General features: G+C 51.2%; 5 protein-coding genes across 5 annotated transcripts in view; 3 read left to right on the top strand and 2 right to left on the bottom strand.

Annotated features, from left to right (window-relative positions):
• Nucleotides 1-83334: 83334 nt before the first annotated feature.
• On the top strand, nt 83335-191042 carry SAMD11 (sterile alpha motif domain containing 11). The gene is made up of 14 exons (XM_050322220.1): nt 83335-84173; nt 85657-85748; nt 115845-116023; nt 125261-125311; nt 142584-142708; nt 156203-156295; nt 162784-162948; nt 167568-167721; nt 176157-176272; nt 176634-176712; nt 177460-178175; nt 184801-184925; nt 187908-188018; nt 190063-191042. Exons 1-14 carry the CDS (start codon nt 83378-83380, stop codon nt 190312-190314), a joined length of 3054 nt encoding a protein of 1017 aa, XP_050178177.1. The 5' UTR covers nt 83335-83377; the 3' UTR covers nt 190315-191042.
• Nucleotides 191043-191203: 161 nt separating this feature from the next.
• NOC2L (NOC2 like nucleolar associated transcriptional repressor) lies at nt 191204-228920 on the bottom strand. The gene is given in 19 exon segments (XM_050322221.1): nt 191204-192802; nt 192804-192819; nt 194684-194827; nt 198478-198613; nt 201519-201632; nt 206407-206550; nt 211244-211345; nt 211472-211585; nt 216372-216483; nt 219864-220003; nt 221721-221909; nt 222567-222680; nt 223694-223804; nt 225396-225474; nt 225750-225840; nt 226271-226388; nt 227002-227118; nt 227576-227744; nt 228870-228920. Coding segments are annotated over 19 exon segments (2154 nt in total). The 5' UTR covers nt 228887-228920; the 3' UTR covers nt 191204-192675.
• A 1962-nt stretch (nt 228921-230882) lies between these two features.
• Nucleotides 230883-249648, top strand: KLHL17 (kelch like family member 17). Its single transcript, XM_050322224.1, has 12 exons — nt 230883-238181; nt 239159-239413; nt 239814-239935; nt 240381-240602; nt 241568-241684; nt 242053-242266; nt 242350-242494; nt 242933-243100; nt 243411-243499; nt 244395-244468; nt 245252-245433; nt 245979-249648. The coding sequence occupies exons 1-12, from the start codon at nt 238148-238150 to the stop codon at nt 246205-246207; spliced, it is 1851 nt and encodes a 616-aa protein (XP_050178181.1). The 5' UTR covers nt 230883-238147; the 3' UTR covers nt 246208-249648.
• Nucleotides 249649-252072: 2424 nt separating this feature from the next.
• On the top strand, nt 252073-273776 carry PLEKHN1 (pleckstrin homology domain containing N1). The gene is made up of 16 exons (XM_050322725.1): nt 252073-252078; nt 252839-252972; nt 254643-254742; nt 258260-258406; nt 258770-258850; nt 260154-260244; nt 262468-262592; nt 263216-263365; nt 263962-264042; nt 267923-267992; nt 268240-268394; nt 268950-269144; nt 269430-269684; nt 271146-271361; nt 271595-271643; nt 272029-273776. Exons 1-16 carry the CDS (start codon nt 252073-252075, stop codon nt 272220-272222), a joined length of 2049 nt encoding a protein of 682 aa, XP_050178682.1. The 3' UTR covers nt 272223-273776.
• Nucleotides 273777-279225: 5449 nt separating this feature from the next.
• PERM1 (PPARGC1 and ESRR induced regulator, muscle 1) overlaps nt 279226-280790 on the bottom strand; it is a 5428-nt gene continuing 3863 nt past the window's right edge. The window contains exon 5 of the mRNA XM_050322724.1: nt 279226-279305. Within this exon, the coding sequence (XP_050178681.1) occupies nt 279226-279305 (80 nt within the window). The remainder of the gene's footprint in view (nt 279306-280790) is intronic.

The raw sequence follows: 280790 nt of genomic DNA, 5'->3' as shown, positions 1-280790 counted from the left end.
ATGAGTAATGGGAAAGATTGGAGGAAAAGACACCACAAAAAATAGCATTTAGTGAGAGGAGGACACTCAGTGGGGTAAGAGTCACATCCAGGACAGGGTTTGATGGTTGTTTTACACACCACTCAGGTTTTGAAAGTCAGAGTATGTAAATTTTAGGGGCATTAAATCAAGCCCAGCTTCAGTGTAAGCACAAATAACTATCACTGATATTAATGGAGCAGTGTGCTTTCCCCTGCCCCAAAGCACACAGGTAACTCAGCACAGTTGTCCAAGACATGGAAGAGGTCGAAGTGATTGGCTTTGTTGCCCGTTCTGTTCCTCTGGATGACTTTGTTGTGTCTTTCCCGTTCCTGGGTCCTGTTGCAATCCCCGTTTCATTACTCCTCAGCTCTTTAAATATTTATCCAGTGTCCTTACCTGTGGCAATGTCACCAGAAGGAGGAATTCTCTGTGCGGGTGTTGCTCGTGAACACTCCTGTCTCCTGCTATTGCTGCAAGGCTGAGTTTCCTGCACCAGGGAACGTGTGTATGGGAGAGAAATTACGGAATAAATTGATGGACTGGCCTTGGAAATAGCTGTGTGTGCTGCCAGTGGAGCTGTGTTTGGCTTTGCCTGGGGTCTTGCTTTTGCTGGAGCAGACGATTAGTCAAACCTGTGAGGTGGAAACGTCTCTGGCGTTGTTGGAATGAACCCTCGTTACAAAGCCTGGGCAGTTACAGGGATCTTATTCTCGCCCTGGCTGGATTTGTGCTCTCTAAACACCCACCCACAGCTTCGTGGGGGGAGTTTCCTCCCTCAAAGATGAGTTGTTTTAGTGTCACCCAACTGTCCCTTCCATCCTTCCCTCCAGTCCATTCCTTCACAGCTTAATGCTCTTTATAGAGCAAATAAAAACAGGCATCAGCAGCAGTGTTTTAGGAAGTACAGGAGGGCACTCAGCAGCAAGGGAGGACAGGAACACTCCACCCAGCGTCCCTGAGGAGCTGCACTGAGGGTGACACTGAGGGGCTTGTCACAGAGGGAGTGGCTGAGACAACTACTGGAAGTAGGGGTTTGAGGATTAATGTATTTAATGAACACTGCAAAAGGACTCTGCTTCTGGTGGAACTGTTGTATAACTTGTATTCGTTGTTAGGAATAATTTGATGTTAATTCTTGAGAAAAAAAGGCGTTTGTGTATTCATTGTTAAGAAGAAAATTATTGACCCAGCACTCTGAAAACTGCTGTAATAACTTACACAGTAAAATTTCTTGGTTGAGAGAGAATTTAACAGTCAAAATGTCCATTTTGAAATGCATGAGCCCTGTGGGTTTTCCTGTTTTGTTTTGTTTGGTTGGGTTTTTTTCTGTGCAAGGGTTCACTGGGCCCTAAATCTTCCAGCAGACAAACTCCCCTGATACTCAGTGTGTCTTCTTACACTGGTGGTGCCACCGTGTCCCTGGAGACAAAGCCAGGGGCAGCCCTGATTTTGCAGAGCGAGCAGATGCCTGTTTGCAAAGAGTGTGCAAAGGGCCTTGTGATGCAGAACTTGAAATGCTGTGGTGGGCGTGGGGCCACCCTGAAGTGTCTCGCTGCTTGTCATGAGCCAGCACTTAATTAAACATCAGGATGTGCAGGGTCCGTGCTGCGGGTGAGGGCAGCTGGGAAGTGGCTCCACAGCTGCCTCAGCACACGGGGAAGCTTTGTCTGGGTCTGTGGAGGTTGTAACTTAGATCTGAGCTGACCTTCGACTTGGAAGCTGAGCAGAGGCTTCAGTCCCTCGGGTGGCACTGAGTACCAATTAATTCATGTGACAGTGCTTAAACAAACCCCTGACTGTGTCCTGCCTCAGGACCCGTGGCACGTCTTTTCTTCACTTGGCACACAAAGCCGGGAATTTTGTACTGGAAAAACGGGGTTTCCAGACAAGCTCTCTGCAGTTTCTCCCCTTTGTGGTGTCTCAGCTGTCTCTCTCACCTGTTGATTTGCTTGGTGCAGGCTGTGTGATTCTGTTCCACAGCATTCCAGGACTGTGGAAATATTTCCTCCCTTCTCCTTCCCACGTTATTTAAAGCAAAGCTCCTTGGCTTCACTGATTCCTGCTGCAGACAGTACCCGGGGCCAGCAACTGTTGGGAGGTGCCGCGACAGCAATGCCTTCATCTAAATGTAAATGTTGCTGCCCTGCCTCGAGCTGCTTTTAAGAGACTTTTTTTTCCTTTTTTTGTTTTTCTTTTTTTTTCTGTGAGGAGCAGCCGCAAAGTAATGGTCCCAATCAATTTATTCATGTCTATAAAAGGTCTTTTATATGCTTATTTGAAATGTATTGTTCTGGGGCGATAGGACCGCTATTGTTTTTTAAGCAGGTGTGTCAGAGGGAATGAGGAACAGGGAGGATAAAGGAGAAGGAAAGGGAGTTGTGTAAGGCTGAGGGAGGGAGTTGAAACTCCCCTATCCCACCCCCTCCTGTCTGGTTTGAAGGGAAAGCAGGTAAAGATGGGCCACTCCAGAGCAGAGAACGTTTGTTGTTTGGGTGTTTTTTTGCATGTTTCGTATTCCACATCAAAGTGTGAATTCTCCGTGTGTGTCTCCTGCCAGCACCACCCCCGAGTGGTGCCTGGTACTTCATTTTCGTTTGACTCGTGCCTGTTTGAGGTAACCTCGCTGCGTGTTCTGACGGCCAGGGGTTAATGGGCACAGGCAGGTGTTGATGGCAATTTAAGGTGCTCTGCCGATGCATCTCAGTTGTGTAATCCTCCCTGCAACTCCCGGCTTTTATTTCCCTCAAACAGCATTTTGGCATTCGTGACAAATTACTTAATGGCCCATTGAAAGACAAATCTGTCCCACGGGGCTGCTGAGGGTGGTTTTGCCAACCTGTGCGGGCGCAGTTTTGGTTCTGCCTCCAATCCCGGTGCTGGTGTTGCTGTGCCTTGGCTGCCCTGTGTGAAAAAAACAGGGGTAAACATTCTTACCTGCTCTAAATTACAGTTTTGTGCTTTCAGAAGAGCTTTGAAACGATGGATTTCCACCATTTGTGCTGGTGAGACACAAATGGAAGAGAACTTAGTAATGGGTTTTGAGAGCCTCGAATCCTAATGGCTACAGAATTGATAACTGCGGGCACGTAATTTCAGGCGTGATTTAAACCTCGGCCTCTGGGGTTGCCGACACCTCCTGCTCTAATGAGGTCCTCTGGTTCCATGCTGTGGGTCTGCCCCTAATGCTCTGCAGCTGAGCAGGCAGTGGGATAATGGTTCAGTCCCCAGTGCTCTTCCCTGCTCCTGACCTGTTCAGCCTCTGCTCTGAGGGTGATCCATCACCAGCAGGGGAAAGGCTGCTGAGTTCAGCTGCATTTATCTGCAGTAATGGAGAGCATTTCGCCCGACTGTGTGATCCCTGTGAGACACAGAGCTTGTTGGCACAGGGTGTGCCCTGCTGCACAGCCCGGTGTTTGCTCTGGGATGCCTCAGGAGGCGAGCTGAGCCTTCGCTGGGACATTTGGGAGTGCGAAGATCTGGGTTCCTAATTCTTATTTACTTGTTAGGTGCGAGCCTTTGCAGTGGATAAAATCTCTCTCTTAATAAGTTGCCTGGGTTTTGCCGGCTGGGGAATGCTGGCAGGCGTCTCAGCTCTGTCCCCACAGCTCTTGGGGATGTGGCTGCCCCTTTTTTAAAAACAGTTTAATGTGCTGTCCCTGCAAGCTGCCCTGCCCTGTGTATTTTCGCCCGTGCCAGACGGATCTGAGTCGTGTGGAACAGACACTGCGGGCCGTGGGGACCGGGGCTGTCTCTGGCTGGGCCCCCGGGGCTCTTGTCTTGACTGATTTTTATTTACAAGCCTTGCAAATAAGCAAACACGAGCAGTTGGCTGATGGCCCTGGCAGCGCGTTCCCGTGCCCAGCTGGACGGCAGGGACTTGGCAAAGCCGCCTTCCCTGCTGGAATGCTGGCCCTGGGGCGGGGAACTCCCTCTGCCTCCCGACGGGATGGGAAGGACAGTGCCATGAGGGGAGACACCATCCCAAGGAGGACCAAGGGATGCCAGGCGAGTTGGAGCTAAACAATTGTCCCGACTGAGCGTGATTTGAGCGCTTCCTCACCCAGGTCTTTCCCTGTCCAGCTCCTCCCTCTTTTCCGGAATCTCCATGGGCTGGACACAGGCTGTGGACACTGAGGGGGCTCCCCGAGCTCCAGGTTGTCCCCTGTGTGTGCCCTGGTACCCAGGGATGCTCCTGATGCCATTGCAGCGTTTGCCACGGGATGGCAGCAGATGCTTGGGGAAAACAGGGAATCCAAACCCTCGCCCTCCAGCGTCTGTTTCCTGGAAAACTTGGGGAACTCCGAAAAAGCAAGACTTCCACACGTAGGGCTCCTATGTAGCAGGGGAGAAAGAGGCCTGTGAGACCTGCGAGTCTGGGGCTTTCCTTGGGTTTCTTTCGTTCTGCAAAAATAAGTTTCTGTGACAAAACTTTCCAGCTGCTTCCTCCTCTTCCCCCCTTCCTGGCTGGGCAGCACCTTTTGGCGCTGCAGAGCGGTCGCAATTCTATTTTAATTTGCTCGTTGCACATTAGGGGCTGGGAGACACGGACCTTTTCAGTGAGCTGCTCACTGCGTGTGTGCACATTGATATCCCCGGGGAATGCAGTCTGGGAATCCTTGTCTGGGCTCCTGTGTGAGCTGCACTGCCTCCTGCTGCCTTGCTTTCCCTCCCTCCAAGGAGGGCTTTTGATGCCCTTGTATGGACACAGGGATATAAACTCCAGGCAGCTGCACTGGGAATATTTGTTTCTTTTAGATGGGCTCCCCCTGAACTTGAAAAATAAACAAGCCACGCAATAATATTTAACATAACCACCCCAGCCATCAACAGCTGTTCTTCCACACCATCCAGCAGCTGGGTGATGGCACAAGGGGTTCCTTCTATTTTTTGTTTGTTTGTTTTGGGGTTTGTTTGTTTGTTTGTTTTTTCATTCTCGTTTTTGGCTGTGCCAGCCCCTCGGGAGGGAGGTGCCTGTAGGTGATGTCACTTGTCAAGGAGATGTGCTGTGGTTGATCAAAAGGAAACGACAGCCCTTCCACCCAGGAAAGAAAGCCCTGACCCTCCATCCCTCATGTGCAGTGGGTGGGCCACTCTTGGCACTCCATGGACAGAAAGAGCTTTCTCTTGTGGCACCTTTTGTCTGGGAGGAATCCTGATCCGTACTGAATTTTGGGAAGCCGCCTGCCAAATGTAGCCCAGGGTACTGGGGTAGCAAAGTCTGTGTTGCATTGGCAGCACAGAGATTTAATAGAATCAAACCCTTCAGAGACAGGAGTGCAGCCTTTCTGCCTCTCTTTCTGCCTCTATCACGACCCTTTCTGCCCCAAGCGTGTCATGGTCAAGAATACTCAGGGCTGTGACTTGACCACCAACACCATGGAACTCCACGCCAAGATCTTTCATCCCAAATCCCAAACGGGGTCACAGCAGTTAAGGGCAGGTTTGGGTGACAGCTCAGCCAGTAGGAGCCAAATTTCCTGGCTGTGGATGATACCCGTGTGTCTGTACCTGAAATATGGATAATACCACGTGTAACTCTTTTTTTTTGTTTTGTTTTATGTAAAGAGAATTGTGGTGAGCTGAAAGTATTTGTGGATTATTTAAAGTAAGTTAATTAAGGTAGTTATTTGTGATGTTAGTGTGTGTGTGTATATATATGCTGAATTTCTGTGGGGGTGTATATATATATATATATGATTTTTTCTGTGGAAGTGCCTCATGGCCTCTGCCCATCCATCTATTCTTCTGGGGAGCTGCAGGGTAGGAGAGGACTCAGCTGCAGCCACGTGCTCTCCCAAGTGCTGTTTGCTGGTGACAGGCCCTGTGAAGGCTGAGGAAAGCTCTGGCTTTAGTTTTTCATTACGTTCCTTGCTGGAGCTCCCATGGGATGAAGGGCGTGGGGAAATCACGTCACAAACTTGGCTTTTAAAGGAAGAAACAGGCTGTGTTTCTGCCTGGGTGAAGTACCCACCGGCACCCCTGAAAGGCAGGGAAAAAACACGTCCCAAGTTCAAGGACAAGGCTGAATGTTGTGCAGGGGCACTGCAGTCAAAGGAGTTGAGCCCAGTGGAGCCTCCAGGCTTGTTTGGAATGCTGCATTCCTGATTCATGGCTGCAAAGGCCAATTTTACAACCTGATCAGCAGTTAATATGTGCTCCTGCGTAGTGCATGGGTGTCGGGGAGCGAGCCTGGGTGTCGTGGATGCTCACAGATGGAAAGCAATCTGGCCACCAAGTGCCAGGAGCGCCTCTTCAGTCCTAGATGCTCAGTCAGGAGTGTTCAGCCTTGTGCTTTTCCACGAGCTTTTGTTTCCCAGCCAGCAGTGAGGAGTGTGCCTTGTCACTCCTGAGAGAGCAGACAGGGACAGATGACCCAGGGACAGGAGCCTGCAGCAGGACCCAGGATCAGTCAGCAGCTCTGGCTGCTTCTGCATTGCTTTGATTCAGAATCAAGGAGGTGGTCTCTCTGCCCCGTTTTTGAGTCTGCTTATGGTAAAAACTGCCCCTCTGGATGACGCTGAGACATTTTGGAAAGGGTGGAAGTCTGTACCTCTTCTATTTGAGGCCAGAAATTACCAACAGCCCTGCAGGTGCCTCTGGCAGTATTCACCAACCAGGGGGAGGGAGAGGAAAAATGGGTCTGGAGAAGATGAGATGATGTCCCTCATATCCTTTCTTTGTGCCACTGGCCCAGACAATTCCACACATGCAGGTGCTTTGCACCTGCCCTTTTTTCTAGACTGCTAAAACCTGAGCCCTGTTGTGACCTGAATTGCCTGAGCACAGAACAACAGTAGTGGGTGTGAAGAAGATGTGTGTGCTGGGGCATGGGAAGAAAAACAGCGTGCCTGCTTTCCAGACCTTCAGCTGGAGCAGGGCAGAGCCATCCACGTGCCAGGTATTTCTCCAAAGATACCCTCAGACCTGGGGCGAGCAGCAGCAAGTCCAGAGGAGCCAAAACCAAACCACCTGATTCCTCCACAGATGGATTTGGAATGAGCCAGTATGTTTGCCAAGAGGGCCTTTTTTGGTTGTCACATTGTCCCCACAGCCAGGTGTGAACCCTGCCAGGAACGTGGGGCAGTTGCAGCGATGCCCTTTGATATTTAACATCTCCTGTGCAAGAGGCCTGTGTGTGTAAGGTGAGAAAGAGCAAGACCCTGGGCCTTCTGCCCAGCATGTGTGTGGCACCCAGCTCTTATTTCTGAACCAGTCTTTGGGGAGGAGATAAAGGACAGGCCCCTGTTCTGCCGTGCACAGCTCCCTCACCCCCTGTGGAAATGCTGGAACTTGGAGATTCCTTCCCTGAATCTGCTCTGACTCTCTTGGCAGAAGGTGGTTTGGCTGCAGCTGCAGTCACAGGTCACTCATTTGTTGCCTCCTGTGAAGAAGTGCTGCTTTGGGCAGCTCCTCAGTTGCTACCAGCTCCTGTGTGCAGCTTCTGCTGCTTGCATTTTAATTATTGCCCTGGAAATGAGCCCACTTGAATGACTTCCTCATGTATCCATATATAAAAACACTTATAGATTGGCCCCCTTTGAGTTGCCTTTGTCTGTATTGACACATAGGGCTGGCCAAGCTATTCTTATCTTTTTTAATGGATGAGAAATGGCTGCTGTTAATCCTGTGTAATGACTGAACTCACTGGGTCAAGTACAGCTCTCTGTTCGCTTGTGTGAGATCCGCTGTACTGTAAATACCTTTTCCAGCATGAAAGTCCCTTTTTTTTTTTGCCATTTCTGATGCCCCTGGTCCAACAGCAATATTGATTTCTTATATGCAGCGAACAAGATTTACTGCTTATTTTCTGGAGACGCTTCCTTGGGCTGCAGTACCATCCCCTTACCTTCCAGAAATGCCTTTTCATTTGGCTTTTCCTTCAAGGCCCTCATCCACTATCCAGCTCCTGGCAAGTCCCCCTTCCCCTTCACCATTCTACATTCATGGCTTCACCTCATCTCTACTTTTGTCCCAAAGTTGCAAAAAAATAAAAAAAAGGGCCCCAACCATGGATTCACCTTGAAAAGGACATCCAAAGTCTGCTTTTTCTGCTGGGTAAAAACTTCTTGACAGTTCTAAAGGCAGAGTAGATGACTGTGAGATCAACAAGGTTCAACCTTGAAGGAGTAATCAGTGTTTTGAAAGGGACCAGAGAGAGGGGAAGAGAAATAGTTCCCCTTAGGTGTCTTCCTTTGTATTGCTTTTTCCAAGCCAGTGTGTACAGGCTTGGCCAATCTGTTGTTCTCTTCTGCTTTCACTGAAATGCAATATTAATTCTTCTTGCTGATACCTGGACTTGTGGGTAAAATACATCTATTCAAGTGCTGTGGTCTTTGGACCATCTGTATGGACACACTGAACCCTCCCTGGGAATTGCAGTGCTCTGGCTGGGTCTGTGTGCACACCAGCCCTGGGGAGACACCCGCTCTAATTAGCAGTGATTGGGGAAGCAGCTCACTCGTTAGGATGAGGGTGCAATAAATAAAATATCAGCAAGGGAAGGCGGGTGAGCCAGGAGATATAAACAGGGCTGTGCAAAAAAGGTGGTTTTTTTTTTTAAAAAGGAACGCTGTGGGGAGCCCACAGTAAAGGAAAGACTGTCAAAAACGCAGGCAATATTCCTTTTGCTGCCTGCCCCTGTGGAATGCCTGGCATTATGCAGTCTGGGACTTCTGGGAAATCAATCCCATGCACATGACTGTGCTTCTCTTTTCCCAATAGCAAGGAAGGATTTCAGCACATGCCAGGGAGAAGACGTGAGAGGCTTCTCTAACTGGCTTGTGTTTCAGCATTTGTTCCATTCATTAAATTAGCCCTTTAAAGACACTGGTGGAGGTGGTTGATGGTTCAGTGCACAGCATGTTTTTATGAAAAGGTTTGTCTGCCATTGCTGCCTCGGCCTTTCTCAGTGCTTCAGCTTCCTCTCTGTAGACTCAGGAGTGGTGTGAAGTTTGCTTTAAGGATTATTAAATGCTCTGGGACCTTCAGTGAGAAAGATCCCGAAGGGGCTCAACATAAAGTCGAGGAAACCACGTTGGAAAAGTTTGTCCATGTGCCCTAAATGAAAAATACGTTGGATTTTGGTCTGGTTTAGCAGCTTGGGCAAAAGACTGCATCAGTGTTGAGAGTGGTCAGATATTTTATATAAAAAAAAAGTGGTCAGACATTTATATAAAAGGAGAGAAAGGGAGAAGAAAACTGGAGACATCGAGGTGTCCCATAATCACAGACATTTGGATCTCAGCACGGGCTGGTTCCATGGGAGAACCCCAGGAGGAGAACCTCGAGTGGGGCAGAACAAGGTCGAGCAAGTCCTTCCAGGGCAAAAGAGCCACTAAAAAATCATTTTGGTGCTTAACAGGAAGGCAGTGAAGCGACTAAAAAGCGGGTGTGATATGCTGAGATAATCTAATATAAGAAAGTACCCTGGAGGCAGAAGAAGCCGTGTTTAAACCCATCAGCAGCCACTGGAAAGCCTTATCAGGAGCAGCAGGAAGTTGGAATAATCAATCCTAGAAGGAACATGGTTCTTTGCTGCAGCAGGTAGAGCTGTGACATATTTCACATCTGGGTAACGTGACTTGGATTATCCTGAGTCCAGCAGCTGGATAAAGCTTAAAAAAAAAAAAAAAAGCCAACCAAAAATAAAAAACAAAACTCAAACCAAAACAAATGAAACCAAAAACCAAACCAAAACACAAAAAAGCAAACTCAAAAAAACAACAAACAAACAAACAACACCAAAACAAGCAAAAAAAAAAAGAAATTTTGACTCTCTGCTGTCCCTAAAGGATCATGTGCCACTTGTCACAAGAGGTCTCTGAATTCAAAGGCTGGGAAGTATAAAAATGCATCCTGCCAAAGAGCTCTGCTTGTCAACTGAACAGCTTTCATGTATCCTGCTAAACTGGCACACAGAGTCGAGGTGCTCTGTTAAAAACTGCTGTACTTGCTGTTGTAGCTGTGAAATGATCCCTGTCCCGTAGGACGCTTCGAGATGTGTGAGGAGAGACCCTTTTCAGCTGGGGTGTTCAGGCTCGTGACACAACTTCAGGAAGGTTTCCCAGCCCCCTGTCCATTGGCAGAGTCTGGTCAGGGGCTGCTGCAAAGGAGGAGCAGCTCATTCCTCTGCTTCTGTCCTTCCTGTTCACCTCCAGGACGGAAATGATGGAAAAACAGGCCGTGGTACTGTGTGAAATCCAACAACTGCCTGGAACCCAAAGCTAGAGCAGATCAAAACAGGCTTGTGTGATCTGCAACCAGAACGTACTCAGGACTCCTGGAGATTAGAGCTGCAAAGTGAAGGTTTGGATGAACCTTGCCTGCCTTCCAGCACGGGTTTGGTGCAAGGATTCCTCTCTGGGTGCTGAGGGTGCCTGGGCTGGTTAGTAAGACAGACAGACAGACAGGCTGGTGCTCTGTGTTGCACTGGAATTGTTTTCACCAAGTGCCTTCCTCAGGCAGGTGAGCACAACCCTTGTTATGTGTGTAAATGTAAATATGTACGTAGGCACAGACAAACAGCTGAATATTTGCGTGTGTCTGTGCTCACAAATACAAACACGTAGAAGAGAGGACAAAAAAAACCCTCCTGAGTGAAAGAGGAGGAGACAGACAAGGCCAGGAGGATCTGGGTGTGTAGTGCAGAGTTGAGAGAAGCTTTTCCAGGCCTGCCAGAGGAAACAGGTAAGACAAACCATCACCTTCAGGGCATGGAGCGCTGGCACATGGGAGCTGCCAGCCAGGGCTCTGATCCTGGCATGATGGAAATGGGACAGAAGTTCAGTATTACCACTGGCTGAGCCCAGGATAATGAGGGCACAGACAGCCACGGCCGGGCTCATTAGCCATTCTGCTGCCCAATTAGGCTAGGAGCTAATTGCTCATTAATGAGACCGTACCTGCTGAGGCAGCCTGGGCTTCCCTGGAACTCGCGGCTGGAGCCGCCGCAGCCGCTGGGGAGAACAGAGGCAAGATCTGAAACCAAGGAAATGGAAAAACTCGTCTGCCGCTGAGGAAGGGTTTTGCTGCCTCTGCCGCCACTCCCTGGGGACAGCAGTTTGATTCCTGGCACCGCTGCTGCCTGAAAGGCACCTCAATTAGCCCCGAGCTGCCACTGGAGGCTTCCTGTTCCTGGCATCCCACGGCCCTGGCACTAATGACGTGGAAAAGGAGTGGCTGGGGCGAGGATGCTCGGGAGCTTTAAGGTGGAGGGTTATCGTGACCTGTATTTCCCTCCTGAGCATCCTCTGGAGAGCAGCCAAGGCCCTGGCTAAGGAGAGGAAGTGAGGTGGTTTGAAACACAGCGATCACAGACAGTGATCAGCAATAGGATGCTGGAAAAAGCAAATTGCAGTGCTCCAGTCGAGCCCATCTCTGCAGGACGTGGGCCCCATCAGCAGCCCTGGGAACATCTCCTGGAACATGAAAGCTGGAAGCAGTGATGTGCTTAACACCACACCTCAGCTGTCTTTTGACACAGGCTTAAACTTATTTAGCAGTGAAAGCTCAGGGACTACATCGAGATTCAACTTCTATGTCCAAAGGTTATCTACACCCCTGAGCTGTCAGGGCGGAACGTGGTGTTCCCCACTTGCCCCAAGTTATACGTGGGAGGGGGGTGGGGATGGAGGCCTCCCCAGAGCAGCAATGGGAGTAATGCACAAAGAAAAAATTCCTGTTTTAGTTCGGAGACTCCCTGTCTCAAAAGGAAGCAGAGAACCACTGGCTCGGGCTTCACACTCCTGTGTCTTTTGGAACAGGCCCACACGGTTTTTCTGTGCAGAGGTGGCTGCAGGAGGAGGGAATGAGGAGGGAAGGAATGCATTTCTCATTATGTGCTGCAGCCTCTCTGCTCTGGCAGCCTGAGAAGAGAAATTCTCTCTCCCTCCCCAGGCCCTCTACCCCCTGCAGCTTGCTGATTATTTTTGGCTGAGGTGGAAAGCACAACCCTAGCATTTTTCCCAACAGGGAGTGACCCAAGCAGGAGGGGAGGGAAGCCTGGGGCTGTTCCCTTTGTGCTCTTTCAATCAATAGCCACACTTTTGCATGTCCAGAGCCCCTTTCCTCTGAGCACACCAAAGAGCTTTTAAGAGCTCTTCCATCTCTCCAGGTCACCCTCAGCTCTGTTTAGCAGAGGGGTGACACTGAGGCACAGTTACCCTCAGTCACACAGGCAGGCTGTGACTTCCCATCTATTTTGTGTGGGCTTTTTTTCCTCATCTCACGCTGTTGAGGGCCCTTGTTCCCCGCTCCGACTCTGCTGTGGTTCCCTCCTGGCTGCATCATGGCTGTTGGTAGAGTTTCTGAATGGGAAGGTTCCTCTGGGTTGTGCCTTCAGTGGTCTCTTAAAATACATCCTTGAAAAGCTGGCTCCCCCAGGCACAGGGGCTTGGCTTTTGAGGAACAGCGCCGTGTGTGTGGGAGTCGACTACAGAAACTGCTTTGGGAAAGCTGAGTGGAGAAGAAAATTGTGGGGGTCAGTGGCACCCCAACGAGCCTGTGAGTGGTGTGTCCTCCCACTCCCAGGCACCAGCACGGTGTGTGCAGGGTTAGGGCACGGTTGGGTTTCCTGGGTTCCCTCTCCCCTCTGCACTCCCCCAGTGCCACAAGGCAAACTCGGCAGCAGCCTGCCTTGTTTCCTCAGCTAATACAAAGCACATGAGGAGCACAGTCAGGCACGGGGACAGCTGTTGGGAATGATTCATCTGGGACACAAACAGGAATCCAGTGCTGGCTGATCCCTGGGCAGGGCCTGTCCACTGCTTCCAGGCCTTTCCAGGGGGTGACTAAAACTCCGGAGTCCCCCTCCAGCCCCAGCAGTGACTCACTTCCTCCAGCCTTGGCAGCAGGGCTGTGCAGGAGGGCCAACTTCGATGTTCTAGGGCATTAAACCTCCCAGACCTCTTCTTCCCCCTCCCCTGCCCCTTCTGAATCCGCCTTGTTCTGCTCTGAGGGCAGAGTCCGCCCGTGTTTGATCTGGGGGACAGGAGGGGAAGCTGCACAAAGGTCTTGGGGTCTCCAGCCAGAAATGAATAGTGTGTTTTAACACATTCAAGCCAGCAACAATGCTTTGGAAAAAGCAGAATATATGTACTGGCTGGGAAGTCACTGAGTGTGTGCAGCTAAAGGGTGGGGGAGATGGCTGCTCCTAGTTTTTGGGGGGTTTTTACTGTTTGTTCACATCTCTTGCTGGCCCCTGTTGATTTCCTGTAGCCTTCCAGGATGAATACAGAGTCTATGGATGATAAAGGCTGTCTGTGACGGCCTGGATTGGATTTTACTTTTTCCTTCTGCTTGTCTAACAGATTTAGTGCGTGTTCCAAAGTCTGATGTGCTTTGAGGCAGCAAAGCCTAGAATGGCAAGGCTGGAGCATCCCGGGGTGTTTGGAGTCCTGGCTTTGCACCAAGGGCAACCTGATTTTTCCTGACCATGGCACACCAGATCCCAAACTCCCAGGATTTGGCTGGCATTTGGTGCAGGCTGCCTGTACCCCGGGCTTGCTGGTCTGTGACCCAGCCGTCCGTCTGCTGCTCCTGCCGCTCTCCCCGTCTGTGTGCCAGCAGGCTGGGGGTTACTGGAGCAGAAGAGACAGGCTGAGGGTGCCACAGCTCTGCCAACAGCAGGCAGAGCAAGTGAGAGAGGAGCTGAGGAGCGAGGGAGCGTGTTCCTCCTTGACCTTTCCGAAGGCTTGGTAACAACACCTATTTGGAAAGACCCCCCTGGATCCAGGCACTCTCTAAAGCAGGAGGGCTCTGTTTTAGGAACGCTGGCTGCGTACGTGGGAGGCTGAGGCAGGGTGGGGAAGGATGGTGACACCTGCTCCCCTTTTGGGCTGCTCCTGTCCCCCATGGCCGCGCTCCAGAGCCATGTGTCACCCGGAGGAATCCCAACTGTGGGACGGGAAGCCTGGACGGCGCCGCTGCGGCCCCAGTGTGGGGACAAGCTCTGAAATTGGACCCTCTGCCCCTCTGCTCCAGCAGACTGTCCTGGCTGCCTGAGCAGCCAGAGCTGGCTGTGTCCCGGGGGGAATTGCAGGGCTGGTCACTGAGGTCTGTTCCCCACACAGCACCCCATTGTATCTGCCATCCATCCTCCTCCCCTCCTTCCCTCGCCCTTTGGCACCGGCGCTGCCCCTGGAGCCGGGCCGGGCAGGTGGGCTGTTGTCACCGGGGCTGGCGCAATATGGCACGGCTGGAAAGCACCCGCGTCTTCCCTCCTTCCCCAAACCCCTCGCATTCCTGCCGTGGCCCCCGGGGCTGCCTGGATACCGCCCTCAGCTGTCACGGGATAATAGCGAGGAGCCCTAATTACAAACCTCCCAGGCTCGGCCAGAGGGGGCCGGGCGGCTCCATCTGGATCGTCTCTCTGGGACAGCAGTGGGATCGACTGGGAGGGGAGGGAGGGCAGCAGAAACGCTGCGCAAATGTCGGGGTACTCGGAAGCATCCAGAGACAGGAATAATCAGCCAGCTCCAGGGGGCACAGGGCTGGAGGGAGGTTTATGGAGTGGGGGGGGGGGGGCTCTGCAGAGGGATGTAATGAGATGTGCACGGCTCAGCCAGCCTGGCACAGGGGAGGGCAGATGGACCTGATCCCAGAGCATCTCCAGGGGTCTATCCATCAATCCCTCTTGAGCTCCCACTGGACTTCCTGCAGCGAGGGGTGAAGCTAAAGAGGGGTTTTTTAGCTGTAGCATCTCCAGTGGAGCCTTTTGCAAGACCTGCAGCATCTCCATGACAAAGCACCGAGTGTGCACAAGGCACCTGCAGGGAGGCATCCCCTGCTGCCTCTCTCCAGCCAGCTGCCTCCTCAGGGAATGGGCACCTCCCTCCCAGTGCTGGTGCTCTCTGCTTTCCCTGGTGGCTGGAGTTGTCTGCACTGTAGTGGTGCTGCCTTACTCTTAAATGATGAGGCTCATTTTAGAATTCTCTGACAGAAAAGGCCTCTTGTCCTGGAGGATTTTGAAATGAGAAAGGATCAGACCTCCCAGTATTTCACCCAGATCAGGAGATAAGTGTGGACAGGGGATAAAAGGCAGCTGAGAGCAGAGAGGGCAGAGATATCCCGAGGGCTGGGAATTGTTGAGCAAGAGGCAAAGAGAAGAAGTGCAGTTTTTTTGTGCTAGTCCATGCTGTGTGGGTGCAGTGGACCTTTACATCTCACAAGCTCGTATTTAATTGCTCTGTAAGCCAAGGACAGCAGTGGGACAGGTCCTTCAGCACTTCTCCAGGTGATGCCATTTTCCTGAGCTGAGAGACCCGGTTCATTTAAAATCTGTGCAGGAACAACACGGGCGACTCTCACGAGGCATCAAAGGGTCTGGAGTGCGTGGCACAGGCTGATCAGTCCTCTCGGGGCTAATGCAGAGTGGCAGCTCTCCTGCTTGGCTTCCCGCTTGTGCACAGCCCCCTTCTCCCCCCAACCTCCCCTCTCCCTGGCTCCCCGCAGGGCTCTTCTTCCCGGGAGTTATCCCAGGGCAGCAATGTGGCACCGACCGCCGCTCCCGCTCCTCTTCCCGCCGGGTTTAACCCAAGGTCAGGCAGCATCGTGGCATTTTGCAGCCTCGTGAGTTCTTGGGAGATTTAATTTTCAAAGCGTTCTTTCCCGACAGTCCCCCGGACGGGCCTTGGCCGGGGTCCAAGGGCCCTGCGACTGCCAAAAGGAACCGCACCGGGGGCCAGGCCGAGCAATAACAGCTCTGTTCCAGAGAAGAAAGGAAAGCAGAGCAGTGGGGAGGGAAAGGGAGGGCACCCACGGCCCTTTTGGCCCTAAGCAGGCTCAGCGATGCCTTCAGCAAAGCACAACCCACAGCTGACACGGGAACGAAGCACACGGGGATGGGGTGCGGGTGCACAGCCCTGTTCCCTCAAAACAGCTGCTGAGGAGCTGCTGCCCAGCACAGAGGGGGGTGTTCGTGGTTACAGGAGGAAAGAGAGATTTTTTTTTTCTCTTGGAAAACAGAGGCAGGGCTGCTCCTGGGGCTTAAGGAAGCACTGGGCTCACCAGCGTGGCCATGGCCGGATAGCACATGGAGAAACGCTGGATAAACTTCTGTCCCCACTCAGCCAGTGGGCTTTGCCAGAGACCTTAGTCCTGACCTGTAACATCATCTGCTGCTCCAGCCCCAGGCTCTGCCAAACATGAAGTTCTTCCAACCTGATTTGCTACCCTGGCTCTCTGAGTCCAGAGAGACAGCCCAGCCCTGATCCGTGCTGCCTGCTGTTCCCACGCTGGATTGCTCCCTTCTGTCCTGACAGACCCCCTGTTTTCATCACTGGGAATCCACTTTCAGTTTGTTTCATGGCTGGGAATCCCCTCTGGTTCCTGTGACTCCAACCTCCTCCCCTTCACCCCAGTTCCTGCAGTTTCTCTTTTCCTGGGGCTCTCAGTTTAGCACAGCAGTTCAAACAACAGCTCCAGGGGTGTCTTTGCAACAGCCCTGCCCTGCTTTGGGCCCTCAGAGAGGTGGTAACAGGCTGATGGAAGGGACCAGTAAGTACCAAAAACGGGTGTGTTTGATGGTGAGGGGAGGCCTGCCAGGGGATTATAGAGTGCTCCAGGATGCGGGATGTTGGATGTGGTTTTTGGAATTGTGGGGTTAGTAAGGAGGCCATACAAGGTGAGAGTGATCATGATCCTTTCTAGAACCAACCCCCACTCCAAAATCTGCTGGTGTTTACATTGTGATCCAGGTACTGTTATTCACTGCCTGACCACTTCCCTTCTGGGCACACTTTGGAGTGCAGTTTTGTGTTCTCTGGCTGTTGTCTCACCTGAGCATTCACTCCCTGTTGCCCAGGCTGGGTGAATTTGCCTTTCCCAGTGCCATCTCCTTTGGCTGGACTGTGCCAGGCCAGTCAGGGTCTGCACCCAGGGCTGCACTGAGGATGGCTTTTGTCCCTCTGTTTGTACTTTGTTCTATTTACAGTCGCAGCAGCAAGGCAGGAATTAGGGAAGGAGAAGTTGGTTATTTTAGATGTTGCTGGTCACAAGCCAGCAAGCTGGGAAGGCAGGGGGTGTGGTGGGGGGGAGGGTGAGGCAGGGGTTTACTAAGTCCAAAATCCTCTCGTGTTTCTGTAGGCACGAATGCAAAACCCAAACCAGAGGTGGTTTTGACCTTGTAAAATGAAAACACGACGACTGAGCTGCTGCCAAACCCAGTCCCAGCTGCCTGTGCTCCAGTCTAGCTCTGGTCCATAGTGCTGCCATCCCTCCTGGCTATCCTGGCAGGCAGAGGCAGCAGGAAGCAGGAGGCCTTTTCTTCCCAGATGGGCTTTAACACTTGCCTGCAGCAGCCAGGGGGTGGGGTGGGGGGAACTGTCTCAGATGCTCCCAAACCTCCACTCTGTAATCACAGCTTCCTCTGGAACTTTATTGTGCAAACCTACCCTGGAACAGGCTCTGGAACCACGTTTTGGGCTCTCCAGCGGAGTTAAAAGCAGGAGCAGGGAGTAGAGCTGCTGGATTTGTTGGAAGGCAGAGAGGCCAGATGGTGACAAGGAAGGGGAGGGGAGGAGAAGGGGAGTTTGGGAGGGAGCAGCTCCATATTCCAGTTTCCATTTGAGGCTCTGCTGCCATGAGAGTGCCCTGACAGAGGCTGTCTGTGGCAGGATGCAAGGGGGTAGGGATGGGGGAGATGAGGGGAGGCAGATGGCCATGGCCATGGCAGCTTTGCAGGAGAGGGGTGTCTTTGAAGCTGTTTGGGTCTTTTTGACAAGCACCAACCATAACACCTCTGTCCCCCTACAAAAATGGCACTACAGGAACTGAAGAAATGTTATTTGTCCCAGTGTTCCAGGGAGGATGTGTGGATTTGAGGAGATGCTGTTGGGTGGAAACATCAGAATTTGAGGCATGAATTTGACTGCTCCCATATCTTAGGTCTTGTGGCAAGACTTTTGCCAGAATTGGCACAAACTGAGGCTTTATCAGCAGGACAATTGTAAAATGTTTACTGGCTTTGCATCCACCCATCCTTAAAGCAAGTTCAGGGAGCAAATTCTAATGGAGGGGAGACGTGAATGTGACCCAATGCCTACTCCAGAAATGTATTTTGGTATATTTTCCTCAAGCAGTCGGTCTGTGCATGGGGTGTGTGAGATCAGGACCTGTTTTTGTCCAGCTCTGGCTTCAGCCCTTGGTGTTTGTCTTCGAGGAGGATGGAATTTCCTACTGAGCACGTAAACAGCACATTTGAGCAAGTCAGGCCCTGCATGTGATGCTGGAAGTTAATCCGTTTGGGATTTTTGTTGTCTACATATAATGCCCCTTTTTTTAAAAAAAAAAAAAAAAAAAGGGTTGCAAGTCTGGGGAGGTCTTAGCTCTGAATGGTAGGGAAGATCAGCTATAAATAAATTTATGACACAGCTACTGTATATATCCAGAATGGCTCTAATTTTCCTGAAGACTGCAGCAAGTGGTAGTTTAAATAAAAAAAAAAAAATCAGGGGAAAGGGGAATAGTCTTCCAAAATATGGAACACCTCATAAAGCTGGGGAGGTAGGAAACAAGTTGAGCAGCCCCAGCCATGGTTCAAACTCTGGGGAGGCAATACTGTGCAGTACATAAAGCCCAGGGAGTCAGCTCAGGATGCCAACTAATGAGCTTTTTAATTAGCTGCAATCGCAGGCGAGGTTTAAAGCCCAAATAAGTGAGTAAATTAAAGATTTAAAAGGCTGAACAGAATCAATGAGGGGTCGGCCCTTAAAATATTAAAATGGCAGAGCAGTTCCCTGTACAGTGAGGCTGCAGCAAAGCTGTCCCTTTAAGGGAGCAGAAGGCTCCGGGTTTTCTGGTCCTGTGGCTGGAACATGCCATGTGCAGAGATCCATAAATCATCCTGCCCTGGGAGCCCAGCAGGGTGTCCGTGTGTCCTGGGACCTGCAGGGCGCTGCTGCGGGCGGGGGGCCCCAGCCAGGCGCTCCTTTGGGCAGAGCTCTGGGTGTTTCCCTCTCCAGCTGCATCCCGTGGGGACCACGGTCAGGAACCCTGCAGGCAGCTTGGAAACCTTCCCTCCTCTGCTCCACAGCAAAGGGTGGGATTGCAGATTGCACCAGCACGCCCTGGCTCTGAACCCTCAGCAAAGCCCACTCACGCTGTGGGGAGTGGTGGCAGCGGGGGGATTGTCCCCACCTCCCAAGCTGTGGTGCCTCTCAGGACCCTTCCAGCCGAGTCCCTGGCTCCTTCCAGGGTTGTCTTTCTCTGTTTTACTGTGGGGTGCTCTGTGACCATTACCCTGTTGTCCTGACCCTTAATCTGTGCCTACCCATTGCTGTTCAGGGGCCCTGAAGATCAGATTGCCACCTCCATCCTTCCCACCTGCAAATGCAGGAGGGAAGCGACTGTGGGGACAGTCTGATCCCAAATCATCAGAATGAGTCCCTTTTCCCTAATTATACCCAGGGACCAAGACAGGGCCCTTGAGGTGTTCAAGATCTCTTTACCTACAATATCAAGAGCTGTGGTCCTGTTCACAGGTAGCTCCTCGGGGATGAGTGCACTTGTACTCCTGTGCTGGACACACAGAGGAGAAAATGAGGAATTCTATAGGGAGGGATTAAGTTTGGGGACAAGCCTAGGTCATCCCCCTGTCAAATCTCAGCCTGGCAGCTTTCTCTTGGAGAACCACCGTGTATCCAAGGTGTCAGTTTAAATCTGCAGTGACTGCACGAAGGCCAGAAGTACTGCAGTGGATTTGTGTGGGTGCAAAAGAATGAGAATGTGTCCCCCATCATTGGAGATCATTGAGAAATTAAAGGGCATGGCTCCTGTGTGGCATTAGGGTTATGCACTAGTTTTTGCAGCTGTTCAGACTTGCAGGACATCCTGTTTTCTCCTATCTTTTGTGGCTCATGGTTTGGAGGGGAGCAAAATTCATTTAAGAGTTAAAAAAAAAGAGTCACTGAGGAAATTAAAATTTTAGGTCCATTTTATTTGAAACTACTGACCTTTTGGGATGCTGGAGCAGCCTGGGCTGTGCTACACAGTGTGCCTTGGTGTTCAGGTGTCTGTCACCAGAGCTCTTGTTGTGGTGGCTGTGCAGTGACACAGGCACCCATCTGCTCTGACACTGGTGGACTGTTGGGTGTTCAGGGGAAATGGGGCATTGCTGGCAACAAACTGCCACCTTTTCCACTCCCCATGTAGAACACACATGTCAGAAGCGATTCAAAATCACCAGGATGTCCCCTTGTGCCTCTGCAGGCAGGCAGAGCGAAAGTAGAGGCTGCTCTTCATTATGCTGATGCTCCTGGCTGCCCTCAGGGAGGGAGAATGCTAAACAACCTCAGTGCCCCAAGCACGAGGTGCTCTGGAGAGCCAGGTAAGCCAGGATCTCTCTTTTAGTGCCACTGTCACATAGGCAATGAACCCCTCACAGTGTTTGGGGTAGAGGGAAATGATGCTTGGTTAAGGTCTTCTGTCTGAAGATCTCAAACAGCTTTGTATCAGTTGATAAAGCCTTACTTTGCACTTCCAGGAAGATAAATCTTACTGTCCTAGGGGGAGCCTGAGGCAGAAAGAGGTCAGAGGGAGGCAGTGACAGAGTCCAGAAGTTCTGGCACCCTCTGCCCGGTGTCCAGCTCTGGCAGCTGGTGGAGCACTCCTGCCTCTCCCCGAGTCTGATATTTAGCTGTCTGAATTTGGAAATGCCACGGGGGCCAAATGGGTTTGTTCAAAGGAAGATTTTCTAAGACTTGTGTAAAAGAGGGGAGGAGAGGAACCAGAGAGGTGGGAGGCACAGAAGAATCCAGCCCCCAGTGGCCTTGAAAGCAATCTGCAAGTGAGTGCTGTCTCCATGCTGATGGATTTGCTGTCACCTCTCCCTGGCATGAGGTGACAGATTTCTCTGTGGGATGAAGCCAGAACCAATAGCCATCCATCACTGGGAGGACAGGCAGGAGCAGCAGGGAGGCAGGGGGGAAGAAAACAAGCCCTGGCAAAATGTTGCTCTGCCCTCCTTCCTTGTCAGTTCTGGGTCGTGGGGAAGTGGGTCTTCTAGAGGATGGAATACTGATGTCCACTGCTGGAAGGATGGAGGGATTTGAGCCTGGGGACAGCACATGCACTTGGAGGGAAAGCTGCTGCCAGAAGGGAGAGTGCTCTGCTTGGGAGACTCCTCTTGGGAATGTCATGACCACATTATATCATGTTGCATTATGCTACCCAGACATGGGGGGAAGGCTCCTGGAATGGAGATGGTATTTTTGGCCTGGCTGTTGGAATTCCCAGCAGATGGGAGGGCTGGGAAGGGCACTGCTCTGTCTCAGCTGGGTCAGGGCTCTCCGAGAGGCTCTGCCAAGGTTCTGCCAGCTCTGCCTCCTCCTGTGCACGAGCTGAGGGGCTCTCCTGAACTCCCCACGTGGCCAGGAGACTTCTCTGTACAGCTGAGGTTAAACTCCAGCAAAGGTGGCACAGACTGGAGGGCAACATTTTAGCTGGAATTCAGGAGATGCTTCTCTGCTTTTGGGCAACAGAGTTCTAGAGGGACCTCCAAGTGATGGTGCAGTGCAAGGTTAGTTTTAAGATGAGTCTTGGTCAATTGGAGACAGGGATACAGCATCTATCTGTGATGGGAGGCTGCAGGGACAAACACTGGAGGGCTTCTTCTGCCCTTTATAAATATTCTCCTTGATGAAACAACCACAGCTTCCAGGTTTTGATAGTCCTGTCCTTGTTTTTACCACTCCTTTGTCATGTGTAAGTAAACACCAAGGAAGTTTGGAGCATGGATTTTGCATTTGGAGAAAATCCAGATACTTCTCTATATAGTAGATAAATAAGAGAATAGGCCAGATATGTGAAAATATTTCTATATGCCTGACCATCCCATAAAGCCAAAAGGATAAAGCCACTTCATCCATTTGGATGTTCTAAAATCCTGCTAAGCGTGTTTCTCAGCCCTTTATAATCTAAATAACTTGGTAAACCTGACCCTCTCCCCAAAAAATCTCTATATAGAGTATTTATTTCTAAACTACTCTTACAAGGAGTTAAAAAGGGGAAAAAAACACCCAGCTTTTTGCTGAAAAGCAAAGAGCACAGGAGTGTCCCTTTAAACTGAATTAGCATGCACAGACCCTGGGCTGCTGTTGAAGCTTTGCTGCTCCCAGGCCTCAGACTTTGCATCTGGTTTTTCATTTCCAATAGGCTAATGTGCTTTGACACTGCACCCCTCTGGGAAGTTGCTGACAGGCAGTGTCAATATTTCCTTCAGAAAAAAAAAAAATAACAACCCACAACCCAAACCAAAACACAGCCCTCTGTAGTGTTGCTTTTCAGAATCAAATTATGGAGTGTCCAGGCTGGAAATCTCCACCTGGAGGGAAGGTTCCCAATGCATTTCCTGCATCCCTGGAGTAGATTTGTTGTTGTTGTCTTTTCCTTCTCCTCTTCAGAAAAGAAAGGGAATGGGAATATTCACTGTCATTTTTGGCAGCTGCCGGACTAGGTTGTACTGTCTATGCCAGGCTGTTGTGCTGTCAGCTGGAAGTGCTCCAATATGCAGGAGTCAGGCACCCAAAACCTGGAGGTTGGCATGAAAAGTCAGGAAAATTAAAGGCAGACATTTGGAGGACTGCTTCTTCTGACTTTGCTTGTTGTTGTTTTACTTCTTCCCTTTGACGTTCTAACAGCTGTGCCTTCAGATTTTTCTATAAACTCCAAGGCTGGGAATTCTCCTGGAGAGTGAGGAAGATACAGGTCTCAGACATAAGCACTTGGCTCCAGGAGGGAAGGCTTTGTGAAAACCACTAAATATCCAAAGACTTTGGTGATAAAGCACAAGTGTTGACAGCAGCTGAGCTGTATTTTCCCTGGGGCTCTGGGGGTGCTGTTGGGGGGAAGGAGAAATTCTCACCATCCTTTTCCTTTCCATCTGGACAACCCACAGCCCTGCCCATTGAAAGAGAAGGGAGACAAAGGACACATCCTGACTCCCACCTGGGACACACTGCTGGCATCACTGGTGGGATTGCTCAGGATCCAATACCTGTCTCATTTCTTGGTAGTCCTTTTCCCTGAGTTCCCATAACCCTCATGCAGGTGAGCCAGACAAAAAGGCAGCTCTCAGTAGCCTCACTTTTATTTGGGTTATCGGTGCAACAGTGAATCCCCTGCTTTGAAAAGGGCCAAGGTGAATTTCTTGAGCTTATATGGTTTATGTAGAATTTTAAATAGCCCCTTGTTTGGCAGGGAGCTGTTTACCTTAGAGCTGAATTAGCAGCACTGGATTAGCCAGCTATGGTGCTGTTTTGCCCTTAAGCAGACTCGGAGTAAGCTGCCCAAAGTCAGCCTTATGAGGCTTTAATGGCTGGTGTTTGGGGACCGTGGGGGGGATTGTAAAGCCCAGCACCACCTCCCTGCCTTTATTCCCCTCAGCAGCAGCTCCTGTGGGGCTGTGTTGGCTGGTCCCACAGTGGGGACTGTAATCCCTGCTGAACTTGCAGCTGAATCACCATCTGGTCCTGGTGATTTACCGTCTCTGAGTTCCTCTGCTCGCTTCATAACTTCCTCCTTGGAGAGCTGGGTGTCTGCTAAGGCCACGTTCTGATTCCCCGTGCAAAGGGCTTCCAGAATAGAAATCTCTCCATTGTCCTCCAAGGAAGAGACAAGATACACAATTAACTTTCCTGCTACTTCCTTTCAAAGGGGCTGAGGGTTTATAACCATGCACACATCCTTCTTGCTGCTTATTTATGTGTCCTTCTGGCTTCAGAGAGCCTTTATTGCTAAATGTATTTCTTCTCGTGTTTTCTTATTAGCTACTCTAATTTCCTCTTTGAAACTCTAATGACATGGGTTATATTCTAAATGGCCACATATTAAGGGGACAATTGTCTTTCTCAAGGATGCTGAGAAAATTCTACCTCCCCTTAATCCCATACACAGAATTGTTGCAGTGTCCAAAGTGGCTCAACAATTAACAGGATGGTTTGAATTCCACCACAGACCCCCTTTCTTCATTCTCTTTTCTCCTAGATCCTTATGACTAAGGATCTAAAAGAACTTAAAGGAAAAAAAAAAAAAGCAATCCTGTGGTTACTGCAACCACATTATGTTGTTCCATTTGAAACAATTCTGCAACACAACACCTACAATTTTTATTTCTGTTCCCTAAGTGAACACCCAGTGCCTGCACCCAAACATAATAACAACAAGGAACAAAAAAAAAAACCCAGAGATTTCTCTTTGTGAAGAGCAACCAGGCCCATTCCTGGTCCTCAGCACTCCCACGCCAACTCCAGCAGGAATATCTGGTGTGGATGCACCCTGGAATGGGTCTGGGTATGTCCATGCTGGGCATTGCCCAGCAAAAATCTCCTCCCTATCCCTGAATGAGCTAATCCTGACCTGGAAAAGAGAGAGTGCCTGTCAGATATTCTACCCTAGGTAATTACCTAATTACCTGAGACAGGCATTAATTACCCTGGGTGGATGGTCACACAGGACCGTGCTGGTTCTGGGCTCTTTGGGATGGACAAGCTCCCGTGGGGCTGGCTGTGATATTTCTATTCAGATGTGCTCTGCGATCCCCTTAATGTATCAGGACCTCATGAATGCGGAATTAATTAACTTTCACTGTGATTTCACGGCTATTTAATGATCTCTTTGTTATGGGTGGAGAACTGAGGCACGGAGCAATTAGGGATTGTCTCAAGGTCACCCAGAAATTCTCTGGGAGAGCTGGAGGTTGAAGCCTATCAGTGATTTCTCCTTTGAGCCCTTGTGGGCAGGTGCATCAGCTTGGAAGGTGCATCCCAAGGATCACTTCCTGCATTGTGGTTTTTGGGGGGTGTGTGGGATGATCAGCTCTCAGGAACTGTGGGTTCAGTCAGAGGCTTTTTGGATAAGCCCTGGCTTTGGCACTGCAGCTCTGTTCAAGTGCAGGAATGAGATTAAAGGTGAAGTTTCAGCCCGGAGCTCAACCCCAGGCAGGACAGAAAATAGAACCAAGTGAGGTCTCAGGGTTTTTCCCCAGCCTGGAGATGCTCTGTTGGCCAGAATGTCACTTCTGATTTTATTTGTGCTGTTCTGTCGTCCTTTCTCATTAACCCCTTCTCCCGTGTGACTCCTCAGCCTGCACAGAGCTGTGCCCTGCAGCCCACGTGGCTGCTGGGGGAATCATTCTGCCTCTCTGAACAGGAATCCCCAATATGTGGAGTTGCTGCTCTTCTCTCAGGGCTCTCCTCTAGTCTTCCCTGCTCCTCCTTGTTTACATTTTAACTATTTTGTGGCTCTCCTTTCTCACAAGACCACAGTCTATGCCACCTCTCCCCTTCCTAACGTCAAATATTCCTCCTTCCTACTCCACCTCCTTGCCACCCTGCCTTGAGGATGATGGTGGGGCTGGAGCCAGGGGTGGCAGACCTGTGTGCTGGGCCAGTAACAGAACTTGCTGTGTGTTTGGACAAGCTGAGTTTTCTCTTCCTCCCTGCCTGGTGCAAAGTGTGCCAAGGGGGAAACTTTGGAAGTCGCTTATTGAGGCTTCGAGATTCGGTGCCTCCCCACTGCCCCTCAGCTCTTCCTTCCCAAGGCAGTGGCTGCTGCTGTGCTGGGTGGGCTTGTCAGAGTTTTGGTAGTGCCTTTCAGGTAGGTTCTGGGTGCGTCTTCCACTCCATCTTCAAAGCACCTTGCAGATGTGACAACACTCTTCCTGGGAAGATTTGGGTTAACCATTTCCCCCACTTCTGGTATGAAGCAGGTACTGTGGAAAAAGGCCACTGTGCCCTGTGTAACTGGGACCTGGATGGGAAAGAGCTGGAATTTGCTGCTGCCCATAGAGGAATCCCTAGGTTCAGGCTTAATGTAAATTATTAGTGAATAAGCCCTGGAACACTCCCAAGTAACAGTGTAGGCCGGTCTCACGCTCACTGAAGCTGAAGGAATTGCATCACCTGGGAAGAGGGAGAACCTGCTGATCCCGCTGTTTGGTTTAACTGTGAAGGGAGGGAGGTTCTTCTCCACCAAATGGCTCTTGCAGGCGTTGCTGGTGGTGAGAGGAGCAGCGTTTAGAAGGCGTTCCCAGCACACCGAGTGGCCCGGGGTGCTCGTGTGACTCTCCCTTCCCGAGGTGTCCATAAGGGGCACTGCAGGGTAAGGAATGGGGACACCACACTGGCCCCAGAGCGAGGGTTTGGCATCAGAGGATTCCCCCCTGGGTACAAATAACCCAAATAACCATGAAGGGCTGTCTGCACTTAGGGTTTCCACGGTGTGGTAGGAGCAGGGGTGGAACTCGCCTGGCTGTGAATGAATTAGGTAATAAATGTCTGTCGTGTGCCTTGTCACTTGTCCCCTGCTGTTCTTGTCTCTCCTAACAGAACTTTGAGAGTCAAGTGACTGTAGGGCAAGAATGTACCAATAATTCTGTGATGTGAAAGCTGAGAAGCACAAATGAAAGGATGTGGATGGATGAGGTGGTGTGTTTGTGTATGGTACCTGTGTGTCTGTGTTACTTCACCTCTGTTTCTGGCACAATCTGATATGAGCACAGGCACTCAGTCCTACAGGTATGGATGGGTGCTCGAGTACCCAGGAGAGAGCCTGTGAGGGTGTTTAAGGACCTGTATTTGTGTGCTGAAGTCTCTGTAACCTTCAAAATGTGGGGCAGAATGACAACTTCCTTAGGGAGCCGTGGCTGAAAGGCACAGTGCAAGGCATGTCTAAAGGAATTTTAAAAGCAGAAATGCACTGAGTGCATCGTTATCAGCGTTTTCATTCCAGAATTCCCAGGGTTTGCTGCAGATGCAGTGTTTTGGTGGACACAGAGGAGTTTTCAGTGGAAGGCTGATCCCATGTCATTACAGTCTCAGCTTCCTTTTTCCCTGTTTCAGTCAGATTGGTGCACACACACACACACTGGAAAAGTTCTGTTTCTCTTGCAAGATTGGCCTCCAAAGAGTTAATCCATGCAAAAGAGGGGAGAGGAAGGGGCTGCTCTGAATTTCTGTTCCCTGGATTCCAGCCATTCCGCTTGGGCTTTGGCTCAGCAAGTCTTCCAATCCTCCCTCCTTGCCCTTTCCTCCTTTCAGGCCTTTCATGACAGTGGAAATCTCCGTTCCTTGGCTCTTCCCAGTGGAAGCTCCACTTTGGAGCAGCAGTAAATCTCTTAGTGCAGCCTGGCCAGCTCCGCTCTCTCAGGAGGAGGGAGTCAAGCCTGGGTTATCACCTGCTTGTGGTCTCATCTATCACCTTGAATTGCGTTGCAGGATGAAATTACTCATCCAAAGCTAATGTTAAATTTAATCAAGTCTGGAGCAGGGAGGATTAATGGGCTGTGCACGCTCAGGCTCACGTCTGGCAAAGGGGCTGCGACCCAGGCCAAGTTTGAAAAGCTTGCTGGAAATTGGGAAGCCAATCCCAGTTGGTAGGGTAGGGAAGGCTGCAGGAATCCTGCATCCCTCTGCAGGAAAAACTTGGCTTGTGGGACCAGCTTCCTCCTGGTGGAAGCGGAGATGACTCCTCATGGAATCACTCTGGAGTTTATCCAAAGGGGAGCAGTGTCTCTCCTGTGCTCCTTGTGTAGATGGAGCAAACCAGGGGAGAGGAAGGCTTTTAGTAAATGACTGTACAGGCCATAAATACATTTGGTGAGGACCAACAGCATCTGTGTTGTGCCTGGAGAAACAGTCTCTGTGTAAGAGCAGAGCCTTGGGGGATGAAGTGCGTGGGATGTGTAGCAGTTGCAGAAGTCAGATGTCAAAACCCAGGACAAAGAAGCTCTTGGAGCTCCTCTGAGCACCTGCTGGGGGATGCAGAACACTTGGCAGGACTGACCTGGGGCTGGGAGCTGGAAGTGTGGGTTCTCTTCCCTGCTGTGCTCACTGCAGTGGTCTGGGACGGGCTCTGGGAGCTCAGTGGGGCTTCATCTCTCGTGCTAAGCTGGACTGGGAAAGTGGGATGTCACAGGATGCCCTTCAGCCTGAAAATCCATGAGCATTCCTGGCCTGCAGCAGTGAGGAGCTGGAGCCTCTGACTGCTCTGTGCCTGTGGAGTAATCCAGGGGTGTGAGCACTACAGATATTTAGCATCCCTGGAGGGCTTTGTGTAGGAAGCACTTGACAGAAGCCAGGCCCTCACCAGTGCCCTGGTGACAGGCCTGAATGAGTCCTGTTGCTGTGATGGGGACACTGGGGTACAGAGTGGCTGTGGGTGCCAGGTGCTCTGGTTGTGCCCTCGCTCCCACCCCAACCCTTGGCTCACACTGCCTTATCACCTGACAGTGTTTTTCAAAATCAACAGCCTCATAAAGCTTTTCATCATCTGCTGCAGATGCCATGAGGAGCCCATTTATTACCTTCACGGGAGGGGAAAAAACCAAAAAAAACAAATGAAAACCCAACCTTCCCCTAACCCGCCACAGAAACCCTCTCTAATAAGTAAAGTAAATGTGTTTGAGGGGGTGGGTAGTTCACCCCCAAAGCAAACAGGGTATTTCTCTCCCTCTCTCTCTCTCTCTCGGGTTTGGCTAAAAAAAGCAAATAAACCACAGAGGAAGCACGTCATGGTGCAAACCATAACCAGATGGTGTGGGTGAGAGCGTGGGAGGGGAGAGGGGGTTTCTCCGAACAGAATATGCATGTGAAAGAGGAGAGCTACAGAGAAAGGCACTCACCAGAGAGACCTCTTGTTTGTGTGAGGGTTTGGGTTGCCCCCAGCCTGGCTGAGAGTCCTCCCTGGGGGAGTACTGGGGGAAAGTCTGTGACTGAAACTGAGATTTCCGGGGGCTGAGAGTGGAAAATAAAATAGGGCAGGACTCCCCGGAACCAGCAGCAGCCTGAAAAACACCTCACTGAGCTCCTTTCTTCTTCTGTCTCATTGCCCCATGCTGTCAGGTGCCTCTCTCGCTTGCCACCCCTCTTCTGAGGTTCCCAGAATTCCATTTCTGTCCCTTCTCTCCCTGCACCTTCCCCTCACCTCTCCTTTGCGTCGGGCGAGGTGGAGAAGGAATGCTTTTCCCCCCATGGTGGTGGTTGTGTCAGGTGGTTTGTGGCAGTGGAACAAGCAGGGCATTCATGCTGGACACTGCTCTTGCTCCTTTTATAATGCAAATCCACTCTTGCAAGGCAGCCAGAGCTGCTGTTGGACCCTCCTGCCTTCAGTGCTGGAAGGAAGGGGGAAGTTCCACCATGCAGGGCCATGAACCAGCCCAGCTGTGGTGGAGCCTGCAGGCTCACTGGGTGAAAGGTCCCCTCCTCCTGCCCCTTCGGTCTGGCTCAGTCTTGTCAGCGTGTTGCAGGTCATTTTTTTGGCACGGGGGATCAGGCAAAAACATGAGCGTGAAACAATTAGAGACCTGGCTCAGCTCGGATGTTTTGTGCATCCATGTGCTCACATCCTCAGAAATGTCAGCAAACAGCCTGCAAGTCAAGAGTGCATCCCTGTACATGTTATTTGAAGCATCATCAGGATGTGGACAAGCTAAGCAGCAAGGGAACAGGCCTTAGGACTGCTTGAGAATGTTCAGCTTCCACGTCGGCCACAGTTTCCCCAAAAGGCATCAGGGACAGAAATAATAATAATATTTTGAGAACTGTCCTCGAGTACTCCTCAAATATTAACCCTTGTTCTGCCTTAGGCAGGAGGGATGAGCGTGGCCACTGCAGGTGAGGAAACAAAACGAGAGGCACAAAGAAGTGAATTGCCCAACTGTTCATATCACCAGGGTCAGGAACAGACAGCTGGGCAATATATGTGAGGAGCTGAATGGGTCTGTGTGAGGTACATGCACGGGAAGGTGAGGGAAAAATAAGGAAAAATGTGTGAGAGAATGATCAGGACAACTGAGTGAGCATCAGCAGGAGGGCCTGTGAATAAGACACGGCTGAGAGGAGCCTGAAGAGGAACGTGGTGTGACGGGAAAGCACCCTGGGACAGTGGATAAAAGGGTGTAGAGAGGAGGTTTATGGATGCAGGATGTGGGAATACAAGAGGCAGCGGTGGTGAGGCTGCAGAGTGGGGTCTGCCAGGAGCAAGAAGAGTGAATGGGGCTGGCTTTGGACAGAAGCAGAGATGCAGACTTGAGGATGAAGATGGGGATGAAGGTGGAGTGAGCATGTGCAGGTTTAACAGAGGGAAGAGAGGGGTTGTGCAGGGTTTGGGAGGGTTTGGCTCGTGCAGTGCATTCCCAGGGAGAGCCCCGAGTGCCGTCCTGTCGGTGTGAGTGATGTGGCTCCAGACTGGGAGTGGGGGGGTTTGCCCCGTGGGTACAGCAGAGTTATGCATTTTCCACCCACAGGAAAGAGCTGCTGCAGCTCTGCTGGCAAGAGGGAGGTTTGGGCAGATCAGCTTCGCCAACCAGAATGACAAGGGAAGGGGAGAGGAGAAAAAAACCCCAACACACACAAAAACCCGCCTGTTTGTTCCCCCAAAGCAGAGAGGTGGGTGTTCAGCAGCCCCACACACACGCAGACAGTGACTCCCAGATCATTACCATGTCTGCAGAGCAGAGCTGCAGGCTTTAGGCATGCCAGGGATATTTTTTTCAACAAAATAAAATGCAGATTTATTTTTTTTTTCCCCCCAGTAAGCACCCGTGTTAGCTTCTGCTTCCCTCCCCAGTTCCCACCCTGGCAGCACACAGGCAGCTCCCATCCCCTGAGTGCTCAATTACTGCTGCTGCACACTAGTTATGCACCGTGGAGTAGCTTGAGGGGATGGCAGGAGCTCTGGAGAGAGTGGGACACGGGAGGAAATAAACACCAGCAGCACTGCCAGGATCTAAAAACAGTGCTACTGGAGCAGAGAGAGGGAGTTCTCTCCCTGCTTTCATCCTCTTCCCCCTCCACTGGTAGCGCTGGGGAGGTGTTTACAGCTGTGTTTCCCTCCACCATCCCCCGAGGGGTGATGTGACTCTCCCATCGAGGTGGGTCCCCAGACTTCTCGGGGTGGGATGTGGCTCTGCAGCAGGGAGTGGGGCTGAGCTTGTGTTCTGGCTCTGAGTGAGGGTGTGGGCTGTGTCTCAAGGGATGAAGGATTTCAGGAGCCCCTCTTTGGAAGGAGAGCAGGAGTATGGCTTGTCTTTGCCAGCTGAGAATGGGTAGGTGCATGGCATGTCAGGTTTGTTCTTTGGGGTCTAAGGGTCTTAGGGTCACAGTGCAACACTTCATGCAGTTGGTTCCTGGTCTCTGCAGATTTGCTCTTAGACAGAAACCTGCCCCTCTCAGTACCAACTGCTATGGAATTAACACCATATCTTTAGGACCTTGGACCCCATTTCTGTTCCAAACTTCTCCTGCTTCTCTTGACTGTGCATGTGTTACTTAATCCCTGCACTGGGGCCAATCCCCAGGAGCTACTTGTGGAGCTGACACTGAGGCAGAATGTGGCTCCTAGCCTGTAATCCCTCAGAAATACATATCCTTAGGGGGAATTCTCCTCCAAATCCAGACTGTATGGCTTAGGCTAATTGCTGGCCAATATCAGCAAAAAGCATTGACATGACGTGGTGTTCACTACAAGCCGTTCCACAGTCATCACCTCAAGTGAACTCTCATTTATTTAATGGCTAAGTTGGATTTTCCTTCATTTGAGTGTTTGGTGCTGTTAGGAAGAACTTTTTGGTTCTTTCTGGTTCAGTATTCCTCATGCCAACTTTCCCCACCTTTACACTGTCCCTGAAAGGTGTGAGGGGGGGTGGCTGCCGAATCCAGCCCTGTGTCCTGGTCCATGGGAAGGGTGTTCATGTCCCAGAGGACATCACACCAGCCCTCCCCCCACTCCCTCTTGGCAAGGGGTGGGGCAGGAGAGAGGACAGGAATTGTAGAAGGCAGTTCTGATGAAATCCATCTCCCTTTGCTGGCCCTCCTCGTGGAAGCAATCCCATCAAAACAGAGATGCAGATGGTCTCACCCCTGGAGCCAGTGCCTATGTCAAGAGCCTTAGAAATGTGAGACCATACCACCAGTGAAGTTCAAACAGCCCTGAATATCTGCTGTCAACACTGAGGAGATTCCCCCACCCTCCTCTCCCTTTTTTTTTTTTTGTAGTTCTGATGCCTTTCTTGTTTTGTTTCTTTTTACTTTGGTTCTGTATGTTTTGTTTTCTGTCTTTAGGCTTTCTTAGGGGCCTAGAGAAAGACTGATGAAAAAACAATCAGTCCTACTTGGATGGCCTTGATAAAGGATAGAGATCCTGTTTGGAGATCACATCTGGAGGGGGGTTTTCTAGGGATATCTCTGTATCTCTCTACCCTTCCCTCCCATGTTCTTGGCAGTCTTGGATGGGCAGTGAACACAGACAGCTGAGTAACCCTCTCACTCTTCTTAGCTTTTTCTTTCTGGTTTCTGAAGTAATAAATGGCAGGGATCAAAATAAATCAGTGTACGTAGGGAAGAATCCAGAGCATTTGGACATGCAACAATTCAGTGAATATTCGCAGAAAGAAAGATAGAGAATTAATCAGATCAGCAAGCAACTATGAATCTAAAGGAAATATAATAACCATGATAAAATTCCTGATGCTGGAGCAGCGTGGAGTTTAATCACTGGAGATTTTGAAAAGCTTGTGTATGTTTTGAGACATTTTTATTCTTTCAGTCATGTCTTTTGAGATAAAAAGTAATAAGCTAATTAAAATGTACCCAAGCGTGGCTGTGAGTAATAAGATGAGAGTATGGACATTAAAAAATCCAAACAAACATACATTAAATCCTTTCATCCAGTTCTGGGTGTACAGTCATGCTCCAAACTTTCTGAACGGTGGTGATGTCAGCGGGAACACAGGATTCGTTAAATGCTTGAAGGTTCCATCCATTCGTGGGTCAGACGGGATTCAGTCACTCTGGAAGGGCCTGTTTTGCACTCGTGGTGGTCAAATCTTGTGTGGCACAAGATGAGACTCAGTAATCGATGAGGAAACTGAGCCTTAATAGAGTCTGGCCAGAGCTGCAGAGTCCATGGATCAGGGACAGGTTCAGAGACAAGAGGCAAGAGCAGCAGAGCCATGTCAGCGAGCAGGAATCGTAACTCTTCACCTCTTTGCAGGAAGGGGCTGCACCAGGAGCTCCATCACTCTCACTCAGAGCGTTGTTTCCATTTCCTGCCACAGAGGTGAGAAAAAGCCTTCACACTGCTGCCTCCTCCTCCTCCCTTGGCCTTTCAAACGCCCTCTCCCCACCCCAGGCTGCTTTTTGACACAGGATGTGCCCCCCGAGGAGGATCTGAAAGACCAATTGTGATGAAGGGGTGCCCCCCTTCCCACACACACACTGGTGATCTCCTGCCTGCTCTTGGAAAGAAATGCCTGGTGGTTACAGTGGTTCCAGTAAATACCCAGTGAGTAGGTAGGTAATTTCCATACTACAGACAAGCCTCAAGAAGAGGCATCCCCAGGGCTTGGTCTGCAGCAGAGAAATCACCTCTCGCTGTCACGGGCTGTGCTCAGTCCTGGGTCAGCTTTGCTCAGTGTAGTTTTGACCCTTGCCTGCTGTAAGGCTGCTGAACCTGCTTTAAACCACAGATGTCTGAACTCACAGTGAACCTGTTGGGAAAAAGGTGTTTTTCCAGTGTGGAATGGGGATGGGGACAAGTGGACATGCAGAGAGCTGATGTCATCCTCGTGCTCTTCAGTGAAGGAACTGCACCCTACCACTGCTGGTAATTTCTGTCCCTTGGAAAACTCTGCTCCAGCTCAACATCTGGTTTTCCAAATGTCTCTGCAAGGCTAGGGGATTTTTCCAAGTGCTTTTCCAGCTCAGTTGGCTGACTTGCTCCTGGAGGTCAAGTGACTTGCCCCCATAGGTCATGCAGCAAGCAAGCACTTTGATCCTTGTCCCAGCAGATGAGATCAGCTTGAGGCTCTTCTGCTGCCAGTGGTGAGATCTGAACTTCAGGCTTTGGAGTCAGGGCGTTTCCAGGATCCCAGATCTCCGTGTGCCAGACACTGGAAGGACTGTGGGGAAAGGCTCAGCTATTTGCTTCAAATCTGACCTGATCTCAGGTCCGAAAGGAGAAAGGCTTATTCTGTAAATGTATTGAAGGTGTGATCTGCCGCCTGTTCTATCCATCACTCCATTCTTTTCCCGCAAAGTTTAGACTCTGCCTCGCTCCAGCACTGCCTTTCAGCTGCAAGGGGTTTGGTTCTATGGCCATGTGCCCTGATGGGCCTTCTGGAGCTGCTGAACATTTGGCTCCTCCTGGAATTCACAACCCTTACTAATAAATGTGCTTCAGCTCCAGCAGCATTTTGAGCAGAAGGGCAGGTCAGTCCTTCTCAACAGCAAGGACTAGTTCAGCCAGCTGGTTTCTCCTGCAGGATACCCACAACAACATGCAGGCTCACGGGGCTGAGTGGGTATTTCTGTGCTGGGAGTGGGTTGGAAGGGTTGGCTGTCTGCACTGAAACTCGTGCCCTGCAGCTGTGGAGGCCACTGTTGTCCCCTCAGAGCCAGGCAGTGCAGGTGTCCTCTGTACCCTCCTTTCCCATCCTCCTTGGAAACCTTGACACCATGAGGAAGGCTGAGTGAAAATTAAAAAGCGCCGCCTGGCCACCTGCCAGGAACATCTTAATGCATAAAACCTCCTTCTGCAGGCAGGCAGGCTTGGATGAAGCCTAAGGTATTCCAGCTATTGCTGTTCTTCCTCTTGCAGCCCTTTCCAGCATCCAGCAAGGGGAGCTGAGAACCTGCTGCCTTCCCTTTCCCCGTCACAACTGCATCAGGCTGTCCCCAAGTAAAGAGGCAGCATCTCTGAGCAGTTCACAGCTTGCAAGGGGGCTGACTCCATCCTGCTGCATTTGCTGGACCGGGAATCTGATTGGGAGAGCTCTTGGATGGGAGCCTGCACACCGAGGGGCCTAATGTGCTGAACAGCTGGGGCAGGGCCATATTTCACATCCACACTCCACTCCCAGGCCACTTGCCCTGTCCCCTGTGTCTCAGGAAGGCCACACTTCCCCCTTAGTGCTTCCCACTTCTTCCAGCATGGGAGCATTCCCTTTCAGGAGGTCTTTCCCCCCCCCAGCCCAGTTTTCAAAACTCTTATAATTCCTTCCTTTTTTAATCCCCTTGGGGGGTTCCTATGGAACTATGGGGGGTTCAAGGTCTCTTGTTCAACACTAGGTTGCCTTTGGGCAAGTTCTGCTATCGGTTTCAATAGGTTTTTGGTTCCTGTGAGTTTGGGAGCCTGAGGAGGGTTCTGGGGAGAGAATTCTCCTCCAAGCTGTGTTTTTCCATCCTTGTTCTAGGCTCAAGTCTTGTGCTCCTCCCTCAAGGTTTGTATCAAGGACGGGATCTCTGTCAGGGAAGGGAAGTGGTGGCACACGGTGTTTCTGGCCCTCTGCAAGGTCTCAAAGCCATCTCAGTTGCCTCTGCGGTGCCAAGAAGGGAGGCAGATGCTGATAAATTCCTATCTGAAAGTTTTATTTGTAGTGGCTTCTCTGGAGAAATACAGTTTTGTCCTTTTCTGCTTCCTCAGCTACTGTCAGGGAAAGGAGAGAGATGCTGTAGGTGTGAGATCTGCAGAGCAGGTGATTCCCAAATTAAGGGCTGTCCCAAGCACATGAGTAGTAAAATAACTTCTGTTATTTTATGTTAGAAAACAACACAGAAGATTGAAGCTGGAAAGAAAACCCTCATGAGCAGCACCACAGCTTCCATCTCCCCTTTGGACTGGGACGTTAAAGCAGCACTTTTAAAGTTCCTGTGTTTAGTGCTCCTGGCACTCAGCTTGGCAAGGCTGTTTGCCTCTGGCCTTGGCTTTTACATCAATTTTAGTAACTTCCCATTCTGATTATCCTTTGACACCGATACATGCATGCACATGAGAACTCACATCACCCTTCCACACAGGCAACGAGGCCCATCTTTGAGATGTCTCCAGAAATTAGACTTTAAATTACCTGAACTCCTGTCACACACGTTGGGTCCTTCCTGGCAGCGTGAGGATGGCAGATTCCCCTGTCTCCTTCGGTAGCTGAAGAGCCATCAGGAGACTGAGGAGAAGTGAAATGGCTCGAGGTTCACCCAAAAATCCAGTGACAGCTGGAGGACAACCCTCAGGATGCCCAGCTGCCCAGGGCCAGGCATGTCTCCCCGGCACGTGGGAGATGTCAGGAAGGAGCCCTGATTTCCCTGGGGCCCCGTGGCAGGCGGGTGGGGGATGCTGCCCATCATTTTCCTGCAGCACAGCCACGTTTCCACCACACACATGGAGCTCCAGGGCAGCTTGCAAAGAATGCCATTCATTCATGCAATCCCCCCCTCACCCCCATCGAGGGCAATGCCCCCAAACTGGGGATTAAAAACAAAAAACACAACAACAACTACTGGGGGGTTTGCCCATTTTTTTGCTCCTCCCTTTCCTTTCCCTACCTTCATGCTTTGATTTAAATTTTTTTTAAAAAAAAGGCTTTTCTGCCTTCCAAAATGCAGCGGCACAGTGTAGGTTGGCCTCTCTGAGCCTTTGCTGGCCAAATTATGTGGCAGTGGTGCTGGGAGAAGTGGGTAGAGAGGGGACAGAGCTGCTGCCATAAGGCTTTTTTTTTCACACTTCTTGCCAACATAATCAAAATAACTCACTTACACCTAATAAAATAAAATGCAGAATCCAAAAGCCTTCCTTCCCTCCAGCGGTTTGTCTGGATCCCATTCCTTGAAGCTGAGCTGAGAATGCAAGAGGAGAGGGGGTTATTTTGGTTTTGTTGTTAATTTTTTCTGGAATGAAAAATACCAACAGCAGGGCAGAAGGTGCAGCTGATTTCTGACACGGACAGAAGTTGAGTGTTCCTAAAGCTGCTGCTTGATGGGGACCAAAGTTAATCTTTGGGGTTTTCCTTTTCTTTCTTTCTTCCTTTCTCTCACCCCTTTTCTTTCCTTTCAGTTTAGTCTTTGCTTACCACAGACAGGTGGGGTTTATCCCCCTCCTTCTCTGCTCTAAATATATGTGTGTGTGTGCGGTTTTCCAGTCAGTCCTGATATGCCCTTCCCTTTGCTCTGTTCCCATTTTTCCAGCTGTAAATCTCCAAAGTGCTGGACAGGGAATGTGGGAAGCATCAGCACTCCTTTAAAGTGTGCCAGGAATGACCAGAGATGATGGATCCAAAGGTGCTAAAAAAATAAAAGAAAGCATGAAGGCAAAAAACTCCCCATGATGCAGTGGCAACCCTCTGTGCTCATGAACTCCTTTGCATCCCCTGCACATGTAAATTTTAACAGTGAAAGGGTCAATTAAAATGCAAAATTCTCCTTTGAGCGGGATGTGTCACAGTGAATCAGGGTGTGGGGAGTGTGAGCACAGCTGTGACCACACCAGGAGCCCCCCTGCCCACCTTTGCAGGTGACACTTGTACCCCTGCAGATTGACTCCAGGGGTAGGGTGGGATGTGAGGGAAGAGCTGCCATGGGGAGGCACGTGTGGTCCTGCAAATCACCCCACTAACCTGTCCCAGAGCTCCCCAGGGCCCATTTGGGATGAAGGACGGGTTGAAGCTCCTTCCAACTCTTCCAGTAAATCTTCACTGTCGTTCCCACAAAAGGAGAAAGTGAGAGGCAGGAATATTAATGTGACTCAGCAAGTCACTGATAGAGTCAGTGATGGAGCCTGTGGACACTGGTCTTGGTATTTTTGTTTCTTTAGCAGCAGAATTATCTACTACATGATTTATATTCATGTTTAATGTGGGGTTTTTTACTGTCATGCATATTTAACAGGCATCTAACAAATGACTAAATCCCATAGCCTGTGCCACTGCAGCTATGAAAATATGCAATAACCCAATGCCTCTCCTCTTTGTTTCAGATTTTGGCTAATGACAGAGAGAGAAGAATCCTACCCTTCAAACACAGGTAAATGCCTGAAATCTTTGGGGTCTGTGCATATGCTCTTTAAGGCACAGGTTGTCCACCTTTATTACTGGCTAAATTATGTCTTAGAAACTGTTATTTCCAGTCCCATCAGATTTTAAAAATGCATATATTTAAAAAACCCCACTAAAATTGATAGACAAAGGTGACATATAAAAGACAAAGCTGCTGTATGAATGAAGGTAAAGGAATAAGCTCCATATGCCTACCTTGCAACCCCCAATTATTTAAAGAGGCAGGTGCAAAGTAAGTGGGAAAATTGAGAGGGCTGATGAAAACCCAGGTCTCTTTAGATCATTACAGTATGGAACATCCTTGAGTGGACCAGAGTTCTCACCCAAACCTGTAATTTTCAAGTAATCTCTGAGGTTTGAGTGTTGTCATGTTACTACCAGCAGTAGCCAGCACGTGGGAAGGAGGCAGCAGAGGGGTTCTATTAACAAAATATTTTCATCAATGGCATGTTTAAAAGCTGAAGCTTCAGTCATCCCTCATGAATCCCTGTGTGTGTCAGTGGCAGGAGAGTGAACAGGTAGCAGAGGAGGGAAAAAGTCTGATCACAAACAATTAGAGACACCGGGCGAGGAATTTGCAGGTTGGGGTGGAAAAACATCAATGCTCAATTCTGTGTATTGAGCTATTACATGTAAGTTATTATTAACAATATAATTACTCAGCTCAGGTGCTGGTGGCAACAGATTTCATGTGACAAATATGCCTCCAGCATAACTCAATTCTCTCCACTGGTGTTTGACCAAGGACAAATTAACTTGTTTATGTCTGGGAAAGATTTTGGTAAAGGCCTATATATACACCAAAGCCTATATATACCAAAGGGCCTGGAATGCTGAAAAGGGAGGGCAAGATGAACATAATTGTTTTACAGAATATTCCTGACCCCTCACAGTGAACCTTTTGGCACAGGATTCAAATATGCCACAGTCAGATACACAGGTAGTAGCACTGATTCTCTTTGCATTCACCATCTCCACGTAACACTGAACTACCAGCTCAATTTTCAGTATTGAAAATACAGATTAATTGTTGCTTTTAACCTGTTGCAGCAAATCCATTGAGATGCACAGTTCTTCAACCATTACCAACACAGTCCAAACTCTGTCCTCTTCCTCACTATTGCAAAGCTAGATTGTTAAACAATTTTGGAGAAATAACAACAATAGGAAGATAGCAACAAATCAGTTTTATCTCCTTAAATATCAGGGAGGAATGAATTTCCTTAATGCCTTCCACAACAGGCTGTTACCGTGAAGGAGGGACGATGCTGGCTTGCTAAAAAAAAAAAAAAAAAAGGGAGGGAAGGGGATGCAGCCACTGGGGAAGCTCTCGCTCCCTAAATCTATTTCCCATCGACTTCTTCGCAGTCTCCATCAGCCCAGGTGCCCTTTGGAGAAGTTTTGCTCCGGATACATCAGAGCTTTGCTGCTGTTACTAAGGGGAACCAGACTGGGCTGGGCTGGGCTGGGCAGGCAGAGCAGTGCCGGGGGCTCCCTCCCTCCCCAAATCGCAGAATCATTCGGGTTGGAAGGGACCCCTGGAGCTCATCCAAGGCAGAGTCACCTGAAAACAGGTGGGTTTGGAACGTGTCCAAAGAGGGAAACTCCACGCCCTCCCCGGGCTGTCCCAGGGCTCTGCCACCCCCTGTCCCAGTGCCACCCCCTGTCCCAGTGCCACCCTCCCTCGGCGTGCAGAACTTCTCCCCACGTGTTGGGGCGAAACTTCTGTTTTAGAACCCAGTTGGAAGGGACCCCCTCAGGGCAATGAACTAATCGGCGTCAGTTTACGGCCATCCCTCCTCGTCCCGCCGCTGGGACAGCAGTGGAAAGGCTCTGGCACCGTCCTCCCTCCGCCGCCCCCTCGCCCCCGCCGCTTCCAGGAATCCTCTCCCTCCCCCGCCGCGCCGTCTGGGGCCGGGGAGCGGCTCTGGCACCGCTGCCCGGGAGATGCTCCTGCCCGGGGGAGAGCCGGGATGCCGTCCCGGGATAAACAACCCCCGGGGATGGGCGTGCAGGGGAAAGAGGGAAGGGAAAGGCTCGTTCTGCAGCGTTGCTGTGATGTAATTACGAGAGGTTTAAATGAGTGTTTTCCTGCTGGAAAACAGCCGCTGTTGTTACACTCCCTCCCTCCCCCGAGCTCCGCTGTTCTGGATCACCCGATCTATAGGTTTGAAATGTCGAGCCCAGTGTAGGCGCAAAGATTCCAAGAATCTAATTTTCAGTCTAAAAGAAAATGCTTTTAGAGAAGGAGAGAGAGAGAGAGAGAGTGGCTGGCTGGGTTTCTGCTGTGCTGAGAACCCACAGTTCCCATGTGAAAATCAGCTCATCCTTTCTCTCTCCCTTTATAGGACCTGTCCTGTTCTTGCCTGGATTCATCCCTAACTCAGTCCCAGTCCACAGCAAAGTTGGGACCGTGTCTCCCCAGCAGCCATCCAAAAGTGTCAGGGCTGATATCCCCACTTCAGAGAAGGGGAACTGAAACATGCCCGAGGTCACCCCAGGAAATCTCCACCAGACTGGCACCTGAATCATTCCTTCTGGACACAGAAATACTAATTTCATCAGCCAGCATCTGAGCAGAGCCTTGAGTGGTCTGGCTGTATGGAAGATGTGGGTATTCCTGGTGTTGGTCCTGCTCCTTTTTAAGCTCAGTGGTGAATTTCATTGGCAGTGGAATGAGATCTAGCCAAGTATTTTCTTTGGGTTTGGTTCTCTCTTCATTTATGTTGTTTTATGTAAAACTGATGTAAGCAAGGAAAGAATGAGGCTTTTTATTTAATTAATTATTTTATGAAATAGTTTTTGAATTACTATGGAATTATGCAGCAAACATGCTGTTTCTCGTAATAGGCTGGGATATCTCAAATGAATGTCTTACCCTTTTTTTTTTTTAATGCAATCTTTTATTTCTGCATTCTTTACAGCAGGAGCAGGAGATAATGGGGCTGGAATGCCCTTCTTGATTGTTCATGTTAGTTCTCCGTGTCAAGCAGGATAAAACTCCAACTAATCCTGCCATAAATTTAGATATTCCTAATCCTTCAGTATTCCCACTTTTCTTCAGGCATTAGGCGTGTAATCAGCCCTGTGCCAAAAAAAGAAAATTGAAGAAGGAGTTGGGACTGTAAGCAGCTATTTAAAAAATGAAAAAATAAGTACAGGCTGCCCAGTATTGCTCAAGTTCAGATGGTTTTAATAGCTCTGCCCCCAACCTGGCTCTGCAGCCCCTCTGCACAGGGAAATGTGTGTTTGGGAGTGCAGGGATCTCTCCTGGGGCTGTTTGAGTACTCAGTGCTCTCAGTACAGTGATGCTCTGCCCCCTCCCACTGCAGTGCCCATTAAAGGTTGATATCTGCTCTTTGCAGGGTGGAACTGGACAAACTCCCCCACTAATGCACTGGGAGCTGAGTGGCACTGGGAGTGTGGCTGAGCACAGGAGAAACCCAAGAGTGGTTTCAGGCAGGAGGGGACCTGTTGGGAGCTGCTGCCTCACCAGCAGGGGCCCAGTTTTCTGGGCTGCACCTTGTACAGGGGGTTATCCCCCTGCTATCCCTTCCTCCCCGTGGAGCTGAGCTGGGGACTCTGTCCTGGAGGCCTCCAGCAGAGCTGCCGTTGTCCCAGGGCTTGGAATGGGAGCTGTGAAGGAGGTTCCAGGCAGGGAGGTGCAGCCACAGTTCCCAGGTATGGGCTGGAATGATGGTCAGTGCCTCTCACTGCAATTCCTGCACCATCAGGGCTGCCTGGCTGAGCACGTGTGGGCTCTTCCAGCACAGCCATCCCTGTTTTTACCTACTTAGGGAACCACCTCTGTGCACCACAGGCACAAAGACACTGGCCTGGCCTTACCATCAAAGGGTGTTTTCTCCCACTGGGAATGCTCTCTGAACCATATATCTGACATGTCCTTCTGGCTTTACAAGCAGCCAGCTGGTTTGAGTGGAACACAGCCACACAGCTCCCATCTTTGGGTTTATAAACACCAAAACAGACAATGGAGACCAAAAAAAAAAAAAAAAAAGAAATAAACAAACCGGCTGCTTTTGATTAGGAGCAGTCCTTCAGTCTGCACCAAAGCACTCATGTTTGCTTAATGGTACAAATAATTAATCATGTGAAAGTGGATTCCTGGACTGGGATAAGATGGCTGGACCTTTTTACTTGTTCCCACAGGTCCATTTCTGGTGGGTTCCACCGACATCTTGCTGGTGTTCTGTGGGGGGCAGAAATGTGCAGGGATGAGTGAAATGGTTCCTTTGTCATCAGGCAGACCTGGATCAGGCCCCTGTGTTCTCCAGTCAGTGGGAGGTTGCTCCCTTTCGTGCCTGGGTGCTGCTAAAATAAGATTTTGGGATAATCAGAATGCCTTGGAGGAATGAATGGTGTGATGTGTGATTGAGAAGCGTCTGTGCTGTGGGTGCTCAGGTGAGGGGTGTAGCTGTGGACAGTTCTCACTGCCCTCAGACTCTGCCAGAAGGGAGCGACAGTACAAATGCAAAGTGTTCAAGTTGTTTCTCTTTTCCTTTCCCCTGCAGAGAACCTGGCCCTGGTGCTGCTGCCATTGGGACTGTGGAAGAGCAATCCCACTGGTGTCAGAGGATTTCCACTGACATAAATCTACTGCAAGCAGGAGGACCATGGGGCTCCACACTGGACATTTTACAGGGTGAACATGTGGACTTCTCTCAAGCAGAGGCTGCTTCTTTGTCCTTGCTCTTAATTTTTTCTTTAATTTGCCCATTATCCAACTGTAAAAGTCAGAATTCTATTCCATAATGTCTTCCATAAATGCAAATGGAGGTGGGCATTAAAATAAGCCATAGTTAAGCGTTTTAGAGAGACTTTTCCACTTGCCACTGATAATCCCTTCCAAATTGGCAATCATATTTGGATTTTGCTCTCCATAGGCAGGCAGCTTTGCTGGAATCTATCGTGATTGATAATGATAATTTTATTAATTACTTTCACAGCATTTTGAAGTGTTGCTGACTTCATGCAGAACAAGTGAGCTCTTACCCAGAGGAACTTTGCAGCAGAGGTATGTCTGATGAAGAATATTGAATTAGGCTGAGATGTGAGTCCATAAGCTCAAGCTTCCTGTTCTGCTTTCATACAACTTCAGAAACTCCCACAATAACCAATAATAATGATTACCTAATTAACTGCAAGGCACAGTTGCAATTTCCATCCAAGATCATAAAAACCCTTTGGGAGGTGGATTTTGCAGATGTCGACCTGCAGCACGGGGGCTGAGCAGCTTGATTCCTGTCAGACAACCTGGAAACTGCAAAGGGAATCACAGGGCAGTGTGGGGTAAACAGGGACTGAATTCATGCTGTTTGCAGCACCATCCAGGGCCTCATTTTGGTGGGTGGCTGTGCCACACAGTTCACCCACTGGCCAGACATCCTTCCCACACTGTGCCTTTTGTCTGTCTTGCTCTTTTCTCTGTGACCCAGAGCCCTGGGTCGTGTCTTTCAGGCATATCTTTGAGACAGGTACTGCCAGAAACTTAGATCTGGCTGCAGGGCTTTTTTTTTTCCTTTTTTTTTGTTTTTTTTCCTGCTGAGCAAGAGGGTTGTGCTCTCAGCAGCCTCACAGGATAACCTTACACCTGAAAATCTGCAAGAGCAGAAAGGTTCTGAGCCTGATGAGCAGTGATGGCAAATGCACAGCTCACACACAGTCAAGCGTAGAGTATCTCAAAACATTTATTTAGAAGGAAGCATTTACTGCTGGTCCCCTTCTAGACCATTCTGTTTGTTGGTTTTTTTTTTTTTTAAAAAAAGACATGGAAGGAGCTTGTCTAATACAAATGTATTTACTGTAGGTTTTCCCCTCATTGTTTCTGGCAGAAGGGCTGGAGAGCTGCGGTCGGTGGCACCGCTGAAGGACGTGTGGGCAAACACACAGTAAGTTTGCTACAGCAAATATTGCAGGATTTCCACCAGAGGCAAAGCAAAATTTGTCAGAGGTGCTGCAGGTCAAGCACAGAGTTCTGCCAGGCTCCCCATCTGAGCAGGAACAGAGATCCAGGCAGCAAAGGGATGCAGAAAAGGGGACTGACTGACTGACTGGCTTAGCTGCCTGCCCAGTTGAATTTAGTTACCTACTTATATCTGTTTTTCTGTACTTCCTGGGTTGCCTCTGCATTCAGGTCTATCAGGTTGGCTCTTTCCCAAATGCATTTACATTCACATAAAAAAATAAAAGCCTTTTGCAGGGCTAGAGCTGCTCCTTCCCTGGAAAGTCCTAGAAGTTCATGAGTAAAAGCCAGAGACTCTCCAAGAGATGTGAGGAAAGCCATTTGTCTCCAAAATAATCTGGGGCAAGAAAGCAGTAAATATAATCAGACTCATCTACAAGAGCAAGAGTTTGAGAATACTCTGGGGAAATAAGAGAGGTTGGGGCTCTGCTCAGTGAGACATCTGTGACCAACTAAAAACATCCTGTAAATGTGTGTGTCTGGCAACAACAGGGTAAGAAAAAGGCAAATATTTCTAGACTGGCTTTATCAGGTAGAATTCCTTGGGTCATCCACGGAGCAGAGGGGAAAGAGCTGTAGAATTAAAGAATAAAGAACGTCCATGGAACCCAGCACTGCATCTTGCAAGGAAGCAGCCCCTTCTAGAGGGGCTGTGCAAATGCTTCCAGTTTCCTGGAGAGCCTTAATGGGAGAGCTTTCTTAGGCTGTGTTTGTAGCACCTGTTGGAGCCTTTATGTGTGAGATGTAAAAAGTTTTTAATGTGCAGCAAACCCAGAAATGCTCCGAGATACTGTGATTAAAAATGCTCCCACAGAGAGAAAAATAAAAACAACAGCCCAGGAACTCCCTGATGAAAGATATTTATGTCCTAAGTTGTAAAACTAGCCAAGCTCTCCAAAGAAACAGCAGTAACAGAATTTAGCTGCTGGAACCCAAAGATGCATTGTTCTGATTTAATAATTAATGTGGAGTTAATTGAGGCTTTTACTGCAGTGAAACAGGATAAAAGAACCCTGGCAGTGTGGACACCAGGATTCTCTGACAGCAAGTTCATTCTGCTCCCCTGTGACCCCTCCTCACTCCCACTGCCCCCCTCCCTTCTCCTTCCCCCAAAAATGGGTGTGGGGTGTGATGTTTCTGCTGTTCCTTTCCCAAAACAAGGGGGCTGGGAAGACAGTCCTGGAACCATCTGGGGATGGAGGATAGGGCAGCCAGGAGACAACCAGGTCTGCTGAGTGGAGCTTTCCTCCTTCCCTCTTCTGGGCTATTATTTTCCATATATGCTCTGAGTTGGGAATAACTGAGCCGTGCAGCACAGAATGCCTTCAAAAGGCAGCAAAGCAGAGGGAGGCACGGGGAGAAGCTGGCTCTGTGTTATCTTCAAGAAAGTAAATAATGACATGGGTTTATGGCTTACAATTTAGTGCTTTAGAAATTGAGTCACACAGAACGTACCCAGAACAAAATGGCTTTTTAACCCCTTGGAGTACATGCAATGTGAATAAACACTACCCAGGTTTGTTGGGGGAAAACGGCCGAGTTTTGGTGTCAGGGCTGTTGGTTACCAGAGAATGGACTGGTCAGAGAACCCTTCAGATTAGGGTGTGGCTGCTGGTTTTAGATCCTCTGGAAGAAAGGCTGGTGTGCCCTTCATCAATCCCTTTTTTGATTAAATACTAGTTTTGGTGAGGAGAGGGCAGGTCAAGCAGGGGCACTGAACTGGAGTTTTGGCCAATAAACCTTCATGCACACACAGAATCAAATTTATACACAAACACTGAAGGAGTTTTACTTCCTTCCTCGTCCCCAGCCTTGTTATTCAAGTGGTTTATTAGGGAGGTCCCACAGTGGTGGCCAAAATTACTCCAGCAATGCTGACCCAGAGTTCAGTTCTCCCTCACTTCCCATTTTCAGTTGCCACTTTCTGTTTCCCAACTGGAGTCTCTGTGATTTGCATCCCTTGGCACTTCCAGTAACCATCACCCTCTCCTCCATCATTCTGCAAAGAAAGGAGGGAGTGCCTTATCCATGCCATGACATTCCAGCTGGGGCCTTGTAGCTGGAAGTGGGATTATACTGGAAACGTGGGAGAACCTTTGCCCATTTTCCCATTCAGCACCTGCCTCTGAGGTGGAACTTTTTATTTAGGTTTTCCCTTTATTATTTTAGGTTCACTGAACACAGGGAGTGAAAACTCCTGCTTGGAGCAACAAGGGAACAAAGCAAAGCTCCTCTGCACTGCTGATGTTCGATGGGATCACAGCAGGAGTGAGGTAAGCAGCACTCCTTTCTCACTTGGGAAGCTTTGAAAATGGAATGCTGGAACGCCGGGTCCTTTCCTCTCCAAATGAGTGGGGTGACATGAAAGATTGCTAAGCTTGCAGAAAGTGCTTTTTCACCACCTCTAAGCCCTGAAAACCACCCAGGACGTCATCTCCAGTGTCTGTGCTGCCCTTGGAACACCTGTGTCCAGACCTCCCTTGAGTTTCCATGCTGGAACCTTGACAAACTCACCCCTTTTCTGAATATATAGTTTAGAAAATGAAGTGTGTCACACATCTACTCCAAAGCAAGCACATCCAGGAATCTACTGCACTCCCACCTTCTGCTCCACATGGATTGGGAGGAGTTAGGGGGTGCTGCCAGGGATGGAGTTTGCACAGGGAAGCAAGGTGGTAAACTGCTCCTGCTCTCACTGTGGATGCTGGTTTGGGATCTGGCAGGATCCAGGGCACACACATTCTGATTATGGAACGGGGACTCTGGATAAAGCCACACAGCCAGTTAATGTACCATCTAAAAACTACTTCTGTACCCTGAAGAGATTAGTGTCTGTCATTTGGGCTTTTACTTTAGAGCCTAATAGCTGGAGATTTAATCCCTTATTCAGAGAAGTAATTATTGCTCATATAAATAGGTCTGTTGGAGTCAGTGAGCTGAGCTCCCCGAGGGGAGGGATAGTCACTTTTACCAATCCAAGTCTCCACAGTGTTGTGCAGGGAGTGCAGTGCTTAGTGCACCTAGGAATGGTGGAGTGGCTCACACTTTCTCAGTGGAAATGTGTGGAATCACTCAGCTTTGGGTGCTGACTGGGGACAGGGCACTTCTGGGGCTCCAGCTTCACGGGGTAAATCCATCTGCATCAGCCCCTTGCCAGGGATGGCTGGATGGCAGGACATGGTTCTTCCTGAAATGGTTCTTCCTGCACTGTGAGCCTGCTTTGGAGCTGGGATCTGAGTCTCCAAATCCCCCAGGGAGTTGCCACAGGAGCCCCTGGCGGGGTTCTGATGAAGGAATCTGGAGCTGTAGCTTTGCCCACTGAATAGAAACATGCAATAACATAACTTTTAACTGCTAAAATAAATACATTAGATGCGACTTCTGGGGTCTGAAACAAGGAAGGTTTGCAGGAACTCCTAATGTGTTGTTTCTTCCCTGCCTGTACCAGCTGGAGCTGGGTCTGAGGGGGCTCCTGCAGCACTCACACCCTTGTCTCAAAGAGAATTCCTGGCAGTGGTGCTGGGGGTGTCATGCCAGGCCAGGAACGAGCCATGTGCAGCAACAGAGCTGTGATTTCTTCCTTCCTCCCACCTCCACGTGGGGGGACTCCATCAGCCATCAAGTGAAAACACTGGAGCAAACAGCACATCTCTGAGGGTGGGAAAGGGGATGCTGGGCACTTGGGGAGAGAGGAAGGACCACGAAGAACAAAATCTGAACATATAATCATACACTTCTTGAGGCTCCCACGAACCTATTTATGTGCCTGCTGCAAGGGAGCACTGGAGGTACATTCCTGTTTATTAAAAAAGGGATACTTGTTTTCATCTGGGTGCACGGTGCAGGTGGGGTTCAAACAAAAGGAAGGTGTGTGGCATGAGGATCTTGTTTTGTGGTCACTGTTTCCAAAGAAGCCAATTGTAAGAAAAAAAATCCCCAAACAACATGCACCTGTGGGATATTATTTATTTGCATCCCATCGTAGCCAGAAGCCCTGTCACAGATTAGAACCACAGTGCAACACACACTGAGCTCTTGCTCCTCCACAACCTGTAAATCCTTGTGATTGTCTTTTCATTTCTGGTTTTAATTTTGGTGTTTGTGGTTTGGTGGGTTTTTTTGATGCTGCTTTGATTTTTTTTTAAAAAACATTGTCACTCCCTCTGGAGTTTTGCTGATTCTGCGTTTGGGTGAGATTTTGAACTGCAGTTGGTGGTGCTTCAGCTTTGTTACCATTTAAGATAATAGCTGGTCTAGTTCTGACTTCTGTAGGAATGGAGTTAAACCAATCTTGGTAGGTTTGGAAAAACCATTTGGAAGCGTGTGCCAAACCCCTGGAGGGTTTGCCTTTTAGAAACACAGAAATGAGGAGAAAAGATTTGGTCCAGTGATGCAGTCCCGAAACTGTCCGTTGTGTGACCCAAGGCAACTCATTTCATTTCTCTGTGCCACAGTTTATCCATCAAAGAAAACAGGGATAAGCTACAGAATACCTATTTATCTCTTGCAATAGGTTGGCAAATCTAGTAAATGTTGGTAATAAGCTTTTGGGCCTGTAAAAGTAAACAAAACACAGGATTATTTACTCCATTCACATTTCCTCTTTCACATCATTGACACCCTTATGGTGCTATTTGGAATTACTGAGACAGAGTTCAACAGAGCCTTGATTCTGGCAGGGGAGAGGTTCTAATGTGACTCAGATTTGGAGCTTCTCTTTTATTTGCTTAGGCAGTGGAATGAAGTCTCGTTGGGCATGAACCCCAGGCAGGTCACACTGACCTGTTCTCCTCTTCTCAATCCCATCCTCACACCAGTAGATGTGACCTCTGTGTGCTCACTGCATCTGAACCTGTGTGTGTTTTAGGGAGGTGGAACTCTAAAGGTCATGGAGTAACCATATAAAGCTCTAGGGAAGAAATGAACAAAAAGGACAAGGAAAGTGTTTCCTTATCACAATGAGAAAGTGAAAACAAATCTAAAAAAAAAAAAAAAGAAGGGAATTAAACCCACACACACACACATTCTAGGAGCTGGACTGGAGGCACACACAGGGACACCTCTGGCTCCCAAGATTTTATCAGGGCTGTGGTTCTGTTCCCCTCGAACCTCAGACTGGATGAGGAGAGCAAAAAAACCCTTTTCCTGCGTTGCAGGAGAGAGGAGACTGGGAACTGAACAGAGTGTGGGATGTAAGAGCAAACTGTAACCCAGTGAATTAGTCTTAACTATAGCGAAAACAGCACTTGTGTAAATGAGGCCCCCGAGGGCCGATAACCGAGCAGTAAAATGTTACAGGAGGGAAGTAAGTCAGGGCTATAAACCCGGGAATCAGGAGCAGGGAGCCGGGAGCTGAAGCATAAAAGAGGGGAGATTAAAGGATGACAGATGAGGGCTGAGAAGGAGGCATGAATCCTTCCCAGCCTGAGGATTCAGATCCCTGGGGCCTGAGGATGGGGCTGCTCCTCTGAGGGCAGCCAAAAAATGACTGAGACACCCACCCAGGACCTGTGAGCAGAGGAGAGGAGTGAGGGATGGATGATAAATAAAATAAGGAAATATAATCAAATCAACATTGAGTGTATTTGATTTAGGAGGACACCAATGAATAGAGAACGGGAGGAAAGCAGCAGGGTGAGAGTTGCTGTAGGATAGGACTGTGGCTTGAGTGAGATATAGTGCAGGCCCTAAATTATCATCATCATTATTTTTTGGCTGGGCTGTGCTGTGACATCAATACCAATTTACACTCTGGGTGAGTAGCACTTACTACCTTCTTGTCTTCATAAATTGTGCATTGTCCTTATTTATTTGCTTCCCTGTCCCCCTTCCTCTCTTCCTGCCTTGCCTCTCTCCTCCTTTATAAGCGTGATGGGGATGGTGCACCCTTGCTATGCCCTTGATGATTTTGACATTTAACCCCAGTTATGGATCCCCAGCTCCACTCCCTTTTGAGGCAGGTATTGGAATGCTTCCTTTCCTGTGCTACAAAAGGTTGGCATTGCTCTTGATGGGTTTGGTTTCATCATGCAGCTGGTATTTCCATGATAATTCATGCTCCTCACGTCCAGCCAGGAGCTGGCACGTTGGCTATTCTGAGTCAAAGCCTCCTTCTTGATATCACACAGAATTTGTGTAAAGATCACAGTTTTTATACTCCCTGTCTCTCCAAATTTAGGAAAGCCACCCCATATTGTGAAGTCCCATGAAAGCACTGCTGTGGCATCACAAGGTGTCTTCAAAATACCTTCATTGCCAGGGAAGGGGGGAAACTTATTCTCTGTCTTACAGACTGTCAGATGGGCTTTTTAGGTTCTCCTGATCTTTGGTACAAAGGAGGGGAGGACAGCAACAAGGGAACAGAGGATGCACTGGTTTAAATGATGGTTAATGCTAAACCACTGGATTTTACACAAAGAGCTGAGTTCTGCGTGTTCTACTGCTCTGGCTTTGTGACTGGGTCAGTAATTAAATGAATTAGACAAAGTCCATTTGGAAGTGAATGGGTGCCAACTTCCTTTCCCAGTTTCATTTGAAAGCCTGACAGAAATTAAACTGGAAGGAGTCTGGTTCGAAATACAAATTCTTTTTCAGCTGCTTAAAATCACACCTTGAACTGCTCTGATATCCCTCAGCATATGGGACAGCCCTGAATCTCCCCATGAACTGAAGTCTGGCTGTCAGAGGGGCAGATGGTAAAGCTGAAAGTAGGAGTTCTGAGAGTCACCTGTCTGTGGTGTGGTGGGGGACAGCTCTTGGCTCAGCATGGGGCAGGGGGGCAGAGCTTGTACTGAGTGGTTTCTTTTCTTTCACATTCACCCACCCAGAGCTGTTCTCCTACAGCAAAACCCAGGGAAGGGGGTGAGAATATCCATCAGGGAGCAATCCCATTTTGCTGGGAGGGGATCTCTGTCCGTGTAGGCACCACTGGTGCATGTGAGGGTGCAGAAAATGCAAAACTAACAGTGGGAAACTCAAGAGACAGAGTGAATTTGGGCGTGCCTTGGTCAGTGTGTGGTACTTTGTGTGACACACAGGCAGTGTCACTGTCAGGGAAAGGACAGAGACTTCTCCTGTGCTAAAGGATTACAGATTTAATCTAACAAAACCTGCTCCCCTTTGCAGGAGTAACTCCAATTCCCAATTCTGCACCCAGCTGAGTGGCTGTTACTAAATACTACAAATAGAATGTTTCTTCCTGATTCCTCTGTGATCAGTTCATGCTCTGATGCTCACAGCCATCAGAACACAAAGTTGGGAATTTGCTTTCCTTTGAGAATCTCCTTTGCTGAAAAGAAAACAGAGAATGTATAAAGAACCTTGGTGCTGGTGCCTGCCTAGAGGAAACAGGCAACAGAGGGATACACTGGGAAAAGAAAAAAGCCAGTGACCTTATTTAGGGGTAGTAGATTTAATAATCTCTAATGGAATTACTGGTGAGGAATCTACATGCTCATCTCTTTCCTGTAAAAGGTTTTTTGCTTGGGTTTGTTTTTGTTTTTTTTTCTTTCCTTGTCTCTAGCCTGCCTTGTCCTGCAGGGAATCAGCCTGCAAGCCATTCTCCCAGGAAGGCAGCTGCATGGTGGTACCCCAGCTGTAAGGTCATGCCCCAGCATAATCCATTACGAGACAGTGAGCTGGAATATGCTTAACCCTGTACAGGTGCACAGGGAGGGAGAAAAGATGGATGCAAGGAACTTTTTTTTTTTTTTTTTTAACCTGTGCAGGGGCAGGGAGGAGGCTCCAGCTCTGAAACTCCTTCCACACGCTGTGTGGTGCTGTGGGAATCTGTTCCAGGCTAGAACAGAGTCTTGCCCCAGGCACTGAGCCTTGGGGAGCAGCTGCCAGTGCTGGGTCCTCCTTCAGCTCCCCAACCCGCCCCACATGAGCAGAGATTTGCAACTGCAGCTTTTCCTGCGGTTGTAATAATGCAAATTAATTGCCAGGACGCAGCAGAGAAAGCTGAATCACCTGCCCAAGCAATGGAGCAGCTCCTTCATTTCCATCTTCTGCCTGCAGAAAGGTGGAGTAGGAATTAAAATCCTGGGGGCTGCAGCTGAGCCATGGGAATATTTGGAACTTCGCTGTTGCTCTGTGGTTTGGTTGATTTGGGGCAAGCAGGAGATGTGGACCTCCCTGGTGCCCCATGCAGAGTGGCATGCCTTTCTTAAACCCTGCAAATATCCTGGGTAAAGACTGGGTGAAAAGTCTGCCATGGGAGATTTTCCTGCAGGGAATTTTCCGGGACTTGTTTGGTGGCAAGGGAATCTCCCTACAGACAATGACGTGAGGGCAGGGTCATTTCAGTTCTTATTGATGGTGTGATCTTGGACAAATATGAAAGGATAACTTGGCCAGAAGTGGTAGCTTGGTGGGCAGTAGACACCCCACCCCAAAAGACATAAACCCAGCAGTGTTCACTTTCAAGCTTGGATTTTCCAAGGATGAATGTTGAGAAGATGAGATGTGTGATTAGTTTCACTACGTTAAGGGACTGCAACCCTTTTCCTGATGCAGACAAGCACCAAATGAACTTATTTAAAATTCATTGTTTAGTTTGAATCTGTACTGAAGAAAAACGACTTTCCCCTATTTCGTTTCTAAATCTCAGTCCACCTAAAACCTCTGTACAGTGGCCCCATTGTGTTCACTGCCACCAGCAGTGAGCAGTTCTTAGCTGGATTAGTTCCTTAGGCCCTGATCCAGTGCTGGGAAACTTTTCTCAGGCATTAGCTGAACCAAGATCTGGACTCATCTGGGTGGAGTTGTTTGTAAACAGCACGTGTGGCCACTGGTTGTGGCTCCTGTGGTGCCACCAGCCTGGACCAGGGCAGAGGCAGATTTTTTGTGCCCACAGCTGGCTCACCCCAAGCTTCTCACGCTCCAGAGGCGCAGTGACCTCCACACCCCCTTCCTGGGCTTGCTGGCCGGGGTGGCAGGACTGTCCCTGGGGCCGTGGGGATGGCTCCTGCTGTGGACACAACACCTCTCTGCTCTGGAGGCCCTGAAACATCCTGCTAATCCCAGGTCTCACAGCCCAGCTTCTCCCTCCTGCCCTCCCCGTGACCCCAGCGTGGTCTGGGGGAGCCACTGCTCCCAAAGGTCACACATAATTCATGTGGTGTCGTGCTGTGTCATTCACCACGAGCCACTGCACTGAGATGATGAATGGGGAAGGGTCAGTTGGAGCTCTCACCCCAGGAACAAATTTGTGGGGCCACCACTGTCATTTTTGCAGGGTCTGTGCAGAGCCCTCTGGGCTTTCTGCCTCAAGAATGAACAGCTCATCCCTGAAAGGAACTTAGCTCTTTCCTCAGGGTTCCCCCCCCCCCCAACTCCAAGAGAAGGGATGAGAAGCATTTGCAATTCTGTAAAAATTATGAGCACAAAGGGTAATCCATCTAATTGAGAAGTAGCCTCCAATATCGTTTTGCAAGGGTTTATAATGTGGCACTGAAATTGCTGAAACTTGGCATTCAAAACTCATCTAGGGAGGAACTCTCTTCTTTCCATCTCTCTTTTTAAAAAGATTATTTTCTCCCATCATCTTGGACCTCTTCTGCTCCACACTATTCCTCCCCCCCTCTCCCCTCCACCCCTAAAGTTATAATTCCTGGTGGAGTTTCTCAGGGAACAATTACTCCTGAGAGCTCTGAGCTCTGCCATTTTTTTCTCCCAGTGGGAGATGCATCCCAGCATTTTTCTGGAACTGAAAAAAAAAAAAAAAAAGGATACTTTCTCAGGATTTTCTTGCCTGAAACAAATGCACAAATGGTGCAAGGGATTGATTTCTGCAGTGCTGTGTTCTTTTGTACCCATGACCTACATGTTAGTTAAATCACGTCTGATGAGAGCCCACAAAAATGCCTTTAAGACAATTAATTTCCATTTTAGATCAGAAAATAACCCTGTTTACTTAAGGGCTCTACTCCCTGGCTATAGCAGTGTAATTGAGGCCATATAACTGCACTAAGCTGTGCTAGAATAAAACCTGTGCCATGATGGTAGAGCTGCATCCTTTTAAGGGCTGTACAGATAGAACTGAGTTCTTCTCTCCTCTCCCTCCCAAATATGATATTTGGTACACCAAAAAACCTTTGGAGGGCCATGCCTGTGAGATAAGGGATTGATCTGGCTGCCACCTCCTGGTTTTCAGTGTTTCTCAGCTGGCACAGCAGGAGCTGGAAAGGCATGAGGGTTGGGATCCCAGGGCCAGTGTGCAGGGAGTGCACTTGTCACTCATCAGAGGCTCGAGTTTTGGGGAATCCTCCCTTCCCTGCTGTGTCAGGGGAACCTCTGGGTGAGTTGTGGGGTGGGCTGAGTGGGTGACTCTCACTATGTGTGTGAAGTCCCTATGAGGTGTGAAGTCTGCCACCCCTTCTTAGGCAAAGTCCTCGGTGAAGTCAATGAGAGCTTTGCCAGGGTGAGATCTGCCACGACCCTTTGCTCCCTCCTGGTTTCTGTGCCTAAAATTCCCCACACTTTACCTCGCTGTCGTTTTTTTATTCACCTCTTTTGGCACCCTGTCCCTGGCCAACAGGTTCTTGCACTGGGATGTGCTCAGGTGAAATTACCTCAGACTCTACTGGAAAGTTTGCCTGCCTTGGGTCTGCACAATCAACACAAAGCCCCTTTCTCATGTTTCTATAATGCCAAACCAGCTTAGATTTTAATAATAAAATACTGCAGGTATTCACTCCACAATATGGATTAGGCCCCGCTCAGCTGCTTAGGAGAAGCAAACATAATTTAAATGGCAGATAGTTTTGTCATTTGAAAATTAGCTACTCTGTATCTGAAATAACCCTCTTTTTTTTGTGGGTGTTGGCATGGAAACAAGTACAGCCTGCAAGTCCTTCTCCAGACACCTCTGTAACTCCAGTAGAAGTCAATGGGAACATGTGGAAAGGCTCTGCTGTTCTGAAAATCAGATGTCAAATAGCTCACTTTTATCCTCAAAAAGTACCTGATTTTGAAAATTAGCTTCATTCTGAAGAGAGTCTTTCTTGAAGTAGTGACTTGGAACAGTTTGAAGTCAGGATGTGTATTTAGAGGTTGAACATTTCAGGCATCACAGCTCCTTCCATCCCGGGTAATTCCTATGTATGCCATTTACAATGAGATCCAACATGTCCTGCGTCCAAGTGGACACAATTCCATGTCATTAGGGGTCATTTATCTTTATGCTGGAGCTGAACATTCCATTGTGCTTCTTTTCTCAATCCCTGTAACACCGAGTAGAAGGGGACTTGGATAACCTTGGGAAGTTTTGTCCCATTTTTGGATCAGTGTTGAGTCCAGTCAGATATTTTGTAGATTGCTCCTATGCTTAATTTTTTAATGCAATGCAAATTGAAGAGGTGGAAAAAGTCTTCTCAGTGTATGACTTGATGATATGGGGCACAAAACACCATCATTTTGTGATGAGAAGTGATGGCACTGAACTGAAATGTCATGGCTTGAGATACAATCTGTCTTTCCCTTCCCAAAATGATTTCCAGGAAGGCAAAAGTGAAAGTTAGGACCATGATGATAAATGAGTGAGATTTTTAACTGTCTTGTTGAAATACAGAAAGCCTTTCCTCTTACATAGGAAATATTTTTAACTGTTTGAAAATGAAGCCAGAAGGAGGGAAACCTGTCAGGTCAGACAAGGTGGTGATTAAAACACACTCCTAGTCCTAATGGAGTTTTTAACTAGCTGGCTTTTGTGGGATTGCATCAGATCTGCTGATCAAGGGAAGTGCTGACAGAGGGGAAAAAGGAACCTGCACAGGGGAAACAACTTCCATCATCTTCCTTGCTTTCCCAGGAAACAACTGATGTCTGTGTGAGGGAATAGGAGGATAAAATGCTTTCCCCAGTTCCACCTCCTCCACAGTGGGGGCCCATTTCCCCTAAGGATGGTCCATCGTGCTGAAAGGGGAGGGATGAGCAGAGGACACCAGGGGTTTGAGGGATAAATGGGGAAAATTGAACCATGAAAATACCTGCTTGGTGCCAAAGCCTGTCTCCTGGGAAAGGTCTTGCCAGATGTGGAGAATCATCTGGCAGATGTGGCTTGAAGGCTCTGATAGTGACTTCATCCATTTCCCACACCACCAGTGCCTGGAGAAATCTTTGCTGCTCAAAGGGAGCAAAGATTCTCCAAGGACGTGGCACTTGATGATTTAGCAGACTTTTTCCTACCATCTGTACCTGTGTGTCCAGGGGTCAAAACAGGAACGTAAAAACCTCAGGATGGAAGCCTTTCGTGGCTAAAATATCCTGAAAATCACCAATAGTGATGTGCAGATCGCCAGGAACGGGGCACTTGCCCCGTGCTGGCACCCTTTGAGTGGCAGCAACACATCTGGCGGCCCACGGGTGCCCTGTGTGACACCGCCCCGCTGTCCTGAGAACCACCGTGGGTACAGGACGGCCGAAGCCCAGCGCTGCGAGCTCTGCGCGGCCAACTCCGTGTTTTGATTCTGGCTCCTTTGCGAGGCGCCCCAGGGGTGCTGTGCAGCCCACCCGTGCCGGGCACACTCACTCCCGTGTGCCCGGCTCTCCTCCTGGCTCCTGCCGCGCTCCTCCAGCCTGGAATGCTGCGGGTGGTTTTCCCAGCGAACCCACCCGTCCGTCCGCATCCCAGCGGGGCGGGAAGCCGATTTGTTTTGGGGTCTTTTTTTTTCAGCAGGGTCGTGCTTTTCCAGGCTATCGCTCTTTTAATCCTCCCCCTCCCTCCCTCCAGCCGAGCTCCGGCCGCCCGGGGAGCGGCGTGGGCGGCGGGCGGGACGCGCCCGCAGCGCCCCGGGGGCGGCAGCGGCGGGGCCGCCGCGCTAATTGGAACGTGTCGGCGGCTCTGCCGCGTCTCGGCTCCGCCGCCGGGGCCGCTCCGACCGCGGCGGCGACGGCACAGCATCCCCCGGGGGAGGCGGAGGGGGGGCCGAGCGGCGCCAGCCCGGGCACAGCCCGCGGGGGCTCCATCCCTCCCGATTCCCCCCGCCCGCATCCCGCCGGGATGGCTCCGGGATGCTGCCCAGAGTGCATCCCCCCCGCCGCGGTTGTGGTGATGATGCAGGAGAGCAGGAAAACCCTCCCCTAATTCCCAGCCCCATTGTTGGGTAGTTCTCGCGCCGTGGAGCCGTTCCCAGAGATGGCGCTGGGATTAGGGGAAAACCTCTCTCCCGCGCTGTTTTGATTTCATGGGGGAGATAATCGGATTACTCACCCAGTCGCTCTGATGTAGGGCCGTACGCGGGCAGGACAATACGGTATTGTTTTGTCTCCCCGTGGATTCACACACCGTAGCCAGCATACACCTGGAAACGTTATGGATCTAGAGCATGTATTTTTTTGTTAATTTTTTTTCCTTAAAAAATGATCTCTAGTCCCCACAGAGATTAAAAGAGAGCCCTTGCCGGGGGGGGTTACAGGTCTGCAGGAAGGGCACGCATGAAATTATTGGGTTGGAAGGTTTAGTTTTCATGCTTTATGGACCTTTTGTGAGGTCAATTAAAAACTGAGCTGTGTAAATTTTTTTATATATGTGGGCAGTAATCCACAGTCCAAGAATGTGTATTATTCTTCCTGGTTGTATTGCTGAGAATGTGCACTGTGGGCCCCATGGAGAAAAATTAAAGCAGCTGTTTCCTACTGTGGTGAAAAGTTTAGGGAAGGTGGGTCAGTGCATGGCTTGGTGTCAGAAACTCTTATCTATGGCTCTCCTTTAATTATCTAGGCATAAATGTGACGGTTTTGTTGCCAGTAGAGTGTGGCTTCCAGAGGAACTGGGAGTATCGGTTATACTGGGTTTGAAGATAAAGCTTGCATCAGGTTTGGCTGTTAAAGTAAGGGGGAGATGCAGATTTGGGATGAATGAAATATTAGGGAGGAGATTCAGAAGGACTATTATTATTATTATTACTCTTTTTTTCACAAGAGCTGTGGGTGCTTATCCTCTCAGTAAATAAGGTTGTGGCAGGTGCCTAAATGGAAGCACCCAAGTTTGAAATTTGCCACCTTCCTGGCTCGTTGTCAAGGTCACAACAGCTCGTGACAGACCTGGAAGCAGAAGCCAGGAGTTCCAACCCCTGAGTCCTTTTTCCTCAGGCAGGAGGGAAGGGAACCATGGAGCCCTAACTCCAGGAAGAAGTACCACAATGAAGATCGTGCAGGAGCCAACTTAGATGCCTGGAAGGGAGAGGCACAGAGCTAGAACTGCAAAGATGAAGGACCTCATTGAACCTGAAGTGCCTCATTAGGTGCAGCACAGCTTGTGCTTGCACAGTGGTGGCTTTTTCAGGAGATACGTGCGAAGCTCAGACTGGGAAGAGTGGGAGAAATTACAGAAAACAGTCCCCCTCCCAGAGATACTGAAGTCAAGCATCACATATGAGGAAGAGAATTGAATTTAATTATTTTATGCTTAGTAGTAACATGCGTGGTCCACTTTGGAGCAGTCTGGTCATGTGTAAAGAAACGGAGTTGTTTGTTTTCTCTTCCTGCCTCTTGATCCCAAAATGCCAAATGCTCGCTCCGTGCCTTTGTTTTTCCATAGGCAAGTTGAGGGTAATAAGTTGATTTCTCTGAGTCTTTGTGCACAGAATTATAAGGCAGCAAATATCCATCGGGTTGAACGCTGGGAAGTAAAAACAAAGGCGGAATAGATAGAAGACATTGATTTGGAAATTCAGCCATGTATTGAAATATTCAAGAATATTGAGTAGCAAAATGTTTTGATGAGGTTCTTGGTATTTTGAGGGCACTGCTCCTAAGGAATGTTTTGCTGGTTTGTTTTTTTTTTTATATTACTGCCATGCAGATCAGAAATCACACCAATATTTGCCTGTGCTTGGGTTGCTTCCCTGGCTCCCCCCAGTACTCTCAGGAAGCTGAGACAGGACCGTTTGCCAGGTGTTTCCTGAGCTTTGGGTGATGGTTGGTATCGCTGTGCAGAGGAGCACCAAGCATTAAATCCATGGCATGCTGTATACAGGGGAGGAAAAGGAGAGAAAGGGATCTGGAGAAGGACATCTGCTGGGTGTGCTGACCTCTTAGGAAGAGACTGACTGAGGGACTCGTGCCAGAGTCGCTGCTCCAGAGCGGAGATTTCAAGATGTGCAAATAGGAAGTGCAGTGTTCCTTTTAAAGGGTCTCAGCCACGCGTGCTGCTTAATTTATCTTCCTGACTGCTGCTGCCCCGATAGCATTTGGCCTTGCAGGGCCATTTCTCTGTTATTATTCAGATTAAGCTGGCAAGGTTTGAGCACCGGATTTCCAGGGGCTCGTTTGAGAGTGGTTTGCAACCAGAATAGGAGGAAGAGCTGTCAGCCTGCTTTTAACCTTTAACTGGACGCTGAAATCCAGGTCTGTGTTGGCCGTCAAGTCATTTCTTGAGGTGTCTGCCGCTCTTAAATCCATGGAAACTCCCATACGAGTCCCTGCCCTCAGCATCTTGTCATTGCTTCGCCAGGAACTTGAAACACTTCTGCAGTTTGGCTTTATCTTGTGTGTAAGCGCTGGTTTTCAGCCAGGTGTCCCCGTGAGGGATGGGATGAAGGAGTTGGGGAGGGCGTGGAAATGTCACCAGGTTGGTGGGGGGGGATCATCCAAGAGGCAACGCGGAGACAGCGTTTGACAAATCCCGCCCAGGGCACGTTGCCAGCTTATTTTACAGGAAGCACGGCCTTGGCAGGTGTTGATGGCAGCAAAACAAATTTGCAATAGGTTGTGATAAAGGGAGTTCTCTTGGGAAGTGGAGAAGGGAAGCGATAAATACCTCAGAACTGCTGGATCAGAGGAAGAGCGAAGAGGGGCTCGTTGGAGCGCTCGGGCACCGTCCTCCAATGCACCCAGCGCTGTGAGGCACTGGGGGCCTGGCCAAAGCCTAAGATTTCAGTTAAGGGTTTGGGTTTTTTTCCAGTATTTTTCTCTCCAAGGGTAGAAATTCCTGACAGGAATTAGCCCAGTCAGATAGAGCCCTGGTGATGCTCCTTCAGCAGATCATGAGAGTTCAGGATGGACGTTTGGAACATGACATGAGCCATGGATGCTCTGGCTGGTCCCCTGTAGACATGAGCACCCTTTTGAAATGATCAGTGAGTCACCAGTGCAGTGTGACCAGCAGAGACAGGCCCAGCTCTGAGCCATCAGTCACTCTGGAGCTGACAACACACCCTCAGCGTGTGCTGTGCCAGTCCAGGATCCCTGGTTATAAATCCTCTGGGAATGGAGGAGCACGTGTTCCTTGGACCAACAGGGGTGCCCTGGGCATGTCACATCCTTCTGCTTCAGGAATCTGGGAGGGAGAGCAGTGGGCTTTGGGCTTTGTGACCAGAGGAGCGATGGGAGTTGCCAGTGGAGCGTGTAAGGAGAGAGCAAGGTGAGGTGGATCCAAGGCTGCTGTGAATGGGTGCTGCACAGAGAAGCTCTCCCAGCTGGTGGGTGCTTCTCTTTCAGTGGAGAGAAGGCAAAGCTACTCCTGCACCTCCTGCCTCACTTCTCTGCAGAAGCTCATGGTTTGCACAGCCCTTGGCAAGTGCATTTGCAGCTGCCAGATGTGCTCTGTCGCCCCAATCTGTCAGTGCTGCTTCTGAAATTTAGCAGATGTTGGTGCAAATGTTCCTGGGACACAACTGGAAGAGCCATCCTGAATGGAGAAGACCATGAGGCTGACATATGGAAAGGCCCAAGAGTTTGGGTGTGGTTTTATATGCACACTGCTGCATTTAACAAGACAATTAGCATCATTAAAGAGCATTTCAGTGCTGTGTGTCAGAGAAACAAGGAGGGTGTTTTGATGGCATTTAAATGAGTTTTAATTCTTAGTGTATTTCCCTCACTGAACTTCAAGTCATTTGGAAATGTGAAAGAAGCATCCATTTTACAGATGAGCATCGAGGCATTCTTATAATTCACCTGCTTAAAGCTCCAGGAAGAGCAAGGCCAGGCACTTCCTCAGCCCCAGCCAAGACTCAAACTTCTTAATCTTCAGCTGGAGGCACAACCATCTTGTGTACGACCCAGATCTGTGCCAGGACTTCCCTCCTCTCCTTTCAAGGATGTTACGAATCCCAGTCTCCTTTTATCCTCACGCTGAGATCCACACACGCAGTTTGCTTCCAAACAGATCTGTGACAGGAGCTGGCAGGATGGTGGAAGCCTGTCATTTCCCTGCTCTGGGTGTCGTCAAAGAACAGTGTTTTGCACTAGAAACGTCGCTGGCAAGTGGCCTGTCACCAGCAGTGGCTGCATGCAGCCACAGCACAGGGCACACCTCCCCCTGCTCCGGTGGGCAGGAGGCCTGGGAGAGAGAGGCAGTGCAGGAAGGAGCTGGTGTAATTAAAGATGGAATAGCCATCTTTGCTGCCTTCCTCGTGCAGCATAAAATAAGGCTGAGACTGAGGGGCTGGCTCCTGGCGATCTCGCTGTGGCAGCATGAAAAATGAGGAGGAGTGCGATAAGAAACTAATAATTTATGTTCCAAGCACAGACTCACACCAGTGTGGAGGGAAATTCATGCCAATAACTCCTACTAACTCAGAAAGGCACGCAATCTTTTATTGCACAAATTATTAACGACCAGAAAATAAATGACTCTGTAATCAGATTGGTGCTGCCGGCGCTTTTTCGTTTCTTCTTTTATTTGTATAAATTCTGAAGCCAGTCCACCCCTGAAGCTGAGGCAATGGGAACTTGTACTGGCCCAGTGCCCTGCCTGACAACAAGAACAGATTAAACAAGGATGAAACAGGAACGTCCTGGTATCTCGTTGCCTATCAGAGATGGGTTTGCTCAACAAACATTTTCTGGCCCCTTCAGCAGTAACGGCTCTGTAGGCACACAGGGCTCTCTGATTTTGGGACTCCACTGCATAATGATTGGAATAGTCCAACAGCAGCATCAGTGACAGCTCCCCAATACCTCCTCTGTCCCTTTTCAGGGCTCCTTTCTCCACGTCCTTCCTTTGTCCTTGGGCTGTTGCTGTTACATTCCATGTGCTCCTGCTCCGGGTTTTCAGCCTTTGTGCTTAACGTTCAGAAGTGCTGAGCACCTTCAGCAGTGACTGAAGTACTCAGAGACTGGGGGGTCTCAGACCCTCTTAAGTCAGGCCAGGGTGAATTTGGCCCTTGTACTTGCATGGGGAAAGGAGCACGAGGAGTTGCTTTGCTTAGGCAGAGTCCATATGGAAACAAAGCATGGAACATTTTCCCTACCACCAAATGGTCGCATCCTGTGGTCTCTCTTGAATTAACATTTTTATTGTGATGATGAAGAGTGAAACATCTTAAAGGGGAAAGATGATGACTTCTGGGTTTGCTGCAGGTCCCCTTCTGGTTATATAGTGCTCTGATGGGTGACAGTGTTCCTGTACTAGGTGGGAGCAGTCAGGAGTTTGGGTGTGACACCAGAGCAAAGTGAGGAGTTTGATTGATTGTGGGTTAGAACTACATGATCTTTAAGGTCTCTTCCCACACAAACCATTCTGTGATTCTTTGATTTGGGCTTGAACTAGCAGCTATTTGCAGGGACACACAGGGTGAACTAGAACAGTCAAAGCAAAACAACTTTGAGCCCACAGGTAACTTTGGACCAAGATCTGAGCATCGCTTGAAAGTTACCCTGATAACATACTGAACCTAAATCTTGGTCTGGCTTCCAGCCTGGGAGATACTTGAATTTGAACCTGAAGTTTGCAGGACTTGCTGCATCCAGCCTGGGGGCCAGCCCAACCCTGTTTTGAAGCCCAAGTCTGTGAGTAGCGAGGCTGTTTGGCCCTGGGTCCAAAGGCCCACATCTACAATTTCTGCAGGTTTGCTCTGACTCAGGTGACCTCCACAAACCAGTGTGACCTGGCTTAAGCTCATTTAAGCCCCGTGTTTAAGGTTTGTAGGGTGATGTTTCTTCAATAAACAGGAACTTGAAGGCCAGGGAGTTTCTCTGTGTGTGATCAGGAGCTGCTGGTCTGCATTTAGTCCACGCATTTTTCAGTTGGTGGGGGAGACCCATATGTGAGGCCAGGCTTTTCTTCTCGCCTCCCATTCACCCCCCCTCCCTGTTTTGATTATGTGAACCATATGATAAGGGAGAAAAGTGTTTCTATTGTTAATTCAAGCCCATTCGTTATCAGTGGCACCATCTCCCTGATGGCTTCATCTGAATAGGGAGGAGGGGGGGAATTGCTTTCCCTCTCTCTCTCTCTGTTTTTATGGTGAGGGGGTGTTGGTGAAGGCGACCACAGCCGGGCTGCAATAATGAATAATGTGCAGATTGTTCCCGGGGACTGCAAGTGTTTTATTAACACAGGTTTTCTTAGACTGAATGCCCAATCACCACAGAACCATGAAACTCAAATTGCCTTACAGCTCTCTCATGAACATACTTTTAATCTCATTGACCTGTCGTTATACTACAACACATAAATCCAGATTTGGTGATCTTATGTCCAATCATAAATTGGGCTGGCAGACTTCCGATCAACAGAATAAAACTGTCTCCTCTGAGGTGGGTTTTTTATTCGTCAGTGCTGCTCCAGCAGACGGGGTTGGAGGTACAGTCAGCTTTTCTTAATGAACTATTCTTTTAAAAAAATGGAGGGAAATAAGAAACCCACCGTGAAATTCACAGGAGAGAGAAGGGGGGGGAAAGCAAGGTGGCGTTTAAATAACATTAACTTTAGATATAAACTTAGAATGTGGAAACCCGTGAATAAAGGGGTGTTGGCTTCTGCTAACATGGAGAAATGATAGGAAAACAGCAGAGTTTGTGCAGTGCCATCTCTGTTGGATGCAGAGATGTCCACCCTCTCCTCAGTGTGGCTTCACCCAGGGGCACATTATTGCTGCTGAAAGAAACCCCTGCCTGGAGGCAAAGAACAGCTCAAGTTCTGCATTCCTCAAAACGTGGAGACCTTTCCCCAATGTTTCTAGAAGGGTCTGTGGTGGAAGTGGCTCATTTAAAGAGTATTTCAGTGTCTGTGGGGTGTCAGGAGGCGAGAGCAGCACGAGAACCTGAAGAGTTATTGCGTTAATACACATCAGGCAGCTGTACCAACCTTGACCTGCACACTGGGCAGGCATGGAGTGCCCTCTGCTTAGCCCCTGGGCTGCTCCTCTTGCTCTCAGAGAGGCAAAGCAGGACAGCAAGCCCTGGTTTTGGATAAAGGTGCAACTTCTGGCAACTGCTTTCCTTCAGGTGCAGCCCCTGGCCCTGGCTCGGTTCCACTCAGCACTCCGGCCTCGTACCTGTAACAATTTAGCCACAGTCATTTGAGGAAATAAAGCACTTTTGGACTCCTTCCCCCAGGGTTTCCTGTCCCTACAGTAATTTTTTGAAGGCCTCCGTTTTCACAGCGCTGGGATAGATGGACCCCTAAAATGTATAGCCAATTACACAGTAGAATTTATTAGACTTTATCCTCCGGGGTGGGGGTGGGGGAGAAGGAAGCGAACTCTGGAAGGAAACCCATGGCAACTGGAAATGTGAGTGTGAGGATTAGAAGTCCCCATAAATATACCTGACTTTGCCATCTCTTTTAATTAAATGCAAGTCATGAAACACGGGCAAGGGAGTGCGTTGGTGACAGGGAGCAGCAGAGCTCAGAGACAGGGAGGAAGAGTAAGGGGGGAACTGGCCTGGGGCTGAGAGAGAGCAGAGCCAGGGGGGTTAAAGCTACAGGGGTGATTTAGAGCAAGCCCTTCACAGCAAGGCAAAGGGAAGTCTACTTTCACTCAGTTATTAATGTTTCCTGTTTTATCTCCCCATCTTCACGGGTTTAATTGTAAATAATCCAGCGTGCCGCACTTCTCCGCTGTGTTTTCCTCTCCCAGCCTGGAGAGGTGGTAAAAGAGAAGATGCTGATGCTAACAAGGAAAGAAGGGGCAGGGGAAAGGTCTGCCCCCTCTAAGCTTTGCCTCAGGGCTGTGCAGCTATGAATTGTGACGCTCTCTGGGCCTTTTGCTGTGATTCACTCAGCTTCTGAGGCCTCCCTCCCTCAAAATGATGTGCCAGGATTCGGCTTCTACGAGCAGCGGTGCTCGGTTTCTCTCCAGATATGTGTGGCCCAGAGGGCCCATGTGTGAGAGAGACCAGGATGAGGTACTGTGTTAATTCAGTCCTCCTGTAAACAGCTTCCTCATTTTCTCCCTTCCATTTTTCCAAGGTATTTTTCCTTCCCCAGCTCTGTTTGCCATCGGTGATCTCCCCCCGGCACGTACTCCATCAGCGCTCCTGAGGGGCTTCTGTGGGGAGGAAATAAAGCCCCTAGTTCAGCACTATCCATCTAATATCTTCTGACTGCCTTTAATCATAGCGTTTTCCATTTAATTGGGAAGGCAGGCCACACTTTGCATATTAATACAGCTCCTCCTAAGCATTAAAATCGTGGCTGGCTGGGATGTGTTACACTGGGGCTGTGAACCTGCTGGGTGTCCTTTAGCAGCTAATGTTTGAATATTTTCATCATCCAGAATAATTCAAATCTAGAGCCCTGCCATCTTTGGGAATAGCTGTCCCTGGCTTTGAGTTACAGTGTCACCTGCATGTGAGGGACTTGCTCATGCCTGGCATTAGCAAATTCAGGGGAAAACCGGCCAACAGCTCCCCTCTTTGGGATGTTTCTGCTCCAGGAGCCACATCCAGCCTGGAGCCTGGATTCCCCGTTTCATTGATCTTGCTGATGGAACTGTGAGCTGTCCTTTAACAGAAACAAGAGCACTTCATCATTCCCAGTGCTTGGTTATCCCTGGGCTGGCTGGCAGTGCTGGCTCTGGATCACTGTGCCCCAGTTGTAACACTTGCCCAGGTGCTTGTTAAGATCACCCCATCGGTTTGCAAGGATTGTTTTCCTGTTTTGAGATTGCTCCCGGGATTTCCAGCCAGGATTTTGGAAGGGGGACAGCGAGTGGTGTTCTAGTTATAAAAGTCAGTTGGATTTTTTTCCCATGGCTCTGAAAAAATGACAAAATAGAGCCAGATCTGGCATTGCTGCAAGTTATTTTCCTTACTGATCTGTCACTGTTCCTGCAGCATGTCAGGAGCCCTCGTCGTTCCTGTTTTTCTGGTCTAGCAAGAGCTATGTCATTGTGCCTCTGTCTTGACCTACAGTTCCCTGCAGACTTCATAATTATGGCCTTCTTCAAAACAGACATCGCTTACCGTGCCAGCAGTTGTCACAGTGTGGAGAAGTAGATCAAAATCCATTAGGGAACAAGAGGTGGCTGGATTAATTTCCACCTGAAATTTCAATTAAGCTTTTTCGGTGCGGAATTAGCCTGTAAGCCAAGCCTAGACATGATGACTCTGGGGTTTGAGTCTTAGATTTTCAGTCTGGTAGGAAGAAATGAAGTTTTCTTGGGTTCCAAAGCCTGTGGCACTGCTGCAGATGGCTGAGCGGGGCTGTGGACGGCCGTAAATATTTCAGATGTTGAAAGCCACAAATATGTAGAGGTTCTCCTGATGTTAATGTGTCTGATGTGCTTAAAAGCTGGAGATCCCACTGGAAACAAGTCAAAACAAATCTGGCAGGACGTCCCCAACTTCTGGCACCTGCAGTGCACATCTTGAAATGTGCCCTTCCACACTGTCAGCGTGTGTGTAAAATTAGATCCATCTGCACTAAGTGTGCATACAGATCCATACAAACTGTGTGTGTGTGTGCATCCACATGAGCACAAACCCACTCAGCTCCTGAGGAGCCTTGGGAGTCCCCAGAGAACCCACTTGTTTTGTGTCACCCTTATTTCTAACCTCACACACACACCTCTCACCGCTTCCCTTCAGCTCAGGATCTATTTTCTTTTATTATCCTGGCAGGAGACGAGCTTCATTAGGGGAGTGGAGTCTCTAACAAGGATGGGGAATGGCAACAACAAAAGGATGCAGCAATACAAAGTTATGTCAAAAAAACCTTTACAAGAAAAACGGCTGACATTAGAAACGGGGGGCATTAAAAATTCAACACGGCTTGGGGCGGGGGCAGGACTGTGGAGAGAGAAACAAATAAATACCCAGGCTTTAAACTAATAAATCCTTTTATTTGGGAGATGCATCAAACCCTGCATGCTATTAGAACTGGTTTTATTTCTATTACTGTTAATAACAATGATAAATACATTTTTTGCTTGGATCTCAGTGTGGGCTATCAGCATTTTAAATACACATTTAACTGGTGAAGCAATCTTTCCCTTGTGCTGTTTCTGCTGCTGATATTCATTGACTGGGAAGTCTCTTTCTTTGTACCCAAAATGGAACTGGCTGACTCAGCCAGCAAATAATTTAGGGTGGATCTTGCTCAGTAGCCCCAGTTTAGTCAGCTCTGTACAGTTATTCCTTTGGCTCATCAGATACACCAGCAAATCTAGTTATCCCTGGGATTTTCCAGTCAGGCTCTCTGGGAGAATCAGTTGACCCAAACACACAAAACCCACCCAAAATGTGGACTAATCTGCTGGTTACAGATGGATCAATTTGTGCAAGGAGTTGAGCAATCCAAGTCTACCCATCAGGACTTGGAAAGGCCGTTGGATTGCTGTGCTGTCCAAGCACTGGGAATCGACTTCTTAGTCTGCCCTGAGCATCTGGCCCTGAAGACCTCAAGCACATATTTATTTCCCTCCTTCCCTGCAAATTGGCAAACACATCTGTATAGAGTGAAATTGGAGCACTAATCCTGGTCTGCAATTAGCCAGAATTGGAAATTAGAACTTCCACTTCTGTCTCCTGCCTCATTAGAGAGGTGCAAATGTCCCTGTTCTCATCCCCCAAACGCAGGACAGTGGTGGGGGTAATTCTGAGAGTTCAGCAGAGGCCCAGAGATCAACAGTCTGACCAGTCTTGTCCTTCTGACCTACACTAAATCCACGTTAAAATTGTGATTACTCTCACCCCGTGCAGATAAACAGGCAGGGGGGATTTTCCAGGTGAAGAACCTCTCGTGTTGCTGGTTTTATCTGCTTCCCAGGCAGTGTTAGCAGATGCCTCTGGGTTGCAGCACTGGGTTTGGATTTTCTGTAGTGGGGGCTCTGGCTTCCCAGCTTCTCCTCTGTGTCAGGTTTCTCCCAGTTTTTACAGGGCTCATTCATACTGTTGCAATTATAGAATTTTACAGACTTCCACCAGACCAGTTCTACCCACCTTTGGTTTTAAGTGCAGTTAAAAAAAAAAAAAAAAAAAGACACAGTGATGCACAGAGGTTACAGATGGTTCTGGGGGAATGCCAGAGGTCTGGCAGGGTGTGGGGACAATGGGATTCCCCTGGGTTGAGGGCAGTTTTCCTCTATTACTTTTGTGCAGCCAGCATGAAAAAAATGGGGAGAAAAAAAACCCTCCCAAATTCGTGAGTCACGTGGTAGAACCAGCAGCATAACCTCTCCTAAATTCAGCTTCAGGTTAAAAAGGTCCCACAAAACAAAGGAGATAAAACCAGGAACCTCCTTTCTCTGACACTTGCAGCTTTATTGCTGTAGAAGCAGAAGCAGCAGAGCCATGCTTAATAAATCCTGGGATTTGGGAAGTATATCAAACTCTGCCTGGTATTAAAACAAGTTAGAATGCCTGGTGCTACTGTCTGCTGTTCTTGTGACTTTCTGAATAGCTCCAACAATCTGCCTGGTGCTTTGCACAGGCCAGGAAAGGAGGCTCCTACCTGCATCTTTCCTCAGCAGCACGAGATTGGGTATTTAGAGCTGTGCAGGTGGCAGATTTTTGATCTCCCTTTATTAAAACTGAAGAGAAAGGGTGAAGTTACAGGAAATCTGCAGTTTCTTGTGGCCTTCACCACACCTTCCTTAAGCAGCCAGGCAGCCCTCCAGCAGGTGAGGATCTCTGTGGTGGTGGTGTGGAGTGCAGACAGAGTTATCCTGCTTTTTTTGGAAGCTCCAGGAAAGGGAAGGGGACACTTGTGTGTTGGTGTAATTCCTTGATTTGTTCAGGTGACGTAATTGCACCCAGAGCAGAGGGGGGAAGCTTTGGGTACAGCCAAGAATGGGAGATGATGGGGGGGAGGGCTTTAAACTCCCACTGCAATGTCATTTTGTGACCCTCTGAGCAGAAAATACCTGCACATGTTCATTCACTGGCCCTCCATGTGCAGCAGGGCAGGGAGTGTAGGGAAAAGAGGTGGTGCAGGGAGGCTGGGATCAATGTGTTGACAGTAACAACCACCTTTTCTATCTGTATTTGCACAGCTGTGTGTGGATGTGTGTGCAGGCTCTCACACGCCGTTCTCCTCTTAATATTATTCATCCTTATTACGTATCATTATTCTTTATTATGATTTATATGCCGTGCCAGGGCTTTATGATGATTTATACCCCTGTCCCCAAAAGAGCTTACGGAAGGCATCACACAGCAAAAAGACAGCATCCCTGGGCAGGGGAAGAAACATGGCTTTCTCCCTCAGCAGCAGCTCTCATTTGTCTTCTCAGCTATAAAGAACCTCATTCCTGGGTTTCCATAAAAGGATTTGGGGGTTTTTTTTGGGGGGTACCAAGTCTCCAAGTCAAGCTTTTATCCAAAGTCATGGTCCCCAATTCCTTTGCTGCTGAGTGTGAATAATGGCCAGTAGTGTCTGTAGCAGTTCCTTGTTGTTGTCCCTCCCTTCTCCTGCTTATTCTTCTAGATCTTGATTTTCTCCTTGCCTATTAAAAGAGCTTCATTTAATGATTGCCCTTGAAGCAGGCTGATCTTTGTTCTGTTTGGGGAGGAACCTCCTGGGCTGCTTTACAACAACAGCTTCACTCAGTGCCGCTCTTTAAAATCAGTCACAAATGAGGGGCATCTCCACAGCTCCAAACATCCCAAGAGGCAGCATTAAATTTGGGTACGTATATGTAGCTAACAATGATCAAGTGCACAAAGCTTTCTAAGTTGCCAGTAATGTTTCAGTGTTTACCTGAAGGAACCTTAGCCTATAAGGGACTAGGTTTTGAGCAGAAAGATGCTTGTTTTGTTGGTTGTGTTACTTTGTTGAAAGACCTAAAGAAGTGTCCATGTCTCCAGAACCCTGGAAATTTTCTCCTCTCTCTGGTAAGAGGGTAACTCAGCTCCCCAAAAGGCAGAAAACTGGAAGAAGGAACCTGCTCTGCAAGCTAAGTTTAGAATCTTCAAAGAAATGTAAAGGAGACTGGAGCTGTCTCAGGACTGAGTATCTGGGGAGCCACAGCAGGTGGCAGAGAGAATAGAGGGGACATGCATGACCATAGGAATAAGAATCCTGTGGTCTTTCCTTAAGAAAACGTTGCTTTTTCCTTTGAGGTGACTGAGGTGATGATAACAAGGACTGTGATTGTCCTTGTTATGCCCCTTGTTGGCTTCCTCTGTTGATTCCTGTCCATTCTGGGATCTCGTGTGGAGGTTCAGCCCCTCAAAAATCCCATCCCCACCACCTCCTACTCTCTTGCCCCTCTCTCCTTACTGTGCTTCTAGGATTTTTCCCTGAAGGCACATGGGAGGTGGCAAAGCTCTCAGCAAACAGGGATTTCCCGGAGCTGATGTTAAGGAGGGTCAGATTTGGTGTGTTACGGGAAACCCATGACAACCCTAAGCACAACAATGCCCCACCCTCCCACTCCCTTACTGGTTTAGATGATGGTGATGGAGACAGCCAGGGACGATCTCTGTTGGGGAAACGGGTCAGGAAAAACTTGTGGGCCATTCTGGGGTTGGGAGCACAGCAGTGAGCGGTGGGAAGTGTGGGTTGATGGCATAAATCATCTCTGCTGGGTGTTCAGCTCTGAGTGCAGCATGGTGTGGCTTGTGGAGCCCCTGAGATGGAAGAGTGCCAGTGAGGAGCAAAGTTAACCAAAACCTTCAAATACATCCACCTCCCCTGTGGCAGAGCAAAGGAAACAAACTCTGGGCTTAGGTTTCTGCACGGAGCTTGGGTTTTTTGATCTGGCATCCAGCTTGGATGCCAGAAGTTTCTAAAGCTGGCCTGGAGTAACTCTGATCCTATTTGAAACATTGGCAAAGCTCACGTGGAATTCAGTAATGCAAAAAAAAGAGCAGAGTCTTGGAGTGCATCAGCAGCTGTTTGGGACAGGGACTGTCTCTTGTCCTTCGTGCAGTGCCTCGTACAATCTGGTCCTGGGTCTGGGGTGGAACAGCAGTGAAAATGATTAATAATGTTCTGTGAGTTGATCTGGGCTTAGGCAAGCACACACGTGTGCCCTAAGTCTGTGTGCACGAGTATGTGTCACAATCAGGGAGCAGCAAGTATTTAATCACAATAAACAGACACATTGTCTTCCCTTTTCCCGAGGAGCTGGTCAAGCATCCAGCTACTTTATTTATTTATTAAATATCACGGGAGATAGTTGAGCAGCAGGGGAGCGCTGCTCTGTCTCCCGAATGGTGATTGCCATCAGGCTGCAGAAATCAGTCATTTCTGGCAAGAAAAAAAAAAAACAAACCTGTTTGGTGGGTTAATGATGCAGGGTAAATACTGACAGTGGCCAGTGGTCTGAGCACACGAGACATGACCTGAGGGAATCATAGATTCTGGGGGGGCTGTTGCTGCTGCTCCTCTGTAATGTGATTGCTGCTTTGTAATGGCTTCAACTTCTTCTCCTTTCCCCCCTTTATCATTATTGACCAAGGAGCACCAGTAAGGCTAGAGAATAAATAGTTCCCTGATGGTTAACAACAGGCTCTCCACCAATTGGAATTCAAGCTGTGCTCCCTGTTATATTCTTTATAATCACACTTTATTGCATAGAGCGGAAAATAAAGCATCTATCTCTCCATTTCCCCCCCCTCTCCAAACCTCCCCTCCCCACTTTTCCTCCTCGCTACCCCTGGGAAATTGGGTGCTGCCTTCTCCCGGAGCAGGTGAGAGGAGGTTGAATATGCTCCAGCGGGACGGGGTGTCCCTGCAGACGGGGAGCTCACCGGGAAACTCATTCCCAAGAGTGCAGGAACAAACACCCCCTGTGTCGATGTGCGGGACGGGTCCCGCTCGCACCGCGGCCTCGGGGTGGGGGCAGCGACATCTCCCCCATCCCGGGATAGAAGCAGAGACATCCCCCCCCATCCCGGGATAGAAGCAGAGACATCTCCCCCCATCCCGGGATAGAAGCAGAGACATCCCCCCCTCCATCCCTCAGCTGGAGCCGCCGCAGCCCGGCCGGGGAGGCGACTCGGGATGCTCAGCGTTGTGTGTGCGGTGCCGGGGGCCGCCGGGCTCCCCTCGCCCTGCCCCGCCCTGCCCTCCATCCCCTCCGCCAGCCCCGCCCGGCCCCGGGGCCGCCCCCGCTGCCGCCACCACCCCCGGCGGCGCGGCTGGGATGGGATGGGACGGGACGGGACGGGACGGGCGGCGGGGCCCGCCTGGCTCCTGCCGCCCCCCGCCTGGGGCCGGCCCGGGGCTGGCTCCAAGGCTCCCGGGGGCGGGAGGTGATGATTTTCCAGTGGGTATTTGTCTCAGGTCAGAGTCTGCGCCGCCCGCCGGGCTCCGCGCCGCGCTCCCCGGGTTATTTATTACCTCTCCATCCCCGGCGGCAGCGCTGCGGCTCCGGGGCTGCTGCCAGCAACCCGCGGCGGCGGCGGCGGAGGGGGACCCGACCGGGGGGGTTCCCGAGCAGCGACGGGCCCGGCCGGCAGCGCTGCTCCTCGCCGGGATGTGCCTCATCCCTGTGCCTTGTCCCCGCTCAGCACCGGCTCCGCTGTCCTCCCGCTGCCCGGCTCCGGGAGCACTCGCTGCTTGGTGAGGGACAGGCTTTTGGAAAGGCTTCTCTGAAGGGTGGAAGAAGGGTGATGTTAAAAACCGCTCTGGATCTGAGTGAGAGGAAAGGGAACCTGATGTGTTTCTAGTCGTGATTTGGGTTGGTGGAGCTGGAAGGCACCGGTAGGACAGAGCATCCCAAACTGTGTGCACCACTTAGCTGAAACTCCTGGTACCCCTAAACATGCTCGTCCCTTCCTTACTGATGAGCTCAAGAGTCAAGCAGGGGGGGAAATTCGGCCTTGCAGGCTTCCCATGCCTTCCCAGGGCTGGCAGAGCCTGCACTCCAGGAGCACTGTGGCCTCTCGGGTTCTGTAGCTCGGCAGAGCTGCTGTGGAAGGTGGATTGCAAGAGGATGGGGCTGTAGCTCCCCTCAGCTCTAGGTTACACCTGCAGTGTATGACAGGAGTGGGACAGTTGGCCTGGGACAATCTTTGGAGAGCTCTGGTGGGTGTCTGTTTGCCTGCATGAGCTTGAGCAGGGCTCTGACCCCCTCCCATCCTACCAACCACGCTGCCTCTGATGCAGGATTACTCAAAATCCACAGGCCAACGCTGCTACAAGATTTACATTTATTATATTTTTTGTTGAGTCACTGTATGCAAAGTTGGATATTTAAGATAAAACTGAGTGCATTCCCTGGGCTGACCTTATCTGCTGTTACCGGCTGGGTTGTGTTCCTAGGATACCTTTAATCTGAGGATTTCCCAGTGCTTTCCAGACCTTCATTAACATTTCGCCCTTATTTCAGCCCATTTGTTTCCTTGCATGCAGATTTCTTGTGAGCCCAATCAGTTTGTTTCCTTTGGCACTAGCCAGTGTGACCAGGGTCCCTCCGTGGATTTTGACGCTGTGACTGCTCTGCATGTTGGGACAGGAACACCACACAGCAATCAGGGAAAGGCCTGATTAGCTGGTTGACTTTGTCAGAAGGAAGCACCCTGATCTGTGGGGAATTGCTGTGGCATGTGGGGAGGATGGCCTTGCTCCTGTTTGTGATGGGGATTCCAGGCCCAGCTTTCCCTTCTCCACCTTTTGGGCTGGTCTGTCCCTTGGGATGGGAAGAACAGATGCTCAAACCCAATGCCCTGATGCAACTCCAGGGTCCCCACAAGTGACAGGCAGGCAACCCACACTTCTTCTGCGAGGGCAAACAACTCATAATTCAGTCTTGCTCCTGACAGATTGTTAAGGTGCCTTTCAGACTTACAACTTCTGTGCTGCTGGCAGGGTGCATTAGTCAGGTCAAAAAAAGGTGGGAACTAACAAGCAGAAGTTCTTCTCTCAGTGAATTGCACCTCTCTCATCCTGGTCAGAACTCCTTGGGCACAGGGAAAAAAACAGAAGCAAAGTAAATATTAGTTCTTATTTAGTTCTTATTTCTCTCTTATTGTCCCCCTGCTTGTCTGCATGTCTGGGATCCCTAGAGCTCCTGAACTCTTTTTTTTTTCCCTCCCCCTCATCCCCACTCCCAACCAGTCCTGAAAGGCTAAAGGACCACTAAAATCTAGGATGTGACAGGGTCTCCTGGTACAGGCAGTGATGAGAGACACACATGGAGGGGAACTCAGTGCTCTGGAGGCAGAGGGGACTCCCCACATGCAGGAGGGGAGCCAGGGAAAATGCTAACGAGGGAGAGGTGCTCGGGAGCTGCTAATTATCCCACGCTCCAGCTTGTTCTCATGAGAGCTGGGAAACTCTCTCTTTGATCCTCCTGCATTTCATCTTATAATTGGATGGGGGTTCCAGATGTTGCTGCTGAGCATTTCAGGGAGCTGATGGAACGATGTGTCTTGAATCGAGGGCCTTGGACAATCCCACTCACCTTCCTCTCCCTGCTTATTGCCAAGATTTATTTGTCTTGTCTCCTGGATGGCCTGTTCTTTGCCATAGACATCCTTAAGGTCTCCTCTCTTTACTCAAGTTTTGTGGAGATCAGAGCTGAATGTTTTATTTCCTCCTGCTCTGAAGAGGTTTGAATTGGATTATGTTTGTGTCTCATCGCTGCAGTTCTGTATGACTGTTCCAATAAACAGATTTACTGATTTTGGTAGCATTTAGTGGTAGCTGCTGCAGCAGCAGGTCTGAAGCTCCAAGAACATCGATGCAAAGGGAACTTTGAATTTTTCATTGCAAACATACATGTTGAAAGCCTGATTCTGGCATGTGAATCTTTTCATGAACAGTACCTCCAACCTAAGCAAAACAACTTGGGATGTAAAGATGTTATTTTGGCCAAAAGTTGCTTATTAACAGGCCACAGATCAAGGTATGAGCAGAAATCAGCTGGGGAGGAGTTTTCCTGCATCTTCCATGAGGAAACAAGGCAAATCCTTAAACACCTGGTCTTGCAGAAGCTCTGGTTACAAACTCTGACTGCACTGCAGGGTTTCTTGGGATTTCCAGAAGAATTTCTCCAACAGTACCAGCAGAATGGAGAATGACAGGGACTGAGAAAGGTCTGTTTGCTTGGAAAAAGTTACCAAATTGTCAGTGTAGTTACAGTACTGCAGGCGCATTGCTGTGCTAATCCCCATAACCAAGGACAGATTCTCTGTTGCTTTTGGAGCTGAAATTTGGGGCTGGTTTTATGTTTTTGTGTTGGTTTTTTGTTTGTTTGTTTTTTGGGGTTTTTGTTTGTTTGTTTGCTTGGTTTTTGTTTGTTTGGTTTGGGTTTTTTTGTGTGTGTGTTTTTGGTTGGTTTTTTTTTTTTTTTGGAGGAAGGGAGGAGAAACAATGGGAGGCTCAGCCCAGAATAATATGGATACAACATCCCTAAACAAGTCCATTTTCCTGGGTTTGCACTGCTTCTCAAAGTTGACACTAGAAGGGCCACATTAGTTTTATAAAGAGAAAAATAAATGGCTTAATTTGCATTATTGTATTTCAAGAAGGAGAGCAGAAATCTGATTAAAATTAGATCTAGGATTGCATAGGTGTATACAGCCAATGTGTGCACGTGTGCTTCTGTGCACAATCCCACAGATCACTCCTAACAAACACAACATGTTCCTGGTGGTTAATCCAGATTGGGACTTGTTTTCCATATTCACTCTGCAAGAACTGATACAATCTTTGGAGTTATAACAAAAATACTGAATGCACTGGAACAATGAGCATCATTCTTGCAGTCAAATACAGCAAATTCCCTGGTGAGTTATGCTGGGTCTGCTGTCTTGGGTATCAGTAGGAGAGAGGGGGAGAATCTTGTACTCAGTAATTCATGGATCCACAGAGGTTTTTTTTTTAAGCAAGCAATAATTCTTTGGAAATTAAGGCTAATTAAAAGCAATACCATCCTTATAAATGCATTCAGTTACTTTGTTAGGACAATTTGGTATTTGTTTCCTATGCTGTTCCCATGAGCATCCTAATCAGTGTTTTGCTGTAATTGTGATTAGAGACCATACCACAGAGACAGACTCCTTAAAAACTGGGTTGTGTTAGACTTGAGGGTCTTCTGGATATTTACAATGGATTAGGCTTTTTCATTTTAGGGTCAGTGGAGTACAGAGTAGTTTCAGGTTAATGCCAGCACTGCTGGGTGCAAAGCACTGGGGAGAAACGCCTGCATGCTTGATGTACTTAAAAGGGAAGACAGGAACCTGAAAAAACCTCTCTCCCCCCACTCCTCATCCTCAGTAATCAGCCCCAACTTCCTCCCAAGTCTTTCCTGATTAGTGGGTGTGCTGGAACCCAGGTTTTTTGCCCCCTTCAGCTACTGGCACATCTCTTGGTCCGCTGGGGCTGAGCTGGGAGTTCCAAGTGGCTGCAACGTTAAGAGGCTGAATCTGCTCCCCCAGAGCCCAAACACTCCAGCAGCGTCTCTCTTACCCACTGATAGGCACAGAACCTCAGATGGATATTTTGGTTCTTCCTGTCTTTCTCGGGGGCACAAACCAGAGGAAAAAATAGCTCTGTTGTTTACCCGGGTTCTGTTTTCTGAGGGCATATCTCTGTGTGTGACAGTGGATGACCCTCAGTGCCAGGCTGTCACCACTGCTGTGTCACTTGCTGCAGGGCTGGAGCCTTTCCCATCCTTTCATCCCCAGCTATGGATGGCTCTGGCTACACACAACACATGAAAGGAGCAGTACAACGTTCAAAATGCCTTTTTTGTCCTTTCCTCTTGCTGCAAAACTTTAAAACTTTGTGACAGTGGAGTTTTCCAAGTGTGTGCTGGCAACTCATCCAAGTGTGCCTTTGAGTGTGAACAGGGAGTGAAAACAGCTTGTGCCATGTCTGGATGCAGAGCAGTTTTGGCAAGGAAGATGTGTAACAAACAAAACCCTTCTCTCCTGCTGTGAACAAAATAGCTATTTGTAAGTATTTGTCAAAGAGTTTAGATGAACAATTTTAGGGCATCAGGCATTAAAATTACTCGTAAACTGCTTGCTCTGACATTTCTGCCTTTGCCACTTGTGGTGTGTTATGGCTCACAATTACCTGGTTTTGCTCAGTGATTGAACTTACTGAACTTGAGAAGAGCAGAGCTCTGGAAATCTACAGGATGAGATGGAATGACTGAGGAGCAGAAGGAGCAGAAAAGTTGCTCTTCTCCAAGAAACTCAAACCATCCTAAGATTCAAACGTGTAAATGACTTATTTACACTTTTTGTTTTTGAAATTCCCTTTGTTTTGTTGTCCCTTTTTTACATCTTATCTAAGTTTCTGTTTGATTAAAGGCCTCTGTTGCAGTGTAGTCATGGCAACAAGTTTACACGAGGGAGTCTGTTTTTATAGGAATGCAGGATTTAGAAGAAAACTAAACCAAACCCAAACAAGACAAGACTTCATATGGTCCTGACCCAGCAGTTACTCAGAGTGATGGAGGCATAAGTGAGGAGTGCAGAGTTGTCCACGTGCATTCTGGAATTTATACAAAAAACTTCTCATTGCTGTAACAATAATTGTTCAGAAAGAATTCCTGGAGGAATTTGCACAGCTTCCTAGTGGGGTGCAGTTATGCCAGTGGAGAGGAGTTGTATGCTAATCCCATCATTACCAGGGCACTGACTACTCTGGACCAGTTTCTAGAAAACAGGAGAATTACAACAATACAAAACCTCTCTGCAGAGATACCCAGTGCTTTAAAGACTTTAGAATATGCTGGCTCTAATTAAGGTGCTTGGAAGCTGCAAGTGTGCACTTCAGCACCTCCTAAATTGGTCAAGGCAGGTCCTACCTAGTCTTTAATTTGACCTTCCTAGCACACATTAAAAGCAGTCACACCTTGACTGCACCAGGCTCTTGTGACACATCACTCCCAGAGGATTAGTTAGCAAGGTTCCTCTGTCTCACCTAAAAAAGGGGCTCTGTGCACAACGTGTTTGTGTGAACCTGTGAATTAAGGGATTAATTTTTTTCCTGGCAGTGTTTGATGTGAGGAGGGCACACCTGATGTCACCTGCCTTTCAGTGGTCACTCATTTTCTGTTGTTGTAACCCAGCAATAGATTCCAGCCATGCACACATGTATTCTTGGATATAGTCAGTTTTTTGGTGTTTCTTTTTGTTCCTGTGATGGTAGGAGGAAAGGCAGGCAGGAAGTTGGGGAAGTGGAGTAGGAAGGAGTGTTGGGGCACAGCCAAGCTTTAGATGAATACAATCTGACCATCATTTCAGCATCTTTTGACACAGGGGAGTTTTTCTTAGCAGTGGAGCAGAGCAGCACAAGGGCTTTAGGAAAAAGTAGAGTCTGGTGGGTGATTTCTTCTGCATCACAACTCTGAGTATTTCACAACAGTTACGAATCAGCAATAAATAACCTCTGAGGAGGGAGGAAAAGGGGAGAAAGATGCATTTTTAATTGTAGTATGCACAAACAAGTGTAGTTCATGCAGAGAGAAGGACATGGGAGCTGCTCAACAACTGGAGATGCAAAGAAGGCAGCTCTTGCCTTAGCAGTGAAGGGTCAGAGAACAGTTCCTGTAACAGCAGCTTTGATACTTAAGGCTTGTTCCATTGGTGATTTCTGTAAATGATTTCTTTTACATCATGGAGGCATCACTTGAGTGTAACCAAACCTGCTTTCCAAAACCTTTGCAGAGAAGGGCAATCCTCGTGCTGAGTTACAGGGGCCTGGACACTGAGGAGTGAAAAAACTGCCATTGGTTTTACTGGAAATAGGTTTGTGCCCTTTTAATTTAAACTTCTTCTTGTGGAGTGTGTGTGTGCAGCAGCATGCAGAGGTCTCTGAGCCACAAACCAGGTGATTGTTTGACAGCACAGCATAACCCCTGCACCAGCTGGGAGAGAGAACAGTGTGTTCCCTGCATGGCAAGTTATTCATTATTTAGGAGAACGGAGCAGCTGGTTTAGAATTGGAGTCCTTGCCTCCAAAATAAAACTTTCTCCCCGACAGACATTGAATTCCTCTATTTCTCTGAGTTCTGGTCTACTTAGACTGGTCACAAAGCTGGACAGGGCACTGGTAAGGGAGGTGATTTGGAAGAGGCATTTTGTGAATGTAGTTTGATAAGAAGAGAGTTTCTTAAGCCACCACTGCCTGTCCCAGGCCATCCTCCTGGAAGCAGACAGAACACCTGCATCAGGTAGAGATGCATGCAGTTCACAGCTCTGGTTTGTGTGCAAGCCCATACTACCATGACACTGCTTTCTAGAAAAGCTGAAAAAACCTCAGTTCCATGGGGCTCCTTTTCCACTCTGATAAAAGGCAGAATCAGTGGCATTAACCAGGGTACAGCCCAGCAGTTCCTGAGAAAGCGTTTTTTTTGGTTTTTTTTCAGAGGCAAAGCCCTTTCCAGTGTCCTCCTTCCCAACCCTCCTCCCCTGAACACCCACCTGTGCCCTCCCTGCTGTTGCTCTTGCTGCTGGGCTGTCAAAATCTCTCTCCTAATGAAGCAGTCTGGCCTGAGGCTGCTATTACCTCCAATCCCAGTCCTGCTGAGCGTGGCTCCGGCAGCAGGGTTGGTGTTCCCAGGCAGAGAGCACAGAGCTGGGCTGCACCTGGCAAGGAATAAAAGGCAGAAAGCAGAGAATCCTGGCTGTTAGACAGTCCTCTGATGGCCTCTGAGACTGTGGAAGAGGCATGAGTGTGGTGGCTCTGTGGTCTCCTCCCCTGGGTTTTGGTAGGTGCAGCAACTTGGTAAGGATTGTTGCTTTTCCTCACTGGTGTGATAAATGTCAGGGAATTCTGTGGAAAGAGAGGGAAGTGTGGGGGGAAGCTGCTAACCGGAAGTCCCTAAAGTCTAAACACCCCAACTTCTTTGGGGGGAACAACATGATTCACTGGATACTGGATTCACTGGATGCTACACCAGTTGTTGAAAGACCTGGTTTATTTTCTGAACTGTTTCAGTGTGCAGGACAGAACTTTGCTGGCATAGCTGGTTGTGGACTGTAAGAAAGTCATGCTACAGACCTGCTATGACAAGATCAGCAAGGCCAGTGCTGTAGGTGCAGCTGTGCTGGCAGAATTTTGGATCTTCCTTTAGCTTCCTCAAGTGGTGCCAGAGATGGCACGTGTGGCATCTGTGCTGGGTTCCTGCAAAGACAGAAGCCCTGGATCAGTTTCTGGACTCAGGCTGCTCATTTCCCAGGGTGTCTCTCTCCTCCCAGCCTCAACCTGTCTTTCCTGTAAAGGGGCAGGGCCTGCATCTGCAATGAGTTTTTAAAACACAGCTCGAAGAACCTTTGATCTCAGTCAGAAACTCAGAGGTTTACTGAAACACGTGTAAATACCAAGTCACACTTAGGAAGTTTTCCCTTCTTTTCTGGGTTGAATAGTGAAGGAGTATCTAGGGTAGAGTAATTTGTCCATGAAACTGGTGATAGAATATAGAGGAAAATCTTTCTTCCTTAAGTGTAAAAGACCTGTGCTTGAAGCATTATCTCTACTTGGAAAGCACTTTACAGCACAGGTAACTCTTTGCAGTTGTTGACACATTTGACCTGAGACACACAGGCTTTGCTTCAGTCCAACACGATGTATTCTCCAGAGGTGGAGGACTAAACGTTGGGAAATGATCACTATTTACTGTGTTTACTGTGGTAGTGCCTCTGTCAGCAAACTGAGATTCATGCTCTCACTTTGCTGGGTGCTGTGGAGACACACAACAAAAAGACAGAGGTGATTCGTGCCCCCAGACTCGAGAACCTGTTCCAGTCCCTCAGTGTGGAATTCGCAAAGCGTTCCTGGTTCTCTCTCCAACCACGTGTGCCTGGATTTGCTCAGTGCTCTCTGATCTGCTCTCCAGTGGTGAATCTGTTTACACTAATCCCGAAAGCTCTGCTATTAAGAGAGTGGAGCTGAACAACTTCAGACTTCTGCTGGTCTCAGCTCAGACATCCAGACACAGCTCTTGCTCTTTATTACAGCGAGGGCTCGTTAATAATTTTAGTGCTGATGGGATCAGTCTGAATCTTTTGCCTCTTGAACACTCCCAAACTTCACAGAGTTCTGCCAGAACCACCTGTATGTGAGAAAGGTGTTCCTAGAGGATGGAGGCCAGCCTTGTCCTGCTCTCCTGGAGGAATCATGGAGACTTGCCTTTGGAGAAGGCCATGGCCAAGCTCTTCCTATGCTTGGAGGTGAAGAACAGTAGCCCTTGTGGCTGTAAAAAACAAGGAAGGCTTTGAGAAAAAATACCCACTCCCTTGTAACAAGTGAAAAGAAATCAGGCCCGTGAAGCCAAGTTATAAAGGGGATGGAGTCAAGGGAAGTCTGAAGTAGATCTCAGGGCTCTGCAGAGCCCAGTGCAGTTCTGGTGTGCCAGGCATGAAAGTTTCTGGGTGTGTAATAGTGAGCAGTTCTCACTCGACCTCCCTCCAGAATCCTCTCACTTCCACAGAGAATATCTGTGTCTCCCAGAGCCTCTTCCAAGCATTTTCCTTGGTTCATTAGGTGATAATAGAAAGTGATTTTCCCCCTATAATCTTGAGCAATCAGAAGCATTAAGAATAAAAGCCTAAGCCTGAAAGCCTAAATGAGAGGGTTTGATGGCTATGTGAATCTGCCTCCTTCACTGCAGCAAGAAGCAAGGATGGATCCCAGAGTTTGTTTCTTGAGAATAAATAGGCAAGAATCAAGGATCAAGTGAACAAGTGTCAAGAGAAAATTGAGGGTTGGGGCTTAGATTCCATTCCCAGATCTGCTGAACCCCAGAGAGGCAGTTTCTCTGCCTTCACTGGTAGGAAAGCAGTAACTTTGTCCCAAAAGTGGTCCATTAGTAGACTTTTTGTACAAAGAGAGGGTTACCTGTCAGCTGAGAGCTGGAGGGCACAGAAAATAACTCAGGTGGTGGTCTTTCTCCTGGTCTGTGAGTGCTTGGAGATGATCTGGGAGATGGTGCTGAAGTGGCAGGGGCAGTTACTGCTCAGAAATGACCCTGCCAGCTTTGCCAGCAAATCCATTTCTCACTGTCTGGAAGGCAAGTTCAACTTGCCACCACCTCCCCCTGTAAGCAGGCAACTCAGGAGAGACAGCCTGGGACAAAGCTGAGAACTTTTTTGTCCTGGGAACTCTGAGACAGAGCCCACACAGAACTCATGTTTTGCCACCTGCTAAGACTTGTGGGCCATATTTTTTGCCCTGTGTTTAACGGGATAATTTATTTTTATTTCCCTTCTAGGTAAGATTCTTCCTGCCCAGTCGATTCCTACTCAGCATCCAAAAGGTGGGGAACCCCACCTTGGTGATGAGACAAATCTCCGTAACAACCACACAACTTAATTTTGGGCCGCGTCGTCCTCTCGGGGGGGGGCAGCTTCGCACGGACCTCCTGCCGCGGCTTGCGCTGGAAAACAAATTTACACCGCGTCTCCCAAGTCTTGCCCCATCCCTAGGTGGGAACGCGAGGGATGCAGCCTCTGCCTTCCCGAGGTACAGCACAACGGGAGGCTGCCCGGGGAGAGCGAGCAGCATGCATGGGGAGGGCACCCGGGGATGCAGAGGGATGGGCAGCATCCGGAGGGGTGTCCGTGTCCCCTGCGGGGCCGGGGGAGCCCCGGGTCCCCCGGGCTGGCGGCAGCCGGCGCTGGCCCCGCCGTCCGTCGCTCACCCCCCTCGCTGCCGCCGGCGCGGCGCTTCCAAAGCGCCTCTGCTGTTTAAATGGGCCAAGTTAGAGAAGCGGCGGCGGCGGCGGCGGAGGGAAATCTTGTTTGGTCAGAGTCTCCGAACTGTGCGGTGACTTCTGAGCACAGATCAATACGTGTCTGTCCCGGCTCGGGGAGGCGGTGGGGGGTGCCCGCCCGGCACAGCGCCGGCTTTTGGGGCTGGGGGGCAGCGTTGTGGGGAGCGCAGAGCCGGCGGGGATGTCACCGTAGATGTCTCTGTGTGTGTGTGTGCGCGCGTAGAGCTCGATCTGTCTATATGTGTATGTATATACAGAGAGATACGGAGCGTGACACCACGTTTCTTAAAAAATTTCGCGCAGGAGTGGAAAATTAAATAACCAACTCGCGGGGTGTGTGTGTGGGGTGTATCATAAAAGGCTTCGGTGGGAGCGGGGCGAGTCCGCACGGCGCAGGTGAAGGTGGGCGGCCCCGGGGAAAGTTCGCCGCCGCCGCCCGGGTGTCTGGAGCCCCGCGGGCAGAGCCGGCACCGGCCGGGGCTCCGTCCTCCCGGCGGGCGCCGGCGGGGCGGGGAGGGGTCGCGGGGCGGCGGCGGGGGCGCAGCGTTTAATTTTAATTCTTGCATATAAATAAATAAACCAGGTGTCAGTTTAAAGGAAGCGGCGGGGAGGGAGGGTTGAAAGGGGGCTGGGTGGGCGGCGGGGAACCCTCCAGCCTGGTGAGGAAGGTGGGTCGATCTAGGGGAATCAATAAGCTTTTTTTTTTTTTTTTTTTTTTTAAACCAAAATAATGTCTACGGCAGCAGAGACCTCTCCGAGATGTCAGGTATTAGTCCGGAGGGGCAGATCTGCGAGCCACACAGCAGCTCCTGGGTCTACGGTACATTAGCCTCTCCGTGGGAGAGGGATCCCAGACAGCTCTGCTGGGGAGCCAGCCCAGGAGATTTGTTAGCGGGCTGCTCCGGGGGATACCAGCCACCTCCGGCACCCGAGCGCCAAAGGTGCTTGTGCTGCTGCTGCTGCTGCTGCTGGCGCATTTCATCCAAACTCCAGCCAGAGCGGGGGCAAGTTGAACCGGAGACATTAGAGCCACTGTGCTTTGGAGAGACGAGGGCGCGCGGGGAGCGCGGCAGCACCATGCCTGCTATCAAGAAGGAGCGACTTGACAGGGAAGAGATGGCCCTGGCAGCTTTTAACCAGCCCATGGAAACCTTACCTGACTATCTCGCCCCTCTGGCCGCCGCTGCCATTCCGGTGGTCACCCCGCACCCGCCGGCTTACGACCAGATCTTTGCCCACCGCGCGTACCTGGGCTTCCACGAGACCCACCACCCCCACCCGCACCACCCGCACCACCCCCACCACCTCCCCGAGGACCTGATGCTGGAGAGGTTTTCCTCCATCCCGGATTTCCAGCCCTTCTTTGACAACGGAGAGCCTTGCATCGAGGTGGAGTGCGGGGAGAACAAGGCGCTGCTCTACATCAATAAGTTGTGCCAGGGGAGCAAAGGACCCTCTATCCGGTACCGGGGAGAGTGGCTCACCCCCAACGAGTTCCAGTTTGTCAGCGGCAGGGAGACGGCCAAGGACTGGAAGCGCAGCATCAGGCACAAAGGTAAAGGCACCGCTCGGCGTGTGCCGGGGTCCGCTCTTCCTCAGCATCCTCCCTCTCGCCCCCGTGCTCGGGGAGCGGGATCCGAGGGGGAGCTTACGGTCTATTAGCGCCCGCACGGGGAGAGCTGAGCCCTGATCCCCTGCGGCCGTGCCCCTCTCCCCCGCGCACCCCCGGCCCCTCTCCGCCGGATCCCCGCGCCTCGGTACCGGCCAAGTTTTCCGGGCGATTTGGGAATAGTTGTCCTTTTTTTTTTTTTTTTTTTTTTTCTTTGGCTGTGGCGGGGAGGTGTTGGGTGAGGAAGGTTGAGCGTTGATTTTTTGGGGGTTGGTGGGGGAAGCTCCTCTCTTGCTGGAGAGAAGTTTCATTCCGGAGGTTTGAACAGCGGGCGGACCGCGGGGTCGGGGGCTCTCAGGGGTTCGGCGCCCCGCGGCGTGGTCGCCCGCCCTGCGAGCCCCCGGCGGTGGCGGCGGTGTCGGGCAGAGCCGGCGCCGCGGGGAGCGGCAGCGCAGCCCCGGCCAGGCACCGGCGGGGCGGCGGGCGGGGCGGAGGGGGTGTTCCCCTCGCAGCTGGGTGGTGCGGGACCTCCGCGGCGCCGGCGGCTGCTGACGGGCGCCTGCCCTGCCTCCCTCCCTCCCTCCCTCCTCCCTCCGCGCCCGCCCGAGCCGGCGCCGCAGTCCCGGCACCGCGGCGGAGCTGCTGGTGCGGGCGGCAGGTGGAGAGCGGGGCCCCGGCGGAGGAGCGGGGGGCTCCGCGGGGCAGCAGCGGGGGCGGGCGAGGAGAGAGCGGAGCCCATGCGGCACGTAATGAGCTCTGAGAGCTGGATGTGCCAGCCCTTGGGGGGGCCGAGGAGCGATTAGGAGGTGACTGACACCTCGCCTGGGTTTATTGATCGCCAGAGCGCCGGGGCATCGCTTCGGGCCGCCGCGCTAATTGCCGGTGCTCCCGTGCGCATCGCTCCCGTTTCTTTTATTACTGGGGCTCCTGCTGCCTTCGGGAAAAGCTCAATTCCTCTGGGGTGAGTCAGGAGGACTGAGGCGCAGTGGACGGAGGAGCAGCGGGGAGGCGCCGCGTGGGCTGCCCCGCTCGCCCGGCCGTGCCCCGGGTGCGTGGGCAGCGCGCAGCCTGCGGGGGCTCGGCCGGGCTGCGGGAGCTCCTCCTGCCGCGGCTCTGCCCTGGGTGTGCGGGAGCTCCTCCTGCCGCGGCTCTGCCGGGCTGCGGGAGCGCTGGCACCAAGGACAGGCAGCGGCTGCCGAGGGCTGCGCCGCTGCTTCCTTCCCTCCGCGGGTACCTGCGGGGGAGAAAGTTGGATGAAGCGGCAGGCGAGGGTGGGTGCTGGTAGGCAGGCAAGGGGAGGGGTGTGTACAGGGAAGCAGACGCATGCACCCCCCTCCCCATTCCCCCCCCTTTCCCTAAATACTTTCCTTTTATAAACGTGCTGATCCTTTTTCTTTTCCTTCTGCTTTTTCTTCTCTTCTGCATATAGGGAAAAGTTTGAAGACTCTTATGTCCAAAGGAATCTTACAGGTACATCCTCCAATCTGTGATTGCCCTGGGTGTCGAATTTCGTCTCCAGTGGTAAGATTATTGTTAAACTATGTGCTTTAGCTAAGACATCTTCCCTCTCCTCTGCCTCCTTCCCTTAAAAGAAAAAAAAAAAAAAAAATCCCTTTGCTTCTGTGATCATGAAACCGTGATCTCTGAGGGTCGTCGAGTCTGCCAGAGCCCTGCTTGCACTGTGAGGGTTCCTGCAGTCTAGGGAGAGGCGAGCAGGAGAGGAGTTTGGAAGCAGAGCAGATGGGAAGAGCAGTGTTTGACCTGAAGGAAGCAGCAACACAGCGTGATTTTTTGGTTTTCAGGGGGAGCTGTCTGTGTGCAAAGGCAAATCGTTCAGGAGCCTCTTCCTTATTCCCACCCCTTCATCTTTGTGTATTGTGCAGAGGTGTGAAAATGGCTAAATAAAGAGAAAGGGAATTGTAATTGCACCCATGTGTTAGAGCCAGAACAGCCACAGTTTACAAACCATCAGTGAATTTGGTTAGATGAACTTCATGAGGAACGAGCTCATCTTAAATGCTTACAATTTTAACAACATTCATGTCACAGATCACAGTTATGGGTTTTAGAGATCTTTCCTTCCCAACTTTGGAGTTCCTTGTGTATTCCGCTGTCCTACCTTTATCCTGAGACTTTCAAAATCTCTCATCAGCATCTTCATGGAAAAGATGTTGATGCTATAAATAAAAAGCTGCAGAAATCATAGTAAAGTAAGGCTTTTAAACAGTTCATCATGTATAAAAATAACCATAAAGTACAATAACATCTAACCAGGAGGACAAAGCTGTTGGTTTGGTGAACTAAAGCAGGTCTTGGTTTGAAAGAACAACCATGACTTAAAACACTGCCAGTAGTAGCACTGTGGAAACAGATACAGCTGAAACCAATCCTTTTAAAAAAATTTTTTAATTGCTTCTTTGGGGTCAAGTGGACAACCTCTATCCACACGCAGTGTCTTTATGGTTTGGCACGACAGATGGAATTGTGAGTTTGTATCGTTCCTGGGTAGTATCTCTGTGCTTGCGTGGTTACATCCACATTCCCACGGGAAGGGGCTCAGAACAATAATCAGAGTCCCATGAATTAAGTGTGAAGGTGTCTTGCCTGTGGGCTGTGCAGCAGCAGTCCGTGCCACTGGTTCTGTTGCAGCATCGCCGCGGTGGGTTAAACGGGGTGGACTGAAACCTGGCTGTTCCTCTGAGTTGATGGGGCAGGGTGTGCTGTGGTGTGATCAGCTTCCTCCAGCTTGGAGTTTGGCGTGTGCTTTGGTTACCAGTCGTGCGGATCAGAGCCAACAACCTGCAGACCAAAGGGATGTGCCACGGTTGTGGTGGGGTTGAGAAGTGTCTGGCCAGGTGACACCGTCTGCTGGTCACTCTTTTGAGTACCCAGTTGCAGTAGTTGGTAGCCCAAAGGCCATACTGTGCTTTCCTAGCAGCAGCATTTTTAACAGTTGTGCAGGGATCTGTGCATTTCCAGGTGGGAAGGCAGCTCTGCGTGGAACAAGTGTCGGGTAGACTTTTTAGAACTGAATTTGAGAAGTTCGGATAGAGGGAAAAATGAGGTTTGGTGTAGTTTTGGGAAAGGAGAAGTAAATCGTTCCGGACTTGCCTCCCACTGCTTCCCCAGCTGGAAGGGGGTTTTGATGTCAGAATTTGCACAGCAAGGCCAAACCCCAGTGAGGACTTTCATCAGAACTCTGTTGTCAGTGCTCGCTGCCTTTCTGTGCTGTAATTCGAACACGTATCTGACCAAAGGACAATTCCACACATTGGACCTGAAATCTTTTGCTAGTGCCTTGTCAGCTACGTGCACTACACATTCCAAACTCAAGCACTGCCTTTGGAAGAGGGGCAAGCCCAGCTGCTTGTAGGCGTCTGCCTCTCTCCCCATCTGCTCACCGCAGGCAGCAAAGGGAGCGCTCCAAGGGCTCCAAGCCCGGCTCTTCCTTTGGGGAGAGGTGACATCCAGTGTATCCCCCCCAGCCAGGCGGGAATAGCTTGGGCTTTAATCACCGCATCGATGGCTCAGCAGAGGCCCTGCCTGGCTCTCCTCCTAGCGCTGCGCGGAGACACGAGCGGTCTGCCCATAAAGGAAACCGCGCCGTGCCCCCAACCCCGCGCTGGCAGGAGCCAGAGCCGAGCCGGGCACAGCCCCCTCCCTTCCTCCCCGAGGGCTCTGAGCTCCTCACCCGCTGTGCGGGGTCCCCGCAGGGCAGCCGAGCGCGGGGCCCCCCCCGGGGCTGGCGCCGCGTCCCCCCCCGGCCGTGCCCGCGCCCCGGCCGCGGTGCCGGCGGTGCCGGGGGAGCGGCGCCCGCCCCCCGCCGCCCCGTCGCAGCTCGTTTGCTGCCGCAGCTGCAGACAGGGGCCGGCGCCGGGCCCCGCTCCGCCACCGACCGCCGGTTTCCTGCGAGGCTCAGGGGAGAAAGGAGGGGGGGGGAGCGGCCGCGTCGCGCCGGCCGCCCTGGCGCCTCCTCCCCCCGGGCCGCGGCCGCCCCCGCGCCGGCATCCATCAATCAGCGGGGGGAAGGCGGAGGGAGGGAGGGGGATGCAGGAGGGCCCCGCGGGGTCGCGGCGAGCTCGTGGGGGATGATGCGGAGAGAGCACCCGCGGGAGGATGGGGAGCGTGTCCCCTGCGCGCTGCGAGGATGGAGGGGCAGAGCCGTCCTTGCGGTCACGCAGCGGTGGGGGAAGCGGTGGCTGCCCCCGTGCTTTGTGTCCCCGGCCCCCTGCACAGAGGCTTTTCAGGTCAGAAAGGGAAGAATGGCGCAGGTCTGGGTCTCTTCAGTTTTACGGAGGCACAGGATGCTAAGCATTCTCGAAGTTAGGTTGTCAGATGTGAACTAGGGGTCTTCCCCCCAAATTTGTGCTTGTCAGTTCTGGGCAGACACAGTTCGTCTTGTTTGGAGCCCTGCATCGATTCCAGTCTATTCTGGTGAAGCCCATTCCCCACAGGGTTCACTCTGACCCATCAAACCTCCCTCTGTGCTCCGAATACCACTCATGCATTTTCTCCATCTCTGCTTTCAACCCAAAGCCAGGGCAGGTCTTGAAAGTGGCAGTGGGCTTTTATAGACAGAGGGAGGGGGAAACAGCTCTAAAATCTTTATTGCTAAATGAAAATAACTTCGATTTGCAAAGTCCAGCATTGCATATCCAGGATAGCAGCAGAAAGGCATTCCTTAAGATAAATTTGATTGTTTGCCCTATCAGACCGTGTGTGACCCTTACTGTGTTTCCATTCTAGTAGTGCTGCCTTTAAAAGTGAGTTAGGACTGACTGGACATTGTCTGCTCCTCATCCTCTTTTCCCATCTGTTCTTGGACAGGGTGTCAGTTTGAAAGGTGGCCCATGTTGAAGTTCAAGGTTCAGGTCACAGGTGAATGAGGGAAGGCCGGGTTCCCCGAAGCTATTGTGACCCGGCCCTATTCAAACAAAACAAAAACTACCATAGAACGATGTTTGCTTTTTGTCCCCTCTCCTTCATCGCATGCTGAGACACATGGTGGTTGTGCATAACTTGGTCACTGACAATGGTAATTCATTTGCTTGCTGGGGCTGTGTTTTGCTCTTGGTTTGATTTATACGTGATTCTTTTTATTTGCTGCTTTTTTTGCTCTTCGTCATCGTCGTTGTTTTCATTTGATGCCCCGAGGTTAAGGCGTTAGTCCAAGACTTTGTCAGGGATGGAAAAAGTAACTGTCTGCTTACTTCTAAAACTGAATGCCAGTAAACAGCAAAGCCTCTTGTTGTTTAGCCCCAAGGTTTCTGAGCGTTCTCCTGTTCCCTGTTTTGGGGTGCAGGGGTGGAAGGCAGCTCTGTGTCACCCCCAGTGAGTGGCTTTGGGTCACTCGTGGTGTTTGGCTCTGGCTGGAGCTCCACTCACTGCCCTTCCCCACTGATGCCCTCCTGGCTGCTCCACAGGTTTCCTGGAGTGCCAGGAACTGCACAGGGGCAGAGAAGGGAGAGATCCAAATTTAGAGACTGGCCCAAAAGAGCAATCTCTCTCACTGGACATGAGTCTTTCATGAGAACTTTCCTATGAGAAGAGGACTTTGCCTGCTGGAGAATTGAGTTGGCTGCCTGTAGAGGCAGGATTAATTCTGAAATTTCACTGTTAATGGAACAGATTAGAATTAGGTTCGTTTTTGAGCTGCTGTTGGCTTAAGGATTGGAGCTGGAGAACGTTGGGGTTTATGTGAAGGGGACTGTTTTCATAACTTTGCCTTTGTGTCCCGGGGGGCTGCCTTATGAATGTGGAAAAAGCCCCTCTGTAAAGCAGACTTATAAACCTCTTTATCCCCCCAAGGTCTTTGGCACAGTCTGTTGATTTTTATTTGTGGTTTCATGCTGATTTGGCTTGTTGCTTTTAATCCAGTACATTTTAGTTTGGGTTAGTGTTTGCTGGAGGTTTTTGAGTTGGTTGGGCTTTTTTTTTTTTTTTTTTTTTTTTTTTTTTTTTTTTTCTTCTGTTTTGTTTTTTAAAGGACTTGGCTCAGGTGATTTTTAGCATGTGTGTGCTGCACTGCAGACTTGTGAATTCAACTTGAATTCTTAACAAAAGTTTCTTCAAAATCTGTCAGATTTCACCTTTAGGGAGGAACTGGAGATAAGATATGTCATGGTCTTAAATGGGGTGAGAGACTCACACATCCCATCCAGGGATGGGAAGAGGCGTTGAGTCTGAGTTCACAACCTCAGCTTGCAGGGCTCTGTGATCCGAGGGCAGTGGGAAAACTTTTGTGTCAGCCTTTTCCTTTCACAGGAGAGTCCTTAAAATCAACTGGGTTTGGGTCACAGAGCGCTTCACCCAAAGGGGATTTCCAGGGGAAAACTGGCAGCTTGAAAGGGGAATCAGTGTGGCAGTGAGAGGTGCTCCTAAATGTGTTGTGCTTTGGAAATTATTCCTCATGGTCCTCAAACGCTGCTCCTGACCGGGGCACTCAGCAGTTGCGGGGTGCCCGCTGTCAGAGGGTTTGGAGGGCGGGTGTTGCACCAATAAAAGGGCTGGTTATTGTTTCCCACAGAGGCAAAACAAACCCAGATCAATGGCACCAAGAGTGCCAGCACAATACCGAAGGATTTAATTTTGTGGATTATTAAATACCCTCTGGAAAGGAAAATATTAATTGGATTGCAGCCTTGTGAGTGAGCAGCAGAGACGTATGAGCAGCTGTGGCTTAGGAAAATAATTTTATCTTACAATGGGCTTTAAGGAGTTCCAAGTGGGGGAGGTTTGCCCTCGTGCAAGAGCTGTGGTGAAGATTTCTGCTGTTGCAGAGAGCAGTGATGAGGCACTGGAGGCAAAAGGGATGTGTGATGGGAAGGGCAGAGGAGGATCCATGTGTGAGTTTGGTGTTTGGGAATAACAGCCCCGAGCTCTGAAAGAATATTCGTGCTGAGGTTGGTGTGTGTGAGGGATCCTGCTTGGAGTGAGCAGATTTCCTCCTGGGATTCCATAAAGGCTGCAGAGGGGGTTTCCTCACCCCACAGACATTTGCATGGTGTTGGTTCCCTGCAAGGGTCATTTCTGGCACTGAGGAATCCTGTTCTCTGGTGGGCTCTGCTGTAGGAAGAGGGAGTTTGCGAGCCCTCAGCCCCTCTGGGATTAAGTTTGACCCACAAAATCAGCAGCTGCAGCCAGAACTCCTTGCCTGGTGATTGGTGCTGTGCTGCATCAGGTCTAGAAAATCTCCTGCTCTGAGAAAAAGAAAGTGAAGCATTGGAAGAAAGATGGACAAATAAATATATAGGAGCAGGGAAAGCAACATCATCTTATTAGCACTGTGTCAAGGGCAGTGTAAAGGTGACATAGGATAAGTAATTTTGCTGTCAAAATTATTTAGAGATGTCATTAAACTGCTTAGGGCTGTCTCTGCTGCTTCAGGGCACAGACACCTGGTTTTAATTTGCAGTGGTCTGTGTCCAAACTTGCTGGCCTTATTCAAAGGGAGCAGTGCTAATTTGGAGCCTGGTGGCAAATGCCTTTGGTGAGCACGGGATCTGAATGGCCAGGGTGAGTAAAGATCAGAATTAACTCCCTCATAAACTTTGTGCATTTAAAGCTATCAACTAGTTGGAGTCTGCAGGGATGATGAACTTTTCAGATGGCTTGTTCTGGTTCAGTTATGGGACAGAGAGAAGAGAGAAGCAGTTTCCCATTGGAAACCTGTTGGAGGTGTCCAAGGCCAGGTTGGACAGGGCTTGGAGCAACCTGGTCTAGTGGAAGGTGTCCCTGCCCATGACAGGGGGTGAAATGAGATATGCTTTAAGGTCCCCTTCCATCCCAAACCATTCTGTAATTCTGTGATTGACCCTAGATTTTGGAAAAGAGACCCACTCTGTTTTTATTTAAGTATTGCTTGGCCAAAATATTGTGCTTGCAAAATCACATTGTTTTGGACTATATTTTTCTTTTTCTATCAATCATGTTTGTTTGGTTTTTTGTGGGTTTTGTTTGTTTTTCTTTCTCACCCCCCCCCAACTTCTGCATTGTCTTACCCTGTTTCTCTTATGCCCAGTCGATTTCCATTATCTGGAAAACATCTTGCTACGCAGCAGATTCTTGTTTGGCATCTTTGCCCTGTTCCCTCCCCTTCTTCCTTCTGTGTTTTGAAACATTGAAATGCATCTTCTTCACTTCTCCAGCTGAAGAATCACCATTCTCACCATTTCAGGGCAGTTTTTTTCTGTTAGGACAAGCTCACCTTGCTCACCTTCCTGACTCCTGGCAGATGGCACTGAAGAACTCATTATTGTAGGGCCCTCTGTCCCAAACTCAGTTTTCCAGCTGAGGACAAGGAAGGACTCTCCTCAAGAGTCAGTTAATGTAGCAGGAATCACGTACAGTTTTGTAAATAAGCAGTTTTTGTAAATAAGAATGTCTTTAGCACCTCTGCTTTACTCTCACACTGCTCTAGAGTGAAGGTAAATCTTCTGTGCACACCACCTGCACTGCTGGAGCAATGCATTTCCTTCTTGTTATTTTTGGCTCTGTTATTTTAGCCAGACCGGGGAGAACAGAGAGGAAATTACACATTCCCCTGGGTCATAAATATAATCTGATAAGGGCTTTTCTTGTAACAGTGTCTGAGGATGAGGAAGGATGGATGGAGGGAATTCCCAGGCACTGAAAGGTTCTTGCTCATTTATTTTGCCTCCAGTCCACGTGGAAATTGTAGCTTTGACTTTATTTTGCACGTGTATAACAGAAGCCCCAGAATGGGGGAAACACCATCAAGCCCAAATTTGCCCCGTTCTTTGATTACCCATACAAAAATATTCCTGCACATCAAATCCCTCGTTTTAAGATGTCAAGATAGCTTCAATCACTGTGGAAAGCAGGCTCTTTAATCTTTTATATCTTCAGCTAGAAAGATACTTGCAGCAGCATTGCCAACCAGCTGGGTCACTGGAGGCAGAGTCACCTTGGTGCAGCATTTACAGACATCAGCCAAGGCTCTTGGCCCCATGAGAACTCCAGAGAACTGGGAAGCAGGAAAACTTGAGAGATTTTGGTGGTAGAAGAGACATTGGAGACAGCCATTTGGTCTAGAAAACACAGAATCTGAACTATTTCTACTGATGACACTGGAAAAACGTTGTGTGTTTGCCTGCAGCTGGTTCCCAGTTCAGTGCTGGGAGCGCTTCAGGTAATTCAAAAAGCAGCTCTGGGATGCTGAATGGCTTCAGTTACCTCGGGCCTGTTAATCACCACAGCTTCTTAGTATCAAACTTCTTCTTTTGAAGGCAGGCAGAGTGCTCTGCCAGTGGAGTTCTGGGAGTGTCTTACCCCAGGAGCTTGCATTTATCCCCGAGCCTCTGGGGCAGCAGCGAGGAGCACATTCCACCCCAGTGGTGGCTGCTGCTCTGCCTATCTCTGCCCATCAAATTGCAGAAACTCCCTTGTAACCCCGTCCTTCCTTTTTATCCCGAGATGGATGTGATAGGTGGTACTTGGGCTCTGTGGAAACTGCTTTTGCTGTGTTGCCAGGGCAACCAGAGATGGCCCCTGAAGACAGGAAAGGGCAAGCATTCCTTTCTGCTACAGTCTGGAGCATCAGTGATTGAATGAGATTAGATAGAATTAGATAATCCTGAAATTCACAGTGATTTGACGCCAGACCTTTATTTTATAAGTAAAAGTACCAGCCCTTATGGTAAAAATGAATTCTTTTAGATCAATAACTTTTCCCGCCGTTCGCCACAGCTGCGATCCTTGAGATCTCTGTTTCTGTGACAGGGGGGAACCACACAGACCTGCCTTTTTATATTTATTTTTATTTATTTATTTCTTTATTTTCCCCAGGGAGGACTATGATATCAATTCCTCTTTTATTTCCCCCTTGTGATTCGCCCACTTAACCCCAAAGTAAACTTCCAGAGGAAGGCACTGCAAGGTTCTTCAGTTATGGTTCAATGCACTTGAGTTTACAATAGCAGGGTTACTTAAACACTGTACACCATTAGTCTGGAGTATTTTACAGTGTTTTTTAAAGCCAGTTAAAGAATGAAAATGAGTTGTATGTTGTCAGTGGCCAGGTAGCTTTTTGTTCCTTGGGTATTTCATTGCCTAAAAGTGTCGGGACCTCATCCATGCCCCTGGCATTTACCTGCAGTGGAATTGATAACATCACCTTCAGACCTAAAGTAAATGTGGGTTAAAATAGGTGAATGCAGGATGGACTTTGATCACAATCAGGCAAGATTTACATCCCTTTAACTTTGTGGACTTGTTTTTCATCTTTAGACTGGCATAGCTTGTGTCAAAACCTAGAGGACACCCAGCAGAGCATGGAAAACGTGGGGTGTTCTGTTCCTCAAGCAGTTTTGTTTCTTACATTGTTGGTTTTTTACATTTGTTTGTAGATTGACTCTTTCAGGGGGCTGGTTTATATACATATATATATATATATATTTTTTTTCTTTGTGGTTGTGGTGCTGTCCCAAACACCACTGCTGAGGGTTTTGCAGGCACAGTGTGATCTCAAAGCAGACAAGGAGCAGCCCATCCAGACTGAGAAGGCTACTCTTTATAAGGATGCTTTTAATTCAGAATTAAAACATAAATACGTTTGGGTTGTTAAGCCTCAAATTACCAATGGGATGCCTCGAAACATTTTTTTGGCTTGAAATTTATGAGGTGGTCACCCACAGGTCTGTGGATCTGGGCTTGTTTGTATCAGCAGTGTGGATCTGGTTTTTTTGAAGTCTCACCTTGCTGTGATGGATCTCTCAGAAGTAAGTTCAGTAAGAGTAAATTCTGTGAGGCTGGTAAATATTTCTGTCCCCTGGTGTGTGCAGAGGGCAAAAATCATCCTTGCTTTGGGAGGATTTAGTTCCCCCTTTGATGTCTCTGCTGTTGTCTTTAAATCACCATAGAATCTGAAAAAAAAAAAATCATGTGTAAAGGATATCTGAAATCATGTGCTCTCTAAGTTGCTGTGCTTTGCCTTTAGCAGCGTGATGCTGAAAAACCTGCATCTTGAGAGTTGTTTTTTGTTGTGGTGGGACTCCCCTAACCTTCTGGACTGCTTTTCATACCAAACTCTGGAAACAAGAGCGAAAACTAAATTTTTTTCCCCCATATCACAAGGAAATAACTTCCATGCAAGAAAGGGCAGAGGAGGCTGAGAAAGGTTTGTGTGAGAGTCCTGTGGCTTAAAACCAAACTCTGAATCGATCTGTCCCGTGTCTGATTCCACCCTCACAAGCAGGACAACGGGACATGGTGGTGGTGGAGTGTTTTTAGAATCACAGAATCACGGAATGGTTTGGGTGGGAAGGGACCTTAAAACTCATCTCATTCCAACCCCCTGCCACTAGCCCAGGTGTCTTGGTACATGAGGATACAGGAGGTCTGAATTCTCACTTGTAGTGCTTTTATTTCCCACTCAAAAAGTTGTGTGGTGTAAGATCAAACACCTTGCAGAAATCCTAGCACATTAACCTGGTGCTGTTGTCTCAGCAAAAAAGATATATTAGTTTAACATCTTTCCTATTAACAAGCTTTAATTTGCATAAATTATATCACCCTCCCTTAATTTATTAGGACTTGTCCAGTTCCTCTATTTCATTATTTCTCCTGGGGGTTATAAAATTACTTGGATAATTCTGCTTATGCTTTTTTAAAATACAGTCACAGTTACTGTGTTTTTCTATTTACTTTGTATTTCCTCATTGTTCTGAGGCTCATTAAAAATCTGAGTGAAGACTCTGGAGAACTTCCCGGGATAACTATTCCAAGAGTCTTTGAGAGCGAGTTATCTAAATCTGCTGACTTGAATCTATTACCACTTTAGAAGATTCTGTTTGGGAACCTCCTAATTCACTGCTGGGTTGAAGAGTATTTCATATCCATACCGTACCAGAGCTGGCTCTTTCTCCCGGCACAGAAAGAAAAATATTTATTGAATATTCTTTTTTTTTTTCAGCATTTCTGGTGGTTCTACCGTTCCCACCTAACAATGGGCCTAAACCATCATTACCTTCTGCCAGTTTACAAACCAGCTTGGAGTGCTCCAATGAATGAAAGCATTATTAAAATTACATGTGCAATTATTGAAGGTTAAAATCTCCATAGTGGGTGGGGAAGGACGGGCCTTCCCCACTACAAAGGCCCTTCACTGCACGTTGTGCTGATGGAATATCCAACTGTCCTAAAGTCTGTTACTCCTTAGGATTTGCTTCATGTCTCCAGTGGGATTTCTGCCTTTTTACCTCCTGTTCAGTGCTGGTTTGAGCAGAACCCCGGGGTGTGGAGCAGCTGGAGGTGCACTGAGCCTCTCTGGAGGGGCTGGGAGGGGCTGGTGCTTCCTCTCCGTCCTCTCCACGTGGTGTTTGCTCCTTGCCAGCCCGAGCTTGTGGGTTTGGGTAATGAATAGATGTGTTGGGCTGCAAACAAATGACCTCTGTGGCTTTCTCGTGAGGGCCAAGCCTTCCCCCCACCCCCATGCTGTTCCAGTTTTACTCTCTTGTCTGCCTGCTTTGGTTTTCTCCTGATCCTTCAGCCGAGCCTTCCAGTCTGCTGGCAGATTACGAAGCGAGGTGGAATCTGAGTTGCCAGGGGATGTGCTCACGTGTGTTCTGTCAGGGCTGCAGCTCCTTAAGCGGCCACATCCACCTTCCCTGGGCGTGTGCCCTGAATCCTCTTGGGAAGGTGTCAGCACAGGGTTGTAGGTGCAGGAGAAGAGGTGGGCATGGAACCCTCACCTTCACTGCTTGCCAGAAGGACTGTTATAGGAAATGCCCTCTTGTCCACCTCCCTCTTCACTCTTGCCTTCATCTGTAGACAGAGCCCTCCCCAGCTCTGGCTGGCACTGAGATGCTGTGCTGTTAGCCCTGCCTGGCATGAAACATCTTGATATCCTACGAGCTGTGAAACTTGACATATGCTGAGGCAGTCACAGGAAGAGAATCTTCCCTCAAAGCTTCCCTGGAATGTTCTGACAGTATTTAATCTATCGGGGTCTGCTGTGTCATTCAGGCTGATCCCAGTAGGCCAACGGGTTAGAATCAATAATATCCTTGATCAGCAAATAATTCTGCCTTGATCAGACAATCCTGGTAATTAGAGCTGAAAAAGATGCGTGGCATCACCCAGGCTGCTCCACAGAGCCCTGGGAAACGTGCTGGCATTTCAGTGTGTGTTTCTTGGGGCTTTTTTTTTGGCTGCTCTTGCAGTGCAGTGTTAGGTGGGCTGGGCTTTTGAAGGAGGGCTGTGTTGTTAATCCCAGAGAGGGACCAATTTTGGGTGCTGCGTTCTTTTTCCTTATACTATGAAACCCATGAAAGGGATTTTCAGTCTCCAGGGATCACTCAACCTTCTCCTTTCAGCAAAGGCTGACCAAAAACAGAAGCTCTGCAGTGGCATCACACTTTGGTGTGATTACTTGGGCTGGCCAGAGGGACCTGAATCAGGATGAACCCACCCCGACAGCTCTTTGGGAGGGAGAAGGTGGACAAGGAAAATACTTCCTTTTATACAGCTCTTCAGTGGCGGCTGAGAGCATTTTTAGCATTTTTTGGTTTTGTTCTGTGGCATAAATTAGAGCATCTCAGGGCTGGCTGAAATGGTTTTGCAAGTGAATGTGTGGGGAACGGTGGCAGGTGTGGGGAGAAGGACCTGAGCTGTCATATTGCAGAGAGCTCATTAGATCTTTGAAACCGAGGAAATAAAGCTGGGTTTTGAGGTTTTTTGTGCCTGTGTGAACCCATCAAACACGATGGTGGCTGCTTGCCTACAAACAGATTAGGTTTTTATTGCTTTTGCCACCTCTGTGATGCTATATATAAGGCCCAGCTGTACTGTATATATAGCCTCATAAATCTGCTTTATGTCAGTGTGAACTTTGATACATTTTTATTAATATCACACTCGTGATTTGGGTATTTAAATATGCATGGCACATACAAAACTATTATTTAGCTTATGCTTATTGTATTTAATTGTTTTAGATTTATAGGACACCTGTCATTGGCTTGTAAGTGCCATGCAATTAATTAAAAATACAGTCAGAAACTCGAAACTGCCCTTCTGGCCCATCTCAGTTATCCCTCTCTTTTCAACTCATGGCTTATCCACCACGTGTGTGAGTTGTTCCAGACAGAAAATTGGGTGAGGGGGGAAAAAAACCCCTCAGGATCCTCAGCTGAAGAACCTTAAAGTGAATCCTTCCTGGGTTAACAGTGCAGAGAATTGTACCCAAAGTTTAGCTGGGAAGAAGAAGGAGGGGAAAAGGGAAAAGGAAGATCAGGGGTTGGAGGGTCAGCAGCTCACATGGCCCCAAACCTTTGCTCACTGAGTTCTCCCTCTTTGTGAGCTGCTGTGCTGGCCCTTCCTGCAGGGAGCCCTGGAGAGACCTTTCCTCCTTCTCCCCGAGTACCAAAAGCCCTGAAACAAAGGGTGTGGGAGTTAATGCTGTGTTAATCCCAGTGGGATACCCACGAGGTTTGGAAGGGAATGTGCATTAGCAATGTCTCAGCTCTCCCTGCCAGCAAAGAACTATCAGGAAACACTCCCAAGGAGCTGCTGGGGACTTGCAGAGCAGGCATAGCTCCATGCAGAGTGTGTGCTGGCTCCTGCTTCCTCCTGCCCTCTCTCCCCTGGCCATGGTTATCAGTAGAATCACAGACACAACATTATATTGGTTATTATTTTTTTTGGCACATCTGACCCACATACCCCATAGGACTTTGCAGCCCCTTTGCATGTACAGCAACTTTAAAGTTCTTTACCAGAAGGCCCAGTGAGAGCATTTCCCCAGCTTGGATGAAGCACTCCTGTCCAAAGCAGCCTTGAAATGTATTTGAAATAATTCTCTTTCCCTGTTACTGCTGAATTAGCCCTTAATAGGCTGCAGAGAGCTGCTGCAGAGTGCAGGGTGAGCTCCCTTCCTGTTGCCTAAAGGTCAAGTGTAGCCCCTTTCTGCTGTGTGAGATGAGGGTGTTATGAGTAATTAATTTTTAAAAAGTATGTACTTCTCTGAGGCACCAGAAATGCTGACTGAAACCCAGAAGGAAATAACAAGAGCAGTTGCAAACATGGCTCAGAAGAAGCTGTTTCACTGTGTGAAATACCCACTGCTGCACTTGCAATAAAATTAGCAAGAGGGGAAACAGGAGGTAGAGAGGAGCTGTCAGATATTTTTACAAGTGTCTTTATTGAAGAGGTCTTGGGGCCAGGTTTTGTTCCTTGTTTATACAGCACCCAGCACCTGGGGACTCCCAAGCTGGTGGTGGAGCCAAGGAACACAGAGTCAGGATCCAGACAGGAGCTCTCTCCTGCCTCCTTTGCTGTGTTTCCCTGTCACCTGCCCCCTGTTCTCCCTGCACATGGAAGGACAGCAGCACAGGACAGAGCAGTCACCAAACTTTTGGGTCTTGCTGTGCTTCATTTCCTCGCAGAGAGGACAATATATAACTTTATTGCCAAGAAAAAGCGAGCTGTGCTGCAGCTGCAGGTTGACAGCTGAGGGAAAGACAGGAATAAAAACTCTGAGGAGGAGATAACAGGTGAGAGGCAGCAGCTCAGGAGCTCCTGCTGCATGTCCTTGATTTAAAAAGCAGATTCACTGCTTGCCTCGTGCAGCAGTGGTGCCAGTGCAACAGATCTGCCTGAAAAATAAGGTGCTCTTGTGTGGTATCCCTCCTCCAGGGGAGGTGGAGCTCTCCTAATCTTCCCCTTATCCCTCTTCCTGGGCTCTGTAAATAACATCTCAGGGAGCCAAAGGGATCAGTGGCTTCCCAAGGAGGCCAGAATTTCTTTCCACCTAAATTCCACCTTGGCAGCCTTTGTGAAAGAACCTGCAGTTATTACTCATTTAACTCCCATTTTTAAATACTCTTCCTTGCCTTTCATTTACCTTTCCAACTTTAAATGTGATTTCAGAGGGGATTGAAAAATAGAGTTCCAGCTGGCACCCAGTGTCCAAACAAACCCAGACCTCTGCCTGTTGGAGGGCCTGGCATTGCTTTCCTCTTGCTCTGTTTGGGAATGACTCACCTGCCTGAGCACAGTGCAGAGGAAGAGCCAGCTGAAATGTCTGGGGGGATTTGTCCATCTGATCCCTATTTATTTAAATAGGGCATTGAGTTCTTAGGAGCTGCCTCTCGGACCTGATCTTGTGTCTCCAGAACCAATGGGTGTAAGATTTTAACCCTGATTTGATTAACTCTTTATTTTGGCTGTTTCTCCATGTATCCATCAGAATTTGGGGTTGTGCTGTGGGGTTTGGTTTGGTTTGGTTTTGCCAGTGCAGAGACCACACCGTGGAGTTCAGGCGATGTTGTGCCCTGCTTTGACATTTGGATTTTGCTTTTGTTTTGAGCTGGAGCGAGGGAAATCCAGACAAGTGGTTCAGATCCATCTGGAAGAGACTGAATTCCCCTCCTTGTGCAGGGAATTCCTGGCAAGACAGTTGCTGAGCTGCGTTTGCATTAGGGATCCCCCTACCAGTACCATCCCAGTACAGCAGATAAACTGCAACTGGGCTGGAATCCCTGCTCGTTTTCTGTCCCCTTCATCCCTGTGGCCCTTGTTTGTCCCCCTGCCCCGGGTGAGAGTTGCTGTTTGCTCTCCCTGTGGGGTGGGGTGAGGTTGAAAAGGGCTGTGTGGCAATGCCCGCAGGGAGCCCCAACCCTTCCACCCCCACACCCTGCCCTGGGAGGGACCCAGACGGGCTGGGTGACTCATCTGGGGCCGGCTGGATCCTGGGGCTGCTTTTGGGGAAATGAAAGGCCCCCGGGCAGGGCAGGCAGCTGGGGGTGGTGGCTGTGCTGCTTGGCCTCTCCTTCACTGAGCTGTGAAAGCACAGGGACCTCGTAGGGTGAAGGGGTTTGGTTTTTGGTTGGGTTTAGGAGTTGATGGGAGAGGGGCACTGAGGGAAAAGTGGAAGGAGCAGGGAGGAAGGCTTGGCACACCTCTGCCTTCTGCATAAGTGCAGCAGGGCCAGCTGATGCCGTTCTGGGACATCTTCAGTGCCACTGCAAATGTCCTACAGAGCTGGCATGTAATGACATCCAAGTCCCTGACCTTGCTGTGTCCCCTCCGAGCTGTGAAGCTGGTGAGAACACCAGCAGAGGTGTGTTCCAGGTCTGGAGGGAGCCACTGACCCAGCTGTTGCTCAGCTCTTTCTTCTGAGCTCAGCTTCCAAGAGTCACTGTCACAGCCCAGACCACTTGGTGTCCATCCTTTGCTCTGTTGGTCATAGCTGGTGCAGGGACTCAGGAATCTCTGGGGAGTGATCAGGGAAAGCAAGCCTGTCATCAGGAGATTTTAAGTTCAGTCTGCAAGTGTCCAGTAAATCAGGAACATTTGAAAATCTGTGACTAAACTTTCTGGGTGTTTCGTGTTACCTGAGCTGCTCTCTGGGACAAGGTCCTTGCAGGAAGAAGAGCTGGAGTGAGTTGTGGTCTGGAATCTTTGTCTTGCTGTCCAAACTAGAATGGAATCGACCCTTTCTGTCTCTGGAGAGCAAAAGTCAGCTCTGCTGTTCAGGGTTTCAGTGGCTCTAAACGTGGGTGGGGATAAGACAGGGAGAAGAGAATCCCCTCACTTCTCTACCTGCTCCCTGGGAAATGCAGGGAAGGTGCTGGATTTTACCTGCCCCCTTCCCGTGCCTCCTGGACACGCTGAACACAGGTGTGCCTGTAGGAATGTGTGAGGACATGGGTGTGCTGATGGCACCTAAATTTAGCAGCTCCTGCTAACCTGTCAGGTGCCTACTCACTCTCCCTGTGTCAAATCATGGATGTTACTCACTTCCATGACTAATTCCCTATGGAAGGCCCTGAAAGAGGGTTAGAAAGCAAGTCCTCTGTCGCTCCAGGGCACAAAACATTATGTCTTTTCTTATTTTTTTATCCAAATTTGGCTAATGAGAGGAGAAACTCCTGTGGATGGAACTTACCCTGAACTGGAGACAGGGATTCCTGGGCAGGAATAGGGCAGGATCATGGACAGGATTGGAACCGGTGGTTTCTGCAGGAGGAAGATGGGATGGAAACGTGCCCAGGGTGGGATTTCACTTTCACTTTTAGGGACTTCTCCAGTGCAGCTGCTCCCTGGTAAAACAGAGCTGCTTAGCAGTGCACAAGAGGATCATGTGGCTTCTGAGGAGTCTGTGTCTCGTGGAGCTGCAGGGGGATAATTGGGATTGGCACAGAGTGTAATTGGTAAAGCTTGTGCTTGGCTGGGGTTTTTATTTTAACAGGCCCCGAAAATCGCCAAGTAAATAACAACTCAGGGCCTTAAATTTGCTCTGCAGCACCTCTGAGGACCCAAACACATCAATTCAAGAAGGAAGAGTGCCACCTATTGAGCCCCATGTTCCCCCTCCTCCAGGAGGCCTGGGACAGGTACAGCAGTACCTGTGCTCATCCAGGGAAAGTACCATCCAGGTACTTTCCAGGCACAGCTGATGGGAAAGGAGCCCCAGGCTGGGGTGTTTCACTCATTTTAGTGTACACCCTAAAAAACGCTGTGTTTTTTAGTTTGATTTTTACAGATGTGCAGCGTTTTAGTGTCAGCTGCAAAAGCTGCCATCAGCAAACACCCGAATACAAATAACTTGCTCCTTTTCTGGAGGGAGTTCTTGTTTTTTTTTAAAAAAAAAAAAACCTGAAGGAAACCTACAAGACTTACAAATAGTCACAGGCAGGTTGTGTCCATGCAGCTTTGTGTACAATAGATGGATGATTTGTTGGCATTGGATGAAAGAAACCACTAGACTTGCTTCAGAACAAGTGCTGGTGTGTGAGCAGGTTTGTTTTGTTGTGTGACTGGCTGGAAGTCTCTGTCCATGGTTTCAGTGTTGCTGGAAGCCATGTAAGACCACAGTGTCAGCAACTTGGCAGCCCTTTCCCACCTTCAGTGCCTAAGAGGGGAGATACCATTCCCAGATAAAACGTTTCACCTTTAAAAACTTCCTCCCACCCCATTGTTGTCCAATTAATTTTGGCTCTGGTTTTCACTCCTGTGAGAGGTCAATTTTTTTTTCAACCTTCCCTTTGGGATTTCTTTTATTTATTTTTTTTTTCCTTTCAGCTTCTTGTTTCTCATTCTTTTGATGAATTATTTACCTCTCTTGTATTTTTTTTTTATATTCTCTTTGTGTTTACCTTCAAAACATAACAACTCCCAACACTCCCTGCTTCATTCAGCGCTCACTGGGAAGCCACTGTATTTGTTGGTTATTTATTTCCTGGTGTTATTTTTATATACAAATGTATTGTAAATCGTGTGGTATCACCTTGTGTTGCTCCCAGTGTGCTGAGCCAGCTGGTTGCATACTTTTGTGAGGAGTTGTGGCTTATCCTTTGGTGTTGTGGCTTATGTTGGCACACAGGGTTTAAGGGAATCCCTGGTTGTGGGTGCTGCCCGGCCGTGGTGGACGATGGGCACCATCCCAGGGTGTGCAGGACACACCTGTGAGCGAGCAGGGATTGCTGGGGTCAGGACAAGAGATGCAAACACCAGTGTCAGATCTCCCTTCAGTTCCTCACAGATCTCAGCTTGGTTTCTTTTCCAGGGGTGCGCTGGTTACTGAGTGGTGGGAGCCCCAAATTTCGAGTTGGGACCGTGCTGTTCCACTCTTGGATCCCTGATCATTTTAGCACGTGATGGTGAGCAGGTTGTCCCACCATACTTGCCCGTGTCCAGATGATGATTCAGAGGTAGAATCATAGCCTGTGCCCCTTTGTGGAAGAGCTGCAGGCCTTGGAGTGAGAGGTTATGGACAACTGCAAAGTGCTGTTACTGATACCCCAGAGCTGGACTTTAATGTTTGCTCCTCGTGTCAGCTGAGTGAGGAGAATGGGTTTCACAGTGTGATTTCAGGGACTGCACCCTGTGAAGCTGATAATCAACCCCGTTTTATTGTCCTTATCAGAGGTGTTGTGATGCCCACAGCAGGTCATCTGTCTGACACCCCATCTCTTCATACAAAGCACTCGGAATTTCGGTGTCCCCTCTCAGCATTGGGTTCCCTCTCTCCTGGCCCAACCAGCACATGTCATCTGGCTTCTGAGTAGGAGTGGGGTGTGAGAGCAACTTGATCTCCTAGCACTGATTTTCCTGTCGAGGTGGACTTTGTGTTCTGGTGGGGCTGTGCAGCAGTTAAACCTTGGAGCCCAAGGAAGCATAGCACAGAGTGAAACCTCTGCACACTAAACTGACAGGCTGTGGGAGATGCACCCTTGCCTGGAGTGGCTTCTGATGGAGGATGAGTGTCCCCTCAGTCATGACATAGCTCTCTGTGGGGCTCTCAGCTGTGCAGCATCTCGATGGACCGAGGGCATGTCAGTCCTTAGCAATGCCAAGAAGAAGAGAGGGATCCCCCCACCCCCCTTCCGAGTCAGAGAAGCTGATCAGGAATTTGGCAAAGCCTTCAGCCTCATGCCTGATACTCTCAACCTCTCTTTCTGTTCATTAATTCCACTCTGTGCTGCAGCTGAAGAGCACGTCTTAAAACTCCAAGGAGGCATGTCTAGTAGTTGTTCAAAATCAGTTAATTTTTTATTGGATTTGAAGTCAGACTTCATGGGCCAAACCCGCCCCTGAGGACTGGGGATGGGGAATTGCAGGCAGCCGAGACTTATTCCACATAATTGACTTTCCCTTCTCTGTCCACCCTCACTCAGATTCACCTCAGAAACCTCCCTGTCTCTGCCTTTCCTCAGTGCCAAGGCTGAGGCCTCTCTGTCCCTCGCAGCCTCAGCCATCAAGAAGTATTAAATTAAACATACACATCACAGCCCTCGGGCTATTAACCCCCCCCCCACACACAAATAAGCCTTTGTGGCCTAAGTTAGGCTTGGACCCTGGTCTGGCCCAATTCATTTCCACACCTGCGGGGAGTGACCTTCAAAACTTGCTCCAGGCTCTGTCTCAAAAGTCGTTTTCTCATTAGTGGAAGTGAAATGTATTGTGGAGCTGTTGCTGTGGCTCTGCACCCTTGGGGAGGTGAGGGCAGAACAACACTGCACTCCCTGCCCACGAATCACAGCAGGCCCCCTCGCTCCCAGCTGGTTTTCTAGAAACCCTTCTACCCTGATTCCCCCTCCCCTTTCCTCCTCAGTAACATAATTAAGATTAAGGAAAGGCCTTGCAGAGTGTCCCCAAAAAAACTGTGATGAGCAGAGGATGCTATTTCAAATGCTTTGGGCATCTGGGCATGCTGGTGGCTCACAGACTTTTGCCATCCCTGTCCAGGACCAGCTCAGTCCTCTGTCCCCCCTGATTCCTTCATCACTTGGCCTTGGGGCTGATCCCAGGACTGAGTATCTTTTAAGCCAGTACAATTTATTCCCATAGCAAACAGGCTGTAGAATTCCTTGGTTTAGTACCAGTGTTTACTTCCAGCTGCCATCTCTCTCTGTAGTAAGGGGAGAATAAAAAAAAAAAACCACCCCAGACCCTCCTGTTGTGCTTCGAGTCCTTGCCATCCATCACCCAGGGGTCACAGTAACTGCAGCTCGTACGCTCAGGTCTCGAAACCTGGAGGAAATCAGTCTTTGTTACACGTGAAATAAAGCAGTCTATGGGGAAAATAACCATAAATGTTCATTATTTGTACAGGAAAATCAATTTGTAGGCCAATTGACCAAATAAAGTAATACAATTTGCTGGGAAATCCCCCAGGTGTGGCAGGCAAATCACGGAGCGGGGATGGAAGCGGCGGTTTGCATAGGTAATGTGTGGTGGTTTGGGGCCGGGAGGGACGTGGGAAGGGAGACAAGGCTTGAGGAGAGGGATAAAACTACAGGAAAGGGGACCTTGAGCTGTGCAGCCTGTAACACGAGGAAGGTGCTGCTGTGAGGTGACAGACACGACCGCTGCTCGTTCTCATCTTGTCGTTCCCTGGCAAATCTTGTGCGAGTCATTTCCACTGCGCAGGCTGTGTGTGGAGTGGAGTCAGGTAATCGCCCCAAAATGACTTTAAGGAGGAGCTGTGAGTCCCTTGTCAGGGGTAAGTGCCACGTGCAGGGCTGGCTGGTGCCGAACAAAGGCACCCCCAGCCCCTTGACGGGCACTCTGTGCCTGCACAGCTCTTTGTCACCGGTGCACGGTGACACCGCTCGGGTTGGGGAAGCGAAGGATCAATTTGTCAGCCGGTCTCTCCCAATTATCTGAGCCACATCCTTTGTATTTCCTTTGTGGAGGCTCTGTGTGTGTGTGTGTGTGTGTGTGTGTATGTGCAATGTGAAGGCAGTGGGATTGGGAGGGAGAGAAGAGGGGCAGCAGCTTCAGCTGGTTTTCACTTGAAAGGATGAGTTTATGGCCACAGCACCTGAGGGCACTGCTCAGGTATTGCAGCCCAGTTCCTGGGATTGTTGAAAGGGGGGCACAGAGCTGTTTTTCCATGCTGGATGTGAATATATTTTCCCTTTGGCTTTGGAAGTGCAACAGGCAGCTCCTGGCTCTGCGGTGGCCTCTCTGTGTGACTTAATTCATCATCTTACTTATCTTCACCATGCTGTGAAATGGACCTGCTGCTCCTCACCAGCCTTCCAGATGTGTTAAATCCTTTAAATAACAGGAGTTTATAAACACACCATGCTTTCCAAACAGAAAGTGTTGTGTAATGGCAGCGTAGCAGATGACAGCTGGCTCAGACTCCACTGGTTTTTGGCTCTCTGTGATAGGGAAGGGGCTCCAGGGAGGCCTTGGCTTCACTCCTGTGCATGCAGCAGGTGTCAGAGGGTTTGGTTTGTAAGAAGGGTCCTTCCAAACCTGGATGTCACCTTGAACACATTCTGTTCAGCCAAACTCTGCCCCTCGTGCCACATCTGTGAGTGAACTGCACCTTTCTCTGTTTTGCTTTGGTGTCGACAGTTTATGATGGCTCCTTAAACACCAGGCATTTTTTTTTTCTTTTTTGCAGAGTCTGAATTAATATTGGTGGTTTTCTTGTTTGCTTTGGATTTTCAAGGTTTGCCTGGGCTGAGTCATCCACGGGGAAGCTTTGTGGGCAGACCTGGCTGTTGCTCACCCGTGAAGTGGCAGCTCCCTCCTCAGATATTTCTGATCTGCTCTTCGGTGCTGGGATCAGGCTTTGGAACACCACAGGATGGGGATGTTTTTATATCTTTATCAGCCCAACTGGTCTCTGTGCAGGTGTTAAATGAAGGCCTGAGCTCAAGGCTCTTGAAGAGGGGTGTCTGCCATGCAGGGAGGATGTGCTGGGTGGTCCTGTCACGGAGGCAGATGTGGCTGGTTTTTGGCACCAGCTTCCCTGGGGAACACTGGGATGTAACTCTAAGCTCTGGTTACTCCTCTCCGCTGTGTGGAGCAGCTGCTGTTTCTCTGCTCTTGTCAGTTTGGTTGCTTCAGTTTTGAGGGAAACTGAGGGGAAATAAATTCTTTTAAAGCTGAGAAACGTTGCCCTCTGGTTAGTTGCCATCCCCTTCTGCCTGTGACGAGAGTGGTCCAGCTGTGGGGATGGACAGGAGGTGATTCTGGGGTCACTGCAACACCAGGATGCTCGAGGTGAGCATGGCTGGGTTGGGGACTGACAGTCTGCAAGCTGAACCATGAGCTTATGGGGTCAAAGTCACCAGTGGTCAGTATTTTGATTCACTTCAGTATTTTGGAAGCCCAGCTTTTAAGGATGATGTTGGACCTGGTGTTTCCAATAGAACCAGCTGTGGCTTTCAATAACTGCAGCAGCAGCAAAATCTTCTTTCATATGGACAAGAAAGAAAAGAAAAGGAGGGACTGAGGCAACAAATCCAGGTCTGTCTGTGCCATTAGGTGAAGATAATAGAGAATTTTCTTTGTAAAACACTCTCAGCTGTTCAGATAAAACCTGGTTTGGTTTCTGTTACAGCAGCAACACACATTTGGGGAGAAACTTAACTTTTTTGTTTGATCCTGTGAAAGTTGCTCTTTAAGACAGTGAAGGCTTGTCAAAAAAATGAAAACAGAACTCAAGACAGAAGTTGGAGCCTGCCCAGTGAGGAGTTGCAGTGGCTGGTCCTCATTCTTGTAGGGCTTGAACACAGCCTGTGTCCATCTCCTTTTGGCTGAGCAGGCTCTGAGCCACACCTGGAAATCCAAAGGATCCCAGGTGCTTTAAGTGTCTCCAGAGCAGAGTAAGAGTATAAAGCCCAGTCAGATTCCTCTTGATGAAGTATTTCAGACTTGCTGTGTTCTCCTGGACCTGATGGAATGAAACTTTGGAGTGGAACATTTGCACCTGGGGGAACGATGGACCATTATTTTGTTCTCTTGTTTTTCTGCCACTCAGAAGGTACAGCAGTGAAGTGAAGGAAGAGAAGGGGAAATGTCTGAAAGCATCCGTGCCCTTTCTCTTCTTGTCTTTTCACCAAACAGGAGGTGCAGGAAAGAAAAAAAAAAAAAAGAAAAATATGTAAGTTTTGCCTTTGTTTAGGAGGTAGCAACAGTGTTCCACATCCTCAGCTGGTGTAAGTTGACTTTTGCTCCATTAATACTGACTTACATTGCCTGAGGACCTGGCTTCACATCTCTGCTTCCTCCTTTGCAACCTCACACTGAAAGGGACAAGTCATTTGATGTGGAAACAGACACAGAAAACAAAGACTAGGCCACTTTTCAGCCTTCATCCAAAGAGTTTTTGAAAATGGGTAGCTCCAAAGGCCTGATAGATTTTCTCTCTTAGACTTATCTCCCTTCAAAGACTGGAAATTCCAGTTGGCTCTTCCAGAAGCGCACGGCTCTCTCTCTATTAACAAATTATCCTTTAGGCTTTATAATTCACTGAGAGATAATAAATGGGAAATGTTCCCTTCTGTTCACAGATCTTGTTCATCTGTTTCTTTAGGGCTTCAGAAAATAATGCTGTTAATATTGATGGGAAGAGCTGCAGCTTCGCTTCTGGAGAACTTTTCTTTTGGTTCAAAACGTTCGTATTTTCCCCCATTTCAGCAGCACCTGCAGCCCCGGTTCCCTGCACAGCCTCAGGCTCCACACGTCATTCTCTGCCCCAAAGAGCTTCCAGTATAAACAGGATAACCCATATAAACAGGATGGAGAAATAGGTACAAGGGAGGGAATGTGTTGGTGATGGCTTTTTATAGCGGGAGACTGAGCGCGACGAGGTCAAGTGAGTTGCTTGGGATCGCACAGGGAAATTGTGGTTAAGGGTAATTTTCTTCTCTGGTGAACTTCACTTTCTCTCAGAAGATAAAATACCCTAAAAACGAGCCTGGGCTCTTTGTGCTGGAGTTGAGAGCTTCTCTATAAACCAGTGGATGACAACTTTAAAACCATTGATGAGGAATTGTCACGTGGAGCCCTTGAGAGCCTGCTGGGGGACAGGTATCCCCAAAATCTGCTGTCCCCTGGTGACAGCTCTTACACCTGTGTGGTTATGCTCAGCTGCCTCCTCTAGAACTTGGCAAACCACTTCCACCAGACTGTGATGAAGAGTGTGACCCAGTCCCCAAAACCTGCAAGAGTCTCCGTGCTCTGTATCACCTTCATTTTTTTCTGTCCCTTCCTTCCTGCTCCCTCTGTACTTTGGGCCATCCCTCCTGCTCTGGAACAACTTCAGTGTAACCCTGGTGTCCCTGGAAGGAGATGATGAGCAATAAACCTGTCAGTGGCCAGGTGAAAGGGCTGGACTGGGGCTGGCAGGGAGGCAGGAAAACACCGCGGAGAAGCTGCCGGCTGTTGTTTTATTCATCTGTTCATTACTGAACACCAGAGCAGGAGGTGGGATGAGAGCCTGGGCACCTTCCTCTGTCTGTGACCTCTGTTTTGATGGAGATGCTGGTAAGCTCAGGGCAGCAGAGCTGTGCCTGGGCCGGATTTGCTACCGAAACAGTCCTGGTAGCAACGTTGGGCTAGAACAGCTAATGAAGGCCCAGGGGAGAGGGGAGGATTATCTTGGAAGGCAACTTGACCCTTTCTTAGGTGTTTACACTAATCACAGCTGAAGGTAAATGCAAACTCTGTCAGTTATTCTACAGGGGGATGTGTGGTCTCCCTTGCTGCGTAATTTCCCTAATTAAAGCCATTTGAGTGGGTTTATTATTTGGAAAAGTAAAAGAAAAATATTCCGGGCTCTCAGAACCTCCCCCTTTCCTTTTCCCTATCTTTATTATCAATAAAAAGAGGGAGAAAATGCTGTCTGGACTCGAGGATTTCCTTCACATATGGAAAAGATTTAGAATCCTCCAGCTCCCAGCATTGGCAGAGCACAAACCCTCCCCTCTTACCTCCCCCCAGCATTCCCAGTCTGCTCCCTGTATTTCCCAGCTTTACGTATGCAGAAGGAATGCATGTGCTGGTTTTTTGTTTTTCCTACAGTTGTTTTTTTTTCCTTTTTTATCCAATAGTAATTATTTTAGAGAGTTGAATCACAGGCACGTGAATCATCTTGCAAACAGCTTTGATATTTGTGTGTGTGTGTAAATTCTTTGTGCATTTGCATTTCTGTGCCTTTTTTATTATTATTTTATTTTTTTAATGGTACTGACTTGGATTCCGGAGAAGTGGTGACTGCAGGGACTGCACCTGCTCATGTGCTTGGGTCAATTCCCAACGGGATCAGATGTCCAGAGTTTGGCTGGCAGTTAATGTGGACCGGCAAAAGCTTTGCTTTCACGTACATTATATTTTTGTTTCTGCCTCGCAGCTCTCGGAGCAGAGGCCTTGCCATTGCTGGGATCAATTAAACGCTCACCAGGGACTCTCTCTCGGCAAGGAATCTTCCCTTCTCTGGCTGACTTTGAATGTCACACCAGGGCGTTCAGCTGTTCTGACCTTGTTGCAGTAGCTCCCAGGGCAGGAAACCTTTCCTAACCCTCCCTTCCTGTCTCTCTCCCCCAAGTTGGTCCCATGCTCTCTCCGCCCGTCGTTCCATCTGCCAGCTCTCCCAGGGCTCTTACGCAACCAGTTTGGATTTTGGTGTTCTTGGCTGGGGAGGGCAGGGCTCCTGGGGAGAGTTCGATGGGTGGGTGGGGGGAAAGAGAGGTTTTATTTTGTGACTCTGCTGACCTCGTTTAGCCACGTGGAGAGGGATTTTCCCCCGGCTCTCTGGAAGGGAAGAAACATCCCCACTGTTTCCTTTTCCATCTTTCCGATGGTCCTTGCCTTCCAGGGCAGAATGATGGGGCTCCCAGGCTTCTCCCCTCGGGTAACCTGCTGCTGTCCTCAGGTTGTTGGGTGGTTTTTTTTTTTATTTTAATTGCAGTTGAATCTCTGGGATAATGGGTGACTTGAAATAGCGTGCTGGTACCCATCTGATTTTTTTTTTTCCCCGGGGAAAGGAAATATGCCTGTCTGTGATTTTTTTAAAAACAAAGCAACCCCCCACCCAGACAATACTTTGAGAGGCAATGAAAGCAATTAATGGTGTCAAAAGACCCTGGGAGGGTGAAGTGGTGAGTGAGGGAGGGCTGGGCTGACGCAGGAGCGGCCGGGAGGGAGCTCGATTGTCTGGGGGGACGGAGGGTTTATTGACTCAAACTCCAGCTGTGCTTCGTTAGCTGGAATCATAGCCCACAAAATTAATCTTTAACAGTGTATGAAGGGGAAGGGAGTCCTGATGCACGAGGCAGTTCTGCAGTGCCCTCAACGCTCACCCTCTCAAAGGGCTTTGGGGAACTGCAGGAACGTTTTACTTTCTAATTCCATTGATTAAAGAGCGGGTGAGGGATGTTGTGTTCCCCACCCCTCTATCCACAGGGTAGGGGGAAATCCTCTTGCTGTGAAAGGAGGGTGCAAGCCTGGAGAGGTTTCCCCTGAGCTGAAGGGAAACACTTTGGTTGGGCTTCTCTCAGGCCCTGAAGGGGTTTGTTGGTTTGCTGCAGGTTTGTTATTACCTGTGCCATTTGACTGTTCCACCCACAAACAGGTCCTCAGTGGGGGGGGTCCCAGGCTCCCCTTGCTCTTAGGGACATACTCTGTTTCTTACCACTGTCTGTCTGTCCTCCTGGACTGGGCAGCTGGCAGGCTGGCTGTGCTGGATGAGCCCTGAGCTGTATTTACTGCTGTGTGTACTTCATCTTTTTGCAGGGGGTTCTCCCCCTGCTGGGACAGCTGCTGGCTCTGCAGCCCCAGAAAATGCTCCTTTCTGACTCACTGGCCAAAACAGTCCCACTGGTTTAAAGAGGCCAGGTGGCAGAGCACACCTTCCTCCCCACTCTTCAGGTGTGTAAAAATGGGGTTATTTAATGGGGAAGGTCGTGTCCCAGGTGCCTGGCTCTCACAGTGTGTGACTGTTGGGTTTGGGTTGTTTTCCCAAGCATAGAATCATAGAATCATGGAATGGTTTGGGTTGGAAGGAGTCTTAAAGATCATCCAGTTCCACCTCCTGCCCTGGGCAAGGACATCTTCCACTGCCACCCACATACGAGCTTTTCAAAGGCGAGATTATGAGGTTTCCATCAAAAACCTGTAAACCCTAATGTACCTCCCCATATCTGGGGCTGCCAGTGCAGTGTCTGGGTGTGTTCTTGGACATAACCCTGTAAGTGCAGACTTTACTGCCTGCTGCCACTTGCCACTGGTAGTTGGTAACCCTGAACTGGAGTAACTGTGGGTATCTGAACACCCTGCTCACCTCTGCAGGTGCATTCCTGTTCTATAATCTGTGTACAGCTGAAAAAGGACTTCAGCAAAAGCCAGGAAAGATTCCTGTGTGTTTTTTGGAATGGTTTTTTGTTGTTATTTGCAGCTTGGACCAGCGCCCTTTCAAGTCAATGGAAAGGCAATTGATTGTAGCAGGTTCTGGGCCAGGCTTCTGGCTACCTTTGTGCTTAATTTAAAAGTAATGTGTAGCTACTGGTGAATGCCTCTAAACAGATTAAGGAAGTGCAATTGATTCAAAACTGACTATAGATGAATATAAAAGGCAAAATTGATTGGCTCAGTCTATTTTAATTTTCTGCGAACCTGAGAAACGCAGCAAATAAATAAATAAAGCACCCCAAACCTGATGGCAAAAATGCAAAGTACAGAGTAAACAGAACTTTAAAAAGATGCATTGCTGGGGCTGGAATGCTGGGTTTTACAGGGACACTGGAGCCGCTGTGGTTTTGGTTCCAGTGCCATCCTACAAAAGCAGGGCAGGTCAGCTGTGAGCAGAGGTCGCTGCAGATGCAAATTCTCTTCCTCCATTCGTGCTCATTTATTTGTCTTTTAAGGGAAGATGTGTTAGGTGTTACCTACATAGGTACATCTGCAGTGTTTGTATATCAAATACATAATGTGTGTGCATGTGCAGCAGCTTTAGGTGTAAGGATACAAGTCACAGAAAGGCAAAGAAAAAGCACCCTGAGGAGCAGGGGAAAGGGGGGACCCGTGCTGTGGCCTGTGGGTGCTGTTTCTGTGCCTCCCTTTTTTGCTGCACTCTCACTCTGCTCAGGGTTGACGAGTCCCTGGGCAGTCACTGAGACCTGCTAACTGCTCCAAGGTGCCATAATGGCCATGAAATGATTTTTAGTGTCTGATCTGTGCCGTTCTCTTTAGCCTGTGAAGTCACAGCAGAGAGTGAATTGCGATAATTCTGGAGCGGAAATGCCCCCTCCCTCCCCGTCCCCTTTAATTGCCACTCCTGAAAAATACAGAAAGCTTTGGATGAGGAAGCTCATGCTGGTAAATGACAGAAGTCTGGTGCAAATACTGCCCCTCCTTGCTTTTCCTTTCCATCCCCTCGCTTTTCCCTTTCTCCCTTCACCTCCCTGCTGTCCTTCTGGCCCTGAGTGAGCTCGTGTTGCTGAGATGATTTTGGGCAGGGGATGAACTTGGTGCACATTCTCTGTTTGCAGTGGAGCAGGAGAGGGGCAGGGGTGGAAATGCAGCTCCTGCACGAGGGTTGGGGACACACACAATGTGTAAAGTGCGTGTCTTTCTCCTTGTGGATGTGTTTTCCCCTTTTTTATGCCAGCTTGGCCCACTGCTCTGCTCTCCCTTGGGTGTCTGCTGTTCACAGACAGCTGCATTCGTGGCTTGGACCTGCATCAGAGTGGGAAAGCTCTAATGTGGCTCCTTGGGGTGATGCCTTCCAGATGGATTTAGCTAATTATCACAGCGATTAGGGCTCCCCTTAATGAGCACAACTGGAATTTATTGACAGAGGTAAACAAGTTTTTTGTTTTGTATTTGTGGAAGGTTCTTAATTTATTTAATTAAAAGAGCACGGGCTGTTCCATCACTCAGCATTCCTGGTTCTCCCCTGCAGAGACTTTCTGGCTTTCCCAGGACCTTTGTGTTTTGCCAGGTTTACTTGGGAAGTTGGAATGGATGTTTCAGGGAAACTGTTGCTTAGTTCAGTGTTACTCTGCAGTTACTCGACCTGTTCCATGCACCTTTCTTCCTGTACAAAGCACGTGCACAGAACTTCACTTCCCCTCGCTTGTGGTTCCCATCCCACAGCCTCCCCGGGTTTCCAGTGCTCATCTTCCACTGGAAGTGCTCTTGTCTTGCTCAGTCACAGATGGAGCCAAACACCCCAATCCTAAAAACCTGTTCTGTCCCAGTGGGAGGTAAAGCCCAGTCTGGCTTAGGCTGCACTAGGCTTGTGTCTTCTCGTGGATCAGGCACAGAGGCTGCAGGGACAGTGATCTGTGATACATCTCACTGCTTGAGGAGGAGAGGAGGTTGGGACCGGGGTCATGTTGTGCCAGGCTCTGTAAACGTGAGGAAAAAAGGCTCTTGGGAGTTCTCTTCCTGTGTGGTTGTGCCATGTCAGCAGTGAGTTGGTGAGGGAGCAGCACTGAGGGACATCTCTGCAAGGCTCCATCCATCTCAGCATGCAGATGAGCAGGTGGGAAGTAGCCTCAGTAGTTCAGGTTGAAATTGCTGTGGACTGTTGAGTGGTGTGAGAGGAACCTGCTGCTGGCTGGCACGGGCAGTTTTCCCTTTAGAGTCAGAAGTGCTCTGGATTATCTGGATCATGGCTTCCCTGGGCTACTGGCAAAGGTGTAATTGAACTCACTCCACTGTGTTAATGTGCGGCGTTTGGTAGGAAATATTCTGGAGAGGGAGCCCCTGGTGGTCTAGGGGGTAAAGGCGCCGCGCTATCACCGCGGAGACCCGGGTTCGATTCCCGGTCAGGGCCACTCCCGGGCAGGTGGGGCTCGTTAGCCCTTAAAGGCAACCCACCTACGTCCTAAGGACCTCACTGCCACTGTCCAAGCTCGCTTGGCCCCGGCAGATGAACCTTAGGATTAAAGGGTGGGCTCAGTTCCGCGCACACTGTGTCTCACCTAAAAAATCCAATGCGCAGGCTGGAAGGTGGAAAGACCTTCCCCGGATCTTCGCTCGCGAAGACCGGCCATTATTATATTTATATTATTATTCTGGAGAGAGAGACTGGTGCCTTATTCTACTGCCATCTCCCTTTCCTATCGATGTGGATCAGACACAAGCTAGGAATTAAGAGATGGGAGAGGCTGGAAGGGCATGACTTAAAGAATTAGATACAGATGTGCCTTTGCTGCAAAGCCTTTTGCAAAGTGAGCAGGGTCTTTGCCCATCCACCCAAACAGTGGGAACACTGTCAGGGTCTGAAAGTGCTGCCTTCTCAGGGCAGCTCTTTGAGAGCAGCTCCTTGGGTTTGAGTTTCCTAACCAAATTCTTGTTTTCTTCTCTCCTCCTGTTGCCCTTTCCCATTCCAACCATTTCCAGAACCGGGGCCGCCTGGCAGAGAAGAGAACCATCCCTTTACCTCCCACCAGGATCCCGAAGAAAGAGCTCACCTCCATTTTCTCGCATAGCGACGACAGCGAAGAGAGCGACAAGAGCAATGGTCAGCACCCCGAAGTAAAGCAGGAGGAGGATCTCCACATCAGTATCATGAAAAGAAGGTACTTTCCTGCCAGGGAGTGCTGAAGTGCAGGAGCAAAGGCACAGAGAACTGGGCAGCAGGTGACCAGCCTTTGTGAGCCAAGGCTCAGAAAGAGTAGTTGGGTCTTCTTTTTCTCTTTACTCGCCCCTTTTTGGGGCAAGGAGGGACTCTGTGTGGCCTTGTGTTTGCCCTCTAGGCATCTGGATTTGCAGACTGTAGATTGTGCTCCACTCTCTGTCCAGTGTCCTGTGTCTCTGTGGCCAAAGAACTGCATGACCCAAAAAGTCATCTGTGGTCTCAAAGTACCCAGCGGTGCATGGGTCCAAAATCCTGCTTTCTGCTTTCACTTGTCCCTAAATTCAGATGTAACATAAACTGGATAATTTAATGTTGGGGAGCAAAGTTTGGGAAGGAATTTGCAGCAATGTGTGGTGTTTTGTGTCCTGAAAGTACAAGTGCCAAAGAGCATCCTGAGAACCTCTCTAGTAGTGGTGGAGTTGCAGTAGGAAAGAGTAACTCAGGTGAGGGCTTACCTCAGTGCTTACATACTTTGATCCTGTTTTTCCCACTACCACTCACATTTCTCCTGGAATTCTCCTGGAATTTCTCCTCTAATTGTGAAATGAAAGGAAGAGGAGAAGTCAGTTTGTTTTAAGTTATATTATGGTTACTGTCATTTGGGCTCTCATGTGTGGTCCACGAGTACTCCACAATATTCAGCTGCAAAATTCTGGGTTCTCCCATCCCTCTGAAAAAAATAGGAAGTTTAGAAAAGCTGTAACTACAGGAAAATAGATACCTAAAGGCACTGTGCCTCAGCCTCCCATGCATATCATTGCCACTCATCTTGATTGTCATCTCCCTCTGATGCATAAAATCACTCAGATTCTAAGACAAGCCCTATAAAAACAGAGGAGTGGGAACTGAAGGCATGTAATTGCTTTTCTTATGTTTTATGTGTTTCTTGCCTCTGAGAAGATAAGCTATTTCCCCCTTACCTTCCAACAGATGCTGGTACATTCAGCAACCAAGAGCTTGGGAGTAGGGAGAAAACAGCAGAAAAACAACAAAACAGCAACCAGCTCTTCCCATAAAACCCTCCTGTAATTAAAGCCTGGGTTTATCATTGCAGCTGTCCAACAGCCATGTTCCAGGGTTATCTCTTGGAAATGGAAGGGTGTTTGGGGAATGCATCTGTGCTCTGTGTGTGCACAGGAGCCACTGAGGAGAGGAAACCCTCCTAATCAGTTTTGGTAAACTGCCCTTCTTCTCCTGCCCCCTTTAATTATGCTTTTAATGCTGCAAAATTATAGTGCTAGATTGTCTCATTAGGAGGGAGAACAACATGATAACTGTATAATTGATATGCTGGGCCCCCCAAATATAAAGTGCTCTTATCTTAAATCTTTAATTACTGTAATTGCTTTGCCTTGTTTATTAGGAAATGAAGGAAAAATACTTAGTGGTTATTAGGCAGTGGTCCTCCAGCTTGGCATTGCCGTGCTCTCCAGTAGCTCTCAATCAGTGTGTCTGAAGGTCTCTTGTTTAAGCTTTGTCTTGTTTCCTTAGAGGAGGACAGGATTCTTAGCAGGTAGATTAGGCTCTAATTGCTTTGGTACAGTTGCTCTCCTTTTTGTTTTCCCGGGAGCTCTGATGCAGAGTGTGTGTGTGTGTGTGAGGGGAAAGCTGGAATAGCTGGAGCAAACAGGGCAGGCAGCATTCCTGATGAGTGCAGAAAGACGGGAAGCAAAGAAATTCAGTGCTTGGTGCCCAGGCAGGGAACACCCACTGCTCCAATCCTCCAGCACTTCCAAGCATTTGGCCCCTTGGGAATGGGTCCCCCATCCCTCCTGTCCCAAAGAGGGGGAGGACTGGCCGTTTCCAGCTGTTCCAGAGCCATGAACAGGGAGTTTGGCCCCTCTCCTGCTCAGCCCTGCTGGAAGGAGCAGGCTCTGGCTGTGATCCCAGTGTCATTAGCAGGCAGGGAGCGGGGTGGAAGGTGGGATGGGGCTGGCTCTGGAGACAGCCCAGCATAAAGGCGAGACAGCTCAGACACGACAGCTGGGGCCCGGCAGAGACAGTGCCCCATCTGCTTTCTGCTTTAATTCACCTGTTGTGGCCTCCCTGATGGGCATGGATTGGGCTGAGGGTTTATTGTCCCCCACTGAGAGGAAGAAATAGGTTAAACTGTGGTAGGAAAACAAGGTCAGGGCCTGAGCAAACCTGTGCTTCCCTCTTTTGCACCCCTGGCTGCCCCCCCTGCGTCCTGTGTGCACGTCCCATCACAAACACCCACGTAAACGTTACTGCTTTGAACACTGGTGCCTTTTCTGCCTTCTCCTATTCCCAATTTCATTTGTGTTGACTGTTTTTCCTTCCACTGCTGGCACAAGGGAATCCTTTCTGTTACTCTGAAGTCTGGGGATCAGAGGAGTTGCAGGCTTGGTTTCTTGGCCGGTCCCTCACCTTCGCCTTTGACACCGATTTCCTCTGTGATCTTGCCCGTGGTGGTGGCCTTCAGAGGAGATCTGAGGCTGAGGAAACCCACCTTGGCAGGTTCTTGCAGTCCTAGAAAGGAGCAGAGACCTGTGGCTCCTGCTGAAGTCAGTGCATTCGGTGGATGCCAAATGATTTCACAACCACGTCCTTCCAAAACTGTGTCACTGTGCTGACACAGACTCCAGGCACTCAGCTCCAAGGGTTATTGGGACAATGTTGCAGAGGAAAAAAAACCCCTTTTTTTTCTTTCTTTCTTCCTTTCTATCAGATTTCAGCTTCCTGAAAATCTTGCTCTCTTACAACACTTGCCTACATGCAGCAGTTGCATTGTCTGAACTGCCATGGTTAAGCTGTCCTGACTCCTGGTGAGGATGTTTGTCTGGCTGTGAACATCATTCTTCCTATGGGGAAAAAGAATGTTAACAGTATTGGGCATTTCTTGTCACCTGTACAGTTATTTTAGTCAAAACAATACTGGCATAGCAGCACTGCTGCAAGGACTATGTAGGGCAGAATTCAGATAGAAATTTGGTCTTCATTAAGCCTTTCTCCTTTCTCACTAAGCTGAACTAAAAGTTAAGCCAGTCTTCTCTTTTGTTACCCATCTCTGGGTTACCCTAGACACCAAATAAGACATGCAGGGAAGTGGTAGGGCCACCATCCCTGAGAGTGTTCAGAAAATGTGTGGATGTGGCACTTGGGGACACAGATTAGTGGTGAACACAGTGCTGGGCGAAAGGTTGGGCTTGGTGATCACAGAGGGCTTTTCCAACCTTAATGACTCCCTGATTCTTGAGTTGGAGACTACAGATTCCACTGCTCTGCAATAGTTTGGAGAGCATTAAGTGCCTTAACACTCACAGGGAGATTCCAACCAGCACTGATAAATGCATTACCTCAGCTCGGGAGCTTTTCCACCCTGAGGTGAAAACTGCCTTCAAGGATATTATGTTATCCCAAGAAACACCAAGGAGATGAAAGCCAGTGCAGCCAGAGAATAAGGTTCAGCTTTAACAGTAAGATCCTCACATGCTGTTGGATTTAAGCCCAGTATTGTCTTGTGGGTGCATGAATTTCATTTCTATTTTAGAGACTGGCCTCTTTCATTAGTATGGGAGGGGAGGGAAAGAGGAGAGGAGAAATGCAGTCAGAGCATCTGAGATTTTAACAGGGTGGGTTAGGAACAGCTTTAAATCCCCAGCAAAATGCGGTGGTGTGGCTCAGAATAAGAGGCAGTAATGCTTAAACACCTGTTAAAATGGTGAAAGTTTTTGACCTGACCTGTCTCTGAAGGAGCTCTGTGGGATATCAGTGAACACTTACACTGAGCTGAGGAATGGGCAGGAGAGGTGCAAATGGATAGGTATGGCAAAAATGCCTTTGAAATTCTTTTATTAAAAAAAAACAAAACAAATCCAAAAAAAAAGATGATTGGGAGCAAAAGTAGTGGCAGATTGTACAATGAGAGCACACACAACGGGCTGGGTTCCTTGCCAGATAATGATCTGAGATAAAAGCCATTTTGAGGAGAAATAACAAAAGCTGTCCTGTAACAGAGTGCCTGTGAAACGAGAAGCAGATTTCTGAAGAACCTCATCCTGCCCTTAAGTCCTTTGTCCTGTTTTTAGGTCACTTCCCCCCCCACTTCTCTGGCTGTGTCAGCAGTATGACCCCAGTGTCTAACACCTGGCATGGGATTAGGGTTATTTCAAACCAGGGAAGAGCATTTGGAGGGAAGGTGCTTACTCAAGGAATGGTGGGACACTGTCTCCTTGCCCCTGTCCACACAGGAACGTGGATGGAGCCCAGACAGGACAATTTGCCCTCCCCTCACCTCTCTGAACAGCTTTCCAGCCTTCCCCTCGCTCAGCACCCATTTTCTAATAGGGAAATTACTGACCTCCAGGAAGCCTTAATGACTGGCACTGTCAGCCTTCCCTCTGCCTGCCTCCCTAAGTGGAAAGCTATTTCCCACCTCCCATAAGGCTGCTGCTCTTTGACTCCCTAATTGATTGAAGATCAGACCCCGAGCACCCCCCATTATGTTTGTCACATGCACCTGCTTGTGATTCAGAGCCACGAGGTCCCAGTGCCTTCCCAGCTGATGTGCACAGAGCTGCCCTCGCCTTCCTTCTCTCTCTTGGCCTCTTCCCAGAATGCTGGGATGAGAGCTGGGTGACATCCCTGCTCCCTTTGGAGCTCAGTTTTGTGGCAGGGTGTTCCACACCACACTGCTCTTCGCCTGGGCTGAGCTGACAGGGCTCTGCCAGGCACTGCACGAGTGGAGACAGACGTGACAGGGCAGGGCTCTGGGCTCCAGAGGGACTCAGGCTCTCAGATTAGACTCGACAGCCCTTCTCCTAATTGCCAGGACTCGAGGAGAGGGAGGCAGGGCCCCTCTTGTGGCTGGAGACACATTTTGCTGCTTTGTGACACTTCTCCTTCACAGCTCTCTCTGGTTATTTTCTATCAGTCCCTCCTTCCTCCCTCTGCAGCTCTTTATTTTCTCTTCTCCTTTCTCTTTCCTCCCTCCTTCCCCCTTTCCCTCTGAACCGTGCACCACTTAACAACAGTCACTGTATTCAATAAATATATTAAAGATCCCTCTGGGAAGCAAAGGCTGGACTTGGTCCAGAGTGCCAGGAAGGCTGTCCCTGACCTAATGAGGACATAGATTTGAGGGAGAAGAGAGAGAGAAAATGGCTACTCACTTCTCAGGGATGCTGCAGGATAAAATATAATAAACAGCAAGAACTCCCCTTCTTGTCCAGGAGGGAGATAAAAGACCTGCAAGAAAGGTGAAGTGTAAGAATGAAGGGAAATGAAACCTTGACACACAAGTGCTCTTGGCTGCTCTCCATGTCTCCTTGTATCTGATATCAGTCCCATGGTGGAGAATAACCCAGATGCCCCAAGTCCAGGCTTTCAGTCTTGCTCTAATAGGGCCATTCTTCCAGCCATCCTGGATGAGGTTTCTTGAACCCTGCTCATTGCCTGCACGAGCTTCTTAACATCTGAAAATAGCCTGACATGGATATAGGGAGACTCTGGAAGCTGAGACAGTGAAATTGTGAAGAGCAAGGAGGAGAGAGGAGCCAGCTCTGTCCATCTGACCCAGCATCCAGCAGAATGGCTCCTGCAGGTCCATCTTCCCAAACTGCTCCCCTGCAGCACTGTGAATTCCATGTTTCCATGCACGATGGTGGTACCCAGGGCATGTTGAATTCCCAGTGATCCCGGTGGGGTTGGGCTGTGCCCATTGCACAGAAATTCCTTAATTCTCCCTTTTACCAGCACTGTCCCTTCAGGGCAGACTCCTAAACCAGAGGATGTGGGAAAACCTTGTCAATATTTTTCTCTTCTCTGTGGCCTAGAAAATTGAGAGGTTTGGACAAACTCCATCCAAAGGAAGTGTTGGCCTTATAATTAAGGGGGAGTAGGAAGGGACAGTTGTGGGCAAGAGCTGGTGCTGTAATGGGTTTTTCTGGCAGTAATGACCTGTTCCTGTTGCTGGGTGCTGCCCAGTGTTCCTCACACTCCATAGGATGTGTCTGGGTCCCTGGATTCCTGCAGTGTGTCCCTGGGACAGCACAGGGAGCAGGTTGGCCATAGTGCAGGAGCTCAGCTGGGAATGAGGGTGACAGGATGTTAGGGAGACACCTGACTCACTGCTGGCCCCTTCCACAGGGCCACTCTGGTGCTGAAATCTTGCAGGGACCGCTGGAGTAAAAGAGAAATGTCAGGGAAGGAAACAACTTAAAAATTTTAAAACCTATCCCAGCTGCTCTCCAATAGTTTTCCACCTCTGCCACTTGCTTTTCTGGGCTGGATTCTCATTCCAGTCCAGGCTCCAGAGATGCCTTGAACAGCCTCAAGACCTTCCCGTTAGTATTTTTTGGCTTCACGTACATATATAAGCAGTTTAATTCTTTGCACAAGCCAAACCCTGACATTCCAGCCCCTCCTGATGCAGCAGGTACTGAATTCCCCCTCGGACCCCCTCCCTGCTGACCAGGCTCTGCAGGGAGCTGTTCCTGTGGGACTCATTTGGTCATTTTTATGGAACACTTAACTGACCACACCACATCCAGGCCCTCAAGGTGGGTGAGGAGGTGGGAGAGAAGCAGCAGCTGCAGCACCTTCCCTTCCCTTGCCCGACCGTGGTTTTTATTTCCCCGCCCCTGCTTTTCTGTTATTAATTTGTAAGGGACTGGCTCCTGCTCACCACTCTTCATACAACCCAAGGACAGGCTTGTGTAGGCGATGCTTTGCAAATTATTAGTAATTTGATTTCAATGGGATGAATAACCTGTTAAAACAAGATGTACATTAGGCTCAGAAATCTTAATTGGTGATAACGGCCCAGTGCAGTGGAATGAGTGTCGGTTCTGCTCCCTGTCCCTCCCTCCTTCCCACCCCCCCAAAAAAAAGAAAAGATAATGAGAATTTAATTTCATTCTCACCTATTCATTTGTCTAAATATGAGTGTTTAATTATCCATCTCGGCAGATGGATGTTTCAGCCTCGGTGTGGATCCGAGCCGGTCCTTTGGGATGAGCTTTTCCCTCTCCCCCCCCTGCTTATCCCTCTCTCACAAAGTGCTCTTAGGCTTTGAAGTTGAGCTGAACTGAGTCCCACCACGAGACAGGGCCTTCACCTGACCCTTGGGATCGCTGCAGGAGCTGCACAGGCCACGGGAAGGTACATTTTTATGGAAGGCTGAGATCATTTCACCCTCCAGCCTTGTGCCCCCTTCAGCAGTGCCACGGCTGGGAGGTCCCAGGATGTGGTCAGGGAGCTGGGAGTGGTGACATTTCCCAGTGTGGATGGCAGCTTTTGGATGAGGTGTATTAGCTGGTATAGTATGGTTGTATTTCATATATATATATATAAAACTTTTAGGTGTGTGTATATATATATATATGTTAGGTGTGTGTATGTATATATATATATATATTAGGTATATATATACTTTTTATATATATCCGTTTATATATATAAATAAAAATAAAAAAATAGGTATAGGTACATTAGGTATATATAATATAATGTACTATATTGTAGTATAATACATTATTGTATAAGTCAAAGAAATGTTGCAACCCTGCTTTGAGGATCCTTCCTGCTTGAGGATCCTCCCAGGATGAAAACCACCTTTGCCCTGCCAGGTAGTGCTGTAACAGATGGATGTGTGCTAACACTGTGAGCTCCAGAGAGTCCAAATATGTGCCAGACTTTGACCAGACTTCAGCTCATGGAAGTGTTACTCAGTGGCCCACTTTGGCCTGTCCTTTCCAGAAAGTTTTCAAACATTTTCTGAGTTTTAACTTGGAAGAGCAACTGTTCCTGCTGTGAGCTCAGGAGCTGAGAAGAGCCTGCTCCATTTCTAGTCACAAATGAAATGCTGGGAAGGTGGAAAGCTGGGATAGGTTTTATAAACTGGTATATATGAGGAAGAAAAATAGGAAAAACTAGGCTCATGTGGCACTGCTAAGTAGAATTCTGAGAATGGCTTTATTGGTGGACGTTAATATCTATAAAAAAACTATTCACCCCTAGAAGAATAACCAGACTCCCTTTCTGAGCCAGACCTGCAGGAAGAGCACAAAAGCTGTGCCATCACATTAGTAAAACCGGCAGCAGCAGCATGTCTTGGACGTGAAATTATTTCCGTGCTAAGAGTTGTTCTCAGGTAATTTCAGGACTAGGCTGGAGCAGGAAAGCACTTAAACAGACACTCAAACCCGAGTGAAGCCCCATCGACTGCTCTGGTCTCGGTGAAGTGTTTTCTGGCCCAATTCACAGCCCATTCAGATCGGGGGAAGGGCTCTCTCTTACTCCAGCAGGTTTTAGGTGAGGCTCCTCCTGCAGCAGATGCTCTGCAGCCACGCACTGCTGCTGGGGGCAGAGGCAGGAGCTGCTGCAGGGCTACCCAAAATGTGCAAGAGGTGCATTTGGTTTCTGCTGCTCGTGGATATCTGCAGCCCTTTGGGAAGCTGCATCTGCAGGAGGTGATTTGCCTGCCCAGCCAGGGTGCAGCACGTTCCCTGGCAGGCTCTGGGAGGGTTTGTGCGAGGACAGGGACTCGCTTGCCAGGCTGCTCTCAGATGGCTGGGGTTGTCATCAATCACCACGACATAGTGGAGACACAGTGGTGGTCACAGACCTCCCCTGAGCCAGGGGAGATCAGTGCTGCTTGGTTTTGAGAGGAGACACCAGACCACAGAAGGTCAAGCATCCGCCTTTTCCCTCTGGGCTGGGGTGGATGCTGTCTGGTAGCAAAGGGGGAAAAAGAAATCCATCAAAAAACCAACCCCCTTGGCTGCTCTGTCTTAATTTAGGATATTGTTCATCTAGGATCTGCTATTGCTGCTTGTCAGCAGGCAGAGTGACAGAGTATGTGAAATTAATTTCCGAGGTGGGAAATTGCTAATAATTTATTTACAGCTGGGGCGGGTGCGGAGGAGGGGACACAGCACAGACAGATTTGGGTTCTCTTCATAAAATGTCAGTGCTGAGCTCGTCTTGCTTCCTCTGAGCGGGGCCTGGGAGTTGAGAAGACGTCCTGCAGCCCCTCCACCTCTTGCATGCAGCAGGGAGGTCTGTCAGTGCTCCACAGCTCACCTGGGGAGTGTGTGCAGGTGGGCTCCTCGTGGGGTTTGGCTTTGGGTGGGCAGATCTTTTAAGCAGCAAGACATGCAGCATTCAGCCCGTGCCACTGACCTCTCTGTTTGTTTGTTTGTTTGTCTGTTGACAGGATACACACCCACTGGGATTTAAACATCTCCTTCCGAGAGACCTCTTGCAGGTACCATTTTGGGGCACCCTCTTTGTATGGTAGGCTAAGAGTTTATGATATGGTTACTGGCATATGGATGCTGTGAGATGTAAATGAATGTTTCTGTCGGTGCTGTGGCGTTTTTTTTCTTCCTCCCTTTGTTCCTCATTCTCCCCTTGCCACCTACCCTCTCCTTTGTTTTTATTTTGGGGAAAGCTGTTGGGGGGAAACAGCCTCTTTTATGCTGGAAGAGAGGATTGGCTTTGTAAAGAAAGCCCATTATTAGTTTTGATATGTTTACTCTGGTCCTAAGAAGGTGAAAATGCTTAAATGGAATATGAATATTCCTTTGTGACCTCTGGGCCAGCTGATACCCTGAGCACGGTTCATTATCTTTATATGTGTTGCCAGCAGTCATGAACTTTTCTAATCCTTCAAAAACACAGCTGCAGAAATTTGCACTAGGAAAAAAAGCAAACTGGAACTTTGAAATGTCTCTTTTACTCTGAATTGCCAGATCAGAGTGCAGTAGCTGAGCCTGGCAGGTACAAGAAAAATTAACCTGTGGAGCCAAAAACTTCTTGGGGAGCAGAGAACTGAAGGAGGGGGGAGGGTGCAGGACAGTCCAGGGTCTGGTTCTGTGTGTGCTTCATACACATGTGGCCACTGTAGAAATCAGGAGCTGCTCTGCTGGGCTGCAAAGAGCAGTCCACTAAAACCTTTTGTTCTACTAAAAGTAGTTTTGGATGCTTTGTGCAAACCTCCTGTTCAGTAAGAGACTGAAAAAAAGGTAGGAAAATACTACTACTACTACAACTACCAGAGGACCATTTATAACCCAACCTGTGGTCTTGGAGAGACAAATTCCATCTGTTTAGCTGAGCACTGGAGTATGAATTGGGCCCAGTGAAGGTTGTGGGGAGAGAAGGGTGGGAGATCCATGTGGATCATACTCTCTGTGGGGAACAGCAAGGGCAGAGGTGTTCACTGGTATTAAACTAAGCCCAGACTTCGGCCCTGAAGCATAAACCCTCATCATTCCTCAAATTTACAACGTTGAGAGTACAAAGCCCACCCTGTCAGGGAGCTCCCAGAGCCAGTCCAGCAGGCACAGCTCACCCAGCACTCAGAAAAGCAGCCCAGGTTTGGGACTGGCAGCCTTTAGAATAAAATCCCGGGTTTGTTGCTATGAGCTTTTGGGACTCTCAAATACAAAAGGATGGATTCCTTCCAGGCAGACCCTTTCATGATAGATTTCAGCCCAGAGCAGAGTTTTATGGCTGAGTTATAAACTCCTAAAAGGCAGGATTGGAATGGAAGTGCTGACAACGGCCTTAATTAATGGCCATGTGAGCAATGATTCTGCACAATGGCAACTGAGGGTGCCAACACCTTTGGAAATTAGAATCTCTATCATAAAAAAAAATTAAAAAAAAAAAATTGAACTTGCAGAGCATAGAATAAAATAATGGTCTGATTTTTATGTCAAGTACATTTCTTGGGCCTCCTCAGCTGAACTGTTTGTCTCCTTGCAGTTCAGCTCTCTCCTGCAAGAAACCTCAGTAATTCCTCTTGGGAACAGAAGTTTTGTTTTTGCAGATTGAAGGGTTAGTCCAGCTATCAAAAACCCTGCCCATCCAGCTAGTCCAGGAGCAAACAACCCATGTTATGCTGAGTGGCAGAAGAAGTGATTTGTGTTCATGTGTCAGTACAGGAAAAGGGTTTATGTGTTTAAGTGACCTAAATTGCCACACAGCCCTGTAAAACACCTAAAATCCGTCATGGCATGGCAAAAAGGTTTTGATGACCTTTGTTCTCAGTGGCCTGCATGGCTCAGCAGGTGGGAGCTACCTGGGTCATCCCAAACCCGTGCCAGGGGATCATTCCAGTGCACCCCCCCTGCAGGAGTGCACAGCAGCCACCACGGTGCCTTAAATCCAGCAGGGCTGGGAGCTGCCACCTTAATTCACCTGCCTCTTTGTCCTGAGTTTGTCTTTGATCTTCCTTTCAAGTTGTCAGAGGATGCCTGGATTCATTGGGTTCAGCCACCTGAGAGTTGCTGTATGCACTGCCCTGGATAAAAAGACATTTAACTGGGGACAAATTATTCTACACACAAAGAACCAAAGGCTCAGGATGGGGGAATTGTCCTGGAAGGGGAGATTGGGATCTCTCTGTGTCTTGCCAGGTGCTTTGCTCCCTTCCCTTTTAAGCTTTGAAGTTAGTACAGGTTTGAGTTGATGTTTACAGCTCATTTTCCTTCAGAATCTCCCCTTCAAGGTGGAATTCCCTTGTATGGACTTAACTGTTCCTGGAATAATTTGCTGAAACACGGTAAAGTTGGTCAGGGAATGATGCCCTTCTTTTATTTCAAGACAAGCCTGTCCAATTTTAAAACAGTAAACACCAGGTTAAAGCCTGGTCTCTGCCACAGCAGAGGATTACCTTGCTGAGGGTGAGGCATCTCATGGAAATAAACCGTGGAATGAAAAGGAGTTCTGGGGAGGAAAAGGATTTTCTTGCTATTTGTTGCTACTTGATGTCTCGAGGGAGCTGCAGGGAGGTGAGTGAGGAGCAGATAAGAGGCCATGTGTGTTAACACCACATCCTGAGGCAGCTCAGGGTGGAATAAATGCTTTGCCCACCTGAGAATTTCAAGGCACTGTCAGTGCAATTAAAGCCAGCCCCGTTTCCAAGGAAGTCAAGGGTTGTTTATGCTGCCCATGTAGGAAAGGAGATTGGTGGGTAATTTGGTTAGAGCTGCATTGCAAAGACAAGGAGCAGAGCAGAGAACTGGGGAGGCATCAAGATGTGCAGCCCAGGCTTTGGCTTTTGGCTGCACGGTGAGGAAGCTCTGACAAAATCCCCAAGGGAACCTCTCTGCCTTCAAAGTCCTGCACTGGTGCAGGTGTAAAACAGGGACAAAGGCAAGAGCCCAGAGCAAATAAAATGCATTTAACAACCAGAGTTTAAACAGGAGATTACAGTGGTGTGTACCCAGCCTTCCTGGAGGGACAGAAATGTATTAGGATGTATTTTAGACAGGCAGACATTTGGTCAAGAGTCTGGGGATCCATGTGTGCATGCATGTTTAAATCTGACTAGAACATCCTTTTTGGGTCTTTCCATGTTGATTTAATCTGGGCATAAACACTTGCTCAGCCAGAAATGGGTTTAAACAGCAGTGCTGAACTGCTTAAACTGGAGTGTTGGATGTGCAGGTTTGGCTGGTGTGGTACAGTGCACACCTCTTAAATAACTGCATTTAAGGAGCAGCAACAAGGCAGGTTAACTAAAAAAAAAAACAAACCATGGAACAAATAAGGCTGAGTGGAAAAAGCAGGTGAAAAATACCCGGGAAATGGGCTTTGGAAAGATACACAGGGAGAGAGAAGGAAAACAGGACAGGAGAATTGAAAAGTCGGTGGTTTCTGAGCATGTCAAGGCTGATCCTGAGTCAGCAGAAAGCACTGCTGTGTGACACAGGTAACGTTATCAAGTGCCAGAGCATCCTGCTGCTCTGCCCTTTAAGGATTGATATAGGGTGGCTTCTGGGCTGGGCTGTTTATTTATTTATTTATTTTTCCTAGCGAGCTCTTGCCTTTTAATCTCGGAGACCTGAAATAGGTAGGAAAAGGTCACAAGAAGTTTTTTTAGCGGCTGGAAGCTGGGTGTGACCCCGTAACACCCTGCAGCCTTCAGTGTCTGCTGCTGACAGAGCTGCTGCTCGTCAGATAAGGGCCTTGAAGTCACAGCAGACAAACCAGACAGTGGCAGAGGAATGAGTGTCTTCAAACAGGGACCTGCCTTTGCCTTTCTGTGTCGCTCACTGGTCCTGCCTCGTAGCCCCAGCTGGGAAAGCTGGTGGTGAGCTGAACCACCCAGGTTTTGCCCACCTGATTTAAGTCAGGGCAGGGGAGAATGGGGAGATACCAGCTGTGTGTAGACCTGCAGAGCTGTTTCCACAACTCAAGGGTGACTTTGGAGGACAATTTGAAGCCAATTCTTGACTCTGGGCTGTTGAAAACTCAGAGAGATCCCAGTGAGATACCACAGGATGTATTAACCATTGACTGGCATTGGTGTGGAGAGGACATTTATTCAACACAAGGCTGAATTCAGCCCTCCCAGAGTATTTCTGCTGTGGTTTTGGGACAGAGACCGCTTAAGGAAATGTTTTAATCCTCGTCTTGGTGGAACATCCAAAGGACTCTCACCTTTGTAACTGCTGGAGCTGTGAACCAGGACGTGCTTCCTGCAGGCAAAGCCAATAAATACAAGGAAGCTCTTGGCTAATGCCATCCCTGTTGGCAGTCAAGGCATGGCTCTGTGGACACAATATTGTTGGAAGGAAAAGCCTTTCCAGCTGGGTGAGCTGGGTTTGTTCATCAAACAGTGCCATACCTGTTTGATTTTAGACAATGGGCGCCCAGCGGGGAGATGGACGTGCTCTTTTTGTTTAACTGGGAGAGGAGAGGTAAAGTAAATCCACACCAAATCCACCCCGTGAAGAGACATTCACAGGAATGTTCTGTGTCAGTGAAGAGCAGCTGGGAAGGTTCAGTCAGGGAGTAGAAGCCTCCATGTATTCCTGTGCTCCACACAGGCTGCTGGCAGGACATTCCCCAAGGTCCGTGGGAGTGGGTGAGTTGGGCCTTGGATTTTTAAGGAATCATCCAGAGCAGAGATACCTGAGAGGCTTTTTCTTCTCCCTTTCTTGTAGGAATAAGGCCAGACAAGGAGAAAATTAGTACCTGTTGGAGTGCTGAAGAGTATTATTTAATCTGAGTTAATTATTTCATCATTATTTCATTAGCAATACTTTTTGCTTTTACATTCATTCCCAGGAAGATTTATTTGGCTATAGGGGTGGGTTAGGGAAAGGAGACCATTTATGGACTAGCAGAGATTGAAAGAGTAAAGGGAAATAGGTAGCTGATAAACCAGTTTTAGCTTTCATTTTAAAGCTAGAAGGATACAATTATATTTCAAATAAAGGTGAGAAAAGCTGTTAGACAGCTACAAAGAAGAAGGAAAGTTTAATCAAGAGTAATTCTGTTCATGTTTATCCCCAGTGTGTTGTATCTGTCATAGTAGGGGGGTTATAATGGACCTTTTGTAGGACAACCTAAAGGATTCTGGATAAACTGAAGGCATCTTAAGGCCTTTGTGTATCATTGAGACACACGTAGGCTTGGATGCAGCTTTGGGAAGAATTCTTGATACATTTTAACTCATAGAGGGATCAAAGACAGGCTCACATCCATCTGCTTTTAGACCAAAACTTCAAGGGCACATTTGTGGAATAGGAGATTTTCTGACCTCCCCCCTCACACCCTTCTGTGAGACTGAAACCATTTGAATGTGTCTGTCCTTAATGCTTCGGCCGTGTGAGTGATTCCTGTAGATCATCACTCCCCACTGTTCAGTGTCTAAACTCGTGCCCTGTCACCCAATTAAAGCTGCTCATCCGAAGTATTTTAATATTTCATCAGTTCAAAGCCGGCAGCTTAATGAATTGGGAAAATGAGGGGAATTTGGGATATTTAAAGAGCCCCTGTCTCCATCAGGCACGGCAGCTGCGTGTCAGCCACACATTCTTTGTGCTGGCCGAGCAAAACATTCCTGTTTGTGCTTTTCTGAGGAGCCCTGGAACGCAGCATCCAGACAAATCCAAAACTTCAGGGATATCTCTCCTCCCCATCTCCAGTCCAGCATCACTGGGGTGTAATTCCATCTTATTTTTATTTATGGGCTTGCAGAGAGCTGAATGACAGAGCAGGATTACAGTAAAAACATCTTTATACTTATTTCCACCTTATTTTGGAGTTGCCAGCGCTACTGATCATTTTTATGAACTGTCATGAGCATTAATGAAATTTTATGGGCATTTTGCTTGGGACATTGCAGGATGATTAATTTGTTTTTTTCGAGATCAGTCTGCAGGAAGATTTAGGGCTGTTTTGCCCATGGTTGGGGTTGGGATTTTCAGGCCTCTCAGTTCCTTCCAGTTGGCAAAACTTATTTACCCCTCCTTCCTCTTTTCCCAATCCCTTGTTTTTCCCCTTTCTTTCATTTTTTTGCCTGTGTCTGATGGGTGACATCTCATCAGAAGGTGGAGATACCTTAGAGGCAGAGGTGGGGTGCTGGTAAATTGTTGTCTGTCAAGGTCAATCTTAGACTGATGTCTAAGAAGGACAGAGAATGACCAAGAGGTTTGTTTTTTATCAGTGGTGAAGTTTTAAAAGTTATCCAAAAGTTATCCAGTTTAAAAAATCGATAACCAAAGGTGGCCAAGAAATGAGAGGCAGCTTTTTTTTTCCTGAGCTTTGCCTGCTGGAATTCATGCTTCTGTCTCCTGTCTAGAGCACAGAATTCCCATGGGGAACAGCTTACTCCTGTGCCAGCAGAGGTGGGTGGGAGTTTCCATTAAATCCAGGCTGGATTCCTGAGTGCCAGGGACAGTCTGGGACATGAAAGTGCTCTTGGACACAATGCTGGGGGCAAACCAGGTATGCGTGCTCCAGGTTTTTGCAGCAAGTAGGGAAGTTAGAGGTGAATTAGGGAAGGAGGGAGAGGGAGCCAGCAGGTGCAGCAGCAGAAGGTGTTTTTCCTCCCAGCGGTTCATGCAGTGGCAGGTCAGGAGCTGCCCAGCTTATGCCTGGAGAGGTCCTGGAAGTGGGATAGGGGGGAGGCAGCAAGGCATGGAGAGGTCTGGAGGAAGGAAGGCAGCCCCTGTGCTCCTCAGAGCTGCACCCCAGGTGCTGCCCTGCATCCAGCCCTCGGCCCTGGGCTCGTCTGCCCCAGCTCCGGTGGAAAAGCGACCCCGGGCTGTCAGCGGGTCATGCTGCCTGCTGTGCACCAGGGAAACCAACTCTGCTGCTCCCCCTCTCACCCCCAGCCCCTTCTTCATTAGTCACCCGATCAGAGCCTTCAAATCCTTGACCCAAATCCTGCTGTGCACAGCTTTAGGTCTTATCCTGCGCGGGCTGTTTGTCCACTGGGCGACCTGCGAGGGAAGGTGTTGGCTGCGTGCTGTGATTAGGGAGGTGCTGGGGATGTTTTGAGCTGTGTGCAAGGTGATAAGCAGCAGTGAAGGGAGGAGGGGGCGAGCCCTTGATCGGTCTGAGCTGCCAGCTTTCCCTGATCCACATCCCCATCTCCGTTTCTGCTGACTCAGTGACCCTGGGTTTTACTGCTGGGAGTGTCAGGCAGTGACCTTGCCTGTCTGCTCAAGGACCTCTGGCACTCAAAGGCCATGCCAGGGCAGAGCAAGGCATGCTGAGGAGAAAGTTATTCTGCAGAATTTCTCATCCCAAGGTGGCTCTGCTGGGCTGGAGGATGGTTTAATCCTGCACTGGTTCGGGTGCTGTGTATGAGGCAGGGAGGCAGAGCTTGTGAAATGTGCTTTATCTCATCTAGTTAGGAAGGTTTACATCCCAGTAAGGAAGAAGCTGAGAGGATTCATCAGCTCTTGGGAATAAATGAATGATTTTACTCCCAGAGCACTCACTTCATTGTGGGCAGGGTTTGGAGATGGAGGATCTCTGTGTTTGCTCCTTGGTGGGCAGGGACAGGTCACATTTTTTTGCCAGCTCAGACACAGGTCACACTTCCCCCCACTCCAACCTGCCACTATTGACTGGGAGCACGATGGGGTGATTTCCTGACAGATTCTGTGCAGGAGGTCAGAGCAGGGAGATATAACAGACCCTTCTGGGGCTTAAAAATCAATGAATCTGTGATTAAATGGCCCACAGAGCCTGGACATTGCAGGTTAAAGGAAAAGGAGTGATATTGGTGGCATTTTATGTGGGAGCTGCATTGGGTGTTGCTCTTGCAGCAACCTTCCAGGACCTTGTAACGACCCCCCAGATTTACCTGCAAATAGCAGGGGAACAGAAGGTGGATTTATTATTTTTTTCCCGGGAGCTAGACTGGAATGCATATGTTTCCTTGGAAATTGGTTATTAGTTTTTTTAAAAAAAGGGTGACCAAAAAATAGGAGAGGTTTTGAGCTCTTATTTTGCACCAGTCCTGACATCCCGTGGTTGTGCTGTTGCATAAGGTTGTTTCTCAGAGCTATAATGATGCAACGGTATTTATAGACCAATCTGGGTTTTCCCTTTAATGGCTTCCATAAAAAGCTCATTATTCCCTTTGCACAGCCACTGATTTACATGCCTGTCCTGTCCCTGGGCGTGTGCTCCAGTTTGGGCAGCCCTGAGCAGCACACTCCCACTGGCTCCTGTTGCTAAATCATGGACTCCTCTAGGTTGGGAAAGCTCTCCAAGAGCATCAAATCCGACCCTTAGCCCTGTCCCCAAGTGCCACATCTCCTAAATCCCTTCAGAGATGGTGACTCCCTGGGCAGCCTGTTCTAGTGCTTTATGACCTATTTAGTGAAGAAATGTTTGCTCATATCCAAGCTGAACTTCCCCTGGTGCAGCTTGAGGCCATTTCCTCCAGCACCAGTGACTCTGGGAAGAGCCTGGCTGTGATTGTTGGTCTGATCCTTGCACCAGGAACTTGCCTTTTTGTGACGGTGAGGAGAGAGGAGAGGAGGTCAGCAGAGAAGGAGGAGAAAGATCACTGGTGTTTCTGCAGGTTGTGGTGGTTCTATCATCTCCTTGCAGCTGATTGTCAGTCCTGGTGTATCAGCCTGGCCAGGCACGGATGGGTGTGCATATGGTGCATGGAAGGAATCACTGGAGAGGAAACAGTCTGTGAACCTGTTACCTGAGCCAGGGGTACCACTGAAATTCATCTTTGAGCTGGAATTGTGTCCAGTCAGGCTGAGAAAGAGGGAGGAAAAGGAACCCCATGTGTTCCTCAGAGTGACGTGGGTGGTGTGGAGGGTGCACAGGCACAGACCTGGCCTGGCCTGATCAATGCCCCTGTGTCTTTCCCCCTGCAAGCCCTGACATTCCTCCTTTTACATATTGGATTTCTTTTTCTTTATGGTAGGGAGGGGCAGAGGGTCGGGACAGTTTTATAGCAACTGTATTGATCAGTAAAATTTAATATAATCCCTGCACTTACTGTGTGATCGTTAAGGGGATGGAGAGCTGCTGAAACATATTTAAAAAGAAATATTTTCCAGTTTTATTTCCTCCCATGTTAATTCCTGAGTCTCTCTTCCCTTCCAAACCTGGTATCAATCTCCCCCTTTGCATCCCTTCAAAGATTTTTGACTGGGTTTGCTCAGCTTGCCTTTGATTTGATTAATTATTAGGAAAAGATTTACTCAGTCTGGTCCGGTGCTGGATTCCTTCGTCATTTCCTCAGCTGTCTTGCAGTCTCTGGGTCTGTGCAGATTTTGTGTCTGCTGGGAATATCACTCCCTCTGTTTTTATCTCAGCTATATCTGGAGCTCCTGTTGCTGAAGGACCAGGTGGCCTCTGGGTGTCTGATGCCTCCCACTCCCACCCTGCCTGGTGCATCCCCGAGTGTGTGGAGAGCAGCAGCACAGAGCTGTTTGACTGACATTCCAGTGAAGTCTGGGCAGGAAACTGGAGCAGAAAAATGACAGCTTGAGCTCCAAACTTATGCTAAATATCCTGACACCGGAGCAGCCTTTTTTGGGTGCTGCTGAGTGGGGCTGCACTGCAGGTGAAACACCTCCTCTGCAGGGTGACCTGCACTCTTTTTGTGCCTCACACCAAGCACAGGGATGTTACTGTGTGGGATCCTGCAGCTCAGAGCGTGGGCAGAGCAAAACCCTGTCTGCCAGCAGGATGGAAAACCTCTGAGAGGCACCCAGGGCTCCTGGGGCTCACCCTGCGAGGAGGACGGGGCGTGGAGGTTGCTGTTCTGCTGCCTCCTTATTTTGGAGAGGCAGAGTTGCAGCAAACTGAAAGGCAACCACTGTTGAAAATTATTTAAATTTTGACCAAATTGTCTCCTTCCCCTCTCTTCCCCCCTCCCCTCTCTCTGCAATCAGTCTTTGCAGTCACTTTGAGCAGCGCCTTGCGAGAACCAGCAGACCCTGCGGGCGCCTGGCTGCCTCTGCGAGATGCAGAGACTCTGACACTGATTTATATTTTGGTTAATTGTCTCCATCCATTAGTCTCCTCGTCCTTCTCCTTGTTAAAGATGCAGTTGCTGCTAATGTCTGTAAATGAGACACGTTTAAAAGGCATTGCTCCCAGCCTGGATCTGGCGCAGCACTAACTGGGAGCTGCCGCCTCCCGAGGGTCTCAGGGTGGTTTGTGGCCCCCAGGGACAGAGTGGCCTGGGCATCTGTCTCACCCCAACTCAAAGACCAGGAGTCAAAGGAGCCAAGAGCCTGAGGTGTCTGTCCCATCTGTCTCATCCCCTCCAAAAGTCACTGCATCCCAGCATGCTGGCAGGGTTTTTTTCCAGAACGGGGCTTTCAGCAGCTGTAAGGGACTGGTTTGCTGAGACTGAGAAGAGGGAAGTGGGGTGAGGGTCCAGCATGAGGACCAGGGGACAAGACAGGACCAGAAGGAGACTCAGAGCAACAGCTGCTGGCTTCAAACACTGCCAGTGGGAGGCCTACGGTGCAGATGTTGCTCAAAAAGAGAAAGATGATTGTTCCCAGAAGTCAGTCAGAAAGGATTGCTGCATGTCTGGTTACCACAGCGTCCCTGGAAGGGCTGGCTCCTAATTCATTTATACCTCCCAGGGGATGGCCCCAATTAGCAAATGTGACAGTTCAGTGGCAGTGCCTGTGATGGACTTCTCCTTGCTCTGGCACAGGTTGGGGCTCATTAGCTGGGCTGGATGAGGGGGCTGGCACGGCCTGTGCCAGCAGGGATGGCTCTGCTCGTGTGGCTGCTCTGCAGGTGCTTCTCTGCAGCTCCTCGGATGAGTCAGTGGATTGCTGTGCCATCCTGTCCCAGACAGGCACCTCCTGGTGTGGTTGCTGTCCCTTGGGTGCCTGTTCCTGACAGCAGCTCCTGGAATGGCCACGGGTGGACCATTACACTGCCATTACCGAGCGTCTCATCGGGGCAACCAGCTTTGGGGAGACACAGGACCAGTTATCCCATTAAACACAGACAGGGCAGCAATCAGGGCACTCGTAGAGAACATTAGCAGGGTGGGTTTTTTTCCCTTCCAGCAGCAATTTTTGCAGCCATTAGTTACGAGTCCGTCTCGTCACTGCTCTGCAGGGCGAGCTCCGTGTCTCAGAGCCTTGGGATGTGACAGGGATTTCAGACTCCCAGCTCTGGGCTGGATCTGAGCTGCAGTTATCCATGTGGTCCTGCCTGTACTCCCAGAGTCCTCCACCAGTGTTTGTTGGGTTGTGGCGTGAGATTTTTGGATGAGAAAGACTTTTTTTTTTTGTTATTCCCCGGACCTACCGTGGATCCTGCCTCCTACACTGAGCTCCCCTGCAGCCTTGATTTGTTGCCAGTGGAGCAGGTCAAGTGCACAGTGTTTTCAGGGATCCCCTCCAAAGGTCAGGGAGCCATTTTGTTAAGAGAACAGCTCTTATTTCATGTTACATCCAGTTAAAGGAGCCTTTTGGACTTGGCCTTTGCAGCTTTGTGGTTGCTGCTTGCAACATCCGTGGTCTGAGCTGTGGTGCTCGGTGAGCTGCTCAGTTGCCTGTGGCTTGGGCAAAACCCTTATCACAGCTTCCCTGCATTCCTGGTAAATGGATCTCTTGCTCCTCTGCCCTCTCTTCATTAGGATTTGAAAATTGCCCAAGCCATAATAATATCCAGCCACTTCTCTGGCTGTTGCTTTTGGCAGCAGGGCAGAGCCTAGCGGTGGAATGGGAATCCTGTTGGATGGAAGCAGCTTGCAAAAGCTTGGGACATTCTTCTCAGTGGATAAATGGGCAGGGAAAAGGTAGGATATATATGGGATGTTTGCTGGGCTGGTTGCTTCTCCAGTGCTACGTGCAGCACAATAATAGACAAACACACAATCACCACTGCCAGCTTTACTCCCTGTCAGAGTGCCAGCCTTACAAATCCTGGTGCTCTGGATTGAGGTTAAATGTGTGTTGGATTGGAAGTTCAGGCTCAAAAAACCTTGCAGTTCTGCAAGATCTTTCTTAAAACTTTGCCCACCAAAACAGCAGAATTACCTAAAAAAGGGGTCTTGTGATCAGAACTTTGATCATCCGGAGCCAGATACCGGAAAAAAAGTCTTAGGAGATTGTCAACAACGTGGAGTGACTTTCCAGATTGAAAGGAAAAGCTGGATGTGGCCAACCCTCCACGTGCCCTCTGGAGTCCTGACAGGAAGTTCTCATTTTCTGCCCTTCATTTTCTGGAAGAGCAAACCTTGCTGCTGTGGGATGGAAGTGCCCTATCCATCCATCCATCCACCCTCAGGACATGTTCCCCTGCAGCTTGGAGTCACACCTGTATTCCTGCAGGTCCCCAAACCATTTAATTACTGAACCCCATGCAAACTGAGCGTTGCCACGGCGACCTGCAGCCCTAAGAGGAGGCTCTTTGTCTCCTCCTTGACCTTTCAGGAGATCTGTATCTTGCTCGAGCCCCCTTCCATAATCCGGTTTTTAAAATATAATATTATGCTGCTGGAAGGGATCAGACCTTTAATCTGCTTGTGTGTGCATGTGTCAGTGCATGGCTGGGGGTGCTGCTTTAGGGCACCCTGCAGGGTCCAGGGCCAGACAGGCACAGCACAGGGTGACTGCCCTGCTGGGGCTGCAGGTGAGCTCCCAAAATTACTGCCTTTGGCACACAGATGGAGGAATCCTCTTCCTCTCCATTCCCCTGGTGTGGGCTCCTTCCAGGCAGGCTGTGCAGTAATTGGGCTTTTGCTGTACTTTGTTGGTGTCCCCAAAGGGTGTGTTCTGGATCCTGACCTGAGGTCCTGCAAGCTGGGTATTCTTCTGCCTGTTGTATTCCCTCCATGTCTGTGAGCTGGGCTCTGATAAGTGCTGGGCAGGGCCTCTTTTATGGAATGTGGGAACAAAAGTCTGGAGCCAACAGGAATGAGGAATAACAGAATAATGGAGTGGTTTGGGTTGGAAGGGACCTTGAAGACCATCTCATTCCGACTCCCTGCCATGGGGAGGCCTTGGACACTTCCAGGGATCCACAGCTTCTCTGGGCAACCTGGGCCAGGGCCCCACCACCCTCACAGGGAAGAATTTCTTCCCAATATTGCATCGAACCCTGCCCTGTGGCACTAGGAAGCTATGTTTCTTTCTCCTGTCACTCCAGGCTCTTGTCCAAAGTCCATCTCCAACTCTCCTGGAGGCATTTTAGGCCCTGGAAGGGGCTCTCAGGTCTCCCTGGAGCCTTCTCTTCTCCAGGTGAACCCCCCCAGCTCTCCCAGCCTGGCTCCAGAGCAGAGCTGCTCCTCTGATCATCTCGGTGGCCTTCTCTGGTCTCGCTCCAGCAGGTCCACGTCCTCCCTGTGCTGGGACCCCAGAGCTGGATGCAGGACTCAAGGTGTGATCTCACCAGAGCAGAGCAGAGGGACAGAATCCCCCCCCTCCAGCTGCTGCTCACTCTGTGAGGATGAACCCAGGACACGGTTTGGCTTTTCGGGCTGCGAGAGCAACACAACTGGGGCACGCTGAGCTTCTCACCCACCAACACTCCCCAGTCCATTCCCCACCCAGCCTGTATTTGTGCTTGGGAATGAGGAGCTGGGGACCAGTTAGTCCAAGGGAACTGGAGCAGGGGGTGTGGAGCCAACGCTGGCACTGATGGGGCACAGCTGCTCCCCGTTCCTCCCAGCTGCGGGTGTTTGGGCTGCTCTGGGAGGAGCTCAGGGCCCAGCCTGCCTGCAGGAGGACAGCTTTTCAGGTTGTTGTTTTCCCTGGAGAAACGTGCTAGGCTGTTCCTGGGGTTTTTATGGCACGTGGAGGAGGCAGGGCTGGGGTGGGTGTTTGCCTGCTGTGGTGTCGGTGATGGTGGTTTGGCTGAGCTGTTCCCTCAGGGCTGGGGGAAGGCAGAGCCTGGGCAGGACTGAGCTGTGAGGAGTCTGGCCAGGCTGGAGTTACAGCTGATGCTTCTCAGCTCCTGGTGGTGCAGTGTCTTTTGTCCTGCTGGACCAGGACAAAATTTTAGGGCTGGGAATGCAGCTGCAGTGGATGTGCAAAAAGAGGTGGTTTCTGAAAATTGCTGTTACCTGGGCAGAGCCCTCCTTCCTGGCTACATCTCTGAGAGCTGGTGGAGTACTGGAGGAACTGAGACTCAATTAAAAGTTAAACTTTCACTCCCTTTATTAAATGGCATCGGGATGAAAGCAGTTAGTTGGATTTTGTGGAGGTTCATGGAGGTCTCTTATTAAAATTATGTAAGTTCACTCTCTTGTGCAGTCCTGGGTGAGGAGGAGGTGGCAGAGCTGTCAGCTGCAGAACCAAAGCTGGTGTTTTGTTCTGTTATGGTGGCAGAAGAGTCCTGTGGGTTCAGCAGAGCCTCCTGCAAGTGTGTCCCTTGTTAGAGCCCACACAGTCCCTGCAGTCTCATTGCAGCTGTTGCCTTTGCTGGGGCAGTTTGGCCACCAGCGCTTTAAATAATGCTGAAATCCTTCACCTATGCAGAAAGATCTCAGTTTTTCATTAAAAAAGTCTCTGGTTACCTGAGAACCTTCAGTTCTCTTTTCCCCTGCTAAGGCTTGAGCCCCAGCTCTGTGCTTCCCCCTGAGCCAGGTGGAGAATGAGCCCAGAACACAGAGGCAGCCTCTGCTCCAAACCTCCTGTGCACCAGGGCAAAAGGAACAACTCCTGGGGACAGTTTGATGTGTTAAAAGCTGTCTCAGCCTGTTTGCTTTATCTTGAGACTTCCTTCCCTTTCCTCTCAATGTCACCTTGGTGTTCAGTTTGCCGTCTGCAAAGGTATTCCAGCGAAATCCTGTTTTCCTGGGATTCTGCCTAATTGTGTGGGCAGACTGAGTGGAGTTCAAAGCCTGTGGCTGTGCCTGTGAGGCCCGTGGTACCTTCTCCTGTGTGGAGTCATGACTTGCTAATGCACCTTTGCACGCCATCATAATTTTCATTTTAAGAGCACGGAAAATCTCCTAAAAAACACAAGAATTTTGGGGAAAGGAAGAATACCACCTCTGGTGTGGTAATGTGTTTCCTTCCACGTGTTTTTGTTTGCACTGGATATATCACAGCTTTCTGCACTCTTTTTTAAAGAGTTTTGGAGAGCCCGGTTCAGGAGCTGCTGTGCTCTCCTCCAGGAAGATGGGGTGGATAAAACAATTCCTCCTCGTAGCTGAACGTGTTTACAGTGCTGTGGGCTCGACTGGGATGCAAGACACCCTGCAAATGCAAAAGATGTAATTATCCCATTTTTCTCTTCCTACTCCCTGCCTCTCTCCCCCTGCACTCGGGGCTCCTCTCCCCCGCCCTTTCCCCAGCGTTGTGCTGATGGCAGCGTTTATCTGCATTTGTCCTCTGTCCCTGACATCCAGTTATTGATTGGCATGATTAAAAAGAACTGATAATCACTTCACATTAATCCCATAAATGACTTAAGACACCAAAATATTTGCATAATGCATCTTAAAAGGTGGCAGCTAAAAGAGGATAAGGCCCAAAACTGCTTGGCACAGGAGAAATGGGCTTCCCACTCACCTGTGGGCTTGCTTAAGTAATTAGCCTTCTGCTTGCATAAGGAGGAATCTGAACTGGTTTAGCGGAGGAAGATGCAACGGGTGCTCAGAGGCTTTGGGATCTGAGCATCCCTTCTCCCAGCTGAGCCTGGGGGCGGGAGGGGTGAGGGGGAGCAGCGGGAATGTGGCAGCGGCTGCGGGAGCGAGCGCGCGGGGCTGTTTTTGTCTGCGGCATCCTGTGAAAATCTGGAGCCAGACGCCCGCTGAAAGTACCTCTGTCTAAAGACTTTCTGTCATAAACTTATCTGATTAGCAGGGAGCTAGACGACAGATTAGCCCCTGCTCTCCCAGCAGCAGGGATGGGCTCCCGGGAGCGCCCGGAGAGCATCCGCTCCCGGCGCTGGGAGCCTGGAGGTGGGGGAGCAGCAGGTGGGGAGGAGGTGGAAGGGAGGGGGGGGGATAAGAGGGGGATATTTAAAGGAAGATCATTGCTAGGTAATTCTGCAGATAATGCACCCTCCGTGCTGCCCTGCTGGTCCCAGGTGAGGACACTCTCTGCCACCAGTGCGTTGGTGTCATGTGCTGCGTGTCACAGCAGCACAGAGTGGGTGCACTTGGCATGTGAGTAGAGGCTGGGAGGGAGCTGTGGCTGTGGGACTGGGGGGGAGGGAAGGGGGGCAATATTGCTAATATGTGTATTTTTTTTATAAGTGTCTCTGGTTCTTCTGGTTGTCATCTTCCATTTAGAGGGGGGGGGAGGAAGAAAAATAGCCACATCTAGCTCGGGGCAAGCACCTTGTGCTGGAAGGATGGGGAGGGGTTTGACATATTCTGCAAACAAACAAAAGGGAAACGTTCCAGCATTGCCAGTTAGTGTCGTGTTTTACCTTGTTCTTCCTCCTCACTGTTTGTATATCGTTTATTCAGAAATACTTTGCAAGTGGACAGCGCTTTGCAAGCCAAAAGCATTTGCCACTGAAATGCACTATCTGCTACAGTGAATGCTTTTTGTGTTCTCCCTCTCCATAGAAGGAAAAGAAATAGAAAAAAAAAAAAAAAGACTAAACCAGCCTACTTAGCAGCGATCTAATGCGAGGATAACAGGCAAAATAATGCTGAATTGCTCTAAAACATTTTCTTTTCCCAGAAGGAAGAGCATTGTTTCAGGATCTGTTAGAGGGAAGAGTTGAGAATTAGTTTTGTAAATAAATCTTTACCCTCAGCTCTGAGTAATGCTGATGTCCAGGCTCGTGGTGGGTTTCTCTCTAAAGAGAAAAACTATTATTCAATCAAATCAGTCTTTTGTTCCAACAGCGATGGAATGGAAAAACTTAGTTTTTTTGAGAATAGGAGGGTGGCAACTGATAGAAAACTATCAGTTATTTTCAGTTCAAGTTTCCTATTAATTCTGGAACAGACCTGCCAATTCCTGCACTTTCAGTTTTTCCATCCTAGATGTAAGTCCTGGCCCACGCAAGTTATATCTGGCAAAACTGAAATCAGGAGCTCTGGCAGCTGCAGAGTCCTTTATGGGAAATGAGAGTGCTGGCTGGGAAGGGGACTTTTTGCACTTCTCTCCCCAAAACTAGAGGAGGTTACCAAGGGACCCCGTGGGTGGGAGCGGGGGAGAGGCTTTCTTGGAATACAGCAGGGGCAGACAAAAGGCTCTTGCCTGTGCACACACACACACACACACAGAGATGCTCACACACACAGAGGAATCAATTATGTGGTGGCAAATAGGATTTCCTTAACTTGGTGCTTTTCTGCTCTGTTGCAGCCGCGATAACGACCTTTCCACTATCATCTCCAACCTGCACCAGAGCCGCCAGCTCGTTATGCCAGAGACCCAGAGCCGCTGTGAATTCAAGAGAAACAGCATCGAGGTTGGCCTGGGAGCAGCAGGTAAGGAGCTGGAGCAGGTCCTGCTGCTCTGGGTTTGTTGAGTACCCTCCTCTCCCTTCGTTTTTCAGCGGCTGGTTCCTTTGTGTTACACCCCGTGAGTGAGCTCTAGGAAGGGGTTTTTAATGTTCTGGCTGAAGATTAGCGTGGAAAGGATTTCGTGGCGATGGTGAAGCCCTTCTGAGATCCCAGCCCTGTGTGTTATTCCCAGATCTAGTGGTCTGTGTTAAAGTACTGGCAGAGGAGCTTGCGCCAGCAGAGGAGTGAAATGTCCCCAGGGCTGGTGCCAAGTGAAGCAGAAAGGCCTCGCAGAGAGCATGATTTGATTTGTAATTTCATTAATCAGAGGTTCCCCGTGCTGCTGCTGTGCCTGCCAGCTCCTTTGGGAGTGTGGTGGCTTGGTTTTGTAGCCCTGCCTGGCTTTTTTGGGGCAGTTCACCTGGTTTCAGGTTAGTGTGGTGACACCAGAAAGGCTCCTCTTGGATCCTTCACTGTGCCCCTCTGGATGTCAGTGAGGGAGTGTGGGCAAGGATGCTCTGGTTGACAGTTGTTCATCAGTCAGCAAGTGAGGCTCTATAATAAGCTGGAGATCTGTTGATTGCAGGATCTTGGATTTGTCCTTGATTATGAACAAATGTTGAGGAGAAACTGGGATTTATGTTAGTTTTGATATTGACTGATTCCTGTCCTTCCATATCAGAGCTGGATCTCTATGTGTGTTAATACAGACCTTTCCTGAAAACCTGTTTGTGGATTTGTTCATGGTTTTTTTGTTAGCCAATGGGCAGCTCCCAGTCTTTGCTTTCACATCTTAATCTTCATATTCTCATTATTAACAGATTTCCTTAACAGCCCCTTTTCCCTGCACAGCTCCAGGAGCTCCAAACTGGCCAGAGATACATTTTTTTTGCATGATCTTACTTGAGTCTGTATGTCTGTGTGTCAAAATGGTTTTTAATACTGTTTGCTTTACAGAGAAACTGCTGGGCTTGGTCAGTGTTGCTGGGATTCTTTGAGATCCGTGGCATTCCTGAAGTGCAGAAGGGTTCTCCTCATTCCCATCCGTGCTAGGCAGTGGAAAGGATGAGTGAGATGTAGAAGCCCTCATTCTTATTTGCTAGAGTTGATGCTGGAGGTTCTCTGGTTAGTTTTTTAACCTTAAGAAGCAGTAAGAAGTGGCCTCAAGCTCTGCCAGGGGAGCTTTAGATTCGATATTAGGAACAATTTCATCATGGAAAGGGTTGTAAAGCACTGGAACAGGCTGCCCAGGGCAGTGGTGGAGTCACCATCCCTGGAAGTGTTCAAAAAAACCAGGTGGATGTGGCACCTGTGGACGTGGTTTGGTGGTGAAACAGGGTGGTGGTGGGTTGATGGTTGGGCCTGGTGATCTTGGAGAGCTTTTCCAACCTTAATAATTCTGTGAAGGAATTCATAGCACAGCTCAAGCATCCAAGGAGTGTTTGAGTAGTGAAAGAGAAGAGGCTCATCCACACAAGAGGCCACCAGGCAAGTGACAAAGCTCTTCAGGACGTGACAGATCTGGTGTGTCCAACAAGAGCTGATCTGCAAAAGAGCGAGATGGGGGGGTTGGTGGGGATATTGTCACATGTCCCCAGGGACAGTTTAACTCTGATTTCCACCCCTCTCTCTGGAGCCAGCTCCCTCTCCATGCTGGTTTGATTAAGGGAGGGCTCATTTGCCAAAGTCTCTGCAGGAGCTGCCAGCTCTGAGTGCAGAGCTGGTCCTGTGTCACCTCCCAGGCACACAGGTCAGGGGAACAGAAGCAGAACGTGCTGGGCTTTGGAGCTGATGCCCATTGCTGGGTTTGTGTCTTGGTTCTGTTTGTTTCTGCTGGCAGGGGAAAAACAACCAATTGCTACGTACAGAACGTGAAGAGAGGCAGTGCTGGGTTAATCTGAAGGGCTGGTTGTTGTTTAAACCACTTAGTTACAACAATAAGGGGAAAAGAACCTTGCCCCCAGTTGTCTTGCTGTTTGCACTGTGTGCCCCTGAGAACAATACTGTGTGTTTGGGTTATGAGAATCTTCCCCTTCCAGAAAGGCATCTGGAGATAAACAATGCTGAATAAATGATGTTAATGCCATCACTCGTGCCCATCAGCTGCAGTGCTCTCAGAGGCACTGGGGGATCTGCTGCTAGAATGGTTTCTGATGCTGGTTTTATGGTTTGGAGTTGGGCACATGGTGCCAGTCAGGGGAGGTGGAGGTTCCAGAGGCTGCTCTGCTGCTCCAGCTGCTCCATCCCCCATGAGCTGCTGGAACAGGATTCACCAGTCTCTGTTCCTTCTTGACTATGGCTGACTGGAACATAAAAGACCTTTGGTTGGAAGAGCAGCACTGATTAATATCCTTGGAAGGCTTATGGATAACTTATAAGTGAAAACAGGTCACTCGATGTCAATGGTGATGGTTATGTTTGGGAGCAGAGAGACTGAAGGGATTAGTTTGGGACAGCAGAAGTTGGAAGACTTGGAAAATAAATAACTGTGCCCTGAAAGACTCAGATAGGGTTTGGCCCTGCCTAGAGCAGGATTTAATAACCCACTTGGGTTGTGCAATAACACACGAGGTGTTTGGAACAATAAAACCTGGAGGAGGTGCAGTCTGGGGGTTTGGGACAGCTGGGACCAAAAACATCACTGTGTTTTGGATCTGGTTTTGGGCTGAGAGATACTCCCTTTCTAGGGAAGAGAGATTAGCAAAGCCACTTAGGTGCTGACAGGTCTGCAGGGCCGCAGTTGTGGGGAACACATGTAGAACCCACCCAGAAAAATAAGCTCTGGTGATTCCCAAAGCTCCCAGGACGTGAATGGTCTCTCCTCATTCGACCCTGCAGGTTGATTTCTCTGCAGTGCCCTTCTCTTGAGCTGGTGATGTGGGGTGGGAAAAGCTGGAGGTGCTTTCCTCGGTGCTAATTAAATTGCAGTCACGATGGGGATGCGTGAAGTGCCAAGGGGAGGAAGAGAGGGAAAAGTACATGTGATGGGGTTTGTGCTTCCTCAGGAACAGGCAGAGGCAGCTGCATGGGTGAGATTTGGTAAGAGGCTTAAGAACATCTGCAAAGGTAGAGGAGTGTTGTTCCAGTGCCTCGGGGGGAGCAGGCACGTGGGAGGGGAGGGCAGGCAGGAGCCTAATGGGAGTATAAAAGTCGCTTCCAAAAGGATCAGATAAAGGCAAGGCAGCAGCCAGGGCACAGCACTGGCACTGCAGAGGGGTTTACCTTGAGAGGGGATGATGGCACAAGGAGCTTTAATCTTAATTGAGAGAGAGAGACACACACACACACAAGGATGAGCAGAGCCAGGGCTGCCTGACAAAGGCACAGCAGCAAAGCTGACGGTTTGCACATCAAACAGGGATTTAGAACCCCTCTAAGCAGCTCGTGGTGTGGCTGTAAACAAGTCCAATCCCCTCTATCCAGTTTGGCTAATGCAGTCTGCCAGGGCCTGCGTGGGGTGGGGGGAGGATGGAGGAGCCTCGTGGGGCTCTGTGGTTCACAAGAGGCAGCACAGGTGCCTTCCCCACACCGTGTGTGTGTGTGATCTCACACTGCTTTAGGGTTTGAACAAGCATCTTTTGCAACAGAGTCCTGGTCCCAAGGCTCTGAGTAATTCCTCTCCTGGAAAAAAAAAAATCCTGTTAAATTTGTCCTCTTTCTCTCCTCAAATACCCTCTGTTCTGCAGCGCCACATTTCATGGCTTTCCAGTTGCAGTAGGACTATTTGCATGGATAGAAGTGGAGGAATGAGGCTCACTGATGCTAGAGGAAGGTGGGTAGATCTTCCCTCTCTTCCCTCTGCCCCTCGTGACTGGAGGGAGTGGGCTTGATGTGGATATTGTCTGAGAGGGCACGTAGAGGAGACGTGGCAGAGTGTCAGGTCTCGCTCCGAACAGCCGGCAGATCACTGTGGTTCTGCAGATAATATTTGGGATTGGTCATGGATTCAAGGTCATGGATTCAAGACCCCTTCCCCAGTGATTAGAGGCTTCCTTGGCTCTGGTGTGGGAAGCAGCAAAAAGGCCAGCTTTCCAGCAGTGCAGAGCTCCCAGAGAGCTTGGGCTTTTTCTAGGGGTTATTGGTTCAACCTGAAGGAAATGACAAACCCTGAGAGCCTTGGCCTCAGAGCAGGGGTGTCCTCGAGTGTTAACCAGCGGTGATTCCTGTGGAAATCCCACCTGACAGGGGGAACATGGCAGTTGTGTCCCTTGAGGAGTCCCACTTTAGGAGTCCTGCTCCACTGGAGGCCGTGCATGGTGCTTTTGCAGTCCTGGAAAAACGATGTTTTGATCCACACGTCTCAAAAACTTCACAAAAGAGATTTCTCCCTTCTCCCTGTGTGAGGTTATTTGTTCTGTATTAACACTCCTGTCTCATCATTCCACTTGGTGCTCTGTTGACTAAGCAAGGGAGAAGGAGAAATTTTAGGAGGAGTGAACTGCGAACAGCTTCACATTTGGGAATGTGGAATTTTTGTTGACAAGGCTGTAGCTCACAAGGTGGATCCGGGTGTCTCCTCTCCTGCGGGCCCATCCCCGAAATTCCGCGTGCCTTTTCCCAATGACCCCGTCTGGCTTGGCACTGAGACCTCGAGCTTTCATCTGCAAGGGAGGAGTTAATATTGGGGGATGGAAAAGAATTGGGATCAGGGATGTTCCGGCTAATGGTTAGAGACAGAATCACAGCGAACGGCTGTTCTCGGAGCGTGTGATAATGAGCCGGGATGCAGACGTGTTTTCATTTAACTAAGCCAAACAACAGGGGGAAGAAAAAAAAAAAAAAGGCAGCAGCCTTTATTGGACTGCTGCCTTAAATTGAGCAGAAAATCAGCACCAAATGGGCATCCAGGAGCTGCAAGCCCAGGCACTGTTGTTTATGTGTTTTACCATGAAGGACAATTGTTTACCTAGGCAACGTGAGGGTCGGGGCTCTGTCGGTGCCCTTCATCCTCTTGGCTTGGAGCTGGAGGACTGTCCTCTCTTTGTGCTCAATTTAAGTTCATTTTTATCTCTCCTGAAGCTTTGCAGGAGCAGGGGGTAACCAGCACCCTTTTGTAACACAAACAGAGGTTCCTGGGAGGTGAAGGAAAAAATGGGAAAGCCCAGCATGGAAGCGTTTCCTTTTGCTGTGCCCTGCAGCTGCCTGGGGTTTTGCTGGTGTGAGTGCTCAGGTTTTATTCTTGGCTTTGTCACTGCAGGGGGAGAAGGAGCTGAGGAAGTTCAGTGCCCTGTTCTTAAAGCTCAGTAAACTTAGGATTGTTGAGACTGGAAAAGATCTCTCTAAGAGATGTCTGAAGATCTCTCTCTAAGATCCCTGAGTCCAGCCTTGGCAGGGGTTTGAAGTCTGCCCCTGGTGGGAGAGTTCTTGTAGGATGGCTCTGCAAACACCTTTGGGAAGGTCACTGGGGCGTTTCCAAGGTGTGTTCTCCCTCAGTTTTTTAGGAAGGAGGTGCCACACCTGGACTGAGCTCACCATGGCACCTTGAGTGTCCAAGGAGTCTGTCACTCTCTGGAGCTGGATCTACCAACTCATGGCCAGTCCATGTTGCATCTCCAAAACCGAAATAAACCCTGACTCCTCCTTCCTTGCCTTGCGGCTCTGGGAAGAGCAAGATTATCCTGCTTCCAAAAATAACCTCTTCCCGCCCCCTGCCTCCACCTCCTTTGCCAGGTGCCTCACAGGCAGCTAGTAAGGAGCTGGAAACAGATCCCTGGTGGTGTGACACTTCCCTGATGTTATGTATGGATATCCAGAGTGGATTGTAACGTGGCTCCTGCCTTGTCCACTCTCACTGCTGGGTGGCAGAGCTGGCAGCTCTGACCCTGCCACAAGTCAATCTGATGCCTCAGAGAGGCAGAGTTTGGCTCTGCTCCAGCTCCAGGGCCTGTGTGTATCCCGTGTCACCAGGTTTGGGGGCTGTGGTTTCAGAGTTGGTCAGGGAGTCAGCAGTACCAGGTGCTTCGTCAGACACGAACAGACTTGGGAAGAGTTGCCCAGGGATGGAGGTTTGGGCGTTGGGAAGATTTTATTAATGATTTGCTGTGAGCAAGAAGAGGGTCAGCTGCCTATTCCACTAATTTTACATCTCTGCACAGTCTTCTTGTTCCCAATTGCTTTTCTTCCCTTTACCCTTCTCTCCTTTCCCTCCTCCTCACATTCCTTTGGTTCTCAAACCTTTCCTTCCCCCCCCTCCTTCCTTTTCCATGCTTAATCTCCATCTCACCCACACATCCTTCTTCCTTTCCATTTCTCTTCCTCTTTTATTTCCCCTGTCCTCGTCCCTGCTCTCCCTTTCCCCACCCTCCCTCCATCTCCGAGCTCCTCGGGAAGAAGACAATTTGAAGGCTTTTCCTCTCTGCTCTCAGCTGAGAGGCTCCTTCCCTCAAGCCAATCAATGGCAGCCTTTCAGCCCCGTGGGGCTTGGCAAACATTAGATCAATAAGTTATTAGCACCATTCTGTCAGCTGTAATGTGGAGATTGATCGGGGCCGGGGCTCCTGCACGCTGCCTGGCACTTCCCCAGCCTGATAAAGATGACAGATTAAGGGAATAAGAAAAAGGAATTAAGGAGTCTGGCTGTCAAAGCTGTCACAGGCTGGAGGAGCTGGTGGGTGTTGTGGTTTGTTTTTTTTCCAGGGGCTGGATGAGTGCAGTTGGACATTTAGGTGGTGCTAAGGGGGTGCAGCACCACCAGCAGCTCTGCTGGAAATCACTGTCCTCAGCCTTGGCTGCTCTAAAGAAACACTGGGAGGCTCGTGGAAGGAGCAGCCAGGGAGGTGGAGTGGCTGTTGAGCACCCAGGAGCCTGCAGGGGAGTGGGGATGCTGTCCCTGCCCCGTGGCGTGGTTGGGTGATGTGTGGCATTCTCCAGGGCTCAGGGAGGTATCTGTGCCAGAGCAATGATGCCAGTTCTCACAGCTTTTTCTCACAGGCACGTAAATTGAGGCCATAGGATCTTTGCCCAAAGGGGTTTGTGGTTGGAAGGGACCTTAAAGATCATCTTGTTCCACCCCCTGCCATGGGCAGGAACACCTTCCACTGGACCAGGTTGCTCTAAGCCCTGTCCTTGGCCTTGAACACTTCCAGGCATGGGGAGTTCACAGCCTCTCTGGGCAACCTGATCCGTCCTGGAACTGTGCTGAGGTCTTCTGATTTATCAAGCTTTCCCCTTCTCGTGTCTTACCCACTAGAAGATGCTCCTTTCTAGAGCACATGAGTCTCCCAAACCCTGGACTTCCAGCCCACTCTCCCATCCTCGTTCTTTAAATCTTTTCTGGAAGAAAGTGGGGATTCACAAGTTTGTGACTGCTAAAAAGCCTCTCTGCAGCATATAAAATTAATTCACATCTCTCTCTTAAGTGCAGTATATCCTTTCCATGAGCGTTTTTCATACTATGAATATTTACCACCTTTCTGTGGCTTGGTGCACGCTGTAAAAATGAATTTTGAAAGAACCTGGGAGACAGGGGGATGTTGGTGCACCTTCCCCAACAAACAGCCTCGTTGCAGACAGGCAGGAGGGTGGTTCCAGCATCACCTGCACCTCCCTCACTCCTTGGGAACTGAAATGTTGGACAGTCCTTTCGGGTGCTTCGCTCCAGCGAGGCAAATCAAGTGAGCACGAGGAGGTGGGAAGTAGCAGGATACTGTGGATGGTAGGAGGAGGAAAGGCAGATGGCCTTGTGGTTGGGAGCTGAGGAAGGGGATGCAGCCTGCTTCCCATGCCAAGGAAAAGGATGGTTGGTGTGTCACACATCGGGAATGCTTCTACTCAGCTCCCTCTTTCGTATGTGCTGGGGTCAGCTCGTGTTTAGGAAGGGGTTGGTGATGCCAAGCCTACTTTTGGGGTGCTCCTGTGTAATGCACTGAGATCACCAGCTGATGCTCACTGACTCTTGCCTACTGGAGCCCTTCTCTGCCGTTGAGAGGAGTGGCTGCACGACCAGTCTGCCAAAGTTCTCTCCAAGTCAGCAGGAAGGAGAAAAACCTTTGGTTACTCAATATTGCTTCCTCCTTGCTTTGTACTAAGAACCCGTTCGTGTGTCCCCTTCCTCCCTCCCCTTCATTTCCTGCTTTTCTTCCTGGTCCTTCCCTCTTGTCACAGGGAACTTGAAGTGTGATGCTTAGGGAATGTTTGCAGACGTGTTGGTCTGGGCTAGGGGGATATTCCTGAGCCAGGAGTGCCCACCTTGCTCTGCTGTTTGAGCTGTTTGTGCTGTCAGACTGACACAGCAGCCAGCAGAAGGAAATGCTCCTGTGCTGGAGCACTTGCAATCTAAATCTAAATGACATCCAGCAAATAGATAAAGATGTGGGGACATAAAGGAGCAACGAGATAACCCAGTGCAGTAACTAAGGTTTGAAGCCTGCTGCCTGCCATGTCCCCAAAACCATTAAGCTGACCTGCTGGGAGGAGGATGCTGCCTTTATTTTGCAGCTGGTTTGACATCCCCTTCGCAGTGACATTCCCTCCTTCCTTGCTAGAGCTGTCCCTGCCCCAGGAACTGGCATGCACTTGCACTGTTCCAGGATTCCCAAATCCCAGAAGCCCACTTGCTGCTTCCCTTCCCCCAGCTTCCCTGATAATTTTTATTTTTTTCCCCCTATTCTTGTTGCCCTCAGTTAAATTATGCCCGTTATTCCCATGACCTTGTGCTTCCCCCTCCCTTTGTTCCATTGATTCCCGCTGGCAAGGGCCGGTGCCGATGCACAGCCGGATTCCACACTCTGTGAGCAGGGACTGCCTTTGTTGGGAGCAGCTCTGGGCCTGCTGGGGCAGCTCCTTACAAAGACAAGCCCATGACTTGTGGGATTGAGTCTCCAGGGTCCCCACAGACCTGTCAGGTTCGGCACAGGGACGGGCTGAGCAGCTGGGATAGAGCTGGGATGGAGTTGTCTGAGCAGAGCAGCTCCTCTGGTGGGAGCCTGGTTGTGCCAGAGGGAAGGGGAGAGCTGAATAAATGCCAAGACATTTCAGGCTGGTCAGTGGGGATTGTCATCTTCAGGGTTTAAGTTTGATGGGGGAGTTAATAGCGAGGGAGGATGTTTTCTTCCTCTTAAAATAATGGGAAAGGAGGTGGAAAAAGGACTCTGGTCTGAGTAGATGTTGGCTATCTGAGCCTGGGTGATTTCTCTTGTAAGTTGGCTCAGTTCTGTGTTGACTCAGGATTTCTGGGTCCAAGAAGCTTTCAGAGCAAACCCAGTGCTATGGATAGGGAGCGTGAGATAGGTCTTGATCTCTTCCCCTCGTGCTGGAGCATCAACACAGTGCAGAAGAATTTGGTGCAGTCCCTCAGCTGTAATTGGGACTCTCTGTAGCCCACCCATTTAGCAATGTTAGAGGGGCAAAAATGTTTGTGACCACCTGATTCCTGTCCCTTCTCCAGGGGAATTCCCGTGCTCAGTCGCTGTTCTCACCATGTGTGTCCTTGGTGCATCTCCTCTGCTGCAGATTCCCATGTGAAGAGTGGAGATAAAGTCCCTCTGTCTTTGGGGAAACCTAGAGATGGATTTTCTAATCTTCCCAGACTTAGGCTCCCAAGTCCTCTCTTCAAAGCTGATAAGGAGGCTTGGGATTCTTAGATGTGTTGGTGAAGATGACTCTTAAGCCACCCAGCCCTGCTGAGTGCTGGCAGGCTGAGGATTAGAGGCAGTGCAGAGACAAAATAAACCCCACATAACCTGGCTTCCACACAAGCTGGGTTTATGGTGCCATGCCCACATCCTTTCTCCTTATGGTGCAAAGCCATTGAGGTGATCCCAGTTTGTGGGGACAGAAGTGCTGCCCTCCTCCAGCTCACCTGCTTTCCAGGCCTGTCTCTCTGTTCATGCTTCACTGTAGGAGGTGAGTGCTAAGAGACAGGGGAAAATCCACTTTGATTTCTAGAATCTTTGGGGGAAAATATTTGACTTTGCTCCCCAAACCCTCCCTCTGGATCACTTTCTGGTGCTGCCTTGCCAGGCCAGCCAGGAGCCTTGGAGGTAATGTGGGATCTGGGGACCTGTGTGGGTGGGAGTGTTTTGTGGCCAGGGCTGTGTTGCACTGGTGGCAGGGAATGATCAGCGTTCTTGGGGCTTCCCCAAGCCCTCCCTTCCCTGTGTTATTGCCTGGCCCAGCTTCATAACATTACAGTTCTACTGATAATGTCGTTCGTTTTCAGCTTTGATATTAAAACCTGCCCCGATTTGGCTCCTTTTCAACTGAAATGCTTTGCAGAAGGCAAAGGAGGGGGAAGAGGCAAAAGCAGGAATTTGGGGAATAAAAAAACCAAAGCCCCCATCCTTTAAGGTGAGGTGTTGGCTTTTGCAGGTGCATGGGCTGAGTAAACAGCCGTCCTGGGGCTCTGTGGTCCATGAGTGGCGATGTACTCGATGCACAACCTGTCTCTGTGAGGGTGGTGAGACATCCAGAAGCTGCACTGCCAGCTCATTTGCAAAACAGATTTGGTTCTGCTGCTGCTGCTGCTGCTGCAAAGTCAGGGGGAGATGGACTGTGGCTGCTCCCATCCCAACGTCCTGGTTCTTTGTGTGAGCACAGGGGAGGGTTGGACGAGCGGCACGTGGAGATAAAGGGATGAATTTAGAGTGCAGGGCCCTGTGTTTGGCAGGTGTCAGTGGCCTGGCAAGGCTGTGCACGTGGGTTAAGCTGTGAGGAGGAGAGGATTGGTGCTGTAATACAGGCACGTTGCTGTTGAGGTTGTACCCCGGAAACTGTGAGTTAACTAAATAATTAATGAAACTGGGACCTGCCTCTTCCCTGCTTTGCAGCTAAGGAGGCAAAGATGGGGTATGACTTCTAAAAACACTGGGCTGGAGCTCAGAAGATTGCTGTTCTGTCTTGTGCTCTCCAATTGACTGGGTAAATTTGGGGGTGGGTTGTTATATCTTTGTGCCTCCATCCTGGCTGCTGATGATAATTATTCCCTTTGCCTTGCTTACTGTGTATCTTGTTGATTTAGTCCCCACACTTTTGGGGCCAGAGGCATCTCTGCCACATTGCAGGGCTTTACCTGAAATGAAAAAAAAAACAAACCTGTGAAAGAGGAAATATTTCATTCTGTGATGGAACTGACTGCCAAAAACACTGCTGGGGGGGCAGCCCAAACACAGACCCAGTGCATGGGATTTGGTGCTGTGGTACAAGGTGAACCCGAGATGCTGGAAGGATCATCCTGGGGGTTACATCACTAATGTGGGATCTCTCTGGAGGACCAAGCCAGGGGCAGGACACCTGTGGCAGGATGTCACACAGGTGTCACACCTCCCTGTGTGCCCAGAGCTGGGGGTTCTGGAGGCTGGGGGCGGGGGGGCACAGGTCTGAGGGAGTTGGTGCTGTTTCAGAGTTCCTGCATGATCTTGGCCTTCCCCTGCACCAGTGCAGCTGCCTGGGAGGGAGATGGGGCTTGCAGCCTGTCCTGCTGACGTGTGTGGGAATAGTGGGAATAGCAGGGCACGGCGCGAGTCGGAGCGAGCGTCTGCTGGCAGATGGGCCCGGGGGTGGGAGTGGAACAGCGGGAGAGAAGCAGGGATGGGGGGTAATGAGGTGCCTTGGCAGAGCTGTGAAACCAAGGAATCTTCACTGCTCACATTCCAACTGCTGTCACATGGAACCTGGTGCTTCTGTCACCAGTTCTTTTCCATGGAGTCTCTTCCTGCCTCTCAAAGCCCTGGTTGGGCTTTGCTGCCTCCTGGCCGGGGCTGGGAGGGGCGAGCAGAGCAACGGGACTTCTTGTTGTTCCAAAAGCCACAAATCCTGGAGGAGAGCACTTCTGGGGAGGATCTGTGAACTTGGCCTCCAGCGCTCAGGGTTTGCAGCATCAGACTTAGCGTTTCCAGGAAAACCAACATGAAGAATGAAGCGTTCCGTGGGGAGGGAGCTGGTGCCTCTCTCTGTGCTCTGTGGCCAGGTACTTTGGAGCTCTGAAGAGTCTGAGACTGTCTGTGGCTTTGCAGGAGTCATGTGAAGGGGAAACTGAGGCAGGAGGACTGATAAAATTCAAATGTAATGGAAGGGCTGACTCAGCACCTGGGATGTGAAGTGCTGAGAGAGCTTCAGTGCCATCACTGGCTGACTCTGGCCTTTCCCATCTGCTTTCCAGTTGCCACTGTTTTGCTGTACTTCCTTTGCTCTTGGTTCTGGATGGTCTCAAGCCTCTGCAGTCATCCCTTGAGTGCCACTTTTGTTCAGGGGCTAGGTGACAAGGTCATGAGATTGGAGACTGGAGGCAGCCTGTGCTCTTTAAAAGCTTGAAATGCCACTTGGAACTTTGCAGAGCTCCTGGATTGCTCCTGGGATATAGAGGAGGGCTGGCAGGGCTGCCCTGGGCACAGGGACTGGCTGCTTCTCTGCACTCAGCTGTGGCAGCCACAGACCTGTGCCCTGGATCTCTTGCTAAATGCAGGAACCTGGGCTGCTCAGCTGAATCCCGGGTGATGGGGAGTGATCCTGAGTGCAGGGGACAGTTGGCTCGGCTGAAAATGTCCCCTGGAACAGGAATAACGTCGTTGTTGTTATAAATAGGACCGGGGGGGGGGTTTGTAACCTTCCTTAACCCACACATTTTGGGCAGATTGCAGCAGCTCTGCCTGTGTGTCCACACACAGGCAGATATGACCTGTTCTCACTCAAACATGGTGCTTGTTTGTGAGATGTGTCTTTTTTTTTTTTTTTTTTTCTTTCCCTTTTAAGATGCTGCATCTTTAACAAGCCCTTGATAGATGAGAATTTGATGCTTGCAGTGACAAACAGGCTCTTCCTTCCTGCCCATATGCACCATCATGCTTTCAGTTTCCCCAGCGTTATTATGGGAGGATATTGATTTTAAATCTGGTCGGGGATGCTGTAATTGTATATTAGATATTTTCTGTTGGTCTGTAGGGCTGCAGTAATGCAAAAGGCTTGAGTGTTTCCGTACAATCCAGAGGGGGAAGATTGCTAAGGACCTTGAGGTTTTGAAGGAGGAGGGGGGGAGAGGGAGGGGGAGAGACTGAGGGAGAGAGAGAGAGAGATACTGTGGTAGGAAGATTCAGAGATCTGTTGTGCCTTTTTTTTTTTTTTTTTTTTTTTGGTGTGTTGTTTTTTTCCTCCCCTTCCTTTCCCCCAGTTGCTTTGCATCAGGGCATGAAAGGAGTGGAAACACCGGGGGGACAAAAGGCACCAGAACAAATGATGAAACTCAGTAAGGAAATCAACTGGATTCAGAATTTATAGCTTTAAAACGTTGCATTGATCAGTGTGCGAATAGTCATTATGTGCTTTTGGGCTGCGTGATTAGGAAAGCAGATCAAGGCTCTCAAGATGATGATTTTTTCTTAGTTTTTTTTTTTTTTTTTTTCCCCTTTCTGCTTGTAATATATGTGTGTGTGTGTGTGCCTGTGTGTGTGAGAGAGAAGCATAAATACCAAAGTCTCTCTGGTCGCTTCTGCAAAGAGGGGAAAGTACAACCTTGTCTGATACTCAGGTTTCTCATCTCTCTTCTAGATGAAATTTTAGGCAAGAGAAGAGTATGTTCTCCCAACAGCAGCAGTGAGTGTCCTTTAGAAAGCAAGAAAGCCAGAAGTGAGTCCCCAAAGGGTAAGTGCTGCTTCTCCCTCCCTCCCCCATCCCCTTCCCCTTTCTTCTCTTTTCTTAAGAGTGGAACTTAATTGAAATTAAGGAGAGGGGAGGGAGGGAGGGTTGCAAGAGGCTGCGGTGTGGGAGCCGTGTCTGGCACTGAGGGTGCATGAGGGAGGCGACCAGGGCTCTCTGCTTTCTTTTATCTCCTCGGGGTAAAGGGGGAGGCTCTCGGTGCGAGCCTCTTAATTAGAATAATTGCTTTATGATTAAAAAAAAAAAAAAAAAGAAAAAGAGCAAGCAAGCTGCAGCCCTTGAGGTGGATTTTTAGGGGTGTTTCCACTTTTCAGGCAGAATGTCTTGATTACATGTTTAATATAAAGAGATACACGCAGGCTTATCGTGCTGGCATCTGTTCCTTTAAAGGGAAAAAAAAGAAGCCTGTCAGGGAGAATAGGGCTGCCTGGTTCTCTCTTATGCGTTTGTGGCTCTGTTCCTATAGAGATGGAATCTGCAGAAGGTTTCTCTGCTCAGGGATTTATTTTTATTTTTTAATCTCTTGGTTTGTCTTCGGGTTCTTTCCCGTAAAGGCGATTTTTAAACTTTCTTTAGGGCTGGCAAAGTGGGGTGGGTAATGGAGCCTGCAGTTAATGAGTTTTGTCTCCAGGTTGGGTAAATGAGGTTTTGCAGGCCGTTTGCTTAAAGGCTTTGTTGTTAAGTTCAAACTAATTAGCTGTCAGTAACACCCGTCGGGATCCCTGTGCCCAACCTGCACTCTTTGCCACTTAAAAAAACGAAAGCAGACTCTGTTCCATGGGTTTGGAGTTCAGCTGAGACTCTCTGAGGTGTATATTCTCAATAACCCATCCAGGGAACCTCAACAGGGACTTTTTGCAGCAATTTGTCCTAAAGCTTTCTTAAACTGCGTGCTTTATGTTATGCTTTATAAAGATATATTGTGGGGACCTGTTCTGCATCCTGATTTCACAGAATGTTCCTGTACATTGTTTCTTGTCCCCAAATTACGATCTGAAGGCAGCATACTCTGAGAGGATGTTGAGTGCTGATGTTACTTAATAGAATATTGCCAACATCACCTGAGAACATACTAAATCTTCTCTTTCATGTAACCCTCTCCTGCCTGTTAACTCTTTTGTACCAGTAGAAGTGCCTTGGATTTTACTGGGAACCCTTTATACTGCTACTCTTTATCTGTTTTCCTTGATTTGTTTTCATCTGCCCTGTTCCTGTTACCCTTGAAATGTTTCTTGTGGATGTGCAGGAAAATTCCAGCAGGATGCTTTGATAGGTTCCAAAACATGTTTGTTATATCAAGACTTGGGATTCCTGTAACACACTTGACACTTTGCTATTTCTGCTGAGTTTGTATCCTTTGGAATTCCAAGACAGTTCCTTCTTAGGAACTGAATCCAGGTAACAGCAAACCTGCGTGGCCTGGCTGAGAATGAGCTGAACCTTAAGCAAGCTGTCTGAAACCAAACTACTGCGTTTGGATTCATCCCAGTAAAGTGGCTGAACTGGCACAAATGGATTGGTTTTGCCACGGGAGCAGCAGGGTCAAGTGATCTCATTCCAGTTCTTTCCTCTGGCCTTCCCACAGTTTTTGTTTACTGGGGTGGGCTGGGGGCAGTGTGAGGCAGGTGAGGAGCCCTTGGCTTTGCAGGATGCACTTGGGATCTAAATCCTGCTCCTTTGCTCCCAGGGACTGGGAGATTCCCTTCCAGGGGTTCCCAGGAAGCCCCGAATAAAGAAAAAAAGTTTTGTTTTCTGCTCCCGCTTTTCTTCCCTTGGAAATCCTTCTCCTGCCCTTTGAAAGAGATGAGGCAGAGTGGAAATTTGGAGCTGGGCCTTTTAGTGATCTCCCATGTGACCTGTTTTTATTAGATCTTTGGAGAGCCCCTGTTCCCTCCAGTGCTGTGCAGGAATTTAAGCCTAGGCTGTGCCGATGCTGGAATACCATTGGAATAGTGAGGGGCTGAGACTTCTGTGCTTTGGGGGTCTTTGTCTACCCACCCCCTGCTATGAAAAGGGGGTTAAAGGAGAGGCTGCAGCCAATGTTTCTGTCTTTAGGCCCAAACAGTGGCAGCACCTCCCAGCTGAGAACTCCCAGGAGCCTTCCTGTGCTGCTGTCAGTCAGGCAGCGTTCCTGTGCCATGGAGGGAAACGATGCCCGTGTCCCCAGCTCTGGCTGGAAACAGAACCATCCACGCTGTGTGACAAGCCATTTTCAAATGGGAGGGACCCTAAAGGCCACTCACCTGGGATTTGGGAACTGCTGCAGTGGAGCAAAGTGCGAGGTTGTGCTGGAGCCCCAGGCTTGGCTGGGACCCAGAGTGCAGTTTGTGATTTAGGAGTGGGAAGGGAAGCAAGGACCGGTTGGAGTTCTGGAGCCTGTGCAGCCTCACGCTGTGCTGCAGTAGGAGCTGGGTCTGCAGTGTTCTCTGGGACACAGCCCTCCTTTTCCTCCAGCCTGGTGGTCCTGTGCCTTGTGCAGGTGCTGCTCCTCCACATCCCGCATCCCCTGTGGCGGTGACCGGCTCCAGGCAGGACTCTGCCCCTCTCCACCACACGCTGCCCTGGGAGCAGCTCTTGCTCTCCATCACACACTGCCCTAGAAGCAGCTTTTGCTGGGGGCACAGCTGCCTTGTCTCGGGAACAGCCTTTTGAAGAGCAGGAGTGACCCCATGGCACAGCTCGTGCTGCCGTGGCCGCGCCTGACAAGGCGAGGAGAACAGAGGCAGCCAAGGGAATCACTCCCGCTCTCCGACTGAGTGAAAAAACACCTGTAGGGCTGGAAACCCTTCCAGCGGGGAGCAGCCACCTTCCCTTCCCCCTCCCCAGCTCGCAGCGTGCGCTCCAGAGATCAAAAGAGAGCCCCATCTCGGTGGAAACGGGGCCGCGCCGCTGTCAAACAGAGCAGAACGTTCTCGCGTCTAATATGGAAATGGGAGCAGTATCAGAGGCTGGGAGCGAGGGCTGTGCTGGCAGGTCACGGAGGGAGCTTTCTCCTCTCCCCAGGAGACAATTCCCCAAGTGAAACCCTGGCTCTCCCGCGGCAGCAGCGTGTCTGGAGATCTGCTTCCCCGATACCCCGGGACGCGGAACAAAACCGAGGGATCGCGGGACAGGAAAAATCGGCAAGGAGCGTTTTGGTTCCCGTTTGAGCTGCTGAAAAATGTATCTGGTAGGAGCCTCCTCGTTTGGGAAGGTTGGAAGCCGGGCTGGAAGAAGCGCTGGAAAACAACACGTAGGGAACAATATTGTGCTCACCCCCTGGGGCGGGCGATGAGCTCATGCGCTGCTCCCTCTCTGCCATTCTCTTTTCTTTGCTATTGTGGATCATTTAAAACAAAACAAAGTCTTGCTGCGTCTTTGGGTGATGAACCAGACCAGAACTGGAGCTGGACTGCAGCTGAGCAATTCAGATCCAGCCTCTGTCAGTTTGGCCCCTCTCCTCCTTGGGGCAGCTGTCCAAATAGGCCAAATAGAGGAACAAGGTTTGGCCCCATTCTTGCTGAAAACTTCAGTTGCTTTCCCCCCAGACCCAGACTGCTGAATGTTGTGGGAGTGGACACAGCCCCCCCACCCCCTTGACCCTGGCAAGAGAAGACCCTAAAGCTACTGCCCAAGACCTGGCCTTGAGTTTGCAGTGAGATGCATTTGCAGCAGGTTCCTCGAGCTTTGACTGGGGTGGAATAAAGGGAACCTTGGCCTGTCATGGGTTTGTAGCAAAGGAGAAGGGATGGATAGGCTGGAATTGCTTGGAGAGGATGGACCTTACAGAATTCTTTGGAAGAGGTTGTGCAGCAGTGACACGTCCTTCGGGCTGCGTCCTCCAAGAGGTCCCTGTGGCTGTGCCATCAGTGGTGGCAGAGGTGGGCTCCCCTTGGCTCGGGTGAACAGGAGGGGGCTGGTGGAGAGCATGAGGGCCCAGCAGATGCTGCCTTGGCTCTGCCTTCCCACGGCCCTGCCAGAGTCCATTTCACACCTGGCGGCTGGAGGAGATTTGGCGAGATCAGTCTCCCGCATTACCCCCGGTAATGACAAAAGCAGACAGCAAAGCTTCAGCAAAGCTGGAATTACTGCTGGCTGAGTCATGTGAAATCTTCCAAGTTTTAAGTGTGGAAATCCAGCCTTTCCCTGGGCTCCTCCTTCCTCTTAGCCTTCCCTTGCCACCCCCATTCTCCCTCCCCTCCTTGCACCTGAAATCTGCTCTGCGGCTGATCCGATAGAGTTTATGGTAATTAAGTGTTATTAAATCCCCTCCCCCCCCTCCCTTTTCTTTCTCTAATGACACAGCTGTAGGGAGGGAAAAAAAATCAGTGTTTTTCTAAATCAGGTCTGTGGCATGTGGCTTTGCTCCTTAGACCTTTGGTTAAGAGCATCAGAAGGGAACTGAAACCTCGTGCTCCTGCATCCCTGGGGGAGGTGGCAGGAGTGGTGAGAGAGCAGAGGAGGATGTGGGAATGTGGCCCCTGGGAGTGACTTGGAGGGAAGGGGACCTGGAAGGGAATTCTGCCCACCACTCCCCTGCTTCCACCAGGGGTGTCTTGCAGGCTTTGGGTGCTGGAGGAGGGAGTGGGAGGGAGCAGGAGTGGCTTGGCTGTTGTCCAGGGCAGCCTCTCATTTTGGGGTCTGGCTTCTAGGGGTGAGGCTCACGGGCCAGCGTGGGAACCCAGCTCCTCATCCCAGCCAGCCTGAAGCAGGCTCTGAACCTGTGGTTGCACAGGAAGCCAGTGGTCCCTGAGATGCAGATGTGTGTCAGTGGGGTAGAGATCCGTGGTTGCAGATAGAGCCACAAATTGCTGTGCTGGAAGGTTGACCTGAGCTGGAGGGGACTGACTGAGGTAATTTCCCTTCTGCAGAGGAAGAGTGCCTTGGGAGCCAGTGGATGCAAACCCAACTTTGTGCAGCTCAGGCTATTTTAAAAAATAATAATATTATTTGTTGTTGCTGCTGTTGTTGTTGTTATTGCTGCTGTTATTGTTGTTATTCCCTCCTACGTTTTGGGGAGAGGGTGGCTTCATTACAACATGTGAAGGTTTCATCCACCAAAATCTGAGCCCTGTGTGCTTGGCTGGGCCATGGGTTTGGTGTCAGACAGCCCGTTCTGTGCAAGGCAGAGGTGACCCAGTCCCTGGGCTGCTGTGGCAGGGCCACGTTTTACAGCCACTCTGACTCTTTTCTGGCTGTTTTTGTCTGCCACAGACTTATCTTTTCTGATAGCCAGCTCAGGGGGCTTTGTCTCACCTGGGAGGGATCCACAGCTCTTTTCTCCCAGCAGGATGGCCAGTGCCTGTGCATTCCTCACAAACTGTGGTGCAAAGCAGGTGTCCTGTGTGCTCAGAGCCACCACCTTGAACTTGCAGCCAGTCTGGCAGCAGAATCACCTGCCGTGGTCCCTGGGGGAGTCTGTCAGTGAAATGAAGGAGCACAAATCCTGGGGCAGGCAGTGGGGTGGTCTTGTCACTCAGTGAACACAGTGGTGGTCCTGTGACTGCAGCGTGGGGGGAGCCCATCCTGCTCCCTCCCTTCCCCTCCGCCTGCTCAGATTGTTACTGGGAGTTCCTCTCTGAGTAATGAAAAGGCTTTGCCTGTGGGGAAGATCCGAGATAAAATAGTGTTAGAGCAGCCAAGGCGGAGAGTGGTAATTACTCTGATTTGTGCTTACAGTAAACAGAAAGCCTCTGTGGTTTTCTCTCCCTGACTGTCAGGCTGGGATCCCTCCTGCCCCAGGAGCAGGCAGGGCCTTCCTCAAAGCACCTCCCTCCCTGGGCTCTGCAGTCGTTCCGGGAAGATGGATAGGGAGGCATGCTGGGTGTGATTTTAATGGCCCCAGGGTGCTCAGCCACACGGTGCAGATGTGAAACAACCTGCTCCTGAGACTTCCCCAGCAGAGCTGGGCAGGTGGATGTTGTCACTGCCAGCATCACTTCCCTTGGGTGACGAGCATCTCTCACGTTTTTGTGCTCAGGAAGGTGGGGGGAAAGAGGTGCATGTCAGGCCAGGTATGAGCTGAAAAAAGAACTCATGTCCCCTGAGATGGAAGGGTGAGAATTCACTGAACTCTTCCATCCTCCCTGTCTCCTCTGCCACGTTGGGGGTACAGAGCTTGCTGGCAGTTTTGTGTTATTACAGCTTGGTGCTTTAGGAGGAAACAGAAAAAGCAGCTGATGAGTTTTTTGGGTGATGGGGGCTTTTCTGTATGTAAGTGTACCCATGTTTGGAGGTTTAGCAGGTTGTTAGGTGCCTTTTGACCACATACAGTGGTACATCTCGAGCACAAGGACAGGCTGATTTGGCAGCTTGGTACATCAGGCTCGGTGGGAACACTAAAGAGTTGTGGGAATTTGTGCTAATATCCCTCTAACCCCCTTATCTCTTTCTTTTTTTGCACTGTCCCTGTACTTACGTGATTTTTCTGCTGCATATCTCTCTGGAAAACAAAACAAAACAAAACAAAAGACCCAAATCTTTCTGCTCTTCAGAAAACTCCCACACGCCTCTGCTGGAGGACTCGGTGACTCAGATGACCCCGGAGGAGCACTACAGACGCATGATGTCAGCACTGAATGAGCATGGCACCTTTGAAGAGCAGCAGCAGCAACGTCTCTACCAGCTGGCCAACAGCATGGCAGTGCCCAGCCATGGAGGTACAGGATCTGCAGATGGGAGGAGGGGCCCATGGTGCCATTTGGGATAAGTCTGTCAAGGTTCCCAATCCCCCCTGTGTGCACCTGGTGGGGATTGATGGGCTGCAGTGTTCCGTGTTTATCATGCAGTGAATGCAAGTGGTGCTAAAAGGTGTCCTAGAGACACCTTTTCTCCCACCATCTCCATGGGGGCATCTCCCCTCAGCCATCTATAAGTGCCAATTCCTTCTGTAGCTCTCTGGGGGATACGCATTTCTTTACTGGAATAGATTTGCTACATCACAACTGTGTGTTTTGCACTGGTGCTGAGAGGGGTCCTTCCTTTGTTTGGAGGGTTTGTGTCAATGTGAATATTCAGAATCTCTGGTGTGAGGCTTTATTTGGGTCACGGTGTGGAGCAAGGGGGGATGAGTGTTGGCATAACACAGCAGGGGTGTGAGATGTAGACAGTGCCAGACACTCCTGCCCTTTGGTGATGGAAATGCAAAGAAGATGTTACCGCCTTCCCCCGGGGCTGGAGTGGTGCCCTTGAGGGGATAAGTGTCCTGCAGTGCTGGGATCTGAGGGGTCCCGTGTGAATGGAAGGATTGCTGGTGTGTTTTCCCTGGGCTGTGGAAGGAGCTGGCTGGATCCAGCGCGTCCTGCGCTGTGCCTAAAGGGGGCACCAGGCAGTTACAGGATCTGCCTTGGATCCACTTGGGAGGATGCAGGATCCAGGAACATTCCCTCCATCGGGTTCCTCAGCCCACCACACCTTCCCTCAGGGGAGCTGAAACTGCTGGCACCGGCTCAGCTTCACCCTGAGTAAAGCCAAGCCTTGTTCCGAGTCCTGTGCTGCAGGAGCCGGGGGTGGGGGGAGTAACTCAGCTCTCTGGAGCAGGCAAAGCCAGGGAGATGGAAGAGGTGATGCTGTTCCAGCCTTGGAAGCAGAGGGTCGAAGCATCACTGAAAAACAGTGCTGTGCAAGGATCTGTCCCCCTTCTGCTTCCTGCCCGAGAGTGTGGAGGGCTCACACGGTGAGCCGGGGAAGGAGCAGGGGCAGCATCAGCAAAGCATCCAGCAAGAGCTGGAGGAGAATCTCTGGTCTCATGTGTAAATCCCCGGGGCTCCTTGTTAGGTTAATGAAGAGGCTGTCTTCTTTTCCACTCTGTTTGATTCGATTGGCTTCTCTGGGGGCAGGAAGGCGATTCCATTCGCTGTGGAGCGAGGATTCGCTTATCAGCAAAGGCAGGGCACGGACCTGTGCTGAGGCACGACCTGGTGAGCGTGGCACGTGCTCTGCGTGTGGTGTTGAGCTGTCCCGGGCATCTTCAGAGCTGCAGGGCTCCTGCAAAGAGGGTACATGGGTACAGGGCCATAGGGCTGGGGTTTCACATGTTCATGTGATGAACACAGAGGAGAGGACACGACAGTATGCACAGGTTGAATATTCAACTGTGGCATTCAGATGTGGACCCTGTAGAACACGTGTGTAGACCATACAACAGAGCAAATACACAGCTCAAAATGTGTGTGGTGTGTACCAGTGCTGTGACAGGCAGTCATGACAGACCACCCAGCCTGGCATTGGATGGCTGCTGGACTCGTGGACATGTCCATCCCACCAGCATGTGCTGCAGAACAGCTGGGATCACCCCCTTCTCCCCCGTGGAACCAGCAGAGTAGCTCATTACGTTAAGAGCCTGACGTATTTTTATGATTATGACAGAATTGTCTCAGCAGCATGTGTAAGGTGAGGGGTCACACTGGGGTTTTGGGCAGGCAGGGGGAGAAGAGGCGCCTGCACGGACAAGACTCGCTCGTGTAACACTGACAAGACAAAACTTGGTGTATTTTTGGATTGTCTCCACACCACAGGGCCCTGGTTGGGCTATAAATTATTAGTACAAAGCGCAGTTTATCTGCGGGCTCACATGGAGGCACCAATAACATTAATAATTTAAAAAATGTTAATAATTTAGAAAAAAAATATTTTTTTAATTGCTTTTCAGCCTCTTCCCCCCTCCCCTCCTCCGCCCCCGTTCTCCCAGTGGCATTCATCCCACATTCTGAATTCAGTCTGTCTCCGTGCCTGGAACCTCCATCCGCCAGCGTCCCACTGTCAATCAATCTGATTTCCCAACTGTCAGAGTGCAGGATTGTAAATAACAGATCCTAGGGGAGAGGGGGTGGGCCTGGGCGAGGGCGTAGGGGCGCAGGGGAGGGGAGGAGGGGGGAAGCGGCGAGGAGAGGGTGGGTGTGCAGGGGGTTGTTGCGGTCATTCAGGATCAATGCAGCTCCTGGAACTGGCTGCACGCCAGACTTCTAAATTACAGGCGCTGTGGCGACGAGGAGTGACCTGGGTTTTTCAGATAATTAATTTATAAACATTTCGAGGTGCACGGCCCCTGGCTGGGCGAGTTCTCTGGGCTTTTTTTTTTTTTTTTTTAACGTGATCCGATGGGGTTTGGTGTTCCTTACGTGCCCCTGCAGTTCAGAAACTGTCATTTTAAGGGCTGTCCCCTCAGCTGGGGGTGGGGGACAGGGATTGTGCACGTGGGAGTGTGGCTGGATATTCAGGCACCGGTGCCTGCCTTACTGCCAGCAAAAACAGCAGCTGTGCAAGTGTTTCCACCCCAGCCACGGGGCTTCAGCCCTGACCATCACCAAAATGTTGGATGATGTGACTGAGGAAGCTCAGGCTGGGCTAATAGAGATGTGAGTTTCTGGTATTTCCAGAACTGAAGGAAAGCAGCATGGTGGTATAAAGGAAGGCAGGGAGATGGGAAGTCTGTCATCACCAGGGTCATGCATTGTTCTTACGGTAACCTGGCTTTACAAATTCCGTTGTGGGAAGAGGAGGGATGTGCTGCTGGACGTGTGGAGGGCTTTGCAATCTCAGTATGCAAGCTGATCCTGCCCAGGGTGTGTGTTCACTGAGATAAATCTCCTGCTCCTGCTGTCCCCAGCTGTGTTTTGGTTTCCTTTTGCAGCCTGGTGCATGATGAGCACGTGAGGGAGGTCTCCTCTGAGTATGCTTTTGTGTGTGTGAGTTTCCTGTGTACTCTGTGAATGGCAGCAGAGGTTTTGTTGTGGGATATAAGTTGTGTATGGGGTGTTTTTATATAGATACAGGGACTAAGGGAGTCCTGATGATTAACTGGGAGAGAGGAGCACTCTGGAAAAGCTTCTCTCGGTGTGCCTGGTATGGGTGCCCATGTCACCAGTGCTTCTTGTTCTCTGAGCAGTAGCACATCAGCTGTACCTGCATCACCTGCTCCTCCTTGGGGCTTGCTGTGATCCCCTTTAGTGGTGCCTGAGGTGATTGTGGCTATGCCTGCACTGTCCATCACACAGCCCCTGTGTGGGCAGCTTGTCTGCGCTGACACCCGCCCTGGAGAGACTGTACAAGTGTATAACCTGTCACTGCACAGGTGTCACTGTAGGGTGACACAGGTCACAGGTTCTGCAGTGGTACCAGGGCAGCACAGGTTTAATGAGGGGCGCATTTCTGACCTGCAGCTGATGTCTGATGGAAGTGTTGTGCCTGAGGCTGGAGGGGCCCCTCCTGTACCCCGTCCTCCTCTGCTCTGTGGCCAGGCCCTTCCCGTTCCTACAGCAGAGCTGTGCCAGGCAGGTACAGACCCTGCAGGGCCAGCCCTCACCCCTTGCCCAGGTGAGGCCACAGCATCCCCCAGGATGTGGGTGGCTGACTGGGGGGGCCACCATGTTTGGGAAAACAGCCCTGGGTGCTCCAACTGCTGTGACCCTGCTGCCAGGCTGTCCCTGGGAGCAGGGATGTGTGTTCCTGGGCAGGGAGTCAGGTGTGGATTAAGGGGCTGCCCAGGGAAGTGTGGCCCCCTGTTCCCTGCATTCAGCAGCAGCTGGAGGTGCTGGGCTGTGTTTTCGGGGTGGATGCTGTCCCGACGGGGGCAGAGCACACGCGGTAAGCTCCGCGGCCCCCGGGGGAGCCCCCATAACCTCGGCGGAGCCCAGCGGGGGCTACGGGGGGCGGAGGGAGCGCGGCAGGGCCGGGGCAGGTGCCACCGCAGCTCCGCTCAGGACCGACCCGGAGGCTCCGCGCCCGCGGAGAGGGAGCAGAGGGCAGTTTGGGGAGATCCTCCCCGCATCCATCCATCCATCCATCCTTCCCTCCCTTTTTCCCCCCTCCTTCCCTCCCTCCTTCCCTCCGGCAGGAAGGCAATTAAACAGCAAATCCAACCCCCCCCTCCCCTCCCTCCTTCCCTCCCTCTCTCTCCCTCCCGTAGTTGCACAATTTCCTCCGCTGCCAAACTCCCTCGGCGGCGGAGGCGGATCCCGCCAAGAGCAGCCCGAGCCCGCTCCGCCGTGTGAGTACCGGGGCAGCCCCTGCCGGAGCCCCGGAGCCGCGGGGATGGATGGCACGGGGGGGGCATCAGCTGTCGCCCGAGGGGCTGCGGGCACGGCCGGGAGCAGCCCCGGGGCAGCGCTGTCGCCCGCGGGGAGCCCGGAGCATCCCCGGAGCAGCCCCCGCGGCGGGGACGGGCGGGCAGCGGGTGTTTCTTCTGCCCGTCCATCCGCGGGGCTGGGGCGAGGGGAGGGGGTTTGTGCGGGGGGTCGATGCCGGGGCAGGCAGCTCATCCCTTCCCTCCTCATCCCAGATCTCCTGCGGGCGCGGCAAGAGGTGGCGGCGGCGGCGGCGGCGGCGCGGAACCCCGGCGCGATGGAAGCGCACATCCCCTCGGCCAGCAACTCTTCCAGCCAGCGGAGGAAGCAGGGCCTCCCCCAGCACAGGGACACCCACTTCCCCGAGAGGTACCGCGGGGGCGGGGTTTGGTGGGGGGTGTGGGGCTTCGCGCCGGTGGCACCCTCGGGAAAGGCTGGGAAAGGCTGGCAAGGGTGTCCTGGGGGTGCAGGAGGGGAGGGAGCGCCTGGGCCAAGCGTTGGAAGAGGCTGCCCCGGGAAGTGGTGGAGTCACCGTCCCTGGAAGTGTTCGAAAAAGTTGTGGATGTGGCGCTTTGGGGACGGGGTTTAGCAGTAGACAGGGAAGTGTCAGGTTAACAGTTGGACTCAACTGTCTTGGAGGGCTTCTCCAGCCTTAAGGACTCTGTTGTTCTGTGCAGTGCCCAGGGGTTGGGCAGGGTTGGTTTGCCCAGGTAAGGTGTGAGTGTCTCCCCTGGGTGTTGTGCAGGTGCAGAGGTTGGTGGGGGGTGTTCTGTCCCATGCTGGGGTGTCTGTATGGAAAAGGGAGTGATAGATGCTTGGGCACATGTGCATCCACATCCAGGTGAGCAGCTGTCTGGCTGGAATGATCCCAATCCTGCCCTGGATCTCCAGAGCAGATGCCACTTTAACCTCTTCTTTGGCCAAGAGCAAGTTAAGGTGTTTAACTTTGCAGCATCCCTGGATGAGGAGAGAGAACAAATGCTCTCAGATGGAATAGAAAGAGAAGTTTTCTTTTTTTAAGGAAAAGAGGCACAGCTTGCCTTTACCACTGCTAGGAGTGCTGGAAAGCTGATATTCCCCCCACCCTCCCTTTCCCCCCAGGAAATTCTAGCTCATTTATCTTGCTCTGTGCCACGAGCCATTCCCTCTGCAATCAAGAACTTCAGAGGGAAATTAAATTAAAGCTGTGTGCATTTCTGACACACAGGGATAGCAGAGGCGGGAAAGGGCCACAGGGATGCAGAGGCTCAGGATATCACGGGACAAGCCGTGAAAGACTCTGGTATTCAGACTTTTTTTGGCTTTCCTGAGGGGGTGGGTGCAGAGCAGGCTGCACATCACTTCTGTAGCACGTGTATGTATGTGTTGAGTCCAGAGTTTCCCCCCCACATTTATAGCCTTGGAGATCCTTCTTTTTTTTTTCTTTTTCCCCTCCTGTTTTCTCCTTCTGTCCCACCAGTGCCTTTGCAATGTGTAGGGGCTGGGCAGACCCGGTGAACCCTTCTCCTCCCGCAGGGTGTACTTTGGCTAACCCGCCTCATAAAGCGCAGCCCGATCCGTGCGGGTTGCAGGCAGACCTGTGAGGAATGCAGGGATCCACGGGTTTCAGCACAGCCAGTCAGCAGGAACATTTCTCCAGCGCTGTGTGGCCTGGAGAGGTGCCAGGCCAGCCAGAGGCCCGGCTGGAAAGGCATGTACGGGAAGGGTGGAGGCTTCTTACGGGGAGGTGCTGCTCGCAGGAGGGGCAAACCGAAAATGGGCTCGGTGTGCATCAGACCCAGGGGCACTTGCCACTGCCAGGCAGGTGCTGTAGGTAATGGAGCTGGGCTAGGCCAGGAAATCTGGTTTGGGAAAAGCAGAGAGAAGTTGCTCACTAGCTCAGGGGACAGAGAGTGAAGGCCAGGAGTTGATTATTGGAACAAACCACTACTTTTCATCTTGATTCGGTTCTCCAAGCAGCCCTGGGAATAGTTGCATTGGTGTGGGAGCGAAATCCTGGCGAGCTGAGGAGGGGGGAGGAACACACAGGGGCACAGCCTGCCTTTGATGTCGAGAGAAACACCTGTGGGACCTTGGAATAGGTCTGCAGGAGTCACTCAGTGTCTCAGTGTCCCTTGTTGCTCAGGTCTCATCTTGAAAGCAAGGTTGTAGTTTGGCATTTGGGAAGGCTTTTGAGTGGCTCAGTTTCAAGAGCAGTGCAGTGTGGTTAAGTTGTGTGGAGCAAGGATATTTGCACCCACTTGTAAAGGTCTGGTTATTTGGCTGTGAGCAAGACCAGCCCATGGCTGTGTTGGTGGGCACGAAACAAAAAAAGCTGGTTTTTGCTTGTTTTTTTTGTTCACTCTGTGGTCTCGTTTCTGTCCAAGAGCTTGCAGGCTGAAATAAGGCTCACAGCAGGTTATCAACCAGGCTGTTGTTTTCTCCCAGCACTCCCAGCTCTGACTCTACATCCAGGACCTGCTCTTATTCCTGGGCAGAGTAATTCTCCAAGGAGCTTTGAGACAAACCATGTTGAAACATCCCCCTGGTGTGGGCCTGGCTGGGCACATCCTGTGCTCCTTTCTTCTGCCATCCCAAGACATGGCAAGACCAGGCTGTTTGTGTTTTCTGCAGCCACCTGCTCCGACAGGGAGGGTGTGGTGAGGTCCTGTGTGGCCAACCTCCTTGGCCAGGCTCTCAAGTGTAAAAATCCTTGGTTAGCAGAGCTGGGGAAACCTGCTGGGAAATGGGAAGCTACCACAGTCATGACTTGGTATGGTTTGTGGATGGACCCATCTCTTGGAGTGTCCAAGGCCAAGCTGGATGGAGCTCTGAGCATCCTGCTCTAGTGCATGGGAAGGTGTCCCTGCCCGTGGCAGGGGATTGGAACTCGATGATTTTTAAGGTCCCTTCCAACCCAAACCATTCTGTGATTGGTTCACAAGGTTGTTAATTCTCCCCAGAGCTCTGCAGCCACCTGAGCATCACTGAGGGTCCACTTGCATCCCTCTGCTCCCACTCAGAAGTGACCTGTTTGGAGCTGTCCTGTGCAAACTGATCCTGGCTGTTCAGCCAAAACCCCCACAGGTGTTTTTAGGAGTGCCAGGAGAAGCTGTGGCCGTGTGTTATGACACAGTCAAGTTCTGTGTGGGGTAATTTCTCCCTTCCATTCCCTGCTAGCCTTGGGTTTTGTGCTTGTCTGCCATGGTCTTTGTCAACAGGGTAAATCACAGCAGCCTCTGTGCACCTTTATTATGAAGGTACAGAATTTTCCAGAGGTTCAGGTGGGCGCTGACAGAGGAGGAGGCAGTGGAAGAAGCTGCTTCATGTTCGTAGGCAAAACTGTGGGTAGATTTACAGCGTCTCCTTTCCCAGGAGCAGAAGTAATAACACATGATGCAGGGGGATGTGAACTGTTTGGCATGGTGTTAAAATTCCATTTCAGCTTCCTATCGGGAGATCTGTGGGGATCAGGTCAGCTCTCAGGTGCAGCAGCTTTGTGGGCAAGAATAATTAGCCACTTCAACCATTATGTCTGGCAAAGCAAAGGGGGGGGAAACCCACACTGGTGACCCAGTTTTATTCATCAGGGCAGTGCTGATGTTTTTGCAAAGACAGGAATGCAGAGAACTTGCCTGATAATGAGGACTACACATACAGTTTTTCCCGTTTCCAGGGGTGAGGGTGGGTCTGAGACAGGGAACAGTGGGAAGGTGGGTGTGTTCAGACATCCACCAACTAATTATCACCCATTTTTGCTGGTCAGAAACAGGCTGGGAGGTTTAATGACACTAAGGACAAGGCAGGCAGTGAGTAGTGGCTTTGAGGGGATGATGCACACATGTACACACAAACACATGGATGTGGATTTTCTTGGACCAGGCTAAAAGGTCCTTTTAGTGGCATGGTGGCCACTTCACCTCTTTGCTCCAGCAAAGAGTTGGTAAAACTGAGACATCTTGCCAAAAGTAGACTCAGGCCACAGGCAGGAGAACCCACTTGGTTTCATGGTTTTGGTTTCCTAGATCCTTCCTAGATGGATTCAGACTCGGATTACGGAGTGCCAGGGCCTGGTGGTTCGTTTGAAAGGATTGTTGAGCTCAGCGTTATAAAAAGACTTGGAAGAGGAAAGGGAACAGCTAAAAGGTGCCACTGTAGCTGCTCCAGCCTGGAGCACTTCCCTCCTCCAAACTGCTGCGTCTCCTGCAGAAATGGCAGATGTCTGTGCCCTGCAGAGCTTCTTGGATCCCACCCCCTGGATCCTGTCTCCAAGCTTTGCTGGCAGAGCGCTTGGTTTCGCTGGGGTCGTTTAGCCTGGCATGTTCTCACCCAAGGTGCTCGTCTGGGTGCCTCTCTGCGAGCAGGCTGGTGTGTGTGTGTGTCTGGAGCCTGGGGGACACTTGTGTTCTCCCCCTGGAAGGAAACTCTTTCGTGCCCTGCAAACAGAAGGAACTGACTGGGTGGGAGCAGTGGGGTGAAGCTCGCTGGCTGAATGTGATGCATCAGGTCTGGGTTAGGAGTTGGGCTGGGGTGGGGATGGGGACCTACCCCTCTCTCGAGCCCGGTCAGAGGAAGGGCAGGAGTTGAGGCAGGTCCTTGGTACAAGCCCTCAGCTGGCTCTGGGGCTGTCTGTATCCAGCATTAGGGGCACTCCAGGACCACAGGCAGTTACAGGAGAAGGCAGGAGGAATGCCAAGGAATGAGAAAGACTGCCTGCCTGAGATGCCATCAGCATCCTCATCTCCAGGGTCCTGGGAAGCTGAGCCCTTTGGCTGGAGTGCTCTGGGAATGGGAGCCACAGAGTCTCAGAGAGGCTCTCATGGCCCTTCCCTTGCAGAGCTGACAGACATCGTGCATCAGCCAGAGGCTTTCTCTGAGCAGAGATGTGCCCAAAATACCCAGCAAGGGTTTTTGGATGGAGTTCTTTCCATCTGCTGTTGCTATGATTTGTTCTTTCACCACCTAATTCCTCCCCCCTGTTTTTTTGGAGGCTTTCCTTTTCACTCCTGGCTCCTTGGGCACATCCTCCTGTGCTCTCTGGGCACTGTCTCTCCCCTCCTCTTACCCACTCCAGCCTTGCATCCCCCTCTCTGCTCTGAATATTCTGATTTTCCGATTTTGCACTGGAGGGATCCTCAGCAGATCCCAGCTGGCTGAATGTTATGCAGAGCAAAGGCCAAAGAGCTTTGACCTGATTTAACTAATTTGGTTTTAGCACCAGTTTGGATTTTGAGGGAGTGACTTCCCCGGGCAGCACAAACCAGGCTGTCTCTCCGTGTCCAGACCTCGTTGCTGCCCTAGAAGGGCAGCTCCAGCGCGTGTCTTTTCCTGCCTGGAAATCCCAAACACCATTTTTAGAAAGTCCCTTTCATTTTATTTATTTTTCCCTTCCTGGCACAGTGTCTGGGGATGGCAGAGCAGCGAGGAGCTGTGTGCTGCCTGCCTGCCTATTACCTCGGGTTTAAAGTGTCTCTTCCTATCAAATGCAGAGCAGGAGAAAGCAGAGCTTTCATGCATTCTTTTTTTTTTTTTTCCCCCCCTTCTTCCATCCGTTCTAAATTTATTTCCATGCCTTGCCGGTTTCAATCTGCATTTCCTGACCCTCTCACATCTCCAGTCACAGCCTGTGCTCCGAGCCTTCCCTTGGAAGCTTGGATGGAGTCAGGGGGGGAGCATTGCTCTGGGCTTGGGAGGATATGATGGGGTTAAAGTGAAAGGCTTGGTTTTAACAGTATAATGTGTAACCCCATAATGACTTTAAATATTGATTATTTGAAGGCCATTAGTGCTTATTGTTAAAGAAAAGTCAATACTTTTTAAGCCTTGTGAACCATTTGTCTCCTGTTAAAGGACATATCAAATTTAGCAGCATGCAGTGCAAATCCCCTAATACCCTGCTCACAAGCCTCCAGCTGGCATATTAGGGGGGGAAAAAAAGAAAAGGGGGTTGGGGGGAGGAATATGCAGTAACACAGAACTGCTCTCTGCAAGGTAAGGACAAGGCTTATCAGATATAATTGCCAGGGGCTAAATTCAGGTTCTCAGAATATGGGGCTGTAATTCTGCCCTTTGAGTGGTGGAGGAAGAGGAGGAAGGAATTTAATGGAGGGGTTGAAGGCTGGTACATACCTGGGAAAGGATGCAAGGATTAGTGTTGTGCTGCATGTCTGTCTAAAAGCACAGCAGCCTTTGTTAAAGTCTCCGGGGCTTTTTACTCCTCGGGTTGCCAGTTCTTTTCCAAGCTGGCTTGGAAGCAAATTGGCTGTATCTGCACCAGGCAGCCTGGGAGGGCTTCCCAGCTCCGTGCCAGGACACGACCTGGTGGTACTGCCTCCCTCCTGTGCCAGGTCTGCGTGCCAAATACCAGGCAGATGGGCTGGGAGGGAGCAGTGGCAGGCTCCAACAGGTTCTGTGTCCAGAGGGTTGGGTTTGTGGGATGGCAGGAAGCGTCTGTCCAGGGTCTCACACGGAGGTGAGATGCTCCTCAGGGCACTGCAGCAGGAGCTGTGGAGCAGCAGGATGCCTGCAGGGAGAAGAGTCCCTTGTTTCCTAAATATTTATGAGCACGCCTGCTGGCTTTTTGAGCTCTGTGCTGCTGGGGATTGATGCTGAGTGTCGAGGGGGACAACAGGAGAGGTGCAACGACCCCTTCATGTTGGGCCATCTGCAGCCTCCCTTCTCTGACTTCAGGCCGGGCTCCAGAGGTGTGGTGTGGGACCTTGGGCTGCTCTTGTTCCTTGGCCTCACCAGCAGTGCTTCCCTGTGGTGGGATTGTTTGGTGGGGAGCTCCAGGGCTGCTGAGAGGACAGTGCCAGGGTCTCTGTGGCACGGTGACAGCACGTGTGAATGCACCTCCCTGAATTTTCCAAGCCTTTGGCATGTGTGGAACGGAGGCAGCACCTGACTTCTCAGTCTGAAGTCACCCCTGCTGTGCTCAGCCCTGTTCCTGCCACTGGGATTGGAGCCAGGAGCTTTGTCCCTTTGCTGCATCCCCTTCCCCACCCGGGCACCCCTCACTGGCCAGCCCAAACCAGGGGCTGATCCCAGGCCCCAGAGGGCAGGGAAGCTCCGAGGAGAGGTCTGAGGGAATGAACTGCAGAGAGTCTCAATCAGATGTGAATTCCTGAGGGATCAAAGTTATGCCCATTAGCACAACATTAAAGCATAAAAACAACCTCTGATAAACACCGGGCTGCCACCAAAGAGGGAACCATTTATTTTCCGGTGCTCGGTCCTGATCCCCATCAAACACTGCCCTTCCTGGGCACAGACTGTGTGTTCTTGGCCAAAATCAGGAAGCTCCTTTGTTTTTTTTAGCATCCCCTTTGGGCTGCCCCCACCTGGGGCTTCGGGACCCTCCTGCAGGACCCCCCTTTTCTGCATCTTGACGGGGGCGAGGCTGCTCGCCCGGCCACCGAACGGGTTAAAAGCGACTTGATTTCCCTAAATTGCTTCTTATAAAACGAACAGCACGTCTGCCCGGGCTCGTCTCCCCGTGATTACAGCTAATTACGATCGAGCGGACACCTCGGAGCCCCCGTCACGCCGCTTTAATTGTCCGTTATTCATCCGCGGGCTGTCCGGGGTGGCAAAAAAGCACTTGGCAGCCCCGGCGACCGGGGGGCCTCGGCTAATTGTGAGGCCTCGGGGATTAGGGCAGGTGATTACACACTTCATGGTGTAATTACATAAGCATCGCTTGGCTGCTGCCCCGGCTCGGAGCCGAAGGTCAGGCGCTGCGTTACCTGAGATTAATTGGAGCTGCCAGCGGAGTGCGAGGTGCTGGCGGAGCGGTTATACGATTAGCATTAACATTTCAACAGCGACCGATCGATCCGTGGCTCTCCTCCAGACACAGCGAGCTGTGCAATTAGTTTAGAGGAGAGCTAGGGGAGGGAAGGAGGAGGAGGAGGAGGAGGAGGAAGAGGGGGGAAGGAGAGCCGTGGAGGCAGCCAGGGGAAGGGAGAAAGGGGAGGAAGAGATGGGCGAGGGGGTAAGCCAGGAGGAATTTTGGAGGGGGATCTCAGCCGTGGATCAGCGTTTTGTAGTGGCTGTTGCACCGAGTGGGGGTAAAACCACACTGGGAACATCTCTCCTTGCCCACCTCACCCCCTAAAGAGTCCTTATCTGGCTTTTCACGGTGTTAATCCAACCCCAACCGCATGGGACAGCTGGGAGTCCTCATCCCACCCTCCCATGTCACCCCCCCTTTTGAAATGGGCAGCGTGGTTGTGCATGTGGTCTGTTTGATGCAAAGTCACAGGCACCTTCTGGCTCCCTTTCTCTTGCCCTCCAGTCTCTCCCGATGCAGATTTTACAGGGAGATACTGTAAAATGAAAATAAACGGCACAGCACTTGGCTTTGCCTCTGGATGCCCTGGTGAAGGTAATAATGTTGTAAGTGGCCATCAAAAGGAATTAAGAGACGTGCAGCCGGAAAGCAGATTTGCTTGCAGGCTCCCAGGGCAGATTTGACTAATGGAAGAGACCTTGGCTCTTATTCCCTTCCTGCCTTTTTTTTTTTTTTTTTTTTCTTTTTCTTGCCTTTTTCCCCCCCTGCTGCAAGCAAGTGCTACCTGCCTTGCTTCTAGGCATTGTCCCCTTCCCACCACTCAAACCTACCTCCTCCAGCTGACTTACCACCTGGCATCTGCTCTGCCCATTCTGACCAACATCACCCACCCCTGCTCCAGCAAGGCTCCTTCCCGCTGGCCCCATGGCACTTCCACATCCACCTCTCCTGCCTGTGCCTCCTGAGCCGGGGCCCTTTGGATGGAGCCTCCACCAGGTTTTCAATGTACTCTTTTAATTTCTGATTTCTGCAGGGAGATATCGCACCCACCGCCTCTGCTCTCACCCCAGAACGCTCCCCACATTGCCCTGGGGCCCCACTTGAGACCTCCCTTCCTCGGGGTGCCTTCGGCGCTGTGCCAGACGCCAGGTGAGTGCACAGGTAACGTTTGTGGGCAGCCAGGGCGGGCTGAGACAAACTGACCTCCACCCAAACAGCCCAGGCACACTTTCTGTGTCTCCCCCTGACTGTTGTGCTGGCTTCACCCTGGTTTTGCAGCAGTAGGAGCAGTTGCTTTGGCTGCCCATTTTTAGTCTCCACCAACCTCCCTGTGTCCTGTGTTTCAACCACAGGCTGTGCTGCCGTGGGAGTGAGGATGGGCTCTAGAGCAGAAAGCAGCACTCAGTTGCCCTTTCCTTTCTAAGCCAGCCCTCTGGAGAGCTGGCCTGAAGTAGCAAAGAGTCAGTGCTGAGATAAAATAACCCCAGAGTGCTGTTCTCTCTGTCCCCAGGTTACGGGTTCCTCCAGCCGGCACAAGCGGAGATGTTTGCACGGCAGCAGGAGATGCTACGAAAGCAAAACCTGGCCAGGTGAGAGTGGGAGAGGGCTGGATTTTTCCTTCCTTTCCCATCAGCAGTGGAGTGGGTGCTGTGTGGGGTGAGTAGTGCCCAGGTGACAGAGCAGTGTCCAAGTGAGACCAGGGGAAACACTGTGTGGGTGTGGAGCACAGATAAAGTGGGACTGACACACAAAATTCTCCCAGAAGGAAGAAGAAGGCATGTTCATCTTGTGGTGTTGGGTCTAGTCCCATGGAATGCACCATTAATGGCATAAGGCAAGACCAAATACTCCCTTCACAAGCAAGGCTGGCAGCATCACATTATTTAACACATTAAGCCCAACCCAAGACATGAAAGTAGCAAGTCCTAATACAGGTCATTGCTGCACTACAATGATCACACACTGTAGAGGAAAGTCCAAGCAAAAAGTCTGATGCTCTGTAACAGGACATTTAAAAATAACTCTATTTGGAAAGGGACCTGGTTTGGAATATTTTCACACTTACTGCACATTTGTTCAGTAGATCAGAATCTGCAGTGGAGAGAGAAAAAAGCTACCAGAAGAAAATTCACACAGTCACAAGAATGTTAATATTTGCTCTGAAAGATCCCCTAGCCCTGTCCTGAACCTCTCCATGCCCACCCCTCCCACACTGTGGTTTTCTTAAGGCTGAGGGCACCCTTAAATGAGGTGGCTGAGGTGAACCAGCAAGGTGGCTCAGCGAGGATGGGGGCGAGTCACTGCCAACGTTATCCCCTCTGCCTCTCCCCACCCAGGTTGGAGATGTCGGCCGAGATCATCCGCCAGAAGGAGCTGGAGAACCTCCACCGCCAGAGGCTGCTGGCCGGAGACCCCCTGAGCCTGCACCCGGGGCTGCCCCCGGACCACCCGGCCCTGCGCAACGTGCACGACATCCCCGAGGGGCACCCGCTGCGGGAGGAGCTGTCCCGGCGGAACGCCATGCTGGTGCTGCGGCACAACAACACCCCGCTGCTGTCCCTCAACCCCGCCGTGCCCGGCGCCAGCTCCTCCACGCCGCCCAAGGAGCAGCCCCGGCGGGGCAGCCGCAAAGCCGCGCAGCACCGCGCCGAGCCCCAGGGCGCCGGCGAGGCCAAGGAGCCGGCGGAGCCCCGGGCGCGGGACGGGGCCCAGGACTGTAACGACGAGGAGATGAAGGACTCGGAGAGCGACGCGGACGTGAGCGACGAGAAGCCCGAGAGCCTGAAGGCCGAGGGCGGCGGCGGCGGCTCGGCCGCGGAGCTCAAGGAGTGCAAGGAGGCGGGCAAGGCGTGTGAGGGGGCCAAGGAGATGGGCGAGGCGGGCGCTGCCCAGAATGCCCCCTGCAGCTCCTCGAGCGCAGAGTCCCCCAGCCATCTGCTCGGCCCGGGCATCACCAAGGCCGAGGTGAAGTACCTCCCGCCGGCCTCCATCCCGCCGCCTCAGCCGCTGCCCTTCGGGTTCCCCTACACCATGAGCCCCTACTTCCACGCAGGTGAGTGCGCCAGGCACGTGTTTTGCAGCTCTTTTCCCCCCACACACCCCTCACCTCTCGTTCTGCAGTGTGGTTGCAAGTTTTGCTTTCTCGACTTTCCGTCGTTTTCTTCAAAAGGAAAATTTTGGGGGTTTTTTTTTCGTGTTAAATGTTGGGATGGGGTGCCCGGGGGAGGTGGTGGAGTGCCCATCCCTGAAGTTGTTCAAGGAGCGTGGCAGTGCTCTGGTCTGGTTGACAAGGTAGGGATTGTTCAGAGGTTGGACTCGATGGTCTTGGAGGTCTTCTCCAACCTAAGTGATTCTGTGCTTCTCTTCAGGGAACCAAAAACCTTCTTTTAATTAATATGAAGGACTTGTCTGTTTGCAGTGAAGTAAATCAAGGGCAAAGCAAAGCAAAGAGTGGCCAGCAGGGATGGAGTGAGCACATGAGAAGGGAAGTCCCCAAAATGATGGACTAAGGGATCTTGCAGTTGCTTGGGCCTCCTTTGGCATCTCGGGCAGACACCAGTAAATTACAGAGAGCTTCAGGGAGAGGCAGCAACAGCTATTAACAGCTGCAGGGAGCTGTCAGAGTAACCACTGCTGCGCCCCTTTTCCAGGGCAGAGGTGGATGGGCTCTTTCCCCTGCCTGTGGTGTATTGCTCGGTGTCACAGGCACTGGGATAGCTGGATTGGTGCCTGTTGGGTGGCACAGGCAGGCAGGGAATTCACTGTGGTCCCCACTGGCACAGTTCCTTGGGCAGCAAAGGCACAGCTGGAGCAGGGTGATGCAAAGCAGGGGGGTCTCAAAGCCTGGTAGCTGGGCAGGGCAGGGTGCCAGGAGCCAAAATCTGCCTCAGCTAATTACTTGTCTGAGCAATTAGCAGGAGGTGGGACCTCCTGCCTCATGGAGGAGGGAGGGGGTGTGGAGATGGCATGTGGGTCTCTGAGGCTGCCTGTTCTCCGTGCAAAGAGCGGCCGTGGCTGCGATCGTGGCTGCCCATCACTCATTAGAGCTGCCTTCCAACCAGGGAGGAGGAAGTGATTTTTCTGTGACAGGCAGGTGGCCAGGATGATAAATATTCCTGCTGCCTTGGGCTGCTGAGGCTTCCTCGCAGGAGCCTTTTTCTCCCGGCCATTAAAAGGGGAAAGGCGCGGCTCCGTGGTGCTCGTGGCTTGTGTGAGGCTCTGCAGGGAGGCCTGGGATGTGGATGGGTTTCCTCCCTCCCCCCAGCAATGTGTGAGTTACTGTAATAGGCCATTTATTATTATCACTTCGAATTTATATCACCGCCGTGTCTTGGGGCCCCGGCACAGATCAGGGCTGTGTTTCACTGCCCGCTTTTCAGGCACTTCTGATTTGTGGAACCTGTTCCAGGGCTGTAGGTCTTTTCCTGAGGGCTCTTTGGCTTCTGGCTGGCTTCACACGGTGCTGGGGCTGTTAATCCTGCCCGCCTGCGGGGTTCAGGCCCCGTTGTGCTCAGCTCCATAGCAAAACCTCTCACCTGAAAAGCCTTGGGAAGACAGGGCGTCTTGTTCGATGCAGCACAACGGGTCGATGGGGGAGCTGGGAGTCCAGCAACTGAAATATTGAGGGTTTCTATCGATCCAAGAGCTGCAGCGATCCCAGGGCGTGCTGGGGTGTAATGTGTGTCGGTGGAAAAACATGTTCCTCTGTGGCCCTTGGGGAGCACAGAGCACCTGAGGACAGACAGGCTGGACTGAGCCCACCTCTCCCTGGCGCCAGACAGTTCCTGTAGCCCTGTTCTGCACAAAGACTGCTCTTTAGGCCCGGAGGGATGTGATGTTGTGCCCTGCACTGGAGGCTGGAATGATAAAGTGACCACCTAAGCAAGGCAGGTAATGTGGCAGGCCAAGAGGAAGAGCCGAGAGGGAGGAGAGGAGAGGGGGTTGGGAAGCATCCAGCTGAAAATGACCCCTGAGTTTCAGGCAGTTCCTCTGGTCTTCCAGCAAAGGGAGGCTCCCCTGGAGGCAGAGAGCTGTTTTCTGTCCCTACTGGGAAGCATATCGATGAGGCAGCCGGAGCCGGGTCGATTCCCTGAGCTGCCTTCTGGGGATCTGGCGGCTGCTCGATGACCTCATCTCGTCAAGGTTTCAGCAGCCTTGCTCCCCTCCTCCTCCTCCTCCTCCCTCCCACCTCCCTCCTCCAGCCCCGTCCTCTGGAAAAGGTGAAGGATGGAGTGTGCAGGAGGCTAAAATCCTTCTATTGATCTGCAGTCTGGAGAGCAATTAACGCAAACCTTGCCGTGCCGCTCCGTGACCTCTCCGGCGGGAGGGAGGGAAGGGGGTTGCAGGCACAGGGAGAGGGGTTAGAGAGTGGTAGCAAAACTGATTAAAGCCATAGGTGGGCTGGCTTCCATGGGGGTTCGCTTTGTTGTCTCCCAGCTGGCACCTGGGTTGTCTCCTGCGATGCCAGGAGCACGGGCTGGGATGTGCGGGTCCCGCTGCAGCCCGGCTGGTGGATCTGCAGCAGAGCTTTTCCCTGGCTGGGACGGCCAGAAGGTCTGCTCCCCATGACCCCCTCCAGCCTTTGGCTTGTGTTCCTGGAGCAGCTGGATATGAGGAGGAGGGGAGGGGAATTATAAATGGATTGCAGCATGGGTGGTGAGGGCTTTTACGTGGACACCTGTCCACACGACACCGGCCTGGGACGATGGATTCTTTCCAGTCCCCACACGCTGGGCCCCATCTGGTGAAACGCTCCATAATCCATTACCAGCCTCTTGGACCATCATTTATCACGGGGCGAGACAGAGGAGGCCTGGCAGGGAATGGATGCTGCCCTTTATGCCTCCTCGCAGCCCCGCAGCAGCCGCTGACATGTCATTATTATAATCGAAGGTGCGTCCCTTCCAGCCGCTTGGCACCTATTTGTTATCATTCTCCGAGCTGCCAGAGCGGGCTGAGTGGATGCAGCCACGCACAGGGGTGGGAGCAGACGGTGCATTATCCTCCCAGGGAGGGACAGGAGGAAGGACAGGAGCCCTTCTGCTGTAGGGCACCGTAAAATTGGAAGGGACCGGTGTGCCCAGGGCTGGACCTGCACTCGTCACAAGCCAGATGCACACTGAGGTGGAGGGACCGCTGTAATCAGCTACAGAAATCCTTCTGGGGCTTGTTGCTGGTGGCTTCAGAGCTGAGGTGGGAGCAGAAGGGCAGGGGGACACCTGGACACCAGGCTCTACAACCCTGACTGCAGGGTGCTGAGTACTCACAACAGAACCGAGCCTTTGGAGATACCAAGGCTGAGCTCTTCTCCAGTCACTCCTTGATTTTTGGTAGAGAACAGGGGTGTTTTGCCACTAATATTGGTGGAAATAGGCTTCCACCCTCTAGATTTTACACTCTGTGGCACAGAAATTGCTAACAGGCCAGAACCCAAAGTATTGGTATTAACCTTCCCCCTTCCCAAGAATATTTCCACCAGTAATTCCCTGGTACAAATGGGAAGGGAAAACAAACTCTGTGTGAGATAAATATTTTGGCCCTATTATATTTCTCTGTGTGTGGGTATGTAGAAAATATTCCCATGCAGTGGATTCTGCCTTATCCTCAGTCTGGACACAGCAGGCTCTGTGTGTGTGTATGTTTGTGGGCATCCTGACCTCTCCCTTCCTCCTCCTGGGGCAGGAAGGAGACAAAGCAGAGAAAACCACAGAGGAGGGGAGGCTGCTGGAGGAACAGGAGTTGTTGGCCCAGCTCTGCTGGCTGTGCCAGTGATACTGAAAGTGATCCCTCATCCAGTGGGGTTCCAGGATTGCAGGCACCTGTGCAGGAGAGGGATTCCTCCTCTCTGCCAGCTGTGGGAGCAGCATCTGGGCTAAATCCCTGCCCATGCTGGTGGGGACTGACCAGCCCCTCTCTGTGCAGGCTGAGCTTAAACCCTGAGCATAGTTCAGGCTGGCTGGCGACTGGAGGGTTCATTCCCAAGCACTGTGTTGCTGGAATTCAGTCCTTGGCCTGCTTTTGGAATAAGGAAGTACCTAATTTTGAAGCAGTTGGCTGTTGCAGTCGGATCCCCTCGGAGATGCTCTGGCTGCAGATGGAGGTGTCTCGCCCGAGCACTGACTGTGCCTGGAATAATCTGAGTTCAGTTTCCCTTCCTCTGTTTACCAGGCTGTAGCCACCCTTCCAAAACGGAGGAAGAGAATTCCACCCCTCCCCTCACCCTGGAAAGAAAAATCCCCCCCCCAACAAAGTGACAAAAAGTGAGGAAAAAAAATAGCCCTCGGCCACCTGAGCATTTTGTGAATTTTAACACAAGCAGCTGAGAGTGTCTCCTGGAAGGTGGAATGTGATAGGAATGGGAATGAGGGCTCGTGTCCATCTGTCTGTCTGGTAGCTGGGGGTGACAGGGGGAAGGACAGCTCTGCTGGCCCTTGGGCAGTGGCTTCTTCCTTCACCTCCTGTGCCGATGGGCTCCTGCTCCCAGGAGAGCTGGTGGTTTTCTGTTATCAGACACACAAAAGTATTTGAAGGTTTTTCTGGCTGGAAAAAAAAAAGGTGTGAAGAGAGTGAGGAGCTGCCCGGGCTCTGGCAGGGCACAGGGGGGTGAGGAGGGAGCAGTGGGCTGTCCCAGGAGCAGCAAAAAGAGCATAGTGAGTCTGATCTTAGGCTGGAGGGGAGGGAACCTGTGCCTGTGGGAAGGAAAGGATGGGAAGGAGGTGTGAAAGGTCTGCTGGTTGCCCGCAGTGAGTGCCCTGAGAGTCCTGGGCTGATGCAAAGTGCTGGAAAGGAGGGCTGCAAAGGTGTGGCCGAGTCCCTGGAGCACGGTGGGGAGAGAGGGATGGGTAGAGCTGGCAAAGGCAGCAACTTCTGGGCAGGATCCCAGACTTGGGTGAAGTTGGAGGGACCACTGGAGCTCAGTTGCTCCAAGCTCCCTGCCCAAGCAGGATCTCCTGAAAAAACATTTTACTCTGGATTGTGTCCAGAGCCCTGGGGAGTTCCTGCCTCTCCCTGTGGCTCCAGCCAAGACATTCTGGCACTGGAGCTGGCAAACTTCTGCATGCACTGGCTGTGTGTGCAGGGGCAGTTTTGGGAGCTGTGGCTGGTCCCAGTGGCCCCTCTCTGTGAGGCTGCTGGTCCTGGAGCAATCAGTGCCCCTGGGGGATGCACATGGACTGCCCAGAGCTGTGCAGGGGGTCGGGGGGCCGTGGTTTTGGGTGAAGGAGACGGTGCTGTCACCTTCCAAGGAGGTGGTGGTGGTGGTGGAGCCCTGGGAAGGGCACAGAGGGTGAGGCTGGGAAGGGAAGCGGGAAGCTGGGAGCGGAAATGGAGTGGAAATGATTACATAGCGTCTGCCTGCTCCTTGGGCAGGCTGCTGTTGTTTTTAAAAGCATCTTATTGGCATGATAACTTCCTGTGGAGATCCTGTGCTTTTCCTGTTCCCTTGGATGTGCCTGGAGCTGTGGTGTGTGGCTCTGCTCCTTCTGCACCTCTGCCTGTGCCTGTTCCCTCTGGCCTGCTGTGTTCCCTAGGGAGTTGGCTACTCCTGGTTCTCTGGGCCTGTGGTCCCCACCATGACTTTGTTGGACCCTGCTTTACCTTGCAGGGTAGGACTGTCCCACCTGCTGTGGGCAGGGATGATGCTGCAGGAGGTTACAGCCACAGCCCTGTTCAAATCCATCAGGGAAAAAAACCCTAAGCCCACAGCACAGATAATTTTGTCATGACAGACCACTGGGAGAAATATTTATTTCTGGTAGTGTCCTTCTTCGTGCCCTGAAGCAGAACAGTTCATACCCCTCATAAACTCTCTACCTGATAATCCTGGGTAATCCACTCCCCATTTTTTATTTATTCCCCGTGCCTCTCCAGCTCCTCTCCGAGTCCCCTTTGGATTCCTCCCTGCACACACATCCCATGCTGTCAGGCACTGGCGATGCAGGGGGGTCGGTGTGGGGGGCTCCTCCACCTTTTTTTGGAGCCCATCACCTTCCTCGGTGCTGACAGGGCTGGGACCTGAACCGCCCTTGCGTTTGGCAGCGCTGACACCTCGGCTCGCCCCGAGCCCTGCTGTCCGTGCCCTGTCACCCATCACACGCCTGGCCAGGAGAGATGCCCGCCAGATCCCGGGGCAGAGCCACCCCTGGGATATTTCAGGCTGGGCTGGGTTGGAAAGGAGCGATTCCCACCGCACCGGGGGCCTGTTGTCATTCGGGGCACGTCGGCAGGAGAAGGGCTGGGGGAGAGGAACCCACAGGGCAAGGCAGAGTTTTCCGCTTTGTGGTGCCTGTGGAGAAACACTCCTTCAGGGTTTGTGTGGGGTTTTTTGTGTGTTTTTTTTTTTTTTTTTTTATTCTCTTCCTTCCCCTCCCCCCTATTTTTTCTCCCCTTGCAGCTGAAGAACATTAAACACATGAAATGCATTAGCTCGGATTTTTCCTTCTCCCCCTCGGCCCCCCTCCCTAAGCCAGGGACCTCCAGGAGGAAGAGGCCTATGAATTGACCCTGCCCAGTGCTTTAATTGACAGGTCATTAAAGATGAATGTGTGGCTGGAGAAAAATATTCAGATTGCAGGCTAGTTGTTGTCCGTGTGGGATTTTAATGATTTATGTTTCTTTCTCCTCCCCTCCTTCCTATTCCCCCCCCCACTCCCCATCCTCCTCGACTCCAAACAATCCAGGCACCATGGGAGGTCTGTTTCTGGATGGTGAGGAGAGCCCTGCGCTGGAAGACATCAGCAAATGGACGGTGGAGGATGTTTGCAGCTTCGTGTCCAACTTGTCTGGCTGCACCGAGTACACTCAGGTAAATCTGAGCAGGCTCAAGAAGGTCCCTGCAGGAGGAACATCCTCCCTGTGAGCCCCCTTCTCTCCCTGCCTGTTGTACTTGCACTGCCCCTCCCAGGAGGTGCATCTTGGAGCCCTGCAGGGCTTGAAGCTCTCTGGGTTTTTTTCCAAGGGGATTGCTAAACTTGCTGCTGGTGAAGAGCTTGAGAAGGCGTGTGATCAGTGTGCCACTGAGGGAAGCTCCAAGGGCTCGGATTCCTGGGCAGCTTGGGAAAGGATGTAGTGTGCTAAGGGAGGGGACTGGAAGTGGCAGAGGTAGAGAGGCAAAGGGCCAGAGTTCAGGACAGTTCAGCCTTTCAGCAGGGGCTGAGAACAGGTCTGGAAAAGGGAGGATGTTAATCCCATCCCAACATGCTTTGTTAAAACCACCTGGAAAGCCAGTGCTGCTTTGGAGCAAACAGCTCTGCTGGGGGAGAGGAAGGGAAGGGAATGTTTGTTGTGGAGACTGGGGGACATGTAACTGTCCCCAGGTGGAGTGACAGGGATTTGGGCTGTGCTTGGGAGTGGATCAGGATGAGTGGAGTGCCCTTCCACTGTGGTGTGGTGGTTTATCTGAACCAGGCCAGTGCAGGAATCTTTAACACCCCCCACCTCGCAGCAGGATCTCACCCATTTACACCTTCCACGCCATCCTGGTGCACCAGAGGGGGAGGAATCGAGAGCTGGGGTTCAGCAATCTCCCCAGTGCATTCCAAACAAAAGGTTTTAGGGAGATGGGAGCTGCTGCAAACGCCCCCCTGGCCGCGTTGCTTCGAGTGGGAGTTCAAGGCTTTAAAAGGTGATGTTTTTCGTGCCACGGTTGGGTGTTTAACAGGTTGGGGTTTTTTTTTACTGTGTGAAAATGAAAATGCCCGTGCTCAGGGGTGACCCAGCTCCATGGCTCTGAGTGTAGGACTGCCTGTGTTCCCTTCTCCAAACCCACAGCTGCCGGGGAGGTCTGGCACTGCTCTGCGGGCTGCTCCCGCCAGCAAAGCCCTGCAAGGTTTGGGTGGAATGCTGTGCATTTTAGAGACATGGTTCAGGCAAACCAGGAAAAAAAAAACTTCAGCAAGAAATAAAAAGTCGCCACGGCCTGGATGGTGTTCAGCTTTGTCTCTGCAGTGGATCTGGGGGACACCCAAGGGGATGCTTTTCCCAAGTTAAGGCTTTTTGTGGAGTGTTTTAGTGCCGAGCGAAGGGAGGATTTTTGGCTTCTGGCCACACTGGCTGCAGAGGAAGGGAAAAGAAACTGGTGTAGCAAGTTTTGCTGGGTCAAAAAGCAGCAGCATGTGCTGCAGCCCCAGCCCTGAGCTGCTCTGCTGGAGGAGGCCAGCAATAAAAACCCCACTTGGCTCCAGCAGCCACTGCCAGGCTCCAAAGGGATGGCTTCAGGCTGTGGTTCTGCTGCTGGAAAAGAAGATATTGGGGTAAATTTAACCCCCTCTCCCATAGTGGTTAGTAATAGAAACACTGTGTGTGAGCCATGGCATGGAGAGAGGGCAGGATCAGCCCCACAGCTCATTTGGGGGAGCATCAAATGTGAGCTGGGGCTGCAAAAACGCTGAGGGGGTGTCGATGCAGGGAGGAAAGGCAGGTGGGGTAGCAAGGAGAACAAGGAGCTGAGTGACACCTCCCAGAGCTGGTGGCTGAGTTACCAAATTTACTCTTGAAATGGAACCTCCTGGTGCAAATAAACACCCCGAGGAGGTTGTTGGGAGCATCCCCTGTGCCGTGTGTGAAGGATGGAGCAATAAGACCACACAGCCAGACCTTAACCTTGCTAACAGGACACATATTAGGTGGGAAACTCTTGCATGACCCTGTCATTTGGGATAGATAGAGGCAAAACAAAGGTGGTTGATTTTTTTTTTCCTTTTTAATAACGTGTTAAAATGGTGCAGTTGTGCATGGCTGGAGGTATTAATGTGTTGATGTGAAACTGCTGCTTTCTGAGACTGTACCAGCCCTGTTGCCATTTGTGTGTGCACATCACCAGGTCCTGCTTCCCTCAGCTGATGGGGAGAGGGGAGAGAGCCCTGACATGGTTAATGGCACTGCCTGAAGGCCAGGTCACCCTGTAGGATCCTGCCACGCTCCGTGGTCCCACTGGGCTCCCTCCCTCAGCACCGTGGCACTGCAGTATTTCTCAGTACCAATACCAACTATTTATTAGTATTTATACTAATAAATATTGCAAGATTTATTGGTATTGGGGGGGAAAAAAGCAAAGGCTGAGTGTTAAAACAGAGCAGTGAGGAGGAATCATCCTCCCTGATCCCTGTGGGTGTGCTGGGAGCAGGATGGGCTGCACTCTCCAGGCTGCTCGAGCGTTCTAGGGGTGGTGGGAATACCTGAGAGGCCAAGGAGGAGACAGGAAAAAAAAAATACAGAAGTGTTGCACATGAATCCAGCTGACCTGCAGCATGTGCTCCACAGATCTGTTTATGTATTTTGCCTGGAGACTGTTTGGGAATTAGCAGCTTTGAGAAGGAAATGCATGAGCAATCCATCCCTCCTTTTCCATGGCATTTGCCTCACTGAGGACCGCAAATACTTTTGGAGTCTACTGGGTCAGCTTTTCCCCAATATCCACACAAGTGTGAGTGACCTAGGACTTGCCAAAATTTAATTTTTCCCCCTGTTTTCTGCCCTTTTTGGGGTTGGGACCCCTGGGCGTGTCACTCTTCTCAAATCTGCTGCCAAACACTGGGCTTAGAGTTGCACTTGGGGCAGCTGGTTTGGGTGCTAAACCTGGGATGAGAAACTTCACCCCCCATTCCAACATTAAGAAAAAAAAATGGGGGAAAATGACCGTAAACACCTCTGGTGTGTAAATATGGCCTGACCTCACTCTTGGAGCTCCCCTTTTCCACAGTGCCCTCCTGTGCCAGGGCAGGACAAGGGCACCAGGTGTGTGTCAGTGGCATTTCTGAGCCTGGACCTGTGCTGTGCTTCCCTGCAGGTATTCCGAGAGCAGGCCATCGACGGAGAGACCCTGCCCCTCCTGACAGAAGAGCACTTACTGAACAACATGGGGCTGAAACTGGGGCCTGCCCTGAAGATAAGGTCACAGGTAGGAAAAAAAAAATCTCCTCTGTGGCAGCAGAAATTGTCCCCTCACCAGAATGGGGCTGTCAAGAGACAGGGTTTGTTGGATATCATTTATCAAGCAATAATTTGTGTTGCGATTCTGTCTCAAGAAAACTCGATCCTGTCCTTCAAAACGTTCCATATCCTCACCCAAATCCAGTCACAGCTGTTTCAAAGGAAGAAATGTCTCAGCTGTTGAGCCTTTCCCTCCCCAGTGAATAATGACCCAGCTCTTGCCCTTCTCTGCTGTGCCAGGAACAGGCCTCTCTAACATTTTTATCTCTTGCCAGTCATAACTTACCGGTCTTGCTGATTTGGCTGCACTGGAAGTGCAAATTGTAGTGGTTGCATTAGTCCAGTTCTCTTTTAGGGGACTGTATTTCCTCCCCAGCACAGACTGGTTTGCTGTTGTGCCTTTTTAGCCATGTTTCTTCTCAAAATACATTTTTTTCCCCCCCTCTATGGTTTTGTTCCCAAGTCCCTGCCCGTAGAGCTTTGCTGTCCTAAAATGACTTTGCTGTTCTCCTGCCTCCCTCACAGCCAGCTGTGGTGATTTCCATTCCAGTTGCCTCCATTTCCCCTCAGTGGGACTCAAATCTAGGAGAACATCATCTCCACTGGCTTCATTTTTTTTTTTTTCTATTTAATGTTCAGGAAAAAAAAAAAAAAATCCCTTGTGACACATGTAAAGCACAGGCTGTGCTGTGTATTCCCTAGGGAATCGTGCCATGGAAGTGGCTGTGACTTGCCATGTGCACAGGGACACTCACACTCCTGGCACGGGTCCCCCAAACCCACAGGGCTGTACATTGGTTATATTATGTTAAAACAATGAGAGCAACTTTACTACTTTCCCTCCAGCCCTCCCTGTTTATGAGGGGGCTAATAAAAAGGTTCTGTGGGCAATTGTTCCCCGTGGGTCGATTCAGGAGGAAATAAAACTCTTTATGTTTCTCAAAAAAAAAAAACCCAACCAAGAGGACGTCAAATAGCTCTCAGACATCCCGAGATGGGCCTTGGGGTGTGGGGGTGGGGGGAATATGAGATATGGGCTGGAACTGGAAAAACCAGCTTCAATTTAATCAATAGTGTTTAAAGGTCTATAATAAGGCACGGCTGGGGGTGGGTAAGTGGGGAGCACTGATGCTGCTCGCTGAATAATGTGGCAGTTGTCTGGGTGGAACACCAGCCTGTGTTTTTGTTTAAGCTCAAATGTGAACCAGCTGTGGAGGTGCTGGAAGGCTGTGGGGCCTTTGGCCCTTGCTGGGAGGCAAGAGCTGCTGCAGGAGAGCTGGCTGGGGCTGCAGGAGGGAGAGGTGCAGGCTGAGAACTGCCTGGGCAGGGAACAGCAGCCTCCCTGCAGCAGGATTTTTGTTCTCCCTCTCCCTGTGTTGGTCCCAGCCCCCCCCTTTTAGGAGCAATTCCTGCTCTTCCAAAGTGGACATGGTGTGCTGTGCCATCAGCAGGAGAGCACTGTCCTGTCCAACTGTCCACCCTGTTAATGCAAGGACTGAAGAGGTTGGAATCAGTCAGCCCTTCTCTCCTGGGGGTGTCCCAGCACACCTTTAGCCTGGAAAATGAGGACTCAGGGCAGAGCTTGTGGCTCCAGCAGTAAAACAGAGCTGGAGAACACAGGACAGAGCCCTGCAGGAAAAGAGGAGGAAGCCCTTGGTTTGTCTTCGAGGTGGATTGGGAATGGTGGTGCTTCCTTCCAGCGATGCAGCAACAGAACCACAGAACGGTTTGGGTTGGAAGGGACCTTAAAGCTCAGCTCATCTCATCTCTCATTCCAACCTCTCTACCACAGGCAGGGACACCTCCCACTAGACCAGGTTGCTCAGAGCCTGGAACACATCCAGGGACGATGGGGCATCCACAGCTTCTCTTTATTTGCAGTTTGGATACAACCCCTGACCTTACCCACGAAAACCCATGGGATTCTCTAGGCCGTTTGTGCGCGTTTTTCACCCTCTGTCGTTTATCCCGCAACTCTTCAATTTTTTTTTCCCCCTCTCCTTTATCCACAGGTGGCCAAGCGAGTGGGCAGAGTGCTGTACATGGCAGGCTTCCCCATGGCTTTCCCCCTGCAGCCCCCCGGGCTGCGGCCCCCGGAGCGGGACGTGCCCACGGCCGAGCTCCGGCCGGCATCCACGGGCAGCGTGGCCTCCCCCTTCGGCAGCGGCGTCCCCTCCTCTGCCAGCCGGGGCTCCCCCAAGCAGGAAAACGGGAATCCTTCCCTCCTCCCCGGGCTCAGCGACACCGCCAAACCTCCGTCCTAACTGCGGGGACGCCTCCAGCTGCTTCTGGGACTTTGGGGATCCGGTGGGACGAGCCGAAGGATGCGACGCCAGAGCCCTCCCCGCCGGCGGCGCGAGACGCAGGAGTGAGGGAGGAAAAGGGAGGTTTTAATTTGGGTTTGGTTGTTTTTTTTTTTCTTTTTGGGACGAATTTGCTTTTTTTTTGTTTGTTTGTTTGTTTGGGAGAATAAACAACACAGAGAAGATTTCAAAACTGTAAAAAAGAAAAAAAAAAAAGATATAGGGAAGGAAAAGAAAATGATCCAAAGATGTCGTGAGACAACGCAAGTGAAGAGAAGGATTGTGGAGGATGGCTGCAGCATTCCTGTTCCCTTCCTCACCCAGAGATGGAGAGCCCTGCACAGGGAATGAACGCTGTTCTTTGCCTTCAAAGAATCCTGGCTGTCAGGAACTCCTGGGTGTGACTCCAAGCAGGGAAGGGGAAGGGGTTCTGCTCCTCCCAATGGTACTCAGCACCCCTGAGCAAAGGAAAACAACCCATCAAAAAATAATTTAAAAAAAAAAAAAAAAAATCACACCAACCACCTTCCCAGATCTCTCCTCCTCCCTGGAAACTGTGCTCAGTTCCTCATTCAGGTGTCTATGCATCTCTAGCGACTTTGAAAACAATACCAAAGACAGACAAAAAGGAAAAAGTAATAATAAAAAAAATAATAATAAAAAAGAGGAGTTAAAAAAAAAAAAAAAAAGGCAAAAAAAAAGAAAAAAAAAGGCAAGTTCCCGTCCATGTTTACTTCCGTGCGGATGGTACGGCACCGGCTCCGTGCTGGCCTCTTCCCTGGCACGGGGCCCTGCCAGCACACAGGAGAATGGACTCTGCCTGTGCTCCAGCCCTGCAGAGGTGTTCTGGTTTATTTTTTTTTATTCCCCATTAGATGTTTTGTTTCAAAGAGAAGAAGGCGAAGAAGAAGGAGGAAGCGTGTGCTCGGGTGGGATGAAGGCTCCCAGCCTCCCTCCTCACGCGTCCAACAGACTCATTTCTACATCTGGGGTGGGGTTGGTTTTGTTGTTGGGTTTTTTTTATTTTTTATTTTTTTGTTCCTAGGGTTGGATTTTGTTCTTCTTGAAAGCCTTGTTACAGAGGTGGATGTAGTTGCACATTCTGGCCTGCTGTGGACCATGAGACAGAGCCCTGGGACGGGGAGGGGATGCTGGGGGGGTGTTCAGGCTAAAAAACAATGGGCAGAGTTTTTACTACTGTGAATGAGCTGGGAACTCCTGGGGGTGACCTCCTGTGACTTGTACAGTTGTGAACAACAATCACATGTGGTACTTTTCTCTCTCTCTCCCCTGCCCCCCTTTTTTTTTGTTCGTTTGTTTTTGGTTTTTTTGGTAAACGTTGCACGTGCTACCGTTTTTTTCTTACAAAATAGCTTGGTGGTACATTAGCTTCTTTATATTGTAAAAAAAAAAGGAAAAAAAAAAAGTCATCATCCATCACATCACGATAAAAATGCTTTCCAGCAATCAATTTAAATAAAAAAAGAAAAACACTTAATTTACAAATGGTACCTGGCTTTAACCAAGAAGTCTCTCTCTCTCTTTTTTTTTTCACTGCGGCCAGTGTGGGTGTCCAACAAGACACAAAAAAATAAAAGTGTATTTTATATTTAAATATTCTTTTTTAAAAAAAAAACATCTTGACCTCTTGTGGTGTGCAGGTTGCCTGGAAGGGCACGGGGAGGCAGCTATCACAAAATGGAAGTGTTTCCTGCATTATTAGTTTTGCCTTTCCTTATTCCTGCCTGCACGGTCTCCCCAACCCAGGGAACTTCAGTTTGAAGTCACCTTCTGTAGCACACTTAGAGCCAGCCAGCCTGAGCTGATAAAGGCTTCCATTGAAGCTACCAAGCTCTGAAACACACTGTGCCATCCTTAAGACCTTCTTGGCAACAGGGTGGGTTTTGGTGAGGACCCCAGAGCAAGATAAGGGGTGACAGGGGTGGTTGGTGGACCAGAGGGGAGGAACCTTAGCCAAAAAAACCTTGTCCTTCCCTTGCTCAGCTCACTTGGCAGGAGCTGAAACTGAACCCTGTGCTATTTAAAGCAGCAGATTTTTAATGAGGGCTTTTTTATTACCTCTGCTGAGCAGTTTTCACTGGCCTTGACATGACCACAGTTTTATTGTTACCAAAAACATAAGTGGTAGAAAAAATCTGAGAGTCCCAAGTCGCGTCTCTGCCGCGTCACTGAGTGAGTCCTCGGTGGCACCTGGGGCTCCCACCCGCCGTGTTCCCGGCTCTTACCCCCTGCTCCAGGTGCTGAAGGCTCAGGGAGTGCAGTCTGTAAGGGGTCAGCGTGGAGGGGAGGCTGTGAGGGAGCTCAGTCATCATCTGAGAACGCCAGGTCCTCCACGATGTCCTCCCCGCCCTGGGCGAGCTGTTCCAGGTCGGAGCGCGACATCCCTCGGGGGCAGCTCCTCTGCTTCCCTGGCCCTTGGGAATCCTGAGCCTTCCCTGCCTTCCTCTGGGGGTGGAGAGAGAGAGAGGTGTAAATCCTGCCTTCCTGGGAGCCAGCGTGAGGCGAGTCAAGGCAACTCATGACTAATTAATCCCAGACACTCATTAATTTATTGGCGCCGCTGCAGCTCCTGGAGCGCGGCAGGAGAGCCCTGCAGGGTGTGGGTACAGCACTGGCTCTGAGGTACCCGAGCCCTAACTGGTACACCTGAGGCAAAAACACACAGGAAGAACTGGGGGGAGTTGGTACAAGACAGGCAGAGCCTCCAAACCTTCATCCCTGCAGGCTCAGGTCAGTCCTCCCTCACTGGAGGTGTCGGGCTGGGCTTGGAGAGCTGACAGGAAGGAGCTGTCACAGGTACCAGCAAACCATTCCATGGGCAGGGACATCTTCCACTAGACCAGGCTGATCAGAGCACTCTCCAAACTGGCCTTGGACACTCCCAGGGATGGGGCAGCCACAGCTTCTCTGGGCAACCTGTGCCAGGGCCTCCCCACCCTCACAGGGAAGAATTTTTTTCCTAATATCTAACCCAACCCTTCCCTAGAGTCAGTGTGAAGCCATTCCCCCTTGTCCTGTCACTCCAGACCCCTGTAAATATTCTCTGTCCATCTTTCCTGCAGGTATTGGAAGGCCACAATTAGGTCACTCCATAGCCTTCCCTTTTCCAGGCTGTTCTTCCAGCTTGTCCGAGTTCCCCAGCAGGCAGAGAGGGAAAACTCTCCTCCTTTCCCCTTCACAGCACTGTCAGAACACGCACCAAATACCCATCTATTCCTGGTGCTGGGGTTTGGGTGTGCTTGCCAAGCCACAGCCATCTGCCACATTCTAAACCTGTCAGATTTTGCTCTCTCTTGGACTCTTTTCCCCCTCCCCAAACCAGCAAAGAACAGTGCACACAGGCACTTCTGTGGCTGCTCCCCACAACCACACATCACACTCAGAGGCACAGCGAGGAGCAGAACCCTGGCACTCTGACACACAGGCCTCAGCAGTGGCACAAAACCCAGTAGAGGAGCCCCACAGCAGCCCCTGGCAGGGGCAGCTTCCCCCTGCTCCATCAGCTGAGGGGCTTGGCAGGCACAGGCACGACCGTGGTGGTCGTGGCAGGGGATGGAAGGAGAAGATAACGCCCTCCTCAGCTGCACAAAGCCTGGCTCGGTGTCCAGCACAGCCCTGGTGACAGAGCTGGCAGCTTTCTCATTTAAAGAAAGCCATTTAGAGCTGCTTTCTGGCCTCTCAGAGCACACTGACCTGGCAGCCTCTCACTCCAGTGCCCACCACTCACCAGTTCCAACTGGGCAGCAGCTACTAATGGGCAGGAGTGACCAGGACCAAGCCCAGAGGCTGGTCAGGGGTTCTGTGTCCACACACTGTCCAGTGCAGAAACCCCAGTGAATGCAGGGTCTTGCACGTGGTCTCCTGTCAGTCCTGCCCGGGGAGGAGCTGCAAGTAAAGGGTTACCCTGTGCAGCACCCCGTGCCCCAGGCATGGCTCAGATGAAAGGGGATGTGCACCCTGCACGCCCCACCTGCGTGTGACCTGCAGGGAGCCTCCAAGCAAGGTTTGTGATCTCCCAGCAAGGCTTCTGTACCCCACTGGGGTGGGCTGGAGTTCGTTTGAGCCTCGCTGCAGGAGGCTCCTGAAAAGAGATGAAAGGGACTGGGGGCTCGTTAGAGTGAGGCCTGAAAAGATCTTTTAACCCTTTCTCTCCTTGGCATAACTCAGAACTGCCAGGCCTCCCTGCCCAGGGCGTGTGTCTGTGTGTGAAGTCCCTCCTGACACCCTCAGCTCACAAAAGAGCAAAGGAGCCTTCAGTCACCAGTGCTGTCAGGAATTCCCTTCCCCTTTGCCCAGCTGCTCCACTTACCATCTGACTCACTGTCTTCTCCCAGTTCTTCCTCATCCTCCTCCTCGATTTCGTAACTCCCTTCTTCGTCGTCATCATCCTCACCATACTCCTTGCTGCTCTCTTCTGAGCTGTCATCTGATGCCTGCTTGGCTTTGCCTTTACCTGCAAAGCATTTTTACTGGGTGAATGGAAAAGTGAGGAGCAGCACACGTGCAGGGAGCACATTCAAAGGGCAAAGAGCTCAGGAGTGCCAGACAGGCACTCCAGGGGATATTTTCTCCACATTTCTCACACGTGTCTCCCCAAAAGCCACGTCTCTCTTGCACCAGAGGCCCAGAGAAGGATGGATTTAATTTCAGAGGCACCTGCTAAAGGCCAGGAAGGCCAGGACAAGAGTCAGAGAAATCAGCTCAGAACCCACAGCAGGGTTTTACTGCTAAAGCCCAGGATCTGCTGCTACCTGGTACTTACAGAGCACCACTGGCACAGCAGCCAAGTGTTCATCTTAGATCTGCCTGCCCTGCTCAGAGAGACAGGAAAGCTGGACAGACTGAGGGGTACAGTGAGAAGAAATGAGCCTGCTGAAAGGAGAGGGAATAAATCCCACAGCTGAGAGCAGAGAAGGGCTGGTTCTACTGAGAGATGGTGCCTGTGTTACACCCACCTCCACCTTCCCTGGTCAGTGCAACTGAGCACAGAAGGGTTCTGTGCACATCTGGTTCAGGACACCCCCCTAAACCTCTCCTAACTTTGTTCCCTCTGTTAGTCACGACAAAAATGTCTAGGAACAGGCACTGCTGCTGAAAATTCCCTCTGCAGATGGCAAGCTGGGTCCAAGGGAGCCTGGCAGGAAGGGTTAAGAGCCTCTGGGTGCTTGGCCTGTGGGAAACCATCCACTTCTGAGCCTCTGGACCCAGATTTCTACTCATGCTGCAGTGGGGGAGTGCTTCTCCCCTCTCCACCAGGCTTTTAAACGACAGAACACAAGTCCTTGTACAGAGGGAGCAGCAGAACCAGCTGCTTCTTGCCTCCTTCCATCCCTGAGCTTACATACTGCTCAAGGACCTATTTATTCACACTTCAGGCTCTGCTTGGAACCCGCCAGTACATCTTTCTCACTCTGTGGTCCCTGGGCCACACCACAGAGCCTATTTTTTGTCCCACCCTCCCTGCCCAGCAGCTGACCTATGCTGCTCACTGAACTGGAGCCAGAGCCATCAATAAGCTGGCTGCCAGCATTCCCAGCTCCCTGTCACCACCCTGTCTGCTCTGCTCTCACCCATCTGTCAGCTCTGCCAGCACAGTTCCCCCCCTTGAGGGATGGGAAGCCACATCCCACGGCTGGAGCTCCCAGGCACTGCGAGCTCTGGCTCCACAGGAGATGGATTGCAGCGCTGTCCACTGCACCACATCACAGTGATGGGCACCTGAGCAGCTCAGGAAACAACCCAGGGCACGCTCTCATCCATCAAACACCGGCCAAAGCACCACGAGATCCGGCAACCAGCTGAGCCCAGAGGATTCGGCAAACCAGGTGTGGGCAGGGATTGGGTCATTCCTGCCTGCTGTGACACAGGAATTTACTGAATTTCCCCAGCCTCCTGCTCAGCCCCTGCCTCCCCTCACACACAAGTCCCACCATTCCACCTCCTGAGGCACAAGTGCATCAGTGAGACCCCAGAAGACAGTGCTGGGAGGGGCTGCAGGGAACCACTTCTGCCCCCCTATTCCTCAGCTCCCAACAGCCCACAGCAGGAATTTTCCCACTGAGAAAGGGCCACAGTTCCTCTGGTAGGAAATGAAAAGGCCTGCCCTCTCCCTCCACACCCCTGGCCCCCACCAGTCTGGCATTAAATTGATGTAATATGATTAGGCGAGGGATAAATGAAGAAACCTGTTCAAGTTCATTAAGGCTCAGCAACACCTAATGTGGACAGATCACTCATTACTGCCAGGCCCGGAGAGACGCTCCCTCCTCGCCTTTAATTGCCTCATGACGAGGCAGCCCAGCACCTCTCCCGGAGCCATTAATGATTTCCAGCCTTGCCTTTCCTCCCAGCTGGTAAATGAGAGGAATGCAGGTACCTGCCCACCCCCCACAACAGGCTGATCAATCCACGCTCTTTCTCCCCCCCCAAGCTCCTGGTTCTTTGCTGCTCAGGTGCTTCCCAAAATGTGCAAGCTGGGTATCTCCCTGCCTAGATCTCTGCCATGAGCTGCTCAACGTGTCTCTCTTGCAAGTAGTTTGAGGCTGATTCAAGATGAATTGAAGTCCTACCGTTGTCCCAGACTCTCCTTTTGCCTCTTTAAAGGAGAGGAGATTGTTATGCCTTCAATCTCACAGGTAAAGAAGCAGCAAAGACACAGACCACAGCAGCTGCAGGGCCTCCCAAATTCCCTTGCATCTGGCCACCCAGGAAAACAGTGCCCACAAGCACAGGGAAGTGCAGCACTGGCTTCTCTTGACAGTCACTGAGTGCAGAGCCTGGCTGGGAACATCTCACACCCCACACAGAGCAAGAACAAGAGCTCATTGTGTGCGTCTCCCAAGACACAGACGCTTTTCCAGCCTCCCTGCCCCTTGCCCACTGTGGAGTCACAACACTGCCAGAGGGGACTTCACCCTGTGCCACCACAGCTCCACTGCCCCCACCCAGCACCTCGAGACCCATGTGGGGCTGAGCACAGTGGCTCCCTGAGATGGAATATCCCTTCAGGGCTGTTCCCTTCCTCCAGAAAACACCCTGCTAAGGACAAAGGCTAAGGAGAGGTGGCTGGCCCGGGAATGTTGGAAGGCCAAGCCCACCACTGGCACTGCAGTGCTGGTGCAAACTCAGGACTGCACAGCACAGCTGTGGGACCCAAACAGAGCCCTTGGATATCATACAGACCTCAGTGCATTCTGTCACCGTGGATGGCAAACCCTCAGAGCTGCCAGAGCCTCATGCACAGATGGCACAGCACAGGCCCAGGGTAAAGCCACGCCTGACACGTGGATTGCAAACCTTTCTCTCTTTTGCTCCCCCCTCCCACCCTTTGCCAGATCACCTACAAAAAAATCCCCTGACTTCAGCCTCAAGCCATCAAACTTCTCCAAGCTGTTCTTCCTCCTGTGCCACAGATGCCTGTGAGGGAGAGGATGCTCACCGGTTCTGTGGCACGTCCCAAGGTTTATCCTCACACCTCACCCTGGGCCCAAGTCGCCCTGTTTATGAATGACAACGCATTTGGAAAACCTGGGGCATCCCAAACATTCCAAATTACAAGAAGAACGTCCAGGTTTATCCTCAAGCTCTGTGGTGAACTCCTCAGGCAGGTTCCACAATTTACTGTGGCCCTCTCGTGGCCACAGCCAGAGGGTGACATCACCCACGCTCTCCAGGTTTGCTGGGCTTGTCAAGAATACTTGGAATGTCAGTCACCATCAAGTAAATCAATCAGAAGTTCATGCAAGGAGAGGATCAAAGATCCTCCTGCAGGTAGCCAGCCCCTACCATGCACAGAACCTCTCCAGCCAAACATCCCTTGCTTTTTGGGCTCTCAGGTTGAGGTCAGTGTGTGAGACAAAAGGAAAGTGCCAAGGGGATGAGACAGGTCATGCACAGAGAAAGACTAATGCAGGGCTAAGGCTTTAAAATGAGATGGACTGACAAAGCAGGAGAGGGAGAGGAAGATAAAAGCCTCTCAAACACCATCATCCTGTGGCTCTCCCTCCCTACCAAGTGTAGCTTTTGAACCCACCATGGCCATACTGACCCACATCAGATGGAATTCTGGACAAGGAGAAGGCAAGCCCAGCCCCAGCCCTGTACCTTTTACAGAGAATCCACTATTCTCCTCATCAGAGTCACTGTCCATCTCAAAGAGGTCCTTGAATTCCTTCTTATCTTCCTCCTTTCTTTCATCCTGCTTCTTACGCCTGATTTCTGGGAAGTTCAAGTCTTCAAGCTGGAAAAAAAAAAAAAACCAAACCAACAGTAAGAACAACCTTAATTTGTACTTTTCAACACAAAATACAGTGTTTGGACTGGCTTTGCCCAGCCTGCCAAGCCCAGCGAGCTTGCAGGCAGCACAATCAAGACAGACTGTGCTGGTCACCTCTGGAGTTCCACCAACACCAAAAAGCTGTGACAGCCACACCGAGGCTGCCTTTCTGGGGGCAGATTTCAGCAGGGTTAGATGGCAGGGATGCTAAAAGGTCTGCCTGCACCCCCCATCACTCGCCCTCGTGGAGATCAATGGGCCAAGAGCCCCCTGCTGCAGACAGCCAATATCAATGCCATTAAGCACTTGCCATTGACACCACCTCACTGCTCTTTACACCTCTCCGGAGGGGGATTAGGGGGAGGATTTACTTGCAAGGGCTCAGGCCAGCAGGGCAAAGATAATCAGAATGCAAATTAAATCCCAAGTGCTCTGGGAACATCAGCTGCCCGCTGCCCTGCCTGGCTGCACACCCCCTGGGAAGCACTCAGGCATTAGCACACATTAGCTTGCTTGGAAACATTCACCCCACGAGTAATAACTCATTTGTGCTCCCCCCACACCCCCTCAGACCACCCCTCAGCCCTCCTGCGAGCTTCTCCCCACGGGAACAGCAGGGAAGCACAGCCTGTGTGGAAGGGCAGCTCTCAGCAGAGAGAGAGAGAGAGAGGAGGACGGGGATGGGGAGAAGGGACAAGGGAGATGGAGATGTGCATTTGCTCCCGCAGCCAATTCCAGCAATTTCTCCCAGCCTGTTTCACGGTTATGGTCCCCAGCTGGGCAATATTGATCCTGGGAGCTGAGCACTTACAAGCAATAACCTGCAGCATCGGGATGGAGAGTCAGGAGCTGGGCAGAGAAGGGGAGAGGGGAACAAATCACCGGCCACCATTTGCAGGGGCCTAATTTTAAATCATCTTCCCACCTGCTCTTTTTCCCCACTTGGAGAGGCCTCTGCTCCCACTGGCCCTGCTGGGAGGGTGTGTGAAGGGAGCAGCACAGGGCTGGCTTTCCAAACTGCAGTCATTTCATGCCAGAGAGGAGAGACTTGGGAAGCAAAATGCAGCAAGGGCAGTGATCCAGGGGCACTGCCAACCAGCTGCCCTCAGCTGACCCAGTGACAGACTGCCACCATCCCCTGCAGAATCACAGAATGGTTGGGCTGGAAGGGACCTAAAAGATCTCATTCCACCCCCTGCCATGGGCAGAGACACCTTCCACTAGCCCAGGTTGCTCCAAGCCCTGTCCAACCTGGCCTTGGACACTTCCAGGGACAGAGAGTCCTCAAGCCCAGCAAGCCCCACCACGAGACACCCATTCCAGAGGCACCCTACAGTTTTGGGTGACCATCAGTACTGTCTGAACTCAACCTGAGCACATTAAAAAGGGCCTGGTGTTGAATCCTGCTGAGTGGTGCTACCTCCAGCTTTGAGACACCCCAGGACTGCACCTCCAAATAAAGGCACCCAAACCCCTGCTTGGCATGGAGTGATCACAAAGCAAAGGAATGAGGCTTGCACTGAGCCACAGCTCAGAGATACGGGCTGTGCTCATCACACACAAGCAGTAATTAGGTAATTTGGGGGCCAGTCTTTTAATCCCCAGCTAGAGGGTTACTATCTACTGAGTCTCACGAAGCCGATTAGTCCACATCCCATTAAAAACCATTGGGAAAAGCAAATGGAATGGGCAGACAGGGTCACTGTTGTTATATAAGGCAGGGCTGCAGCTCAGAGCAGCTGAGAGAGACAGCCTGATCTTTTTTTTTTTTTTTTTTTTCTCCTGTTATTATTTTTCTCCCCCAATGGCTGCTAATGGGACATGGATTTTCCCATCCCTAATGGGCCTCATGGTGTTCACTCTCCTGCTGGGGCTCACAATGCTGCATCATTAAACTACCAGTCCCCACCGAGGCACACAACAGCCCCATTCACCAAGCAGAGATGCCAGGCAGCCACGGGCCTTTCCAAGATTCTGACTCCAAATTCTGCCTCTCTCTGCAGTCTATCTGCTCAGCCCACTTTCTGCAACAGAAAACAAGCCCCTGTCACCGTCTTTCACGCTTCCCCCTGGTTTCTTGAGTCTTGCTGTATGAAAGCAATGCCCTTTTCCACCTCAGCTGGTCCTGCACACCCCAAGGAGCTCCAGCTCCCCTCCTCCACTTAATAGAATAGAGGGGTTTGTCTGCACTGAGGGCTGATCTCTCCCCTTGTGAAAGCTGCTTCAGTACCAGGAAGGTGTCTAATCACACCAGCAGGGCCAGTTTTGGGCAAAAGATTAACCCCACTCACAGCCATCACTTCTTGCTGTTCCTCAGCCCTCCCTCCCAGTTTCCTTTCTGCAAGGGCCACGTTCTTTGCCCAGCACACAGCAGTGCTTTTTGTTCCCTCTGCATGGCTGCCCTGGGGGTTTCAGCCTCCTGCCCTTCTCTCAGGCTGCTCTGCAGTACTGAGCATTTGTAGGATCTCCCAGGTCTCCTACCACGCCCTGGGACTCGTCTGGGAGCCAATCATCCTCATGTCCCATCGATTATTTTAATTGTTCCCCAGCATACACTGGAGACACCAATTATATCTGTTTCCTGCTGCCTGGCCAGGAGCCTGGCTCAGCCACTTTCATTGCATTAGCATCGAGACAGCTTTCCTTTGGACTCCTAATGGAGCTCCCACCCCCTCCTCCTGCATCCTGGAGCGCCCAGGGAGCCTTCCCTTGGGCAGGAGATGTGGGAAATGGTAGTCTGGGCACTCCTGTCCAGACAGAGAGGCCCACCTGACAACCAGCCACCCCCACCACCCTGCTGCCAGGACAAGGCTCTTGTCTTCCCATGGGCACAGATGATGCCCAGTAAATCAGGGATTTAAGCACTTACCCTTTCTTTGCCACTGATTTCCAGTTGTATCTCCTTCTCTCTCAGCTTCTTCCACTGAGTGTAATACTTGGACAGAGGGGTCCCCTCCTCTTTGACCTGCTTCTCCCATTGCTCCTGGGGAGAGAAAGGGTTACAAATTTAAAGGTTTTCAAAGCAGTCTTCCACTTTGGCAAACACAGGGAGTCAAGAGCACAAGGTTAAGACCCTTTCCCAAACCACATTCTCCCAGCTTATGGGTAGAAATTGGCAACCACAACTAAGAATGCAAAGAGGACTGAGTCTGAATTCAGTTATTTAAGCAAGTACTGAGTCAGAAGTGGTTGTGACTGACAACTCTCCTTAGGCAAAGCAATGCCTGAGCACTGCAGGGAAACCAGAGGAAGCCAAAAGCTGCAAGGGACAGGTTGGACAATGAAACAGCTTGATAGTGTGATGCCAAAGCACAGGACACCAGTGGCACTGAAGGACAGCATGAAGTCCTGACAAAGGAGCATCCATGGTGGTTTATATGATGCATTAGCTTATGGAAGATCAGACTGTTTCAGCATGAAATGTGGGCTCCCAGATTCCTACTTCTGTCTTCCAAGCGAGGCCTGATTCTCTGACAGCTCACAAGAGGTTCTCCTAAAATGAGTCAGTGCCCCCTGGGATCCACTGTTACTCTCCTGGCCTTGAACATTCACTTCTGCTCTGGCTGCAGTGAGAAGATGCTGATAAAGAAGTCAAGTCAGATGATGCAGCTGCTGCAATGGGAAAGGAATTACTTCAACTGAAACTTGAAGGGAGGAATAAAAAAGGGACAGACCAGAGGAACTATCAGGACAAAATGTCTATTCCCTGCTCCTTCAATGAAGGCATCTGATCACCTGCTCAGTGCTTGCTTTTAATTCAGGAAAACATCACACAAGCACTTACAAGCTTCAAGTACCAAAAATGTCTGATTGCCTGTTCCCCCTGTTCCATGGCCAAGTGTTTATTTTTCAAACAAACATTCCCCTGCAGGGTCTTGGACTCATCCCAGCCTGGATAGAGCAGAGCACGAAGAAGTGAAGAGCCTGTTTTCTGCTGTCCAAGCTGGGAGAACAAGGAGGTGCAAACACTCTAAATGGTGGGAAGCCAATTAAATGGTTAAAAATTCTTTTATGCTTCAATCAGTTGGCATGTCAGTGCTGAAAGGGGGTGCTGGTATGTCATATCAGAAACATTCTTCTTAACCTGCCAACTTCCTTTTACTAAAAACCCCCACAGAACTGTTACCTGGATCACCAGAGAGCCCAGAGGCTTTGCATTCCCCCACAGTAAAAAAGTCAACCTAATCTAAGCAGAAAAGACATGCCATATAGTAAGCAGGAATTGAAACAGGCAGAGGAGAAAAAGAATGAGCAACAGGAATAAAGCTTAGCATAGATACACCCAAAGGTCAGCAGAGATCCAAAAAAAGAGTATCCCGAATCCAGGGCTGAGCAAACTCCAGAGCTCTGTATGTGTGTACACAATGCTCCTGACCGAGGGTGAGAATGAAAAGCCAGACCATCTTCACAGCAGAAAACACAGCAGCAGCTTGAATATTCTTCAGCAGGTCTCAAATCAACTGCTCCTGGGCTCACAGGCTGCAGCCTGTGAGCCAAGGCATGGGGAGAAGGTTGGTTGAAGAGCAGGACTGTGCACAGAGCCCCCAGCTCACACCAATAACAATGCACTGGGAAGGGAAATGCATCAGTCTCCACCAGGTCCTGACTTGCCCCATCCCTGGGAGGGAAGTGGAGATGATCTGTGGTCTCTGCTGCTGGTACCAGGAGCTGAGCTTGGCAATTAAGCAGCGCCCAGCTCTAGGGGCACATTTATGCACCTCCAACGGGCACCATCCACCCTGCACCGAGCCAAACACGCCCTTTCTGGGAATCTCAGTCCCAGACTCCCAAATGCAACCCCCCCAGGGCTGTTTGCAGCCTGCCTGCAGGGCTGGAGCCCATGTCTCCTGCCCAACAGCTGATGTGCTGACGCCAGCCCGCAGCCCCAGCACGGCTTCCCTGCCCATCCAACCCACCCCTCTGGCCAGAGCAGCAATTCCTGAGCAGCACAAAGGCACCTCTCTTATAGATCAGCCTCGGATCGTGCTGCCAGCTGTAATCAGGTAATTTGTTGATGCTGCTTGGTATGGACAGCTTCTGAGAAAGGCTCTTCTTACACAGAAGGGAAGTGTTTGTTCTGTCTGATACAGCTCTTTCGGTCTCTGGAACCCAGAGATAAAAAAGACCATTAAAACAATCCCATTTGTCTAGTCAGAACACCTCAGTGGGAATTTTGAGAGAGGGGATGCCATCCCAGCCACTTGGAATTCTCCTTCTATTGCAGCTTTTGCATCACTGTGCTGCCAGGGAACACCCAGCACAGACCAAGCCCACAGTGCTGGTACCTGCACAGCAACAAAAATATCATCCTCCACCCTCCAGAAAAGCTTTCAATCTGGAATGTGAGATGGGGATGAAGGCAGAAGGTCTGGAAATCCCATGGAAATGAGGCAAAGCTTCCCACCAGCTCACTCCCTCACCTCCACTTTCATTACGCGTGACAGCCTGAGGGGCTGCACTGCTCTCAAAACGAGGGGTCCCCAGCTCAGCACGGGGGTCTGATGGGAAGCCCAGCACACACTGCAGGGCCTTCTCCTTCCCTGCATCTTTTCCTGCCAATCCAGGGCTCACACCAGTGCAGAGGAACCAAAAATCACAGCTGCACATCAAACATCTGGATCCAACTTCAGCTGCAGGCTCCACTTTTTCTTGGCTCCCCTTATAAAGACCTTAATTGTTATAGTAACCTATTAGCACTGTGCTCTCAAAAAAAAAAAAAAAAAAAAAAAAGCACTGGCTTTTCATTCTTAACAATGACAGTAAAAAAGTAAAGTTCTCAAAATAATAAGGAAGAAGTCAGGCTGAACACATCTGGTGTGCATGAACCTCCATACCAGAGTTCCTGGGATGTGAGGAGGGATCCTTCCACAGTCCCTCCACGTTAAGTTAAACACTGCAACCCCACAGCACTGAGTTCAATGCCCAGGCCATTTCTTCTTTAGAACAGTCCCTCAGGTAAAATCCCCCTTCCAAAGCACACCCACCACCCTGTAATTCCCAGGAACAGCCGCGTTTTGGGCACGTTGCCGAAAGAATTAGCTTAGAATTTGGGCTTCCACAATGGAACAGGGACAAATGCATGGGAAAACCAGAGAGCATTTGCTTTCAATTGCTCCTGCTGGCAAGGGGGACATGCACATACCTCCCCTTCCCTCAGCCCTCCTTCCCTTCCCGTCCTTTCTCTGGCAGTGTTTGCTCAGGAGAGGTGCCAATGCCCCACACAGCTTGGAAACAACCCAGCCTTCGAGGGACACTCCAAATCATTTTGGGAAGCCCAGTCTCCATAGGAGCTTTGGCCCTTCTTGGGAATCTACACCATCTGCTTGCAAAGGTGTAAGGGAAAAACACGGGGCCCAGCCTGGGCTCTGGGCACAAAAGATAAGCCACTGTGACTTTTCCACCCCACAGAAGTGCTGAGTGGGATATTTCCTCCGCTCCCAGGAGCACTGATATCCCAGTAAATGAAGGGAAGGCTCCCTTCCTCCCACAGGACACCACCACAGTGGTGCAGAAATGCAGCTTGCACGGGCAATCCTGGTGTCCTCCATGAGCAGCACTTCATACATTGCTCTATCCCCCGAAATGGCAGAACATCAGTCCCCAAACCTGCTCGGCAAACTGGTGTCCTTCCCTTAACCAACCTCCTTTACTCCAGGCCATCAACTCCTGTTGATGCCACTCCAGAGCCAGCCCCTCCTGATTCACACTGATGTCACCCAGACATCCCTGGGAAAGCAGGTGCACCAACCAGGAGACACCCAAGGCAGCAAGATGTTAAAATACTCACTTGGTTCTTACACAAGGGACTGCAGCCAGAGCTGCTGGGAAAAGCAGACAGTGGCAGAGTTGTTGGAAACTCTGTTTTTGTTTAGCTACAGACCTTCCCCAGTTCACCCATTTCATGGAGAGCCTGGGAGGTTGAAATCTCTGCCTCTGCAGTGGGTGGGTGGTCACAGCACTGCCCACAAAAATACAAACCAACAAACCCCAAACTGCCTCACTCCAGACGGGAAGCAAACCAGTCCAACCCAGACTGGCGTTTACAGAACCAAAGACTGCTTAGTCACGTCAAACCCAGTTCCACCAAACCCCTTAATCCCAGAATAGCACTGCTGTGTCCTGGCACTGACATGCCAGGATTTCAGTGGCTAATTTTCCTGCAGTCTCTGCCCCTCAGTGTCTGCAGACAAATTAGTCTGCACTGCACTGCTGCTCCGTGCTCAGCTCCATGCCAACGGGTGGAGCCTCCAATGATGCAGAACTCGAGACTTTCCAATAAACCATGTGGCCACAGAGACTGCTCTGACCCATCAATTACCTTGCAGACAGAGATAGTTTCACCTCCCTCCTGCCAGGCAAGGAAGAGTCAGTCTCCCTGCTTCCTCTCACAGAGAGGACACAGGCACAGCTCACCTGTTACCAGGCTGGCCAAGGTGGCAGAATCCCCCCATCACTTTGGGCACCTTCCTAATCAGGGATGGGGATGAAGAAAGAAAACTTCCCAGCAAAGCAAGGCATTTCCATGCATGTGTGTGCTTTACAAATCACAGAAGGACACAATTTAGGGGCTCGTGTTTTCCATGAGGCTCTTGGCTGCTCAGTCCTGCCGGGCTCGGCTGTTTGTGAACATCTGCCCCACCTCACATGCTCCTGTTTCCAGGATCTCCTCCTCCTCCTCCCCCCTGCCACAAGCCCAGCCCAACATCCAGAGCCTGGCTGCCTTTCCAGGAAGGCCACATGGAAGCAGCAGGACTCACCACAGCCTCCCTGCTGGCCACGCCGAAGGCGGCTCTCTGGCGCTTGCTGGAGATGTAGGCAGAGTTTTCCTGCAGCTTCTCCAAGAGCTGCCGGATGGGCTTGCAGTAGTTGGCAACCTTGCACTCCTTCAGGAAGGATTTCAGCTGGGAGGAGGAAAAGGAGAGGAAGAATGAAAGCAATTTAAGAGTTTCCATAAACAGCAAAGAAAAAATGCATTTCCCACCCCCGGTGACAGCACGGGGCATCTTTTCCCTTTAATTCATCCCATATTCCAGAATATCACCCATATCAGGCCCAGGGGTCCTACCTCCCTGGGCTGGGAGGGTGCAAAGAGCTGCAGTGACAGGCCAGATGTTTCTATGTTATCCACAGCAGGGGCCTTGCTCAAAACCAGCTCTTTTGCACACTTAAACACTGCTTTGTTCTGGAAAAGATGGATCAGTGGAGTTCAAGCAGCCAGGAGGAAAAAGTCTGTGCTCTTGGGGCTTCAACTTCCAGCTGCTGTTGCAGTTACAATAGCTCTGTCTCCTGCTCTGTCAGATAATGAGGAGGACTGTGGACCAGATGTATGGAGACCAGGAATAACAGTGGATACTAAATGGCCTGAGGCCTAGGGAAGCCAGGATTGGAACGGGGAAAGCTGTCCGTGGGGAACATCAGTCGATGTTGGGATGGGAACATCAAATACAGCGGGCTGTGGGTGAGGCTGATGGCTGGGACTGAAGGCAGAGTTTGAAAAGAGACTTAAAACTGGGGTGGGGGTGTGTGTGGGCTGGGAGTCAGGGCATGGTTTGGTGGGAAAACTTGGTGCTGCTCCAGGCGGGTCAGGACAGAGCCAGCAGGGTGAGATCTGCTCCATGTCTGAGTGCACCAACCCAGCTCCAACTGGCACCACTGGCTTTTCAAGGGTTCAAACCCACACCCCCACCACACAAAAATCTACAGAACAACTCTCCAACACCACTGCACTGCTCTGACACCTCCAAACTAAAAGCTGAGGCAGCAGTGGACGATGCTCTTGACGACAGAATGAAAGATGGGGGTGTCCACATTGACTCATGCCTTGAATTCCAGTTTACTACTCTGTCTGCTAACAGTTTTCACCAACTCCAAGACAAGCCTCTGGAGTGCTGTCCAAATTCTGCAGGCCAAGCTCTTTGCTAGACCCATATATAAATACACACACACACAGACACACTGCACAGACACTTGATTTAGAGAAAGAGATCCAATAAAGCAAAAGAAAATGGTTAACCACAATGGAACCTTCATCTCAGCTGGGGCCTGCAGATGCTATCATGATAGAGATAAAGGGTTTCCAGTCAGCAAATACATTACTGCCTCCCCTACTCATGGCTTCAAATGTTCTGCCTCAAAAGACAGAACTGGGGGAAGGAAGAAGATGTCTCCCTCCTGTCAAGCCTTGGCTTGATCTTACATGCCAAGTGGGGAGGTATTAAATGTTAATCAAGAGGTGACAGTCACACCCAGCCCCTCTCTGCCAGGGCACTGCTCTCCTGATGGGTATGTTGCTGCAGGACCTGCTGCCTGTGACACACATGGAGGATCTCCCCCATTAACCAGCAGCAGGGGCTTCCCTTGTCCCTTTATCCCCAGCACACACCCACCTGCCGTCACACAACCAGCTCAGAAAAATGGGAATTAAAGCAGAGACCTTCCCTGCTTTCCACAAAGCACACAGAGCCCATCAAACCAGTACAAAGAAACCATCAGCAAAACTATTCTTCTGCTGATGAAGCTCGTCCTGCCCTCACCAACCCCCCCCCTTTCTAAAATATTTATTTTTCATAGGTGCTGCATATTTATCTCCACTGAGAGATGCATTTGTCATTCGATTTATCTCACTTGATCCCCACAGCTGCAGCCCCAGATCCATTTCATCCGCTGCCACATACATTATCATTTTTCTTCCCTTGCAGAAGTGTCACCAGAAATCCTGCGAAATCTCAGGCTCTATCAGTGCAGTTTGGTGCTGTGTGTTTGCTCTCACAGCCCTGTGTGCTTCATTTCTGCTCCCCGCCCCTTCCTCCTCCTCCTCTCTCCCACCCTTGCAATCCCTCACAGTCCCACCACTATCTGCCACAGATATTAATGAAACGTAATGAGATCTCAGTCCTGTGTTAAGAGGCGGGGAACACAACCAGGGAGGTAAAAGAAGATAAAGGGCAGAGAGAGAGAAAAAGGGTCTGTGTGTGCCTTTTCCCGCTCTGCCAAATATAAGCCATATCTTTCCAGAATAAAAGCAATCAGAACATAAATGTGTGTGGATATATGTCATTAAGATCTCCCATCCCAGCTAAGCAGCTCTGTGATTAGTGGGATTGATTCTGTCCAACTGCCAGCCTGAAACACCAAAGGTTTACGCAGGCAGAGACCACAGCAAAACCCCAGCTCCTCTTACTGTAAGTGATGCAGGGAACTAGAAATGATCTGAAGCGACTGGGCATGTCCTGCAGGGAACCAAAATCATGCCCAAACCCCTGCTCACAAAAAGCAGAAGGAGAATTGAACTGGGGACAGAGTGAGCAGCAGCAGGAGTGGCTGCTGGCAAGGCAACCCAGCCCCTCCTGCCCTTCTGTCTCGCTGCAAGCCAAACCTGGATTGTGCCATCTCCTGCCTCCACCAGCACTGCCTACCCCTTAGCAGTGCCAGTTTTGCACCCCCCTCTGCTCTGTGATGCCTGTCAGGGCTCTAGAGGAGGGAAGGAGCACCCAGAGGCTCTGCACTGAGCTCCTCACCAGCCCCTGGAGGCAGTGACCACCACGGGGTCGCCCCTGGGGCAAGAACGGCAGCTTTGAACCATCTCTCCTCGTGGTCGCCCCTGGCTCTCCTTTCCTTTGATCTGCCGGGGGTGCTTCCTGCCTTCCAGGCAAGGAGGAGGTTGGAAAGTTGAGTTTGAAGGCAGTTCAGCCCAGCTTCTCCCAGAGCCGCTGACCAGAGGAGGAGGAGCAGGAGGAGGAGGAAGGCAGCCCTGGCCAGCTGGAACGCAGCCCCCGCGCCACGGCGCTGAGAGAAGCGTGAGCTCACCAGGGAGGGAGCGTCAGGACAGATGGATTTTTACAGTTAACTGGAGCCGCTCCAGGAGAAAAGCCTCTCCCCACCCCACACGCCTTCCCGAAGACTCCGAGATTTTGGGAAGCTAAACCTCAAGCACCCCAGGCCGGCAGACGCCACGAGGCTGCGGTCGGTGGCAGCCAGAGAGGAACCCGATAGCATCAATCCTCTGCAGGAACCCAGGCTGGTCCCAGGGTGTGTTTGGAAGCCACGGGGTGCTCGGTGCCAGAGGGCCGTCAGCCGTTCCTCGCTGCAGCCAGAACATCGGCTCCGACAGCTCCGACGCTCCCAACAGCTGCTGGCTGGGAGGAGAGGGCCTCGCCTGCTGCCAAAAAAGCGAGGAGCACGCACAGCCAGCGAGCACAGGAGCTGCTCTGATGCACAGGGAGGGCCTGTCAGCTCGCATTAGCCAAGGCAGCCCCTGCCAGGCAGCACTGGGCCGTGCCAGGCTGGTGGCCCCAGCCAAGAGCCGTGTGCCTGGCAGATGCCAGGCTGCTGCACGCACGGAGATCTGCCTCCCAAACAGCCCGAGGGGCACAGCCACTGCCCCCTTGTCAGCCAGAGGTGTGACAGCAACAGGGTGTGCAGGCACACAGGGGCTCGTGGCAGGCACCGAACAAGCAGGGGTTCAGGTCCCCAGGGAGGATGGGACAGCGGCCCTCTGCCAAAGCTGTGTGACACCTGAGTCAGGACAGAGAGGGCTGGAGGAAGGCAGGGAATGTGTTCCAACATGTTTACACTGAATACTGCTGTTTGCAGCTTCCTCATGAGGGGCAGCACTGGATCTCTGCTCTGTGTGGCCGGCGACAGGACCCGAGGGAAAGGCTGGAGTTGTGTCATGGGAGGTTTAGGTTGGATTCCAGGGAAAGGTTCTTCCCCCAGAGGGTGGTTGGGCACTGAACAGGCTCCCCAGGGCAGTGGGCACAGCACCAAGGCTGCCAGTGCTCCAGGAGGGTTTGGACAACGCTCTCAGGGACAGGGTGGGATTGCTGATCCTCATGGGTCCCTTCCAACTCACAGTATTCTGTGATTCAATAATAATCTTACTGTTCAAAGCAGAGAGGTCGTGGCTCATTCGAAACTGGAGTCCCTCAGCCAGCAAGGTATGAGGGAAGGATAATGCACAGTAGGGATGCACTGCACTACTGGGCAGTTTTATTGTGGACAATAAGGCACAAAACCATGGAAGTGGCCAGGAAGAGCATCCTGCACCATGGAATGGCAGGGGAGAGGCAAAGCAGACTGCTGTGAGGGGCAGCAAGGAGGAGGGATGGAGACAAGAACTGCACTTGTGTTGTGTGGAGGGACTTGGGGAGAAAGTGCCCCGGTGGCTGGAGAAAGGAGGGAACATTGCCATCTTGTGGAGAGCACCTCAGGGAGGATGAAGGCAAGGAAAAGCAGGGGCTCAGAGCACAGGTGCTGCTCTGAGACCACACAGCACTTCAGACAACTCTGAATGCCAAGAACTCACCTGAGTTCCCCATCCCAAACCCCATCCCCACAGCAGTCATGCAGCCTCTGCTCCACTTCGGCTCCCAACAGAGTGGCAAACTCCACAGCCACTTTCACCTACCTTCAGCCTCCTACTTCCATGTGATGCCTCTATTCCTCCCCAAGAACTCCCCAAAACACAAATAAAAATTAAGATTAAAAGGTAAACGGCTCTCCCCTCATTTTGGGGGCCACTGTGAGTTCACTGTTAGCCTCAATGACTTTATCCCTGCCACCCATGGCGTGACCAAGAAGTGTTTCACACCTTACCTGAATGACAGTGGGGAGAACCAGCTCTGGGAACCCAATGCTGTGGGCTTGGCTGTGGAGATACTCAAGCATCAGGTCATAGAGCTGGTCAATGAGTCCATCCTGAGCAGGAGAAACAAAGATATTAGACAGGAACCAAACCCTACAGTGCCCAGGTTGGGAAAGGAGTCTCCAGCCTTATGGGACAGGGCACAGAGGTCCCACAGAAGCTGCTGAGGTCCCACTTACTCTGAAGGCCTTTTCCTGCAGGTTGGCATTGGAAAGCTTCAAGATCACAGCAAAGTTTATAGGCTTAGAACTCATTCTCCCTGGCTTCTTGTTGAAATCCACTTGTTGAAATACCTAGAGGAGAAAAAAAAAAATGACTGTAAAGACAATCACACCACAAAACAAGGGAGGTGTTCACTGGCAATAGGAACTAATAAAAAGAAAAATAAAAAACCGAGCCAGCAATTGGTAACATTTGCATATCTGATGACGACCACTGAGGGGATGAGGAGCATATCCTGTCCACCCACACTTGTGAGCGCACCTCAAGAGCAGCTGACAGCTCCTCTCCCTGTGCCCAACGCTTTTAAATTGCACTCCTGAGCAGGAAATAATTTCTATTCCCTCTATGCAGCAGCAACACATCCATCATCAGACCCCAAGCAGCCCAGCCAAGGTGGGGATGCAGCACACACTGATTGCTCGAGGGCGAGGTGAGGAGGAAAGGGAGGGTGTTCAGGTCACACCGGTGCCCCGGGGCCAGAAAAGCACGGAGACGACTATTGATTTTCTTTTTTTTTTTTTTATTTGTCAATCCAGGTTATTTGGAAGGGAGGGACAAGCTTGGTGGCTTGTGAAAACAAAGAGCCCTTGCCTAGGGAATCGATGCTATAAACCTCGTTATGCACGGTTATTTCTTTGGCCAAAACAGGAGTATTGATCCCCGAGGTCAGACACATTAAAGCTGAGAGGAGTCAGCCTCGGTGGGATCCCAACATGCCTCCAGGCAAGCAGGGAAACGCAACCAGAGGCTTTGGAACTCACCCAGGAGGAGCTGGGGAGCCGGGTCAGGACATGTAGGGAAGGGGGAAAAAAAATGTGGTTCCCATCTTAAAGGACTGTGCAGAACAGGGAGACTGAGGGAGAGCATGACTGATGTCTAGGAATCCTGTGGCAGGGTGGGAAGGTGGTAATGAGGGACTAGAGGGCCACAGAACGTCACAAGGCAGCAGTTTGGCTGAAGTGATAACCACTAGCAGACAGAGGAAAGGACAGGGCAGCACAGGCAGGAAGGAGAAGGATTTTTGGCACTCCCCAGGCTCACAGATGATTTCCATGTGGGCGGTGGGAAGGGAGCTGGGATACATAATTTACACTGCCAGAATGCAAACCAGAGAACCAGCTCTGCACCACAGCACTGCCCCTGTGTCACCCTATCCCCTTTTCCTTCTCTCAGGCTCTAGGAAAAGCCTCCTGGCATCTGCTTTGATCACCCCAAAGCTGGGACATATCGCTGGGCCTGCAGCTTTCCCTCAGGTCTGTCAGTCACTTCTGTCTCCCACTTCACTGAGGGAAGGGCTCAGCCTAGTTAAGCTGCTCTAGTTAAGGCAAAGTCCAATTTTACTGTCAAGTCGCCCACCTTTCTGCAGAAGCTGGTCACAAACATTAAAAGGTTGGAAGTCACCCTGCAAGTCACCTCAAACAGGTACGTCAGGGCCATGTCCAGCCAGATCTGGGGATTTCCTGGTTTTTTTCTGTGTGGTTTTTTCCCCTCCAGTGTATCTAAGTCAGGCCTCCTGTGTTTCATTTTCTGTGTAGTGCAGGACACTTATCTGGGTGTATCAACTCCTCCAAACTTCACATCATCTGCAAGCTTGCTGATGGTGCCACTCTGCCCCACTGTTCAAACCCCTAATGAATAAGATAACCAGAATCAGCCCCAACATCAATCCCTGGGGTGGTTGGTTGGCCTCTGGCTGGATTTCATGCCACTGATCAGAGCAGGAGCCTGGAAGTTCAGCCAGGAAATTCAGCTTGTCAATACACCTGTCTGCTTATCCAGCCTGCAATTCATCAGCTTGTCTGTGAGGAAGTTCTGGGAGATGGTATCCAAAAAACCTTGACAAAAAGAGAAGACAAAGAGCACGCACTGCTCTCCCCTCATGCACTGAGCCAATCCTCTCAGTGCAAAAGCCCATTAGAGTGGTCAGGGCATGATTTCCCTCGACAGCCCCGGTACCTGCAGGGCTGTGATCCAGAATTTAAGAGCTGCAATACAAGGGTGGAGGGAGGAGAATGAGGAAAAGGAAAAATAAGTCTTCAGTTGGTGCAGCTTTGTCTTAAGTTCCAGTTTTTCCTCTCAGTGTAAAGGAGACAGAGTCCATGTCTCATAGAAAACACAAGATCTGTGTTTTAAACAGAGCAGTGTTTAAGTGTATGGCAATGTCCAGCTTTATCTTCACATCAGCTGATTTTCTGCAACACATTCCACTGCACCCTCCCATATATGTTGCTCTCCAAGCCCCTGGCAATTTTCTCCAAAACAAGACTCCAGCCATTTAAGTGTCAAAGTGAAACACTCCTGCCTTCCTAAGCATGTCAGGGTTAACCTACTCTGCCATCCCTCAGCAAGGGAAGCCAGGTTTAAATTGGCATGCAAAGTCTGCCTGGGGGGAGATTTCTACCTTGTCTATCCACACCTGCCTTCCAGCGGATGAGCCACCAATTTTCCTTCTGCAGAAGCCAGTGGCTGTCACACAATAAGTGAAGTGATGAAAAAAAGGAAGATTGGGATCTCACAGGCCTTTCAAGGGGAGTAACAGTACAAAAATAAACCCCTGCCTGCTCTTCACTCTCTCCCAAGCCACCTCTTCCTACCTAAGATGTAATTTTAGCAAGCTGCTGCTTTTGCTCCATCTTGGAGAGCAGAGTCAGAGAGGAGACGGCGTTGGATGCCCACGCTGGGGAACATCAGCCCTTGTCAAGATGCATCAAGCAGCCAGCTCTCATTTCCACTGGCAGGGGCTTGGGGAATTCCTGTGCCTCTGGGAATGAACAAATGCTCAATCTGTGCCTCCTGAACGTGCAGCAGCAATGGGGCTGAGGAAAGAGGCAGCAAGGATTTGGTTTCCTTGGTGGAGAAGGGAAATGCAGAGTTAAACAGTCACTTCTTACACAAGCAGCTTCACAGAATCTACACGCTCAGGCCATGCAGAGCCCTCTCCAAAAAGTGCACAAAGCACAGGGTCAGGAACTCCACAGCTGTTCTTTTACTGCACTTGGATCCAGCTGAAACAGTAACAGGGCAGTTTTTCTCCTTCCTATCAAATGGAGCATTATCCTGTGCTGGGAAGGCTTCATTCCACTTCCCAGACCCAAATCACGCTCCCCAAGTGCATTCCTGTTTAGCACCAACATATTGGTCACATCCTTCCATCCCATGATGGTTTAGATAAAGGGCTTAAAGTGGATTTTGGGTCATGGCATGGTGTAGGATGGGACTAGTGTCTATTGACCTGGTCACTGCTCAATTTGTGAGCTGGCAGAAACAAGTTTATAGTCAAAGCACTATGGTTGGGCATCAGAGTGCAATTCTCCCCAGTATCACCACAGCCACCTTGGGACTTTGGACAGGTCACTTCCCACTTCCTGCCATCTCACCTGCACAGCTGGAATACAATTCCAGCCTGAAGACAGCTTGTGGAGACACTCTAAGGGTTCTAAGAGTGTTCAGCCACCTCTGTGACAGAGAGGAAGAGGGAGTTGGGAAGAGATGGAAGGGAACAGTCCTGAATGCTCCTGGGAACTCCACAGATTATCTGGGGGATCCCTTGCAGGAGACAGACAAGAAGAAGGGAAAGGCTGACAGCTGCAGGGAGATTTGAGAGTTTAACATCGTGACAGTTACAGAAATCACGGGTTATAGAAATTAAGGCACACATTTACCCTGCCCCCTTCTGTCCCTTGTCACCACCACACCTGGACAAGCAGAGCCCAGCAGTGCCTCACAAACACACCCAGTGGGATGGGATGTGGTTGGGGGCTGGTGGAAGCTGGGAGGAAGCTCAGTGCAGTGTGGGAACATCTGGCTGGGGCCCAACACTCAGATTAGAGACGAGGTGTCAGGGCCAGGACACGAAGAGGAGGGGAAAGGCCCCCGAGGGGAAAAAGTTTTATCTTTACAGCACTAAAAAGTAAAAAGCAGAGACAGGGGAGATGCCTCTCTCACAAAATCTGGCTGGCAGAGTTTCAAACACTCATGAGCAAGGGGAAGGAAGCAGGGGAATGGCAAAGCCACACAGGTCAGGGCTGGGGGGCAGGCAGGAGGAGGCTGATAAACATTGCTGCCTTCCGCAGGCTGAGGATGTGGTTTGCAAGGGACATTCACAACAACCCCAAACCACAAAGGCCTCTGCTTCAACAAAACCTGATTAGGAACGAGCCTGGCTGACTCAGGGCTCTTATTATAGAAGTCTCCCTCCCTCCTTCCCTCCTCCTCCTCGGTGTCCAGCCTCATGCCGACCTCCTGGGGCTGCTGCATTCCTCACCCCGCCTTGCTCACACTTCTTCAGTGAAATTTGGCTGCAAAACTTCTGTATTACCTTCTCACAGCAGCAAAACTAGAAGGATTGATGTGGAGAGATGTCAAGTGTCTGATATGTGGGAAAGCTGGATGGTCCCTTACTAGCAGTATTTCACCAAACATACTCAATTTTGCCAGGTTACACTCACAGAGATCTTTCTAAATTTTTTAATTCCTGAAGGGCTTTTTTCTTCCATTTCCCTTTGTCTGCAGTTCGGAAGAACTCTTCCTTTTGCTAAGACATGAACACATCAGCAGGATCAAGAAACAGCTTGGGGAGTTACTGCAGCCAGCTCAGCCTCTGAATCTCTTCCTTGGCAACCCCTGTTTCCCACTCCAGCTGCATCAGTGAAACCACCAAGGAATGTATTTTTGCACCCAGGTGCAACTCACAGGCCAATGAAAGTTTAATCCTACTTGCCCACCAAACAATACATTGTGTGACGCTGTTTGCCAGGGATTTCAGGGGAGTAAGCAAAGTGGGCAATCTCAGGAGCTGCTGGTGGGTGTAGCGAGTGTGTTTATGGGGCAGAAGGTGTCAGCAGGAACCAAACTAACCTCCAGGATAAATGGCAACACTGGGATGAAGGTCCTGGTGTTCTCAGACAGCAGGGTAAGGGCACGGATGCAGTGCATGCGCAGAGGGTAGAAACGGTTTGTTGGTACCAGCCTAGAGAGGGGGGAGAAAGAAAGGATATTAGGCCAAGTTTATCCAGGAACTGCACCTGCAGCATTCAGTGGCACTCAAGAGCCTTTCCTACTCTGCTGAAGAAAGACAGTGTCAGTACTGCACAGTAAACTGAGCTATCCCACAGTGGGAAATAAAACTCACACGTTAAAGCTGTAACACTAACGCACAAACTCCTCCAACCAAGGCGCAGGTTCCCCACAGCTGCTGCTGGGAGAAAGTGCTACAAGGGCCTTGCAGATGAAGTTTGTCACTGATGCTGTTCAGTCAGGCTCAACACTTTTGGCTCTCATCCTCCCAGCATGGGGAAAGTGGCAGGAACCAGCAGTGAAATGACCATCTAAAGCAGCGAGTTTGACCAAGGAAAGAGCTCCCCCAGCACACCAGAGGAGGAAGAGGTTTCTCTTCTCAGGTTTTGTACTCACAGAGTTTATGTTGCCACTTGAACAGTGACCCTCCCAGTGTGGAAGGTCACAGGGGCAGGAGCTGGACTAGCAGTGACCAGCACATCTGGAAGGACAGAGTGGGAATGAGTGACCTCCCACAGCCACATCTGTTCAGCTCTCTCCATCCCTCCTGGGCTATTCCCCATCTCCTTCAGAGAGGCAACATCTACATTTGAGCAGCCAGGAATCAGCATGGAGGAGGGGGAAGAGGCCAGACTTTCTTTCACCCACATTTCAAATCATTTCACACTCAGATAGTCAGGCTGAGCCAGCTCCCTTTGTCAGGCTGGGACTGAGAAGGATCAGCTCCCCCAGCACCACATAAGCCAGGAGCAGAGGGGAGAATGGAGAGCAACCCCTCAAACACACCAGAGCTCATTACTGTACCACTCTGGAAGCCTCTCACTCTGAATGACCTGCACTTGAAGGCACGGGTGCCTCCAACATTAACAAGAATTTTGGTTTATTTTTTTTTAAAAACACAGTTCACAGATGACAGGTTCAAGCTGATAAATGAACCCCTCCCCTCCCCAAAGGGCTTGCTGAGCAATCCAAGAGAGCACAAAAAAAAAAAAAGAAAATGCTTGACCAGGCACCATAAATCACCTGCATCTCCCCCCCCTTCCAAATAGTGAAATAATTATCATTGGATCCATTATAGAAATAAATCTACTTTGCACCCCTGATCTGGCACCACTGGAGATGACGAAAGCCATTCTCAGGAATTAATTGATCGAGGAATAAACCTGTTAAGTGTATAGATTTACTGTAAACCAAGACCATTAATTTTAGAGTGCGTGGCAATGCAACAATCTGCTCGACATCCCAGTGGTGGGATGCACAGGGAATACAAAACACAGCTGGGTCCCAGCTCTACTGAGGGAGGTCCGACTGCCTCGTCACTCCAGGGGGATCAAAGTGACTCACACTTCATCTCAGTGGAGAGCGAATCCAATGTCTTTCCATCACCGTGTCCTGGAATGCCTCCTGTACTTCTCCCAGGACACAGGCTGGGGGGTTGGAACAGCCTAAAACTTCCCAAGGGTTATTTTTACTTGCTACAGGTCCTTCTGTTACACTCCTGGTGACCAGAGATGAAGCTTCTTTCAACATCAGCCTCTGCCCCACCAGGACAGCACATCAAGGGAAGCTGCTCAGGGACACTAAGGCTGTGCTTGCTTCCCTACGGAGGAAGTTGCACCTGCTTTCTTCCCCATGTGTGCTGAGAGGCTGGAATTTAACAGGCACCAAAAATCCTCATTTAACTAGACACCAGGGAGGAAGTTCCTTTTTATAGCTTGGGCTGCAAGCAAAGTAAAAATGCAAGCAGATATGGACAGAAAACTGCTTTTGGAAAAGGGATACCAGAATGGGAGATCCTACAGCAAAAAAAAACAACCAAGAACTTGGACAGATGCAAGCACATGGATCAGAAGGAGGAGCTTACAGACTGAGGAGGCACACAAAAGGCCAGGGTGGCACCTGGAATGATCAGGTCCCACAGCCAGACAGACACACCCCGTGGTCACCGTCCTTGTGCTGGAGCCAAGCGCCACCTCCTGGCACAAAGGGCAGGAGGGAAGGGGACTCTCCTCCCATCCCTCTGGATAAATCACTCCCCCACACCAGCAGCACAGGAGGAAGAAGGCGTTCCAGATGTTACACAGCATCCTGCCCCACCGAGCCACATCATTCCCACATCTCCTAACCCGCTCCCTTTCTATATATCCCAGACACTGGGTGGGATCTACTTCTGTTTTCCCATAGAATCAAAGATTGGTTTGAGTTGGAAGGAACCTTAAAGATCATCCAATCCCATCCCCTGCCGTGGGCAGGGACACCTTCCACTAGCCCAGGTTACTCCAAGCCCTGTCCAACCTGGCCTTGGACACTTCCAGGGATGGGGCAGCCACAGCTTCTCTGGGCAACCTCCCCACCCTCACAGGGAATGATTCCTTCCTGATCTCTCATCTAAACCTCCTCTCTGCCAGTATGAAGCCATTCCCCCTTGTCCTGGCACTCCAGGCCCTTGTAAAAAGTCTCTCTCCACCTTTCTTGTCACACAGTACTTGGAGCTCATGCCAAGCAGCCCTGCCCATCCCTGATTCCACCAAAACTGCTGCTCTTGCTGAGACTCACCCAATTCACCTTTCCTTGTCCCCAGATACCTGATTTATCTGCCTGGACAGGTAGAAAACCGCTCAGATTCCTCCCCAGGACACCCAGAGCCCCGCAGGAGCAGTGGGAAGCAGCCTGGGGATGCAGGGGGAGGGGAAGAGGGATGTTTGCATACTCTAACGATCGCTTAAATCTGCTTATCTTCACCACCACTCGGGAGTTTTTCCAAGAGCAGGCGGGTGGCGTTTTAAAGCTGAGAATCTGGTTAACAGAGCTAACAGGATTTTGGAGATCACCAGAGATTCTGAAATTCCCTCAATGCTCGTTATTAACAGCCGTTTCAAAAGCACAGAAATTTCTGTGTATGAACTGAGGAAAGAAATTCTCAGCAGACGTACTAAAAATAACAGCCGAGTCCTAGTTCTTCAAATTCTAACAAAGATGCACCAAAAATGCATCTTTTAACTGTGTTTACAGAGCTGGAGGTGAGGTCTTGATTCTGCAGTTACATCCTGAAGCAAGACAGAACATTTTCCTTGCCACTGTGTACAGCTGGGAAGGTAACAGTCCAGGCTATTCAGACTGACACTTCCCTTATACACAGAATTTAGCCTTTCCCACCACCTAAACACACAACACATCTTTGGCTGGAATGCTTCAATCAAAAGCAGCTCTGAGTCAACTCCTTACAATGCAAGGTTAAATCCGAATCACGTAACAGTAACACCCCTCAGCAACTGCTCTGCATCAAGGAATGGACAAATATGGCAAAGGGAAAAAAAAAAACCTCCTACTTACTTTATACAGCCAATGATGACCTGTGTCAAAGGATAGATCAAGGGCTCCATGACCTCACTGGGATAGATGGTGCTGAGAACACGACACCAGAAATACAGGCAGTGGATATATTGCCAGTTATAAACAGACTGGAAGTTCTCCTGCAGGAAAGGGAAAAATAAAAGGCACAAAACTCTGAAAACTCGCCCTGCTTTCTCCACAAGACTCATTTTATGCAGGACACCCTGCACTGCTCAGGGAGGAATAACCATCATTGTACTGTCACTCTGAGAGCAGTGGCTGAGCCACCAGCCAGCAAGTTCAGATGCTGCATTGGCAACGTTGTGGTTTGGTACAAGTCACTGCCTGAAGGAAATAATATACATAAAAGCAGTCTGGGGGTGTTGCTCAAGTTGGCTCCTTTGAGAAGGAGTCCTTAAAGGACACACTTTCCAAAGAGCATGCATTCCCCAAAACAGCATGAACAAAGAGGGGATAAAACTCAACAAGGTGCCTCAGCTCCCACTTGTGTTTGTTTCAGACTTTCAAGGCCCAGGCCATCTCTTCTGAATGGATAAGAAAGATGCACAAGTCCTGCAACAAGGACAGGAGCCCCCAGCTGCAGCCACTGGACCAAAGCTTGCAGGGAGGATTAAAGCCAAGCCACAGCTGGACACAGCAGAGCTCTGCCAGCTCTCACCAGGTCACTGAGATGCACCAAAGAGCTCTTCTCAGCTTCTCTTGCACAAGGACAGACAAGCAATCTGCTCCTGTAATCACCTTCCACGACCATCCACCGCTCCATTTAAATAGGCTTATTGCTTGGATTTGTACATTTTGGTTGTGCTGTTCTCATTTCAAGTTCCACAGCCCTCCCCAGCTGTGAAATCAAGTGGATTTAGTTCTTGTCTGGACCAGAACTAAGGGTGTAAGAAGCCAGTGCAATCCAATTAGGGGATATGCAGCCCAGACTTCATTTATCTCTGCTTATTTATCCCCATGTCTGAACAGCCAGGAGATTTAGCTGGTCACCAATCCTGCAATGTTTGGGGGCAGCTGAACAATTAATCTATTGGGGTCTGTTTTGCTAAACACAAATAAAGCCAGGATTAGCAATCTGACTTAGATTTCCGAGGTCAGACTGGAGGTGGCTGAAACCAGGGCTGCTCCCAAAAGGTCTGAGCTGCTTTGTTCAATTAAGTCCTCTAAATAGTGCAGACTTTGCAGGAGAGATGCACACACCAAGGTGGTTCCTAATCTTCCTCTTTACCTTGAGGTTTTGTGACAGAGGCTGCAAACAGCAGCTTCAGAGTGGAAAAAGGGTGCCCAAGGCACAGGATGGGAAGTGCATCACAAACTCCTGCAGGTGGGGAGAGAAAAGTGACTCCCACCCTGCAGTGGGCAGGGACACCTTCCACTAGACCAGGTTGCTCAGAGCTCCATCCAGACTGGGTTTAAACACTTTCAGGGATGGGGCAGCCACAGCTTCTCTGGGCAACCTGTGCCAGGGCCTCCCCACCCTCACAGGGAAGAATTTCTTTGGTATATCTAACCTAAACCTCCTCTCTGTCACTTTGAAGCCATTCCCCCTTGTCCTGTCACTCCATGCTCCTGTAAACAGCCTCTCCCTCTTTCTTGTAAGCTCCCTTCAGGTCCTGGAAGGCCACAATCAGGTCATTCCAGAGCCTTCTCTCTTCTCTCCTTCCTTGTTGAAATTCTACCATGGGCGACCCTGGAGCTCCAGCCCCTTGGCTGGGTGATGAAACGGGTCAGACAAGCGAGGCACCACCAAAAGCCTGAAGGGATGACTCCAATTTCCCCTCTCCACACATTCCCCTGTAGGAGGACACACTCCTTCCACGCCCAAGAGGCACCCACCTTCTTCTTGATGGTCATGGCGCTGCGCAGGTGGATGGCGAGCTGGCGGATGTAGATGAAGGCGTGCTGGTAGGAGGTGTGGGTGTCCAGGGCGTACATCTCCGTCAGGGTGCGCTGCATGAAGTTGATCATGGGCAGGACGTTGGGAGAGGTGAATCTGGAGTTCTTCACAAAGGCAATGTACATTTGCTGGGCAGGGAAGAGGAGAAGATACAACCAGGTAAAAAAAATGCGGCGAGAGACGTTCTCACGCTGACCCTCCCCACTACCCAGGCGTGTCCAAACCAGGGGGGAAAGTGTTCCTTTTATAAAGAAATATGCAAAAGTAATAATCCAGCCTGCTCCTTCTTTAGGGAAGACAGGAAAGAATCTGTTTAGCACAGAGCTCAGAGATGTCCCTACCACTGTCTGCCTGCAAGAAGAAAACATTTGGTTTTCTTTGGGAGAAGGCACTCGGGATGGTCTGAGCCATCCGTGGTTCTGGCTGGGCACAGTTCTCTTGCTTAGGTGCCACTGTCACAGAAAACTACACTTGGGAACTTCAGGTGAAAGATCAGAGCAGCTCAGTTGTATGGCAGCACCTCAGGAGAGCCCTGAAGAATTTGGAAGATGAGTATTGGCCCAGTAGATAGATCACAGCAGAGATCTTCCCTGCTCAGAGTCTCTGTGCCTCCAGCAGGAAGGGCAGCAGTAGGAAGAGCAGATATCACTCTGACCTAACAGAATTTCTGCCTTGTTTAATTTTCTGGACATAACCAGCATCATCTAATAGGCTGCAGCTCTTGAATGTATTTGCACATAACATGAGAAAGAAAATCTGCAGATCAGAGCCAGTACCAGGCTTACCTTGAGCAAGGGACTTAAGTAAACCTCCTTCTTGTAGCGGCAGAACTTGTTCAGCACAAGGAAGGCCAGGACTCTCACTGTTTCCTCACCTGTGCTCCACAAAGTAATTGTTTGCTGGGATAAAACAGAAGGATATAGATAAGTGAAGGGACAAAGAGTTCCTTCCTGGTTACACACAGGCCTGAGCTTCTCTCCTGCACAGCAAAACCAACAGCACTGGTAGCCCTTCTGTCCTTATACTCCTAGCTGTGAGACCTCAGAAAAAGGCAAGGTTGGTGTTTTCACAATAAATAAACTGTCCAAAAGTAGCACCTCTGAAAAATACATGCACTTATTTGTGTGGCTGAATACTCTGAGCACAGGCACCAGCCTTGGATGTGACTCAATCACCCAGAGATTCACTTGGCCTGTCAGGAAGAACCTGGTACAGCAGGACCCCGATCATGGCCGATGCCTCCAGAAACCAGTTACCTCATCTGAACTAATGAACTCCACAGAACATCAGAAATATTTCCGCTGCAGGGCTGAAAAAGCCTCCTCAGGAATCCCCACAGTGGCACTTAGCAGACTCCAACACCTCCAGATATGAGGTGTCCCAGCCTCCCACCCCTGTACTCCAGTCATCTTTGCCATCAAAGGGTTCCCAGCCTCATTTAAATGTTGCCTTGCAGTGGTTTTTTTCATTTAAATGTCACCCTGTTGCCCTCTTCATCTCTTCCACGCCTCCTTTGTTGTTCTTAATGCTCAGCAGTTGTGACTAAGTTTCTGTAAAAATATTCCACCCCCAGCTCTGGAGAGGGAAATGGTACCACAGCGCTTGGCACACAGGCAGCAATTACTCCATCTGTGAGGAGGCAGCAGACAGCTTCCCAAAACACCTCCCTGCCACTTAGGAGCAGCTACACAGAGCCACCTCCCACTCACCTCAGCCTAAGAACAGCTCATGGCACCTGGGAGGCCTGGGAGAGAAGCAGGAATCCTCTCCAGAACCAATAGCAGAGCAAGGGAATAATAGTACAAGAGAATGAACTGTCACGGGATCCAGCCCAAATTCCACAACAGGCTTGTCTGGAGAGGGAAAGAAAGTACCTCAGATCCAAATGACACATCACAGCACATCCCCTCACCTTGAGAAGGGCACGGCACTGCTTTGGGAAGGATAAATAATAAGGCACTATGGAGTTGACGTGCTGAAGCACTGCTGCACCAACCGAGGCTTCTGTCAAACAGGACAGGAGCTGTGAAGGGAAAACAAAGTAACAACCCCATTTAGCATGCAGTCCTCACCACCTCTTCCTTCCCCATCTGTATTTTGCTGCTTCCAAGTATTTCTGTGATACTAAAGGACTGGAAGACCAGGCTTTGCTAGGAGGGAGCTCCAATAAACCCACGAGAGCTGTCTCAGGAAAGGAGCAGACACAAGGTGGGTTAAATAACTGCCCTGAAAGCACATCATCCTGGCAAATGTGAGCTGAGCTCATCACACAGAGCCTCATTTGTGTGTGCTGCAAAACCTAAGTTTATATGCAGTTGGAGGCACCTTGCAGATGGCATGACACCAACACCTCTGTCATCTCCCTCAGTCTACACAAGGCTTGGAAACAAAACCACCTGAGCTGGTAACATACTGGATTGCTGCGGGATTTCTTAAGGGGAAGCTGGAATACTATTAGGTACCAAGAGGTTTTACCTCAAGGAAAAGGTAAGACAAACTATTAAGAAACAGTATCTTTGTATTTCCAGACTGCTCAGCCCAGAGCCAAACCCAGAGATGTTGCAGCTTCTAATGTGAAGACATCCTAAGTTCCAAATTAATCTGAGAGAGGTTCTGCCTGATGCAGTGCCCCTCTGCCTGCAACCCCAGCTGCTGGAAGCAGAGGCACGTTGTCTACTTTTAATTTTCTTCCTCACCCCCCTCCCGCACTGCAAAGATTCTGGACTGACCAGGTCTCCTCTGCAAAGTCCCTCACACACCAAAAGGAAAGGAAAGGAGATATTGCTGGGAAACCACTGTGCCAGAAGAAGCCCTGTGGTGAAGGCTGGCACTGAGGGCTCTCAGAGTCAGCACAGGAGCAGGGATTGCTCCAAGGCACTGCACTGCCAGCTTTTCCTTGTCTACTGCAATCCTCTGCTGCTGGCAGGAGGCACCACGACTTGAGAGAAAAAAAAACCCTCTACTGATCAAAATGTCCTTTCTGCTAAGTCATTCTCCAGCTTACAGCTAGGAGACACCAGCACTGGCTTTCTCTCCTTGCATCCCCTTCCCTCAGCTTCTGAAGAGGGAGTATTTCAACACTTCTTTTAATATTCTAAATTTGGGGATGCATGATGAAGCAATCTGGGAAAAAAAACAAACTGGGGGCAGGAGTTTCCTTCAGAAATAATCCATGAATTGTATCTCTAACACCAGAAATCAGCTATTCTGGGGATAAGCTAGAGAGATGGGGCATTAATATCTATGTCCTATGTGAGGTATACATAACACCTTCTTAGTATTTATCTCAAAAACTGGCAAGGTCATAGTGCCAAAAACTGAATTAACAATGCAGAATTTAAGAGCACAGCACTGCAAGATACTTTAAAGCCTATTAAATATTAATTTGTCGGACAAATTAAGACAGAAACAACCACCAGAATGTTAATCCAACGCTTCTTTACTGGCTCCCTATTTTGACCCAACAGACCTGCAAATTGTTAGCTGGACCCAATGCTTCCACAAGTCAGGGAACTGGATGGACACACAAATCCCAGACAGGCAAAAGCCCACCTGCCTCATCCCAAAATATCCCAAACAACAGCCCAGCAACAGAATATGATGACATTTCTTACTTGTATGGTACAGCCAAGGTACACTTTTATGTCCAGTCGCAGTTTGCCCCAGAGCGGGCTGGTGGAAGGGAGAACCATCCTGGAAACAAGAAACAGTTGGGTTTAGCTTTAGAAAACCCACCAAATAAATTAGATTTCAGCAGCCACATGAGCAGTGAATTCAACTCTTTGATACTGCCAGTGAGTAACAACTGCTTGCAAAGCACGAACTGAGGAGAAGCAAAAATTATGTCACGGGTGAAAAGAAAAACCCTGCTCTGTAAAAACTGCCTGGAGCACAGCAGTAGGAAGTTCAATTCAAAGAGCTTCCAAGCTCTCTCTGACCCTGCAGTTCCCAAATCCCCTCACACTTACTTGGCTTTCTTCTTTGGGGCTCTGGGAAGCAGCAGCTCCTGCAGGTAGTGGAAGAGGTCCCGGATACAGAAGGACACAAGGGCATTGAACACTGGTTAAAACAAAAGTCAGCAAAGCACTGGTAAATCATTTTCCACACATCCCTGGCTTCTCAGCTAATGTGAAAAGAGCTCCCCAGAGAACTGAAGCAGTAATTTCTGTAGCAGAACTGCTGTGTTTCCCCGAGCTCCAAGAAAACACCAGTTTGCCTTATCCCAGAGTTTTTTTATCTGAAGAATAAGATTACAACCGACAGATTTTGGCACAGAGGCCAAAATTCTCCAAGCAAACAGCACCAAGCACTGGGACACCAGAAAAGATCCCACTGCACAGACTCACCACCAGGAAGATAAGCTACTTAAGTGAAATGAAGCCTGTGAAAGGGTAAGTTAACTCCAGCCAGTGCTTATCTCCACTCTCTTCCAAGAGCTGAACTGCCCCACAAAATCATTTCCCCTCCCTCACAGGTGTGAACAACTCACCTGCGGTATCAGTCACTTGGAACTTGCTGGGATCACCCCCACTGTCTCCTTTGGTGGTGGCTACAGCTGCTTTATAGGCTTGAGTGATTTCATGGAAGAGCCTTGGTGTCAGATTTCTCTGGGGGGAAGAAAGAAAAGGATTGCCAAGGAGAAAAAGGAAGAGATCTTCTAAAATTCTGAAGCACTTGAGTATTGGAATTCAGTCTAAGTTTGATGGCAAAAACAGCTCTGATATGAAGGATAAAGGTCAGTACAGTGTTAATAAACACCAGAGGCCTTCATCTGCTCTAAAATTGGTTTTTAATTGGCTGGGGGGTTGAGAAGCAATCAATCAGTTTCAAGTAATTATCCAATTGTGATCTTCCCTCCCCTTAGTCAGAAGCACAAGCCATTTTATTACTACTTAAACCATGAACACAAAAGCTCTTGGAGCCTTCAAATGCACAATGCAAGAGGGTGAAAAAAATCAAAATTTCATCATTTTGGCCTCTTCTGAGCCACACATTTCTCTAAGTTCTCCCTCAGATGCACTGCAAGCACTCCAACCTTGCAGTACAAGGAAAATTGCACTGAAAACGAAAAGCTCTGGGAGCCTGAGACATAAACCTACTCTGCAGGTTTTTGTCCAAGACTGCCTGGAAAAGATCAACTTGTGATTTGTTAATGACAGATGGGGAACTGTGTTTAAAGGAGGACACTCAGGAGCTTTGTATTCCAACTCCCCTGCTCACCTGTGCAGCTTTTTTCCAGTCTTCAACCATTTTCAGGCTCACAGAGATGAAAGAAACTCTCTTCCTTTTGACTTTTTCTTGTTCTTCCTCTTCCTCATCATCTTCATCACTTGCTTCCTAGAGAAGTCACAGCATGACTGAGAAAAGGTTTAGACAATTCTTTTCTGGCCCCACCTCTCTTTTGCTGAGCAGCTACTGAAGAGGAAGGCAGCTCTGATTTTATTAATGCTGTTACCAGTGCTTTGTGTAAAGAAAAAATTAAATTAGAGGTATTAAAAATTGAATTAAAAAAAAAAAGCAGCTTAAGCTGTGCGGTTTTGCTAAAACATCAAGGTGAAAACACATCACTTGAGGCAAAATTATTATCGGGAAAGACGACACAAAACCAAAATAAAAATTCACTAAAAAGAAAATGCACTCCAAGGCTCTGCTTTGACAATCTTTAACAAACTCCTCGTGCTCAGTTCAAACCTCCAGCTGATTTCTGGGATTACAACCTGTGAATGAGCTTAAAAACTCCACGTGACAATAACTGAATTAATTGATTCCAGCACTCCAAAACATGCCCTGGTACCTCCAGCGTGTCAGGGGGTCTGTGCAGAGGCTCCTCCTCATCTGAACTGTCTGAGGCATCAAAATCCAGCAACGTGCGATCGTTTTCCTCCAGGAACTTGTAGAATTCAGGATCTCTGTCCTTCAGCCTGGAGAGCTGATCCTTGTGCTCAGATGCCTTTCCTTTCCTCCTGGGGGAGTAAGGGTTAACGTTAATTAGCATTTATCCACTGCTCAGACTTTATTCGTGTGTATTTATTAGCTTTATTCACAAGCAGCCCCTGGTCACTGAGGCACAGCTGGGGCTGATTTGGGTGGTGATGATTTATCAGGGCTGTGGCCACAGTTCTGTGCCTTGTCTAACACCTGGAGGACTTGCAAAAGGTCCTTTTCATGAACCACTAAGAGAATCTTGACAGCAAGACATCAGGCTGCATCTGTATGCTGACCAGAGGTCGTGAAAACACCTTGAAAAACCAAAATAAATCTGCTTCTCAGTTGGTCAGAATTACTCTCAGGAGCTTTTGTAAAGAACCCTGAAAGCTCTACCACCAGAAAAACCCGATAACGAAAGCTCAGTAAAATTTGTTGCACCAAAGAATTTGTTTTGTTACACTCAATAATTTGTGTTCTAATAACGATTATCAGTGATTAAGAACTGCTTCATCATTCTCTACGCTGCAGACAGTCCAAACCCTCTCAGTGAGAGCAAACACAGAGAAGCTAAGGAAAAACAAAGCAAGTTTTGCCTGACTCCAGCACACCCTGTAAAAGACCAAAAGCACTTTTCCCCACTGCAGTTACTGACCTGACACGATAAAAAAACCCAACTGTCCTGCACACTGAGGCGTTGAACAGCGCCCTTTCAGACACCTCTGACCCAGATGATGATGAACCTGTAGCCTCTACAGCAGAGGCTGCAGCGAACCCAACAATCATTTAGGTGGGAAAAGCCCTCCCAGCCCATGGATCCCCCTGTGCCCCATCCCCACCCTGTCCCCCAGCCCAAGGAACGGAGGGCCACGGACACCTCCAGGGGTGGGGACTCCAAACCTCCCTGGGCAGCCCCTTCCACTGCCTGACAACCCCTTCCCATGAGGAAATCCCTCCTGATGTCCAACCTGACCCTCCCCTGGCACAGCCGGAGGCCGTTCCCTCTCCTCCTGTCACTTGTTCCACGAGAGCAGAGCCTGACCCCCCCCTCTGCTCCCCGCTCCTGTCAGGAGGGAGGTGTGGAGAGCCAGAAGGTCCCCCCCGAGCCCCCTTTTCCCCAGGCTGAGCCCCCCCAGCCCCTCCCGGGGCATCCCCACCCTCACCTGCCGGGGGCCGCCATTGCCGCCTCCGCCACGCGGCCGCCGCTTCCGCTCCCGGCCTGCCCCGCGCTCAAACCACGCCCACTGATCCTAAGCCACGCCCCGTTACCGCCTTGGCCACGCCCCCTCTCGTCTTGGCTCCGCCCCCTCCCCGCGGATCCCGACCTGGATCGGGAATATCGTGTCCAGATGGACCGGGAAAGCGGTTTTTCCTCTGTGCTGGGCGCGCACCTCGAGTGCTGTGCCCAGTTCTGGCCCCCCCCCAGTTCATTGAGGGGCTGGAGCGGCTGAGGGACCTGGGGGGGCTCAGCCTGGAGAAGAGGAGGCTCAGGGGGGACCTTCTGGCTCTGCAATCCCTGACAGGAGGGGGGAGCCGGGGGGGGTCGGGCTCTGCTCCCAGGGAGCAAGGGACAGGAGGAGAGGGAACGGCCTCCAGCTGTGCCAGTGAAGAGTCAGGTTGGGGATAAGGAGGAATTTCTTGGTGGAAAGGGTTGTTAAACATTGGAAGGGGCTGCCCAGGGAGGTGGTGGAGTCCCCGTCCCTGGGGGTGTTCAAGGAAGGACTGGCCGTGGCCCTCAGCGCTCTGGGCTGGGGGACAAGGTGGGGACGGAGCACAGGGTCGGACTCGATGATTCCGGGGTTTTATCCAAACTCAAGCATTCTGTGACTCCCCGTTCAGGCCACGCCCCCTCAGCCACTGATCCCGCCCCCTCCCGTGGCTCGCACCCAGAGGGGCGGGGTCTGCTCTCCTAACCACGCCCCGTTTCCAGCCAGACCACGCCCACCCCGCTGGTGGCCCCGCCCCTCGCCCCCCGGTCCGCGGGGCCGCAGCGGGGCCGGTGCCGCTCGCTCCGGACCCCGGACCCGACACGGACACGCGTGCCTGGCCGTGCCGCGGGGTTATTCCGGGTGACGAAGGAAGCCGCAGCCGCGGGGGCCGCCCCGGCTCGAGGAGGAGCCGCCGCTGCCGCCGCGCACCTGCCCGCCCCAGGCCCGCCCCGTCTGTGCCCGCCGCGGGGCCGGTGCGGGTGCAGCGGCGCCCCGCAGCATCCCCCGGGCTGGGCCGTGGCTGCAGCGGAGCCGTGAGTACCGCCGAGGCACGGCCCTGCCGCCACCTCCTCTTCCTCTCCCTCTTCTTGTCCCTCTCTCTTTCTTCCTCTTCCTCTCCTTCTCTCTCTCCTTTTTCCTCTCCCCCCTCCTTTCCTCCTTCTCCTTCTCCTTCCCTCTCTCACTCTTCTTCTTCCTTTTCCTCTCCCTATCGCTCTCCTCTCTCTTCCTCTTCCTTTCCTTCTCTTTTTCCCTGTCCTCCTCCTCCCTCTTCCTCTCCTTGTCCCTCTTCTTCTTTCTCTCCCTTTCCCTCTCCCTTTCTCTCTCCTCCTCCCTTTTCCTCTTCCTCTTCCCTTCCCTGTCCCCGGCATGGCCAGGGGACCCGGACCCTGCAGGAGGAGGGACAGCCAGGGGGCTTATGGGGTGTGGGGCAAACCGGAGGGGTTACTGGGACGTGGGGGGGACAGGCAGCAGGGGGGACCCCCGAGAGGATCTCCCCCCTCCGCTGCTCCTGCGCATCCCTCCTGGGAGGAGGGCAAGTTTGCTGTCGGGGTCGGGGAGGGGGGACCTTTGGAAAGGTTCGGTACAACCGGTGCCGCTTCCAAAACATTTCCAAAGGTTTGGAACAGCCGGTGCCGTCTCCAGCCTCTGCACCGCGGCATCCCCGTGGCCGAGGCCGGCAGCATCCCCGTGCTGAGCGTGCCCTCCTTCCCCTGTCCTCTGCCGAGTCCTGGAGAGATCCCGCTGGTGAAGGGAAAAGCCGCAGCTCCGGAGCCCGGGGAGCAGCCGCAGAGAGGGGTCTGGCCTGGCCGCGGTGTTCCTTGCCCTCGGTGGAAGCACACGGGTATCAGTGTTTCGTTGGTGACGGGGGAGCTGAAGGACACGGGGAGAAATGTTGCCTCGGGTTTTCTGGAAACTTGGGAGTCGGGGTTGGGGGTGGGGGGGGAGCGGTGGGAAGTGGGACGCAGCTTTTTTGTGGCCTCTGCAGTGACTGTCAGGGCAGAGGGCTCTCCTTGAGCTACAGCATCGCTGCTGCTGCTGCTGGAGCTGGTCCTGGAGCAGCAGGCCAGGCAGGCAGCTGCTTTGGTACTGCTGGCTGAGCAAATGCCTCCCTCTCCAGGGAATGACAGCCTTGGGACTTTAGCTTCCCCACGGCAAGGAGGGGTGTCTGTCCCTGCTCTGTGTGTCCATCCCTGCTCTCTGTGTGTCTCTGCCCTGGCCACCGACCAGGCTTTGTGCCAGGCTCAGACTGCAGAAGCAGTGGCCTTGCTTTGATGGGCTCTCTGCACGGGAAGAGAGCTCTCCTTTGGCTTCTCCTTCTGCTGTCCCATAGCACCGTTTTGGGGGGTTCTCCATTGCTGGAGACCACCAGGAGGGAGGTCTGGAGTGATTCTGGAGTGATTCAGCAACACGTGGATATTTGGGTGCTTTTGATCCCAGCAGTCTGGCCTTTTGCACCAGGAGATGCTGCTCTGTTACAGCTTTGCTGTTTTGGGGCTCACTAACACTTCAGAGGACAGTGGCCTTTTGGTTATGATCCCTACAGCTAAACAAGCATCTCTGTGGAATCTCCTCCCTCTGCATCCCAAGTTTCTCTCCTGGCCCGTGAACATCTGCTGGAAACCCTTTATTCAGCATAGCAGTGAGTAAGACTCAGGGATGTTGGGTGTAGAGATCTGAGTTTCCTTCCTGAGCACTGACTGATTAATGAATCACAGCAAATAGCATCTAATTCAGAGCACACCAGGAGCTGGCAGGCGTAACAGGCACCTGCTCTCTTGGCTTGATAGCCCAGGATCCAAATGGAGTTGCTCCACAGCATCTTGGGTAGCTGTGGATGGTCCCTGATGCTTCCTGTCAGCTGAGGTCAGCGTGGTGGGGGTGGCAGTGGAACGTCTTTGTTCTGCCAGCAAAGACAGTGGCCATCTGCCCTTGCTCCCTCAGCATCAGTCCTGGTCTCTGGAGGTGGAGTGGCATGTGGGAATCAAGGCAGCAGTGCTCTGAAGGCTGGAGACCTGCTGGGGAGACTGTTCTGGGTTCTGGGCTTGTTTTGCTGCATTTCAGGCTCAGCAGCTTAAAAAACACTGAAGTCTCAGTGCTTCTGGATTTCCTCAGGTGCTGGAGCCCTGCCTCCAAACCCTTAGGCAAGCTGGGCTTGGGAGGCTCGAGGGGCTTCATCCTTTCTGTCTGGCCTGCTGGAACTGGCTGCAAACCTCTAAAGGATGTGACTCCTCAGGGGCAGGAATTCGAGCTCCTTCAGCTGAAATTCCCAGGGCCTTGGCAGGCCCCCAGTTGTACCAGCAAGCTCAAGGCCATTATGTCACGTGCTCCTCATAGCTCAGTTTTCCTGTATGTGGCCTGTGCTGCTGCCTGCCAGAAGATGTGAGGGAATTCTCTTGTTTTCTGGCTTGAAAACGGGTTCCCACTGCTCCACAGTGTGAAGCTCAGAGCTTGTTCAGAGGAGGAGATGTGGATCAGGTCTGGTACGTCTACGCTGCCAGCCCACACTACAACAGGGGCTGGCAGGAGGCTTTGTAAACCCTCCAGGAACGTGGTGTGGGTCCTGTGGAAGGGGTGAGCCAGGGTGCAAGGTGGTGACCTCCTCTGGTGACCTCCTGGTCTGGAGAGTCACTCATGGGCAGCACTTGACGAGCAGAATTATTCCACGTCTCGCCCGTCTGTAGAAGATGTGCCTGCTTGTTTGCAGCCAGCAGATCCGAGTGCTTTTTCCTCCTTTCCCCGCTTCTGGAGCCGCCAGGCCAAGCTGACCCGTGTCATGGGGTCAGCCTTGCCTTTAGAAGCCAGGTTGGTGTCTCCTGCTGGGCCTCCCCAAATCCGTCTCTCTTGTCTGACATCAGGGCACTGCTGAGCACGAGTGACCTGCTCTGAACTGCCCCACCTCCTCGAGCCACCATCACCTTGCACAGCAGACAGGTAAAAGGGCATAATCCCTCTTTATAAACAGCTGCTGGACAAGGATGTTGCAGGCAGAGAGGGGGTTCCTGGGCAAGTCTAGGAGCCAGGAATGTGGAGGTGCTCGGATACAGGCTGCCTCCAGTGACCTGAGCGCTCTCATCTTGTGTTTACCTGTCTGAAAAATGAGCTGGGGACAGAGATGTCTGTCATCCAGGGAAAGGCAGAGCCAGGAATACCACAGTGATGGGCAGTGCAGCTGAAGATGGTGATTAGCACTGCTGCCTGGAGAGGGGATTTGCTTTATGCCTGTGTGTGGAGGTTTGGCACTGCTGGTGCCAAAAAATAGCTCTGGGTGCGACAGTAGCTCCTCTCCCGTGCCCACTGGGGGACGCTGGGAAGGGGGAATTAGGACACAACCCACATCTTCAGTCCTTGAGAGAGTCAAAGGGCTCATTTCACTTAGGCCTTGGTGTGCTTTGTGCTGGACTGGAGGAACTCCTGTGTGACCCCAGGGCAGCTGGAGAACTGCACGTTTTGCTGAGCATCTCAAGGCATGAATCCATTTCCATTTCTTGTTCCTCCCTAACCTGTGAATTCAGCAGTCCCAAACCCATTCGGGTCCTGGCCCTCACAGCCAATTACTTGAAAATGACCCAAACCTTAGCACAGATGCCTCTAAATCCCTCAAGCATGGAGTCCTGCTTGGAGCAGCAAAATAAGGAAGGAGAAAGCTAAATTTGAGGATGTCTGCAGGAAGAGCTGCTGCCTTTGGGAAGTGAGGGAGAAGGTTGTGTACCCAGGTGGGCGCCAAGCAGGCTGGATGCCCCTTCATCTCTCTCAGGTATGAGAATGTCCCAGTGCATTGAGGCTCCCTCCTCCCACAGCTGAAGCTCTTCTGAGCATGACTTGAGAGCAACTTTGAGCTGAGCTTCCAAACAAAGCTCCCCAGGAGTACTGGGGAGCGAGGCTTTAATTAGAAAAGACCTCCAGCCCTCCTGTGTGCACGAGGGGGCCGATTGATTACAACCCACTGAGTTGCTGAAAGGCACCGCCGAGGTCAGTGTGCTGAATGCCCTTCTTGCCTGGAGCCAGCACTGTCTCTGTGCTGTAGAGCTGGCAACTGCGTGCAGCTTTTCCCCGTCCTCCCCACCCCCTTTGCCAGAGAGGCTCCACATCCTCTCTGGCAGCTTGTCACTTCTCTGCAGATGTCTAGACAGGAGGATTCAGTGCGTGTCAGTTATGCCTAATTCATTTAAAAAAAAAAAAAAAAAAACAACAACAACCACCACACCAAAAAAAAAAAAAAAAAAACACCAAACCCTACTGAGAGAGCTGGGGATTCTCAGTCCTGCAGACTCAGCGCTGTCTGCGGTGCCCCGGTGCTGCCTTCAGGCTGGCTCAGAGCAGATTAATCCCGTGGATCCGCAGGAGCAGCGAGTGCCTCGGCTCCCACCCGCAGCAGGGGGGCTTGGGGAAGGGCTGGCAGGGCTGGCAGAGGGACCAGCAGGGAGGAGAGGAGGTGGGGAGAGGTGTTTGGGGCTGGGTGTGTGCTCATCCTTGCTCCTCGCCCTGCTTGTGTGTTCTCAGCTCCGTCAGGAGCTGGCAGAGGGCTCCAAGGTGTCCAAGCCCTCAGTCTGGGCTGAAATTACCACCTTCCCACTTCTAGTGTCCCTCCTGAAGGCAGAGCTCCCTTTGCCACGTTGTGTCACGCTTCCCATCAACGTTTTCAGCCCTGACCCCTGTCCAAGGTGCAGCTGCAAATCAGCCCTTGCAGGACCCACAGTTCAGAGCATCTCGTTCCCTGGTCCTGAACCGGCTTCCTCCCTCTGCTTCCTTCCAGCTGCTGACTCTCCTAGACTGAACAGGCAATGAACCTTGTATTAGAAAGGCTGAATGTGAGCTGCTGCACACTGTCAGTGCCTGCCTGAATTCCCTGGATCCAGGCAAAGCCTTTACAGGGCCTGAGGAGGGACTGAACCCCGAAGCATTGCAGTGAGCAGATTTTTCTACCTGCATCAGTGACACTAATGTGACATGCCCTGGTGGGGACAAGTGCCTTGGATTTAGTGCCTGCGTTGCATCTGAGTCCAGGGCATATATAACTGGATGATTCCCAGTCCACTTTGCTTGTGTTTACTGTGGGGAAGGGAGCAGGAAAGGTAGGAACACAATATGTTTTGTAATAGGCAGGGCCAGGCCCTCTGAAAGAAGGAAAAATTTGGGATATCCAGGCTTGAGGTGTAAGGGCAGTGTATATCTGCTGTAGCCTGTGAAAACAGCCCTGGCATCTGATTATTGATGCAAAAATGCTGCTAATTGTCTGGTAGTTTTAAAGCTTCTGCTTAGTGGGCTTCAGAGCCACGGAGGGGTTCCACAAAAGGGTCGGCTCAGCCAAATTTGGGGTCTCCACAAAGCTGTAAGGAAGGTGAAATGTGCGGTGAGCTCAGCTGCATCTCTGGATGCTGGCACGAGCTCCGTTAATGGCCTTACAGCTCAACAGCCTCTGTTGTTACTGCCAGCTCAGCTGTTTGTGTCCCTTGGCTGTGGAAGGGAAAGGAAGAGTCTGCAGGAACACAGGAGCACGTCGTCTTCCCAGCCCTGCTCCCAGGAGGGAAGTTGTGCCCGCCCCCACAGCTGGGCAGGGCTTTGCCTGTGCCCCCCCCAGGCTGCCCCAGTCTGCTCCTGCACGTTTCAGTTCTTTGGGGAATGCTGGACTGGAAAACGGGCTGTGAATCCTCTCAGAGGGGATTAAAAAGGAGAATTCTGATTTCTGGTGCAGGGGAGATGGAGATGCACTTGGAAGGAGTGATTGCTGCTTGTGACTCCACTGTGATCCCCTCCTTCCCCAGGGATCCATGCTGTTGCTCCATCCCTGGGTGAGTTCTGTGCTGTTGTGGGGCCACTGCTCTGGCTCCAGCACTGGGAATGGAGATCTGAAGCTGCTGGGCACAGCAGAGTAGCACTGCCAGCAGCCCCTGCCTGCCTAGGGCTGAGCCAGAGGAGGTCTGCAGGCAAAAACAGGGACCCCCAGTGCCCAGGAATGAGGGGAGGGCAGCACTTCTGTGGGAGATGCAACGATGTGCTCACAAAACAGGGCTTTGTAAGTGGCTTACTGGGATATCAACACGGGGATAGGGCACCCGTGGAGGTGATGGATTTAAGGATGACTGTGTGTCAGGCCTTAGGGCATGGCAATGCCTTGGAGTAGGGGATGTCCCCTCATCCACAGCAAAGCCTCGTCCCCAGACATCTGACCAGCTGCACAGGATGTTTCCTTGCAGTCTCCCAGCTCGCCTGCCAGACACAGAATCCCCATCCAGGCTGTCAACAAAAAGCCATTCTCCAGGGCCTTCCTGGGGAAAGGGCAGGCTCGGAACTCCTCCCTGGAGGATACTCTGCTCCCTGTTTATTGTTCAGCACACTTCTTTTCACTCCCAGCAAAATATGGGTTTTTTTGTGCGGAGAGAACAGGCCTGCCTTTGGGGGCAGGGATCATTTGCATTAATTAACAGAGCTGTTATGCATGGCCACGCTCTGTCGCATGGAAGCCAAACAAACGCCTCCTTTTTTTTCCCTTTCCCCCCCCCCCTTTTTTTTTTTTTTTGCCATAACCTCCGAGTTATTACAAGTCAGGCACCGCATCCGCTCCGGCCGACGCGTGACACGTGCGTTCCTTGCTGCTGTGCGCTCCACAAAAGTGGGCTTGTGTTTCCTTTCCCCCCTCTGGAGCTCTGGACACTGCTTCACTGTCTTCTGTGGTCCAGGCACTGTTCCCCATTAATTACATCTTAGCAGGCCTTCATTTCCTGGGAATGAAGTTCTAGCAAGGAAATAAGGAATATTTAGTGCTGCCAGTGGGGAGTTCAGTGCTGGGAGCAGCATGAGTAGCAGTGAGGTGTTCCTTTCTGTTCCTTTCCTTTTCCCCCACTGGTTATGTATTCTGATCCATTAAAGCAAAAGAGCTCTGATGGGAACAAGTTATTGTGGAGCAGAAGGGACGGTGGGAAGTGGGACTGAAGGGGCTGTACCCACTTCAAACCTTCGACCAGCCCCATGCCAGGGCTTCAGGAGGGGCTGGTGGGTAGGTGAGTCAGAGCTGGATTGCTGAGGCTGCAGTGTGGCTGCAGCCAAAACCCATCCAGCAGAGCTGGTTCAGGCTGCCTGTGGGACTGTCCCCTGGTTGTGGGGATGCTCATGGAGCCGAGTGGCAGTGGGGTGGCATCTCCCTCTGGCCCTGCTCCCTGCTTGGTGACATCAGAGACCAGATGACAGAGAGGGGGTGTAGGTCAGGGTGGCCCCTCAGAGTCCCAGTGACAGCAGGGAGGTGTGCCTGGAGAGGGGATGAGAATCATTGCAAGGAAAGATAATGTCACCCCTTGTCATCCTGCATTTGTACTTGCCCAGAGTCACGCAGTGACTCAGTGGCAGGGCTGGGAAGGGAGCCCAGCGCTTCCGACTCTTTGGAAACGCGTTTGATTCCTGCCGTGCCAGTGCGTCGGCCGCAGCCACCTTCAGCCTGCTGTGCCCTCTCTGTCCCTCCCCTGACCGCTGGAGCCCAGCTTTGTGCTCCTCTGGGGTGGCAAACCTCGTCCTCACAAGTCTCCCAGAGCACAGGAGGAGAAATCCCACCTTTTCCCAGCTCCTCTGCCCTGTCCTGTGTTGTCCCCGCGCTGCTGTGGAGCTGGGAGCTCCTGTCCCTCACTCCCAGCACCCTGGAGGGATGAGGCGAGTGCTTTAGAGCTGGAACACGACTTAAATACTGATGGGGATGAGTATGCTCAAGCAGTGTGTTACACAGAGAAACCAGCTCAAGCAGATGAGGAAAACCCGTGGGCTTGCAGCTAGGGATGGGAATAAAGGTGGGAATGTGGGAATAAATGTGCTCTCTGCCCTAAACCAGCTCTAGGAAAGGACCTCTGGAGCCCAGGCAGAGATGTTTATAACTATAAACCTCCTTTGTGAGGGCATCTCTTATGTCCACACATGAATTAAGAGAGAGAGGGTGTCCTGGGGATGCCGCAGCTTTCCCAGGGGTGTGGGAGAAGGGCAGTGACCTCACGGGCCCTTCTTTCCTGTCAAGGGCACCGTGGCATCCTACTCTCACAACTGGAAAGCATCAACAGGCATTGCCTTTGTTGTGTGCCCCTGAGCCTTCCCCGCTGCCAGCGAAATGAGGAATCTCGTATCACACAGGATGATGCAAATAGAAAAGGGCATCGCAGGCTCCTCTCCGCTCAGGAAACATGTTTATTCATCTTTTTTTTTTTCCTCCCCCAGACTCTAGTACGTGATACAACCGCTACTTAAAACAGGAATAGATGGCTGCATCCGTGGCTGAGCAGGCACAGAGCGGTGGGTTTCTATTTTTAGGCCCGGCACGGCGGGTGGAGGTGTGAGGGGAGGCTGAGGGGATTCTCTCGCCGCAGGGATGCGGGGGCAGGCGCACGCGTGCAGCACACGGCCTTATTTTTTATTCAAGCTGCCTTTTTTCTCCTGCTCCCTCCCCCTCCTTCCTCCCGCTGCTCAGTCATTCCCTCCTCACTCCCCCACCTTTCGGGTGATGCTGGCACGGAGACAGCCAAACGCCTTTGGAAACAGCGGGAGCAGCCTGGGTGGAAACTGTGTGGGGAGAAAATGTCTCAGCACAAATAAATGCCCTTGTTCCCTGATTAGGCAGTTTTTGGGTTTTTTTGTAGAATCATTGAATCACAGAATGGCCTGGGTTGGAAGGGACCTTAAAGATCAACGAGTTCCACCCCCCTGCCATGGGCAAGGACGCCTTCCACTAGCCCAGGTTGCTCTTAGCCCTGTCTAACCCGGCCTTGGACACTTCCACAGGGATGGGGCAGCCACAGCTTCTCTGGGCAAGCTGTGCCAGGGCGTCACCACCCTCACAAGGAAGAATTTCTCCCCAGTATCCCATCTAACCCTGCCCTCTGGCAGTTTGAAGCCATCCCCCCTTGTCCTGTCACTCCATGCTCTTGTAGAAGTCCCTCTCCCTCTTTCTTGTAGGTTCCCTTCAGGTACTGGATGGCCACAATTCAGTCACCCCAAAGCCTTCTCTTTTCTCTCCTTCCTTGCTGAAACTCTAACACAGGCAGCGACAAGGGGATCCCTGGAGCTCCAACGCCCTCACAGGGAAGAATTTTTTCCTAATCTCAAACCTGAATTTTCTTCTTTCAGTTTGAACCCAGGTGAGCAGGACAACATTTCCCTGGCAGGGGCTGGTTCGAGCTGTTCTTGCACAGGGTCTTCGAGCAGTGCTGGGGGTTGCTTGGGGCTAGAGCTGTTCCTGCCTGGCTAATACTTTGTTTTTCCCCCCATGCCAGAGCCGGTGAGAAGGGGAAAACCCCCCCAGCTCCCTCCTGCAGCCATGGAAGGGGGTGTGCAGCTCCTCAACCGCGACGGGCACAGCATCTCCCACAACTCCAAGCGCCACTACCACGATGCCTTCGTGTGCATGAACCGCATGAGGCAGCGGGGGCTGCTCTGCGACATCGTGCTCCATGTGGGCACCAAGGAGATCAAGGCCCACAAGGTGGTGCTGGCGTCGTGCAGCCCGTACTTCCACGCCATGTTCACAAGCAAGTAGAGTCCCCTCTTCGCCGTGGTCGGGCTCTCCCCGCCCTCCAAACCCTCTGCTCTCTGCCAACCCCTTCGCTTTCTGCCCTGCTCCCTGTTCTCACTGCCCTGCCCTATGGAATTGCAGTGCCACTGTGTCTCATTTCAGTGAGGAAGTGCAGTAATATTCCTCTTTTGACTCCCTGCCCTGAATGCCTGTGCCCATAACCCCTGCACAGGTGTCTTGATGCCCCTCCTGCAGAGCTGGACCCTCTTCCCTAGAGCACACAGCTGCTCCTCCTTGCTAAGAGAGGGGCAGAAGACCTTCCTGGGCTGCTCTGTGGAGGCTTGGTTAGACCCTCCTGTGGGGAAACAAGTCCTGCAGAGGGATTTTTGCTCATTGCTGTGTCTGTGTTGCCCCAGATGAGATGAGTGAGAGCCGCCAGACGCACGTGACGCTGCACGACATCGACCCCCAGGCCCTGGAGCAGCTGGTGCAATACGCCTACACGGCTGAGATCGTGGTGGGAGAGGGGAACGTGCAGGTAGGAGCTTCCCCCCCCAAATCCCTCCCTTCCACAAAGCTGTTCTGTACGAGACTCGCCTCCTGGGGACCCTTCTCTCCTTCTGCTCAGCACTGCCAGCTGTTTTCTCCATGAAGGCAGCTGGATCTAGCAGTGGTCAGGGAGTTCACCTGCTTCCCCGTGCCCAGAGGTGCTGGGAACGGCTCCTCAAAGCACTGTGCAATGCCCAGGTCTATTCCTGAGCACCTGCCATTCTCCTGGCCCTGTGGGGTGTTAGGGGTGTCCTTCTCAGCTGTTCTTTACCTTAGTTCTCTTGGAAACAAGGAATGCTCTCTCCTTCCCTGCGCTTGTGTGCCTGAAGGCGCTCAGTAAACCTTGTTCTGCTCGTGGCTTGCAGTGAGACGAGGGTGAAAATGGTTTCCTTGCCCTGGAAACTCTCTTTTCCCCCCTTCTTTCCCACTGCCAGACACTTCTTCCTGCTGCCAGCCTGCTTCAGCTCAATGGTGTGCGGGATGCTTGCTGCAAGTTCCTGCTCAGCCAGCTCGACCCATCCAACTGCCTGGGGATCCGGGGCTTTGCTGACACCCACTCCTGCAGTGACCTCCTCAAGTCTGCTCACAAGTACGTCCTCCAACACTTCGTGGAGGTGTCCAAGACAGAGGAGTTCATGCTGCTGCCTCTTAAACAGGTGAGGCCCCTGATGGGAGTGTGAAGGTGTGGGTGCAGCAAAGCTTCTCGTGCTCTGTCCTGGAAGGCGCAGTCTGTGCGTCAAAAGCCCAAGGAACCTGCACTGAGGGGACAGGGTTTGGCACGGGAACACACCCAGGTTCTGTGCTTTGGTCCTCTCTGTTCAGTGGAGATATATGTGCTTTGGTTCTCTCTGTTCAATATGTGGGAAGATTTCTGTCAGAGAACTTAATCCCATGGGAATTAAGGATGGGAGGGTAGGACGGAGGATAATTTTGGTCACTGGTGCTTGCCACGTGAGCTCTGAGCACACAGTCCAAGGAATAAGTCCTGCCTGCCCTGGTCACGTAGCTGTGATGTTTAATTCAGAGCTCAGCTAATGTTTCCTGCTGTTCATCATGTGTCAGGATGGCCCCTGGCTCCTCTGCTGTGCCCTGGCCAGGAGGCACCCCCGGTCCTTGCTCTGCATCACCTGACCCTGTGTGGCCCCTCAGCAGGATCCAGACACCTCCTTTCACCCCTTCTTGGGGCAGGGGGTGCGTGGCAGCGAGGGCAGGTGCATATCTCCACCTGCTCTGGCTCCACAGTCCTTGCAATGAGTGCTCTGGGACCAGCCAGGGCACTCAGGTCTGTCCCATGAAATATTGAAGGGGCCTGTGCAGGCAGAGTCGTCTGCCTGATCTCGCTGACATTGATTGGAAGTGTCAGGAATTGCAGCAGCTTCTGCCACAGAAGGGGGGGATGAGCTGGGGGGGATGACTGAGGGCAGAGCTGTCTCCACACCAGCTGCACCTGCTGGTTTGAGGGACCCAGGGCTGTGCACCCTTGAGCCACCAGTGTGTACAGGAGGCAGGGCTCTGCCTCTGGCAATGCTGTTCCACTGGGCTGGTTCCTTGGAATGTGTGAATGTCTCCTCTCCTCCCAGTCCATACCAACCAACACTGCCCCTTCCACCCTGCTCTGCAGGTGCTGGACCTCATTTCTAGTGACAGCCTCAATGTGCCATCGGAGGAGGAGGTGTACCGGGCTGTGCTCAGCTGGGTCAAACATGATGTGGACAGCAGGAGACAGCACGTCCCCAGGGTGAGTGTGCTGGGGAGGTGGCCTGGATCTACCCACCAGCTCTGAGTGTGCCTGGGCTGGGTGGGGACACGGCTGGAGGGACGTCAGATCACATCATACCATTTCCAGTCCAGATTGGAAGGCACCTTAAAGGTCCTCTCATTCCACCTCTCTGCCATGGGCAGGGACACCTTCCACTCTCCCAGGTTGCTGCAACCTGGCCTTGGACACTCCCAGGGATGGGGGAGCCACAGCTTTTCTAGGCAACCTGTGCCAGGGCCTCACCACCCTCACAGTGAAGAATATCCCACCTAAATCTCTCCTCTTCTAGCTTAAACCTGTCCCCCCCTTGCCCTATCCCCATCCAAAGGCCTCCTCTCCCCTCGCAGCTCATGAAGTGCGTCCGGCTGCCCCTGCTGAGCCGGGACTTCCTCATGAGCAACGTGGACACGGAGCTGCTGGTGCGGCACCACTCGGAGTGCAAGGACCTGCTGATCGAAGCCCTCAAGTACCACCTCATGCCGGAGCAGAGGGGGGTGCTGAGCAACAGCCGGACGAGGCCGCGGCGCTGCGAGGGGGCCAGCACGGTGCTCTTCGCCGTGGGTAAGGGAGCCCCCTCGCCCGCATCCCCGACCCCATCCCGGGGCCCCACGGGCCGGGTTTGCTCTGTTTGCCCTCCCTCCCAGGTGGAGGGAGCCTGTTTGCCATCCACGGGGACTGCGAGGCCTACGACACGCGGACGGACCGGTGGCACATGGTGGCCTCCATGTCGACGCGCAGGGCCAGGGTGGGCGTCGCGGCCATCGGGAACAAGCTCTACGCTGTGGGCGGGTAAGGAGGGCACGGGAGGTGGCGGGGGCGTGAGCAGAGCCCGCGGGGAGAGCAGCACAGAGCTGCCCCGGGAGCAGGGACAGCCAGCAGAGCCTCCCCAGAGCTCACCTCTGGATGCACCATCCAGGATCGCTGGGGTAGCAACCCCTTCCCCGCCCTGTGGTTCGGAGCTGCGAGTTCACCAGCTCTTGGTTTGGTGGTGGTCGTGTCCTGGGCTAGCACAGTCCCCCATCCTACCCCATTTCTCTCAGAATCACAGAGTGCTTTGGGTTGGAAGGAACTTTTAAGATCTCATTCCAACCCCCTGCCACAGGCAGGGACACCTTCCACTAGCCCAGGTTGCTCCAAGCCCCGTCCAACCTGGCCTTGAACACTTTCACAGGGATGGGGCAGCCCCAGCTTCTCTGAGCAGCTGCTTCTCTCTTTTTCTCCCAACAGCTACGATGGGACCTCTGACTTGGCTACAGTGGAGTCCTATGATCCTGTCACCAATTCCTGGCAACCTGAGGTGTCCATGGGCACCAGGAGGAGCTGCCTGGGTGTAGCAGCACTTCATGGGCTTCTCTATGCTGCTGGGGGGTACGATGGGGCCTCGTGCCTGAACAGGTAGGGGATTGCCTTGCTACAGGCCCCTCCACAGCTCGTGCATGCAATGTCCGTGGTACTGGGAGCCTGGGAGCCCTGCTCCTCACCCATGGACTGACCCCAGGGTAGATGTGTTGCAATCCAACAGGGAAAAACTGTTGGGTAGCCCTCTGCCACAACAGAACACAGCCTTTGTCAGTTCTTCCCTCCTATTTTCCCTGCCTATTCCCGAGCTTCCTTGGGAGCTGCCCCTGAGGGCCTGTGTCAAAGAGCTTTGACCTGGGCTTTTCCAGTGTCACACCTTATGTTCCTGTGTCCCTGCCTGCTGCAGCGCAGAGAGGTACGACCCTCTGACAGGCACCTGGACATCCATCGCTGCCATGAGCACCAGGAGACGCTACGTCCGGGTGGCAACTCTAGGTGGGTGATGGCACGAGGGCCTCACGGACTTCTGTGCGGCCTCTCTTGCATTCCTGGTGGTTCCTTTTGACGTTCTGTCCTAGTTCCTGCCCCTTCTCCCGAGATTCCCTTAGCTGTGAGTCCCTCTGCCATGTGCTGACACGCTGCCTGCCTCTGCCCTCCTCCTCAGTGTCCTGAGGAACTGGGTTTCATCACGCTCTGTAGTCAACTCCTGAGGGGCCCCACAACTTGTCCCTTTGTGCCCCTTCAACTCTGGAGCAAGGGGCTAGCTCCCCTGTCCCTAGAAAAGGAAGGGACAACCTTACTAGTCCTTCAGTATGAAAGCAGGACAGTCCTTTTGCTGATGAGCCAAGTCCCGCTCTCACCCAAGCAGGTGCTGGACCTCCCTGGGGATGCTCCCCGCCTTCCCAAGAACTGCCACACGGTGTCCCAGTGTCCCTGTGCCTCTCCCCTGGCCTGTTCTCTGGTTTCAGCTCTCAGTGCTGACTCAGAGCTTCCCTCCCCTCCATCCCCAGCTCGCGCTGTGCCTGCCACAGCCAATACTGGCATTCCCCTGCTCCAGCCTCCACTGCTAAAAATAACCCGTCGCTCCAGCAGGGAGCACTTGCAGCTCCTGTGATGAGGAGGTCAAGAAGCAGCAGGCAGAGGAGTTCTCTGGGAAGCTTGGAGCGTGGCAGAGAAACTGCCTGATGAATATTTCACAACACTCAGTGCTGGAAGGGGAGGGGAGCCGGGGGAGCCCTGCTGAGAGGAGCTTGGCTGCCTGGGGCACGGGAGGCTCAGCTCATACCTGTGTGGGCACCTAAAGGGTGGTACCTGGAGTGCTGTGGGACCTGTGTTGGGACAGGGACCATGTCTTTAGCTAATTCCAGTGCCTGTGTGACTGTCTTTGCAGAAGGCAACCTCTATGCTGTTGGGGGATACGACAGCTCATCCCACTTAGCCACGGTAGAGAAATATGAGCCCCAGGTAAATACAAGGGAGATTTTGATAAATTTTTCCTTCTCCCCTCCTCTGGGGTGCCTGAAAGGGCTTCAGCCACTGTGCATGACTGTAACAAGGAGTGGGTATCAGCCCCTTCCCGAGATTTTCCACAGGGACAGAGAATCCAGGGCGCAATCCCGAGCACAATGAGCCAAAGTTGATCCATGCAGGCTCTGAGATACCACTGCGAGATTTCAGCCACCAGAACACTCTCTACCCTGTTGCCTGTAGGCCAGCTCGAGTTCTGTAGGAAGAACAGTGCTGGTACATGCTCTGAGCTGTTTCCAGCTTCCAGCTGAGGTCCTGCACTGTGCAGATCCAGTGTGGTGAACGGGGAGTGTGGCAGGCTGGGGACATGTGTTGGGCCTGGGGACTCACAGCTCTGCTTGAGCAGGGGAGATTGCTGCAAAAAGATCAAAGGGAAGTTTTTTCATGAGCTGTACAGTTGTACAGATCTGAAATAGATACAGCTCAACCCCCATGACCGGGCTGGGATTCAGCTGTGACACGACTGGTGGCCTGGCACAGGGATCTCTGTGCCCCTGGGATGGCAGGGCTCCTGCCAGCTTCCACAGCGCTTTCTGAGCCACTCAGCAGAGTGGAAGGGAAAGAAGTGGATTCCCTCCAGAAATCCTTTTTGGGGGAGGACCGTTATGCCAGGAGCTGTGTGGTTAGAGCAGGACCAACAACACAGGGCTGATTTGGCCAGGGATAGGTGAAAAATTATTGTTCTCCTGGCTGGTTTGAACAAACATCGCCTGTTCCCAGATCAACACCTGGACACCCATCGCCAACATGCTGAGCCGCCGGAGCAGCGCGGGGGTGGCCGTGCTGGAGGGGATGCTCTACGTGGCTGGGGGCAACGATGGGACCAGCTGCCTTAACTCTGTGGAGCGCTACAACCCCAAAACCAACACGTGGGAGAGCGTGGCACCCATGAACATCCGCAGGTAAGGAGCTGTGCCCCGCCCTGGCGGCAGCAGGAGCGGGGATCCCATCTCGCCGTGCCTCGCTTGGCGCTGCAAACCATGAAACTCCCAGGGTTTGGCTGATGCTTGTGACTGGCTGCACACAGGCAGCCACGCTCCTGCTGCGCTGAGAGGGGCTGGAGTGCGGGCCAGGAGGGCAGAGCAGGGGTGTTCTGCAGAGGGTTTTATTCCCAGCGGTTTGTGTGGCTGTGAAGGTTGTTCCGCTGGCTGAGCCCATGGAGATGTTGCTGGGGCTGTGGGAGAATTTAAGGCTTGCAAATCTGAGGATTTTGGGCTCCTAGAGTTTGTCGTTTAGAGGTGGCGCTTCTCCAGTGGCATGAGAGTGGCAGAGTGAAGGGGCAGACCTGAGAATCTGTGCTGCACTCTGCTTGAACTCCACTAGTTCATTTCCTCTGGGCGACTGTGGGGCCGGGCACTCCTTCTGTGGGGCCGCTTTACCTGAGGCACTGAGCTCCCCTTGCACCCCAGAGCCTCACCCCGCTGTGGTGTCTGCGTGGTCCTTGCAGGAGCACCCACGACCTGGTGGCCATGGACGGGTGGCTGTACGCCGTGGGTGGCAACGACGGCAGCTCCAGCCTCAACTCCATCGAGAAGTACAACCCCCGCACCAACAAGTGGGTGGCAGCGTCCTGCATGTTCACCCGCCGCAGCAGCGTGGGGGTGGCTGTGCTGGAACTCCTCAACTTCCCTCCCCCCTCCTCGCCCACCCTCTCGGTGTCTTCGACGAGCCTTTGACAAAGAGTCAGGACGTACCTTACCTCGAGGGGACGACGGGGGTGCCTGGCAGGGCTCTAGGCCGGCCCCGAGGGGCAGCCGGTCGCTGTAGGAGGGGAGCGAAGGTCCTGGTTGGTGCCTGCAGCCCCAGCACTCCTGCGAACCCCGGAGCTGTCCCCGCTCTTGGTGCACACATCGGACCAGCACCACCACAGCAGTTAGAAACGTGCTTCCTGGACGGGCACCCTCGGTCGGAGGGCGAGGAGCCGGGTGCTCTCCGCTCCGCTCAGACTCATCCCACCGCTCGCCCCAGAGGGCTCAACGTCTCCTTTGGGGAGAGGAAAACTGTAAACCATTGCTGCTTCTTGGATTCACGGGATCCAGCCGGTGCCACACACGATCACAGCCGGCCTTGGAGGCTTCCAGGAGCCCTGTGGGGTGGCCGGGGTGGGCAGCGCTCCTGCCGAGGACACGGCGAACGTGCAACCACCGCTCCTCTGAATGTCACTGTAGCCAAACTCTCTACCAAGCCTATCGTGCACTGTTAAAGACTCTGAGGCCGCTGTATGGTTCTCAATGGTGTCTCATTGATGCCTTAAAAATACACAAGCAGAAGAAGCCCAGCTGAGGGACAGGGCCTGGAGGAGGTGAGGTTTGGAGGCAAATCTGGACGTAGCGCCCTGAACCCTCCAGTGTTTCCATGCTCTGCTGGCCCCCACCTCATCCCCCAAGATCCCAGCCAGCCATTGCTCTGGGGAGTCCCAAGGCAGGCAGATGGGTTGGGTGACCTTGTTGGTGGCATCCATGCCATCAAAGGACTGGGTGGCTGCCTGCTGTCTGCATGTGGTCCTGGCTCAAACTGGGAACAGATTGACCTGTTTGCTGTTCCCCTCTCTGCAAAGCAGATTCTGGGTTTATGGAGAGGTATCAGTTCTTTGAGAAGAACAGTCCAGCCTTCTAAATGAGGAGGATTGCCTGGCATTACTTCTTTTGGATATTATTTTTTTTGCCCTTTTTTTATTTGAATGCTAATATTTTAATTTTTAATGACTTCATATCCCTTTGTTTTCTACGCTACCCTGGTATTCCCCATCCCATCTGCTTCTAAGGCAGCAGAAGGGATGCAATTACTTTTCTCATTTGTTGAGGAGATGATGCCTGTGTCCTGGAAGATGTTCTCTCTGGATGTGTGGGGTGTGTGCATGTGTGAGATACCAAATGTGCAGCGAAAGCAGCACGGAAGAGACCATTTGCAATTAGCGACTCCCTGGCAATTAAGCAACCACTTTAATTAACTGAAGGTTGAATAAATTAGTACTGCAAGTCACAGGCCTATCCTAGACCTACCTGTGCCGTGGAGCCTCTGGGGTGGTGTTTTCAGTGCGTGTGCTGTGCGTGTGAGCCGTGGACTGAGGCACAGATCAGGTGTTCTCCACATTACAGAGGAATAACTCAACCACTGGTACCTCAATAGTGTTCAAATGTAGCGTTGGGAAAACGGTCTAACTGTTTGGAACTAATCCCTTTATCCCTTTTCCCCCCTGCTCCTTCTCGTTTCTCATTCACAGGGCTCAGATTTCACTCGTGGTGGGGATTTGTTGGCCTGAATTTTCAAGTGGCGAGAGATTTCTTCTTTTTTGGGGGGGAGAGGGGTGTGTAAAAGGAGAGTTTGAGATGAAACAGGGACTCCCCAGCTTAAGACAATTTTTTTGGCGATCTGACTTCTCCTGGACAGATGCCTGCATGTTTTATGAGCCCACTGACATGCTTTACAAGCCCACTCACAGTGCCTCACGTTGGGCACCTGAAATTACCAGCAGCTTCTGAAAACCTGAGCTGCTTCCCTCCCCACCCAGTCCCCAGGGACAGCCTGGTCTTCTTAGGCTGAGGAGGCCTTTTTGGCTTTTAGAACAGAACTCTAAATTTGCTTTTTGTCCCCCTCTCACTTGCCCAGCCTGCCACAGCTCAGCAGCTCTCCTGTTCCTCTGTAGTGCAGAGGGGTCTGTGAATGTCCAGGCTCTGTGCAGGTTGTCTCTTGGTCAGTGTGGGCTGCCCTAAGAAGGTCAGATGAATCTGCTTTGTTCAAAGTCTGCTCTGTTTAGTGCATGTGCCTAAACCTGAGTGAGGTTCAACCCTTCCCATCCCATTCCTAGAACCAACATCAGGATTTTACTCTTCTGCTGGGCTCGTATCGACTCAAGGTGCCCCTGGCTCCAGGGTCCTCTTGGAAGGAGGATCAGCCCAAAGGCCCCATGGCTGTGCCAGAGGTGGAAGGTGCTGGTGCTGGGCTTAGCCTGACATTCCAAGATCCTGCTGAGAACTCAGCAGGAGTCAGGAATGGCAAAAGGAGAGCGAAGCCCAGCCAGGCTGCTGGAGGGAGCATGGCACGGCAAAGAGGGGCACTGCAGGGCCAGGGAGGAACTGCTGGAGGGGAAACAGGGCTGGTTTCAAACAAGGAATGAGTTGTTATAGCAGTGGTTCAGCATCTGGTCCAGCTGTGGCTGCTGTAGCGTGAAGGGGGGCTGCTGCCTTGGGAGCAAACCCAGAGGGAAGCGAGAAATGTAGCAGCTGGGGGGAATTTCTGTGCCATGTGCCCTTGGCCTCCTTACACTGAAAATGGTGTGTGATGCTGCCCTGCCTCCCGAGGGTCAGGGAAAGGGGCAGTGTGACTCCTGGCCCCTTCTTGGTTGGGCCCTGAGCAATATCCCACTGAGCCCGTCCAGCAGAACCCCGGGGAGGAGGGAGCCTTTTTGGTGTCTCTGATGTACTAACTATGCAGGTGCTCACTGTGCAAGAGAGAGAAGGGAGGAAAGGGCAAAACAGTTCCCCAGCAGCCTGTGGGGGTCCAGAGCACCCCGACCCACACTGTGTGGACACGAGGTGTCAGCATCTGCCCTGGGGGATGCCAGGGTGGAATCGCTTCTGGTGCTGCACGTCCCTTGCTGAGGAAGAGGAGGAGGAAGAGGAGGAGGAGGAGGAGGAGGAGACCTCAGAGGGGGCGTGTGTCTGTGTCTGTCTGTCTGTGCGTAGTACCCTGTCTGAGGGGAGGAGAACCCGTCAACTCCTGTGTGTGGCTTCTCTGCCAGTCTTAGTTCGTGGTGTCTCACCCAAAACGTTTATCTGTGTGATGTCCCATGTGAGCTTTTCCCAGCGGAGGGGCATCCCCGAGGAGGGGGGCTCCAGTTCTGCCCAGGGACCCCAGTGTTGGTCTGCAGTGAGGCAGCAAAGCCAGGCAGGACCCCCTGCCCTGACGAGGGTGCAGAGGTTCCCTTGGTCCTACTGCTGCTGGGCAGACCTGGTCCAATCCATGTCAAACCGTCGTCACTTTGATTTCTCTGTAAGTTATCCGACTTATTTATGTGGAACTCTGTTTCTCGGAATTTTTTGCACTACATGGGATTGGGGAGGGGATACAAGCAATAGAAGCCAACATGTACAATAAAGACATTTTCTTGAATACTGGATCCTGCCTCTTGCATCCTTCCTTCCTTCTCACTTCTCTGGCTCACTCTCTGCATTGCCCTGGGCAGAGGAGGGGAAGGATCCCCAGGCAAGGATGCTCATGGAAGGCCGATGGTGCTGGATGCCTGGGCAGGGGGGGCTGCTCTGCTGTGGACAAGGGGCTTCATATTCCCAGAGAGGATGTTTTGTGCTGGGAGCGTCCACCACTCTGCCCACATTCCCTCTAACGCAGAGAAAGAGCAGGGCAAAGATGCTGCTGGTGGTGGAGACCACTGGGAAAAACCCAACTCAATGCATAGAGGCTTCAGAGGGCAGGCTGATTTACACCTCTCCCTGCCCATTAAATTCCAGTTTGGTCTCCCTAGGACTCCCAGTGCTGTTGACAGCTTTTCCTGCAGTGGAAATGAAAACCAGATGAGAAACATCCTCCTGCACCCCCAGCTGCCACACGCAGCTCGCCCAGGGGCTGGACGGCCCCATTCTGCTTCCCAACTGCTGCCAGTCCCTGCTTCCCAGGGGGGAATGTCGAGCCCATTTCACGGTGTGGGGAGTGCAGGGGGTGAAAAGAGCAATGAGAACTGCCTGGCAGCATCCCATGGGGCCCAGGAGGGAACTTTCCCATGCGTGTGTGCCGCGGTTCAGCCACGATGCCGCGCGGTCGGAATGCCTGGCCCTGCCCGTGTCCCCTTTCCTGCTGCTCTCTAGGCTCCTGCTTCTGTCTGGGGCTTCTATAAATAACTGCCGTGCTCCACAAGTCTTCCTGAAGTCTGGAGGCTGCTTCCCTCCAGTTCAGGTTCTCCTGGAAGCAGAGCCAGTGTGCCCTCGAGCTGGTGCGCCCAGCACGCAGAGAGGGGACTGTGCTCAGCCACTGGGCACACCTGGCCCTGCCATCTGTGGTGGTGCCACTGGTGTCCCAGCGAGCGAAGTGATGTGTATTTGCAGGACCTGCAGTGGTTCTGTCACCATTCTGAGCTGTAAGGTTTTTATTTAGAACAAACATGCTGGAGGAACGGCACGTTTCTGGTCACAGTCTGACCGTGTTAGCCACGGATCTTAAGAGGAATCACACTTTTCCTGAATAAAACACAGTTGGTGCTGTTTGCTGTAATTTCTGATCTCTGCCAGGAGGTGCTGTGCTGTCAGATAGTCGTTTCCCAGCTGTGCACAGAGAACAGAGCTCACAGAAGCACCCTGCCATAAAAATTAGGGAATTTCTGACCGGGGCCCTCTGGAGGGGTGTCCTGTTGCTTTGCTTGGCCAGGAAGGGTTAATGGATTATATGACAGAAAGGGGAGGGGAACAAAGAGCCTGTTTTTAAAGGTCAAAGATGGGGAAGGCTTGGAGAAATTTTATGGCATATCCGTTATCAGCTGCTCTCTCTGTGCAATCACCTCTTTTGGGGAATATGTTGATTTTGTTTCTGCAAGGTAAGATGCAAATAGAGTCTAACACACCCAATATGTCCATAAGACCTCACATAGCCAATCCCAGTTTGATTCAAACAGATTGTCTAGGAAAACATCCTCTCCTGGTTTTAAAAATCCCCTCTTGCAGAAATCACCTGGGACTCACCAGGTGCTCTGGGAGTTGTGGTGGTAAAAAATAACTTTTCCTGTTAAAATGCACGCCGTGTTTCCAGCTTCAGCTCGTCCACCTTCACTTTCTCTGCACCCCTCCTGGTTCTGTGCCCCAGCTGTGTGTCCCAGGTGTGTTCCCCAGGCTGGTGCTTCCAGCATCACCACATCCCTGCAGCCTCTCCGCTGCAAGATGGAGCTGCTGGACTGTCCCTGGGAATGGGGAGGAGGCAAAACCTGCTCCCTGCCCTCCTCCCAGAGGACAGGCCATGCTCACAGTCACTGTTGTCTCTCCCTGGCTGGCCAAGCCTATAACAGATTTATGGATTTACAGCCTTTGTAGTGCTTCAGAGCCTTCCTAAAGTAACGTGTAGATATGTCACATCACGTGTTTTATGGTAATTGCTTGGGTCACTGTTATTCATATTAACTAAATCTGATCCATTTTTCGAATGTGCCATCAATCAAATTGGTTTGACAAGATCTAATTTCCACAACCCCGTGTTGATTTGTATTAATTACATTCTCCTCCTGTAATCCTTAAAGTTAATCCAACTCCCTCACAGCTGTTACATCATTTTCCCAGGAATCAGCGTCAACTGACAAACCTGTAATTAACTGGGGTGGTTGTTTTACCCATGGAAATACTGATATCCCTGTTAACTTATGCAATTTCTTTGCAAATTCCGTGGGGCTGCAAGACTTCCTGCAACCCAGAACCTTTCTGTTCAGGTCTTTTAAACTCTTTGATGTGAATTCTCTGGATTTTCTGATCCAGAGCATCTCAGTTTTGTGTTTACTTTTTCACAGCCACCTGACCACGGAATGAAAAAGGGGTTTGTCGTTCCCTATGGCTGTAACTGCCTGGTTTTTTTCAATCCATTGCACAGAAATATTTACCTTTTGTTTTGTTCATTAACTACTCATTATTATTATTTATATTTCCACGCAGTAAGGGAATCATACCATAAATTTTTTGTTTACCTCCTTTTAAAGCGTTTCTTCTACAAATTTTACCTTTGTTGATCGTGCATCTCCTTTCGCTCTTCGCTTCCTCTATCAAATCTCCATAATTCCTAGATTTCAGTTAGATTTCCCCTATTTATTTCCTATATTTTCACACAGCTTATTTATTTTTACACCTTGTTTCCCGTGTTTTCACACAGCTTATTTATTTCCACACCTTTAACCCGGCTGCTTCTTTTTAACGGACGCCCATTCCGAGCGCAGCCTTTTGAACCCTTGAGCACCCCACCTTAAAGGTTTTTGTTAATGCTTAAACAACAACCGCCAATATTATCTTATTTTCCCCCGTCCAGGCTTGAAGGGTGATCGGATTCCCTCCGGGAAAACGCTCCGGATGGGTTTATTAGTGGCTGCAGCTCCGTGCTGTCGGACAATAAGGAATGTTCCTGCGCTGCACCGCTGGGTTTATAATTCCGTGGTTAATTCCCCGTCACAGGGAACATGTACCTGGCTCGCCCCTCCCAGCGAGCGGGGCGGGAGCAGGAGTGGGAGCCCCGGCCAGGGAGCTCAGCCTGGCTCAGCCCACACCCACTCGAGTCAGGGCGGGCGGAAGGGAAGGGAGGGAACGCCGGCGTGACACGATCCCACAGACAGAGCGACTTCCAGCTCCCCACGGCTCCGGGCGCTTCCCGGCGCTTCCCGGCATGGGGAACATCGCGTGTGTCCCGCAGGCACCTGGGGGCTTCAGGAGCTCCTTCCGAAGGAAGCCTTCGCTGAAGAAAGCGTGAGTACCCTCGTTGCTTGTTTCGGGATGGTTCTCCCGTGGGGCTGGCTTTGCCCCGTGGGATGCACCGTGCGGATCCGGGCTGGCAGCTGAGCCCCTGCTCGGGGAACCCGGCGGTTCCTTCTTCATATTTTCATATTTCACGCTCGGTGTTTCATGGTTTTGTGGGGTGCTGGGCAGCGCCGGACGGGATCAGCTCGCCCCAAGCGCCTGGGATGGAATCCTCTGCCGGCAGGGAATCCCAGCTTCCCAGGGGAAACAGCAGCCCCCAAGGGAAACAGCAATTATTTAATTTTGTTTTGATAGTCGAACTCCTCTCTGCGGGACAGGCAGGGCAAGGTGCAGAACACCTGATACTCCTTGTTTTCGCTGGTGGTTTTCTTTCTTCACAACGCCCCGAGTCGCGGTGCTTGTTGGGGAAAAAAAAACTTTCACGCTCTCTTAAAAAGAAAACCCCAAATCCCAGCGCTCTGACACGTGATTTGAGCTGTGTTTGTAAACCTGAAGGAGGAATAACAGAAAATGTCTGTGAGACCCTTTGGGGATTTGGGTTGGCCAGGGCAGCGCTCAGGTACCAGAGCCATGGGTGGTTGTCCCAAAAATAGAGCTTTCCAGGGAATGCACAGCAGGCTTCCCTGCTTTTCCACTGCCTGTGCTCTCATCAGTGCAGTCTGCCAGTACCAACACATGCACAGAGCAGATCCCTCCCCATCCCGAGCACTCTGGGCTGGAAAGGGGCTCTCTTGGGAACCAGGGTGATTCCCTGTGAAGCTGCCAGCCCTGTCTACACTGTGTCTGTGCCGGGCTGTGAGCCAGACCCCCTAAACTCTGCAGGCTGAGGGGTTTCTAATCAAGAGGAGACACTAAACTGTCCCCTTGGTCTCCTGTGCTGCCATAAGTCAGGAGCAAACCTGTAGGAGTCTGTGGAGCTCCTGTGGGTTGAAAAAGATCACTTGGGGAATTTGGGCCCTGGAGGGCTGACATCCCACCTGCGGTGGAGCAGCCAAGCCCCAGAGCACCCCCTGTCCCTGCTGGCTCCCGGCTTCCCACACTCAGGGCTCTCCGAGGAGATAAGCCTGGTTTCTGCTGAAACAAATGCTGCAATCTGAGAGTCCCATCAAGTGCTGGGAAGCCCCAGCAAAGCGGTCCCAGTGCTGCTCAACAGCACCAGTAACGGCGTGTTAATGGTGTGTGCACGCAAAGGAGAACCGGGGCCCTGGCTGGGAGTGGAAGGAAAGAGAGAGGAAAACCACAGAGGCAGAAATAAAAACCTCCTTGTGAATATCCGTTGGTGTATCTGTGCATGTGCATCCCCACTCCAGGGGTTCTGGAATAGCTGTCAGGGCTGGATTTGGTCTTCGTGTTTTGCAGGGGAACATCTGGTCCCTCTGCTGATTCAGAGACACAGATGAGCCAAACTGATCGTTTGGTTCTGCAAAGACCTGTGAAAAAACACAAAGAAGCAGCAACAAGTGCAGCACAGCCCCCCATTTCAATTCTCCCAGGCTGTTTATCAGCCCTTTGCTGAGCTGGGATGATTAGAAAGCCCATGACAAATTGCTTGCTTAGTTTTTCTGGCTTCCTCATTTCTGGGCAGAATTCTCTGTGCTTCAGCCTGTGTTTCCACGTGTGTTTTGATTTGGGTTTTTTTTTCCCCCTCCCTTTTATAGACAAAACGGCAAGAAAAAACTGCCCAGCTTTTTTGGTCTAGAAGGAGGGCAGGAGAGAGACACGACCACAGACAAAATCCTGCAGTATATTCCAGCAAAGGCAAGTACAAACACATCCAAGCCCCTTCCCTGCTGCTCCAAGAGTTTATTCCCACCCAGCCCAAGGACAGCACTTAAGAAGGACGATGGGTCTGGATCTGGGGGCAGCAGCAGGTCTGCCTCAAAGGGCTGGAGCCCAGGAAAGGATGAGCCCTGTGCTCACACAGCAGCAGAATTACCTGCCCCAGGGCCCCCAGGAAGGTGTGGGGGGCACCTGCCACCAGCCAGAAGGTGTGATGGGGTGGGAGGGTCGTGCTGGGAGCCGAGCAGGGGTATCTCACACCCCACTTGGCTCTTGGTTCTGCTCTTTCTGGGCTGCCTTGTGAGGGAAGGGAAAATCCGAGCGAGCATTCGGAGGTGGAATGATTCATTCCCACGCCGGGATGAGATGGAGTAGGCAGTGTGTCAGCAAGGAGCCCTGGGAAGGCAATCAGGAAGGGCAGGTCTGTCTCAGGCACGTACCAGCCTTGTGGCCATATGGCCCATTTCCCAGCACTGCTCAGGGAAAGCAGGGGTGAAGTGATGAACCCTGGTGTGTTTTCTCGGTCCCTCTGGGCTGGGACAGGGATGTGGACGGAATTTTGGGATCCTTTAGGGCTGTGCTGAGCAGGAATCTCTCCTGCTGCATGGCAAATAGGCTGTGTGGATGTGGGGAAGGGGAAACTGAGGCAGGGACTCAATACCAGGCAGAGGGAATTTCAGGGAAGGCATGGCTCCCTGTGGGAAGCAGTTAGCATCCAGAAGGGTCAGGGAGCAGAGCCCAGGGCCCAGATGGATCCTGGATGCTTCCCCTGGGGAAGCAGGATGAGCTGTCGTGTTAGCAGGTCCTGGACAAGGAATCCTGCAAGAGGACACAGCAAAGGTCACCGAGAACTTATACATTCGGGAACACGAGTGTGGGATCTCTCCAGGGAAGGAAGGAGGGTGGAGCAGTTGTTTAGATGTTACCCTCGCCTGGGGCAGCTGGGATGCAAGCTCCCTGCTCAGCCACAAGCTTCTTGTGTGGCCTGGAGAGGAAGCCTTGGCTTAGACCCTTTCCCACTCCTGTATTTTGAGGAGAACCAGGTGCTGTGGGGCCAGGTCAGAGAGCAGCCCTCAGCACAGGACTCTGATGCAATCTCCGAGGAGATGGGATCACCAAACCTCTGGCCAGGGCAGGCAGCTTGGGACTGGGACAGGTGACATCCCTGAAAACCAGCCCCCTCTGGGCCTGGCACACACAGCCAGTGCCTTTTGCTCCCACCACCCTCTGCCCTGATTCCCACACTTCCCAGTCATGGCTCCTGTGGAGCCTCAGCAGAGGCGAGGGGGGAGGATGTGCCAGAAGAGCTGTGCTTCTCATTTGCTTCTTTTATCATTAAACAGCAGCCTTCAGAGCCCCGGGGCACCAGCCTTGCAAGGCTGAGCTCTTCCTGCTGCCTGGGCTGGTGATTCAGCTGGGAGTCACTGGGGTCTGCAGGTTAATTAGTAACTTGCTCTACCTGTAGGATGAGGCATCTGAGACAGAGGGGGGAGAGAACATGTCAGGGCACTTGCACTGCCAGAGACCAAGCCCTGGGAGAAACCAGGTTGCCAAGGATCTGCTCTGCCTGGAAGCCTGTGGGACCGCTGAGCTAACGGGAATGGGGCTGGTCAGGATGGGGCTGGGGGAGAAGGGGGCTGGTCCCCAGCACAGCCCAGCCAGGGGAGCGAGCAGCTGGCTGGAGAGCATTCCAGGGGAAGGACAAATCCCTTTCTTTTTGGCTGCACACTCTGAGGCATCCCCGTGGTTTTGGGGATAGCATGTGTCGGGGGAGCCTGCAGCTGGAAGGGCAGATTTCAGGGATATCTGTGGTCTTGGAGTTGCTCCCATGTTTAACCACTAAATCCACCTGCCTTCTCAGTCTCACCACAAACCCTCTCAAGCTGAGGTCGCTGGATCCTTTGTTTGGGAGAGGGAATATTCCATCCATCTTGTTTCTTGCCACGGGAACAGTGGTCGTGGAAACTCTCCCCCCTCACGCGGGAGGATCCCTGTGGAAGCTGGCAGGTTGGCTGAGCTCTTTGCCAACAGTGCTGCTGGATTCCCAGCTCCCAGGTTGCTTTTGCTCCTTTGGTGCCTTATTTATCCCCTGGAAGTTTGGCTGTCACGTTCCAGGGTGCAGTATCGCCCAGGCAGCTGGTAGCCGGTGTCGTTCCTTATCTCCGTTTCCATAATTTCATTCCTTCATCCTCTCCCCACTCCCTGTTTCTGGTGGCTGCCCTTATCCCAGCAGTGTTTTGTTACTGCTGCCTCAGCTGCTCTTTGCTCTGACAGTGGCTTGTGGCTCAAATATAACTTTTTCCGACGCTGGGCTGCCTCAGTGAGACTTTTAGCGGGCAGCCAGCGGGTTCTGTTCCAGGTCTGGGAAAGCTGGAGGGAGCCTTTGAGCAGAGAAAGGGTTAACTGGTGTCCTAAAAAGAGCAACCTAAATTGAGCAAGGCCCAAGCTTTGCAGGTGAAAGGGCCCCACTGACAGCTCTTGGCTCCCTTCGTTCCCGGTTCACCATCGGGAGCGCTGTCCCTGGGAATGGCTGGCAGAGGGGTTAACCTCGTGCCGGAGGGGTGAGTCACAGAGGCCCCAGAGAGACAGAGCCGGTGAGCTGTGCTGGTTCCTCATCCATCACGGGCACACGCAGCTGTCTCCCTGGCACAGGGAGCCGGCAGCGGGCACACGCCGGACGGACGTGGGGACAGCTCCCCTGGGGTGATGGAGCTGTCGCTGATCCTGCTGAGCCCTCGCCCTGCTCATCCCTGGAAACGCTCTGTTTGAGCCCAGGGCAGCTGCATGAAACCACTCCAAACCTTCCCTCTCCCAGCCTGCCTTTGCCTTTTGCTGGGGAATGCATGCCTGGAGCCTGTGGAGCGTCTGACCAAGCTGATATTTAAGACTCCTAGGCTGGTGTGTATCCCAGCCACTGTGGGGAATCCTTCTCCCCAAGGAAGTCAACCAGGCCCACAGAAATAAAAGTGTCATTCCCAGAAAAGCTGCAGGAGGAGCCTTTCACCCCTGGGATTTGTGCAGCATCCAGGCAGTGTGACAGCAGTGCTGTGCCACAGGGGTGTGGGGTGGAAGGAAGAATTCCCCTATAACCAGGAAATCAGGGAAGCCCCCAGCCCTGCTGTCTCCTCTAGTGTCTTTCCCCAGTGGAAGGCACATGCTGTGTTTGCTGAGCCTCAATCAGTCCTTGTTCCAGTGGATTTGATTAGGATGGGAAGAGGTCTGTCCGTGGAACTGGGATACCCTAAAAGTAGGATGTGCCTCTGCCCTCGCTCTTTCCCAACCCAGAAACCTCACCTTTAGGTCAGTGTCTCCTCCCAGCAGTAACTGAACCCCAGCTCCACACTGGCATGGAGACCCAACAACAAACAGCCCATCCAGGGCACCTGCCCAGGGTGCCTTTCCGAGGAATCCCTTTTGGGAAGACATTCTGGGAGCGTCTCTGCCAGACATCACCTCCCAATTCCTCTGATTTGTTTTCCCTGTATCCTTGGTACAGATCATTCAGAACCAGGAAAACCAGAAAGAAAACTTGGACCAGAGGTTCCCCAGCCTGTTCAAGAAGGGACGAAGGAAAACGACTGTCAGGAATCTGGGAAAAATGATCTATTACTCCAAGGTCAAGTTAAGGTTCCAGCACTGCCAGGTACAACTGAGGGACCTGTTTGTGGGTGTTTCTCTCCCCAGGTATGGCATGGCCCTGCAGAACTGGGAAGTAAAGTGTAATTCTGGGAAATGTGACTCATGGAGGCTCCCTTGGGCTACTGCGTGGCCCTGGGGATGTGTTGTCATGTGGTGCACAGGTAGCAGCTCCTGCACCTGCTCCCATCCCTGTGGGCAACTGGGATGTGCTTCCATGCTCCTCTGCTGGGCTGGCAGCAGATCCACCAGCAGAAACGTGATGGTGGCCCTTGGATGAGCTTTTCCTGTGCAGGGATCAGCCTGAGATGAGAGGGAAGTCGGGAGAGAGGTGTCCTGAGATAACCCCCAGAACGTGTCTCTTCTGCAGGAGGTCAACGACTGCTTCTTGGAGCTGTTCCAGTCCTACCTGTTCTTCCAGTCCATGGGCTCCAATGGACTCACCCACCAGGTAGGGCATCACCTGGATGTGCCAGGACAAGCACTGGGCACTTGGGTGGCTCTGGGCAGATGGGCTGGGACAGGGGGCTCTGCTCCTGGGGCTCCACTGGCCTCCTCCAAGAGATGTCACCACGTCCCTTCCCATGGGAACGCGCCCTTCCAATGGTGCATGCCAAGATCCCGGCAAAAGAGGGCATTTTTTTCCCCAAGGCCTGCACCCAGACAACCTCAGCTTCACCTGAGTCCTTGGCCTTGCCTGTGGGGAGAGATAGAGGTGGGAGAGGGGCTTGTGCAGGGGCTCCCACAGCTCAAATCCCCACTGGCCTTGGTGCCTGTGGTGGTCTTGGCCCTGCCTTCTGGACCAAGGGGGAGTTTTTCACCTGCAGGCTGGACTTGATAATCTTAGAAGACTTTTCCACCACGAATTAACCTGTGGGAGGAGGTGGAAATAAAAAGCTGAGGGTAGCACTGGGGAGCTCTCCTGGCAAACTGCCCATCAATCTTTTAACCTGATGATGCCGATGAATCACAGATAACAAGAAGTCACAACTGTAAAACAAGAAGCTCTGAATGTGCTCTCCCTCCACAGGAGTGAGTAATTAAAACTGAGCATGTGTGTTTTGGAGATGGTTGCAAAAGTTAGTTCCTTTTAGAAATAATTCACTGTCTTGCAGGTGACTTTATGTTGATGCAATACATCAGTACAACATCTCGAGTCACCCACCAACCAGCCTTCAGCTGAAAATTCACATGTCAGGAGACAAACAATATTACCAAATCTCCTGCCTGCTTTATAAACAGCTCCTTAGTTTATTAATTCGAGGGGAATTAAAAGGGAATTAATGATCCATTACTGGCCCCGAGACATTACAGACATTAGAATCTTTTATGGGGCTTGTTTAGAAAGCCCAAAACAGGGAGTACAAACTTGCCACCTGTTCCTGTGCTTTTGTTATGGTGGTATTCTGAAGATCCAGGGTGTAGGAACCAGACAGCTCACTTTTGCTTTATGGTCAACTCCATCTTCTGTGTTTCTTGTGTTAAACCACCGTTGTTCTGCTGAGGTTTCTCTTGAAACTGAAACTGCCAGCCTGGCAGAGGATTGCTGCAGCACTGGCCCCAGGGAGCTGCTGAACCTGCTTCCTTTGGGCAGTGTGCTGGACCCAGAGCCCAAATGTCTCCCCTCAGAGCCACGTTTTTCAGTCTGGCACTGAGCCACAGCAGCCTGGGGGTCTGGGCTTCCAACCTCCCGCGGCAAAGGGGCACCGACTGCAGAGCTGCCCCCAAAATAGCAGTGTGCTCTCCCTCTGCAGGAGCTGCTGCCCCTGAAGGAGCTGAACGTGTGTGAGGTCGAGGCTGGGAAGGGCCCTGGGCAGCAGGATCACCACACTTTCCTCATCACAGGTGGGTGCCTCCTTGTTTGCTTTGCACAGAGGGCAGGGGGTGTGTGGATCAGGCTGTCTCTGCTCTCTGGCCCACCCTGACCTAGTCCCAGGGAATAAACACTCTGTGAAAAGAGGCTGCAGGGAGCTGGAGCTCTTCCTTCCTCCCAGAACTGACATCTTTCTCTCCAAGGCTGCTCTTAAACGCCTTGGGCAGTGATGCCCAGGGCTGGCACAGGGAGGGCAGAGGATGGATGGTCCTGTGTTCCAGCTGGTTAATACTGAGCACTCATGGGGACAGTTCCCTCCTCTGTCCAGTTATTAGAACGAAAAAAAATGGCATAAAACCTCCTTCTCCCAGCTCTCCATATAAACCCCAAGGGCAGGGAGTGACTCCAGGCAGGCAGGGCACTGTAGGGCACAGTTCAGTGCCCAGAGGTGAGTTGCCTCCACAGTAACACCAGCCTGGTGCTGTCAGGACCCTGTGGCACTTCACCAGCTCTTCCCTCACCAGCCTCCACAGGCTGCTTAAGCTTTTCTCTGAGTGCTGTTGCTTTACAAAAGGTTTCCTGGGATGACAACCTCTCTGCAGCTTGGAGAGAGGCTTCTTTGGGCTTAGTCATTGCTGAATTGCAGACATAAATGACAAAAAAGGAGATGGTACAAACGACCCTCTAATTTTAAGGGCTGCTGAGTTGTGTTGTGCTGTACCAGGCAGGGCTCTCCAACCCTTTCTGGGAGCCTGTAAAACAAAGGAAAACTTCTTCTAGGTGTAACCTGTCAGGGGCATCTGCTCTGGGCTAGGGGGGACTTGTTCTGCTTGTATGAAAACATGCAGGAGGGTGGCTGGGGTGGAAAATTGCCTCCAGCTTTGTAGGGTTCCTGCCCTGCTCGGGGGAACAACAAGCCAAAGCCTTTCAGACAGAGTGCTGTGTACAATGGGAAGCAGTGACATGAAGAAACCAGGGAGGCAGTGATGTTTAGGATTGCTGGGAGGTCAGTGGAACAGTTTTATTGTCCTGCTGGAGCGGGAGGAATCAAGGCATGGAGGGGGTAGGAGCCTTCCCGTGTCCTCACACAGGGTCAGGGTGGAAATCTCTTTGTCTCATGACTCTGAGACACAACAGACAGGCATCCATTCTCTTGTGAAATCCTGTGGCATCTGTAGTTCCCCATAACTGCACTGCCAGGGGTAGTTCAGCTCACTGGAAGTTGTTGCAGGATCACTGGAAACGTGGAGGTGGAGTGGAGAAGGAAGCCCAGTCCACAGACACTTGGATGCCCAGGAAATGCCTGACACCAGATTACTGTAATGGATTTGGAGTCACTCAGGGAGTCTCTGCTCCAGCTTCCCCACCTCTGCTTTGTTTATGCACATTTGTTTCAGATCATTTCCTGAAAGGCAGAAAGTGTTTCAAAGTCTTTAATGAACTGTTGTTTATAAATAGTGCAGGAATTAGGGTACTGAAGAAGGGCAAAGTACCATGTTTATCCCGTGCACAGGCTTATCTCAGTACTTCCAAGTCCCACAGAGCCAGATCCTACTGAGCTTGCACCAATCAGGGTTTTATGAGACTGCTGGTAAATTATTAATCATAACATACATTCTGCATCCTGCCAGAAATGGTTATTACCGTCACTAGGTCATGTCTGCAGCGAGTAGCAGAGGGGTGTGTGAGACTGTTTCGCTCATGCTATTAAATGAAGGAGGCTGGAAACATCAAAATCAACAAGATGTAGGGCTGTTCCTCCCTTCAAGGGTATGTCTGAGGTCAGCTGCAGCTTGTCTGGCACAGATTACGTTTGGTGGAGCAATAAATAAAGAAAGCTACCGGTGTTCTACATACCGAGCGCCAAAGTGAAAGCAGGAGATAGCGTGGAACTTTCTGATGAGTTGTGATAGTCCCTGCCCACACAGGTGCTTCTCACAAACTGCTGGGGGTTTTCAAAGCTGAAATGGGTGTGGAGTTCAAGCTCGACTTTTGTGCTGTCTTTGAGTTTTGTTCTTGGCCTGGTTTGGTGTTAAAATGTGTCTGGTGGTCAGAGCCTGATGTGTGTGAGAAGGTGCAGGAGCACTCCCAGCAGCCTGATGTGAGGAAATGTGCTACAAGAGTGATGGGAAGGACTGGAACATGACGTCAACAGAGCAATGGTCTGCTGGTGTGACGTGCAGAGTGCAACACTGCTGATGGTTTATGGATGTTCCATGCCCTTATCTGCTACCTGCTCATCCTGTGTCTCACAGGTCCTCGGCTGAACCCCCTTATTGTGTTCTGCCCCACTGAGTCAGAGCTGAAGCAGTGGCTTTATCACCTGGAGAAGCAGATCCAGCTGAATGGAGGTGGCCTTGCCTTGCCCTTCGTCCCTCAGGTGAGTGTCTCACAGCCACGTGCTGAGCTGGAGCAACCAGGGAGGCTGGGATGGTTTCACTTTGGAGCTTGCCTTTGGTGTGGCTTCCTGTGCCAGAAGGGTGGGAAAAAAAAAAAAAAAAGCAACTTTGCAAGAGGTGTTTGATAGCCATTGGCAGGGGAGGGTGGGTGCTGAAAGGAAGACCTGCCACCCATGGGTACCACCAGCACAACCTCCGAAGGGTCAGAGGTTTGGGTCTGGCTCGGAGAAACTCTCACGCATTTGGGTGCTTGTGCAACTCCCCAGAGATGACAAAACATCTGGAGGAGGAGACTGGGACCTAGAAAACAGGACTGGATTCAAGAGACTTTCTCTCCCCATCTCTGCAGGGTGTTTTAATGCCCTCCCTGTCTCCATCCTCCCACTTGTCAAGCAGAGACATCTCCCCCTGAAAGGCAATTTACGGGCGATGCTTGGTAGCAGGGGTGATTATTCAGTCCCAGCTGGAAGACTGGCTCCTGCACTGATTTATTTATTCTTTCCTGCCTCTGCCACACTTAAAAAGTGCCCTGAGGAGGGCCATGCAGTGGATAAACTCGGGGGAGGACATGTCTGCCTGCTGCTCAGTGTGCTCCTGTCCCTAGAACGGCTGGCAGCAGAGCTCCATGGGGAAGGACGAGCTGCGGTGGTGCATGCAGCACATGCCTATCCAGGGGTGGAGTGGGACTCAGAGGGAATCCCTGGGCCGTGTCCTCTGTGCCTCCGAAGTGAAGCTTCAGCATCTGCCATTCCAGGTAGGACACACGTCCCTGGGGAATGACCTGCAGCTCAGGAAAGGGGAGGGGTGGAGTGACTAGGGCAGGCTCCTGCCCACCTGATGCCACTAATCCAGCAGGTCCCAAGGGTCATTGTACACCCATGTAAAGGGAAAATGGTTTCTTCCTGCTCCTGTGGCCCCGCAGGGGTGCTTGGGGACAGCACAGGCACATGCACAAGGACCTGCAGGACAGGGCTGGCAGCTGACCCAGTGTCACTTCACCAGCTCTTCCCTCACCAGCCTCCACAGGCTTTTTAAACTTTCCTCTGAGTGGTCTTGCTTTATAAAAGATTTCCTGGGGTGACAACTGGGGTCTGCAGCTTGGACAGAGGCTTCTTTGGGTTTAGTCATTGCTGAATCACAGAGTCGAAATCCCCAGGAATCTGGCAGGAATCTCCCAGCTCAGGGGAGCAGCTTGGCCCTTTCCAAAGCAATCTCCCGATGCAGGGAAGCAGCTTGGCCCTTTCCAGAGCCCTTGCCCCAGGATGCTGTCAGAGCAAAGGGCTCTCACATCCAGTCCCTGCCTGGCTGTTCACAGGCTATTCACATCCCTCTCCCTCTTTGCTTTCCAAGGAGCAGCACGACCGGGTGTTGGTGCTTTATGCCTCCACACTGGTGATAATTTCTGAAGAGCATAACGGCTTCTGTTTTAAGGTAAGTTCATGCTGGAGCATCTCCCTGCTCTCTCTCACCCATCCACAGCAGCTATTTCAGCTCTCCTTTGGCTTGTTTCTCCCCTCCACCTGTGTTCCCTCGTGCTCCCTCGTGTTGGCAAGGGCTTTTCCAACTCCACGCTGCCACTCCCGTGCCAGCTGGCAGGTGAGCAGGCAGGGGGGATGTTGCAAGTTATCTTCCCATGAGAAACACCTTGCCCTCCTACAGAAGCCCAGGGGGAAAGGAGCTGGCTGCCAAGGAATCTCTGGGAGGAGGGAGGCTGGCATGTTTCGGTGTGGTGGTGCTGGCAGAGAGCCTGGCTCTCCTGCTGGAGATGGGAGCTGGAACAGCCCCAGAGAGCCCCTGAGGGGGGCTTTGCTTCCCAGGCTCTGTGCCACAGGGACCACGTGGAAGCGGGGAGCATGCAGGCAGCACATCTGATGCTCGTGGAGAAGGGCACAGGCAGGGAGGAGAGGCTGCTGCTGGAGCAGGGTTTGCTGCTCTTTCCCTCTGTGTGGAGCCTCGGGCATGGCAGCAGAAGGGACAGCAAGGATGTGGAGATCTGAGTGTCCCAGGGGATGCAAGACCAGCTTCTCTAGTCTAGGGTGCCTTGTGGGAGCAGTGCTGGGAGCCTCAGCACAGACAGGCAGTGGCACTGTGCAGTCTGAGTGGCCCTTAAAATCAGACTGCCAACACCCACCCTGGCACTTGGTGACACAGTTTAGTGGTGAACGTGGCAGTGCTGAACTTGATGATCCTGGAAGGCTTCCCTAAACTTAACAACCCTGTGGTTCTGTGCTCTTGGGCATCACTGTGATGGCTTATTAACAGCCCTGTGCTTTCTGGTCCCGTTTCTTCCCGTGCTGGAACAAATGTGCCAAAAAGAGCAGTGAACTGTGTGTGAACCCGCGTGTGGCAGCACCGGCACACGGCAGGGCAGAGCTGGGCTGCTCCCCCAGGGAACAGCATCCCTCTTAGTCACTGAGAGAGCAGCCAGTGACAGGGGAGCTCTGCAGAGACCGAGGGCTTGTGAAATCCAGCGTGAACTCGCTGGGGTCCTTCCTGTGGTTCCGCATCACGCAGGACGCTTTTAACTCAAGGGTTACCCACGAGAGGACCTGGGTAGGCATCTCTGGAGAGGAGATCCTGTGCCTCAACAGGAGAGACATGTCCAGTCACAGCTCTCCTCATCCCCAGTGCAGCAGTGGAGGCTGTTTTCCAGCAGCTGGTGGCTGGTGTGACACACCTCAGACAGAGCTTGTTTTCGGGAACACGCTGTTTGCAGCTCCTGGGAACGGGGCACCGCGTAAGGGGGCCCTGGGCTGGGCTCTCTGATTAGCTCATCTCTTTTGAAACCTTAAACCAGCTTTGTCTGCCCCTGTCCATGCAATGTTCCCTCTTCCCACGGTGCAGGAGCTCTGGTCCCGGGGCTCTGCACAGCCGGGTGCAGGCAGGAGGTGATTCACCAGCCTGTGACACTGCGCTGGGAACCTGATTTTCCACAGGCGTGTCAGGGCACAGGAGCCTTCTCCCAGGGCTTCTGCAAATTAACTTCCCTTCCCTGCGAGCAGATGCTGAGCCCTACAATTTGTGTGTGAGGGAATAGCCCGGCCCTTTTGTTCTTGAGCTTCATACAAACCACAGGAGCTGCTGCTGCCAAGTGTGTGTGTGTGGGACAGGGAAGGGGAAGGCAGGGGCTGAGCCTGCCGGGATGGGGCTCACCCAAATCCACAGGCTCTGGCTCACCCCTGGTGGGAAAAGGCCCTGGGCGAGGTGAAAACCAGCAAGGGGGGGAGCTGCTGGAGGGGCAGGTTCACACCGTGCTCGGGGAAGGCTGGAGGGGCTCTCTGCAGCCCACGTGTGTGTTCTTTGTGGGATGCTGCTGCGCTTCCTGAGGTGCGACTCGACCCGGAGGGCGTTTCAGCCTCCCCATGGACAGGGAGCTGTTGTTTGAGGGAGGATGGAACACCAGGCACCAGGGGAAGCCCCTGTGCAGTGTGCCTCGGTGGCAAGAGGCTTACTGGGCTGTGCTGGTGGCAGGGATCTTGCTGGGATGTGCTGGGATGTGCTGGGCGCAGCAGCCATGCAGCACCTGCACCAGCCGAAATGTCAAACCCCAGCAACGGGGAGGGGAAAAGAAGGAGTCAGGGAGCAGTGCACGAGCTTCCCAACCAAGGTCAGCCTTCCTGAGCTGCTCAGCCTGTAAATCACTGCTGGGGCAGCAGGAATGCCACAGGAGCCTGCCTGTGCCCCCAGGCTGTTGCAGAGGCAGCTGCCACACAAACCACGGACACCCGTGCGTGCTCCGCAGCTCCCTCACGGCAAAGTTGTCACGTCGGCCACATTCCCAGAGCCCTTCCAGCTGGCATGGCTTGGAAGCGAGGGCAGGGTGAGGAGTTTCTGCTAGACACCTCAGTTTTGCAGCCCCCGAGCTTAGGCAAATGAATCCTGACAGGTTGCACCTTTTGGAGAGGGCCTTGGGCGAAGTGACAGACAGGGCTTCGTTCCTGCTTTTTGTGCATTTCCTCCACTCCCAGGCATGGAGCAGAGTGCAGTGAGATGAGAACCTTTTTTTCCCTGAGCACTACCCAGCCCCTGTGCTCACCATCCTGCCCAGGAGCTGCACCCAGGGAGGGCTGTTGCCACCAGCTGCCCCTGCCCAGTGCTCCGTGCCCAGAGACAGAGGCAGGGTGACATCCAGGTGAGGGGAATAGGAACAGGAGCAAAAATGCCACGTGTTCCTTGTTCTCCCTCTGCTCAGAGCATGAGAGAGACGAGAAGTAAAGGGATGAGCTCATCCATGTGATGTTTCCAGCACAGAATCTGCTTCAGTGGCTCTCCCAGGGCTGTTCCCGCCTCATTTCTGTAAGGAAAATTTACCCCAAAGAAAGAGGAGCTCTAGATCTGAATTCAGTGCTTGACAAACCCCCTTGGCCCTTCTGCCACGTTGCCCATCACAGAGAATTAAGCTGTCAGCGGTGACACTTGAAGGACATGTGGCAGCAGGGCAAGAGAGGGGCTTGGGACAGGCAGCCCTGTCCCTGCCCACCCCACAGGTCACCACAGAGCCTGTCTGGCACAGATACGGGATGGCCACGGGGTGATGGCAGAGGGGACAGTGGTGGATGTGCATGAAAAGCTGCAGGGCCAACAGCACACACGGGGTCTTCTAACTCCAGATTTTCCAGGGACAGGCTGCTTTAGCCCCCAGCTGACAGGGCAAAACCCCCGCTCCCCTCTCAGGAGTGGCAGTTCACAACTGCGCCTCTGTAACACACGGGCTCGGGTTTCACCGGCTGGCATTTGCCAGGCTCAGCCCTGTCTTTGTAAGGCTTTGCAGGGAATGGATGGTGGGCATTCCTCTCGGCAGGGCTGGAAGTCCCAAGTTATCAACCGAAGCCTCGCTCAGGTCCACGTTTGCGAAGTTTTCCGGAGGAGTCGGAAATTTCAGCCATTAAACTGCTGAAAACAGAACTAGGAGGGAAGGGGTGGTTTTCCAAGCTCAGGATCTCAGGAGGGGCCTTGAGAACAAAGCTGTCTCCCACAGTCATGCTGGCTCCAGAGGCTCCATTCCTGCAGTAAGGCTGCTGGTGGGAGAACTGGAAGCAGGAAACACCAAGCTGGGACAATCTGCTGGAGACAGAGCTCTCCAGCAAGCCTGTGAGGGTACAGAGGCCTCCAAACCCTCACCCACCTTAGCAGCATCTTGGGTGTGCCTCCTGTCTCCTGCAGACCTGGCCTAGGGGATTTAGGCTCTGAGATTCCCTATACCCCACCAGGGGATCCCAGCCATGTTGTCCTTCCCACAGTGCCCTATGGCACGGACTGGGAGATCTGCTCAGCCCCGTGGTCCCAATCCTGCTTCTTCTCTCTCCAACAGGGCGAGCTGCCACTCAACGCCATCCAGGTGCTTTTTGAAGAGAACGAGAAAACCTCCTTTTTAATCGAAGGTGGGTGTCCCCACCCCACAGAGGCTCACTGGGGTCAGGTTTGCCGGTTTTGCCGAGCTGCTGCGGCCCCTTCTCAGCTGTGTGAGAGTTCCCAGGCTCTGTGAACTGCACTGCCTGGAAATCTGGGCCCCTCAGAGCCCAGGAGGGTGTGGGGAGGGGATGGAGCGAGAGGGTTCCCACGGGCTTCTCCAGGAAGCACCAGGGAGCCAGTGGAGCCCGGTAAGAGCAGCGAGCGCTGTTTTCCCAGGCCGGCTGATCAATTCGATCCGGGTGAGCTGCCGCAGCTACGAGGATTACCAGGAGTGGCTCTACTGCCTCAACACGGCCCAGTTTCGAAACGCCGACTCCTCCCTCTCCGGATCCGAGAGTTTCTCAGGATCAAAGCCGCCACACCCCAGCCAGGTAGCAGTCGCATGGGAATCGGTGGCTGTCCTGTCTCTGGCCGCGTGTGGAGCGCTCCTGTGACGCAGCAGACTTCATCTTCAGGCTGTCAGCAAGCTGACAATTATTTAAAGCCCTTTATGACATTTTATAGGCCAATATTATAGTGAACTCCTTCAAAAGCAGAGGCCTGGGCACAGACTGTGACACTGTCGTGCAGTGAGGCATTGGCACGAGGGCATTAAAAGGGTCTTGGACTCGACAATTCTCGTGGGTCCCTTCCAACTCTGGGTATTCTGTGATTCCTGCAGGGAAGGGGAGACCCACACTGCCAGCTCTGCAGCTGGGATGGGTCAGGATGCCTGAGCACCCTTTTCCTGCGGTGCACCCCTGTCATTCACCCTGGTCATCCCAGCACAACCACACACCAGGCATGGCCACCGGGCAACTGCTGGCCGTGGGCACACAGCCCAGACCCCCGAGGGCTGTGCTGGGCTGGCACTGCTGGGGCTGGGAAGGATGTGCCTGTGGCCATGCAGATTGTCCTTCCTACACTGTGTTCTTCTCCCCACACAGTTCACCAGCAGCGGGAGGGGCTCCCTCACCTCTGACGGCCGCACGAACTCCTGGGCATCGGGGGGCAAAGTGACCACCGTGACCCACCTGTCCCAGACCAGCGGCTCCCTGCCCGATGGACACTCCTTCCTGCTGATGCCTGAGGGCAGGCTGCTCGAAGATGCCCTCTCCTCTGGCTATTCCCAGCCCCTCCACGTAAGTGAGCCCCCCGCCAAAGCCCGGGATGCACGTGGGGATGGACCTGCCCTCCACTCTTGACTGGTTGGACGGGTTGCAAAAGGGCAAAAAGCTGGAGGTGGGTGGAGGTGATGGGCTGGGCAGGATTTTGGTCTGACCCTGGGCAGCATTTGCATGTCCAGGGCTGTAGGAGTGCCTGGGGCAGGGATCCCAGGCAGGACCAACCCTAATCCCTGAGTGCAGGGCCATGCTGAGCTCCTGGCCTGAGGAAAGTCAGCTCCAGGGTCTGCCTTCTCATTTCAGTGCCTGGCACAAGCCAGCTGGCCAAGCACAGGGCCGCCCACACAGGACCTGCGGAGAGGGGGCAGCGCCAGGAAATCCAAGGGCAAATGTGGGCCGTGCATCCAGCAGCTGCCCAGCCAGGACTCGGAGAGGAGCATCTGCAGCCTCATTCCCGAAAATCCCAGCGGTGAACTCCCATCCCCAGAGTACAACGAGCCGTACTCGGCACACAGCTCACAGCGTCACCCCTCAGCTCCCCCGTCACACCTCAGCAATGTAAGGGGGCTGGGGTTTGGGGGGGATGGATCCTCCTGCCTGGGAAAGGGGAGCGTAGTTCAGCTTTTCCTTGCGGTGCCGCTGGCAGGGACAGGAGCGCTGGCAGGTGCTCTTGGGCAGGTGGGAAATCCATTTCCACTGGAAAATGGCCCGTGGGAGGTGAGGTTAAAGGTGGCAGGTGGAGCAATGTCTCTCGGAGCCCTGGGATGCTGGGCAGTAATTCCCGAGACAACATGACCGCCAGTGCTCGGTGAGTAGGAGTGTTATTGCCTCACAGGACACAGCCTCCTCTTCCCAGGGTTTTCCAGCATGTGTCCATCGACTGTTTAGTGTGTGATGCCGTGATTCCCTCCCCTCCATGAGTGTTCATCAAGGAATTCCCCTCCTTAGCACAGACAGCGCAGTCGGGAGTCAGTCCCATCATCCCACATGGATGAGCAGCGTTTGGGACTTTAGTTACAGGGAGATCTCCCACTCCAAACCCTCCTGGGGACGAACTGCAAGTAGAGAGCAGCGTGCCACGTTCCTGTTTCCGCCCTGCCTTGTAGCTGAACAGATGGAGCTCGGTGGGAAGGCAGCCCTCCAGAGCTTCCAGCTCCCTGGAAAAGCCGGCCATGCCCCTCTCCCATTTGTACGCTGATCCCTACACACCCAGCTCCCCCAGTGCTCCCAGTGGGGCAGGTTCCACCTTCCTGGAAGAGGTACCTGTGCTTGCTGCTGGTTACAGCTGGCCCTGACTCAGCACACAGGGTTTTGGCTCCAGAAATTGTGCCTGGGGCCATTTCTTTTCCTGCCATCTGCCTGAGCCTGAGCAGGATGTGGAAACTCCAGGCCTGCATTTCGGGGTGGGGCAGGGCACAGCATAGTTCCCAGTTTTTTTCAAGCCAGGACAGAGCCAGAGGGGAACAGGTTTCCCCTGTCTTATCACTGGATGCCAGTGTCACAACAATAATCCCAGGAAGAACCAGAAACCACGAAACAAAGGCAGAGACTGAGATGTGCTCCAGTCTACAGAAACTAGGGATGAGTCAGACACAGAGACCACTTTATCCACCCCAAAAAATTCCAGATGTGGTGACTGAGTGCCTATTAAAGGCTACATTTCTTGTTTTGCACATCTCTTGGGAAAAGGCTGTTTCTGAGTCTGGCACTCCCCATACTGGTGATGACCTCCCTTCCCTCAGAGGGTCTTTCCTGACTGTTCCCTGTCCTTCTGGGTTGCCACAGGGCATCATCCTACTGCCTCCACACCCTGCCAACTTCCACTGTGTCTGTGGCCATCCTCCCTTTCCCACCCAAGGCCTTCAGGACTGGGGTGTGGTAGAATCTGTGAGGAGGGCAGAAACCCTGGGTTTGCTAAGTGTGTTGCCAGCAGGGCTGTTTTAGCGGGTGGGAAGCAGCGGGTCAGTGTTTCCCAGCTCTCCCCAGCAGGCATCCAACCCGGATTTTGCTTTGCTCTAGTTCCTGCAGTGCCACAGGCAGACGGGTCCAGCACAGGCAAACGGGTGCCCAGCAATCCCTGCACCCCAGCAGCACCTCTCTCTGGAGAAATGGAACTGCCAGCCCTTGCCCAGTGGCCACTGCAGAGAGGTGCCCACAGCTCCCACCTACAGCACCCCTGGCACCTCCCGCCGGCTCCAGCTGCGGGCACAGGCTGAAGCTGCTTACCTTGAGGAGGTGAGATTGTAAATGCAGCCCTGGGGCCCCACACTGGCTGCAGGGGAGCACACGGGGTGCAGGGGGACCCAGCTTGACTAGAGTCTCACTGCAGGGGTCTTTGCTCTGTGATCACACAGGGATCCTCCCGAGGAGCAGGGAGTGGGGAACCACGGAGGGCTGATTCCCTGGTGTGCAGCATCCCAGCACTGCAGTGCTGTGTCATCCTCATCCCTGTGTCTCTTTCTTTCCAGATCTCCTCTCTGCCAGAGGAACATCTGGGCCCTTCACTGCACCCACCAGGTGAGGCTCCTGGGGGTGTGCTGGCGGGTGGCTGAACCCTCCCTGCCTCGCCGGTGTCCGTCTCCATCAGCATCATTCAAAGCAGGGCTGGTACCCTCTATCCCTCCTGCTTCCCCAGGTGGGACTGAGCCTGTCACCCTGCCCTGGGCCTGTCTCTGCCTGGTGGAGGCACCTGTATGGCTTCCCCTGAGTCACAGCCCCCCTGTCACACTTGGTCACTTGTGACTTGTCCTGCAGCACATGCGCTTTGCCCACATCGAGTTGCATCTGGGCTGTGGTTTAACTCATCCCCATTCCTACTCTCTGCTGGCAAAGGGGAAGGTGACCATCAGGCTGCTGCTGCTGCTGCTGAGCTCTCTGATCCCTTGGGTCTGTTCTCCTGCAGATGGGAGCGTCAGCATGTACGACCTGCCAGATTCCAGCTGCCGGCGCCGCGACTCCGCCACCTTCCACGACTACGCCGAGCTCCAGAGCTTCCACAGTGACTTCAGCTATGACAACCTGTGGGAAGCTGAGGGGAAGGAGCCAGGCACCCCACACACCTCCCCATCTCCTGTCCAGCAGATTTACCAGGTCTAAGGGATGGTCTCCACAGCCAGGCACAGAAAGGCCACCCCCACCCCCCTGGGCTCTTTTCTCACTGGGCTTCCCTCCAGGATGAGGAGCCCAGGGCGTACAAAGCAAAGGGAAGAGCCCTGCCCTGCAAAAGGCATGTCCTGGCAGGCCTGGGCTTCAAATTTCTCTCCTAAATCTGGGGATGGGGTCAAAGCACAGCAGCAGCAGCCCCTGTGGACACGGAGGAGCAGAGTGTGTGCTGTGCCAAGGAGAACGCTCAGGGAGCCCTGGCTGGGGAACAGCTCTGCCCCCAAAAATGAAAAGAGGAACAAAAAGGGTCAGGCTCCCTCAGGTAAAAGGGGCTGGGTGTCCAGGGGAAGCAGTCACTCAAAGGCCAAAGAGAAGGGCTGGTTGGTGGCTGGGTTAGTTTGGTTCCTTCTCCCCAGAGCCCTCAGGCTGGTCCCTCTGCTGATCCCCTGATCCCTGAGAACAGCTGTTAAACCAAACCTTCCTCCACCGAGCTCTGAAGTCTGCAGGGACACACGAAACGTGTCCCATCCTGCTATACAAGTTTGGTAGCAATAGCTGGTGCTCATAGGATTGTCTTCCTGCAAGATCAGAGTTACTGGACAAGAGATGGAGAACAAACCCACCAGATCCGAGCAGAATGGGACTTTCTTTCCAATCTATGCAAAAAATTCCTTCCTGCCAGTGCTGGCTCCAGAAACCATGGTGGGTGTCCTGTGACATGAGGAGCCTGACACCTTGGCAGGTGGAGTCTAGAAATGTGCTGCCAGCAAACATGCCAGGTGACTTGTGTTCACCAAGGTCTTCCCTGGAGAGGATGCTCTAGGGGTTCCTCCTCCTAGGGAATGCCTCCTTTCCTCCCACTCCTCTGCACACGACTGGGCTCCCACTAAATGCTGCCTGTGACTATCTGGGCAGGGAGGGAAGAAAATTCACCACAAGTCAAACTCCAGCTGATCAAAGCAATGCCAGTGTGGGCTGGGATCCCCCTCTTCCCCCACCTCCAGGCCCACAGCAGGGCCAGGACACAAACAACAGGGGACAGAGTCTCAGTGCTATTATTCTCCAGCCTCTTAGGCCGGATCCTTTGGCACATAGAAGATCAGCAGCAAATCCGAATGTTTTTACCTGAGGCTCCAAATTCTTAACCTTTGTTCCCTAAAGAAGCTGCAAACCAAACACAGGAACAAACCCTCTATTTTTGTTCTGTCACTGGTGCAAACAAAACAATCCAGGAGCCCTTTGTACTTGAATATCTGCATATTACATTGTATTTTAATTTTTTTTTTTTGGGTATCTGACAAAGTTTACATGTAAAGTTTGAGTGGATTCTGTGTATATAACGTGTAAATATGGCTGAGTTAAAGACCTATTTAATTTTCTAGCTGTGGGTGAGGTTCAGTGCTGTGGAATGGGCAGCTGTCTGCACATTCACGAGTGTGTTGGTTTGGGTCTTGTAGCTGTCATTGTTTTGTTTCAGGTTTGCTCTATTTTGGGAAGATTTGTATCCAATGACCCCAAATTTATCTATTTATTCAGAACAAAACTGCACTAGGGAACATCAAAAACACATATATGCTGGGAGGTCTCCATGCTCTCGAGCTCCTATGAACAGGTTGTCTTTGAACATGGTCATCATAGCCTTTTAAATTCAGTTTCAGCAGCAATATCTGCAATGTATCAAAAGGGAAGATCCCCCTCCAGCTGATATTAAAGTTCCCTCGTGGGTTTCTGTGAGACTGGACAATTGCAATACACATTCCCTGGGAATAACTTCCTCCTCTCTTCCTTTGCCATCACCTGGTTTAGTGGAGGTGATTTTTCCCCCATCGCTGCTGCCCCTTCCAAACCCTTCCTTCCCTGAGGACTTTGGGGCCCTGTTTCCAGGAGGGTTCCAGACTGCTGACTGTCTCTAATCCTTGAGCAAAGTCTCCCCAGTGTTTGTCAGGCAGTGAGACCTGGCTGGAGGTTTAAAGCCAAAGCTCATCGAACTTTGCTTCGGCACCACGTCCTGGAAAGGTGCTCTGTAAAATCAGCCATGGAATCATAGGGTCACTGTGTGGTTTGGGTTGGAAGGGACCTTAAAAACACCTGGTTCCAACCCCCTGCCACGGGCAGGGACACCTTCCACTAGCCCAGGTTGCTCCAAGCCCCATCCAAATCAATTAATGTGTGTGATCCAGCCCTAAAATATTTCCAAACCAGCCCCCATAAGCATCAGGATTTAAAAATAGAGGGTTTCCTTAGAGCAGCACTAGATGTCTCCGTGCAGGTTGCATTGAAATGGAAATTAGTACCTGTAAGCACACAAAACACCTCTTATTTCCTGAAAAAGAAAAATGTATTCATCCTTCATCCTGGCTGCAGCAGGAATGTGATGGGGACCAGGTCATCCACAAAAGGCAGGTCCAGTGCTCCACAGCTGCCAGCAAGGCTGTGAACATCCTGCTGGTCACAGGGTAGCTGTGTCTTTATTCACAGAGGCAGATGAAAGGCATGAGATGACACTGGCTGCCAACAATTCACTGTCTGACAAATGATCCCTCCACCCCCTCACTCCCTCCAAGTGTTAAAAGTCCTGAATCAGGTGTTTCAACCCCTTTTTTTTTTTTTTTCTCAAAGAATAGACAGCAAAGAGACGTTTAAAGAAAATAAAACCAGACTGGAGCTTGTAACCTGCTCCTTTGGCTTTGGGAATTGGGAGAAAAGCCTCTGTACTGAACACAAGGTGTAGCAAGTGAGCCTCTTTGCCCGTCTTTCTGTTGTCTTTACAAAGACAACTCGGGGTTTGGCAATTCCTTGGGGAGCGGTTTGTGTGGACGTGCCTCTGCCTGTCGGCTGCTGGAAAACGCGGCTGAGGTTTGGGAAGGACCCCGCTGGGCAAACCCGCTCCCAGAACAGCAGGAGGATGTGCAGGATCTGCGACCAGCAACTCCCTCAGTGCCCTGTGGGTGGGAGAATCCACCAAAATATGTCAGGGCTCTCAGGGCTGGCCAACCGACCCGAGCAGCCGGCGCTTGTGTCAGTCTTAGATAAGAGGGGGGGTTCTTAGATAAGAAAGGGGGGGTCACTGCTCCCCCCAGGCTCTGGCACAGCACCAAGCCCACCCAAAAAAATCTCACTGAACTCCAGGGAGAAGCCAGTCACGGCTCGGAAACGGCCACAGGAATGTCCCTGGGAAGCTTCGCCCTGGTTTTGCTACAGAGAGGTGAAGCAAAAAAAAAAAGTGAAGGAATTGCTCTGACAAAAAGCGATGGCTGGGAAGAGGGGGAGAGGCTTCTCCTGCTTCCAGCAGGGACTCCGGCACACGGTGTATCCGGGTGAAACACGGAGCCAGTCGCTCGGGGTGCACCTGCCTGACTTTTTCATGCGCTTGGCAAGCCGAGGTGTCAGATGAGGGAGCTACGTGCGAGGCAGAGCGGCGGGCTGGGATGGCACAGGTCCCACCTCCGGCACCGACGCCCTGCCCGGAGCAGGGAGAGCAGCCCCGCGGCAGCGAAGATGCGCGGAAAGGTCGCTGCTGTGGCGGTGGCTGCTGCTGTTGCAAAAAAAAAAGATGGTGAGGTCCTGGCTGCTCGCTGCGGGGCGAGATAGAAGGCACATGGACCTCGCCGTGGAGGGAGAGGAGAGGGGCTTAAAAGGTCGGAGAATAAACCAAGCATTAAAATTGCAGGCAAGCCCGGGCTGGTTTCCTTGAGGGGACACTGCTGCTTGAGTGAGCACAGCACACTCTCCCAGAGCTGATCTCCTGACACCAGCAAGATCTCTCAATAATTCCTTCCACTTCTGCAGTCAGCCGAAAACATCCATCTCCTGAAATATTTATCTCACCCACTTCTTCCAGTGCAGATCAAAAGGAGTGTGAAATGCACCTGCAACCTGCTGGATCACCTGGCACCTCTGGTAACTTCCAGCAGGCGGAGGTGCCAAATCCTACTGACATCTCCCAGTCCAAGCTGTAAAGGATCAGACACCAATTATCACAGACAGGCAAAGGGTGACAGGCACCTCATGTTACCTGCAGCACAGCAGGGATACTCAGCTCTGCTGGGAAGAAACAGCACTGGGACAGAGGCATTAAGAGGGTGGGATATACTCCACATTCTTTGGAGTGGGAAAACACACAGTTGGTGGCACTAAGCCTTTCCCTGCTTGTGCAGGTCAGGGACAGCCAGGAGTTACTTTTCCCACCCCAAGTGCCATGTTTGGCTGTGTATGGCTCATCTCTGGATTGGGGCACTGGGAAAAGGAGGTCCCCAAAGCCAGGGCATCCCTTAGGAAAGATCCAGCTGACATGGGAACGGGCAGATGCCCCACATGCCAGCACAGAGCCCTGTCCTGTTCACACCCCTCCTGGAGCAGCTAATGGCATCAAAAATGTCTTCAACATTATGGTTTCTGGCCAGAAACCCTTCCAGATCCAGTGAGAGCTCCAAGCCAACTTTGCAATCACTGACACAGACACAAACCACTTAGCCAAGTATTAAATTCAGTGATTTCTGACACAATCCTTTATTATCTGCCAGCACTGCACCTGGCAGTACTGTACATGGCCAGGAGGGAAATAAGCTCTTCCTGCACCTGCACAGGGAAGGGAAAACATTCTTTCCTCCAGGTCTCTGTGGCAGGGCTAGAAAACACAAAACCTGAAAAACTGAAACCAAGCAAGCAGGATTGAGCTCTGTCCTCACCTCGGGGATGTGCCAGAGACCCCCTTCCCTTCAGCCCTCCTCTGCCCCTTCCTGCTGCGCTCAGCTCCCCGTGGCAGCCTCCCAGGAAAGCCCAGCAGGATGGAATTGCCTGATTCCTCCAGCTGTTCCCCGTCTCCCACCCGCCGTGCCCGGGCTGCTGTTCCCACCTGCCGCGGAGAGCACGGGGAGAGCTGCCCGGATCAGGGCTGGATAAACGGCAAAGCAGAGCATATGGAATGCTTCAGCCTCCCCCTGTGCTCCTGCCTGGTGCAGGGAGCAGCTCTGCTGGGCCTTTCTGAGGAGGCAGTGCCAGGTGTTCCTGGATGCAGGCTGGGCTGGAGAGGGGGATCAGGGAGCACGGAGGTGATGAGGGTCGATGGACCGAACGCAGGAGCTGCTGCTGGGCACTGACTTGTGCTCACTGATCTGTTCAGAGGGCCCTGAGGAGCTGTCTGAAGAGAAGCTGAGAGCTTCTGAGGCGGGAGGGTTCTCTGGAACAGGCTGTCAGCAGCATGTGACAGCCAAGATGTGTCTCAGGGGGGCAGGCACGGGGACTGAGCCAAGGAAGAGGAGACACAGCCCATCTCCCTGCATGCTCTGTCCTCCAGGGCTCCAAAAACCAGCCCATCAACTCCTACAGTTTTGTGTCAGCAGACACATAATGCATTGATTTCCCATTCTTTAAAAGTCAGTACTCATTCAACGTTTTCCCACGCCAACAGAGGAATGTACACAAAAGTAGTAAATGAAATAGAACTTTATTAGAAGCTTCCAGCATATTTTATCTGTTCTTCTCCTCCACAAAACTCCTCTTGCTGGATAGACAGCTGCTATAGTCCATATAGAGCCTGTACATCTCTCTCACTACTTACAGTTACATATCTCACTGTACAATTGCACAGTTGTGCTCTCTTATCAGCAATAATACATGGTCTTCAGTCCATCCCTACACATATTAAAATTGCATGGCACTCTGCATTACAAGGAAAGAGCTAAACCTCCCCTCTCTGGTTTCATGAGACAAACATCACCACACCGTTCCTATAAAGCTCACAAGCAGATCCACACTGGTATTCTGGGCTGATTTCCCTTAGTACCTTTGTGGATCTGGTCCCTGAGTGCTTAATCTCGCATTCATGCTGTTACCAGACCTGGGAGTGAAGAAAAACCCTCATGAATAATGCCCTTGAGTGATGAGGAAGGCACTGGAGACAGGGGAGGAACTGAACCGCTTCCTTTTCATTTTTCACCCCACTTCGAGCCCTGCCCAGCCCCCCAGGTTACAGACTCAACCACAGCACCCCCTCACCCCACACCTGCCCCAGCCAACTTTATCCCTCTAGGGTGGGAGGCAGAAGAGGGAACAAGTCATATATCCAGACCCTACATGTGGTTTGGGCAGAGCCAAACATGGACACGTACTTCTTCCTCCTCTCCAACATGCTCCTGTCCCCCTCAGGGCTCTTCCCTGAGCTCAGCCCCTCTCTCTGCTGCCCCTTTCCATCCTGTGCATCTCCTGCAGGACCCTTCCCCTGGCTCTGGCTGTGTGACCCCTGTCCATCCTCTGCCTACGGGTTTGGGACGTTGCCCTTGCAGCGGGTGCTCCTCACCCACAGGGACGGACGTGGCTCTGGCTCAGCAGGGCTGAGGTGGCTACATGCAACAGAAACCTTATCTCAGCCTCCTGCACTGTCACACTGAACTGTGACTTCTTGGAGTGAAACCCAGGAGGATGAGTCCTCCTGCAGTGAGCCAAACTAGTCATGGGAGTCCCGGGCTCTGCCAAGAGAGCGGCCCCTCCGTCCCCCTCTAACTGCTGCCCAGCCAGCACATGCTTAGCCAAGCCCCATGTTTGGACAGACAGCTCTTCCCAAAGCTCTCTGCACTCTTCCTTCACAGGTATCCCAGCTCTTTCATACAAATAAAGCACTTTCCTGGTTTCCCTCCACCACGTCCATGCCTTCCTTTGCCACCAGGTGACTTCAGCAGGGAGGAGGGATAAGCAGTGCCCTGGGACAGACACTGGCTGCTCCTAGGGAGTGTCCCAGGAGAGTGCAAGGAAAGACCAGAGCCAGCCCAGGCTGGGCTCCCTTTTCTCCAGTACAGGTACCGACTGCCTACCGTGCCATAAACTCCGGTCACCGGAAGGATCCTGCTTCCCGTGACGTCCTGTCCCGTGTAGGGATGGGTCCAAGAGAAGTCTTGGTGCTGGGATCCAGGCTTCTCCCACTGTCCAAGAACAAAGTCCACAGTCTCTGCCTCCACCGTGCCCACCTATCCCCAGGAAGCACCTCCAGTGTGAGCTGAGCCTAAGTCCGGGGGTGTCCTTCTCTGACCTGCCTCCGGAAGTAGCGGATGGCAGAGAGCGTGCCAAAACTTGCCAGGAACACTGGAAAAGAGCCCAACACATTTCCACAGTTAGTCTGGGTGCTTCTTCCCAACCTAAAGGTCTTTTTTTTTTTCCCAGATCTGTAGATCACAAGCTTGGCTCACCCTGCTCCGTGGGACATAGAGGGGTCACTCCCCTCCCTTCCCCAGTCCCCTCCTGCCTTTGCTTTTCATCCCCTCCACGCTGAATTTATTCCCAGTGCATTCCCAGCCACCCACAGCCTGTCTGCCCACATCTAGTGCTATAGTTTGTGCACATGGATCACATCACCATTCCACAGCAAACAGCTTTTTTTCAAGGACAGTACTAAACAGGCTCCATGTGTGGGGCAGGGATGTGCACTGGTTGGATACACAGGTTCAGGTGGAGATTAAATGGATGGGTTGGATACACAGGTTTAATCCTGGATGAGGAAGACGCAGTAGAAAATCTCACCAAGGCTTCAGGATAGTCCCTTCATTTTCTACTTCTGTTTGGACCAGGAAGATGCCAGAAAAATACCATTTTGTGGATTATCTGTGGATTTTCTGATCCCAGCCAAAAGCAGAAAGTACCCAAAACAAAAAATGTGGAGATATAACAAATAACTAGTGGGGATTATACACAGAATCAAGCTTTTCTCTGTACTGTCAGCCAATGTTTTTAACTTGGTTTATAAGAGAGGTTAAATTCCCAAGCAAAACTGGGAATCCAAGCCATGCCTTTGGAGTTCCCAGTTTAAATTCAGACTTGATTTTTACTTATGTGTTAGAGGGACATAAACAGACCAATTCAACTGGAACACAAAATGCTTAAAGAGAATGGCTTGTCCAGGACTAGATGGAACTGCCTCCCATCTCCCCTCCTCACGGGGGTTATGTGATCCCGAGGGCACGAGGACCCATATCCTGCTTTTCTCACCTCCCCGAGGCCACGTCCACCATCCCAATACCCAGAAGACAAGGAGGAGCAGGCCAAAAGCTCCTTGTGATGATGGCACTGAGCAGCCTTAGCTAATGAGCTATTCTCAGCCCAGGGTGTCAGCTTCCTGTGTGACCTTAGTGGGGAACATTCCTCCCCTGGACAAGCAGCAGGAAGCCTTGTTCCCACATCTCAGCCCATGGAAAAGGCTCTCCAGGGCTGGACCCTGCACTCAGCTGCTCCATCCAGGGTAGGAATGAGGAATGCTGCTCTCACTGCTCCATCCCCTGCTTATCCAGCGACCTGCACTCCCGGGGGGCTCAGCAAATTTGTGATTCCCGAGCTTCCTCTCTTCCCAACTATCCCAAAACTGTGGTTGGAGAGGAGAGGATCCAACAGAGCTCCGTTTACCTGCAGGACTCAGTGCACCAGGATGATACTTCAGCTAAGCTGCATTTAGAAAGAAGATTATATCTTCACAGCACATTAGAAAAAAACACATGCATTTGTTCCAGTAGAGATGAGGGAGCCTAAACCTGCACACTCCAGGTCCTGATTCTGCTGCTAGCCAGCATGGATCCTAAG

The sequence above is a fragment of the Myiozetetes cayanensis genome, unplaced genomic scaffold (genome assembly GCF_022539395.1).
Source record: "Myiozetetes cayanensis isolate MyiCay16 unplaced genomic scaffold, myiCay2020 scf28, whole genome shotgun sequence".
In the NCBI taxonomy this organism is placed as follows: Eukaryota; Metazoa; Chordata; class Aves; order Passeriformes; family Tyrannidae; genus Myiozetetes; species Myiozetetes cayanensis.
The sequence above is the reverse complement of the archived record's forward strand: the minus strand, read 5'-3'. Positions and strand labels throughout refer to the sequence as shown.

Bases quoted from the DNA above. Each gene is read 5' to 3' on its own strand.
- SAMD11 (XM_050322220.1), top strand. From the start codon at position 83,378: ATGTCAGGTATTAGTCCGGAGGGGCAGATCTGCGAGCCACACAGCAGC. The intron at 156,296-162,783 runs GTAAGTGCTGCT...TCTGCTCTTCAG, and splicing joins CAGAAGTGAGTCCCCAAAGG to AAAACTCCCACACGCCTCTG. The intron at 167,722-176,156 runs GTACCGCGGGGG...TGATTTCTGCAG, and splicing joins GACACCCACTTCCCCGAGAG to GGAGATATCGCACCCACCGC.
- KLHL17 (XM_050322224.1), top strand. From the start codon at position 238,148: ATGGCTGCATCCGTGGCTGAGCAGGCACAGAGCG. The intron at 241,685-242,052 runs GTGAGTGTGCTG...CTCCCCTCGCAG, and splicing joins GGAGACAGCACGTCCCCAGG to CTCATGAAGTGCGTCCGGCT. The intron at 242,267-242,349 runs GTAAGGGAGCCC...CCTCCCTCCCAG, and splicing joins CACGGTGCTCTTCGCCGTGG to GTGGAGGGAGCCTGTTTGCC.
- PLEKHN1 (XM_050322725.1), top strand. The intron at 269,145-269,429 runs GTAAGTGAGCCC...TTCTCATTTCAG, and splicing joins GCTATTCCCAGCCCCTCCAC to TGCCTGGCACAAGCCAGCTG. The intron at 271,362-271,594 runs GTGAGATTGTAA...CTTTCTTTCCAG, and splicing joins AAGCTGCTTACCTTGAGGAG to ATCTCCTCTCTGCCAGAGGA.